This window comes from Prinia subflava, chromosome 16 (genome assembly GCF_021018805.1).
Source record: "Prinia subflava isolate CZ2003 ecotype Zambia chromosome 16, Cam_Psub_1.2, whole genome shotgun sequence".
Lineage (NCBI taxonomy): Eukaryota > Metazoa > Chordata > Aves > Passeriformes > Cisticolidae > Prinia > Prinia subflava.
The window spans coordinates 11272422-11493376 of NC_086262.1; the positions used below are offsets into that span (position 1 = coordinate 11272422).

Consider the following 220955-nt stretch of genomic DNA (forward strand, 5'->3'; position numbering starts at 1 on the left):
ATTTTCTCCTTTACCTGAAAGTGGTGGTGGAGGATTTTTAAGAAACAAAACGCCAATAGTACCATGGAGGTCCTGGGAGGGGATGCCTGACTGGCAAGAACCATCATAATTTGAACTTTTGGAGACGCACCTGAAATGTCAGCCTGTTGTGAGAGTTCCAAGACAGCAGTGGTGACCCACCAGTATAATACAGTGAAAGAAAAGATCTTTTCCTTCCATGTTTACAGACTGCATTGGCAACCCTGACACAGGTAAAGACCAAAGCAGGGCCTCAGGATTATGTGGCAGTGCCTTGGGTGGCCTCATGCCCTCAACCATTATAAAGCAGAGACTCTGGGGAGATCAATACCAGCCTGTCCTGGCAGTACTGGGTACTGCTCTGGGAGCTTATGAATTCTGACAAGATCACAGCCTGAAGTGATAACTGGCAGAGAATGACGGGATTTTTATTGCTCTTATTGTACTTTAAAAGCAAATATGTTTGGTTTATGTTTATTGGAAAACAACAGAACTCTTCAACTTAAGCCATTATTACTACATTTGGGCTTTGCATTTTTCCTTCCTCACTTCAGTCAATAGAATTTCTTTTTAAAAGAGGTCCTGAAAATTTTGCTACAGTTACTGACACTATTTCTAGTACTAATAGTTACTAATACTAAAACAATTTCCAACAGCGGTCAGGGCAATGTGTAAAATCTTCTGAAATTATTAGACCAAAGAGGAAAAGGAAAGATAGCAAGACACTGTGTCTTAACAGTGGGATGCCAATTACCACTCTCTGTTAACAAAACACAGCCATCTACAGATGTGTCTTTGCCTCCCCACTTGCACAAAGTGGCAATTCAATTAGAGGTCTCTTTCTTTAACACTGCTAGAAATTTTAAACAAGTTTCACCTAAAAAGATTAACGATCTCCACTTTATTCCATTGAAGCCATCATTACACTTCTTTATTGCCACCCAAGTTATCACAAATTAGGGCTCTTTCACAATTCTGTACCTTTCATCTTTCTGTGCTTTTAAGGTTCACCTCCAAGAAGAAGGTCTGCAGTAGAAAAAGGAATTCTCTTGATTATGTGAGACAGTTTAAAGAGATCTGTATTATATCAGGTGAGGTGTCAATAGAAATTTGCCATGGTAGGCACTCTAACAATGGCACCTGTAGCACACTAAATCCAACTGGCTTTATTAGACCCTTTTATTTTTTTTCCCTAGTTGAATATTTTGTCGTGGTTCCTTGGTTGCTCTGTTTCTCAGTATTTGAGGAAGGAAGTTACATCTGCCTATATGACAATATCATCAGCATTCAAGGTTAATGTGTAAGTCAGGAACAGTATAAACTGAGGATCTAAACAGAAAAAAAATGAAAGAATAATAATTTGGTGGTTTCTGGGAGGTTCTGCTGTTGTACATACAAGCCTTCAGTCTATAGTCACACCTAGTTTTCTCTATATCTTTTTATCTAAAGATGGCTACTTCAGACACAACTCCTAATCACAAAATCTCTGATCCATTGGTTTCTAAAAGCTTTTAGGATTTACCAGAGCAATGATTCCTCTTTCTATTTCTGATCCCTTTTTCCCCCTATGCTGGTATGATGTCAGGAGTGCCTGTGATTGAGATGAAAAGAAGGATATTTAAGATAAAACACTCCATTAGTAACTCTATCATTTGTTTTGCTAATCTGCCATGTGGAGTTTCTGTGAAGAACTCAGGGCAGGCAGAAAACTGGAGACTGAACAGGACCCATATAGGAAGTGATTCTCCCAATACACAATTTGGAAAATACAAGCTGTTTCAGTGCATTAAATCACTTTTGTTGCATTAGTTTTCTGCCAACTCAGTGCACTGAAATGGCTCAGCAAGGCAATGGTCAAGGGAGCTGAGGAAGGGCTTTGGCCAGAGGTGGGAGGTGACAAGAAGGCAGCCAGCAGTCAGGTGGCCTTGGGGTGCTCCAGAGCCCAAACCTGTATTTCCTGCTGCTTTCCCCTGCCACTGGCTTGTCAAGAGGTCAGATGGGGAGCAGTGCTATGCAGGGAAATGGGAACACAGCTGCAGGAAAAGGAGAACAGCAGCACTCCAGTGGCCCTTTAAACTAGTTTAAACCACTCGAGTGACTAGAGCCCTACGTTTTTAGTTCTGTTTCCAAAGGTGACATGCTTACATATGATTAATTCCCTCAGATGGATTAGTGAAGATATTTCAAAGGCTTTCTAGTCAGAGATGCAATCTCACTGTTAACATCTAACCTGCCCACTGAAGCTTCCATCAAGCATGGAAAGGCCTGTCAAGAAATTCGCCTAAGCTGTAATGTGAGGGGAACTGATAATGGTGATACAGTGAAGCTGAGCTTCACACCTGCATTAACCAAAAGCTCGGGTTTCCCTTTGATTCTGTCAATAACTAAGGTGCTTTTGTACATCTGTAAAACATTCTTTCTCTTTTTCACCCTATAAAAATTCCTATTGAATCGAAGGGTCTGGGAGTAATCTCTTAGTGTGGTATACCAAATTTAAGTTACAGCTCTATATTGTTTCTATTTAAAACAAAGAAAACTCTTGCTAAAGATTTATTGACTTAGCTTTTGGTTTAAGCTCTCTAAATATCTTACTAATTAGTATGCAGTGTCACTCACAGAAAAATCAGAAAATGAGAAAATCAAAGGCAGCAGAAAAGTCAGGAACTGTATTTCTCACACTAATTGTTGCAATCTTTTCCAACTCTTCGTGTCCTGCACCTTACAGAGGACTCAGTCATAAGACCTCAATTCTTTGTGGAGAAACCTGAGGCAGTTTGTGTCACACTGCGCCCTCAAGTGCACGAGTGCAATGTCAGCAGAACTGCATGCAAGCACCTAAATGTTCTTTAGTTTCTCAATAATGGATTAAATATTTTCTGTGAACTTCCAATATTTGCTTTTGAAACAGATGATTAAAATTACTAACAGTGTTTTTGTATAGCATAAAGGTGTTTTCCTAAACTTTTCCAGGGGTTATATAATAACTAACAACATTTTCTTCTGCAATTTGCATAATTTCTGTTACACTAATAGAACAATATGAGCCCATTTCTTCAGCTAATTAAGTCATATATAAGTATTCTCACATGTGTTAGTTGAAAACTGCATTAAGTAGCAAAAATGTCAGCACGTTTCAAAAATACTGCTTTCATATCTTACTAGGATTCAGCCTGTAATCCCATTTATAATTCCTTTGACCTTATGCCCCTCAGTCGAGTCAATTTACAGCACTTTAATAAAACCTTCAAAATTGTACTTGATATAAAACTGTCTGCATTCAATAGTAGGAAGAATTAAAAAAAAAAAAAAAAAAAAAAAAAAAAAAAGTCTAGTAAGAACTAAAAAAAGAGAAAAAGAAAAAAAACCCCACACACAACAAGTAAGTAATAAAAAATGTAACCCAAAACCACATAGGCCACATGACATCTAGAAATTAAGGTATTCAAACAGATGTACTCTGATTTCTCAGTTAGTTGGTAGAACAGACCAAATGATACCATTTATCCAAACCTTCCTACTCATAAAGTCCTTGGAACATTATGCAACAACTTCTAACAGAAAAAAATATCTGTTGTAAAATACTAATTATTTCCTAATCCCACATGAAACTCGAGAACTGGTAAATGACCCTGATTCATGAACAGGTAGGATTCCATTATTCCATCAGAGAGCATTCCTGGACACTCATTCAACAGCCACAAATCGAAGCTCCTGTAAAAGGACCCAAACAACTCCTCCTTTCCCCAGAGCTCTTTATTGGCACAGCCACGATCACTGAGCAGTTCAGGGGTCGCTCAGATGGACATCTCAGCTCGTTTCTTTTCTTTTTCTCCTGTATTTTCTCAGGTGGCTGCACAACGTGGTGTTTGCTGGGCGCTAGAGGCTGCTCTTGAATAAAGTGGTGCCATAGTGTCACCTGCTGGGAACTTCTGCCCCTGCCTCTTCTTACAGGGCCAACAAATGTTAATTAACTAAAGGAAAATCCGTGTGTTTGTGTTTCACCTTCTTTCTGACACTCCACGTTCTAGTCTAATATACTCTATTGAATTTTTTTTTTTTCTAAAAACCAGGCAATAGCTCAGAGTAGAATAATAAATATCCTGGTCTTTTCTTCAATATATATCTGATGGGTGTTTGGTCTTAACCGTCTGATTTAAACTTATACTGAGTGAGCTGCAATTCTTTTGATACCATGCCAACATCTCAAAGCAAGTTTCTCTTCCACGATTTGTTGTCTTTTCCTTTATTTACTATAATGACACACATTTCCAGCTGTAAATATTTCCATGTCCTCTTAGGGACTCTAATGGTTATAGAAAGGAGTTTCAAACAGATGATTCTGTCATTACCAATGAGTTTTTGCAAGGATAAAACTAGCTGGTGCAGTGGGATCAGGGAGCACAAAAATGCGGGTTTGAAATGAAAAAAAATTCTTTGACTCAATACAGGTGCAGTGATGCAACTGGAATTCTAGTTTTCTTTATACCACTTTTTTATTAGAAGTGCTAGGAAAGTATCTTAACTAGTTAGCTGCACTAGAGTAGAACAACAGCAGAACTTTCATCTCTAATTATTTAATCACTGTTATAATGGAGAAATTCATTCACAGCTCTGGAAATTGTTGAGGGTTTAGGGGTTTTTTTAATGATGTCCCAAAGGAAACACTATCATTTCCTAATATCGTTTTTCCTCAAGTGGCCAGTAGCCAGAGGGAAGAATGTTTTAGTGGTTTGAGGAATGGGAAGGGAGAGAAGGGTACAATGAACATTTTATTGCTCTTTGATGCTGCTGCAGTCTCTGGTAGGTGACTCTGGATGTCTGCACTGTGTCCATGCACAGCTTCTTGTCCTGCTTGCACGAAGTGGTGGCTCAGGACACGTGGATGCAGCTCTACACAGCAACCACTGAATTCTCAACAAATACTGTGATTTGTATTGCTGTGTAAAACTTCTGTAATGTGCTGTCAAACACATAACACTGCGTTTGGGGGGTTTTATGTTATTCCCAACTAGAGCTACCCTTGGTATTGCTTTTAAAGGTCAAAAACTCAACCAGATAATTTCCAATATAATCTGTTCTGCTGACTGAAAAAGTTATGGGAATGCAAAGTATAAATAACAGCTAATCACAGAAGTTTACCCTTTAGCACACAGTGGCATTTTGCTGCTTTTAAATATTTATTGTGTGTGATTAATTCAAAATGTTAAATGGCAAAAAAAGTTTCTTAAAATATTACCCCCCAAAAAAACCAAATTTGAGATAAAGAGGAATTAGCCAAAGAAACTCTTGCTAAGTATCATTGAATAAGAAGGGAGTTTCTCCTATTCTAAAATTATCTTCCATTCTGCTAGCCACAGAAATTTGTATTAAATGTACAATTTCCTGATTAAAATAGGAATTCTCCCACAATAATCTTTCTCTATACTTTGAATTCACTACTTTTTAAATATTTCAAAAACGAATTTTCATGCTGTCACATAAGAACACAGAGAAGAGGGGGAACAGTAAAACCAAACAAGGTTGTGCAAGATCTGCATGAAAAAAGAACAGAACTTTACTTAGCTTCATAATGGTATTTTTTTCTTTAGAAACACCTTGATTTCTAGGGTTAGGAAAAGCAAAAAGTAGTAAGTAGGTTGCTTAGTCCCCTAACTTTTCAATGAGCCCTAACTACTTAAAGTGTTTTTGTGATTGCACAGAACTGACATTTATGGCAGACCTAAATCAGCCACAAAATGGGCTTTCAAAAGAAAATATTGTTCCTCCTCACATGAGTAGCAAGACCCGGACCAGTGGTCTGCAAAAACAAAACAGTGGGGAAATATTATCATCTGCAGAAGACAAAAATAAGCTCAACCTGCAAGCTAAAAGTAAGCAGTGTTATTCATGCATAGTGCACCTCCCTGATAAATCAGCAAACCAAAATTACATCAGTTATGTTTTTGAGTTTTTTCATTTTTTATTTAACATGCCTAGAGCTGTGTTCTGTATTAACTCCACCTTCCTTGGCTGCCGCAAATGACTCCTTAGGGAATTGTACTCTGTAAACAAAACAAATCTCTTTAACTTAGGGCTCCCTTACAATGCTACAAGGCTTCTTGATTGCTTTAAAATAAAAAGTGTGAGGACAGAGGGCATTTAAAGTAATCAGTGGCTGATTAAGTAATTTTGACCAAACAGTAGTAAGTGAAACACAATTAAATCATGTGTAGCAAAAGTTTTAGCACATTTACTATGCACAGTATAAATTTTCCTCATCAGACACTTGAAATAAAATTATCCAATGTTTCTTTTATTGTAACATAGGAAAAGATGATTGCACACTATGTGATAGCTTCACTTCATATTTTTACAAAATAACTCATTGTGAGGTTCTAAAGAAGAGTCTGAGGCATCGGTATCTTAAGGGAGCAACATAATGAGGTAAAGAGGAGCCTTGGTTAACTCTTATATTTTCAGCCACAAAACTTTTATTACCTTTTCTTCAGGTGCACGGGAAAAAATATTAATTTCATGCTTATAATTCTGCTCCTAGCCAAGACTACCTTCTCCACCTGACTCTGATATTGGGTGGTTAATGAAAGGCAGAAAACCACTCTCAAGACTTATTCCTGTCAAGAGGTATATTCTTATATTCAACTGCAAGACAGGACCTAAGAGCTGAGCTATTTCCTTACAAACAGCCTAATACTGCTGGAGTCCACAAGATGGAGCAGAACTCATCTCTAGCAGCCTTTAGCAGAAGTAGCTCAAAGCCTATACTTAGCTCATCTGAATCACGGGTGAATAAGAGGCTGCTGATCTCTGAATTCTCAACAAAAACATAAGAGCTTCCGTGTGCTTTGTGTAACACAAGCTGTTAAATTTTCAGTGTCTAAGAAGCCGAGAAGACAGAACCGATCATAAAGTAGCTTATATTAGGAAAAAAAAAAAAATAGACCTGAAGATTTATATTACTGCGAGACTAAGGAAACTGACCTTCAACTCTGATTATATCCTCCTTCCTCTATTTCTTTAAAAAACCCCATCACCCAAAAGACTTTCCCCTATATAGCACAAGAAGCTCATATGCAGCATCTACTACCTCGTGACTAAATGACTGATATATCTCAAGCACACGCAGCTGCTGGATGGAAAAACAGTTAACAAGCCATACATCAGTAGGCTACATCAATATCTGAGGCACACAGCAAGATCAAATTTTCACACTGGGATAATTTCAGTTCCCTTTCATGATAGATCTTTCTACCAAACCCAGCCCATACACATGAATGAAGTGGCTTTACTGAGCAGTTGTGTTTTCATGTGAGTGACGAGGACAAGCCCGTTTCAGAGCAGTGCACCTGTCATACCAATCCTCCACTTTAAATCACAGCGATTTGATTCACAGGCAGAGTAATAGAGACCTCGTTAAGCTGTCACAACTTAGCTGTGGAAATCCGAGATGTCAAAACGCATTCATTTTTTTTATTGAAAGTTATGTCTGGGGACACATATAGCAGTAAAATCCTGTACTTTTTGTTCCTTTCCTAACTTATGCAAAGGTAAACTCTTTTTTCATTTTCCACGCCCTTTAACTCCGAACACCAAGCGAAGCGCTCAGTCCTGGCCGGGCCTGTCTGGCAGCCCTGCCTGTGTGTGCAGGTGCTTCGGGATCTGCCCGGGCTTCAGAACATGCCCGCATTCCCGGTTCCTTCCCGGCTCGCGATTCCTGCCCCGGTTCCCGGGGCCCTCCCGGTTCCTGCCCCGGTTCCTGCCCCGGTTCCTGCCCCGGTTCCTGCCCCGGTTCCTGCCCCGGTTCCTGCCCCGGTTCCCACCCCTCACTCGGGCTGGGGGCGCTCCCTCTCCCGGGCCGCGGTCATGTGACCCGTCCAAGATGGCTGCCGCGGAGCGTGGCGCCGCGCCCGCCGCGGGAAAGGAGGAAGATTTTGAGATTATTGATAAAAAACATCTCCCTGACGCGGCCGAGCTGAGGAACGAGGAGAAGGCGAAACCGGAGGAAGCGCGGTGGTCTGCTCCCATCTTGTCTCTGGCCAGGAAAGCCTCGGAAAACTTGGCGCTGAGCTATGGCAGCGCCCTGAAGTCCGCATCCCTGGTGGGATTGGTGTCCAAGCCCGGCAGCAGTGACAGCCCGGCAAAGACAAGTACGGCTCCGCTTCTTTAGTAAACTCGCTTTTGTGGTGCGCAAATGAGTTCGCTCCCGTAAGTGCTGCTGGGTCGTGTCAGTGGTGCATGGGTGTTACTTTGAATTTTCTTTTTTTTAAGATGCTGCAGTTTTGTATTGAAGTAAAATTAAACAAGCGACACAGATGTAGAACTTAAGAAATGCATTATAACCAGAAGAAACCTAAACTCCTATATTTGGAGAAATTTACTTTTATTTGCTGCCTTTTCTCCTTCTCCTTAAAGCTCCAGCAGGCTGCCTGCACTGAGGGAACTCAAAATTCTACATCCTCCCTCGAGTGCTGCTGGTTCCGAGAAGGAATTCGCTGTGCCTTTCGTGTCAGAGACTAGACAAGCAGACTAAGATACAGATTTGTTATAAGTTACTTTTTAACGACACTAAAAATGCCTTCAGTAACCACAGCTTGCTTTGTTCAACACTGGCATTTGTGGATCTAGCAGCCCTACAGATTTGTGGAACAGGTCTCTTAGAACTGAATTAAAATGGCTTTGGTTGAATCATATGGAAAATAAATCTCAGCAATATTCATAATGTGGAAAAAACCCCCAAACCTATTAAATTGCAGCAGAAATTGGGCCTGGAGCCTTGTACTCCAGAGTCTCCGACTGGTGCTTAATTGTTCTTGAGCATTGGAACTGAGTTTTGCTCTGTTTGGTGCTAACCTTTTGTTTTTAATGGTACTGAGTATTCAAAGGGAAGTTCCATGGAGTTGAGTTGGGACAGCATGGGGCAATCTTACTGCTAATGGACTTCTTCATTTTTTGTGAAAATTCCTCAGTGTTGCATAGTCAGAGTTGAAGATTAATTGTCCTGAAAAAACAGACTCTTCTCTTTTCCTGCATCTCAAAGTCTCACACCAAACTTCTCGCAGGTTTGTTTCCTCAGTGCCCATCTCGGGCACCTGAGATCTAACCTGACAAAGTGCAGAATATCCCACTTTCTTTGTTTGCTTTTGGAATAATGCTGTGGATAGATGTAATTGAAAATAACATACAGGATTAGGCAAGGGGCAAGGAATAAAATATTCTCTCACCTCAAATGAAGCTCTCACATTTAATGGAGCTTTTACCATAATCTTTCAGCTTCTTCCTTGTAAAGTAAGGAAACACACCACGACATTCCCACATTGTTCAAAGGATTCGGATAATATGTTGATGAGTTTTATGGAAAATTCTGTATGAAAAATCAGTTAATAACTTGTATATGAAATGTGAACAGGCACTAAGGCACCTGTTCTACCTGTTCAATATTATTTACCTTTGATCAAGCACTTAAATATAATTTAAAGCGGGTATTTTTAAGAAATAAGCCAAGGCCTGCAAGACCACTTGTGCAAAACTTGGAGCTTGTTGCCTGCTGAAATCTTTTCCCAGAGATTTTATAACTTCTATCTGCTACTTCAGATCTGTTGATCACATGTTCTAAACACATAAACCTCATCCTAAAACCGGTCTGCCACTGAGGAAATTGTGTCCTGCCTTGCAGAGAGGCCAGAAACTTCAAATCCAAAGAAAAAGAATCAAGAAAGACTTGCAGTCCCAAAGACCAAGGGATGGAGAATTGTGAGCTTTTCTTTGTGCTTCAGTGTTTTCTGACTTCAAAGTGTGCTGAATAATAACAGTAAACAAGGCATGTGGCTTCAAAATGATGTTGAAACAAATCTCTTGAGTTGAGTAAGATACAAAACTGTTTGACTGCATTCTTAAAGGTTGCAGCATCATATCTGTGATCTTTTGCACTGGTAACCTGATTCCTAATTTTTGATGCTTGGCTTTGGTAATGTGTCTAATACTTGTTTATTTTGCATGTACCAACCTGCACAGTTTTGCAAAAGATGTACTTGACTGTGTAAATTTGCAACAGTCTAAAAAATATTGTTCAAGTAATTATTTAACTTAATGCAAACTGATATTAAGACACTTCTTAGTTTAAAATTGTGTTCATAACGAGCATTTAATTCATGGTATTTTATTTTTTTAAGTTTTGTGGGTAATATGTATATCTTGATCAAGGTGTAGAGGCAAAGTATTCCTGGTAAGTAAAAATTCAAATTCCAAAACCCATCAAAATGGTTGGCATTGCTCTGAAACACTCCGAAAAACTCACTGGTTTTCTGTTTGCACAGCTTTTTTTCTGTTTCTAATGTGTAACCTGACAATATTGAGATCAAAATTCTAAATATTACGGTGCTTTTAATCCTCAGCCTCATGTCAACACATTAAATACAATTTTGAGGCATCCATTGGCCATAGACAATATACAGTATACTCCTTATATGTATGTATATACATAATACACTGTATATTGATTATATACTATATTGTATATAGTGTATGTAGTATATACACAATGAACTACAGCATGCAGACATGATAGCATTTTGTGTGTATTGTGGTTATTAAGGTCAGTTAGATTAGAATGACTCTGTTGTCCCACTTCTGACATAAGGAGGAGTTTTGCTCATTTTTAACCCTAAATTAACATTGTGTGCACAAAAAGGAAAATGCCAGAGAGACTTTTGCACAATCTTAACTATCTTGAGTGTGACTGACTCAGAGCTGGAGCTTCTGCCACTGCTGTTTCTGCAGAGTGTGGCTGTGTGTGACCCACAGGTGACAGCAAGAAGCAAGGCTGTCCTATTGAAACAGCAGTGATTATCACTTAAAACGTGATTTTGGCCGCTGGGCTGGGGTTGGCAGCTCCTGTCAGAGCCTGTAGGTGCCTTAAGGAGCAAGGGAGCTGGTCTCGATCCTGGCCCCACTCCTCCTGTTGTCCCAAAACAGATTCTTTCACTTGGTCTGCAAGACGCCAATCTATGCACAGAGTGGAGGAATTTGATTTATTTACGGTTTTGCACAGAAAGGGGGCTGGGTGGCAAATCCACAAAGCCAGCATGACTACCAAACTTGTCACTATTTTTTAGGCATTAGGCATTAATGTTCAAAGACATTAATGTTCATTGGCTACAAATGCCCTAGTTGTCTTACTAATTACGATTCTATCTTCTGTTGGTCAGTGATATCCTCACTTCTCATGCTCATTAGTCTGCATGTTCAGTCTATCTGTTCTTTTGGGTCAGTGAGTTTATTGTGTTGGTGGTCACAATGCGCCCCTGCCAGAATTACCTTCTATCTGTGCTGACTGAGCACAGTTACTGTGTTGGCTTTATGAGTTTCTTCCTTAACTTGGGGGTTCTGCCAAATGTCTTAAAATCATAGAATATGCTGGGTTGGAAGGGACCCACCAGTCCTAGCCCTGTACAGGACCATCCCCGAGAGTCAGACCATGTGTCTGAACGTGTTGTACAAATGCTCCTTGAGCTGTGTCAGGCTTGGTGCTGGTACCACTTCCCTGAGGAGCCCATTCCAGCCCCCAACCACCCTCTGGGTGAAGAACCTTTTCCTGATCGAAACCTAAACCTCCTCGACTCAGCTTCCTTGTGGCACATAAATTCTGCATCCTTCGAGTCCACGATCAGTGCTACATCCTTTTATTAACCTCCCCTAGCCCTGAGGTCACTGAATCATGTCGAGCCCTAAACCTTAATTCCAATTCTCCCGACCAGCGATTCTCCTTTGTAACACCTGGGCGTCACCTACAGCTTGCTCTTTAGCTAATGTTTCACGGGTTAAATCACCCTTTATTGTTGCCTAGACATGAAATTGTACCAAGATCGAAAACCATCCTTTCTTAAGTGAACCTGTACGTATTACACATTTTGCAACCCGGCCGGGCCGGGCCCGCCCCGCGCCCCTCGCGGTGCTCTAAGATGGCGGCCGGCCCGCCCCCGCCCCCGCGCCCGCTGTAGCCGCGGTAACGCCGGGCCGGGCTCCCTCAGCCCGCGGCGCCCCGGCCCGGCCCCGCCGCTCAGGTAGGGACCCGCGGGCCGGGGCCGGGGCCGTGTCCCCCCCGGGGGCCGGGCGCGGCGCTAAGGGGAGGTTTACCCAGCTCGTCCCCGCCGCAGGATGGAGGCCCTGCGCGGGCACCGCGGTGAGGGGGCTTTAAAAGCTGCGCAGCGTCTCCGTGCAGATTGTCCCCAGGTATTCGGCAATGGGGAGGCCGCAGCTCGAATGCTGTGATCAGTTCGGGCCCCTCAGTTCAGGAAGGGCATTGAGGGGCTGCAGCGGGTCCAGAGAAGGGCAGCAGAGCTGGGGAAGCTCCTGGAGCACAAGTCGTATGAGGAGCGGCTAAGGGAGTGGGGAGAGTTTAGTCTGGAGAAAAGGAGCCTCAGGGGTGGCCTTATCAATCTCTACAAGTCCCTGACAGGAGGCTGTAGCCCGGTGGGGGTCGAACTCTTCTCCCAGGCAACCAGTGCTAAGAACAGGATATAATCTTAAACTGCACTAGGGCAGGTTTACGTTGAATATTAGGAAGAATTTCTTCACAGAAAGGATGATTATACATTGGAACAGGCAGCCCAGGAAGGTGGTGGAGACACTGTCCCCAGAGCTGTTTAAAGAAAAACTAGATCTGGTAATCAGTGCTCTGGCCTAATTCAATCAATCACACATTGGGCTCGATGATCTCAGAGGTGTTTTCCAGCCTTACTGATTCCTCTCCCCACCCATGTGCCCCCAGGTACTCGGTGTCACACCATGGAGGAGCGTGCCAACCTCATGAACATGATGAAGCTCAGCATCAAAATCCTCATCCAGTCAGCCCTGAGCCTGGGCCGGACCCTGGACTCGGACTTCCCTCCCCTGCAGCAGTTCTTCGTGGTGCTGGAGCACTGCCTCAAGCATGGCCTCAAAGGTGGGCACGGGCTGCCAGGCTGAGGGGCAGCTCAGGGAGTCTCTGACATGTCCTGCTGTGGCCCCAGCTTGACTTCTGAATGACATTATTAATTCTGTAAACATACAATGCTAGTCAGTATTACAGATATGTGGTTACCCTTGTACACCCTGTATTTTGTGCTTCCTAAACAGTCAGGGTATTTTTAATGCCCCCTTTCCACAGACATGTTGTAAGCTGATAAGACAAAATGACAAAGTAAAATTTGTATAAAATTCTGGAGTTGGAAGCCTATCATTTTTCCTCACAAATTTCTCTGTATGCTCCCTTTAGTGAAGAAGACTTTTATTGGACAGAACAAATCGTTTTTTGGTCCTTTGGAGCTAGTGGAAAAACTTTGTCCCGAAGCATCAGATATAGCAACTAGTGTTAAAAATCTGCCAGAGTTGAAGTAAGTTAATTGTTGGGGATGATGCATCTTGCTCATACTTCTGGAAAAAGGAATCCTTCATGTAGTCTCTTGGCTTCCTTAACAAGCTCTTTTTCTCAAAGAAAAAAAAAATAGAGTATGTAGGAGGCATTGACTTCTCCAAGAGATAAGGAGGATATCTCAAAATATTCAGAGTTTCTGACTAAAACAATGCTGTCAGATTGAAAACAGCATTTGGAAATTTTTATAACCTTGCTAAAAATAACTGAAGTCTTCACAGGTATCTTTTTTCCCCTTCTTTCCCCCACGTCCATGATTTTATCTCATTTTGTGCATGTGCTGATTGTATTTGGTTTGAGTAATTCAGGATGATTGAAATAGACTTGATTTTAATACTAGGATATATTAATGATTGTTATGGTGGTAGTTGACAATATGTGTGGTTTTTCAAATTAAGAAAACTTTACAATATACTTTCCCTGAAAAATGGAACATACTTAAATGTTCTTGTGTTCTGGAGACAACAGTTCATTTCCCCAGAGATTGGTTGTTGTTTTTTAGTAAGTAATGTCCTTCCCCACACTTTGTAAACTGAGAATTTTGAAATTCACAAATCTAGTTAAGAAATCACTTTGGGTTTACTAAAACATGCAACTTTTCTTTTTAGGACTGCTGTGGGCAGAGGGAGGGCTTGGCTTTATCTAGCACTCATGCAAAAGAAACTGGCAGATTATCTCAAAGTGCTCCTGGACCATAAGCATCTGTTAAGGTAACAGCACAGACCTGTTTTCCTGAATATTCCTGAAACACTGGCACCTCCTGTGGCTCCAGGGAGAGTCATTAATTGACCAGTTTAAGGTTGTTCTTGCAGCCTGCAGAGGTGCAAGTGGTTAACTGTTTTTGCAGTGAATCTACAAAGGAATTTGCAGAGTATTTTCTGAGAGAGTTCTAAATCTTCTGCCATATGCAATAAGTTAGTGAGGACTCAGATGAGTTTGTAAAGGCTGCATTATTTTTTGTATGATTTCAGTGATGGAAGTTCATTATAATTGTTTGATGTGCAGTGATGCCTGATGTTTGTTCCAGTGAATTTTATGAACCTGATGCATTGATGATGGAGGAGGAAGGAGCAGTTATTGTGGGCCTGCTGGTTGGACTGAATGTTATTGATGCAAACCTCTGCTTGAAAGGAGAAGACTTGGATTCCCAGGTGAAGATTAAAGCTTAAATAGGATCAATTGGTATAAGACTGTAGTAGAATTAAGTACATCTATAAATACTTTATTGACATGGGTCCAGATTTCTTTCCAGCATGGCTTGTGTTGAAGCTTGTTGTCTTTCCCTCAGTGAATTAAAAGAAATTTCATAAGTAGCAGTTTATGGAAATACTGTCAAAACTAATAACTGTGAGGAAACTGGTCACACATAATATGGTTACTTTGATGCTTTTATGACAAATCCTAGCTTGCATGTTTGCATCAGCTAGGAAGAATATAGGTATTATTTGTCTCTCTAAATGTAAACTGCAGATTTTTATCATTTTCCAAATATACAGTAATGCCTGCTTCTATGCATAATTGCACTGTGAAGGCGTGTTAATATCTTAAATATATTTTTCAGGTTGGAGTGATTGATTTTTCCTTGTACCTTAAGGAAACACAGGACAGTGATGGCAAACAGTATGTATGGTGAATTAATAATTCTAAATCATTACAGTTTCTGTAGAACAAACCTGTCAGACAGTCTGTGGGAGGATGGGAGTGCTGGAGAGCTCAAACTATTAATCATCTTAAAAGGAGAACCCAAACCAGATTTTGTTACCTAAACAAAAGTAACATCTTTCAGGGACTGAATTTGTGGTAGTTTTAACAACAATTTGGAGAGTTTGAGTCTTGAGCTGGGACCAAATTAAAAGTAGAAATATTAGAAATATTAAATTGTAGTTTTATTTGGTTTTAGAAGAGATGGTTTCCCAAGCCACCCATTGCCAACTCACTGCTTTGCTTCTAAGCACGGTTTCAGAAACCCACTCAACTAAGTAGCTGTCTTTGAGGGAGAGATCAGTTATAGAGGAAAAAAATGTAATTTTAGGTGAAATATTAGATTTGGGACTGCAGTTAGCAGCACAGATCAGGTCTTCTAAGGTCTTCTAAGACCTTTAGCAAATGAAGGCATCTTCATATTTTATGTGCTTCTGTCACTTCAGAGCACTTCACTGTGGAGCTGCTGAGAAGCAGCCAAGCAGCTGCTTCACCTCCCTGGTGCTTCTGATCCAGCTCAGGCACAAGTGTTTTTATAAGGAAAGGATAAAAGATTTCAGCTCTGTTTGCAGGTGTATGCTTAAAGCCCTAGTACAGAATAGCACTTTAGAATGAAAGAGTCTCTTCTCAATCAATAAATTCTTGCTTTTACAACTAGAGATGGAGGGATTACAGCTGTCCTTGACCAGAAGCATTATGTGGAAGAACTGAACCGACATTTAAGGTGGGATTTTCATCTATTCTCATATACAAATACTTGTCCTGTTTAGCTTTTCTAGCATGGCTTTGAATGTCTCTGCTGCCAGTCTTGTAGATTTTTGTTTGATATTAAAATGCCTTTTCTTATTGTTTCCAAAAAATCTTTTGGAAGAAGTTTCATTTTGTAGTCCTGCTCTTCTGCAGGTACATGCAATGCCAAAAGCAAGTGTGTGTAATAGTTTAGTTTTTTGAGAGTGATTAACAATATTTTGGAACTATTTTTTTCAAGAGAAACTATTACAAGTGCATCTGGAAATTGATTCCTTAGAGAAGGAGTCTCTGCTCTTCCCCTAGAGGCTGCTCAGTGGGAGGAGCAGGCCTCCCTTACCCTCCTGAGCAGGAGAGGTGTTACAACTGAGAAAGCTAAGCCAGAGCAGGGCTGGCAGCAGAAGGACATCTCAGTGCTTGAGAGGGACAGTTGTTCTTCCTCAGAGTTTTTCCCCAGCTCACCAAAGTACTTCATTGTTAATAAGTGCAAGATGGTAAAAATACTGTTGGGGATAGGAGTAAAAGTTGAACATTGACATCTCATTTATTGTCTTTATGCATCTCTCTTCCTTGCTGCAGTTGCACGGTTGCAGATCTCCAGAACAAAATAGACTGTTTAGAAAAGACCAATTCAAAACTCCAGGAAGAGGTTTGTATCTGGTTAAGTATTAAGTATCTGTATCTGTTAAGTATTTCTCTCTCTTTTCCATCAGAGCTCTTTTCCATCAGAGACAAAAATTCCTAAGACTTCACCTTACACCTCAAATATTTGAGTAGATACTGGTGAGCTGTGGGGGCTGGACAGACTGGCATGGGTTGATGTGACTTCTAGATCATAACACAGATCCAGGGTGGATTTTAGCCTTTTACACTAAAGTACCTTTCTTTGCTTAGTTAATATTTAAAAATAATTGCTGAGGGTGTGAAGCAGAAGTTGGTGAACAAATGTTGGTGAGTACATTAATTTCAGCTGACAGTGGGTATGGCTGCAGAAAGGTCAGGCAGCTCCTGGGGAGAGCAAAAGGGGAAGTGAGCAGCACAGCTGCTGCAGACTGAGCTACTGACTTAAGAATTGCTCCAGATGCTGCATGATTGCACAGTGGTTAAATATAGATCTGTTCTCTTCATGCAGCTTGCAGCAGCTACTGACAGAATCGGATCCCTTCAGGAAGAGCAGCAGCAGCTGAAACAACAGAATGAGTTAATTCGTGAACGGAGTGAAAAAAGTGTAGAGGTGGGACACCTTTTTAGAAATTCTGAGGATCCTTAAAATAAGAGATCCCTTTTGAGCAGCTGTGGTGGTTCTCCCAAGCCCACTGTGCACTGGAATGCTCAGCACAGTTGAGCACGTTGCTGTGCAGGTCACTGGGTTTGGGTGTTGTATGCTCAGGCATTAGATTTTACTGTTCCTCACTACACACCCAAAAATGCACTTGCAGAAGAAATAATGAATTCCAAGTATTAAGGTATTAAAGTAAAATGTTTAAAGGATTAAAATATTTTTATCATTACTGTGACTTTTCAGCTGAAATTTCATTACTGAAATTTTCTGAAATTACCACAGTAATTTCATTACTGAAATTTCAGCTTATTAATGTTTGCCATGTCACTGATTGTAAAACAATAGGATTTTACTTGAAATAGCACATTGAAATACTGTGTTATAGACAAGAATTAAAGGGATACTTTAAATACTTTGTGACCTTATGTAGCTGATGTTTCTTGTAGGTAACAAAAGAGGATACAAAAGTAGAATTGGATACTTACAAGCAGTCACGCCAGGGTCTTGATGAAATGTACAGTGATGTTTGGAAGCAGTTGAAAGAAGAAAAAAAAATCAGGCTGGTAAGGAAACTTAACTACAGAAAGTGAAGTGAAAGACACTGGGTTCAGCCTAGTGTAACATTACAAATACAAGATGACAGCTGTGCACCTTCTGCACCCCTTCAGAATTCACAGAGCAATTGCAAGCAAGATGCTGGGCATTGGTCATTAACAGTGTCTGTAAGGTACTGGGAATTGGGAGGTTTGGAATGTTGGAAATAAAAGGCCTCTGTGTAAGAAACCACTGGCATTATTATAGCAGAGACAGTTAGTGTATGGGGTTATCTGGGTTTTATCCCTGACCTATGGCTACATAGTAGTAACTAGGAAATCTCTTTGTAAGGAACTAGAGAAAGAGTTGGAGCTGCAAATTGGAATGAAAACAGAAATGGAAATTGCCATGAAACTTCTGGAAAAAGATACTCATGAAAAACAAGACACTTTAGTTGCCCTTCGTCAACAATTAGAAGAAGTGAAGGCCATTAACTTGCAGATGTTTCACAAATCCCAGGTATGTACAGGGGGCTGGGGATGCTTTTGTGAGGTTTCTCTTGTTTGGGTGGGTTGTGGTTTTACATTGTTTTTTTCAGTTGAACAAAACTGCATGACAGGCATTTCTACAAGGAAGCCATGGTGTAGCAGTGCTCACACAAAATATACAGAGCTTGTTTCCATGAATGAAACTAAAGTTTAACTAGCCTCTCCATACATGAAGTATGAGTTCAGCAAACCTTCCTTTGCCACAGCTGGTGCCAGAAATCCAGAGGGGATTTTTATAAATTTTTATGGCCTATTTCTTGATGCCTGTTCAGGCTTTAACGAGGTCTTTGCCTCCTTCCCAGACTCTTGCAAGTCAGTGAAACCCCAGTGCTGAGGTGTGCCTTTGCTTTTGAGAGCAGTATTTATATGGGGTTTTTTTTTTGCTTCCTGGTTCCATGCCCACTGAATGCAGTTGTTACATTCAAATCATCATTGGTATTCTTATCCCATCAATTTAATCTGGTTTTATTTCTTCAGGCTTTTTCTGAAGAGAACATTTTCGGCTTGTAGCTGATCTCATAGGTCAAAACTTAGTTAAGGTGGTTTGGGTTTTTCTCTGAGGTTTTAACAAAACAATTGGAGCAATGTCTGCTCTGGCATTATCAGCATTTTGTTTGCACATTCCAGTCAGACCCAGGCATGGCCTTTAGCAAGCTGAACATTCTTTATTTGGTGGCAGACTTTAAACACTGTTCACTATTTCCTACAGAATGCAGAGTGTTCGTTACAACAGAAAACAGAAGCAATATCCTCTTTTGAAGGAAAAACAAATGAGATGATGTCCTCTATGAAACAAATGGAAGAGAGGTAATAATTGCAAGATCAGAAAGTCAACACTGAAGTCAGTAAGAAGTTTCCAATATAAACCCCCACAGGATGACCTTCCATATGCCCCACAGACATTTGGGCCTGTGTGCCAGCATGAGCTTTTTTATTTTCTCTCCTCTGTCCCTCTGTGCTTGCTGTTCTCATTTCCCGGGCAAACGTGCCCATAACTGACCCACTCAAAAAGCAGAGCTCTTTCCATAAGCAGGCTGTTGAGAAACATGTTAACTTCACTTTAAGAACAGGTGTGAATTTGCTTTTGGGGTTTTTTCAGAAACAACTGCTTTCGAAAGTCATTTATTTTTCTCCACTAGCATTTTCAGTTTGAGCTTTTCTAAAGATCCCTGTGGTAACTCTAAAAGAAGAGGGTGAGAGGGTGCAGGGAGGGATGAGTTGGAAACAAACGTCTGTGTTCCCTCCTGTGCAGGCTGCAGCAGGCAGAGAAGGCCAGGCAGGCAGCAGAGGAGCGGTGCAATAAGATGAAGCAGGAGCTGGCTGGGAGGCTGGACTCGTGTCGGCAGCAGATGGCCCAGCTGGACGGCAAATGGTATTTAATCTGAGCAGGTGTTTTCCTTCCCTTTGCCATTTCTTTAAGAAGTGTTTTCTACTCCTTTTATGCTCAGGTCTAAGGAGAGGGTGAGTTTGAAATTCTGTTGGCTTCAGCATTGACAGATGTATGCAGGACCCAGGGAAGCACAGCACTTCTGTACAGTGCACAGTTAGCAAGAGGCTTTTAACATGTTTTTTCCAGAATGTCTGCTTTAGAGGACAGAGTGGCAGCAAAAGTCTGCCTATTCCAACTAGCAATTGAGCTTTCAATTACTTTTTTAATAAATCAGGAGATAGTTATGGTCATGCTTGTAGGCTGAGCATAGAACTGACTGTCATCCAAAGGGACTGGGATTTCTGAAGGGGCTTGTGGGTGTGTTCTGAGGGAATGTTAATCCTCTAAAGATTTCTAATACCGATAGAAAAAGCTTCTTTCACTGTTCAGACTTCAGGGTAGAGCGTCCCTTTTAAACATGACACATTAAACACAGGTAGTGAAATATTTACTCGTGGGGATTGGTTTCTTTGGGGGTCTTGTGGTTTGTTGTTCTTCTAGCCCTTCTTTGCTGTTTGTTTTCTGTGATGTGAAAATGTTAACATATGTTAAATGTTAACCATGTTAACATTTTTGACGTCTGCTGCCTGTTCTTTCCTTTCTCAGAATACCACTCTAGTTTTGCCCTCTTTTGGACAAGATTTCTACTTCTCACACTGTTTCTATCCTTAAGTGCTATAGGATATTCTTCTGCTATAGGGGTTTTTTTTAGAATGAATTCTTTTTAAATAGCTCAACTCTGGAAAAGGAGTTAAAATCTGAAAAAGAACAGAGACAAACTTTGCAAAAAGAACTGCACCAAGAGAAGGATGCAACAGCCCTGCTTAAAACAGAATTGCAACAGATGGAAGGACTGAAAAAGGTATGCAGTTTCAAGCATTCAGAACAAGTGAATGTGATTTATTTTTTAAGCATGAACGTTCTTGTTAAACTGAAGAGGATTTGCTGCCATGTATGGAGCAGTTTCTGAGGTCACAATTATGCACCCGTATCTGTCTGTGTGCTCCTGTGTTGGCACAGGACTGCCATGTTCTAGCTATGTTGAAGGATGTTCAAAGCCTGAAAATCTTCCTTTTCTTGGTAAATATGGTTAAATTATTCCATTGTTTGTGCAGAACCTGTGAGTAGTTCCCCCATGTAATTTTAAAAATCAAGCCTTTGAAACAGGGGGATTTGCAAAGGAGCTGATTCTTGTGAACTGTTTGGGTGGAGTGATCAAGGTTATGGGTCAAACAGTGGACAAAAAACTTGAGTGTGCTTGATTTTATAGGAACTGAGAAAACTGCAGGATGAGAAGCAGCAGCTGAAGAAGGTGCATGAGGAGCAGGAGCAAGCTCTTCAAGAAATGGGACTTCATCTCAGCCAGTAAGTTCTAGGGAACAGAACTCCTGTAAACCAAGAATTTTAAACCTCATTTACTTATAAAAATCAATTGATGTGAGAATTTTAGGAGGCAATTACTATGTATGAGAAACTAAAGAGCCATGAAATGAAAGTGAGGGAGGTTCTTGTCAGAGTGAGCTGTCTGAGAGGAAACATTAAAGGAAATGTTTAGTTCTTACATTTTCCTACATTCTGTTTATACTGAAACAGGGCAAGCCCTGAGTTGATGAAGTTTCCCAGTGACAGTGAGTGGTTCAGAAGGGTAACAGGGAGCTCACTGAAGAATGGGGGTTTGGGTTCAGTGGCTCAATGGTGGAATGGCAGGGAAAACCAAGCACAACTAAATAAAAAATCATACAGGGCATTTTTTTTCCAGATCAAAGCTGAAGATGGAAGACATTAAAGAAGTAAATAAAGCACTAAAGGTACTCTCTTGTGGATGTTCTGACTGACCATATTAATTTCATTTCACATGTTTGAATTTCACCCTGGTTATTCTGCTTTAAAAGATGGCTTTTGAAAAATACCAACAATGTTGGTAAAATGCCTATAAGTTTATTTGTATCTCCAGCGTGGTTTTCCTTCCAATTTTCCAGGGTCATACATGGCTGAAGGATGATGAAGCAACTCACTGCAAGCAATGTAGAAAGGAATTCTCCATCTCAAGAAGGAAGGTAATGTTGTTCAGATTGTTTAAATAATCCATGGAAAACAAAAGTGGTGCTGTTTCATCGCCGTGCTAGGGAAGACTGAGCCTGTTCAATTCCCTGCTCGGCCCTGCGCAGGAGGAAATGCTGCTGGGAGGGCTGGGCGTGGTGGGAAGAGGAGGGACTCAGAGACTCGGGCACAGTTCCCAAGGCCTGACTTCCCTCTTCCTGATGCTGTTTTCAGGCAGCTGTGCTCATTGTGACTCTGTTTTTGTAGCACCACTGCAGAAACTGCGGGGACATCTTCTGCAGCACTTGTTCCAGTAACGAACTGGCACTGCCATCGTACCCCAAACCCGTCCGTGTCTGTGATAACTGTCACACGTTACTGCTCCAGCAGTGCTCCTCTAACTCCTCCTAAGGCTCTCCCACCCCTGACTGAGCCACTTTAACATTGGAAAGTAGCCATTATTTTTTAAATTCTGAATTGCAGGTGTTTTCTGTGCAGCAGACTGGACTGGCTGGTCTGATAATTTCCACTGTAAGAGGAAATATGTAAATTAATTTGTAGGGATTGTGCAAGCTCATGCTTCTCCAACTGAAATAATTAAGAAGTTATGTATCAACTGTAATTTCCCCAGTTCTATTTGAAACTAAGATTCATTTTTCTGATTTTTATAGATATTTGTATTAAAATTTGTATATGGCATTTCTACATTTATTTGATCCCTGTAGACATCGTCTCTGTACATGAACCTTATTTCCTTACCGTCACTGTAGGTGCTCCTGTGTGTTCCCCTGGCTCGTGTACAGTTTTGTATTTGCTCTAAATCAGAGAGGAAAAGGTCGATTTATGAATTGTCTGTAGAAAGCTTTATAAGGAGTGTCAATGAATGTGCCTTCAGTTCACTGCAGTCAAATCCTGCACATTATACTTGTTCTGGCAGTCGCTGTGACCACAGTGCAGTAGTCACACAATAAAGTCTTTTGCAAAGACTGAAAGCAGGCGCAGTAACAATTATTGACACCTGTCTGTCACAGATCCTACAAGAGAATGTTCTTGCATATCCAGGGTTTAAGCTAAAGGTACCAGAATGTGTCTGGGATACCTGACCAATGCTGTGGGAGTCCCTGGAAGGAATTCCCTGGATGAAACCACTGCTCTGCAGCTGGAACTGCTTTCACCCTTTTCCAGAGAGAAAAAGGGCGGTGACTCCAGCTCAGTGCCCACCCCTGGGACAGAAGAGAGCAGCTGCTCCCTGTTCTGCCAGGCCTGGGCTCGGCTGCACCAGGACCCCAAAGCCCTTTGTGTTCCTGTGCCAGTGCATGGGGCTGTCACCTCACCAGCACCACCCTCTACCCAGGGGTGTCCCAGAGCAGCTCCTGGACCAGGGGAGCTTCACCCAGAGGCTCCGTGTGGAACACTGCAAACCCAGCGGTGACCCCCGCTCTGCCCCAGCTCTGACCAAGCCATGAGTGCAGGGAGCTGGGCTCAGTCATTCCAGAAAGGCAGTGCTCAAGGCAGCCAGCCCAGGCTGCAGTACCCAGTGCTCAGAACTCCACCCTTACTCTGCTACACAACAGGAGGGCACTTTCGACACTGTACAAAGGGCCCTCAAGCTGTTCACCCTTCAGGACAAATGGTTCATTGGCAAGGGCAAATAAAATACTACGGCCACTGCAGGGAAGCAGAATTCCATATTAATTCAATAAGTGCTCCACTCAAAAAGCTGTAACTGTTGCTTACAAAACCACATCTTTAGCCAGGATATTTGACAAGTTGCATTTATTGAAACATGGTTGCAAGTAAGCTGCCGGTCCACCCAAGCCTACAGAAAGTACAGATCGCCTCTCACCCCCCAGCAGTTAAAGGGCCCAGACCCGTGCTCAGGGCACAGCCAGTGCTCTGAACCGGCACCCCCAGCAGCGGGGGGGTTTCCATTGCTCCCCCCGTTGTCACTGTAACACTCTACGGGTCAGTGCTCTGTGAGGAGACACTGCCCGGCAGCTGCACAGCAAGAGCACAACAGCCACACGGGACATGGGTGCAAGTGTGGTTACAAGAAGCTGGAGGTCAAGAAGGAGTGAGTTCCAGTTTTTAAAAGGAAGATTTATTTAACAAGTTTCACTTAGCGCAATACACCTAAAAAGGAAATCACAATACAATGAAAGATTAAATCAAGGCCTCAGAATTTTATACGAACACCAAGACCAAAATCCTAAAGTAGCCGTATTGCGTCTCAACATGTTTCCCCCATTAACTTAAAAAAAAAAAGCTTTAACATGCCTTACAGGATATTAAAAGAAATAAACTAGAACTAACATGCCAAATGTTCACTTTGATTTTCAGACACAGCTCCTATATTGTTCTTTACAAAAAAGCATGTCTCTTTCAACATGTATTCAAAACAGTGTTGGATGTAATATGGTATAAGAGCAACATTTAACATAATTCAAACAGCTTTAACCTAAATACGCTTACTGCTTAAATACACTCCTACAACAAAACTAACTTGAGAAACGCTCCAAATTGTTTAACAGTTATAGTCTTTACTTGGTTATTACATCCTAGATGAAAGTTCATTTCTGTATGTTCAAAAATACTGAACCTGAAAGGTTTTAAAACAATCCTGAATTCACTTACAGTAAAGCATAAATCACAAGCTCGTATTGCAAAACTGTTAAACTTAGTTTTTTGTTTTTTTGTTTTTTAAAAAAGATGTGACCAAAAGTCAGCGATTGGTTACATTCCCCAGCCACCACTCATGTTGGACATGTTGGACATGCCGCCCATGCCGTTCACTCCCATGGATGCGCGGTTCCCACTGCTGTAGTAGCTGCTGTTCATGGCGCCCTGGCTCCCGGGGTCTGAGGGGGAAACCGACAGCAGGTTCACAGCTGCCTCAGGCCGACTCGAAGCATCCTTGCCCCAACGCCTGTCCTTGCTGGGCCACCTCGTAAATACCGTCTACCGTGCCCAATGCTGCAAAGTGTCAGTTTACAGCTCCGTACCCGAAGTCGGTTATCGGATGTTCAACGACAGCACGAGCTCTGCATCACCCCCTTCCCAGGCCAGAGCTTTACCACGCTCTGGGGGAACAGGGAGGACCCAGCCTCCCATGACCCCCTCCCCCATTTGTACTGTGTTTAAACAAAGCCGGTCTCCAGCTTTCGGATTAAGAAGTGATCAGAGCAATGCAAGTCTGAGACTGGCATTTCCTGCCCCTTTTAGAGTAGTTTTCCACATTCCCCCCCCTCAGCTCCCCATTGTAGCTTTGAATTGATTCCCCCCAATACCCCAACATTCCCAGTAGCCACATCTTTAACTTTCAGAGCCTGTGCTGCCCAGGTTATAACACAACCCTTCAACACCAGTGAAGGGCATGTTAGGCCAGCTGCAGCTGGCCCAATGGAAACCAGCAAAGAAATGCTCTTACCATAGCCACTCATGCTGCTTTGACCTCCATATCCTCCTCCGTAGCCCCCACTCAGCTGCTGGCTGCCTGGAGCACCATAACTGGACTGGCTCCCTTCAAGTCAAGGGTAAAAACATTAAGAACTTGCCGGTCAAGATCTGCTCATCACCAACAAACCCAACCCTCACCCAACCAACAGCCCCTGCACTCTGGCACTACCTTGCTCACACCAAGGGAAGTTTAACATGCTCAAGGAAAGTGATGGGGTTTCTAAAGACATCCCTGCAATCAAGCAGCAACAAGTACTTTAGAAGTTACTTTTACATTTTCTGTGGACTATACTAAACAGGACTGATCTGCACTGTAACACACCCCAAAACCTTAAACTTAGCTTTAAGGAACCTCACACAGGAGTGCTGCCCTTCCAGAAGGGCAGCAACTCATTGACTGGAGTCACTCATTATGCCCATGGCTCTGATTTATTCCTTCCCCAGACTGGTTGTGCATCACACCACAGCAATGCTGTGGCTCAGACACATACCTCCATTTAGACAAACAACTGCTCTTCACCTCATCACTTGCCTACACTCCTTTCTCTAGTTTCAGTATTAGAACTACAAACATTTTGTAATTAAGTAATATAAAATCAGCAGTATATGCACACATCCCCACCCCAGCACCCCCGAGAAATGAACCCCCACAGAAACCAACCCCACCTTCATCTCCGAAACCAGCCCAGCTGGGTGTCAGGAGGGTATCTGTCTTAGAGGCACAACAGCAACAGGCATTTAAGACTTGTGCTGCAAACACACATTTTAGATTTTTAAACAATTTTGGGGTTTGCAAAGAGCAATTCAGACAATTTCTCCCAATTTCAAGTATCTCTCTCTCACCACCAAGACTCAGCTTGAATGGCAGGTCACGTGCCACAGATACATCCTCCAACACCAAACTATGTTCTGGTATCCCCCAATAGGGAAGGGGAAGGAGAATGAAAAGGACAGGTATCTCCCCAATTTTGCACTACCACACTCTCAAAGAAGCCATTCATCCCACCAGGCACACCACACTCAGCACTGCAAGCTTATTCAAACTATTAAAATTCAAATGTATTCCCAAAAGGTTTATGTACCTGGCAACGTGCTAGTGTTCCAATCTTGGACTACCCCTTCCGACTCCTTGACTGTGTGATTAAGACAGAATGTTGAATTTCAATTTTGATGCCAGGCACACAATAAGCAGGAGCTGTACAAAATGAGCCAGCTTCCTTCAGTAGCAAACACTCGTTTGAAAGTGCAGTGAGACTCTTACATACCCATTGCTCCCATCATCTGACTACCATAGGCACCACCAGTTCCTCCTGCTGTAGAGTTCAGGAAGAGTTCTACATATCTGTGCTCTGGAAGAAGAAAGTTTTCCCATGAGAGCATTTCACACCAAACCCATGCACAGCTTGTCTCACTGCAAGTGAAACTGCAGTGAAATCTTTGGCATTCCAGTTGCAGCAGATGCACTACACTGCAGTGCTGTCAGGTCCCTAAAGCCGCCTCTTCGGAGCAGCGGGAACTTACGCATGTTTGCTTTGTCTTTGGACATAGCAGCCACTGCGTCCTCGTGAGTAGCAAACTCAACATCTGCCTCTCCGGTTACTCTGCCATCTGGTCCAATTTCAATGTGTACTCTTACAGGGTTCAGAGGTGAGAAGAACTACACACGGAACAGTCACACAGATTAAAACGCACCAATGCAACAGTTCGGGTTTACAACAAACCACTTTCTCCAGAGGAACACTGCAGCTGCAGTGCAGCTGGCGTGTCCCACAGGGCCCCCAGGACCCGAAGCCATGCACGGGGGGCAGCGTGTGGCACTCACGTTGTAGATGTCGTTCTCCGTGGCTCTGTAGGGCAGGCCTCGCATGTGGACGCAGTGGCCGGTGGTGCTCTGGAAGGTGGACGATCCGTCGCCGTACCTGTGGTCCGACATCCCTGCGGAGAAAAGAGTCCATTCTAGGTCTTTCAGATGTATTTGTGTTTCTTTTGGGACATGTCGTAAGTTCAGTTACTGTTCCTATTAGAGATCCTTACCTCTTCCAAATCTATCAGAACCAAACCCATAGCCATCATTATACCCATTGTAGTCATCATAACCTCCATAACCTAGAAACAGATTGGACATGTTCATTTCAACTACACAAAGATCCAAATAAACTTTCATTTCGACTACAGAAAGATCCAAATACACAGTACACACTGCAAACAACGACTACTACAACATTTCATTTCTTCTACAAGAATTAAGGCCAAGGACACATACACAGCTGGGGAGACACTACCAGGTCCGAGAGGTGCTGCTGTTCAGAGCAGCTCCCTGGGCCTCCGTGCACTTACCTCCTCCGTAGGCTCCACGCCTCATTCTCTCCAGGCTACTTCCTCTACCCAGACTGTTGTAGCCGCGCGTCAGGCCGGGCCTGTCGTACGGACCAGGTCTCTGCATGGCCAGCAGCTTGCGGGGAGGGTCATAGTGAGTGCGCACCTCTGCTCGGCTGCTCTTGAAGATCTCAATGTACCTGCAAGCGTTTGCACAGGGAGCACTCAGCCTTCGACTCCTTCCACAACACCTCACAACTTCACATTACAACAAGCTATTTAGTCATAGCCTTGACACTGGCAGTAATTTTAAGCCAGGTTTCCTTACATTATGCAGGCAATGACATTCTATTATTAGCACTACATTACATTTAAATCAGTGTATTTTCAAGAAATTAAAATTACTGAAGGGTTTATGTGCTCCTCATACTTTGCAGTATCCCAACCTTAAGGGTGGGGGAGCAATACTGATTCCCCACCCACCTCCCCCCAATTTAAAATGTTAGTCAAATCATGTAGGAGGGACCAGTGTCCACTCAACTCAGCACTGTTGCTCAAGGCAACGGGAACAGAGGGTTAAAAACCCGATCTCCACCGAGAGTTTAACCCATCAGGATGCCACAGAAAGCTCTGCACGTACTATTGAACCCAGCCTATGCTTCAGTGATTCAGCGTAGGCAAAAGGTGCATGCTTCAATGAAAAATAGTCACAAGTAAAATCGAATAAAAACCCTTTGTGACAATTTCTTGAAAGCTATTGCTTATTACATTGAAGATTAATACAAGTAAGTAAATTTGTTACATTTCAACTTATAAAACAAGTTTAGAAAGTATCACATTTTCTTATGGTAGTAAGAATACTGTGCATGTCTTTAGAGCTAAAGGCAGAATTGGTGCTATTTGAGAAGTTAAAGCCATAGTCTCTCAACTTTGTCATTTCCAAGCTATAATTTTGAATGCCTATTATTAATAATTTTCCAAAGCACATTTTAGTTTCGCCAAATTTTATCTTGTATTTTTGGGTAGATTTAACAGTCTGTGCCACACACACTGTAGCAATCAATACTTTTACTCATCACCAAGTTAGAGACCAAAATACTATTTTGATTTGGGTGTTAACACTTTCAGAAGAGAGAATATGGATTTAATTGTTTACCATAAGAAAAGTGACAGAGCCAACCAACCATCCATCCCCACCTGTGCCCTATTCTTTCCTTGTGTTTCTTTAGAGCCTTTTCAGCTATTTCCTGTGAAGCAAACTGCACGAAGGCCTCCCCCGTACTCCTCCCCTGGAAGTCCACCGGCAATGTTATCCCATTTGGCACGATTTCCAACCCTTCAACCCAAGGACAAATAACCCCAGTAGGGGGGCAATATTAACATCACAAGCCCAGTCATGAGTTTTTTCTTATAGCTTTAAAAACACCAGAATTCAAACACTTTTACAAGAATGGTATGTTGATTCTAGAACAGCACAATAAAAAAGGCATGTCAACAAAGAGCTCCACCATCACATACCATTCATTCAGTTCAGGTTCTTAACCCACCCTGCAGAGCTCAGAAATGCTCTGAGAGTCAGGGACAGCCCCTCAGAGAAGGCATCTAATGCAGGGTGCGTTAAGAACTTCACACATTATTACAAACCTCGGCAATTCTGTGAAAGCATTTAAGATGAACTTTTAAAGAGAACTTAAATTCAAACACAGCAAGATAAATAGCTTTATATAGAACAAGTAATTTTACTAGAAGTCACTCAGGTAAAATAATTAAGTCTTATGTAAATATCAAGTTTCAGCATTTTCTTTTTTTAATCTTTAGGAGTGCTTAATTAAGAAAAAAATCATGAAGTAATTTTCAAGTATTAGTTCCTGAATAGAAGAGACACATTTTGTATATTAAGCACATTAATAACTTATAAAGCTTGAATTACTTCACCATGTAAGAAAAAAACAGCTTAAAATGCACATGCTTAGAAATTGCTCTTGTTCATATCACCAATTCAGAAAACAAAAAACAAGTTCTGAGATTGTAAAACTGGAAATATTTCTACTGTATTTTAAAGCAAAACAGAAAGCTCAATCATATCTTGTTATAGCAAAACATTTAGAAATCTAGTATTTCAAAAATAATAACAAGTGAAATCCTAAACAATCAACAGATTCCATTCTTAGACATTTTAATAGTCTAATTCCAGTTTGTAAAACACAAAACAGCTGCAAAAAAAGTAAAAATTAGTCAAAACAAGACATTATTTCTTCATCCATAAAACTTAGAGCTAGGCAACATCAAGGGTCTGGTGGGTTTTTTCTCCCCATACAAAGAGAAAGGGGCAAACCTGTAAATCTGCACTTGGGTAGAGTTCAACAGCAGGTTTTCTCTGAATTTCATTCAGTACTAGCTCTATGTTGGGAAGAGGTCATGGGCCCTTAACTGAGAACCTGCTCCTCACACAGAGCCCAGTGGTGACAGTGTTCTACATCCTTCACTGACCAGGGCTAATCAGCTAAGGCTGGGGGTGGAAATATCCTCACACAAACTGATCAGCTTTATTTGGAAAGCAAGACATTTTTCTATAATCCTTACTTGGAACAGTATGGCCCACCAAGTATAAATTCAAGTAACTTTTTGGCATTCCCTAAATTATTTAATTATCAAGTATTTTAGGAAGTGATCCAAAGGATTCCTCATGCCCAGAAAACTAGTGAAGAATTGGATTATTTACTTTTAATACCCATGGTAATACTACTAGAAGTACTACTGGGCAATCCATGCTTGTTTGGTTTGTTGGGGTTTTTTAGCATAAACCAATAGTGCTATAGCTACTACTTTTATCCCACATACCTGAAAAAAACTGTACAATTTCTTCTTTACTACAGCCAAATGGGAGTCCTCTAAGACGTACAAAACCATCATTAGCTGTATCAGGGCTGTTGGGACCAGTATGCTTCAGAACCCAATCCATTTCAACGTTGTTTGACTTGAAAACTGTGAAAGGCACTTAGAATTAATGCATTCTGGAGTAAGGAAGAGTTTTTAAAAAGTCATTTGCCTTGAAACTAGTCAACTTATGATATGCAAGTCCATTTCTCCTTTTACATGCATTTTAAATAGACAAAAAAAAAAGCAATTAACCAAAAACCCATCAAGCACAAACACAACGTAGTCAGTTACTAGACCAACTGAATCAAACCTTCAACATATCTGTGTCCCATTGTTTCTCTGTCTTTTTTCAGGGCCAATTTCACATCCTCCTCTGACTCAAGTTCAGCAAATGCTTCTCCACTTGGTCTGCCCTCCCTGGTGTAGATGAAACGGATACCCAAGGCCCCGTTCAGAATTTTGCAATCTGAAAATGATACAGGAAAGCCAGAATTACATTAATTACAGGAACAGTATTACTTTGAAAGTTTCAGAGAGCCTAAAAATGAAGAGGTACTGAGTATCAATTATATCAAGACAAAAAACCCAGCAGCATTCTTGTTACAACTTTAAAATAACTAATTAACTGAGATGCTAACTAAAGTTACCATTCTAGTCAGGCCTACAGATCAATTTTAAGGATAACCACAAATAATCTTTTTTCAAAGCTTTTCTGCTTCAAGTTAAACGTCCTATCTGCTTTTGAGCTTAACTTTCTTACAGCATGAAATAAGGAAGAGTAACAATCAGTGTAAGTGTAATAAACTAAATCAGAACCAAGTCCAATACATTAAATTCCTGAAGCAGTTTTAAAAGCTGCAGTTGCTGCAGAATGCATATATTTATCACAACTATTTATTACTGGAGAATGCTAGTAATTCAGGGAAGGATACACACACTAAACACTTAACAAGAGTCTAATGGGACAATACAAGAATCAAACTGATTTAGCTTCAAAAATCTTGTTTCAGGTTGAACTTTAATTAAAATGGAACCTTCTCTCTCCTTGCTGCTCAAGCAGCAAAGGCAGTTGTGGCTATCTCAGCAACTCAGACTGAACACCTTTGTGTTGAGTTCCTGCTAGCATGAACGTGGCTTTGCATACCAGGTTCTGGCTGAAGCACTTGTTACACTACTAACTGCACTGGCTACTGAATACCTCTTGTAACTTCTCACTACAGCACTCCCACAGTGTCCCTGGCAGGGATCCAGAACTGACAGTAGAGCCCGGTCCCTCTCCCACACCTCTCACTCCCCCAAAGCCCCACTTACCGGAGAAGAACCTCTGCACCTCCTCAGTGGAGCAGGACCAAGGCAGCCCCCGGACTTTCACCACGTATCCCTCGCTGCTCTCCGAGTTGAGCATCACATTGGGGGTGAGGCTCTGCTCAGTCTCTGCTTCTGTGGTTGCTAGGAAGACCAGAACGGGCCCTTTGAGATGCTGCTCAGCACGGCCGCCACCCGCACCCCCTCAGAGCGCCCGGCGGCCCCCCTGGCCTGTGCCCGGCCCTCCCTGATCCTCCTCTGCCTCGGACGCTGCCGCCTCACACACACGGCGCCGCTCCCGCCCCCGGCCCGCGCCCTGCCCCTTCCCCGCACGCACACATGGTGGGGCTCCGCGCTGGTTCTAGGGCTCCGAGCCTGATCCGCTGTCCGGAGAGCGCCTAGTCCCGGTCAGGCGGCAGCGAGCGGGCGAGCCTGTGGCGAGAGCGCGCTAGGAAATGGCGGCGGGTGCTCCCGCTTCCGCTGGGCTGGGCCTTCCTCCGCACAAAGAGCGCGGTCCCAGACGCCGCCCTGGCGGGCCCGCGGCCCCCGGCGATGGCGCAGCGGCCGCGGCCGGTTCGCAAAGAGCAGCGTGCGGCAAGCGGGTAGCGAGCACCGCGCGTCCTGGCCCGAGCACGGGACCGGCAGCGGCGTGGCCGGGGCGGGTGCGGGGTGCGTGTGCCCCGGTGAGGCCCGGCCCCGCCCCCGAGACCCCGCGCGCCGCCTGTGCGCACGCGCCGCCCGCCCGCGCGCCGAACAAAGCCCCGGCCCCGCGCGCCCTGGGCGCCGCTCGCCGCACTGCGCGTGCCCCGCGCGCTGCCGCCCCCGCCCGGCCCGGCGCGGCCCCCGCGCGGCGCGGACAGCGGAGCGCTCTGGCTGCACACAGCGTGAGTGGGAACTAGCACTTACCAGCTTCAAAGGCTGACGCTACCCCACGTGAAACAATCTGCTCGCTTCGGTCACTGAAGCCTGGTGTGTTTGGAGGAGATGGGGAAAGAAGAGACAATGGGTCACTCACAATTATCATAAAAGAACGGAAAAGTTAATTCCCTCCCATTTCCTCCAAACACACCAGACCTAGCTAGAGTTCACCTTGAATCTCAGTATTACCGAGGAGGAAAGAGTAAATTGGAACAACTCATCATCTAAGAATCCTCCATTCCCTTCCCCCTTGGATAGCCAGCTCATGTTTCAACTTAGTCTATGCAGCTGCTACAGGACCCATGCCTGGAGTTCAGCAGGCTCCTAGAGCCCCGACACAGGTATTTGGAGCCCCGAAGCTGCTCTGAGTAGCCTCCGAATGAACACCACTCATCCTCCAGTCAGTACCGAAACAGACTGTGAGCCTACATTGCCTCATCTCTCAACTGTTTCATATGCTCCGGACTACTAAAAACTACCCCACCCCCACAGTTGGAGGCTGACTTTTTTTAAGTGCGTGTTCAAGTTTATGTAACTAAATCAAACAACATGGCGAACTCGTTTACGGAAATGCAAATTAGATCAGTAAGTGGAACCGTGCTACAATCACTTCCTGCACAAAGCTCTCGTCTCCATTTCACTTGCCAAACGCCCATTTTGTAACACCGCGGCGGCGGGAGCTGGGCAGGAGCGAGGCAGCAGCGGCGGGGGAGGGGGCAGCGCCTCCGCCTCTTCCCGGAGAGGACTGGCGGGAAGCGGCCATCCCGCCCACCCGCTTTAAGTGCGCTGGAGCAGCTGGGAACCCTTTGAGTTCCCGCTCAGCACTTGCCATGTCTACCCCCGCCAAGCGGCACTGCCAGAGCCCCACCGGCTCCCTCGAATCCAGCTTCCAGAAGCGAATCAGGAAGATTTCCATCGAGGGGAACATCGGTAAGCTCGGCGGTGCGAGAGGCGGCTCAGGGTGGTTGGGAATTCGGGGGGAGATGAGTCAGGCCGAGAGCACCCCAAGGGGCTGGGATGCGGGGGGAGACTGACGGAGAGAGAGGGGCGGCTGCGGCGCTTGTCCCCCCGGCTCTGCGGGCAGCGGGAGTTCTGCAGGGAGACCGGGACCGCACCGGGACGCGAACCCGGAGCAAGGCTGGGGCGGATGGGGAGCCCCCCGGGCAGGGTGCCCGTCAGTCACACCAAGGCGCAGGGCAGGCTCGGCAGCACAAAGCCCTAGTGCCCCCTGGCCCGCCCGGGGCTGCATCGCCAGTTCGCGCCTGCCCGCCCGCGCCAAGTCCCAGCGCCTGCGCGGCCGCTCCCTCGCTCTCGGCCCAAGCTCCGCCCGCCACAGCAGCTCCTAAAATGTCGGCTGCTGCTGGGCCCTTATCGCCCGCCCGGCCGGGCGCGGCCCGTCTGGCGCCGCAGATTAGCGCTGTTTGCCTCTCGGCGCACCCTGCCGGCCCCGCGCCCCAACAACGCTCAAACTGCCCCCAGCCCATCCAGCAGCACCAGGGCAATCAACCCCCAGCCCTTTGTGAACTGCCCTCATCTTCCGCAGCTGCGGGGAAGTCAACGTTTGTCAGGCTGCTGGAGAAACACAGCGATGAGTGGGAGATCATCCCCGAGCCCATCGCTAAGTGGTGCAACATCCAGACAGCCGACGATGAATATGAGGTAGGTGCGCAGGATTTGGGCAGGAAGAAACCGCAGGGAGTTCCACAGCCAGGGAGCTATGCCAAAATCCAGCTATACTTAGTCTGCAGCAGCCAGAGTCATCCCCACTATCATACCACAGTTGGTCAGGCACTCAAATTGTAAAGGCGAGATACTACTGAATGTGTATTCCAAATCACATCCCCTACTCCCGGGAATCACACTAAAATCTGGAACTCAAACTACTCAAAGAAGCTGTCATGAAAACCACCATCACCCGAGGAAAAGGAATCTCTCAGGTCCTATGCCTAAGCATTTTCTTAGTAATAAAAAGAAAGCCAAGAATCTTTACCTAAATGTATCGGAATTCTGGATTGAGAAATACAGTACATTTATATTAAGTTTTTTTCTTGCCTTCTAGGAACTTTCAACATCTCAGAAGAGCGGGGGAAACTTACTTCAAATGCTGTATGACAAACCAACAAGATGGGCTTACACATTTCAGACTTATGCTTGCTTGAGCCGAGTAAAAGCACAATTAAAACCTGTCTCAGCCAAGCTACATGAAGCAGAACATCCGGTGCAATTTTTTGAGAGATCTGTGTACAGTGACAGGTAATTACTCTCACAGCACAGCAAGAACTCACATTAACAGCTTCCAGGTGTTTAAAGACACGGAGCTGAGGAAACACTTGATACTTAAACTAGGATCTGCAAAGGAGCAGGCTTGATTAAAGCATTTTTTTTCAATACCATCATTCTGTTCTAATGACAAGTGTTTTGGTAGTTCACTTCTGTCATTCCTGGAATGAGCCTGATGTCTTTCATTGCAGATATGTGTTTGCTTCTAACCTGTTCGAGTCTGGAAACATTAATGAAACAGAGTGGTCTATTTATCAGGACTGGCACACATGGCTTTTGAATCAGTTTCAATCAGATACAGAGCTGGATGGCATGATCTATCTCAGAACCACACCTCAGGTATGCTTACTAAAAACGGAGGTTTTTCAGTTTTAACTTCCTTTTCCAGAGACTAAGAGGGTACAAAAAAAGTTATTCTAGATTTAACTCGTTTATGATCAGCCAAGCGTTTAAAATTAATGCTCACTAATGTCTAGCATTAGTCTTTCCAAGTTAAGGGCCACTTGATCCGTTTAGCTGATTTAACCTACAACACATGATAAATGACCAGGTCTGTACTTTTTTTTTTCCAGAAATGCATGGAAAGGCTACAGATCAGAGGAAGAGAAGAGGAGCAAGGAATTGAGCTTGAGTATTTGGAAAACCTGCACTATAAACATGAAAGCTGGCTTTATGAAAGGACTATGAGGTAGGAACCCATCTTCTGTACCAAGTTTCAATTTGCAGGCAAGGCTCTTTGCTACCTTAAGCTTTCGTTTTATCGAGTTTAGCATAAGTCTAGCTTCACTCAGGCAGCTGGATAAACTTATACTTACACCCACGTCAGGTTTCAAAAGATGGAATTTCATCCAGTTTAAAACCTTTGTTAAGCATTAGGTTCAACTAGGAAGCTTTCCAGTTGTAACTCCAGCAAAGGTACGGATATTACTAATTGGAAGGACTCACGACCAGGACACTTAAAATGGTGTTCAGGGGTCAGTCACATACATTTCTCACCACGAAGTTTCTGTTGCAATGTAAGGGGCAGACGAAGCCCCAGCTACCTTTAAACCAGCAGGACTGTATTTCAACGAAGTTTAAATATTAATCCTAACTTCAATTTGAACAATGATCAAAAAGGCTATGGCAGACCTGTTAAACACAAGAAACCAAATCAGCAACTGAGTGATCTCTGCACACCTTCCCTCAACTTCCTTATTGACTCTTACTGCCTTTCCCGTCTAAGAAATCTCTGAACATGAAAGCAGATTCTAGATTTTTCCCTGGAGGAGTCCAAAGTATTCTACTGAATGGGAAGCATTACAATTCCAGGAAAAGTACATTATCAGTTTGATCTACTTGCTGAAGTTTCACCGTAGGATGACCCAAATGCTCAGGGGACAGAAAGCAGTGCACAGCATGGAATTTTGGGCATTTTTACATTGTGAACTCATTCCTAACTCGTAAGCAAGCACTTCCTGTGTTTTTAATAGGAACACTGAAGTGTGCAAGCACAAGTTAGAATGTTGTTCAGGACACATACGGCCTTTTAGAAATACCTTCCACACTCAGAAGAAGGACTACTGCTCCCATCTGTTCCTAAACTGAAGGCAAAATGGTATTGCTTATGTCCAAGACGTTTTAAATGCCAGTCTTTTATAACCTGTTTAAGAGGTCATCCTTATGAAAGGAAGCTTTAAAAATGCATCTTGATAAGTGGATTAAGTGAGGGAGACACAGGGCAAGGGAGATTTTGGAAAAAAAAATACTCCATTTTAAAAGATCGGTTCCTGGTAATTGATTTTGTGACAAGAATGAGATAAAAGAAATTAAGGCAAAAACTATCTTCTCCCCCCCTTGTACATTACAGATAGTTCCTAGGAGTCCATATTTATGAAATACACAAAGAGCAATTAAGGACAAACTTGATATGGGCTTTATATTTAACTTATGGGCATCAGCTTTAACATTGCATGTGCATGTGATAATCAGGAGCAAGGGTCTTGAATGCACGGTAGTTCTTACTCAAACTATGTTCTTCCATTTACCAGAGTTGATTTTCAGAACATTAAGGAGATTCCTATTCTGGTTTTGGATGTTAATAAGGATTTTAAGAACGATAAAATTAAACAAGAGTACCTGATTGATAAGGTAAGGATCAAGTATTGGGGGAGTTGTATCTGCTTTTCTCCTGCAGTTATCATGCAAGCAGTAACATTTCCAAAGATAGTTGGGACGGAGAGGAAGTGACCATTTGAGGAGACTAGGTGGTAATAAACAAGTCACTTCAGTCAAAATGGTGTTTACCAGTTCCAAGGAATGGCAAGACTTGGGAAGTAAATGCCGGAAATTCTGGTGGAGTTGTTTAGCCAGTCCATGGGAAAAAAACCCCTCCACCTAATACCTAAGAGCACAAGGAAGTGCTGTCCTAGTAAACCCTATAAACCCTTTTCTTCATCTTGTTCTGGGTCATCCATTTGAGATTACTCAAGAATGACTCCTATAAGCCAAGACTAATTCCCTCAATTAAACAGCTCTAAATAAACTGGGAAGAGGAACACAATGATCAATTGTGGAGGTATTTGTCATTACATCTTCACAGAAATCAGCAATTAATTTTGAACAGGCACTCAGATATACTGTCTTCTACCTTGCCCCTCTGGAAGCCCACATGTATTTCAGGTCATAAATTAAATGTAGGGGCAAAACATCACTGGAAAACTATAGCAACAGACAATTTATTCCCAAATAAAGGGAAAAGCTGGGTACTTTAGCTTTTAATGCACCGAATAATATAGATGTTTTTGTTCTGTTTTGTTTTTTTGATAGGTCAAGTCATTCCTGACTTCTTTGGAAGATGAAAATTAATTCGAATAACAAGTCCCTGAAGTCCACCTAACAATCTGTGTTCAAAAATTTACTTTAAACTTTATACACCTGTATAGCTTATTTTAAAGCAAGCCTAAAATGTAAAATCAAAACTTGGGGTTTATTTTTCTCCTTGTCTGAGCGCTGTGGGTTTTGATAGATCTTTTTGTAACGCTAAAAAAATAAATATGGGTGCTTTGATAATGTTTTTTTCCTGTATATTCTCTGCTGTTTAATAAAGATTTTAAAATCCTATTGCCTCTCGAGTGGCTCTCCCCACGGGGCAGCTCAGCGGTTGCCAGAGGCCGACACCGAGTAAACAGATAGCAGGCACTGAGCAGGGTTGTTTTGCAATAACTGGCACGGGTTCACCATTTTAAGACGAGACTGTTATGGCGTCCAGAAACCTTTACTTTCAACTTCTGCTTTACTGAGTGGCCGTTTCCACCGGATTTACTCTACTTAAGGCTGGACGTTAGACCTGTAATAAACCGCAGTTTACGCTTATCTCGTTGGCGATCTCACGCCCACCCCCCCAGCACGGGGAGGGCGCGGCGGTGGCGGCGGAGGCGGGACAGCGACCCCGAGGAGCCCCCGCGGCCCCGCCCGACGCGACGCACGCGGCAGGGGGGGGTGAGCGGCGCACGCGGCCGGGCCCAGCCCCGCCGCCCCCCTTCCCTTCCCCCCGCGCCATCGTGAGGCCTCCGCGGCACCGGGCCCGGGCAGGCGGCACCACGAGGGGCCCACAGCCCCTCCTCGCCCCGCCATCCCCTCCCGCCAAGCCCTCCCCGCCCGCCATCGCTAGGCCTTACCCAAGCCGGGGATCTCGCCCTCGGTCTCCTCGGTGTGACAAGGGTCCATCTTGGCCGCGCCTTCCCCGCAGGGGCCGCAAGAAGAACAAAGCTGGGTGGGGGCGCTGAGGCGCTGCGCGGACAGAAACAAAAGCTCAGCGGCGGTCGAAGGGGAGCTCGGGGAAGCTGGATCGGGGCTCCGTCGGGGGTTTCTCAGCACTCCCGCGGGGATGGGCCGCGATGCAGCTGCCGGTGCTCCCGGTACCCCCCGCTCGCTCGCGCTGCGCAGCGCCCGTTCCGCGCCTATAAATGGCCGCCGGCCGCGCAGCGCCGCGAGCTGACGTCACGCGCCGCCCGCCCCCGCCAGCCAATGGCCGCGTGACAAATTGAACGCAGCCAGTCACGTCCGGCCCCCCGCGCGCGCGGAGCGGGGGGGGGAAGGGGGGGAATAATGGAGGGGGGAGCGCGCGACCGCCCCGGGGGTCCCGCGAGCCCCTGTGGCCGCGCGCCCGCCGGGGGACCCAAGTTTGAGTCCTGAGGGACCCAAGTTCGAGCCTCTGCCCCCGGCCTGGGCTCCGGTTCGAGTCCCGCCCCCGCCCGTTCCGCTCCCCGGTTCCCGAACATGGCGGCGGCCTTGTCCCTCCTCCCCACACCCGCCCCGCCGCTCCCCACTCGTCCCCGTCTCTCCAGCACCCCCGCTCACGGCGAGCTGCAGCCGCGGGGCTCCGGCGGCGATCGGCGGCTCCGCGCACTGCAGCACCGCCCGCCGCCCGTGTCAGCTGGGCTGGGCTCCGCCTCCCGCCGCGGCGGGGGCCGGGCACGGCGGGGCCTGCGCGGGCCTGGCCGAGGAGGCTTCCAGGGCTCCCCCGCAGTTTCGAGGGCCGCCGTGTGGCACCCGGGCGTGGGGAGGGCCTGGGCAGGCCCCGCTCGGGCCCCGCTGGAGCTGCTCGCGTTTGGCGCAGGAGGTTCCTGTGCTGGGAGTGGGTGCTGGGAATGGCGCTTCTCCCGTGCCCTCCGCGCCCTCACACCACGCTCTCCCCACCACGAAGAATCATGAGCGAAACAACTTCAGGTTAAAATAGCTGCAAGGGAGCCTTGCTGCGGGATTGAACAGATAAGACGTGACCTTAGGACTGTGGGGGTGTGGCAGCGACTCCAAGCTTTGTTTCTGGCCTAGTGTTAGTGAGTGTAAAGCAAATCCCTTTGCTAATCCCCGTTGAGGCCTTTGCGTTTCTAGCAGTGAGATAATGATAATTTTTGGCTTTTTATAGTGCGTATTAATATTCATACGCTGCGATACATTTACTATGTGTCATTTTATTAGTCCTGATTGGTATTTTTAGTCCCCATTACTGCATTTGAAAAAGGACAGAAAATGGGTTTTCTCTTGTTTATGCATCATGATTCACATTATTAAATGGCTTTAAAAAGAGCTGTAATGGCTGTTCTCTTGCTATCTACTTTACAGTGAGAAATTGAGCCTGATTAGCCTAATTTTTTCTTGATCTTATGTTTATTTAGTTAAACAGGATTCTGATGTAAGACCTCTCTTTAGAGGTCTTCTAAGAAATGAAAATCAGCCTGTGTTCACACTGACAAGAAGTTCTGGATAGCCTTAGTGTTAGAAGAAAGGTCAGATGACTTCTTTCTGCAACTATGGAACTGCTACAAATCTTGGGCAAAAAACTCAGCCTGCCTTTGACCTAGCCCACAGTAAATTTGGTACAGCCACTCCAAAGGGAAGAAGATGACTGCGAGCAGCAGGGGCAAGCAGAGATGTAAATAGTTATCAGAAGAGTTGTCATTAGCCAATGTATATGCAGTGTTTGACAGACAAAAATAATTAACAATTCAAATGGAATTACTGCTGACAGAGCAGCCCATTTCCTCAGAGACCCTGGCTGGTTAAGTGCTTTTGCAGATGGGAGTGGTCCCATGGTATGTGAGCACTTGCACAGAGGGAGATAGGAGATGAAAGTCTTCCTGAAAACATCGGTATAGGATCTTCCTTCCATGTTTTCTTCTAGGACTCAGGCATCATGTTTACCTGGCTTTTTGTTTTATGGTGTGAACCTGACACCTGCACCTTCCCCTCCAACAGGCCCAGTTGAACTCCAGGTTCACAGCTCACACTGCAGCTCTGGGTACATGTTTTTTTTCCTGAAAGGGCTTTGTTCTGCTTCAAAAGTTCACTGTTTCATTCCTGCAATGGGGAAAGGCACACTTGCTGCCCAGACAGCAGGGGAGAGGAGCTGCTCTCGTTTTTGCCATTTGCATTCCCAGAAGGTTTTGTCTCATTCAAGTCAACTGTGGGAGTGAGGGCCGTAATCCAAGCCAAGCTCAGCCTGTTGGGTGTTGTAGTGCAGGTAGAAAATGGGCAACGAGGTGGTCTCCAGAGTAGAAATCTGCCAGATAGTCACAGCCCCTGTGCAACATCCCAAATTCCCTGCAGGTTCATGGAGAGGAGCCCCAGTCCAGCCTGCTGGAAAATGCATAAAGCTGAGTACACATGTGGAGTGTTAAACTGGACCGAAATAAAGCTCTCAAAACCTGCTACCTGCTTAGTAATTTTCTGTTTTATACCAGTCTCTCTTTGTTATCTTGCTTGCACTTCTTTCCAGGGCAAGAAAATAATCTGCAGGAAATCTGCAGTTCTGGTTTGAGGGTTCTGTAATCATTCAAGCATATGGAGACACTGTGTGTCTGGGAGTGAAGCAGATGCTCATTTCTGAGTAGGTTTTGGAGATATTGTTGTAATGCAAAAAATAATTACCAACGATTCTTTCATGGATCAGCATTCGCTATTACAGGGAGAATTGATCAGAACTCAAATGCCTGCTCTGAACAGATGACAGAACTCAGACCATCCTCACTGTATGCACTTCCCCTTTCCTCCTCAGCTGTTATCCACTTCTTCTGCTGCCACCATCACAGAGTTCATTTTTCACGTCTCAGCTACGTGTGTTGCGTGTGCCTCATGTTTGCATATAAGCACCTGTAATTCAGGATCTTACAGTTAATCTGCAAACCTGATTAACTCTCAGTAAACACTGCTGCAACTGACTTGGTTTTCATGTGGGCTCTGAAAACAGGGAATATGGAAGTCTTATACTACTGATGCTTTGTATGTTTCTCTGTGTGTGTGACCTCCAGTCAAAAGCCCTACCATTCAATTATAACCTTTCTGTTCTTTCCCATGCCTTTTGAAACAGCCTCTAGCTGTGACACTGTGAAAAACAGAAGCTAAACAATGCTATTAAAAATGCATGATGTGTGTTCTGCCATATTAGATAACATGGCCACGTTAATCACCCACTAATGCTGCCAGTTCACAGCTTTGCCAGTGCAGTCTCCATCCCATGTTTGCCTGGGACAATTTAAGAGGATTTTTGGCTACACTTCACAGTTCCTTCTTTTCACCTTTGTTTTTTACCTTTGTTAATTTCTCTGACAATGGTGGTCTGCAGCACAGATTGGATGTAGCTCATGTTTCCCAGCTTTCCTAAACTGTAATTCACTAAGAAGCCAAGCTGGAAAACAGCTGGCTGATAAACACTGTTTTGTGGAAAGCAGATACCCAAGTCTCTTGTTCTCTCAGAGGCCACTGTTGCACTATGACCCCTCCCTTTGTGCCATCAGTTTATCCACAGCTTGTGCTCACCATCCTTTACCATCATGAGAATGAAGAGTTCTGCTCTCTCGATGGTTGCACCCTTTCAGGGCTGGGCTGAGGGTACACCAGCCTGGTGTTTCTCTGCTGGTCAGTGGAATCCAGGCCTGTCACCGTTTTAGTTTTGCAGCATTAGAATTATAGCAGTGGGCAGAAACCTGTTTTTTACCTCTGGAGTACCCCTACACTGTGAGTGCAGGGCCAGCCAGGGTGATGTATCTCCCACAGCTGCTGCAGGTATGTGCCCGTTCTGCTGCCTGAGCTCTGAGGGCATGAGTCAGCTCTGGTCCAGGAGCCATCTGGCTGAGCAGCGCCGTGCTGAGCTCATCAGGCTGCTCCCGGGAAAGGCTTCTTCACTCAGGCAGAACATTCGCAGCACCTTGGCACTTCATCTGTGTACTGCCAGGAGAGACGTGGGCAAGTGGCCATTCACGTACCTCCAAGGAGCCCTGTCTGCATTTCTTCATGACCTCCCAAATGGAGAACGAGCTGTAAAGCTGTAGATAGTGCACAGTGGGGTGACTCAGTCCAGCGTTGGGAGAGAGTGCTGTGGTTCTGTATCAGGGCAGACAGCAGTCCTGAGCTCTTGTTATCCTGGCCAACCGCATTCATGAAATGGAGCCTATTTTAGCCACTTGCCAACTGCAGGCTCAGAAGCAGAGACCACAACAGCTCACTGGCTTTGACCTCACTGAAATGATGATCCCTGACTTTTACCCCTTGCAGGCAATGTTGCCTTAGTAATTTGGGGTCACACAGCTTTCTCCTGTCAACCAGTGCCACATCAAAGCAACACAGCTGATGCACATGCTCAGGCACAAATCTTTTATTCTCTCAATCCAGATGTGCTCTGTGAGTCCTCCTGAGTGCTGACCCTTTTGCTTTTCCTACATAACTTTTACGTTTAGTCACTGAACACAGAGTCTAGCACAGCATTGGTGGGGGATGGAGCTGGGCATGCTCTTTTCTAAGGTTCCACAGCAGGGGTCAGATCTCCTTTGGAGGGAGGGCATTCACAAAGGGCCATGTTAAGCCCTGTCCATCTTATGTATACTGTGGCCCTGCCCTTACCTGGGAAAGGTGAATTCTTGGACCTTTCTTACAAGTGGTAATTGCTGGGAGGTAGAAAACTGATGAGAATGAGGCAAATAGTAATTATAGAGTGTGGATTTTCCAGGCCTCCCGACCTGCTAACATACAAAGTTGCAGATAGCTTTGGTTTTGGTTAGACTTTACTGCACTATGAGGTGCAGGAATGGTTTTTACTGCACTGGGTTGTGATCTGTGGTTAATGTAAAGTGAGAACTTGGCTGCTATCACTGGCCTGTCTGAAACACACTGTGCCTGCATCCACCGCTGCATCTGGTCTGTGATGGTGGGGGAGGGAGTGATGTTTATCCAAGCACGGTGCTCTCCAAGTGCAGGTATGACCCAGGTCAGCCAGTCACGCTCCTCACCTCAGTCCATCTCAGCCTCTCCAGTGAGGGTTTTGCTCTTGCACCCACACTCTTCAATTCTCCCTGAGCAAAGCAGTCTTTCCCCTGACCTTGCTCTGTTCCACGCCCAGCAGATCTGTGTGTTTGCTCAGATCAAGAGGGTTCTGGATCTCACTGCCCATAATGTTCTTCCTACTTTTGGCATTGATGGACACATAGTTCAAAACGACCAAACTGCAAAGCAAGCAGCCCCCAAAATGCTGTGGCAATGACAGCGAGGCCTCTGCAGACTCAGCACATAAAATAGGTCACTAGTGGGAGCATTTCACTCACACAAGTCCGTGTGCCCGCCTTTCTTCTTCCTTACCCTTGAAGTTATTTGCATGTAAACAAGTAAAACTAAGACAAGGGGTAACAAAGTGATGGTGAGGAATGGTGAGGGGAAAAGGAAGTGTCCCCAGTCCTGCTCTGGACTGCATCCTCACAGCTCCTGCCGGCTGGCTTCCCAAAGCTCTGATCCTGTGCTACTGCAGAAATAAAGGCCCATTGAGAAGTCTGGCTCCAAATTAGCATTTGAATTCCCTTGTAGCCTGTTGTCAGATGGGCAGGAGGTGGGTGCTAGTCTCGGTTGCTCAGCGCTGATACACAAAGGTGGCTTTAAAAAGTCCTTATTTTTCTGAGGGAAAAAAATGCATTGCTGAGACTGTGGATACTTTCTTGGTTGGTTTTTTTTTTTTCTTTCCCTCTGCCATTCTTCTCCGTTTCACCCCTTTCCTGGGTCAGGCTGAGCCACAGATAGACACGTCTTGGTATTGTTAGCCCTGTCTGACCTACTTCTCTCCCTCCCCTTGGCCCCGTGTTATGGATGCTGGTGCTATGGAAACCTGCTTGACATGCCAGTGCCACAAAGCCGGGGTCACCAGCTGCACCCTCCTTTCCCGGCCCCGCGGGAGTTTCCCTCTCAAACACTCCCAAAGAAAGATTTCCCCGGGAAATTCAAGGGTGTCCTCCATCTATCGCACCAAGCCGTGCTCCGGAGGGACTGGGGTGCTCTTCCGTGGGCTCGGGGGCTCCGGCGCTGTTCTTCCTCATGCCAGGGCACAATATTTCGCTCTGGTGGCCACTTGTAAAGCCGCCGCTGTTCGCACCAGACCTATCTGTGCCCGTGTCCGGCACGGGCCAGCACATCACGGATAAGGAAGTACACGTGGGTCCCCTTGAAGTTTTCAAGATAATAAGCTACAAACTTGTGCACCGTGGTCCAAAAGCCTTGCAGGGACCTGGCTGGGATCCTGGGAGCGGCGGTGGGAACACGGCGGAGGGAACATCTGCGTGCCGGCGGTGCCAGCGGCGGGTGGCAGCTGCTCTGTCCGGGGACAGAGCTCTGCACTTCCACCGCCACTTGCGTGGAGCTCGCCCCGCCGGGGACAGAGGCTCGTTTACAAGCTCAGCCTCTGTACCTCTTGTGATAAAAAAGTTCTCGCTGATTCTGCGGGTTTCCTTTGCTCTCTGCTGGCCTGCTATCCGGCTGGCTGCTTATCCTGGGAGCCTGTGGCACTATCAGAGTGGATTTGCTTCCAAATACCGCACGCCAAACGCTTTTTCTGGCAATGAACCGGCAGGCGTAAGGGGAGGAAGCAGGAAGGAGCTCTGGAGTCCGCAGAGCGCTTTGCTTTGTGTCTGTCGTAAGCGTCCCCAGGAGATTCCTGCGAGGCTCCAGGACTCCCCTACCCAATACCTTAAAGCCAGCACGGATCAAACCCGAGGCAGGCGGGCTCGTGGATGAGTGCTGGAGGCCGTGGCTGTGCCGGCTGCCCGGAGCTCTGTCCCGGCCCCCCTCGGGTGCAGCCGGCGGGGCCGGGGCGCGGGCGGGGGGCCCGGAGCGGGCGGTGCTCGCTGCCCTCGGACACCCCCGGGCTCAGCCGCGGGGCACCGGCGCCCTCTCCCGACGGCCGGGGCGGGCACAAATCCCGGGAGGAGCGGAGACCGCACCCCGGGGAGAGGAGGGACACGGATCCCGACGGGAGCGGGGCTGACGGCGTGGCCAGGCGCCCACGGCGGGGACAGCGGTGCGACCCTCGTTGTCTGGAGCGAGCCCACGGGAGAGCAGCAGGCGGCTGGATCGCCTTGAACCTGGTGCCCACGGGGTGGCTCTCACACCTGTGGGACGGTGACACCCTGTGCCAGCCCAGCGGCCCCTCAGCACTGCTGCAGCAGGTTCAGGTGGGCAAATTGCCATGCAGCACCAGCTGTAAACCCCAAAATCACTGACTGTTCGAACCATCAATCCATGTAAAGTGGTTTTCTCTGACTGATGAAGCAGCAGAGTGATGACAGCAGCCCTGGTGGAGGAGAGCAGCTTCTCTTCTGCTCGGGGCACCTGAAATGGCCCCTCTGACACTGGTTTGAAGGGCTGGTGATGTGCCCGTCAAATTTTCTGTGGCAGAACTGCTGGTGGCAGCCACCAAGGCCAGAGCCTCACTGCGCCGTGCCAGGATTTTTAATGGTTCCTGTGCATCCAAGGGGAGAAGCCGGCTACAATCTCACTGCTGAATCATTAATTTCCCTCCTCTGAGTCATCCTGCGGCCCTGTCACACACAGAGCGGACACAAGCAGGGCTGAGGTGGGCAGTGGCTCCAGGCTGATACAGCAGGTTTAGAAAACTGGTTGTAGGATAAAAGACAGAGGTTGTGTCTACAGAACCAGTGAGCAGCCACTTGGACAAACCCTAGACAGCAGAGTTTTGATGCAGAGTCAGGACCTGCACCAGCAGCTGGGGCTGGTCCTTCTGCATTAACTCTCTGGGAGGTGACTGGTTATACTGGTAAAAAGATGAGGACTGGGAAAAACTTCAGGAGATGGTAGGACCTGTGAATGCAAAGGTTAAGTGAAATCTCACTGTGAAATCTGTTCCTCCCTGACATTGCTAAGGCACAGCCAGGATTAAACTGTGCTTAGACTTTTCTGAAATGTGTCACCAAGGATGCCAGGAGAAAAAGTTATTGTTTATCTTGCTGTGATACCTGAGGATTCCAGTGAGGATGGGGCTCTGCTGCACTGAAAACTTTGCAGAAACAAGTGTTGTACCATTATTTTTGTTTGGCTTTAAGCCTTACCCTGCAGCATTTGCCAGTTTCAATGCAGCAGCATGACTCCAGGGCAGGAAAGCCTGAAGGGGAAATGGACTGGGGGCTTTGCTGGAGAAACCAATTTAAAATGCATGGAAGGGAAAGAAACAATGTGAAAAATTAATCATTTCCTCCAAAAAGCCCCTGCCTTTTGTTCTTACAGTCCAGATATGCCTACTGCTGGGAAAAGGAGGGGAGAGCAGTGGGCTTTAAAATGTGGTTGGCTGGCATCATGCTCATGTAATTATTTTCACTCTTTGGGTTTGGTGTGAATTCCCCCCATAATGACACATGGAGCACTGCTGGGATTTCCTGAGCTGTAGCACTAACATGAAAGCATCAGTGGCCAAAAGCATCAGGATTGTGAAGACTGGGCTCATGACAATCCAGCCCTTCCTGATGCAGGAGGGACCTGAACACTGGGTAAACTGCTTTTCAGTGCTGAGTGGCTCAGCACCCAAACCATGAGCTCAACATCTCCAAAAATCAGCTTCTCTCTCCTCAGAGCTCTCTTCCCATGGCACACAAGATTGCAGGCTTTGTTGGCCTGCATGTCAGGGAAACAGAGGCAGCCACCTTGCACTCACACACTCATGTTTCTGTTCTCTGCAGACTCACAAAGAGACACCCAGGACAGCAAGTTCAGTGACATTTTATTTGTGCCTGTTGTCACTGGGCTGAGTTCAAAGTGGCACAGATGAGTTTGCACAGATTTACAGCAGTAGCTGATAACCAGCATGAGGGCACCAAGAGACTTTTGCACAACATGTTGGTGGCTGCTCCAGTTTATCCCTCACCTCTTTCATTATGTCTCAGCCCATATCTGGTTCTAAACAAATGCCTTTCTTAGGTGTGGGGCTTGGAAAACTGGCACGAATCCGTGTTCTGTGCCTGGGCTGAGGGCAGCGCCACTGGAGAATGGGGAACACATGGCACTTCCCTTTGGCAACTCATTGGGAAACTCAGACTGAGAAGAGTTTGCTTTTATATGTCCTTGTTTGGGATTGTTGTTTCCACATCAGACATGATGGAGCCGCCAGATGTGGAGCAATTGGCACACAAGTGCCATGGGAGAAAAATATCTCCTAAACAGCTCAGCAGTTCCTGCCAGTGCTGGACAGTGAGGATGGAGGTGTTAAAAGCTCGGGTGAAGGTGGATTTGTCACTGAGGGCATTTCTCATTCCAGTCTGTTAAGGTGGGCAGGAGGGAGTGGGAATTGAAGATGAAGGACAGTGATGAAGCACAGAGGAGTGGATCATGCTGTGAGAAGCTGCAGGACGTTCAGCCCCACATAGTGAGAGAGGAAGAAATGCAGGATGCCCAGGGCTGACACTGCAATGAGAATCCAGAGAACTCCAGCGCTGAAGTATATCGGGGCGAGTCTGATGGGAGAGAGGGAGCTGCTGACACTGAACAGCCTGGGAACAGCCCCTGGGAACAGCCCCTGGAAACAGCCCCTTCCTCCCTGCAGAAGTGGGTGGAAAGGCAGCCCCTGGCTGTCTCCTGCCCCTTGTGTGAGGTCCCATGCCCTGCTTCCACCTCAAGGGAGCAAACACACACAACCAAAAGGGCTTGAGGCAGCTCCAGCCTTGCCCAGCACCTGTGTTGCTGCCCCAGCCCTGTATCCATGTTCACATTATGCCTCGGAGACAAGGCTGAGTCATGCAGGAACCCCAGAGCACTCAAGAGTCTTGATCTTTCCCAAAGCACATTATGTTCCCAAATACAAACCCCCAGGGGTTACCGTGTACTCCACTGAGTGCTGCTCTGTGTGTGTGTGTGGAGCTGTGTGTGTCTGAGTGTGTCTGAGCATGCAAGAGTGTGAGAGTGTGTAAGAGTCTGCAAGAGCATGTGTATAAGAGCGTGCAAGAGTGTGTAACTGTGTGTAAGAGTGTGTAAGAGCATGCAGGAGTGTGTGAGTGCATTTACCTTTCTGAGGATGATGCTTTGTATCCCATAAAGTAGCAGTAGCGGGCACAGAGATAGAGCACACCTAAGGCTGCAGCCAGACCTGTGTTTAGGAGAGATCACAGTGACCATCTACAAAGGCTTTTCAGAGCTGCTTGGAACCAAGGAGGGAACCCAAAGTGAAGGAATAGAGACTCTGTGTCCTCTAGAGACAGAATTACTGCTTAATTTGTTGTTCAGAAGTTGAGCAGGACCTGAGGACTGAGCCAGCATGCAGGACAACAGATCCAGTGACAAATCAGGTAATGGGATATTCTCACCTTGGTGGAAGAAGAGTCCAGCTTGCCACAGAAGTGCCAGGAAGATGGGAAAATACTCAGAGGAGTTCACCCTGGCAGGAAAGAGAAAGGTCATAAACTAGGGAAAGGAAGAAAGCTCTTCCCCTTTTGCTTCCCCTAGCAGTTTCCAGACACTGGAGGCTTTTGCTTTTTAGACCTGATGTTGTCACAAAAAGCCTCCAGGCTTGCTCCTTTTCCTGCAGTTCCTGACCCAGCTTTATTCACAGAAATTAAACAGTGGAAAGAACAGGGTCTCCAGGGTACAAGAAATGAAGTAAAAGATTCCCAGGACAGACTGTGCACAGAAAGGCTCCAGCAACCACTCCCACTGCTCTTTCCAAAAAGCTGCAGCTCAAACCCTGCTGTCAATGCCCCAAAGCCCCAGGCTGCAGGGTGGGTCTGTCCCTCAAGCAGATAAGGCCAGAGCAGCCTGGGCTTTGTGCCGGAGTTGAAGGGAGCTCATAATTGTTGGGACTGTTTGTATGCCATGCCCTGTCCTCCCAAAGGCACAGTAGCACCAAAAGATTCTGGATGAAGCTGAGTCTAGGCTAGTGAAGGAGCAAAGAAGGGAATGTCTGAGGGGATCCGGCTCCAGCTACTCAGTTGCTTTTTTTCCAGTGGTCAGCTACAACAAAAGTGGAAGCTCCTCCCTCCACACTGCAGAAGTCACAGCAGAGATGCTGGATTGTCCTCATCCCCGCTCCAGCTGAGATCTCTCTGGGAACTAGTCCTTCCCCATGAGTGAGATTCAGAGCAGGGCTGAAGCCACCAGAGGTTTGGACACCACTTGGATAAAACCAGTCTAAGTCTCAGGCACTAAGGGTTGTGTCTTTAGGAGCCCTTCACTGCACAGCAGAGATTCCTGGGTGTTTTCTGTCAGCAATGGCTGGTGGAGGTCTCAAGAGCCAACCCAATCCTGATGTTGACTCTTCAATCCATTAATTAACCTTGAGGGAGGTAATTGTTTAATTATAGTTCCAGGAAAGGAATAGCAAGGCAGGGGAAAGGCAGTGCAGTAACATGAGATCTGACAAACATCAGGTTAGAGGAGTTTCTTACTGTGCTCGAAAGATCCTTTCAAATTCAGGAGGGCCTGAGATCTTTGGAGGTGAAATGCCAAACAACCTCCTAGCATAGATCACCTGGAGGAAGAAGTAGGCTGCAGCAAAAGAGAGAAAAGTAGCAGTGGTCAGTCCCATGGCTGGGCACGGTGGAGTGAGGAGCTGCCCAGAGGCTGCAGAAAAGATCTGCAGTCTCTTCCTAACCCCACACCCCCACACAGCACAGAAAGTTAGAATAAAATCCCAGGTGCCTTTTAGATAAGGAAAAGGAATTACCCAGACCTATAGTGAAGCAAGAAATATACAGTGTTTATATATATAGTATGTAAATATACATACTACCAGTGTTACCTGCTTGCTTGCATAATCAGCAGATGGTAAAATTGTTACACAATTCAGATGCACTTTACTACTGACAATGTCAAGATTTATTCGTTCTTTTAATTTTTTCCTCTTCTAAACGCTGATATCTGTGCAGAGATGGAACTGATGCCACAGATAAGCCAAGCAGACAATGAATTAAATTGTCATGCAATGTGGACCCATGGCTGGGAGTTGTTGCATGTGACCCACCACAGCACATCCTTCCACCTTTTCACACCGCAGAGCTCTTTGTATGCTCACATCTACATGGACTTCAGGAGCTGCTGTAAACCCAAAGAGGGAAATTCTACATGTTTGCAGAGGGAAAGATCTACCAAAAAATTTCTGAATAGAGCGGGTAGGTCAGTTCAGAGAAAGGAATTCCCATGCACTCATTTGGTTAAATGTTCTCCAGAACCCAGACAAGATTTCAGTTCACTGTCTGAAAAGCAGTGAAGTGCTAGCATAACAGGAGACATTAAATATGAAAGCAAAAGAAAAACAGTGGAGTTAGAGTAGATTGATCCAGCCAGTATTTGTGCACATGCATCCAACGGTCCATACCTTGCTCCAGGACTCCCAGGACTGTCACAGCAGCCAGCCAATGAATCTGATCCAACATACTGACTTTTCCAGACCCAATAAAATCTTATTTCTTGATCAGAAGTTCCTCTGGCCAGGTTCAGTCCTTGCTGATGTGGCAGTTTGTGATAGTATCTGGTAGCCTAGGTTTGTTCTAATTGAAGAAACAAAGCAAAGATTTAGGCTGTGGTATTGACACCCAGGAGGAGCCTGGGGCACGTTATCATATGCACTGTAGAAATGGAAATCAGTGGAGACAGATTTAATGGAGTATTTTCCAGGAACGCCCTTTTACAGGAACTGGAAATGAGAAAGTGAAAAAGCCAGTACAGAGACAAATGTGAGAGCTAAAGGAACTGGGAACTGAATGGATGGATAAATCTCAATAGCCCACTAATCCACTCCTCCTAGGGCATTTGCTTTAGGCCAGAGCACATCCCCTTTGCTGATGCTGCAGGAGAAACCAAAGCTCTGCTTGGGCTGCTGTGTCACACCAAAGCACAGGCAGCATTCCAAGGTACATATCCCTGTCTACATAATCCTACACAGAATCTGGGTAGCATGTGTTTGACACAGAGAATGACGTATGGCCACAACACCGAGACCCGGCATGAAAAACACTCTGAGAGGGTAAGAGAGGATGTGATAAAACATAAAAGGTCTCTAGATCTGTCCTGCACACTGATATTTTATCTGGGATTTGGTCCTGCACAATGACTGTCAGACACCAAAGGGGTTTCAGAGCCAACCCTCATCCCCAAAAGGCTGGGAGTTGTGCATTTAAGGCTTCTGATCAATCCTCAGCCCAATGAATTCTCACCATAAAGACCAGAGTGAGCTCTTTGTGGGGAAGAACCTGTAGAATTCATCAGGACATAGCAAAAAGAAAATTACATTTTCAAGTGTCAGAAGAGACACATTTCTCTAGTTCCCATCTAACAGCACAAAGTCTGGCACAGACAGAAGCTGCTGGGACCACCAGCTTTGTTTCCTTCTTTTCTCTTCATTCAAAGAATTCTCCCATCAGACCAGGGAAGAAGGAAAGCAGGTTAAGACAAAGTGATCGTTGAACACCACTGTTATAGAAAGTTATATCAAAGCAGTTTACAGAAATTACATTGTACGCCTGATAGGCTTTCTAAGAAGCAATATGCTGGTTCTGGTTTTCTGCCTCTCTATAAGCTATAAAGGCACCCAAAATGGCTATAACAATGTCCCAGCTTAGTATTTGTCCAAATATCAAATACACACCCCATTGTTTTTCAAACACCAGCTCTAAGATTAATTCCTTTATTTCAGAATTGAACATTTTTCATTGCAGTGACTGTTTAGAAATATGAGGAACATTGTGTTTTGTTTTCTTCTGTTTGGTTGTCAAAGAAATTAAGAACTCCCCTGTGTCAGCTCAAGAAGGGCAGAGGTCATGCAGTGCTTAAGGATGTTTGATTTCCCTCTGCTCCTGTCTGATAACAGCCTGCTAGTGAAAGAAAATAAAGGAAACAACAGAGCAGAAAAGATTTGAGCTTACACCTCCATCAGACAACAGTGCACTGTGAGCTGCATCAACAGTGTCAAATGTGTGCAATGGAATCTGGGCCAGGAGGAGCTGCACAGGCTGCCACAGAGCATTCCTGTTCTCCAGATCATCACTAAACACAAAACACTTCTAGCATGGTCTGAATATAATAAAGGCCAATAGAAATATGAATGAATAAACAAGCACACATCTCCCCCCTCCTCCACCCTCCTCCACCCTCCTCCATAAGCATAATTTTTCTAGCTGTTTTTAAACTCCTGAAGAGCATAACATTTTTCTTGTCCCTGTTTCTCACCATCAGAACTCACTTTATTTTCCATTCTCCCACAGCGCTCACAAGGAACAGGAACAAGTACCCTGGTCCCAGCACCAAATGCCCCGGGGTGAGACTGTCACGGGTGGGCAGCCTCTGAGCCGTGGACCACAGCGTATTCCCAAACCTCACCCTCTGCGGCTGACACAGACAAGTTCCCTCCCAGGCAAAGGCAAGTCTGGCAGTCCCAGGTGCACCTCAGGGCGGATTTTCTGAGTAGGAGCTACTGAAATGCTGTACCCCTCTCCCACTCCAGATTGTGTCGTGTGCATGTGGCCCTACGTCAGAGGGCACAGACCAAAGTCCTCACACCACCCACTGAGTCATTTCTCTGTGCCCATGGTTGCTTCTGCCATCTCTTCCTGCAGCCAATAATCCTATCTGCTACAGTAGAGATACACTCTGAGCTGGACTAGGACAGTAATAGGGATTAAAAATAATCTTGCGAAGAAAAATGGTCAACACAATGCCTTGGAGGAGTTTTAAGCATCCACAGCGTTTACTGCACCCATTACTTGCCTGGAGCAGCAGGGCAAGGAGAAGCCAGCAGTGCTGAGTCCAGCACGGTTACATGCACTAACATGCCCTGGAAAAGCATTTCAGGAGCCTACAATGGCTCAAGAGCTTTCTTTCAGTGGACAGGAGAACATTTTGCAGAAGATTTTGCAGAAGAGCAACTCACCCTTCAGCTGTGAAGCATGGAGGTGCCTCGTTCTTCCAATCCTAGTGCACCAATATGTTAATATTTTCTGATGTAGGTTGTGCTTGTGCTTCCTTTCCCTCCGAATCCGTTTGTAGCCGCTACGTACATCCAAACCAGCGACTGTGGAACTGCTTGTCAGAACAGTTACTGTCTTTGTAATAACCACAAAGAAAAAAAGAGAGGAAGGTTCATTCAAAAGAATTTTTTCTCACGGAGAAGAAAGAATTTTTCTAGTTCAAGAGAAAGAAAGAGAGCTTAGCAACTCAGTCTGTTCCAGTACAGCTCCTCAGGGTGGGTGGTGGGGTTGGCCATGTGCCCTCCTGACCTCCCATTCCCGTGGAGGCTTCTCTTAAACTCAGATCTACATGTGTTGAGATTTTCCCGAAATTCTTGTCTTTTCCATCTGTGAGGGGAAGGACACGCTAAAAATATGGTAAGAAAAAGAAAAGAATTCATTATTTTATCCTTTAGGAAGGCACAACTGGCCGTGTGTTCCCAGGAACTGAGGACAGCTGCAGACAATTTCTGCTCTGTGATTCAAAACAGGACTCAGAGCAAGGCATAAGCTGGATCAGATCTCCTGAGCACATTGAAATGTGTCCTGGGTTCTGCATTTTGAAAAAATACATAAAAACTTTGCATGACAAGAATTACCACATCTTCCTAAAATGAGCATCTGTGCAGAGGTCCTCCCTTCACAAAGTAAAAGAGCAGGTGGTTGGTTTTGTCAGCAACATTCAGGCTGGCATTATGCAACTCATTTCTTGGAGTACAAACTCAGAGTGTATTGGAGATGTGCCTTAGCCTTTTCATCCAGACAGATTTCAGACTATATTCATGCCATTTGTATATCTATGGCAGATCAAAGAGGTCACATAAATGTTCACAAATATTTAGTTATAGCAAAATTTCTAGAGGCCAAACCAATCTCTGGGCTGCTTGAGTGCTTCTGCATGGAGCAGGACCATAGCCAAACACCTAATGACAGCACTTCTTGTCTCAGTAAAGGGCTTCACTTTAGAGATCAAACAGGGAAAACATAAAAAGTAATTTTTTAGAAAACAAGATGGGAGGCTGAGTCTGTGAAAAACCACATAAAAGAATATATATATTAATTTATTTAGGGATAGTTTGGAGAAACTTTTTTATAGCTTTCTTCTAATGGAGTTTGGTGAGCTTTATCCATATGCACATTAAATCTGACTGGAGGGCACATCAGTATAAAAGCAACACCAAAACTCTCCCCTTGATTCATCATCTGAAGCACTGGTACATGCAAATGAATTACAGTCCTTCACTTATGATCAACATCTGTCAAAAATATTAATTAAATGTCTCTCTGGCCTTGCCAGGTCTTGTGTTATTGTCACACAAGAAAAGCCTTTTCCATGTGTTTTGGCAATTTTCCTACCTCCTGTTGAGCAGAAAGTCAGGAATAGCTAAGAAACAAAAAGGAACAATGCCAGAAAGTGACTCGCTTGAAGAATAAATCTCTGGAGCAATAAGTGCATATGTCAGGGAGGGGGAGGATTTCCCTTTGCAGAGGGACAAACAAGCCTTTCAAACATCTTTGGAAGCTCTTATGTTAACTTACACTTAGTATTATCCTATAATAATGTGGGAAAAAAATTGCAAGTGTACGAGATACATCAGAATACATCAAAGGCTGAAGAGGGGTCATGAAGTGCAGTTCCCGTTCCCCAAATTATAGAGGTGAAAAAATAGAGCTGTTCAGCATTTCTATCTTGTTTGGATCAGCACACCCAGATGCTGGCTGGCCCTACCTAGTTATGAGATAAAGCTGGGCAAGGCATTGGAGAGAGGCAGAGTGAGGATAGCTCTAAGGAGACATTTTCCAGAGGGAAGACTGGAATTCCTAATAGGTCTCCTGCCAAGAAGAGACCCTTGGCTTGTCAGAAACAGGGAAAGAGTCAGGGGAATTTGCCTGAAGTGGGGAGGTGTTGCTGTGCAAAGTCATATCTTCAGGGATGGGGCAATCAGGAGGGCAATGGTCCCTCTGCCTTATGGTGACTTTTCACACTGAAGTTCTGTCCCGCATGGGGCTGAGGGAAAGGAGATGGTTTTGGGGGGAGATCTGCCATAGGTCCTCACTGGAGATGCTCTTCTCTCCTTGCATAGTGCTGCGAGACTGTGCCCAAACCCGAGTCCTGCTGAGCGTCCTGCCCTGTGTCACCCTGTCCACAACACTGGGGCACAGCTCAGCCAGACAAATACACAGGGTGAGACCACAGAGTGTCCAGACATCAGCATGAGGCCCATGGACAAACCTGTGCAAGGGCAGAAGGCATTGAGGGCAGGAAATCCTGAAACCCCTGCAGATGTTTGTGTAGAACTCCACTGATGCCAGAGTGTCAAAAAGTTTGGAAATATATCTTCAGCATGAATCACAGGCAAACTCTGTGCATGAGAGCAGACCATCATTTGGACTGTTCTTTGAACTCATTCACAGAAGATGCCCCAAGGGATGTGCTGGGCGGGGAATGGAGCCCAGGTAGTGGGTGGGACACAGTCAGCAAGGGGCACACACTGAACTGCAGCTGGGAGGCTGCAAGTGAAGAGTGAAGAGGCTGCCCGGGTCACATAGCACTGAGCACAGAGGAACAGGCTCTGCTTCTTCTCCCATCTCCAAAGGAGAAATTAAACACACCAGCCTCCACATCTCCTGCTGGCACGAGAGCAGGGAGACAGCAGCAACCACAGATCACGGGAGCAAGATGTGAGTGCAGGAGCAGACAGGTTTTTGTTTACTGGCCATCATTTCTTGTGGCCTTTGTGTGTCAGAGACTGGCCAAGGTCAAGCTGACCTGTGTGTACTCGACAGTGGTGGCAACTGCAGGGAAAGCAGGGCAGGGGAGAGCTGCCACAGGAACGTGACTCCTCCAGCCTGATATGGAGCCCAGATGCTGTGTGAAGGCTGACCCAGCTCTGCTGTCCCTCAGCAAGGGCAGGTAACTCCTACCCCAGCATCTCAAGTTGGGGGGAACTATTTAAGGTATCAAAAGTAGAGACCTCTTTTGAACCTTTCCCTTTCTGTCCCAGCTTCTGGATTGCAAAGCTGGCTAAGAGCAGTCCCAGAGGTGCCACTGGGACCAGGCACCATCCTGGCACTGGTCTTCTTCCAGCATCTCCTGAGTGACTTCAGCCTCCCCAGCTGTGGGGGTGCTGGCCCACAGTGGCAGGCAGTGAGGGGCTGTGCCCTGGGAAGCCAGGACAGACAGACAGGGTTAGAAAATCTTTCTCTTCCCAAAGGCCTCTAAAAAGTATCAACAACAGGGAGCTTTGGCCAAACATGAGAAACCACCTCTTAGTAGCTGTAAACTGGTGACCAATCCCACCCTGGGACAAAGGGCTTGTTTAGAACCAGCTGGGTTTATTTTTAGGGTGTGAAATGGTTGCTGGACACAATTGTGTAAAAGAATTTAATGAAACAGTGCTAAATACCAGACTAGCCTGCACACCCTTGCTTTTAACCGTTGGGAGGCTGAAATGGCAATTGAAATGTTGCTATTTTGGTGACTCTGCCTCCCAAATCCTGGAGCCAGGATGGATGGTGTCTGTAAGTGCTCTGACAAGAAGAGTTGACACGGGGCAGTTATTGAGCTCCTTGCTAGAGGTGTTCTAAAGGTACCCTGGACTTCTGCTGGGGAAAAAGGCAGAATGAACCTGCTGTAATTTCAGAATTTCCTGTAGGCTTTACACAAGAAGTGTTCCACTGCTTTCAGTTTCCCGACATGATTCCACTGCCCTCTTACTGTGAGGGGTGTTCAAAGCTTAAGGAAGATTTTCTTAGTGATACAAATCCCTCAGAAGCCATCATGTTTGTTTCAAACCATGTGGTCATAGTGGTTTAGATGTGTGCCTGTGAGGGCAATCATGTGAGATGGACAGTACTGGGATGTGCATCCTGTTGTCTGTTGTATCTCATTTTCAAACATCCATTTTCCAGCATCTCCCTATCTGCTCCACACTGCACAGGACTGGGATGCTGCCTAACCTGACATGTCCTGATGGTGGCCACTCCTGTTAGGAGAATTCTCAGTGCCAGCTCTGTGCTTGCTGCCTCCTGGCTGTGCCAGCTTCAGTCTGCAGGACAGCATCCATTCCCTGCCTCCCTTTTATCGCAGCAGGATGGGAGCAGCCTTTTATCCAGGGCCTGGGGAGGCAAAGCACACCTCAGCACAGCACACGGGAGCCTGGGCTGTGCTATTTGAAAGCCTTGAGTGAGTGCTGGTATTCGCTGTTTTACATCACAGTTTAGTGCTTTTGTTCAGCACTTGCAGAGACACAAAACGAATCCACTCTGTTGGTACAGCACTTATCAGGGACCAGTGTTTAAGTTATCACTAAAGCAAACAGAAAAATATCCACCTATTTTTTCCAGAGGTTCAATATTTACAATAGATTAACACAGTCAACTACTATTTGCAGAATACTTTTTTACTCCTGTGAAAATTAGTTAAAATCACTCCCAAAGTCCTCAAATGATAACACTTTCAGAAATTATCATTTATCATACCAGTGATCTTCTTCCTCTTTAATATAGGGTTTTTTAACCAGATTCATACAGGTAGATTTTTTTATTACATATAGATTTTTATCATATAAAGACAGATTTTTAATATATATTTAATAATCTATTAAGAGCTCAAAAGCATACCCTGGCTTGTAATCAGTTAAAAAAACTACTAAACAACTAGAAACAAATTTAATGTCAAATTTAATTTGGGGATTTTTGAGTTTGCTTCAGATTTACATCTGTATACTTATAAAGGGAGAAGGATCTCTGATTCTTTTGACTGCCTAGTAAAAATGTATCAGAAAACATCCTCAAACAAAAGTCTGTCTAGGACTGCAGAAAGCTCACAGCTCAGCCACTTTTACCTCAGATGGGACTTGTCCCCAAGAAACAAAAGGAAAGGCCCCTGTCACTGATGGACAGATTAAAAATGTACCCATTCACAGGACAAAGTCTTAGATTAAAATAACCCCAAATAATGAAGAGAATGTTGAGCTTCTACAAAGTAAGTCAGTGACTGATTCCACATTCATGAGGGAGAGTCTAATGGGGGTGACATTTAGAATCAATGGAAGAAATGAACTGGAAATGTAAAATCAAAAAAGTGAGTTTATTTCATATGCACCTGATAGTTATAACCCCCAGTTTCTACAAAGTCAAATGAGGGGGCAGCTCAGCTCAGCCTCTTCATCATTGGGGGCCTTAGCCCACTCTGAAAGAATTCAAACTCTTACCCAGCCCAGTGTCTTGATGGAAAACTAAAGCACCATGTTCTTGACTTTGGCATTTGTCTTTGAGAACACCAACTTTCCGTAAGGCACAGATATTTTTATTAATCTTAACCAGATCTCTCTCTTCGTGCCTCCTCATTCGAGTTTCCATTGAGCTTGGTAGCAGCTTGCCTTTATAATTTGATCTATTCAGTTAAAATACTTGCCCCATGACTAATTAAAGTCTTAAATGATAACATCTAATTCTGAGATGTTATCATTTAAGATGTTTTCAAGTCTATTTGACTTGAAAATGAAATCAAAGGTTGTCATGTTTCACTTGTGTAACCTTAAACATTCCTTTCCTTCTTGTGCCAAGCATTTTCTGTGACTGACTAGACCACCTTCGTTTCCCTATCCATCTAAGTAGCAAACAAAGCCTTTTACCCCTCGACTTCTGCTTGCTTTAATACCCAGCCAGTTCTGAAATAAATCCCCACCTCTGCATTCCCTTGGGTTTCCACATCTCCTATCTCTGCAGAGAATACTGCACCACTTGTTGCACACAGCCACAGTGCTGTTTCATAATCTCTGGCTCACCCTTTTCCCTGGAAACACTGTTAGTATGGCCATGTTTAGGGTGTTTTTACAATCTTCAGCTTTCCAGTCAGCTGCACCAAAGACTAGCATGAAGCTAAGATCAGGTCAGTAAAGAACAGCAAGAACATCACACCCTTTGGGCTATGCTGCTCACACTCCTTACTCTGAACTGGAAGAAAATCCTGTGGATCCCAGATTCCCACTTACTGTCTTTGGTTGACATGCTCTTTCATACGTCTGCTTTTAAAAAGGGTTCTTTGATTTCTGAAATAGCATTAAGCATAATTTCCTTTCATTCCCTCATAATCAAACAGCGGTGGCAGCAGGGCTCACACTCAGTAGGTGAGCCTGGATGACAGGCTGTGCTATTGCCTTGCAGTGAGTCGGAAAGGGCAGAAATGTTTGGTGTTAATACAGTCATCAGGGCCCTTGTCTCTGCTCGTCATGAACAAACAGTTCCAAAGCAGGGTAGGGCTGTGTGGGAAATATGGTTATTTAATTCATGTTTTATAAATAATTATAGATTGGGAACTGTGATATATATTGTATGAATTTCTGTAAAGCACCTCCCTGATCTTCCGGGTTCCAAAAATGGAAGGTGAGAACGACTTGCCCCTGCCTACGTGCAGCTCAACTCATTGGGACTCGCAACAGGTCAAACGCTACGTGCCAGCAAAGACGTGCCAGCGAGGACTTACACCGGTCATCACACACCTCTACGACAGTTACTCAAAGCAAGGACTAACTCTGGACATTAGCATTTGAATGTGCCCGGGGACCCTTTCGGGAATTAATGTAAATAAAGTTAATGGTCGATGATTAGAGAAACAATGGGAGGAAAGTTGCCGAGGGGGAAACTAAGTGTATTTAAGTTGGGTCTTTAGGTGGGCAAGTTTGTGAACCCAGCTAGAGACAAGGCTGCCAGGTCCTGTGTCTCTGGGGTCACCCTTGGCTCTACTTTTCCCGGGAGAACTTCGGTCAAGTAAGTTTGCTGTTCGTGGGGTTCGTATTGTTTTGTTTTTATTGTTTGAAATTGTTATAATTTGATTCTAAATTTTGTGATTTGGATGTTAATAAACCAAACTATTGAATTTGGCAATAAATTTGTCCTGGCGTTTATAACAATTTTGATGCCCAACAGCGGGGCCAGTTTTGAATATTCTACGGATCCCTGCTTCTGACCGGGGGGCGCCCCGCCGTAAAAAGCGGCCTGGCAGAGCGGGTAAGTCCGGAAGAACGAACTGGCTTTACGAACCCAGAACCCACAACAGCAAAGGGATTAAGCATTAGGACAAGCTAGCTTGGGGGGGCTCGGGAACTCAGCAGGGGTTTTCCCCTGGAACCGCGGTATTGTTTCACTCGTAAAAATCTAAGTGCACGAAGAATCCACGCAGGAAAAGGACCGTAAGTATAGCGTGGTTGAGTGGGGGTGACCAAGTGCTTGAGAACGTGTATGTGTGTGTGAGTGTGTGTGTGAATGAGACGTGATTTATCACGAAGCGAGAGCGGACCTTAAGGTCGCGTTTCCGCTGCTCCCGCGAGGGACACGGCCGACCGACGGGGAAGCGATTGGAACGTGTGATATTTCGCTTCGTGTGTGAGTGCTACCCGACGGGGTGGGGGAGGTCACCAGGGGTCCTGAAGGAAAGAGGACGTCCCTTTTTGAGTTCGGGGACGAGTAAGCCTTCTTGACCGCGACCAGGGGGGTCGCTTAATTTTTTCGGTGGCGGTTACAGAGCCCCGCCGTTAACCGAACATCCACGGAACGGTCATCCGCTGGATCATTAAGTTAACGGCATCGAGTTCGGAAACTCGGGATTTAATTTTTGGTATCCCATAACTTCTGTGCCACGGGGAGTATGGGATCAGATCTCAGCAGAGATCGGGAGGATTCTTTAAGGGAAACCTCAGCGAGGGCTGATCTTGAAATTCCTCGGAAAAGTCCATTAGGAAAGTTGTTGCAAGGTTGGCAAGAATGCCCAATTAGGAGAGGAGCATCTAAAGATCGGATGATTTATTTGTGTATGAATGTTTGGGGAGGAAAGGAGATAGGACCTAATATTATATGGCCTGTGTTTGGTACTTTTGATGAATGGGCGTGGGAAGCTCTGTGGGAACATGTAGCGAAGAAGAAAAGGAGAGAATTTGAGGAATTGGCATATGTTCTGTTATGGTATGAGGTACGAGTAAAGCTGTGTTCTGAGGAAAGGGAAACACGGAATGAACTGGACTACGGGATAAACTTCTCTCACGGCTCGGTGGCCCCCGTCCTGCCAGCCCCTACCCCTACCACTTCCTCCTCCCCGGCCTTCTCAGGGGCAGAGTTAACACTGCCATCCGAGACCCATGCGGAGCCCCGAGCTCAGCGGCCACTCCAGAAACCTCCCTCCCGTTCAAGGAGATTCCCGAGAGGGAATCCTGCCCCCGTTTCTGGTCCTGACCCCGCACCTCGGCCACCGACGCTAAAATATGGAGAAAAAGAGAAGAAGGGTAAGGAAAACGAAGGGTGGAAGAATAAACCAGACAGGTATATACCAGTTAGAGCCCTGGCTAAAACCAGGACCCCCGAAGGAGATCTTGAAGAGCCCGGGAGGGATTCGGGGTGGGACAGTTGGTGTGAGAGCAAGAATGGCCCGGGAGGAAAAATGGGGGAAAAGAAGCATTCCCGTAAGAAATTTGACAGTAGAGCAAAACAGAAATTACCAAAGGTGAATTGGAATGCATTAGAGAATAACTAGTGGTGTTGGGAAGCGTGCAAATTAGAAATGCGAAAATTCACGTGAGTCTGCAAAAGGAGAAAAAGATAGAAAAGGGATTAAAAGGAATCTTGCCTACTCTTTTCCTTGGTGGTGGTAGATCTTTTACTTCAGGCTGAATACATTTTGGAGACTCCCTAGAGTTGTGTATTTTGCTTTAAGAGTTTTTTTCTCCTGGACGAGATCGGCGGAGTTGTTTTTTTTCTTTTTCTTTTCACTAACGTGGGAATGGAACGAAACCCGCCCCTTCCCGCAAGCGGCAGGGCGAGTCAGTCCATGGTTGCCGGGAGACGAAGGAAAGCGGCAGTTTTAAAGTGATTAGACAAGGCTGCCCGGGGCAGAAAACCGCCCTGTAAGGCGAAATAAGAAGCAAAAATAGATAAAAGTATTGAGAGAAGAGACCAAGAATGGGAGCTATACTTATGCGTAGGAAATACCTAGGTGTTTGTTCTTGAAAAGCTGAAAATATATCTTCCTTTTAGTTGTCTGTCTACTGTATGTGAGGATTTTGTGCAAATCAAAAGGTTGATAGTATGGTGGATGTAGCTCGTCTATGTTTGAAACAATTGCTACATTTTGAATTCGGATTGTCAGCTTGAGCAGGAATATGGCATTTGTGTTGGCAGACAGTGTACTGCAAGGGTTTTGTGTGTTTCAGTTTTTCTTTCAAAAGGTTGAAGCATGTGGCCGGTGAAGTCCAAATTAAAGCGGCTGTTGAGAGGCAGGAAACTAAATCTTTCTGTCGAGATAGTGTTGGAATGGTAATTGGAGTCAGGATTCTAGTATTAAGTTGGGAAAGTGGTATAATTCTCTGTGTTGGTAGTTACAGGATTTTTCTTTATTCTTTGCAGTTCCTATTCTGTATGTATTTTATCTAGTTGGGAACCGGGATTCTTAATTTTAGATGGTTTGTGTTGTCCCTTTGATATTATGTCTTCTTACTTGCTCCTCAATTTGGAGGATGTGAACCTTGAGGTTGCCCTGGTGCCTGTGTTTTTCTGGTGGAGAGTAAGTGATGTATGAGAGGCAGCATTTTGTCACCGGTGTTAAGTTTGGTCGGTGTTTGCTTGTGTATTTAAGTTTAATAATACGCAAGAATGTATAGCAAATACAGGAGCTTTACTTTGGGAATTAGGCACAAGTTATCTCGAGTTTGTTTGTTAAGAAAGGCTAAGTTTGTGAAGTTTTTTTGGACTGAAGTAAAAAGCAGTAGTGTTAATGTTCTGATAATTGTACTAGATAAAGCTGTCTGATTACCGGGGCCTGATGTTTACAGTGACTCCTGGCTTTGGAAAACTTCTGGGTTTTAAGTTCCGAATTTAAGTAATGTATGGTTTATTACAGAGTAAGTTCTGCTCTTTGTAATAGTTTCTTCTATTTGGTGTGCTTTGTTTTTTTCTGTCTTGTTAAAATACTCCCCCAGGATTATGGGTGAGGTCTTAAGTTTTTCTCTTAATTTGTACAAATTTTGCTTAAAGTTATCCTTTATTAAGTTGTACTACTCACTGACTGTTTGAATTGGCTCTCTGATGAAGGGAAGAAGTCACTTCAGCTACTGCTGCAGGATTGTATCTTGCCACGCTGAAATAGGGGTCTGCAGCTGATCCTGTCTGTGAGAAATGGTTTGTAGACGGATCTGCACGAGTAGTTGATGGGAACTGCCCCGGTATATTAACCGGGAGTTCCAGCTTTTCGTGGATGTTAGCAATCACACGGCGTATGGAGTTCTTACACAGGAGTGGGCGGGAGCCAGGAAACCGGTGGGGTATGTTTTAAATGGCTTACTGAATCCCGGCTATTGAAATATGAGGCAATTCTGGTAAATTCCCCGGAGTTAGAACTCCGTACTGCTGCTGCTTGAAACCCCGCCCAGTTTCGGTCCTGGGGAGGATCTGAGGAGTGTAGTCACAATTGCTACGAGGCAGTGGAATTACAAACCAAAATAAGAAGTGTCGCCATCAAGCTAACAGCAGAGCTGAAAGGTCCGATAGTGCTTCTGGAATTGTGTTAATTTTGCTGATCATTAGGGGTGGCTGAAGCAAGGGTGAGAAGCAGTTGTGAAGGCAGATGCTTCTTGGAGGCTGAGTGAGAATGGCCATGGCAGGGTGCACATCGAAAATAGGGACAAGGTGGTCTCATTGTCTCACTCAAGTTGCGTCCTTCTTTTGGCTGTGTGTATCTGAGAATGTGCTGAGTAGGGGTCTGGAATATAAATTTGTAGTTCAGTTAATTAGCAGCAGTGCAGACTCATTACACTGAGGCTGTAGAAACTGAGTGAGGATGTGTGTAACCTTAACAGCTGATTGTCCTGGAAACTGCTGTTGTCACCGAGCATTGTAGGATACTGGGTTTTATGAATGTTTGTTTGTATGCCAAATCACTCTGAATGTGCTGAGTTTGATTCTTGAAATAAGCCCAAATTGTTTGTGCTCATCTATGATTTTTTAAACTGAATTTTTCTTTAAAAAGCTAAAACCTGTGTTAATACTATGGGATTTGGAGTAGTCTTAGTGTTTATTGTTTGCTCGCTATATATCCAGTGGACACTGTCAGAAGTATTGGTAGGATGTAAAAAGAATTGTTTGTATGTTTCAGTATAAACCTCGTTTAATAAGAAGAAAAATTTTCTTTCTGATTTTTCCTGTAACAGTGCAAAAAAGGGGAAAAATTCTGGATGGTATGGTACATTGGGTGGATAGTGAGGTGAGAATCATAGTGATCCAGGGACAAAATTGTTTTTATGGTAAAGGTGTGAATGTACTATTAGATAACTTGTTCTAATATTCAGATTTTCTGAATGGTAGACATGACAGGGATTCTCTTTATACAATATTCTTGTAGTATTGGGCTGGTTTGGAATTTTGTATTAGGTAAATTCAATCTGAGGAAGTTGCAGGATTTCGATGTATATTCATGAGATACAACCAGGAGGTAAAGTACTGATCAGAGCTTGGAAAGCGGTGTCATTAACCCCTCATTAGGAGGGACCCTTTCTTGTCCTTTTAACTACAGATACAACCATCCGAACAGCTGAAAGAGGCTGGACACACGCCTCCAGGGTTAAGAAACTAACAGCCCCGAGGGAAAACCCCGAATGGAAGGTCATCTCTTCCCCCGGAGATCTGAGGGTCCGGCTGCACCGAGGATGCCAACACCCTGGAAACATTAAGCTGCAGCCTAGAGGAGCCTCAAAGGAAACTTAATAACCACCCGACAAGGAGGACTGAGAGAGGGAAGGGTAACCAGAAGGAAGGTGTTAGAACATCAGGAAGGGTGAATCCGGAGCTCCAGAAATTTAAAGAGAAAGAACTCCAACCCCAGGATATCAGAAACAAATGGCAGAAGAAATATCCATGCGCTGCTCTGAACCTGGATGCCCCCCTGCAATCCATATATCCATTTCAAATACAATTATTGTCTTGAAATTTGGGTGGTGCACTGCAAGTGGGGGTGGGGGGGCCGCTGGGGTTATGCCCCAGGTGTTCTGAGGAAAAACAGACTCTGACTATGCGATTCTTAAACTGTGCCACACGTTTGGGATTGATAGAACCAAAGTATCCCGGGTGGTATTCAATATACGAAAAGGGGTTAAAGGGAAAATTGGATCTAAAGGCCCAAGTGTTAGCCACGGAGTGCCGTCGAACTAATGTAGTGCCGTGGGTGGCAGAGCAAGTAAAGTAATCTCGGTGGGGAATTTTTAAAAAAGGAGGTGTGCCGTCCGAACCACCCCGAGGGTCCGAGCAGAGAGCCCCTGCTGTCGCGAAGAAACTTCCCCGTTGTTCGGTTGCAACCCGACAGACGCTGGGCCAGACAGAGGGAAGCCTCTGCGGATCACTCTAGGGAGTGTGACATAAGGCTCCTCCAAAAAGTTACCCCTGTTAAGACACAAGTAACTAGCTGGCACTCAAAGGCAGTCAGGGACATGGGAATTGGAAAGATAGAAGAAAAGCAGAAAAGGCAAACATGGTTCAGGAATCGCTGGTCAGGTGTTTCTCCAAGGAACGGGAAACTCGAGAGAGGAAAACAATTAAGTTAAATACAAAACATGAATTAAAATTATTGACAAAAGAAAAGAAATGGGGGAGTTGTGGGAAATATGGTTATTTAATTCATGTTTTATAAATAATTATAGATTGGGAACTGTGATATATATTGTATGAATTTCTGTAAAGCACCTCCCTGATCTTCCGGGTTCCAAAAATGGAAGGTGAGAACGACTTGCCCCTGCCTACGTGCAGCTCAACTCATTGGGACTCGCAACAGGTCAAACGCTACGTGCCAGCAAAGACGTGCCAGCGAGGACTTACACCGGTCATCACACACCTCTACGACAGTTACTCAAAGCAAGGACTAACTCTGGACATTAGCATTTGAATGTGCCCGGGGACCCTTTCGGGAATTAATGTAAATAAAGTTAATGGTCGATGATTAGAGAAACAATGGGAGGAAAGTTGCCGAGGGGGAAACTAAGTGTATTTAAGTTGGGTCTTTAGGTGGGCAAGTTTGTGAACCCAGCTAGAGACAAGGCTGCCAGGTCCTGTGTCTCTGGGGTCACCCTTGGCTCTACTTTTCCCGGGAGAACTTCGGTCAAGTAAGTTTGCTGTTCGTGGGGTTCGTATTGTTTTGTTTTTATTGTTTGAAATTGTTATAATTTGATTCTAAATTTTGTGATTTGGATGTTAATAAACCAAACTATTGAATTTGGCAATAAATTTGTCCTGGCGTTTATAACAGGCTGCAAGGTTCTCAGGGTGATTGCTGATGATGTGGACAGCCTTGGCTTCCCATCCGAAGGGTTTGCAGTTGTCTGTGAAGACAATAAGGACACCACAGGCTGTGTCTCAGGTTCACCCTTCCATTCAAGAGCCTCTTGCGTGAGATACAATAAAAACATAGACACTCCCATAAAAGAAACCTCCAGTACATCTCCACAGTGCACACTTTTTGTGCGTTTCTAGACACTTCTTGGGCTAGAGTTCAGACTGACAACAAGTGATTGAAAATAAATTTTCCTCTGTAACCAAGGGAGGGAATGTACACCTCACTGTAATGCTATTTTGGTTTTGCCAGCCACAGCAATGCAAGAAAACGCAGCATGTTCCCACAGAAAATTCTGGAGGAACACCAGGTTGGACCCGCCAAGGTTGCTTTCACTGCACAAAGGCCCATGCAGTGGGCTGGAGGCAGGGACTTGCTGTGTTCCTCCTCTTCATCGAGGTGTCACATCTGTGCCGACTCACCCTGCCCCCGGGCACAGCACAGCTTAGCAGCCTGGCACTGGGGCAGTGACAAAGTCCTCAGCACACTCTTTGTTCCTGCTGGGCTTCAGAGGACCACCTCCAGACCCCGCAGCTAATCCTTTCCTAGGAGATGTCTACCACAAATACAAGCAGCAGCAAATCCTATAAGCCCTTCACTGCTGGCTGGTTTGCTCCCAGCAACCAGGAAGGGAAATCCCTTCACCATTTCTGACCAGCTGACCCTGGGCATCCGGAGCCTCAAAGGTGCCTGCACTTTTTGGGGATTTTGACAAAGGGCTGCCAGGATCTTGGAGCTCCTGTGAGTCAGAGAAGCATTGGAGACACGTCTCATTTCTGGAGGCAGAGTTGGGTCCTTCAAAACACAGGGTTTGTTTATTCCCTTCCTGCCTGGCACAGAATGGAGCCTTTTTCTGCAGAAAAGAGGCGGAATTTAAGTACGGCTCTGCAGGGAGGGGAGGACAGGCGAGGCCAGGAAGGGTGTGAGACGGGGCCCCAAACCACACGCCCTGTGCAAGTGCCTTGGCGCCGGCTTGGGAGGAGAATCTCGGGCCGGGAGAGAGATCCATGATGCATTTTTGCCACCAGAAGGCAGCGGGGAGCTGCGGCTGGGAACAGCTGGTGTTCGCAGGACGGGCCCCAGGGAGGAGCAGCAGAAGGAGCTTCTCCCTCTGCTGACTGTAATCTGCCTCGTTACATTTCCCTCGTCCAGCCCCCTTGGCTGTCCTTAGGAAAGCACAGGAGAGTACAGAGTAGAGAGAAAGCAATTTTCGTATTATTTTCTTTGGAAAATAGACACGCATCAGACTTGCCTTGCCCTCCCATCTGCTGAAACCCTCCTGGGGTGAGCACAGGCGTGGACCCCGCCCCAGCATGGACCACCCCCCTAGAGCAGCTGCAGCACTGCTGTTGTTTTTGAAGAGGGAGCTAAATGTGCAAAATCCCTCTGCCCTGCAGCTCTGACCTATGACCCAGTGGTTCTTAGGGATACAGTGAGTGCACATGAAATCCTTGCTGGCTGGTTGCAGCCCCGTGGCCACAGAGCAGGTGTGCCATGGCCCTCCCCGTGGGCACTTGCTCCTCCGTACATCTCATACATGATGGGGAAGGAGCTGCTACTGGGAAGCGTTTTTCTTTCGGGGGAGTTGTTTCTCAGAAGCAAGTCCCTTCTGCATTACATTACAGAGCTCTCTGACTTACAGGGCTCTTGATAGCAATTTAATAGGTTGTCTCAGTTTTCCACGGGTGCCATCCACCAGAAGATGATGCTCTATAGCAAGGACAACTGAATAGGATGTATGTCTCACCTGGGCCATTCTGACAGCAGAGTATTTCAGCACCAATCTGCCTTCATCAGCAAGTGTTAGAGGTTCAATTTCTCAAGTTGGTGAGGCACGTCTACATCTGTGCTGTTCCTCAAAAAAACAATTCTGTTAATCCAGCAGAGATCAAACCATGTGTCTTTTACTTGATTTGCTTCCAGCTGGGACAGGCACCCAACACCAGCCATGGTACAGCCACATGAGCACGCGGGAGGAAGCCACATGGAGGTGGCATGCTGGTAAATTGAAAGAGGCTCAGTGTAAACCACATGCAAGATTTAAGTGAAAATGGTAGGGAAGTACAAAAAATAGGGGTCAAAAGACAGCATGCAGGGTACTGACCACATCTAATTCTGTCTTCCTTAAAAGAGGAGAGTGGTGAGGGTTTTCTCATCAGATACAGACAAAGACCCATTAAAATGGCTGAAATGTATGGTTTTTGTTATCCAGCTTCTTCAGCCTCAGCAGCTGATGATTGCAAGTGGGAGAGTGGCCAGTCTGGAGAGGTTACTGAGTTAAGTGCTGCTAATTCCTTGTTTATTGACTTCAGTACACTTGGATTAGGATGGGCCAGGGGTTCCAGGTGGTGGCCTTGTGCTGTTTACATGGCATGTCAGGAATGCAGCAACTCTACCATGATTTTGCTTGTTTTTCAGGGGCATGTGGTGGGGAAAGCAGAGAGCTGAGGGGAAGCATTGTGCTGAGGCCAGCCCAGTTAACCAAGGGTTGTGTCTGGCTCCAGATGCCTGGCTTCTTGTGCAGGGCTGGAGGAGTTCTTGTCCCCTGAAGCCAAAAGGCAAGTGGGATGTGGGTGGAGGGCTCCTGGGCAATCCTGGCCATGGGACCTCACTGTGCCCCAGAGCAATCACATGTTGTTATGGGAGAAGACCCTTCCTTTCTTCCTTTTTTCCTTCCTTCCTTCCTAGAGTCAGCCTGAACATCATCTTGCCCCTATTCCCCCTAAATAATAAACCTATTTACCTCTTTTCTTTCTCCCTGGGATATTCTGTGTTTTAATGGAATTCCAGTTGCCATTAATCACATCCAATCAATCTGTCAAAACGTAAGACATTCAGAAACTTGACCATTGAAAAATGATTGCTTTTTGCTTGGTTTGGGGGGTGGTGTTTGTTTTTTTGTTTTGTTGTGAGTTTGTGAGGGGGATTTGGTGGTTTTTTTGGGGGGGTTCTTGGGTTTTGGTTGGTTGGGATTTTTTTTTTCCTCAAAACAAACAACTGCTTCCAAACACACAAAGCTCAAGGCCTGAGCCAGACGGCCCCAGTGGTACAATGTAAGGTGGTACCGACTCAAGAGGTTATCATAGAGGAATTATCACAGAGCCATGAGCAGTTAGGGGAGAGCTGCCATTGCCAGAGTCAATCTCTGATCTTGTGAATCTGAAATGTGTGAGCTAAAGTGGAAAGACTGTTCCAGCACAACCTCTCTCTTTTGGTCTTGCTGCTAATCACACTCCCAGCTCCTGTCTGTGTCCTGGCTTTCAGAGAGCTGTGGGGATTGAGCATTTCCTTCTCTGCAAAAGGTTTTGGGCATTGCTGATGCCCTCAGGACCCAAGGTGTTGCCAGCCTCCTCCTGTTGCAGGCAAGTCTGCAGCTGTGTTTAAATCCAAAGGGTAACCTGGATTTCCCTAGTGAGGGAAGAACTCCTATTGCACACATTGCAACCATGCTTGGATACAAATGCCTCGAGTGTTAGACCCTCAGGGGGACACATTTCTGGCGATATATGAGGGCCACTCGAGCAACTCTACACCAGGTCCATGAAAGAACTGGCAGAAAGGAGCACAGTAGAAGCCAAATGGTATCCAGCAAACTGGTGCAATGCCTATGGGAGCCAGGAAAGCTGTGTACAACCATCAGGATTTCCCTACCTTATGTCCAGACTAAACCCGCACCTACTGTCTTGTCTCGGGTAACTTTGAATTTCTGGGTCCTAGAAATTGTCTGTAAAGTTCCTGTTCTCAGGGACACTTCCCAGCTTGTGCAAATGGTATCAGGTGGATAGACTGTTATCTTCCACCTCAGTATTGTGTCTGCCTTTCTCTTTCCATCCATCTGCGAGTGCTCTGTTACTGCTACTCTGTTGATGTTTTCTTCTATTTATCTGCTTCATCTTATTACAATTAATTTATAACATTTCTTACATTCATGTTTATTAGCTCTGAAAATTGCAGGATTTCATTATTTCCCTTTCAGATGATTATCCTCCCCCCATTGTGATGTTCATGCAACTTTTCCCATTCTTCTCTCAAGCATTGTCTCCAGAGATGTCTTTAGAACAAAATGTGTTTTCCATGGAAAGCATTCCAGGGCACATGGACATTGCTCTGTACAGAGATGTGAGTTTGCCTTCCCTCCTGCAGTTCAAAGTTTGAAAGAGCAAAAGTCAGTGTTCTGTCACTGGTTGTCTGCCTTGACTGCCTGCTCTCTGCCAGTGTGGTGTCCCTCCCGTCACGCTGACCTGCTGGATTTTCCACTCACTTCTTGCCAGTTTTCCAGAGGAGATGAGTCTGAAAAGATGTGCTACTAGTGCTTGAAATGCAAGGAGAACTCTAGCAATGTGGCAGTGCCCTGAGGGGATTAAGGAAGGAGGAACACTTTGGAGATCAAGTTAGAGGGAATTGAGAAAGTACCAGTGGAAAGCATATGAGGTTTCTGTCTGATAACACTTAGGGCAAGAAAGTTTCCCAAAATGGAATTACTCAGAATTCTAGTGCACTTATAAACTGAGTGTTGCCTCTCACCTCTGAGGTGTGCATATGCAGGCTCTGCCAGTCTCACCACTCTGCCTGATTTCTGCCTTTCCAACTGTACTGCCAAAGTCAGAGAATAACACACTTCCCGAGTGTTTGCCAGTGGGACAAAGCAAATCTGCTGCAATAAAGCCTGAACACACCAAAATGTTTTCCCTTGGCAATGTCATGTTTGCCATGTGGTATCTGCCATTCCCTTTCTTTCATCTTCCCTGCCCTGGCACTCCAGAGTCTAAAAATACCACCTTCTCAGCTGCCAAAGCAGTTAAATTTCCGTGCATATTTCTTCTGTTTCCTTTACTCATCCCTTTTGTTTTCCTTCTGGATCATCTCTCTCTTGTGTTCATTCTGTATTTCTTTTATCTGAGTTCAAACATCTCAAAAATCCCTGCATAGGGTATGCTTTTAGCAGATTCTTTTTTTTCTTTGTGACTTACATTACTCTGTTCTCAATGACAAAGCAGCACAGGCAGGACCCAGCTCCAAGGCTGCCTGCCTGTGCCATGATTCAGCAGGTTGTAAAAGGAAGGAATGGTTTCTTTTTTGGGAAAGGGTGGGAGAGAAAGGGGAAGCACGCGTGTGTGTGTGTGAATGTATATTTGACTTCCTGGTGCTTCTGTGATTTCAGCAGGAGTATTATGCTGTCCTGCAGTCATGCTGGAGTTAATAACCTGTTTCAAAAGAAAGGCTTGAAAGATATTTGGTGGAAATATGGGTTTGCCTAGATTGAGGAGGGCACTTGCTAAAATATATTGCTTTGTTACTCTTTAAAGTATTTTTCCATGTTTTTAGATTCTTCTTTAAGTATTTGATATCTCCTGTGCTGCCTCTGTTTCCCTGCCTGTCTGCATCTTCAGCTCAGTCCGGGTATGGCTCAACAGAGCAGTTTAAGAGCCAGCTTGGTGTTTTTCTGGAAAAATGTGTTTGATTCCAAACTTCAGTGCAAGCAGGGATTTGCTGATTTCATTTATGCTGAGCCTTATTTCTGAATGCTGGGGCCCTGCTTGCTTTGTCCTAACACGGTGGAATTTTCTCTGTGGGGAAACTTATACTGCTGACTCATTGCATCAACTCAAAACAGATTTATGTTTACAAAGGAAAAAAAAAACCACCCTTTTCTTTCTTACTTTTCCCTAGTAATATTGGATTTGTTATTCCTACAGAACACCTCCTATCTCCTGGAGCAGGCTGCAGCCCACAGACCACACAGGAGCTCGCTTTGAACTGGGTGCTTCACACACAGCTTTCTATTGAACTGTTCTCAGCTGGTGCAGCTCAGAGACAACTCAAAGGTGCTGGAACTTCCATGGCACCAGCAGCCTGTTCTCCTCACCGTGGGGCCGTGTTCCCTGCCCTCCCACACGGCTGTGCATGTGGTAGGACACAGAGATTCCTCAAGTTTAATCTTGATCTCGTTCATGTGGTCCCGTCAAATCCGGAATCTCCTAGAGCCTGTCTGTCCCATCGGCCCAGCAGGGACACTTATTTCTGTATTTCCCTGTGTTTCTTTACTGATTCAATGCACAAACGTTCTACATTTACACACATTTCACCTCTACAAAACTACTTTACTTTTATTGTCAAACTATAACACAGGTTAAAGGTTCCGGAATTGCACAAGTCCTTTGGGCAAGCAGCTGCTGAGCAGCACTGCCATGTTCCAAACACACTGCAGTTTGTGTCACTGTTCACTATTTTATTAAATCCTCGGCTTGAAATTGAGGAAAAAAACCCCATCGAATACAATGAATTTTCTGAATAGGCAACAAAACCTGAGCACCGTTTCTAAGGAACGAGAAGACATAAAGATGGCTTTGCTGCTTCACACAATGGTATTTTATGAGGCAGCGGGTGAGGGGCGTGAGGGGACGTGGGGGCGGGGGGAGGCGTGAGGCGCTGGCCCCGCCCCCTGCCGCCCCTTACCGCCCCCTACCGCCCGCAGTGCCCTCTCAGCCTCCGCAGCGCCCCTGGACCGAGACCCTCTGGGACCCCGCCCACATCCCAACGGCCTGGCGCGACCACCCAATCAGCCGGCACTTCCTGCAACCCCGCCGACCAATGACAGCGCTCCACGAAGGGCAGCGCCGTTGGGGGCGTGTTTAGAGGCGGGCCGCTGTTGAGCGACGGTGATTTCGGCCAGTCAGAGCGCAAGGCAGGCGGGTGGGCGGGCGGAGGAGCGCGCTTCCCGCCAATGGGGGAGGCTGAGCGCCGTGAGGCGGGGTGGGGCTGGCGCGCGGCAGATAGGCGGGCGGCGGCGGGCGCGCGGGCACGTGACGGAGGTGAGGGGAGCCCGGCGGCGGTGGCCGGGGCGGCGGAGGGTGAGTGTGTCCGTGTGTCCGTCCGTGCGTCCGTGCCCGTCCGTGCGTCCGTGCCCGTCCGTGCGTCCGTGCCCGTCCGTGCCCTCCCTCCACAGCCGCTGCCGCTCCGGAACATCGCGGCGGGGGAGCGGGGAACGGACCCGCCCGCAGCGTGAGGCGGTGGGGGAGCCGGGCCTGTCGCGGGGCGTGCGCCGGGTCGCTGCTGGGCCCCGGGGGGGTTGATGGGCGGCCCGATCCTGGGGGTGCGAGGAGGTGGGGAGCCCCCGGAGTGAGGGCGAGAGGGACGGCCTGGGAAGGCCTCTGCGGCCGGGGGCGGGCGCGGGGCTGCGGCGGTGCCGGGTCCCGCCCGGCACCCGCAGGGCTCGGAGCGGCCTGGGGGGAGCGGCGGCTCTTCTGGTAAGTTCTGTGAGCGCCGCTCCGGGCAGCGGCTGCTGCCAGGCCCGCGGGGTGGAACCGGGACGGAGGCGAGGATCGGACGTAGATGTGGGTAGCGCGTGGTTTAGGTTTTATCTGGCTACGTGTTCTAGTGTCGGAAATAATGTTGAACGTGCTCTCCATAAAGCCTCGCAAAGGGAGAACAGGAGGTGGGTGCGGAGCATGGCGTGGGCCTGGCTGGGGCTGTGCGAGGGGAAGGAGAAGCCTGTGGAAAGGGGGAGCTCAGGGCGCGGAGCTGGAGGCCCAACAGGTGAAGTGCAGGCAAAGAATCTGCAGCAGGAAGAATTTAAATCTGAAAATTAAAAGGAATTGAAATGGCTGCTTTGAATTTTGTCCCCCAAATTCGTTCGCATTGTCTGTCTTTAAAACAGTGTATAAATGACTTCTCATTTCTGGCTGAGAATTGCAGTGTGCTTTTAAACCAACAGAAATCCCCCCTTTGAATCAAAGCATGTACAGCACATTGCTTTCTTATCTGTACTGATTCTAAAGTGTGAACTTTCACATGCAGGTTTGTGTTTCAGAACTTTCTAGGCTGCTGAAAGAGAAATGCTGCAGGTGTTTTGGTTGTGGAAGGAAAGAGACGTATTAATGGTGGTAGTAATGGTAAAGACCTCAATATGATCAGTGTTAACATAATTAATGCTGCAGAGCTTCTGCAGATCATCGTGGAAAACTCTTTCTGGAACTTATTTAGAGCATGTTAGATGTCTTAAAACTGGTCTCTAGGCATGTAATGTATTTCTAAATGTAGTGTGTTTACTTAACGTCGTCAAGTAAGCATAGTTAGCACATGGGTTTTATGGGACGGTTTTGCACGTTGTGGTTTTGGTTGTTGGAAGTACTGCAGAGAGATAGCAGAACTATAATAATGTATGAGCTAATGCAGCTAAAATAATGGTTAAATATAGGTTGGTATATATATTACTCTAGGTTCATGCTGAGGAACCTGACTTCAAAGACCACCTTATTGTTAATTTGGCAGTATTTGATGGGCTTATGTAAAACACTTAATAAATTTAATAAATTTTATTAATTAATAAAATTAGGAAAAGATCTGAGTAAAACTTTGTGTTTGTATTAAGTTTTAGTATTTCTAGTTAAAAAAAAACATTATGAAGAAGATACTTGTACACATTACAGGCAGTATCACAAGTTGTGTATAATATGTAAACTGCTTTTTGGGATCAACTGCCCTCTTAGGAAGGGAATCTAGTATAAAATAGTAAGAAAGTTTTCAGCTTCCATCAGCTTACCCTCTCATGTGGTGTGCTGTAGTGCTTCCCCCTGAGTAAATGAATAAATCCTTTACAGAGAATACACTGAGACTTGTTCTTAGCTCTGCCTTTTACTTCCTTTTCTGGCCTTTGATTTTCTGCCGATGGTAGTAATCATGGTGGCAGCCTGTTCTTGCTGGAATCAGTTCTGTAGCAGGGCAAACTTGAACTGATTTCTAGGTGTGATGGTCTCAAAGATCTTGGGCTCCCTCCAGATCTGCCCCCACCTAATATAATATTCCTAGCAGCCCATCTGTTTTATGAGGTCAAAAAGCCTCACGGTTCTGTCTTTACCCTCCAAGGACTTCCAGTTCTGCGGGAAGGATATCTGTGCTGACAAACAGTATCTGCTTTTTGCTTCTGTACTGTATCTGCACTGTTGTACATTATTTTTAGAAACTGGCATATTTGAAATGCCTATTAAAAGCAAGCTTTGTTGCTTTCCCTTTTCACACCTAATCCATTGCCTGGTTTGTGCTCTCTACAACCCAAAGAGGAGGCAGCTTTTTCTGTAGGGTTCTCCAGGAGAGGGTTGGCTAATCCTTTCCTGGAGACTTCTTCCTCATGTAGAAGTGTATCTCAGCCACCCCTTACTGAAGAAAAAAAAAGGGGGTGTAGGAGGATAAACCACCACCATGGAGAGTTCTTCTCTCTCTTCTCTTGTTAATAAGGTGGTTTTCTTTAGCTTTGTCTGCTGTTCATTGAGTTATTATGTTAAAGGCAGAATCTTCACAATGCTGGAAGTTGTCCAATTGAAAAAGAGTATTTCAGGGGAAATGTATATACATGAACATAACTTTATTATATCCCCTTTTGAGAGATGCTGAGGCACTATTGGTTGTTGAAATTGTAGTATTTGGCCACTGAGTTTTCAGCTTCACCATGATGTCGGTCCCCCAAACCTGCCTGAGGACAGCTCAGGCAGATGCAGGTGACAGACCTGCACTGGGAACTGTGGCATTAAGCTGGCTCTGCTGCCAACAGCTTTATTTCCAATATCCTTGGCTACTTACTTTCACTGATACTGCTACAATCTTATTGCTTTTGCTGCTGGGTTGGCCTGGGGTATTGATTCAGGGTTAAAATAACATGGCAGAAGGACTTCGAGCCATCTTAAACCAGCAGCTGGTTCATCATGAGGCTGTGTAAACAGTTACCCTGGCACCGCAGAGGAGGCAGGATGTGGAAGGCAGAGGGATTGTGAGATGTAGAAGAGATTTCCTCTGCTCTTCAGTAGTTCTGACTTTAGGAAACTGATGCCCTACCAAGGGGGGTAACTAAGCCTTTGCTCAAAACCACAGAACTCATTTGAGAGGGAAAATGGATATCTGTGTCTCGGCCTTTCTGCTCTTGTCTCCTTGCAATTTTTTTTGTGTTGTGATGAATCATCTTTAAGTTTGACTTTAAATTTTTCTTCCCTAATTCTTGCCTTGCATGAAGCATTGTCCTTGTTTTCACTGGTGCGGTTCTGCTGTGAATACCACACTGAAATCTAGTGTTTGGAGCACAGCTAGCGGGTTTTGTTCTTCCTTTGCTTAAGCCACTCAGCTGAGACTTCAGGTACTGCTGAAATGGAAACCACTGATGCTCATCCAGTTAAATTGCCTAGGTGTAGTTTGTAGTGACTTAATTTCATAAGATCTATTTAGTCCGACTGTTAATTATTTTTAAAAAGAGTAAGTAGTAAACCAGATAGCCTGTAGCCATTCAAATGTAGTTATATATTCTGAAATATGCTGTATTAAGAACTGGCTTGATGAACCACTGAAATAGATTAGTAACCAAGGAGATGATTAAACTGGTTTTGCAGGCTCTGTTTGACCTGACAGGGAAGTTACTAAACAATATGTTCTGGAAGAGTGGTGACAGAGGACTTGAAGATCTCTCTGTGGGCAGTTTCACTCTCTTCCAGGGGACGAGAATATGTTAGGGAGAATGGTGACAACTGTCTGTTGTATGAGTGTTTCCAGTGTTGTGCCAATAATTAAGAAGAACTTTCTCCTTTATGCCCAGAGAAAGGAGAATTCTAAGTAAAAATTTATCTTTGAAGATGCATGACTTTCTTGAAAGCCTTGAACTCCAAAGGTAGCAATCACTTAGTCCTACATGTTAGGAGTGCTGCTTTTGGGGTAACATCCTGATTGTGTTTCTGAATCCCACTCCAGTTTGGTTTTGATTTTACTTTGTGAAAAAGTAAAGTCTGTATTGCAGATGTTCCAGGAGTCGGTTTCCAGCACTCTGCTATAGAGCTTCTAAATACTGGAGTAAAGTGTTTCAGCCTTTTGACAGTCAGGTGAACAGTGCTTAAATGTCAGCTCTGCAGTTTTCTTGGGTAGAAGCTTGCCACGGGTGTGTGCAGAGAGAGAATAAGCAATCTGTAGCACTGACAGTCTTAAACTTTGCAGTAGTTTTCCCTTCAATCTGAGCGGTGTGCCAATGTCTGTGACTGAAGACCTTATTAAAAAAAAAGTACATGGAGTTGTTATCTCTGACTTGAAACGTTGTTATGGTGAAAGTGATGGTTGCACTGAAGTAGAATGGAGACGTCAGAAGCTCTCACCTATTATGAAAATGTTCCTTTGTTAATGGCTTTCAGCAATTGCATGATCAGAAATACACCATCCTTCAGAAACCCTGCAGTTTAACCTGAAGAAGGGAGGTGCAGGCAGAGTGAAAAATGGCTAAGGATGGTAACTGCTTGGAAATTGGACACTTGTTTAAGGGAGAAGTCTGATTGTAATAGAATAGGTGAGAGTGTCTGAAGGTTAGACTGCTTTTGAGGTGACTAATTGAACACCTGTAGTTGCCAGCAACTTAAAGTTCCACTGAAAAATTGATTTATGGTTGTTTTCTATAAAACCTGAATTGCATCTCTCTCCCCCTCCCCTCCTCTTCTATTTAGGAATAACCTAATTTTCTAGGGCATAATTGTGTTTATGTTGTGTCCCTAAGGATTGTGTAAAGTGAATTTGAAATTTTTTCCTATTGCAGTACATCCATTATGGATAGAAGTAGCTTTTTAAATATAAAAAATGTGTGCTTCACTTAAATTGCTCTTCTGAGAACATAGTGCCTTTTTCTGTAATTTAGTCAGCTTTTTAGATTGTTTCAGGTTAAACTGAATAAGGAGTTTGGCGTGATAACTGGCAGTTGCAGGAGAAACTACCAGCCTGTACTCAAGGTATATGAATGGTAGCTTATGTTGAATTTGGGACTGATTTAATAGGTAGGAAGTGTCCTAAACAGCTTTTTGCAGGGATATAAACTTGTGACAACTGCTTGCCAATGACTGTAAAGAGGTAAGGACATGAAACTGGATTAGCTTGTCTTCAGACTTTTTTAGCTTTCTTGTTTTTTTTTGCGGGGGGTGACGCTTGCTTGGGAACTTGACCATAAAATACTTCTCCCTGAAAATGAGGTTCAGCAAGGCCTGAAATTCAGCCAGAGCATTAAATGATGAGTGTAGCAGGGTAGATACCTGTGGCTGTATCAGGGGCACAGATGTGCAGCAGCAGCAGACTTCTGCCCCTGCTGGGTGGTCCCTGGCAGAATTGTCTGGTTTCACTAAGATGCTTTGACAGAAGAATTACTGAGGCCCCATGCCTTTGCCACTTGGGTGTGAGCATTTACCAAAGTCCATTTGGTGCTGACAAATATTTTCAGAGGGTTGTAGTTGAGGTGGGATCGTGAAGTAGGTAATTATTACATATGGAGTCAGTACTGGCAGAAAGATTGTGGGGGATGACTTAATTCTTTCACCAAAACTTTCATGCTGGTTGGCTACTGGTGAGATTACTTAAAGGATTACTTGCATGCTAAACCATTAATACCCTTTGCACAAGGTTGGGAGGAGGGGTGCAGAAACTCTTTCCTTTTAGGAAAGGAGAGAATTGGCTTATTTTTAACCTTGGTATATTTTTAAGAGTAACATTGTCGTATCACTTTCCAAATCATGACATGCTCATTCTAGCTGCATAGTATAATTTGAAAGGAGCTATAAAACTGTATTATCTTCCTGAATTTGCCTCCATTTTAAAAATGCTTAGTGAGGTCCTCTTGGTGTATGGTAGGACAAAATGAAACCCTTTCCATGGAAAGGTGTTTTTGTGCCGTCTCATCCATGGTTGCTTCAGTTATGCAGGGCACATCCAGAGCTCTAAATACCATTTTTTCAGATGAAGTTTCATACTCTTGTTTCTGTACTGCTTTTATGCTGATGGGTACAAGTTTATTCGAAGAACGTGTTATCTGTGCAAGAAGAATTTGCAGCTCCAAGGGTACTGATGTCTGTTTGACTGTTTTCAGTCCTTGGTTTTTGTTCTGGCTCTCACACTAATATTAAGAGCTATGAGCTGTTTTGAGGTCCGAAACTGTTTTCAGTTTTGGCTGTACACTGTGCATTAAGCAAACAAGCTTTGCTCATATATAGCAGCCCTTGAAAGCTTTTGTCAGCTATTCCTTCTGGGATGATTGTCCTTTTGGCTCGGAGGTGTTTGGGTGCAGTTGCCTGAACTGAGTGGGGAGGTCTGTGCAGGATGGTCAAGGCCATCACTATTGTTGGAAAACTGGCTGCAATTGCATGTTGCTGTAGTGACAAACTGGACATGACCTCAGCTCAAGTCTTTAAAATACAATTTGGTTGTAGTTATAAAACTACAGTTTTAAAGTTTAGAAATCCTCTCTGTCATTAGAAGTAAGTTAAAGAATAATCTAAAAATGGTAGATCTAGTATGCAGCGTAGTTTTGGAATACTGGATAGTGCTGATAAGCCTTTGAGAATGTAAACTCTTTTAGTTGCCTAAACATGCTTTGGAAAGTTGAAAGTTTGTTTTCTAGTGTGATATTAAACCCCTACAGGCACTGTTAACTCTGCTTGAGTTATGTTTGAAAGTCTGCAGGGCTACAGTGTGAGGTAGGAGTATAAGGGAAGGAGGAGGGGATGTTTGGTTTTATACTTGTTTTCAAAAAAAATTCAGTCTCAGTTACGCCTCTGGTTTTGGAAGGAAAATTTGGAGTGGGATTCAAAGGAGAAAAGGTGAGTGAGGTGCAGGTTGTTGTTGTGAGGGTTTTGGGCAGATAAAACTGAGCAGCGTTCTAGGAGTGTTGTCTTTGGTATAAACCTAAAGATGCAGTGTTCTTGTCATTTTTCTAGGAAATGAGTCAATTTGCAACCCGTTTTATTTACAAGATATTTTAACCTACAGCTCGCCAATGTCTATGATGTTTTAGGTGTGACAATGTGCTGAACACCTTATGAATTAGTTTAAGTTTGATATTTTAATTCTGTAAGGCTTCAGCAGTTAACAGCTATTCTTTCTTTGGTCATCTTGTTAAATTAGAGATTGAAAGAAGGGAATTGAATCAAGTGGCAGTTTCCAGGAACTTCAACTGCTCATAGGCACCTGCCAGTAGTAACAATGACTGTTGGTAGTAATTCTGCAATAAAACCTGGGGAAGAGGTTTGATGATTGAAAATATTAGAGCTCTGCATTTGAAAGGACAAAAAATATATTGAACAGGAGATGAGGATTGATTACTCTGCAAAAATTACTATTTTTGAATAAAATAGAAAAATTTATTTCAGTTTCTGGACTGAATAGAAGCTTAAGTTCTTGCATGAGGTATTTGAAGCTCTTCATAAGCATGAAATCAATTTTGTTTTTAGGCTTCTACAGCCACATATGTTGTAGTGTTATGTACATGTCTGCTGTCCTGCTTGTGGGCTGTGGCAGTGTAAGAGCAAAACTATGATGCTCTGCAGCATGATCTGCAGAACATACACACGTGGTTCTCCACTCAGTTAATATCTGTTTGATATTAAATACTTAGCTTTATGTTGTGCTACTCCCCAGCTTTTAGAGCTGTCTCAGGCAGATGCAGTAAATAACACAGAGCTGGAGAGATAAGTTTGCACTTCACTTGTTGCCCTGGGCGCTGGGGTTTGTACCAGAAGCAGCAGCGTGTCGCTCTGTGTGCAGCGCTGGCTTGACCACTCTGCCGTGTCTCATTCAGAACATGGAGCTGAAATGGCTGCTGTGTGTGACCCTGCTGGCCCTCGGGATCCTCGCTGTCCAGGCACACGATATGGATGAAGACAATGATGCTGATGATGTAGTTGATATTGAGGATGACTTGGATGATGGTATTGAGGAGGTAGAAGAGTCAAAGTCTGAAACAAGCAGTCCTCCTCCAGCTCCAAAGGTTTGGCATAGAACTTCTTTTAACAATTGAATTGCTGCTTGTGTTTTGGTTCATGTGAGTCTGATCAGAGTTGTCTTTACTTTCTTAACCTTTAATATGTTGTAATGTTATTAAAGATGTTATCTGGGAGTAAGGCTTGGAGTTAAGGTTGGCTGCTTTGTCCCTGTTCTCATGTCCTACATGTTCTTCCAGAAGACTTAGCTCTAACCTGTGATGTGAGTATCAGGAGTTAATGCTAAAATTTCCAGCTAGATATATACTTGAGTTTTAGCTGCAGATGAGCACAACAACTTGGCACAAGCAGCAATATTTACGTAATTTCTGTGTTTATGTTTTAAGAATGCCCAGGTGAGCTGTATTTGAGTGTAGGAGGGGAGGGAGTGTGAGCTTTACATGCCTGTATTTCTGTATGATGAAGAATGTGTCTTGAAAGGTATATAAGTGCCCCCCTTTTCCTATAGGTTACTTACAGGCCCCCTGTCCCAACTGGTGAAGTGTATTTTGTGGAATCTTTTGATAAAGGAACTCTGGATGGGTGAGTATAATCTGAAGGCTCGTTTGGTACAAAAAATAATGTAAAGTCTCTGTGAAAGGCAATGAAACCCTCTCTGCTGAACTTGTGTTATTCGAAACTGAATCAAAGGGCCCCTGTTCAGTTGGGATTACAGTAATGACTTCTTGAGACTAGCTCTTCGAATGTTGAGTTAAACCAGTATTTCCTTAAGTTCTAGCAATAAAGGGCAGGTGAGGCCATTACATGTGGCTTTTTTACTTTCCTCAGGTGATGTGAGGATGCTAAGATGCTACTTCTGGGGTTTTTTACAGGAGTGAGGTACTTGCTCATGAGGCCAGAGTCCTGCCTTGGGGAGGGAAGTGGCAAACACAGAAAAGTTTGTGGGCTTGGGAACAGAACTGCTCAAGGGATCAAGATACTGGGGTGTAGTCATGACACAGCAAGGGCTGTCTTATCTTAAGGGCAGGATTTATAGAGCGTGTGTTGTGGGGGAAAATATGGTTTTCCAACCACTGGATGTCTGTGTTCTAGATGGATCCTTTCCAGAGCCAAGAAAGATGATACAGATGATGAGATTGCGAAATATGATGGTGAGTCCAACCCAGGTTTTGGATGATAAATGTTTCTGATGTTGTTTGTCATGTATGTGGTGCAAGTCTTTCTTTTCTGTTTCTCAGCTAAAATTACGTTTGCTGAAGAAAATGGGAGGAATATTTATATACCTGGTTAACAATATAAGATGTAGTTCTAATTTAAACAAAATATCCACTTGGAGATTTTAAAATAAATGAAGGTTTGGTCGATTTCTTCCCCAGGTAAATGGGAAGTCCAAGACATGAAGGAAACAAAGCTTCCAGGAGACAAAGGGCTTGTAATGGTAACCCGAGCCAAGCATCATGCAATTTCATCCAAACTTTCCAAGCCATTTGTGTTTGATACCAAACCCCTTATTGTACAGTAAGTAAAGAATAACTTGGTGTTCTGTTGATTCCTGGTGACATGATAGCAAGCTGAGGTTAATTCCATAACTGAGCTCTGATGACTGTGGATCTAGATGATACAAGATATTGTAACATATTATTATACTGTTTTGAGTAAGAGTAAAATAGTAACCCAGATTCCCAAAGTGGGGAGATAGTAACAGGCTGGGTCCTTCTGAAGCCTGGAAAAGGAAGAAGTCTCTGCAAACTGGACTTGGTAACCTGTCTTGTGGCTTCGTTTACTTGATTTAATTGTAGTAACAAGGTCAGGCAACTGACTTTTGTACAGTTAGTTGTGGAAGTCTTTGTCCTTTTGAACGAGCACTGGTCTGTAAGTAGGTCAGTGCACTTTCTTACACAGTAAAATGCCCCCTGTTTCTGAGGGGAAGTAAACAAGAGAGGTAAAGATTTGTTTCCTCCTTCCTGTGTCTTAGTTCATTTGCCATGGAAGATGAACACCTTACATAGCTCTGGTCACAAGTATTTTAGAAATATCTACTTGCATGTGTGTTAGACAAGCAAGTCAGAGGAAAAGCATAATTCAGTGAGAACAGTTGAATTGTGTGTTATTAGTGACATTATCAATTGTAAACAAAGAGTAAATTAATTTGTATTTGCACAAGATAATGAATTGGTGACTTTGCTTTGCACTGTTTGGTTTTGGCTCAAAATACAAGGCTAAAAATAAAGTCCAGTGGTCATCCACTCCAGCTGCTGGCATTGTGAGAGGATCAAGCATACTTAGCTTATTCCTGACAGATATTTTGCCTTTTTCTGGCTCCTGGGCATCCCTAATTATACTGTTGTATGCTTATAACCCTAAAGGGGCTTCTCCTAAAATCCAATTGTTTTTGCTTTGTAGTCTTGCAAATTGAGCTGTCTGTCTACTGTAGTAGTTGTGGGGAAGATAATTGGTTTGCCTCAATCTCTGTTGAAGTGTCATATACTGGAAAGCTTTTTCTTCCTCCTCTCTACTTCTAGGTCATTATCTTCTAGGCCAGCACTCAATTTCTTTAATCTTCTCTGTCTGGTTAATTCTTTTAAATCTTCAATTTTTTTAACTGTTTTCTCAGGTTCTTGTGAATATTTTATTAGTCCTTATATCTTTATATATCTATATGACTGTATCTTTAATATTCACTGGCTAAGTGATTTAAAGCAATCAACAGCAAAACAGCGTTACTGTTAATTTGTACTGAAAAAACTGTAATAGTGTATTACAAAAATATTTTTTCCTCGTGTATAACATGTGCTCTCCCCTCTTCTATCCAAAACTAAAATTAGATATGAAGTAAACTTCCAAAATGGAATAGAGTGTGGTGGTGCCTATGTGAAATTGCTCTCAAAAACCCCTGAGTTGAGCCTGGTGAGTAATGCTATTACTTTTGGGTATTAGCTGTGAAACAACTTGAAGTTTTTTCGTTTTGCTTCTTTCTGAAGAAACCCTTTTAGTGAAGGCAGTGGGGCCTGATTACCCAAGTACTTTGCATCCAGCATTTTCCCAGTGCTTTCAGTTGGAGAGGATAAGTACTGAAATGTGCCCCTTGAGTGGAAACTGAAGTTTTCTGATAGCTGAGCAGTTGTAGACCTTTGCCAAACTCTGCAGTACTTCAGATTTTCCTGAGTTCTAGAACAAAACAGGAGGTGCTTAGGAGAGTGGCCAGCTCCTAAGGCCTAAGAACTGCATTTTTTCTTCTCATTGAAGTGGTTTAGCCTGTTCAGATGAAGCTGAACGGGGTAACCTTGCATAGGCTCTTGTAGAAAACCACAGGTTTTTTTAGCCGTTTTCCTAAACTTCATAGCACATACCTTTTATGACTTGTTATCCATCCTTCTCCTTTCCTTCTGCATTCTCATTGTAGTTGTATTATTAATACAATTTCCAGACTATTAAAAAACTCCAAAGCAACCATGAACACCAAGAACACAACTTGGCTGCCTAATCAGCTTCATATGTGCATTGAATTTTCAGATAACATTAACAAGAACAAACAGACTTGCAGAGTTCCATGGTGATTATATCCAGTTAGACCTTAGATTGAGGCAGTACCCCAGGTCATAAGTGTACACTAAAAGCAGCTTGGCTTCACTTTTAGTGCTGCTTATCACTTTGTTCATAAGAAACTCAGTGGCCTTGCTAGTCTTTCATTATTGCCAGTAGCTGATACTTCTAATTGATAGCTTTTAAAATACTCTGTTGTAATGTAGAGATATACTTAAACATTGTGGATGTCACACCAATCTTTTGGATAACACTTGAATAGCTGGTGTTTTCCATGTGGAAAGTAGAGCCCAGAGCTATAAAATGAAATAGCTGGGATAGTTCTCAGCACTTTTTTTTTTTGTGGGGGGGAGGCTTATATGTGGCACATAAGCTTTAGTGTGGGGACTTCATGGGCTTGATATCCAAGTTGCAGAATAGTTTTAAATGAATTGGGAATTCTTATGCCAGACAATGACTTAGACTGTATTTCAAAATAATGGAGTGAAGTATTGCATTGTTTTTAAAGGATCAGTTCCATGACAAAACTCCCTATACAATAATGTTTGGTCCTGACAAATGTGGAGAGGACTACAAATTGCACTTCATCTTCCGGCACAAAAACCCAAAGACGGGCAAATACGAGGAGAAGCACGCAAAGCGCCCAGATGCAGATCTAAAGACTTACTTTACTGATAAGAAGACTCATCTTTATACTCTAGGTATGGTGACTGCTAACTATGCATATTAATAATTACTACATTTTGTGCACAGAAAGTTCCTAAAGTGAGTTAGATGAACTCACTAGGTGAATATTAGTGCCAATGCACCATAAAACTAAAAACCACGTGAAAGCTTCAAGTGCAAAATCTGATTGTCTATGCAAAGGCTTATTTCATCCTTCCAGGAAGTCTTGATTCATGTCAAAATGGTCATGTGACTTGAACTTAAAGGAGAACTGAATTTCAGGGCAGTTGTAAGCAACTTGAACTAAGTATATTTGAAATAATTATCAGCATATATAAACTGCCTGAATGCTGCCTCTGGGTATCATGGGATACACTAAGCTTTAGATGTAGAGGCATCGTGGTTTGGTTTAGTTTTGTTTGGGTTTTTTTCTGCTTTCATGTACCAGACAAACTCAAGAGTTCTTGAAATAGTGTCTGGTATATTAGCTATGATCAAAATCTTTCAGGAAGTATTTAGGAGTGTCTCTAGCTTTTCCTACTACAGAGACAGCAGTAGATGAAGAAGTGAGATTAAAATGCTGTTAGTCAGTAGTAGGAAGTCTTAATCTGGAGTAGAATATGAGTATTATACATTCTTACTACTAAAGCAATACTTACTATGCCAAAGTCAACTTGTTGTGGTAACTGCTAAATCACTCTACAAACCTCTGTGCTTTTAACACACGTAGGACTTCTGCCAGGAGTCTGCCTTCTCAGAGGGTGAAATGTTGTGCATCATAACTAGTTGCACTTTGGTGTAAGGAGAAAGGTTCTTAGCAGTTCTTTAAAGCAGTTGATGGGTAGGTGGTAGCTTGGGTTGTACAGTGGGGATGACTGATGCTTTATGACTCATGCCTTGTATTGTACATGGAATGACTACATCAACTTTTTTCCTTACAGTCTTGAATCCTGACAATAGTTTTGAGATACTGGTTGATCAAACAGTTGTCAACAGTGGGAATTTGCTCAATGATATGTCTCCTCCTGTGAATCCACCCCGAGAGATTGAGGACCCAAATGACCAGAAGCCTGAGGACTGGGATGAGAGACCAAAAATTCCAGACCCAGATGCTGTTAAACCAGATGACTGGTAAGGTGTTGGAAGGGTGGAATTGAGGGAGTCCTTAGCCCGATAATTTGATCCTGATCAAAATGTCTTTCTCGCATGACTTACAGAAGGTTTTGAGTCTCACCCTTGTAATCAAAACACTGTCAGTTTAGGCATCTTAACAGCACTTCAGTAGGCAAAGTCAGAGAAGTTCCACATCCTCTGGGAATTTCTGTTTAGAGCTCCCGTTCCTGTGTTGGCCACAGACAAAGATTTTACAGAAACACCTATTCTATCTGTTGCTTTTGTCCTTGGTGAGATCAAGGTATGATGAGAGAGATGAGCTGCGGAGGATATAACTGAAGGATCTTTGTAGTTGTTTGTGTAATGTATAGATAAGGTAACTGAAAAACCTCACTCCCTAAATCAGAAACCGATCCTGCCTTTCTGGCTTTGTACCTGTGCTTTGTGAATTGTAGGCTCAATTTCAAGCACAAAAGTGTTTTTGCAACTGCTGCTAAGAAGTGGCATTTGCTGTAATATGCCCCTTCTAGATGGTTTAAAAAAATTAGTAGTAGTACTTTGCAGTTGGCACCTTGATATGCCCTAAAGCACATATGGTTAGGATTGCCAGGCAATTCCTTTCTGAAATCACCCTGACAGAAGGGAACGTGGCTGGCTAGAGCAGGGGGCTTGTCCAGAGTCTGTAGAATCACACCTTGGGCTTAAGAGCCCTTACACATTGTGTATGATAACACATAATGCTCTGCCCTAAGGGATGAGGATGCTCCTGCAAAGATCGCGGATGAAAACGCTGTGAAACCAGAGGGCTGGCTGGATGATGAACCAGAATATGTAGCAGACCCTGATGCTGAGAAACCTGAAGATTGGTGAGTTTGCTGCCTGTTGCAAATGGCAGCAAATATTTATTGACTTTGGTACTGACGTTTGCAGTTTGTTGTTGAAGTTGCTTGCTGACAAAGTTGCTGTTCAGGCTATTTTTTTTTTCCCAAAAGTAGAAGGCAGTGGTTTGAGGACTTGTGTCCTGCATTCACCTCTGCATTTTTCAAATCTTCTGTGACTGTAAGCAGAATAGGGCAGGGATGTTCACCTTGAAGTAAAACCTGCTTGAAGGGGCAGTGGTGGAAGCTGTGCACAGAGATTTGTTGATTTTTCTGTGCTTCCCAGTTAGTCTTTGGAATCATTGTTCCTTCTGCAGTATATTTATCTACAGACCTATGCTATACAAAGTTTCAATATCTCCATTTAGTGGTAGGAATTTTGATTTTCCCAGAGATCAGACATTGTCTGAGCTTTATTCTGTATGAAGGCAAGGAGTGAACTTCAAAACCAAATTTGCCTTTTCAGGGATGAAGATATGGATGGTGAATGGGAGGCACCTCAGATTGCAAATCCCAAATGTGAGGCAGCTCCTGGCTGTGGTACCTGGCAGCGCCCCATGATTGACAATCCAAACTACAAAGGCAAATGGAAGCCTCCTATGATTGATAATGTGAACTATCAGGTTGGTGTTTTCATTGCTTAAACTGGCAGCCAATGCAGCATCTCTTACAAAAAGCAGAATGATTTAGATTCAGCAGATGTAATTAAAAATTCAAGTGCTGTCATGATTGTACTGTGTTTCCAGTGGACAGATTTGAAATGCTTTCTTGCCAGGCATCATTTCATTGTATTGATTCCCAAAGACTGATGAGTTGCACCTGTAGATATTATAATTAACTGCAATGGATTGTTGTATCTCTCCATCCATAATGGGCTGAAAACTAAAATTTGTCTTCTAGTAGATAAGGCTGCATGTCTTTTATCTTTTCTAGGGTATATGGAAACCTAGAAAGATCCCAAACCCCGATTTTTTTGAAGACTTGGAACCTTTCAAGATGACTCCTGTCAGTGCTGTGGGACTTGAGTTATGGTCCATGACATCTGACATCTTTTTTGACAACTTTATCATCTGTACTGATAGAGCTGTGGCTGATGATTGGGCCAGTGATGGATGGGGACTGAAGAAGGCAGCTGATGGTGCTGCAGAGGTGAGAGGGGAAGGTTTAATTGTGTGCTGTTGAGTGGAACAGTAGAAGCATCTCTGCTGTTCTCTCACAGCTTTTGTCAATATATGCCTGTATGTGCTAAGGCTGAGGGTTTTGCCAAACCAGATTGGAGCCTCAATTCATAATTACAGTATGTTAATGTAGGTAACTAAGAGTACTCACTGCTCTCTTCTAAGTTTTCGCTCTGATATTTGGACTATTTAGCCTAATTCTTAATTTGTAAGCTATGGGAAAAGTACCTGTGCAGATTAGCTTGATTTTTTTTTTTTGAGGTCTGAAATACAGTGTTTAAAGTTGAAGTAAATTCTATAGCTTAAACTTAGCTGCTCAGCTTGCTGTATGGGGTGGAATTTGACAGTTCTTTTGGTCTTACAGCCGGGTGTTGTGGGCCAGATGATGGCAGCTGCTGAAGAGCGTCCCTGGCTGTGGGTAGTCTACATCCTCACTGTGGCTTTGCCGGTGTTCCTTGTTGTCCTTTTCTGCTGTTCTGGGAAGGTAATGCATTTCCTCTGATAATTAGTCTCACGTTTAAAAGGAGGTTCGGTAAAGTGTGCCTGAATGTCACAAATGATCGCCTGGGTTTGTCACTGCCTTTCAGAAACAGCCAAGTGCTGCAGAATACAAGAAGACTGATGCTCCTCAGCCTGATGTGGTAGACGATGAGAAAGAAGAAGAAAAAGATAAAGGGGAAAAGGAAGAGGAGGAGGAAGATGAGGATGCAAATGAGGAAAAACTTGGTAGGTAAACTAGATAATCTTGAACAATGTTCTCCCTGATAAAATAAACCAGCAGGATTGGCAGATATGGAATAAAGCCAATGATGAACTGAAGATAACTGAGGAAAGAGAATGATTTTCTTTTTTTTTCCTCCCTTCATTTCCCCTTGAAGAGAAGCAGAAAGGTGATGCTGATCTAGGAAGTGCTAGTCAAGAGGAGGAAGAGGAGGAGGAAGACGATAGGAAACCTGCATCAGAGGTAAGAGTGCTTAATCTTTGAAGGAAGCTTGCACATTTTCTTTCATATGTTACGTAGAACAGGCCTTACTACAGTGTTAAAAGTTAACCTGGCTCAGGTCATGACCCTCCCTCCCAGTTCAGAACGCTGGAAAACTTAATTGTCTGAAGAACAGGAGTTTCTGTGGCTGACTTCAGCAGGCTTGGGCACTGCTGTAGAGCCTGCCTTGAGAGGGGAGTGAGACTGTTGGAAAGCATCTTCTTGAGGGAAAGGGCTTCTTCACCTTTGAGTGCAGTCAGGATGTGGCTTTAAGTGCTCCACACTGACACAATGGCTGACTCAAAAATGGGTGGAGTGTTGATAGAAGTTAAAGGATTCTCCCAGCAGAAGCTGTTGAGCACTCCCAACAAATAATGTACATCCACTGTAAAAACAAAGAATTTCCGTTTGCCACAAAGTACTTTCAACAGTAGGTCCTTTCAAAACTAATTTCTAATGTAGAAGTGAAAGTGGATTCTTCATAGATTTTCTCAAAATGATTATTAAGGGTATATTTAGGTTTTGTTTTATTTTATTGATGTTTACACAAATTACTTTCTTGCAGGAGGAGGAAACTGTGAATAGATCACCCAGAAACAGAAAGCCAAGGAAAGATTGAAAAAAGTCATAAGAACTTGATCTGTAATTTCTTTTTTTTTTGTTGTTGTTTTCAAACATGGTTCTGGGAGAGGACCTTGGACACCTTACATTGAAACTTGGACAAACCTCAAGATTTCACCATCCACAGGTTCCAGTCACACTATCCAATGTAATGGAGTGTCTAGCAGTAAAATATTTGCAATCATTTGTTCTAAAGAGCATCATTCCTGTAGAAAGAAAGCATTTAATATAATGGGCTGTGGATTTTGGAATGTAACATAACTAACCTTTTCATTTTTGGTTTAAAATATTCTTTTCTGTTAAGTAGATTGGTAGAATTTTTCTGGACTCAAACCTTGGCTTAATTTAATATATTAATTAGTGAAATATAACAATGAATCTTGAAAGTGCTAGGTGATAAAAATGCAGTTTTATAACTAGGTTTTTTTTACAAATATGTAAATTCCTAAATGCACCAATGTCTTTATACCCCTTAAAATTTGGTACCCCTTAAAGAAAAGTTGTCAATGCATTTGACAACGCCCCTGCCCTCAAAAGAAAAGACAACTGGGGGGATGTATGGGGAAACCAGTAGTGAAATTCTAACCAATCGACTTCATTCTTTTGGGGGGAGGGGAAAGAGGAAGAAGGGGTGGAAGGAAGGGGTTAGGCAGTCTATAGAATATATTCATACTGTGCATGGCTAAAGCCCTGTTAAATGTCAACAAATGATCTAGGATTTGGAGTGGGTCATCTTAATGTGGCGTTTAATCCTGCAGAGCTTGCAGACAACCAATTTTATTTGTTCTTGAACTCTTTTTGTGAAGCTGAGGGTTGCTGGAGAGGTGTGGTTAGGCTACTTCCCCCTTTGCCCTCTGTTCAGCCACCGATGTTTTCCTCTCTGTGACGATACAGCTCTTCCTGAGAGCAGCTTTGCCTCAGTTGCTGAAGCACCTCATGTTCAGCTCATTGTCAAGCTCAATTTCATAGCTAAGCCTACTCCTTTCCAGGGTCCAACACTGAATAAGACAGTGTCCCTTATCCTCTCACTGTTGTCACTGTATGTCTGCTGTAGAAATGGGGGAGGTAGGCAGGTGGACAAGGTGAACTGAGTATTTGTTAAGGAAACAAAAATCACAACCAAGATGTCAGTATTGTAGGTGGGGAAGGAGCATGTGGAATCTCTTAACTGGTATGTGAAACTGTTTTAAGTCCTTTTATCTGCTCTTCATGTAACAAATGCATTCTAAATTATATTGTGAATGTTAGGAAATTCCAAATCCAGCTGAATAAATTTTTTAAAAGTGTCGAGTCTGCCATACTGCACTGTTTCAAACACCTTTTTGTTTTTTTGTGGAATGCAGGTGAGCACTACAAGAGCATTACCTCTGAGGGTGAGATGGATGTAATTCATTACACTGTACCAAATATGTTGGCATTTGGATGTCTATATAGATAAAGTTTTGCCTTTGTTTAGAATGAAATTAAATGTCCTGAAATTATTCTTCTTGCACTGAACTTAAACACTCCAGTGTTGTTTGGTCATATGATAGGTATAGTATGTGGAATAATTCCCAGGGGTTGTGGGGGGAAGAGTGTTCCAATTACTTTGCAAACAATCTAACCAATTACTAAAAGACTTGTTTTGGGTTTGTTTGGTTTTTGTTTTTTGGGTTTTTTTTTGTAAAACACCTTTTGCTGCCTGTCCTTATGTTGTATCCCTTGGTTGTTGTGTTTGAAATATTAGTGATCACAAATGCATAACAGGATTTCTTGATCTCTCTGCAGTGTACAAATAAACTATTGTAAGCAAGATACTGGAAGTAATTTCAGACTTCTGTTGGGAGCTATTGCATGTTTAGAATGCCTTTGCCTGTTAAACACCTGGTCAATACTGCTCCTTATTGCAAAAATAGCTTATACTCTGACATGGAAAATGTCATAGCTTAAGCATTGCTACTAGCTTGTTCTCAGGACTGTATTTTTATCAAGGAGCAGCTGCTATTTATGACTCTCAGTCCTTTGAGATGAAGTATGTGTAAATGGTTTCAATTCAGCTAATGTTTTGAGCACAACATAAAAATCTAATCTAATTTTTTTTTATCTTAATATGCAAATTGCCTTAAACTCCCAAACAATCCCTGTGCATACATGTTCTTTCAAAGCATCAAAAGTGAACTTGAGATCTGCTATCAGCTTTTAAATAGCATTATATTAAAGCTACTTGTAAATCTACATTTGCTTCTGCTAAATCTCCTGAAAACGTCTCCTGTCTGCATGTTACGGCTTTTTTTGATACCATAGTGTATGCTTTAAATAATCACTACAATAAATGAAGACTTTCCAAAATGGATAGACAACTCAAGTTACTTTTTATCCTGCTTTTTGGCTTGGGTGCCTCAGTTTGACCTTAGAATTGCTCTTATTTTTAATAAGTCTTAGAGGGAAAAAATACAGCTACCTGCTTATCCTGAGTGCACGAAGCATAGCTGTGTTTTTTAGAGTGGTAAAGCTCCACCTGTCTGTAACCTGTGAACTATGCTTGGAACTGTTACAGATCCTTGAAGGTGCATTTGGGCCTTTTGTGTCTGTGCACTCAAGGGTGGCAGCTCTTGAAAAGGATGCTGAGCTTGATGTGCAGTGTCTTACAATGGTGGGGGAGGTGTTAGGCTTACAGCGGGAATCAAAACAAAACCCGTGGGCTCTGACACACAAGGCAGAAGTGCTGAGAGCAGCTTTGCTCCTGGAGCAGTGGTTGGTAGGGGCGGTTGATAGGGCAGGGTGCATCTAACCCACTAACCCCTTTCAGCAGCGTCCCTGGATGTGATCTGCCCTCGCTGCCTCTGCTCAGCGCTGAATTGTCCCAGCTTGAGGCTGGGACCTCTCCAAAATGTCTGTTTTTAAGATTGACTCCTGGGCCTGAGGAGGGTTTTTTGCAAGTACTGACTACTTGTACATGTCCATGGTTTTCTCTTGCTCTTTCCTTACTCCTCCCTCACAAACTCAGCTCCTCCACTGAGGCTGTAGATACAGACGTCGGGCTTGTGACTGCTCTGCTCATCCCAAACTGATGGTTAATACCCCTCTTACCTCATGGCTTGTGAAAGGGGTTTTTCATTGACTGGGTTTTTGGTTTGGTTTTTTTTAGTGTTGCTGGACACAACGACTGTGATTTCATGTCCATTTCAAACAGGTACTTGTAGAAGCAACTTGAAAAAAAAAATGTAAAAACTAATCAATAAAGAAACTTAAATCTGTTTGGCTTTCTTTGTCTAATTGGCAAAGCTGGCTCAGTCTTCATGAGGTTGAGGTAAGGCAGATTTTTGCCAGTCCAGAGCCAGGTAAGCTCGCGGTTGTGCAGGGCCGAGCGGTGCCCGGGACACGGGGCCGAGCCGGGCTCCGCTCCAGCCTCCGGGGCGCTCCTGCTGCCCGCCCCTCCCTGTCAATCACCCGCGGCTCCGCCTCCCGACTCTCCTGGTTGGCTGAGCCGCGGTCGCCCCGCCCCTCCCTACCTGTTCCTTTAAACCGCACCGAGCGCCGCCTCCGGCTCGCCTCCGCTGCTTAATTCGCGCCTCCGCGCCCGCCTATTGGCTGGGAGCGGCGTCGGTCACGGCTCGTGACGCGCCGCGCGCCGTGACGTACCCCCCACCCAGGAAGCTCCGCCCATTTATTCTCAACTCGGCTCTAGAGGGGAAAAACAATTTCAAGATGGCGGCGGCGCGGACAACAATGGGGGGCCGGGGGTCCGGGCCGGCCCGCGCCTGAGAGCGGCGGCGGGGGGAGCGCGGCAGGCTTCGCCGGGCCCCGCGGGGCGAGCACGGCTGAGGGAGAGCGGGGCAGCGGAGCGGCGCCGGGCTCAGGGCAGAAGGAGGAAGTGGGGCGGGGGGGAGAGGAGCCAGGCGCCGGGCCGGGCGGTGGGAAGACCCGGGGCGATCCCGGCGGGGAGCGCAGGTAAGGCCGGCGGCAGGGGCGGCGGAGGCCCCGCCATGGCGGGCGCCGGAGCGAGCAGCCGGTGAGCGGCGGCGGCCGCCCCTTCGCCGCCCGGCCCATGGTGCTGCCCCCCTGCCCCATGGCGGAGTTCGTGGTGCCGCGGCACAGCGCGGTGATGGAGCGGCTCCGCCGGCGCATCGAGCTCTGCCGGCGGCACCACAGCGCCTGCGAGTCCCGCTACCAGGCCGTGTCCCCGGAGCGCCTGGAGCTGGAGCGCCAGCAAACCTTCGCCCTGCACCAGCGCTGCCTGCAGGCCAAGGCCAAGCGGGCCGGCAAACACCGGCAGCCGCCCCCGGCGCCGCCGCCGCCCGCGCCCCCTCCGCCCGCCGCCGCCGCGGGGAGCGCCGAGAGGAGCGGAGCCAACGGGCTGGACGGCGAGACGGCGAGCGGAGAGCAGCAGCACGGCCGCAGCAGCGCCCTGATCGCGGTAAGCGCCGCCCGGGGCCGGGAGGGGACCGGCGGTCGTGCCCGGCTGGCACCGGGACCTCTGGTGTGGAGCTGGATGGGAGAAGGAAAACAAGCTCTGGCGGCTGCTGTGGTGGCCTGCGGTGCTGGGGATGGGTCGGGGCTGCTTTGCAGAGTAGCCTGTCTGATGTGTTACAACTTCGCAGCCGATAAGGGCTGTTTTGTTTTCACTCGTCACCTCTGCACTCTGGAAGAGTGTATAAAAGCTGTGGCATGGTGGGGTAGGGATAGTGGCAGGATTTCTGTGATGCTTAAATCATTCAAAATATTTTGTGAACCATGTTTCTGGCTAATTCACCTAAAATGCCCCTGCAGAAACTGTCGGAGGGGTACTAATACCGTGGTGTCTTTGGATTTTTGTTTGCTTGCTAAAGTCTTCAATTTGGCGTGTCAGGATTTAGTGGAGTCATTTGATAAGGATACGCTTATTAGCGGGGGGGAGTTTTAAGACAATGTGTCTGTTAGTTCTGGTACATATTGGAAAGAATTCCAGTGGAAAGGCAGCTGCTTGTTTGCCACTCACTGTAGTGGGTGTGAACACTATGAGAATCCCACTCCACCCATTAAAAACTGGCTTAGCTCAAAATCTTAATGTTTCTCTGGCTTCTCTAGCATTTCTGGTTGTCGGGACATCTTCACATAGCCCTGTTTGTATATCAAGATAGCTATTGCTTAACTTATTCTGGGTCCTTTAAATATACTGCTGTGTGCTAATGTGTCAGTAATGTAGGTTAGTAGGATAACCTCTTAAAGGCTGCCTGTCCTAATACCTGTCTGCCTTAAAACCAGGTATTTTTAAATGGTGTCCTGCATGAAAATGATTCAGTGCAGCTCTGAGTGTCTCTAAAAGGGGATGCTGGATTAAACTAAGATATTTCCAAGTTAATATATAGAATAAATGGTATTTTTAGGGTGCTCTTTGTATTTGATTGAATTAGAAAGGAAGGAGGATTTACTTCTTTCTGTCTTGGACCTCATTTACTGTTTTTAAAATAGAGCTTATTGAATACTTGAGTGTCCAGGACATAATGTGAAATACTGAAACACAGGGTTTATCAATGTTGTCTTTACTGTGACCAGCACTAGGCAGCCTGGGGACAGTTTGTAGTATTTACGAGAAGAACTGAAAGTGTTACTTAACTGAATTGGATCTGTTCTTGCTAATTCACCTATGAGACTCGAGGACTTGCTGACTGTTGAGAAGACTGAGGTCCTTGTGACACAGTTAGAGCACTTCAGAGGGCTGCTGCAGAAGGGTACTTGAGGAAGAGAGGAAACCTTGTACATTCCTGATACTGATTCTACAAAACTTTATAGTTAGCTGTTGTTTAGCAGACTGACCTTGAATGTATACTTGTGTCAAAACAAAAATCACTCAAACTTAGTTTTTTATTATCTAAAAACTTGGTGGGGATTTTGTTTATTTCCTGCTGGGCTCTCGGGTGTTTTGCATATGGGGCTCTACCCCTTAATAATGTGTATTTTCATTACACTCAGGGCTCTTTAGCATGTCAAATCCTGTTGCTTAAACTGCCACCACACGACTTCATATTGATCTTCTAAAAGAAAGATGTCCCTCATTCATTGGTGTTGTTTCCCTGAAATCACTTTGGATGTGGATTTGATCTAATTAGCATCCATTATAATGAGGGCTCTCAGCAGCAGCAGGTTCTGCAGTGCACTGCACATCTGGGGAAGCCCTTGTACAGGAAGCTGCTGCCAGTGGCCAATTTACACAACAGAAGAGGGTTTTAGTGTATGAATGACTCTTCCTCGGGCTGCCCTGCTGTTTCCTTCCTAGGATCCATGACTGTGAGCTTAATTGCAGCTTCTGATTCATCACCTCGTTACTGGGATATAAAGTTGGTTTGCTTAGTAATTCGAGTCTTGGAAAAACACAACAACAACACCTCTGCTGCTAATTTAATTCCTCTGGCCCAGAAATTGGTATTTTACCTCTACCCGTCATGTTGCCCTTATCAAGACCAAGCATGTGCTTTGAATGGGAAGGACATGGGCTTGATTTCCAGTGTTCAGTAAAGTTTGGATGAACACCAGAATTACCTTTTAAAACATCCTGACCACATTCCTTTCCAAAGAATGCTGCTAGCTCAGTGCAACATGCATTATATCAGCTGTTGCTGCTGTAGCAATCCAGATTTTTCTGTGAAGCTGCATATGATTCTGCTCTTGGAAATTAGTACTTTATGTTGATCGTTAATGATTTTTTTGTCCCTGAAGGAGAGAGCAGTTCATATAAAGGTGAAGGCTTTTGTGAGGTCTTGTAGTAGTAGGACATGAAGCTGCATTGACCCAAGTGTGGTCACTGCCAGGTGCTGTGCTGCAGAGCATCTTCTGTAAATCCACAATGGTCACAGGGAACAGAGTGGCACCGCCACTTCCTCCTTGGTGTCTTATATGATTTGTCACGTGGATAAAATCAGGTATTTCCTCTTCCATTAGTCTTTTCTCTGATTTAGATCCTGAAGTTGCATGGATCTTGCTTACAGGCAGAAGTAAGGGGTAGATTCTTCCTTGTTTTCTTACTAAGCAGCTGTAAAATTTAAGGTACAGAAGCTGAGAGAATACAGTATTGATAAAGAAATACCTTGGATTATTTATGCATCATGTAGGCCTGTCCTTCATTTGAGGAAAATGTTGAACAACCTTCTAGCTTCCTACTTCTAAAAACCTTGCAGACCATTATTTGATGGGAAATCCAAATGTTGGCATCTACTTCCCATTTCTGTTGTTTAACTTGACATTATTAAGGCTGCATTCAAAGTACAAGATGCTTGATGTTTGGATAATGTGTTTGCTGTGTTAATCTTACATTTTTGAGAAACAGGGAAGTTAGGAAGAGATGGGGCTTGTCTCCTAGAACATTTTTTTCTCTGCCAGGTTCTGATACATAAAAGTTCATCAAATAATGCTGTTTAAATTCTCTGCAAGAGAAAGGTTGGCTTCCTTATGTTTTTGTGATAGACTATAAGGCAGTGTATGGCTGAGCTGAACAGAAGGCGTTTCACTGACGTGAGGAGAATGGCAAGGTCTGAATTTTCATCTCCACTCCTTGTTTTATGATGTGGTGTCCTGGAAGGAGAGCTGCTCCCTGTTTCTTGCTGGGTTTTTTCCCCACCTGAGAGCAGTTGTTGTGCAGAGAGCTTGCTTTGTCTAGGACTGCCACAAAACCACAAACAGTATTTCTGGAATGAGCACAGAAGGTCTAGTCAGTGGCCTGTCTTGAGAATGCTTTGTGTTAAAGCTGAAGAGCAGCATTTATTTGGGAGTGATATTTTTTTACATTAATATTAGTTAAATACTAAATTAAGCAAAGACACCAAGTAAAGAGTTTGAAATGAAATTTAAGTCTGAGGAGAGCAATGCAGTGTTTCTTGGTTGAAAGACCTAAAGTAATAAGGTAAAGGGAATAGATTTCCCATAGTGTGCTGACAAGTGTTAATGACCTTCCTCGAACAAAGCTCAAGCTGGTACTCTAACAGTTCAGAAGACCTTGTTTTTGTGTAAGCTGTGGTATAGGGGTGTTAAATTGTGAAATTATGTTTTTACCACAAAAATAGCAAATTATTTACATGTTATTTATATATAGCTATGATGCAGTGTAGTCTTGCCACCATTGTTTGTTTTTGCTGACAAGTCTGATAGTTTGTTGCCCAACAACTCAGACAGGTTTTTCTTTGTCTCCTTTTAATTCTCTGTGAGGTATTGTTTTATGTTTGAAACATTTCCCTTACCAGATCAGTTAGATATGCAGTGATGCTTCCTAAGTTGTAAGGATCTGGGAGTGACTGAGCTGCTGCTGCTGTTTAAGTTCAAGTGAGGTGGAGGATCCGGCATTGCAGCTGAAGGCACAGGAGGGTTTTTTTTTTGATTCAGCAGAACAATTCCTGTAGCAGAAGCTGCCCCTTGTGACTAATGCAGGCTTGGGATATTTATAGACATGCCTATCCACAGCCCTTCTTCACTCCAGCAGGCAGTCACCCAAATACGAAAGTCTGCTGGAATTAAAGTAAAAATTAAAATGAGTCCTGCAGTTTGGTTCTGACAGCACAGTGGAATGCAGGAACACACTGGGAATGCGACTTTGGAAGCTGAGGGTAGATGCACAGTAAAGAGGGAGTTCTTACTATGATGTGTGGTCAAAATGTTAATGTTTTCTATCCAGAATTCATACACTACAATGTCTGATATTTGCATTGTTATTCCAGCTTAAGGAGTTGTCATCTTTGTTGCTCCTGTCTTTGGAGAGGCAGGAGAGGGGAATCAGTGTCTGTGGAGCACCTACTGTGAACTCTGGTACATGGGAGCTTATCTGTGCTGCAGTACTGCCACTTCCATGGCAGAAAAGTGGATGTACTCTCATTTGCTTTCCCCTTCTAGGTGAGAATGCTAGGGGCCATATTGGAGCTAGTTTTTTATTATGCTTGTAGTCTAATATAGTATTTCTTCTTTGAAAATGTCCAGCATTATGTTTCTCTTGTAGACTTGTAGACTTAATTCTGATATTGAATGGTAAGCTAATTTGAAATAAAATACAAAAAATTAAAGCTCTACTGAATCCTGTAATATTTAAATCTCTGTAACAGGTGCTTTTAAAAACTAAATGAGAACATTATGCAGAGCCTGAAAGGCACGGTGTGAGTACCAGATTTTAAAGAATTTTATTTTCTGCCATGTTCACAAGGTGGTTTGAGTTTTTTTAAATGACACCTGCATACAGTTTGTATTTTTCTGTATATGTGTTTAGCGTCTTCAGTTACAGGACTCAAAGTATAGCAAAGTACTGGATTTTTGCAAAAGGACTTTAGCTGACTGTCCTCAGTTTAGCTGTTCTGAATGGTAAAGGGTTTCTTGCTTTCAAGCAAACAATGTGAACTAAACTTTCATGCCTGTTAACTTACAACACATTAAAATGTCATCGGTTTCAGATGATTATCTAAATCTGGTTTCAGATACTAGGTCCACACCAAAATGGCCAACACCAAACACACAAACAAAAAAGCCTGAACAAAAAAAACCAACAAAACCAATCAGAACAACTTTGTACCACTTTTTTGATCAGTGATTCATGCCCCTTCCAACCAAGGCAGTAAGAGTGCACTGCCCTGGCCTCTGAAGTTTTGAACTCTGCCAGTGCTGACAGGCAAGCAATAGATCAGGTTTGCAAGCTTTTCTGGTTTCTTGTTGGACTTCTGTAGTAGTTTTTGGACAGCTTTTACGAAGTCAGTCAATTTGCCCCTGCAGTTAGACCACAGTAGGGCTGAGTATCATTGTGGTAAAACTAGTGGGTTTAAGACACAGATTGAATAAACCAAAATGCTTTGTGTGCTCTCTGTTTTCTGCTGGAAGCTTTATCATTTGCCTGGGCACACATCCATCTGTGGCACTGCTGGCCTGTGTCCTTGTCAGTGTTTGAATTACATGACCAAAGGTGTGTTGGACACCTTTTGTTGTCAAGGATGGCACCTGGGTTTTGTCAGCTTGGGTTCTGTGCATGAGGAATGCACAGTGGGGCATGTGTGCTCCTGCCAAGGAAGTGTTTATGACCACGTTGAGGACGGTGTGTTCTGCTCACGTGAATAAAATGCAGCTCAGGTGATGTGGCATGGAGGAGGTGCAGCCTGTGGCCCCTGAGTGGCTCTTTGACAAACTGCCTGTCCTGTCCTGGGCCAAAGGACGGAGGCCAGCTCACATCCCCTGCCTTGCACTGTTCCTGGATTGCTAAAAATACTTCAGATAAATGCTTTTGGGGTAATACTTTTAGGCATAGCTAGATAGCAGTGATGTCAGAAGTCCATCTTTCATTGGAAATTTGGGTAGGCTGAGAAAATGAGAAGACATTTCTGTATCTGATCTTGTGACAGTGGAAATGATTGGCTCAGTGTTACAAATAAAACTGATTGATTCTGCTAAGGAAACCATGGATAGCGTACTGGAGGAACACTGACTTCCAGGATGGTAATGAACAGGAAAATTAAAGCTGAAGGGGTTTTCTTAGTGAGTAGCAAGCTATGCTTTACTTCATCCATGTGTTGGTTGGTTTTTTTCCTGAGTTTTGGCAGAAGAGAACAGGTTTTTCTTGCCTTGAGAACTCTGTTGGATGGAGCAGCTTGATATGTAGATAGCTTGCAGTCTGACTTGTATCTCACATGCAGCCTGTTATTTTCCCCCTCAGATCAGATTATTTGTATAGACACAGACAAACTGGGGAGGAACTTAATCTCCCTTTTTTTTGCCAAAGGAATAATACAGTTTTAGGTGAAAGGCGGATTTTGTCTCGGCCAATTTACAGTCAAAATGTCTCCAAGGATCAGATATCTGAGTGTTATGACTATTAAAACCCATAGAGATATGAGAGTTCCTGTGCTGGATATTAGGGGTCTATGTCTTTTTCTAGACTGCAGTGACTGTAGCTCACAAAACCAAGTTGTCATTTTGATGTAAGTTTTCAGAGGGTGGGTTTTTCCCTACTATTTAGAATTAAGGAGGACCCATTCCCAAACTTTGAGTAATTTGACTCATCATATAATCTTGGGCAAGTTACTCACCCACCTTGAGCTTCAGTTTTCCTGGTGGGAGTATGAAATAAACAATGGGAAACACTGAAAGCCAAATGTTGTGATGGAGTTGAGCTTTTTTGCACTCTGTTGTTTTACCTTTTTACAAAAAAGTAAATTTCTGTTATTCTTTAAAGTTGATATTTGAAAAATGCACTAGAGAGCTGCTACTCCAAGCTGAAGACCTGATGTTTAAATGAAGAGATTGCAAGTTTCAGCCTTCTCCAAATGTACACTTCACCTCATCCTACTCAGTCTTCTGCTGATCTTGCTACTCTGCTGCTATTTCCATGTGCCATCCAGAAGATCACAGTCTCCAGGGAAGCTGGAGTCTGTCTCACAGATGAAAATAAGGCTTTGCTCTTACCTATGCAAGCATTAAACAAATAGTGGGTGTTTTTTTTTGCTGCTACCTGTGCAGGAATTAAACAGATGGTCCAGAGTTTCTTTCCCCCCAAAGATCAGCTCACTGTAGATGGTTCAAAAAAAAAAATAGAAACAATTAACTGTGAACCAGTCCTTCTGTCTGTGAATCAGAGAATGCTGTTGCTCAGGCAAGTGTGTAAAATTCTTCTGCTAATTTATGCTGGCCCTACATACAGCCTCTTGAATGCTGAGATCTTGAGGTTTCCCGTTTTTCCTTGGCTGAGAGTTTTCCCCAGGGTTAGTGGACTGCCTTGTGAAGACTGCAGGTAATATTAAAAGAACCATACTTGTCTTGAGGTTTGTTTAATGAGCTGCCCTGAGAGGGCTGTTGTTACCCCTCGGGTGGGTGGCTCTTGGTGGGGATTCCTGTCGAGTGTCCTGCTGAGATGTGCCAGGGTGGGAGCCGATGGCAGCTCCCTCTTCCAGCTCCCCACGCTGTTGGAGCTCTCTCTGCCCTGCAGGTTTCTCTGCGTTGGTGGAGCGTTCCAGCACCAGCAAAGCTCAGACTTTTTACAGAATGCACCCGAGGGAAGGAAAAGTTTATAGTCACCTTTGATGTGTGCAGGAATTCTGTTTTCAGATGCTTTTGAGGTCAATAGAAAGAACTTTCTATTTGCAAGAATGCTGGCAGGAAGGAGAAGTTGAACAAAGGCACTCAGGCTCTGGCTGTGAAGCTGCTGCTGTAGCTGCTGGTCGCTTCTAGGTGGCACCACGAGAAAGAGAATCTGTGCCTTCACCATCTGTGAGAGGCCAACTGTGGAGCTGCTTGGGGCTCTGGTGGTCAAAGCAGATGGCAAATACTTCAGGAGAAAGGAGGAAAGGAAGGAACGTGCTCTGCTGTGACAGAACTGGCTGAACTCTGAATTGCATTTTCCACAAGTGTGAAGCAGTGGTCACTAAGTGACAAATTGGTTTTGCTTCAGTGCCAAAATTGTGATTGTATACACAATTTATATACACAGTTCTTCTCTAAAAGTTATTATCACAAAAGAATTACTTGTTTTTTATAAATATTTAAATGTGAGTCAGCTTTATAAATATTTAAATATGAGACTTTTATAAAACGGTCTAATGTAACAATTTTATTCTGTGTGTACATAGATCAAATAAAATAAATAGATCAAATCAATAAAAGGTTTTTATTCTCATCTAAAATTTGATTCTTAACATTCTTCAATATTTTTCTCATTTTGAATAGGAAAAATCATAACATTTTCCAGTTCACAGCCGTTTTTCAACTTTTTATTGTTGTCAGAGTATAGGGTGACTTTTAGTTTTGTCTGATGGAGGGGGTCTCTGGTTGAAGTAATACATGTTTTTTGAAAAATTTCCCTAAGAGATTATAGTGAGGAAGTCATCTCATGTGCTGATTTGTAAAATAAAATGTTACCAAAACAAAGATGCAATCTTTGATATTTTTATTTTCCTGAAATGTTTTATTCAGAGCAAGACAACGTTCTGGTAAGAAATAAAAATCCAGATCTATATAACACAGAACTACATAACTAAAATACTCCTTTTCTTTTTCAGCAGCTCCATGAGACTGTGAAAAGAAAGCTTGATAGTGCTGCTTCCCCTCAGAATGGAGAGCAGCAGAATGGCTATGGTGATGTGTTTTCTGTGTCCAAGAAACTGCGTCGTGAGGATGGTCTGGGAGTGAGTGGTTCTTCCAATGGAATGCCCCCTGTGTCTCCACTCCATCATCTTGACAAGAAATCTGGTACTGGTGATACCCTACAACTTAATGGGAAACATCCAATGGGGCTCGATGGCATCAGCAAGAAGTGTCTTCCAGATTCCAGCCTGCAGATGAATGGAGGGGGTGATGCTGATGATTCATTTCCTCTGAGTTTGAACAAAGAGCTGAAGCAGGAGCCTGTAGATGAGCTTCCCTGTATGAATCCCGTAGCAGGGGGTTCTATATCTCAGAATAACCTGATGCCTGATCTTAATCTAAATGAGCAAGAATGGAAGGAACTTATTGAAGAGCTCAATAGATCTGTGCCCGATGAAGACATGAAGGATCTCTTTAATGATGACTTTGAAGACAAAAAAGATGCAGATTCTTCAAATTCAGCTGCACAGACTCCATTGCCACAAGATATTAACATAAAGACTGAGTTTTCCCCAGCACCCTTTGAACAAGAGCAGCTGGGATCTCCCCAGGTTAGATCCACTTCTTCAGGTTCAGCATTTATTGGTGCTGCTTCTGTACCTGTAAGTGCCACTTCTACAACGGTTGGTAGTTCTCAGGCTATGTTCCAGACTTCCAGTCAGTCAATGACTGAAAATCCTAATCAGCCCATGATGCAGGCATCAAACCACTCTCAGAATGTCCAGAGGCCTGTATTGTTACCTGGGAAGTGTGCAGGAAGTGCCAAAGAAATGTCTTCTGCTCATCAACTTCAGCAGATTGCTGCCAAGCAGAAGAGAGATCAGATGTTGCAGAACCAGCAACAGGCTTCACAAGTCCACCAAACAAATCAGATGTCAACGTGGCAGCAGTCTGGGACTTCACATAGTCCACTGGCTGTCCCATATACCATGGAAAATCCTACTAGCCCATCAGTTTATCAGCCAGACTTCAACAATCAGAAACTCATGATACCTAATTTGGGAAATAAAAGTTCACCAAGAGCTGGAGGCAATTATCATGTGAACATTTTGGGTCATCAGCAAAACAGCTTGAACCAGAACCCTGTGAATAGTCAAGGCTCTATGCTGGACTATGGGAACACCAAACCTCTTTCCCATTACAAAGCAGAGTGTGAGCAGGGGGTGGCAGTGCCTGGGCAGAACAAGACTCCCATGCTGGCGTACATCCAGCAGCGCCAGCAGCCACCGCTGTCCCACGTAGGTGACGACCAAAATGGGATGATCCTGTTGAAACCCAAGTCTGGGAACATTGCCTACCGACTGCCACATGGTCAGGTGAGTGTCCTGAATTACCTTTGCTCAGTAGAGATTTAAGGTTGTTTGGTAGGTAAGGCTGGAGTGCACATTCCTTGGTATAGTTTCAAATATTTTCATTGATTTTAAAGAGAAAAATACTATATACAAGAATCTTAGACAACAATCATGAGGTCTTTTTTCCACTGGGAACAGTTTTTAATACTGGGTTCTAGGTCATGTAACGTGTGATTTCCAGCTTAATATACTTTGTGGGCAACAAATTATGTCGTGCTTCACAGAAGCTTCTACTTACAAAGATAAATAGATGCTTTGTAAACTTTTGACTAAAATAACTCGTATAAAACTGTAGTGTTACACAGTGTTCTCAAAGAAGCTTTGATTTCTTTACCTTGTTTTTAGTCCTTACTTGTGTCAAAGTTGGCTTACTATTAAAAGACCTACATTTGCAGAGAGGTGGAAGTGGGGGCTGCATTCCTGATTTCTTGGGTGTTCCGTGGAGCCTTTCAGTGCTACAGATTTTTATTGGTTCAGTCTTTGGGCATTGGGGAAATATGGCATAGGAGAGAAATATATCATTAAGAATGAATAATGGTAATGTTTGTTTGCTTGAAGCATATGCTTCAGGTTTTCCTGTGACAGAAAATTCCAGATGGTGCTCCTTTGCCTTGTATAGAACTGTTACTAGAGGTACGTTGCAGGTGAAAATTTCTGTAGTGGGTGGAAGTATAGACTCATTGGGATTCTTTAACATGTACCTGCAATGCACATAAAAGAGGGCTTGTTGAAAAAAAGGGTATTTGTTGCAAGGATTAAAGTTCCTCCAGCAAAAGCTGTTTGAGATCCAACTCAGGTCATATGTTCCCTCAACAAAACAGAAAACCTGTGAAAAAGCTCTGATTAGTCTGTGATAAAAACCACACCGGTGTACAAGTAGAAATTTGAGATCAATGTGTGCTTCATAAAAAATATGAATCTCTTTGAAAGCTGGCAGAAGTAACAGTCTAACAACATTTTGATGGAAGAAGAAGAAGGGTAGAGACGATTGTGTGTGTCACATCTCCCCCTCACTGAAAACCCGAGGGTGACCTTGCATCTACACTGCCACATTGCACTTAACTAACAGAAATACTGATGAAAGCTTTGGGAGAATTTCTCAATACCTTGCACACAGAACAACCTAGCACAGCATTCCTTATATTTGGCTCATGATTCCTTATGAAAATGCAAAGTGAGAACCAGCAGCCAAACACAGTAGCTGAATGCTTAACTTGAACATAACATTTGTTCATGTAATTAGAGATGAGGCTGAACTGTGCTTTAAAATGATGAAAACTGTCAAATTGCAAAGGGATTTGCTGGTACTGAGAGGGAGGGCAGTATCAGATCTTGAATGATAATTGTTCTATATTATTTTTGCTTATCCCAAGTTCTGGTCTCAAAAAAAAAGCCAAAAAAATGCAGATTTAAGAAAAAACTAATAATATCAGACTTATACCTAATAGTATTTTTGTCTGTAGTGTATGGTGATGATTGCTGGAAAAAATACTTTTAAGACCCATTTTGACTAGTGGAAGCCTTCTCCCCTTCACCTGCAAAGAGTAAATTCTCTGATACTAAAAAAAAGGCAACTTTAGAGACATAAAGACTTGCAGAATGAAATGACAGAAGAGGCAGGATTTAAATAAATGTTTTGTACAACAAAAATACAAAATGCAGTGTTTCAAAAACTGCTACCAAAGTAGACTGAAGCTGAGATGTTTGAAGTGCAGTTTGTAACTGCCTGGAAAAGAGTACTTAAAGCTAGACTCACCTGTTTGAGCTGGAAATTGTGAAGTACTTTGAGACTGAAGTTAAAGCCTCTGTTCCTTAATGTTGTGGAGCTTCTGACCCTAACTCCAAAGTGGCAGTTCTGTGTCTGGCGCTATACAGATGGGTGTTTGGCTGTCTTTAATTAGCTGAACTTCCATAAGTAGCTTCACAAGGTAGGAGTTACTGCATTTCTGTAACTTCTGTCACTTTTCCTATGTTCTGCAGGATCAGAACCCTGCTCCTGCTGTTCCTCGTGTTCCTGTTTCCGTCCCAGGCCCTGGGGTGGGTGCCCAGGCTCCAAATGTCACCATGGCAGGTAACCACAACAACTCACCTTATCAGCAGCAAGCAGCAGTGATGAAGCAACACCAAATGCTGATGGACCAGCAGAAGCAGAGAGAGCAGCAACAAAAGCACCTGCTCATGGAGCAACAGAAGCAGCATTTCCTAATGGAACAGAGGCAGCAGCATTTGCTGGCAGAGCAGGTGAGAGGGGCCAGCTATCTGGTTTTTTTTTTAATTTATGCTGCTTTGGTGCATGAAATAGCATTTGATGTTTTTAGAGTCAGAGAATAGTTTGGTTGGAAAGGACTTTACAAATTATCTCAGTTCCAACTCCTCTGCCATGGGAAGGGACACCTTCCATTAGATCAGGTTGCTCCAAGCTGCATCCAACTTGACCTTGAAACATATCCAGGGGTGGGGCAGCCACAGCTTCTTTGGGCAACCTGTTCCAATGCTTCTCCACATTCACAGTAAATGATTTCTTCCTAATATTTAATCTGAAACTAACCTCCTTCAGATGGAGGTCTTGGATTCCCCCTTGCTCTATCACTTCATGCCCTTTTGAGACACCTTCCCCCTTCAGCCTTCTTGTGAGCCCCCTTTAGGTACTGAAAAGTGCACTAAGGTCTCCCTGAGTCAGCTGCCCATCAGAAGCTTTAGGAAAGCTTCTTTAAGAAAGAGGGAAATGGTACAGTCTCCTCTGAACTGAAAATGTGTGAAAGCCCATTTTATGGGGAAGGTTGTAGTAGAATATGCAGGATTGTGGAGCTATGGCTGTGCCAAGTCCTAGCCAATGGTTCTTTTATCACCTGGAGACATTATGATAAAATTGAGGTCTCAATAGAGGTGACAGAAAAACACCCTCAGTTCTGGAGCCAGTGTAGACAAAACATAGTAATGTGTTTGGCAGTGTATGAGTGTTGGTAAAGATATGTTTTTGATATTTGGGTTAAAACAATTTGGACTAAGGGAATACTTTCAGTTATTAAAGACTGAAAGAAAATGCCCAAATCGTCAATAAAATCACATCTTCTCTATGAGTTATGTGATCTGTAAGCTTAGAAGACCTTGTAAATCAGTCAGTCTTTGGTGACATGTATGTTAATATCAAACATCAAAGATGAGTTACCATTGCTCTCCAAAATGTTAACAAACAGGTGTTCTTTGAGAGCAGGTGGGGAGAAAAGAAGTGTGGGGTGTGAGCTCCTGCTTGTGCTTTTGCATGTCTGGTGGATGGTGATTGTTAGAGCTCTCAGAGCTGTGGCCCAGTAGGTTTTCTTGGGACAATAATGGACCTAACAGGTGTCAGATCTCTCTGGACAGTGGGGAGGTGATAAGTAGCATATCCTAAACACAGCATTGAAATATTTTTTCGTATCTATTTGCTTCTGCTTTGCCAGCACACGTTGCTGCCATAAATATCAGTATTATGAAAATACTTCATTCATGTCCTAGTTATGGTAACCACAACTAACTTCTGTAATTTGCATTTTTCTCTAGTGATGCTGGGACTCTGGTCCCAAATAAGGAGTGGCTTTGCCTTAGAGCTGAGCAGCTTTAGACACTGCATTTGCCACATTTATTGGCCTTGTGCTGCCTAGTTAAGCTAGGTCATGCTAGTATTCTGATTTGATATTTATTTGTTTGGATACACCTGATATTGGATGCATTTTTACAGAAAGATTCCTGAATCTGCTGATGTCTGCTTTGCAGGAGACTTGTAGTTTCAGAAAGCTCCAGTGCCTTTCCCTGCCATTATAATTTGTCTTTTCACTTGACATTCTGCATATTTTATTTTTTTTTTCCCAAGTTAGGTTCTGCAGTTCTTGGTTTCTCTCAGAGCTGTGGCATCTCTTGTTGGCTTCCGTGGTCAGGCTCTTTCAGGTCTGACTGGTCCTGCAAGCAGCAGGTCCTCAGTCAAGCACCTGCCCTCTTCATTCCTGTGCGTGTCTCAACAGCTTCGAGCTGGAGACATTTGGGAAGGGTGCTAGTGATGTGTATCTGCTGTTTGTTACATTGCACCAGTCTCTCTGTAAAGGCTCCTGCCTTGTGTCTTTACCCCAATACTCTTGGAAGGGCATTTCTGTCCCCTGCTGTGCTCTCTGTAATTTTTGGTTAAGTGGGTAGTTGTGCATTGTATCAATACTTGGTTATGTCAGAATTTCAGTCTGGCTGAAGGTGTCTGAGGAGGAAGAGACAGAAGTACTGTGCTTGATACATTTCATATTGTAAAAGCAGCCTGTTTGCTGTTAATACTGTCAAAACCTGAGTCTACTGTTGCTACATCTACATTCCCCTCAAGACTTTACATTTCATTTCCCCTAAGTTTCCTAATAGAAAATTTTCTTGGTTTATTTTTCAAATGGTTTGATCATAAAATAGGTAAGGGTTGAATCTGCTTTTATTTTAAAGAGGCACAATTATTTTGTGTTGTGAGTAGGGTTTGTTTCAGTTGATTAGTGCATTGCTATGAAAGTGGTTTGAAACAAGGGTTGAAAAACTTGTATGACTTCTGCAGTTTTCCATAATCTGCTAGGAAAACCTGTGATATATGAGAATATGGATTTGTGTGTATCTTTTCATGTTTGCAGACAAGGACTAGAAAATATTTACATGTTCAGTTTTTGATATTTCTGACTTGGACTTTTATTGATTTCTGAAGAAGGGTCTAAAATACATTGATTTGGAAATAAAGACCAAAAAAGTAAATGTTGGGGGTTTTTTTTAATACACTCACTTTTGCTCTTTTTGTACCTGTACCTCTTTTTGTCTTTAGAGTATTGCTAAAGTGCCTGTTGATTATGTTACTTATTAGGAGACTCAAGTTTTCTTGCATTGGGCCTTTCTTAGGAGAAGCAGCGGCAGCAGCAGGAGCAGCAGCTGCAGCGGCATCTGACACGGCCTCCCCCCCAGTACCAGGATCAGCCACAGAATCCATACCAGCAACAGGTTGGACAGTTCACAGGTGAGTAAACATGGCAATTGAAATAACAGAAATCAAAAACAAGTGTCTTCAAATTTCCTGGATTGGATAGCTTTTAATTGATCTATTGTACGTCACTCTGCCTTAAAAGCTCTTGACCTATACTCTGATTCAGTTGCAAATTAACAGCTTCCCTGGTCACAGGTATCTGGGGCAACTTAAGCTTCTGATTCTTAATGTTGTTTGGGAAATGAGTAAAATTTTTAAGTACCTTCCTTGTTCTACAGGCTTTTTTTATACTTCTGTTTCATTGTGCGTGTTGGAAATTCTCTCTGTCTTTGATATATTAAGATTCAGAGGGTTTTTTTCTGAAGGCTGACATCACTACTCTCTGTATCTATCACAGGTCCTCATTAAAGAAAAATAAGAGGTGTATTATTTCTCTCACCTCTAGGATGAATTTAAAAGTCTCTAACATTTTTATCCCTGATACCTTTAAAAGGGAATGCAGTTTGAATTCTCTTCATTACATGTTAAGTGTCCTGTGTGGGGTTTTTTTATGAGAAGCAGCTTAGTATGTCTGAAGGGATTAATTCTGATAAATAAAAGATGTTGTAACTGTTCAGCTGGAATAGCTTCAAAAATGTGGAAGAACTAGACAGCAATAAAAGCTCATCTTTTTACCCTAAAAGCTGTTACTTGATGGGGCATCAAGAAGCCACTTGGCTTTTTTTTATAAACCTAGAGTACAAGAAAATTTCCCTTCATTTTGTTTTCTTACTCTCCATGTTCCTGCAGAAATAAATACTGAAGGGGGAGGATGCAGATGGAAATGTAATACCCTCACCCAGTGTTCGTGCCTGTGCAGTGTCAGGTGCAGCTACAACTGGGTTTTGTTACTTAACTGAAAAAACTTGATGCCAATACAAAAGGATTGTCTGTTAACACAGGGATCAGTAGCATCCTTCAAATATTGCACTGAAATATTTTTTTATCTTGCCAAATTTCTACAGAAAAACAGGCATATAACTGTTAGAAACAGAGTAGGTTTTGCTATAACGAACATCAGCATTATTAAAAAGTAATTTTTATTCTAATGATGATTGTAACTATTTTTTGCACCTTAAATCCTGATGTGTGCTGTCTCTTTGCTGTAAATATTGTCACAGGAAGACTCTTCCCCCACCCATTCATTCCTTTGACACTAATGTTTTTATGATGTGCTTTGTTGATAACTAATTCAAGATAATTTGCATTATATTTGAATTTATTTTTGATAATTCTGTTTTTATTCAAATACGGTATTAGTAATAATGGAGAGCCAGTACTCCTCAGCTATCATAAAGTATGAAAAAAATCTGCAACTTATTTTGGTTTTGAAAGTAGAGAAATTATTAATGTAGGTAGATTTCCCCTGGTCAGCTGTAAGGAGTGTAGGGGGTGTTACATGCACTACACTTTATAGAGCTTTTCTGCTTTTTTTGCTTCAAATAGGGGGCTGTTTCTTCTACAAGAAGAATTTTTAAACTCAGAATTTGCAATAAAAAGGAGTGTATTTGGTTAGCTGAGAAGACATTTTTCCAAATCACCTTGCTTGGCTATCAGCACTGCATATTAACATAGTGAATGCTTCACTGTGAAAATCCAAATGATACTTGACCAAAAATTTCTGAATTAGATATTTCTATATTAGATAAATAGAAGATATTCCTGGAATTGGGAAAATGCAGAACTGGCAACCCTACAGTTGTATGATAAGAGATGCAGTCTTGTGTATGCATGGAATGACTGACTCTGTGTGTGTGTATGTGCAGTAAGAGATATTTTTAACAGCTTAATAAATTGTACATGCACTTCAAAGGATGTGTTTACCTTTGTTCACAAATAAATATCAGAGTCTTACCTTTAAAGTCATAATTTTTTTAAAATTAATTATGCTGAACTCTTAGAAGTGGTATTCAGATTTTTTTTAGGACATTGGCATATCTGTGTTTGAGATCAAGGTGGAGGTGCTAGCTGGAGCAACAGTTGACACTCTTTAATTAAACTCCTGCTCTCTGTTGACAAATGTGGCTGCACCTCTGTTCTGGGTTATTGTGCCTACAAGCCTGGCTTGGCTCTGGTTGAACGTGAGGTATTTAATGTACAAAATATTTCTTTGTATTTCAGGGTCATCTTCAGCCATGCCCGGGGTCAGTAATTTAGGCCAGTCCAGCTCGGGCAGTCCCCGGATGTTTCCTCAGAGCCAGAACATGCTGCAGATGGGAGCTGGGCACGCTCCCGTGGCTCCGCTGCAGGCGGGCTCCAGCCAGCAGGAGCGGGGCGTGTCCCAGTACCCCGGCATGCAGAACCTGCAGCGCGGGGGGCTCTACGGCCTGGCGCCTGGCATCTCCCAGATGGTGCCCCAGCACACGGCCCCCAGTGCCAACGGGCAGGCCCCCATGCAGAGACAGGGCAGCTTGGGCCAGGGCGCTGCTGTGCCTGCTGCCTACGGGCAGAACACCTTACCAAACTCGAGTATTTCTCAGCAGCACAGCAAAGGTGCGCTGAATCCAACCTTATCGAAGCCGCAGATGGCAAGAGTACCAGCTGCTATGGGGGCTCAGAATCCATCCTGGCAACACCAAGGTATCCCTAATATTAACAACCAGACGCAAGCAAACAGTGGCTTAGGACCGTTTACTGCCAACTCCTCGTTCCACATGCAGCAAACCCATCTAAAGATGTCCAACCAGCAGTTTGCGCAGGGAATGCCTCAGGTAAGCCTAAGCACCAGCAGGCCCATGACCTCGATGAACGCCGCCGTGTCTGGGCAGATGCTGTCGTCCTCTCTGGGAGCGCAGCCGCGGACAAACCCGCCCGCACAGCAGCAGGTACCCTCGCAGCAAGTCTTGCCCACCATCAACCAGACTGTTCCAGACCTGAATGCTTTCAACCAGAACCCAAATCAGCAAATTCCCAACAGAGGAAACCTGCACTGTAGCCAAGGGTACCCTGTGAGGACGACCAGTCAGGAGCTGCCTTTTGCCTACAGCGGCCAGTCAGGCAATAATGGACTTCAGAACTTAACTGGTGACACAGACCTGATAGACTCTTTGCTGAAAAACAGGACTTCAGAGGAGTGGATGAACGATTTGGATGAGTTGTTAGGAACTCATTAAATGGGGCCGGGGGCGGGGGTTCTACTTTTTTTTAATTATTTCATGAGATATAAACAACTCTTGGACCAAAAAACCTGTGGCAATGAGGAGACTTGCAGGCATTAGAGGTAAATGGTTGGGAAAAAGACTGGAGCTGCTTCTCCATGAGTGTTGACACGTGGTCACGGCGCACCAAGCAGGTCTGCAGGAAGAGTGCGCTTTGTCTGCGGTCTCTGAGGAGTCGCACACTTGAACAGGTCAAAAAATACTGTGTCCTAGCCAGCCTTCCAGAAATCTCTTGCAGTGTTCTAAGACTAAATATTTTAATTATTTAAAAACAAAACAAAAATTCCACAGAAATAGTGCAGAAAGAACGCAAATAGTTGCACAAATTGTGTTTAGGGCTTAGTCTGCAGATATTACTTGCAATAATTATTTGTTCATAGCTTGACATGCTGTTATAGTACTGTCCATCAGACTTCTGATTTTTGTTTGAGAAGAGGCTGTATGCACCTGAGTATGCTTGCAAAATGTTTGGAATTGTTTCTTTTTCCCATTGCTGAAGCATGTGCCTGTACTCTCAGTAAGCAAGTGATATTTCACAGTAAATATTTCTAGATGCTGGTAATAGATGAAAGAAAGTATTAAAACCTGGCCAGTTAGTCTAGATAGTCATCCTTATAGGTTGTAGTCTTTTAAGCTGCAGTTTGCACTCTGTTGTAGAGAGGCACAGTTCTTGGCTTGTACCTTGCTGTGTTTAAAGGGGGAATTTCTTATGGGAGAACTTTTAAACTATAGTAGGTTTAACATGAATTGTAAAGCCATTTACTTTGCACCTGTTTCTTCATAACTTATTTCCAAAGGTAGTTGTATTTAAATGAAGGCTTTGCTTCATGACAGCTCATCTAGTTTTCTTTGTTGTAAAAAGTAAAACTAACCTTTGAGATCAGTTCATCCCCCGAAGTTAGCAATGAGCACAAGACTTTGTCACTTCAGGATAAAACTGAGGAAAGAAGAATTTGGCTGGGAGGTGGAAAGTCCTTACTAGCAATAATAGCACAGGCAGCCTGGGAGAATACTTGTATCAGGGTTGCTCTGATGTGGAAGTCTCCCCCTGAAATGCTTTGTTTTTTTAATACTGGCTTACAAGTTTGATAATCTTTCTATAGTCTGGTGGATTTACTTTTTTAATATCCCCTGAAGCAGATGCTGTTCTTCAGCTCAGCCCAAGGAGACCACTTATTCATATGTTGGGGTTGGTCCCAGAAAGGACAAAAACCACAGTGGGAACAGTCAATGTTCCAAAGTCCTCACTCTCTACCAAAAAAAATCCCTTATCCACCAACAAACCACCTTGCCTTAACATTTATTTTAAAATGAAAATAAAGTTGAAAGCTTTTGTTTTAAATGCACAAATACCTCTTCCCTTTCTAAATCTGCTTTCTTGGAAAACTCCTCTAAACTTTCTAACCAAACCCAGCATTGTGATTTAAAAGCAATTTCCTTCAACACAAACTGGCTTCTCCAGGAGTTTTCTGCGTTGCAGAATTGTGAGAGAGGGTTTTTTTTTCCAGAGGGGGTGAAGGGAAGTGAAAGATACCATTGGTTTCAGAGAAGGAAAATATTTTACTGTATCTGCAGCTCCTTGATGAGACATTTTGCACTTTTGAAAACTGCTTTTTTAACACTAATACTTTAACCCTTTCCAAATATGCATGGAACATGGTTTGTCCAGCACACTTAGCTAGTGTGGATGAATTCTGCTCTGTTGATCAGATTTGCTGTTTTATCATGTTGAACTGTTGATGAAAGATGTGCATTGATCAGTGGATCCCACCTTTGAACAGTGGATAAAACTTCCCTGAAGCAGGCTTAATCCCTCGTAGAGCTTTTGAAAAGATAACATAAAGATTGTCTTTGGATGGGAAGACGAAGGTGTTGGTGACTTTGGTTGTTGACACTTCTGATATTTTCTAGAATAAGTAGCTGAGATGCAAATAACTGATGCTAGCTTTTCTCATATTGGCAATCTAAGAAAAGAGCTAGTGAACTTGGTTTACTATTAAGTTAAACCAAAAACTGGTCCAAGGTAAGTGTCATTAGAAGAGTATATATAAAAAATAGCAATGGCAGGGGAAGGAGTGTTTGCTGTATTTTAAATTTTAAGGGTTAACTTTGCACCAGTGTGCCTTCCCTTCCTGTCAGGGGTGCTTGGGACCTCAATTTCAAGTGACATCCTTCCATGTCACTGTTTTTTTCTCCCCCTTACAAACACTTGACAGAAATAACAGGGTAGTAAGATTCAGCTTCTCTTTCTCCCTGTTTAGGTTGTGGTGAAATCTGCTGCTTTCCAGTAGATTTTGCACACAGACTTTGTTTTGAATAAGTCAAAATACAATCCATCCAGTTGTGATTTCTTAATTGGAGGAAAAGAACATCTGCTGTTTGCATTATTACTACCAAAAAGGCAATCCAGTGAAATGTCCAGGAAAATGCAGGTGTGCTCTTTCCTCCACTGTTTCTGGAAGCTAAGGTGGATATTGCTCTGCTTGACCAGAGGGTTTGTTCAGGAAGGTATCTGGGTTTGATGACAGGGCCTTTTCATGGTACTGTTGAGGTAAAATTAAGTGTGATTCTAGACAAACTGGCTTGTAATGCCCGTTGGTGTCCGTGTGTGAGCAGGATCCAGACAGCCCCTGGCTCTGGCTGTGGTTCCTGTGCACAGAGCGCAGCTGGAGCGCTGCGAGCGCGGTGCCACTGGAACAAGGTTGGAACAGTTCAATGGCAATGAAAACACGGTTTTGATGTCCATGGGTGCCTGGGCAGGGCTGGGCTCTGCCCTGGTGCCCTGTAATGTGTCACTGTCTGTGTCTGCATTCGGGCTTTCCATTTGCTGCAGCTTCAGAGCAATAAAACCAATCTCCCCTGAACTGAACCCAGCCGGCCGCCCATGGCTTTATTTATAAACTGCGGTTTTGGTTGGGCAGGCAAGGTGAGAGTGTCACTGTGCAACATCCACTGCCTTCCAAAAACCACGATCCAATTGAAAAGGGTGCTCAAAATTTTGTTATACACATTTCCTTTGTGTAAATAAATGTTTACAATTTTATATTAAAGATTTGAATAAGAGTTAGATCTTCTGACTGTATATTTTTTACTTTTTATAGATTTTAAAACTATAATTCTTTATATATGTGTTTGGGGGGTATTATGGTAAGTTTTATGCTTGTAAATGGAGAACAGTTGAATTTGATGCTAACCTTTATGAATTTTTGTCATTGAAATGTATAAAGAGTCCATTAATCCCCTTATTCTTTTACTACAATTACTGGTGCACACCAAAAAGAAATCCTTCACTTCTGTTTTATCATTATAAAATAAATATTTTGCTAGTGTATTAAATATACATGGTGTGACTATACATTTGTGTGAGCTGAGCAGAGTTCAGTGTTGTCATTCCTAGTGAGGTGGTTCCTTCCCTTCATCCCAACACAAAATTTTTGCTCAGGCCTATTACTAAGGCTCAAATTCTGCTGTTGTGTCTTACCAATTCTTATGGTTTAAGAAAGTCCATTTAAACAGGCCAGAACTGGATAAAGGGGCCTTAGAAAATGTAACTTTGAAAATCAGGCTTTATGCTACTCCCACTGCTTCCGGGCTTTTGTTTTTTTTCTGGAATGCATTGTAGGCCTTAAGCTGGGAAATTCAACTGCAGAGGTGGTTGCTAGTAGTGAAAAAGATTTTAATAACTACTGAAACCTCACATGTGCAAAATTGTAGAGTTTCAAAATGTGCCAATTCCCTCAGCTAACAGCCTTTAGAAGTTCAAACTGGTTTCCTCAAGACTTGTGTGATGCAGGAACACGGCACACCCAGGAATCCAGCTGAGCCCTGGGACACGTGCTGCAAGCAGGAGCTGATGTTTCTGAACAAGGAACAAGGTACTGGCAGCAACGTGTGTGGAGATCTCTTGGCTTAAGGCTGGGAAAGTCCCATAGCCAGTGCCAGCTTCAGACATTGGGGTTCATTCTCCAAGCTTTGCAGTGGGTGTCATTGTGCAGTTGAGTTTGCAGCCCCAGCTCAGCCTCCAGGTTTCCTCACAGCATCCTGACTTACCAGAGTGTATTTTAATGTATTCCTGCTCTACAAGTTTTGTGTTCTGTTTGGGAGAGGAGGAGACCTCTAAACTTCAGAAGTTTATAAAGAACCAAATGTAACAATCAGTAGCAGTACCAGAATCAGCTGCTTTTAGTCCATGGGGAACCTTGAAGTTACATTAATTTTTGCTTTATTGTCCCATTACAATGCTGCATTTTAGTTATTGTTGAATGAAACGGAAATTTCCCAAACTATCTCCCACTGAAATGACATCTATGGTTTTCCAAAGGTTTGTAGAAGGGAGTCAGTGTCAGCTTGTCATGAACTTTTGCTGAGAAACTGATGTTTCTTTCTTGATGCCAGTGTTTTTCCTAAGAGTAATGGAAATCTGCAATGGAAGCATTTTCTCAAGCCTGAATTGTTTCTTGAAATATGTTGTAAGGAGACCCCAGTGGCATTTCCCCTCTGACTTTTGTATTGGGCACCACAGATGAAATCTTTGGTCACCAATAGATTCAGTTAAGGTTAATTCTTAGGTTTTAGTTCTGTTTAGTACATTGGAGAGTCTGAAGTCACATCAGATGAGTGGTTTTTTTTAGAGAAAGGGAGTGGTTTTGCTATTCTAAATGTGTGATTATTTATAAAGTATGTAACATTGGATATTTGATTCAATAACTTTCAACTTGATGAGCTGTCACAGTGGGGTTTTGAAGCAATGCAGAGATAAACTAGAAAAAAAAACTTGCTGTGTGTAGGTCTGGTATGTGCACAAATTCTGTAGTGAGGGTTTGTGTGTGTGACTGAACAGGGGGAAATGCAATGGCTCAACCACCAATGTTAAAGGAAAACCTTCCTCCTCTTTGATTTTAAAGTCAGAGTAGTCATCCATATAAAGTGCTCAAAAACATGAGGTAACTTTTTGAACTTATGCCTATTTTACTTTTGTGGAGTGGGGAGAAAAGTTATTCAGGGCTAAAACTTTGCTGGTTTTCAAATTTTACATTATACAATTATAACTCTGATGTCAGCGTAACATTTCTCAGGGTCTGTACATTTCTATATCCTCTGCTGCCTTCAGAACTGAGAACTTTTATTTTGTATGTTAGCCAGGGAAAGGTTTGGACTGCCTTTATTTCAGAAAATTACTGAGGGTGAATGAGAACTGTACTCCTGTTTGGTAAACTCAAGAGTAGTAATTAGTAGGACAAAGTTTCTGAATGTTCTGTCAAATTACAGAATCTGGTAACCAAATTAAGTGATTCCAGCTGGAGTGTATCGAATCTTTCGTGTGGTCAGCTCCACTACTTGAAATAAGAGCAGAAGGTCAAGTCATTAATTTGTAAATGCTTGTTAATAATTTTTACAACCTTGCATATAATTGAGATGCTTCAGAGCTCATTAAAACTAGCAACAAAAGGGCTGGAAAGAATTCCATCATCCTTCCATTGCCAGCAACATATAATTCAATCATGGTATAAGATCTGTAAATGTCATTAGAAGAATTTCACAGTTTGCTCATGTAAAATTCTTCCCTGTTCCATTGTTCAGCAAAAGGCACTTGGCTGGAATAGACATTTTCTGGTGGGTGGCTGCTTTGGGAAACCATGTGATGTGGAGAGAGTTAATAGAGTTAATGTGAGATGAGGTGTGGTGGAGGAAACACCTGTGCTCAGAGGCAGCTCAGTGGAGGTAGGTGGTGGTGGGAGAGAGGGGACAGCTGTACCAGCACACCAGGCTGGGTCCTGCTCCAGAGTGAGCAGCATGAGAGATCAGATAGATCTGCTGGCCACAGTCACAGTCCTGGGGGTCCTGGAGCAAGGTAAATGTCCTTTGTACAATGCCAGGATTAAGGTAATTATGTTAAATATTGTGGGATGTGGTTCCTGTATTTTTCTCTGAGTGTCTGTGGAGTGAAAGTCACTGTTTTCCATCATGGTAAAATGATACAAATTTTTTTTGTTCATGGCAAAAGTGTCATGCCTGAGGATGGTCATTATTTAGCAGGGACTAAAATGATCCTCAAAGCCAGCAAGTAAAACTTTTAGATTTAAAGCAATTTCAACGTGATGTTCTTAAAGTAAACTAGTTTGTGATTGAATTTCAGCAGGTAATTTGTAACCTGCAGTGGCTGGAGGTAGCCGAAATGAAGGCAGGTTAGTAAATGTGTTGCTGAGGAGGTCAGTGCACATACAGACCTGGTGTGGGTATAGGAAAGACCCTGTGCACACAGGGGTTTCTCTGTGACCAATGTCCTTGTATGTTCATATGGCACTGAGCAGAGGACAAGATGCACTGAGAGCACAGTCATTTGGAAACTAATGCAATTTCTAGTCAGAAATAGACATGGAGCTCTTCAAGGAACTCAGAACTTAAAACTTAGATAGGTGCATTGTGTTTAGACCATTTAGAAGGAACTGTGTTGTTGCCAAGCTCTTTTATTTGTGGGTCCTTTGGGCAAAGTCTCTCCCCCTTGAGCTTCAGGACAATCCCTCCCTGGTCTGTAATGGGGACAGAGCCCCCATTTAATTACAATCTTCACAATTCTATAAGGGAAGGTTTGTGGGGTTTATTATTACTGCATTAATGCACCATACAGCTATCACACCTCAGTTTACAAATGGATGTGAATCTCTGAGCAGTGTCATGTGCTTTTAGCCATCAGATGATAAATCTTTAATATAATCATTGTTTAAAACAAAATACGCCACTTTAAAAAGAGAGCTCAAGACTTGTGAATTTTCAGTAGTTTCCACTCAATTTACACCAACATACCACCACTAAATGGAAGAAACTTTTGTAGTATGAATTTTTTTGTTGTTAAACTAAGTGGGGGTGGAGTGAGTGTTTGGTGTGCAAAGACAAGACATGAAGAAAACTTGAAATTGATTTACAGAAATGCTGCTGAGCCCTTTTCCTTTAGGAAACCCTCAGATGAAAATCCCTAGATAGCAGTTTTGTCTCAAATATTTTTGCTTAATGAAAATTTCAAGTACTTTTTAAAGGTTGCAGCATTAAGCCTTTTACTTTCATGGCATACAAGCCAGGTGTGAAGCCATCAGATAAATAGCAGGCATTGGCACCCTCCTATCTGTTCGATCAGATGAAGTATCCTGGTTTTAGGATCTCTGCATGGGAAGCCAAGGAGCAACTGCAAAATCCTGTGTGTTTTTTTCCATCTACTCCTATGACACGTGTGCCCGTGTCACTGGGGTTCAGAGCAGCTTTCTCTGCTTGTTTTGAAAGGACATTCTGTAGGTGAGTTACAGGTCTGGGATTCACTCTGAGCAGATGAGCACTGAAGCATGGACCTGGGTTATCCCTACAGACACTCTCCATCACACCCTGGTGTAGATGTCATTTAATGGCTGACCTTGGTACAGCATTGGTTGATTTTTATGTTTCCTTTTGAATTTCCTGGCAGCCTGCAGTTTCCACATTCTTTCAAGTAACTTTCTTCTTTTTAATTTAGTCATTCTCAGTTTAGTGAAACTCTTGAGTTTAGCACTCTTTAGATGTGTGCCCCAGCCTTGTGGTGAACATTGTACCACAGAGCAAAATTACTCCAGTTTTCCCCTCTGCTCCTTTATTTTACAGCTTCAAAGGAAAGAAAACTTATGCAATGTCACAGTCAGGCCCCACAGGGCTTGTTTGCCAGGTTCACTCAAATGTGGCAGATAGCAGCTATGATATGATTTGACAAGTTTGTGGACATAATCAAATAGAGAATGAAGAATATTTCCACTGAGGAGCAAAGTTCAGGGAGAGCTGAGCCCCTAAGCCACATGGGAATCCACACAGGTGATTAACCTCGAGACATGAGTCACGAAAAAAATAGTTTGAAAGGTTCTGCAGAGTAGATTGAACTCCTTTTCTCTTAAGAGTCTGTGCTGAGAAGGCTCATGCAGTGTGGATTTTTTCAACACCTCATTCTAGAAGTGATTTTGTGGACTGATTCTTCATCCTTAGTTCTTCACCCTTATACCAGGTTTAGGAAACAGCCAGCTGTCCTCCCAAAGGCTCCTGCTCCTCTTGGGTGGTTGTTTTGTGTGTTACCCATCCCTAAGTGTCAGGGATTTGTGTAGGACTTGTCTGAATATTAGCCCCTGTGTAGAAGCAAGGTGCCAAGTGTAGAGCTGAGGGACAGGTTTGATGTGAAATGATTCTTACCTCCCCCATCAGTCTCAAGATCCCACCTTAGGAAAGGTGCAGATGGCACCAGGCAGGATGAAGAACATTGCCCAGTGCAGCTGGGCTTATGCCACAAGCCAGATCTGCTCATGATGCTGTAACTCCAGTCCATTCCTGGAGAGGAGACTGGGATGAGACCCTGAGAACAACATCAGGGAGGAGGAGAGGTAAGAGGATGGGTGGTGGTTGCATCTTATTCCCAGGGCTCTGCCAGCAGCTGCTGAATTCCCATTGCATGTTACACATCTCTGGATTCACAGAGGGAGTGCTGTGTCATGTCCTGCTGGACCTCTGAGAAGGGTGACACCTCACCCACAACCAACCTGCTGCAAATGAATCAAAGAGGGGGAACATTCTTGTTTTCCCCCACTTAGCTCTGTCAGCACCTCTTGTTTAGGGCTGGGTCACTGTGGAAAGCACTAGAACACACTTAATTGTTCTTAAATGTGTTCTGAAAGGAATAACTGTATTTATGTTACTAAAACCTTGTGATACACAAGTCACATAGCATCAGATTATTTACATTTCTGATTCCCTTCTACATATGTTCTAATGCTTTTCTGCAGGCACGTCTTGTCTTTAATCTTGGAACATCTGTCCCTGCTTCCCCTTCTCTATCCTGCTGTTCTGCTTTTATCTTTGGTACAATAAGAGTGTCCCCAAGGCAGGCCTTGGACCCTGGTCCTTGTCTCTTTGTGCCATGCTCTGGAAATGTTGCTATGTGAGGACTTTGCTCACTCAAATGAGCACCACAGCCACCAAAGTAATTGTTTTTATAACTTAGTTTTCTCCTATATAAAAATAGGAGTTTTCAATAAAGGCAGCAGTGTAGTAGTACACTTAAATAAAACAGAGCAGCAGCAATTGCCTGTGGGAGTAGGAGCTTTCAATAAATAGTGAAACACTCCAAATCTTCATGTTAGCAAGTTTTCATTGTTTTGAAGTGACTTTCCATGTCCCTTAGAAATGTACAAAGGACTGATGTAGCAGACCCTGAGTCAGTGCCTTGGCTCAAATGGGCACAGGCTGTTTGCAGGCATGGGCAGCACCCGTGCTCCTTGAACTGCTGGAGCCTTGGGGCTGCCCTGCAGGACTGAAGAGCAAGAAATAATCACCCTCTTCCCCATTTCCTTTTATTACCATGATTAAGAACATCTCTAATTGACTTAATGATATCCCAGTTTGGATGCTGCTCTGTGACAAGGGCCATACTCTGCACCCACTAGGAACAGCAGAAAGTGTTGCACATCATTCCCATCAGACTGACTGAGGTGCACATGTACTGTAAACACAAAGTGCAAGATTAAGAAATCTGTGACTCTCTGTGGACTTGGTAAGGTTTTATTGTGTTTGATCTGCTGGGGAGTAGCACTGAGGGCTTTGCTGGGTGTGAGATGATGCAAAGTGTCATCCAGCACTGGCACCCAGCTGGGATAACCAAACCTGAATTTAAAGCATGAGAATGAAATAAATGGCACATTTATTGCAGGTCATGTGTGACAGCCCTGGACTATGGACCTAGATCATATCAGCTCTTTCATTCTAACCACTTGCTTGATTCCAAGCCAGATAAAGCTTGACTAAATAAACACTTCTGCTCTGTTACCATTCCTGTGTTCTGTTTTTAGCCTATTTTGCAATGCAGGTGATCTATGCCCGTCGGAAGTACAAGATTTCCCCTCCTGAAACAACGGGTCACCCTGAATTTGAGCGGGCCTTCAGAGCTCAGTAAGATTTTGACTTTTTGTGGTGACTTTGTCTAGATAAGACTTGGGTCAACTGTCACTGTTGGGAGAGGCTGGTCCCCCTCAAGTCACCTTTTCATTTACTGCAACTGATATTATATACTTTTTTTCCAATGCTTTGTGTGCAAAGGTCTGCATTTTGATTTGGAGCACTTTGGCTGGGGTGTTTCTGTCCATCCATGATAATTCTCCTTCTGGCATTGCGAGGCAGCCAAATTACAAATTAGTGGCCGTATGGAGGAGGTGCAGAGCATTCATGATTAGAATCATTAAATTTAATATTACCATTGGCTCCAAATGGTGAGAGCAGCCAAAGCTTTATTAATAACCTGATATTTTCTTGTAATGTTTTGCTGTTGAATTGAAGCAAACAGCCTTGCTGGGCCCTTGAAGCTGCAAGGGCATTTTAATTTTTTCCCTTTCAGAAGCCATTGTACTGTGAGAATCAGCACTCGCAGGCCCCTGCTGAGGGCTGTTTCTTTTTGCTCTGTTCCTATGGAGAGAGCAATGCTGGAGCTAAACTGGAAACGTTCACAGATCCCTTCAGCTTCCAGCAAGCACCAGATCCCGTCTTTCATCTCAGTCGTTCTGTTTTGTAAGGGATTGAAAGGAATTGGCTGGAGCTGGTGTGGAGGGTAGTTCCAGCCCGGCACTGAATCCCAAACAAAGCAGCTGCGTTCCCTTGCCAGAGCACAGGAAACATTTGTGGAGTGACAAAAACACCAGCTTCAGTCCTTCTGTGGTGCCATGGAAGGCCAGCCTGCCTGGAGACATCAGCCTCTGTGAGCTGGGGAGCTGCTGATGTGGCTTTTAATGAAATACTTAACTATTAAATGTGTGTTAACCAAGCTGTGCCATGGGCTGCAGTGTCCTGGGAAGCCGTGGCTGTAATCGGCAGGGAAAGTGATCTTGGAGAACTTGGACTTGAGAAGATTCTGCTTCTTTGTGAGTTTTTCTTCTCTTTTCCCTGTGAAAAAGTATACAAATAGATAATTTCATATATTGAAGGAAAAAAACGCGAAAAGGTGGTATTGATGTATTACTCACTTGAAGAAACCTGGCAGCCTCCCCTCACTGAGGTTCAAACTGCATTTACAGAATAAGGTTCTTCAGACTTTTTCCAGCTCCCAGTCTGGCTCCATTCTCCAAAGGTTTGTATATTTTTGGCCAACAGCAAGATTAAATTGCCTAGGGAATGGTAAAATGTGGGATAAGCAAAACCAATGTCTTTAATAGCACAGCTCCTACTCTTGCAGAAAATCTGAATTTTTATTACTAAAGGAAAAAGGAGGAAACCTGGCTGTAGATCTGATCACCTCCTGCTGAATTCTATCTGAGAGAAGGCTCCTTCTTGGAGTAAGACTTGTGTGACTCCCAAATTTGGGCTGTGCTCACCCAAGGGGAAGAGAAAGCTGATTAAACACTGATGAGAAGGCTCTCCCTGGCAGCTGGAGGTGCAGTGCTGTCTGTGATGGTGCCGTGTGTGGGATGGAGCCCTCGAGGGTCCAGCAGAGACAAATCTCTGTCTCAGCCACAGCTGCTCATTCCAGGGCCACGTGAATGTGGGACAGGTGAATGCTGAGTGTTGTTTGGCTGCTTTTTTTTCTACAATACAGATATTGGGTGCTCTTGATCACAGAAAAGGCCATTTTCCCATGGCACAGTGATGGTTCTCAGCTCTTTTAGTTTGCTCCGATGTGTTTCCAATTCCCTTCTCCAGCCTTGGTTCTCCAGGCTCAGATGTGTACAAGGAGGCAATTTTAATTCTTATCTCTGGTTCTCACCAGGGCAAACTGCTCAGAGTACTTCCCTATCTTCATTTCCCTCCTCTGGGTTGCTGGAATCTTCTTCCATCAAGGTAAGAGAGATGTGGAGGGGAACCCCAACCCAAACCATGTAAACAAACAAGAAAATCCCAGTCCCAATTTGAATCCCATTGTGACTCAGGCATTCTCTCTGTGCCTGTCAGGCTCTTTTTCATGGAAAGCAAATTTCCCCTTTAGCTGGATTGATCGAGAAGTGCCCCAGCTCCAGCTGGGAGCAGCTGAGCCCATTCCTGCCTGGAGGAGGAAGCACTGGCAGCTCCTTTGCTGGAGCCTGGCTGTCACCTCGTGCTGCTTCTCCTAGACAAGGCCAGGCTCTCCCAGGGTGGCAGCAGCTGAGGCAGAGCTATGTCAGAACAAGAAACCATAACCCAAACATTTACTCAGCCACTGTCTATCCCTACCAAGTGAGCTCAGGGGATTTGGTTGCTGCGACAGGGATGTTGTGAGAAGAAACCACATAAGGGAGCATTTCCAACCCAAGTCCCAGGGCAGCTCTGTGGGGCAAAGTTCATCCCTCACAAAAAGGGAAGGAAGAAAACTCATTTAAACTCCCACGGTGGTTTAAAGCCAAATCATTCTGTTTGGTTTTCTGGTCATGCCCCATCTTCTGGGGTGAGTGCTGGAATGCAGCTCCAGCAGTGTCCAGGGATCCTGAGCCCCAGCCGAGCTCAGCTCCGTGTCCCCACAGGTGTCACTGCAGCCTGTGGGCTCCTGTACCTCTACACCCGCCTCCAGTACTTCCAGGGCTACACCAGAGCTGCACAGGGACGGTAAGGACCTCACCTGGACCTTGGGCACCCCAAACCAGCCCAGGGAGGCTGGGAGCAGGATGTGGCTCCTGGGACAGGTTTCCTCCCCACGGGTGGGACTGCAGGCAGATTTTCACCCCTTCTCCTCCTCTGCTCCTGCCCTCCTGTGCTCATGGCTGTGTCACCTCTTCCCTGACTGTCCCAGAGGAGTGGCACTCACAGCCCTGCCAGCATGCCCTGTGCCCGGCTGGGCTGGCAGTGCCTGATGGTGTTTTCTCCCACCCAGGTTGGGACCACTGTACGCCAGTGCCTGGCTGCTCTGGGTGCTGGTGGGGCTGGCACTGGCCGGGCTCCTGGCACACTTCCTGTGGCCCAGCTCCTCCACATGGATGGCAGCACTGGGATGGCCTCTCCAGCTCTGTGGTGCCTGCTGAGAGGGGCCACTGCTCTCCCAAAACTCACTGTGTGCCCCCAGCACGGGAGCTGGTCATGTGGCACCATCAGAGAGAGAACATTTCCCTGGCTCTGCATTCCCCGCTGAAGGGAGGTGGATGCTGGCACTCCTCTGCTCTTGAGAGGTAATTTCCCTTCTAGAAAGCCAATGCTTTCCAGCCCCTGCCCCTGCTGAGAAGCTTCACTGCTGGGCTTTGTAGCACTGTCTGCTCTAAAATGCCTCTGGCTCTGCCTCACAGAGCACAGATTGACCCACATGCTGTCATCTCTCCTCCTTACTGCTGTAATGATCTATGTTGAAGAATCACACCATGGATATACAAAAATAAATTCTTTTTCTCACTAGAAATCACCTGTCATTGTCAAAGGTGCTCAGAGACTGGTGTGAGAACCAGTCGAGCTGGGGACTGGGTTTCATAGGAAAAGCTGCTGTGATTAACTGAAATAGATGTAAGGGTAAGCTTGTCTAAAACCACATCCAAATACTGGGAGAAAAGCCTGACCCTAGTCCAGGTACTGAGGGCTGTGTTTGGCATTGATTGAATGACCTTCACTTTGCCCCAGCTTCACTTAAACCCACCCTACAACAAGAATTTGCCTTCCCTGGATTCCACCCTCTGCTGTGAACTTGGGGTTCACAGGTGCCTAAAGCAGCTCTGCACCAAAGGTTTAAATTTAACTTTTATTACAGTGCACATTGTTTTATATATTTATATAGAGAGATGTACTTGAAAAATCAAACGTATCCAATAATAAAAAATACAGAACATTAAAGTAGTATAATGCATTCCAGTGTATAGCTGAAAGGACATTGGGATTTACACTAATCCCTACTATTTTTGAACTGGGCTACCTCTGCTTTATTTCTTCCTTCCCCAAAAACCCCACATCAATCAATAACTGAAATAGTTATTTTAAAAAAGACAGTTCCTGCACTCCATCTCAAGGCATGAAGACACTGGAGACTTCACCATGAGTTAAGGGGCTGTGTTCAATGCTGGCAGGCACAGTGTGGCATATTTTATTTTTTTGTTTTTCCCTGCCATAATCATAGCTCCAACCCCTTTGGATTCGTTCCTCCTCTGCTGAAGGAGGGTCGGTCTTTGTCCTCACAAATCCTCAGCTGTGGCCAGGACTGTTGCCTGGGAGAGGGCAAGGCAGACCTGGGTCCCTGCTGCCTCCATCCCAGCACTCCTGGTGAGCTGGGAGGACTGAGTGTGACCTGCTCCGTCCCCAAATACAGCCAAAGCCTGCCCTGCCTGGGGCTGAAGGTGCTTTTTGTCCCCACGCTGGCTAAAGCTCACCCCGACCCCAAACTGTCCCGTGTGTCCCGAGCGGCACCGAGGGAGCGGAGCAAAGCCACCCCTCTGCACAGGGGTTGGGTTCTGCTTTGTGCTCCTCTTCAGGAGAAGTCGATGCCCGTCCTGGCCCCGCTGGGCTGGTGGGGCTGGCGGGGCAGCAGCAGCAGCAGCAGCAGCAGCAGCAGCAGCGTGGCCGCCCCCGGCAGCCGGCCCTGCGCTGTCCCGGTCCGGGCAAGGCGCCGCGGGGAGGAGGGAGCAGGACCAGGGATCCACGAGTGTGTCTGTTCTGCCTCGTGCCTGCTTCACTCTGCTTTCTTGATAAAAATCTGGAAGGGCAGAGGGATGGGATCAGAGCGATGAGCAGGGCAGGGGTGGGAGGTGCCGAGGGAGCTCGGCTTACCTCGCTCAGGATGATCCACACCGGGGAGTCGGTCTGGATGGACAGCCTGATGGCCTCCAGGGGCCCGAAGGATGGGTCCACCTCACCCTCTGCCACGCCCTTGGAGAACGAGCCTGGTGGGGACAGCACATGGGTGACACAGGGATGGTCCTCTGGTATTGCCCCTCTACCTCCCCTCTCCCCCAGGGCACCACCGACAGCCCCTGCAGCTCCCCAGCACAAAACAGGCTAAAAACCAGCAGTGGGGATGGAAATACAGTGCAAAACGCCACAATTCGGAGAACAAAAATCAGGTAAACAAAACAAAATGTATTTGGCAACATACCACTGCTGTGAGAAAGGGGACAGAGTGGCCTGACGTGTTCTTTGGTTGTGATTTATTTTTTTTGAAAATGCAACTGGGAGAAACCAGCCAGCATGCAGAGGAATGAGAAAATGGCAAAACACTGCATGTGCCAGGAAATTTTTCTTTTATTTGTCTACTTAAAAAAAAATACATCTTAGAAGCAACACCAGGGCTGTATCACACACTGGCTATCTCTGGAGGCTGCAATTGCTCATTCTTGTCCAAGGGCAGGGCAAGCACTAAAACAAGCTCTGGTGGCAAGAGATGAAGTCTGACCTGCAAGTGGTGTGAGCACAAAGATGGCAAAACTGCCTGTGGTGGAGGTTTTTAACCCCAGGGTAAGCAAATAAATAATCTGCATCATTTGGTCCCAGCTTTGAGCAGAGACTGGCAGAAATGTGGGACTGAAAACTACCTGAGGAGGACAACCTGCTCTGAGAGCGAGGGCAGGAGAGGAGAGGAGACAACGACAATTAAATCCTGTTCCAACCTGGCTCCCAGCAAGCAGAATTACTCTTTGCCAAGCAAACAGCTCTAAGGTTCTTGACTGACATGCAGGTGAGGACATGGGCTGTGTTATCAAAGCCAGCAGGCACTTTACCACCCCACACCCCGCTGTACCTATCTGGATGTAGCCATCCGCTGTCCTGCGGTATTTGACGGCTGCGCCTCTTCCCTCCTGCAAGGCTTCCTTGTCTGACTGCAGACTCTGCAGAAGGAGAGGAGTTTTGTGCAAGGCCAGAGGCAAGAGTCACCCAAAAGGCCCAAGGAAAAGCAGCAATCCCAGAGCTGTCCTTGCCAGCAAACCCTGGCATCTCGTCCCATACCTGGCACCCTGAGACACATGCCCAAAGCAAGAGGAAAGTTGCAGTTTTCACACTGCTGTTTTGACTGCACCATTCTGGCTTCATCCCCTCCTCTGCAGCCATCCCACCCACTGGAGCATCCCCTCTGCAGGCAGGGGTGGCTCACACAGCTCAGCAAAGCACCCCACTCCTGAGGTGGCATCACACCAGGCACGGCCCTCTGGCTCCCTGCCACCACCTGTGAGTGGCACTCAAATCTTGTAAAGATTTTCCTGAGGGCTTTAAGCAGTTCCCTCCTCTCAGGCCTCTTTTGCTTCCCACTCCACCCTCACCTCAAATCTCAGCCAAACACTTACATCAAACGGCAGAACCTCCACGGTCGTGTTGAAGAGTTTGTCCTCAGGGTGCTCAATGTTCCCGCTGCGGAAGAAGAACCTGTGACAGAGACCAAATCCACAGGAAGGCACAATGAGCCAGGGGGCACCTGATGGCTTTCAACCCATCTGAACAGCTCAACCTACCAGGCACCTTCCCAAAGAGCCCACAGCACGATTTGGCAGAAAACTTTCTGTGCCAGATCAGCTAAACCCTGGACTGCTCACAAGGGAAGGGCTCTGGCAAAGGTGAGCCACTGAGAAAGGGTCAAATTATCCTTCCCCTGGAGCAGCACTGCTCTCTCCTCCTGGGCAGCCAAGCAGGAGACGGGCAAGAAATTTGATTTAAATTGCAGAAGAGCAGAAGTCAAGTGTCTCCACATGCTCTGGGCTGTCCCCATGCCCCCTGACCCCTCGAGCACTGGCCTTTCAATACGCAGCGGTTTGAAGAATCTGAATCGGATGAAGTCTCCGGCAGTGGGGGTGAAGGCCCAGAAGAAGTCCTCCCGCAGGTAAGCCTTCTCCAAGGTGAAGTGCTGGTAGGTTTTCAGGCTGGTGCTCACCTCAGCAGGAGGGTTGACGTGCTCTTTCCGCAGTGCCTGTTTTCCAAAGTCCTTGTCCTTGGTGGGCACAAAGCAAAAGGGCAGAGAAGGGCCGTGAGCTGCTCTGGCCCCTGAGGAATCCAGGTGCCAGCTACAAGGCACTGCAAATTACAATTTTGTGATTTGCAGGGCACAGAAGGATGAGAGATGGAGGTAATTTGGGCAAGGCACCAGGCAGGGGAATGTGTGACTGGATCCTAGGACACGGCTTCAGGAGAGGCAGCTCAGAGAAACACTGCAGCTCTGTGCTCTGATCCAGCACACCAAGGAGCCTTTCACTGTCCAGATGTCCCTGAATGCCTGTCCCTGCCCCAGGAGCTCTGGAAGCAGTCTTTACACTTGAGGAGAAAGCAGCTGGGAGGCTGACAATAGCATAAAATGACTGGATTACATGGCTTGACAGCACTGCACTGTGATACAAACTGGATTATACCATCCATTTCCCCAGGGATCACACAGACAGCACAGCCCAGGGATGTCTGTCCATGGGTTGCAGTTGTGGGAAGCTGCATTTGGTTCATGTTTAAACACACATCAACAATTCCAGCTATTATACAGTGAGTTATAATTTGCCTATCACCAAATCCCAGGAACATGGAGTGGGAGTGGGAAGAAGTCAGACCAAACCAGGAGTCATCTCTCCAAGGTTTTTCAGTAGATTCTTCAAAGTCACTTGCCTGGACCACAGTCTGGCACTCAGGATGGGTGGCCAGGACTGGTACAAAGGTTTAAAATCTTGCAGTGACTCTTGGTGCATGTCACTGCCATTCTGAGGAGCAGGAGCTACCTGAGCTCACTGTAATTCAGAATAAAACACAACAATTTCAGAGAAACCCAGTTGCCACCAGCTGCTGTCACTGATGTCCCCACCCAAAAGCAGTCAGTTCCTGGGTGCCTGCAGGCCAGGCCACTGTAGCTCAGACAGAGAGCTTGTCTCACCTTCAGCTTCTGTATCTTCCCAGCCAAGGAGGAGTGGGTCCCCACGTGCTGGAAGAGCGAGGGCTTGAAGCGGATCCTCAGGTTTGCCTTCTGCCTGTCGCAGTGCTTCTGAAAGGAGACAGCCCTCAGTGCCCCAGGCTCAACCCTCTGCAGGCCACTGTGGCCCACAAGAGGGATGGACAGGGGCAGTGACAGACAACCCCTATGCCCTTCTGTGGTATTTAGGCTCTAATGTGGCAAGAGGGCTTTTAACCACACTCTGGAGAAACTCTCGGCCACTGGCCCCCCAGGCTCTGCTGGGCAGGGTCCAGGTTTAAGTGCCAAATTTCTCCTTGCCAAGCACAGCTAAGAACACTGAGCAAATCCCCTCTGTGCTGTCAGGGAGGAACCGCCAGAGAACTGAGTTTCCTTTGCCCTTGGCTTATTGGGAAAGCTTTTTCCCTACAGCTCAGAGCTTGGGATCCCTGATGCCTGAGGTACAATGATCCTGGGATGACTCAGAGCCTGGGTGAACAGGTACCAAGTGTGGGCTCTCTCTGGATGGGCAGTTCCCAGTTTGCTGGCAGGAGCTGTGAGCAGATGTACAGCACGTGCCATCGTCAGAGCTGCTGGGCTGTTTCATGCCTATCCACCACATAAATAAACTTGGAGATGCTACTGTGATCCTGGCAGTGATCTACCATGGAGTGGAGGGAGAGAGACGATGGGGAGGGAATAAAGGACAAAAGGGAAAATCACTGAGAGCGTGGGGAGATGAGAACTCACATTTTAAAATAGCTCATCTCTCTCAGTTTGGGGGAGCAGCACAAAAATACAGGTTAAAAGCTGTATGGAAAGGGTATTTGTTATCCAACTTTGGCTTTTTCCAAGAAAAGAAATGCATGCACATCCCTAATGCCATCTGCTCTTGCAGCCTCCCACCTCGCAGAAATCCCGCGGCGGCTGCGGCGTCGCCGGGTGCCGGGAACAGACAGGGTGTCACACCAAGCCCCCACCACAGGCTGGAGCTGGGAAATTCCAGGCATGACCCCTGCGAGCTGCCAAAGGGATAATCCCCTAATCCAGCTCACGTTACATTAGAAAATTAAAACTAGCCATGCTAATGGGACAGACCCTACTCACTGCCAGCAACTCTGGATGCAACTCCATCACAACTATCTCACTCTGGATGGGAAGAGGATGAAGAAGGGGAATGGAGGCAGCAACAGCATCTCCTGATTTATCTTTCTCCCCTTTTCCTGCACTGTTAAAGAAATGTTTCCTGAAAGCAGCCTTGTCACAGACAGGCCAGGAGGGGGAATAGCTCAGTTGGTGGTAAGAAGGTCATCCTTTCACACAGCTCTACCCCAGGTAAATCTAAAATTAGTTAAAAAAGAAGGTGCAGAATATACCCAGAGCAGGCAAAGCACTTACCAAAAGCTCAGGTCAAACAAACTTTCAATCAAAAAGACAAATCCTCCCTGCTACCAATTTGATTCTGCACAGTGGGATTTACAAGAGAAAGTCATGTTTGAAAGGGCACTGTGCAGAGTTAATCATGCTAACAGTGGGGGAAAGGAGCCAGAAATCCACATGGAAAGTAGGTTAATTTTTAAAAAGGCAACATGTTTAAGAGGTTTGTGGTTTCCCCTGAGAAAACCTTGGTTCCATCAGGTAGGAAAAGATGAGCACAGATGAGTTAAGGAGAAGATGATCCTGTGCAGCAGGATCTGCATTTAATCAGTGCTCAAGCTGAGGATTTTGAAGGTGGGGGCACAGACAGCAGCATCATTCCCAGCTCCCTCCCAGCACCCACCCATCTGGCTTTACCCACAGCTGTGTGGCCTCTGGGGTTGCCAGACAGTCCTGGGGACTGCTCTGTCACACCTGAGCACATGGTCTGAACTGCCACGAGGATTCAGTGGACATCATCTGAGACTGGTCCTGCTGCACAAGGGGTCCTGGAGGGGATGCCATGTCCTCTGCCAGGGATCAGGCCAAATTAAACCACAACCCTGCCCCAATTCTGCAGAGCTCTGAGGATGCTCCAGCCCCCCAGCACATAAATACAATACTAATTCCTACTTGGCCTGGCATTTATCACCCAGGTTGTCACCATGAAGTCTGTTCTAAGCCACTGGCTCTGAGCTCTGCACAGGGACTCTGCTGCTTGTTCTCCAGCGGGGGAGGAGGGCGAGCAAGCGTTTGAGTAAATACAGTATGTTCAGAGAGCAGACAGGAGAGTATCTGGTGCTGAGCTCATCTTACATCTGCTGCCACACACACTCCTCCTCTGCCTGTCCCACTCGTTTTAGCCCCTTGCTGCTGGAGCTCAAACACAACCCCCACAGGGCACGGGGGGACAAAAACAGAGCCCATTTCACCTCTCTGCACCCTCCAAGAAAGCCTGACAAGAGCTTTGTGTGATCTGGCTCCATTCTGGCAGACTGTGCAAGGAGGGCTTGCTCTGGGTCATGTGGGGTGAGCTCTGGGCAGTCTCCATGTGTGCTCCAGGCGGGTGCAGCACACGGACCCGGCGTCCAAGGGTTATTCTGGGGCTGTAGCCAGTGAGTGGCAAACGCCTTCAGGGAGAGAAGCACCGGAATGCAAAACAGCACAGAAGAATGGGGAACGACTCCTGTCCTCCAGGGCTGGAGGAGGAATACCCTATTAGTGCTTAGATGCAGAAATAATGCCTTTCCTGGCAGCTGCAGACTACAAAAGCCTGAACTCTCAGGTCTCTACTTACACAATCCACAAGGACACCCTGCAGCACGCTCCAAAGGGATGGCACGGTGCAAAGTCACTTAGCACCAGAGCTCACAGGAAAGATCCTCTGGAGGCACAGCCAGGCGTACATTTGCCCACACACAACAGAACATTTCCCTTCAACAGAGGTTGTTTACGTACTGCATCTTTCTCAGGGTTGCAGACTTTCACCCAGAGGATGTGATCCAGCAGCCAGTCAATGGGTTTGTCCTTATAGAACATCAGGATGAACTCCACAATCAAGCTCAGATCCAGAGACTTGAACATTTTTCCTAGAGCAAAAAGAGAGAGCAAAGAGAGAGATGAGCTTTGGTACAAAATGGTCTAGAATCAGAGCTGGGAAAGAAAAAATTGAGAGACTGGGCTATGGAGGTTAGATGTGTCCATCTATGTAAAGGAAACAACACGTGGCTCCTGTTTATGTACCAGCACTGCTGACACTGCTAATACAGTTCCGGATTTAATATTTGTGCAGAATTAGAAAGCATTAGTCTCTCACAGGTCATAACAGTATCAAAAGGTCTAAAACTCTCCCATTCAGAAAAGAGAAACAAGGATGAAAAACACAGCCAGCTGCATGACAGACCATTTCCTGCCCCGAAAACTCCAAGTTTTAAGCCAGTCAAACCAGTATCCAAAATAACAGATCAAGCTGCTACTGCAACCATGTACTGCCGTTCCCAAAATAGTTCTGGGCTGATGTAAACTTCCTTTTGCACACTCTTAGGCAAATCCAGATCCCATCCAGCCTAAAAGCTACTGGCCATATCTAAGCTGTTTGGCTGTTGGCTGGGCCACTCACCAGGTTTATTTTTACTAAAAGTGAGCAACAGCGGTACCAGCTGTGAGGATCTTTCTCCCCTGTGCAAACACAAGGGTCATTGCAAAAATAGGAGGGGATCAAGTCCAAGTATTTTACCATCTTATGGGGACAATTTCTTGGGCCAAGAATGTAGTGCTGACAAGAGCCAGCAGGCTCTCGTGCCTTGTGCCTGACAGGACTGGAGTGAGAGGGAGAGAATGTTACCAATGAACCCCAGCTGAGAGAACTCCAGGATCATCCACTCCTCAGAGGGCTGCTGCAAGGCAAAGTTCTTCATCGTGCTGAGATAGTTTGGTTTGGCCACAATATCATCCTCCAGCTGCAAGACAAAAGGGCACAGTGCCAATGTCCCATCCAGGTCCCAGCAACAGCCTCTCTATGCAGAGCAATCACACCACAGACCAGAGGAAAGCTTTGGCACAAACCCAGCTTGTTCTGGAAGGTGCTCCAAGCACTTTTTCTCACTCAGTCTAACAGGTAAAAGAAACAAGGACTTCTGCCTTTCCTAAGTGGGAGGCTTCCAAGTCAAAAAGTATTTTAAAAACCCAGCTTTTGAACCTATGTGGTTAAAACCTGCTCCCACTCTGCTGCATCACAGAATTGGATATGCTCTTTGCTCTCTCTCAGCTGGTATGAGCCAGGACAGTGAACTCACAGGTACATCCATCTTCCCTCCAGCACCAGCACCAAACCCACCTGCACATAATAAATGCCTTTGGACTGGGCATACATCATTAAAAAGCAGTAGTCCAGGTTCTGCTTTGTCCTCCACCTGCAAGAGACAAAGACAATGGGAGCATCAGCTGGGATAGTGGCTGCTCCAGGGAGCCTGCCAGGGCTGGGTTTGAGATGGGAAGATGACACAGCCCTGGGAGGCAGAGGGGATGGCACATGGCCTCTCCCTTTGGTCCCTGGTCAGCTAAGAGTTACTGGAAATCTCAAGGACTTCCAAAATGAAGATAATTTGGGTTAAAACGAGCCCCTCACTTGGTGACAGAAACACCACTGCACAAAGGAAGCCTGGCAAAGCTGGTGCCAGTTCATCCCCCTGTCACCAAACCACATCCTTCCAGCTCTTGGATAATTCATATTTGAGGTCCTCACCTAGCCCTGCAGAAGAGCTTTCCCTACTGGACTCAGTGAGGAACTTGCTACAGTTCCTTAATTCTGGGCTTGCTTGCTCATAAGCTCGCTCATTCTTACCTGACTCTTTCCTTGGGGTCTCCAAAGGATTCCCGCAGGTGGGAGAAATCAGGATAGAAATGTGGAGATGGGGAAATTACCTCCAGGAGACCTGAGTGTATTTCCTTCGGGAATCTGAGGGAGAAAAGCAGCAGTAAACAAATATCTCCATGTCTGACACAACATTTTGTACACAAAATCACTGGGTAAACATTGAGCCACAGAACCAAACAAAAAACACAGCCTCTAGGGTATAACTTCCCTGCTGTCTAGTGCATTTCCAGGCCTCATCAGAAGACATCAGCAGGGATTGACACGATCTTTTTAAGTTATCTTCTCCCTCCCACAGTCTCTCACAGCCCCACGTACACATGCTCCCCACCAGCATTCTCCTCCCTCCTGCACACACACGGGTCAGCTTTAAAGACCAGCCCTGAGCACCATGTACTCTTTACAGGATTAAATGACCTGCAAACTGGTTCAACAAAGAAAGGACTTGGCACTACAGGCATTTAGAGATTTTCCAAATGCATCAGTAATTAAAATTTATTTTGCAGAGGTTGTGCTATACAATTCTGCTAAGTTGCTTAAAACACTGCTGTGGTGTAGTTCAGAGAGCCAGCAGGAAGTCTACCTAGTTCTCTCATGCTGATAAAATCAGCATCTACTTTTCTTATGATGTGGCTAAGAAATCTTTAAAGAGTCAAACTCAAACAGAAAATAATGTCACCCATCTGAAAAGCAGGCACCTACATCAGCCTTGCAAGCAATACCCTGGGACTGCCCCAACTGTGAGAGATAAGCAGGAAAACCAGTTATTTTTATGCTGCCTTTTCGAGAACATTTGGTGCAAGGCTGATTTCCTTTGTTTGTGCACAGCTTGGAGGACGGGAGATGGGGCAGAGGGAGACAAAGCAGTGAGACTGCCAAAAACTTCTCACTTCCTTTTTCCCTTCCTTATTCCCTCCCTGGCACTGGCAGGTCTTTCAGCTAAGACTCTCAAATCTTCCCTTCTTCAGGCAGCAGTGAAACAGCAGCTTCTCACCGAGCTGACAAAACATTGCAGTAAAGCAGCAACAGCCTCCTCCCTCCTGTGAGAGGAGCCCAGCCTGCCCTGGCCCCACACCACCTCAATTCAATTTGGAAGAAAAATAATTCCAGCGACTCAGGGAGGGGCAGGAGGCACTGGAGAGGGGGATGATGAGAAATCAAATCATTAAGTCAATTAAAGTTTCAGGACTTCTACTAGAGGCACTCTCGGCAGCAGCGCCCGGTAATTTCATCAGGATCCGCGGGACAATCAGTCCATTATCCCCGGTAAGTGCGCCCTGCTGCCTGCGGGCACAGGGAGGGGAGCGCTGCCAGCTCCTGCACGGCCACATGGAGGCTCTGATTGTGTTTTTCTGAGAGTGCCCGGGAACACAGCCCTGCCCAGCCCCTCTCCCATCCCCGGCTGGCACCGTGTGCTGCCCTTTCGCTTCTCCTTCGTGCGGCTCCCTTGGAAAGCACCGAGCGCAGGAGCTGCACGGAGTCACCGCCCCTCCTCTCCACCCTCTCCCTTCGCCTCGCTGGTGGTCATAACCCATCCCAGCTGCTGCTTAAACAGACACACACCAAGCTGCAAAAGCCACCGGGGCTCCAGGACATAAAGAGCAGCCAGCACGAGAGACAAATGTAACTAGAGCCCGAAACAAGGGGAAAACAAACAGGCGGGAGCGGGAAGAAAGACGGATCACGCATTTTAAAGCAAAATAAGGCATGAACATTCGTGCGTGCTTACTACACTGCCCAGACTGCACAGAGCTGCAGCAGACACTGAAACAACTGCCAGGACCGCTGGAAATCCAAACAATCCATCTCCTCACAATGCCCCAGGGTACAGGGAGCAAAACAGAACAAAATGACCACGTGTGTTAAATACTTCGAGCACAAAGAAGCCTCCTGGAAGCTACCGGATGCATTTTAGAACAAGCAGAAAGTGGAAGCAGCATCAGCTAAGCCAGCACAGACTTTAAAGAGAGGAAAAAAAACCCCAAGCAACAACAACAAAATACAAAAGGGAAGCAGAAAATTGTAAAGTATTTTCTCCTTAATGAAGCCGTTCCCTGGCCTTGCTGCAGGCACAGGCTGTACACTCAAGCCAGTTGGAAGTGCTTACAAGTTTTTGATATTTTCTGCCACTCCGGCTGTGTACTGTGGATCCGTCTGAAAACAAAAGAAAAGCAATGTTAGACCCTTCAGCCTCAGCCTGTGTCCCCCACGGCTCAGAAATCTTCTTCAACACACCCTGGGGTACTGTCAGCATATCTGTATCATCTTCATTCACCTTCATGTCTCCTTTTATCCATCTTTACTGCTCTCCCATGCTGACAGGCTCCCAGAAGCCCTCCTCTGTGGTCAGTGTTAACCAAAGGCATCACACACCAAAATCCATCCCAAAGCACACAAGATCCTGCACATCTTCCCCCTGTGCTCTCCTGGTATTTCTGCCCCTGCCAGCACCAAGTGTTTGCACAAGTTTTAACCTCTGGGCTATTTATTTTTTCCCTACACATGCTGGCTTGCATCCAAGAGAATACTCTTGGCAGCGAATACTCTGAACCTTTTAGTGAAAAAGAGGGGTCTATTTATAAGTTTTTCATTTCAGGTTCATTTTGACACCTTTCTTCCTAAAGCCCCAGTTTGTTCCCACAATCAACGTGGCAACCCGTAACACTTGGGAGACAAAGGTCGCCAGCGCCGCTCGCTGCTGTCTGCGGGTGAGATAAGCACAGGGACAGGCACTGGACAGAAACCATCTGCTCAGGGGAAAACAAAACCCCAGAACAAAGGGCAGGAGACCCACAAGCAACAACTGTTCGTGTTTGCTGGTGGTGGCATTGCTTTGGGTAGCCATGCAGCTCCTGAGGCTGCACATCCCGGGTGGATTTGCCGATGCAGTGTCGCAGAACCGGGACCAGCTGCTGCTGCACTCGGCACTGGGCGAGGTGAGAATGAGACACCAGGGTGTGTGTCACAGGCTGAGCACAGCACTTCTGAGCTGGCAAGGAGACAAGGGAGGGTTTTCTCGAGAAGAAAAGGTCCCTTTCCTAAACAGGGCTCAGAGACCCCATGCTGGATTGAGGTCTTACACCTCAGCATGCCAAGAAAACAGCAATGGGAAAAACAAATGCAGGGAAGGTGCTCCTGGCTTTGGCAGGAACCATGCAGCTCCATGCCAAGTGTCTGAAACAGTGGGTTGGTGACAGCCCAGCCAGCCACCTCACCCAGGGCTCCTCTCAGGCAGCTGAGGAAGCCTCTGCTCTCCCAGGCAGCCCAGCCACTGTGCATGACACCTGCAGTGGCCAGCGGTGACATTTGGGAATGAGGAGTCCCTATCCCAGAAAGGACATTCAGTTGCTGCACTTGTGCTGAGTCTCCAAAATTACTCAGCATTTGCTTCAGGTTCATACCACTCTCTCCACTATTTCCTCTTTATCCCATGTCCAAGGAGCTCTAACAAGTGCAGGTACATGGAGAAACACTTTGGGAAGAGGCAGAGCAGGCACAGCAGTGGCACACACTTGCACAGAAGGATGTTGTGCAGCTCCAAGACCAAATTTGGCCAAAGGAATCTCCAACAACTGCCACTGCTGTTACTGGGATGTGGTGTGTGTGCTCCTGCACTTCACAGGATCAGAATTTATTTGTTTTTCACTTTCCTTTTCATAGGTACATCCGGAAAATCAGGAGCTGCCATCACAGCACACACCTTACTTCCAAGTCAACTAAAATAGTATTACTGTAGTCTAAAACAGGAGCTGGTCTGGGTCAATTTGCTTAAAACCTCTCAGGCTTCAACTTACCCACTGCAAAAAGTCACCAAAATTGTCCTGGCTCCAAGGGAGCCAAACGGCAGCCAGGACCAATCCCTGTCCTGGGCCCTTTGGGCTGCACTCATCTGTGCACACCTCCCTGTACAAAACACCAGCCAGAGCCCTGAAGGCCAAATGCTACTCAAAATGTCAAATGATGGGTGAACAGGCAGCAAACCCAGACATTCATCTCTGTTCTGCTCCCAGTAACAGGCTACTGAGGTTTATCTTTCTCACCGGATTTCTGGAAATTAAGACAAATGCACTTCAGGCTCAAGAAAATAATCCTGAGAGGAAAGCCATGGAGAAAAATAACCATCTAAACCCATAGATAAAAGCAGCTCTTGCGGATTAATGTATCAAGGCTTTTTAGCCCTTGGATTCAGCAACTGATTCCAGGCTCCAGGCACCAGTACAAAGAGGCGTATCAGTCTCAACCCCAAATCACCGACTCCTGGGATTCAAGAGGAGTTTAGTGCTGTGTTACAGGTATGTGGAGAAAGGGAGCTGCCACAGGAGCAGGTCTGAGAGCTCTCCTAGACATGGGCATGGGGCTGCTCCAGCTCATTTTGTGGATATCCATTCTAGCACCCTGCAGGAGGCATCATGATTTAGGTGAGCTGTGCCACATTGGTAGCTGCTAATGGGACATGTTTGCCTGCTCACATCCTGATCCTCTCTGGCCCAGCCAACGTTTCATTTTGGGCAAGACAAACCTGCTGATCCTGCTGGATGGCAGCCCAAGGCCAGGCTTATCTACCCAGCAAGTGGCAGAGCTGGTGTCCGGGTGAGCAGCATCCTGTTTGGCACCGAGTCTGGCAGACAGTGGGATGAGGGCCAGGGAAACAGGGCAAACTGGCAAAGCTCTGTCTTACCTCGGCAATGAGGACAACGATGACAGAGTCCTCCTTCTCCTGCTGAGTGAGCTCTGAGATGAGCGAGTTGAGGGTGTCGGTGAGGTAGGAATGCACCTCCCGCTTCACGCTGGGGATTCCCATCACGACGGACACTGCCCAGGGCCATGGAGAGATTTTAGAGAGGGCTGTGTTGGGTGGACACATTGCTCTGCTCCCATGATCGACTCATGGTTTACCTGGTCAGTGCCAGGCTCTGTCATTAAAAGCCAGCAGTGAGCAGCAGGTTGGTGGGTTCCTGGGCTATGCAAGGCACCCATGGACAGTCAGATATACTCTGCTTTTTTGTCCCTGAAGGAATGATCTCTAAGGGAATACCCAAAACCCCTCCCAGGGGCCTTTTCAACTAGTGTACAGCAACTTGAAGACCACCTCTTGTTCTCCAAACCCCTCCCATGGCCAAAAGCAGTACAGTTTAGTAGGTGCAAGTCAGGTCTTTGGCACTGGGTTAGGATTTGGGAGCAGAAGGAATCATCAAGTAACCAAAGTCTTGTTCCTGATGGGATTTGTCACCTTAGCTGGGTTACAGTCTCCATGAAGCACCCAACAAACTATGCTTTCATCTGAAGCCCTTCCAGGCAAAGTCTAGAGCACTCTGGATATGGAAAGCAGCAAACAACATCTGGCAGAAGCATCGAGAACATTTCAGGGCCAGTCAAGAACACAGACAGCACTCCCCTGTAGACTTGCAGGCGTGACATGGCTCACCCACCCCACATGTCACCATAACCAAGGAAGCTTGCATGATGCATGCAGCCCTTCCTCCAGTCCTGCTGTCTGTGCCACAGCCAGGCCCGGAGGAAAGGGGAGGGACAGGCACCACAGTGAGGAAGAGCACCAGAAGCAGCACTAATTCCCATTTACCTCCAGTGCGCCCCTGTCCCACATGCACGGCTGGCTGCAGACTGTTCTCCTTTGACAGCAAATGTGGCAAATGATGGAAGATGGTGGGAAGGTGCAGCACATTCTTGTTGGTGATATTCCACAGTTTTAACTTGGTTTCGTCTTAAAAAGGAAAAGGGAATCAATTGCAAGGCACGGTAGGTAAGAAGAGACTGCAAGGCAAAAAGCCTTTTTACAGCAGCCTGGCCACCCGAGACTACTGCTGGGTTATAAAAAATCAGGCCAACCTTTAACATGCTACCACAAACCCAATTAAAGTTCAGCAGGAGCCAAGAGGGCCTTGAAGAAGTCCCAAAATATTTGGGAAGGAGAGGGGAGAATGAAGATAAAATGAAGGTCAAATCAGATCTTTCTGCAGAGATCCAATTTTCTTCAACCGAGCAACTTAAAAAAAAAAAAAAGAACAACAAATAAATTGGCGAGGGGTGCTCAGCCAGGCTAACTCCTTCCTCCCCCCTCTCTTTAGATACCCATTTTCCATATGGGTTGAATACAGCCATAGGAAATGGAGTGTATGACTTGCAAGGGAGAAAAAAAAGCTTATAAGCAAGCAAATTGGCAAATATCCTCAGCAGAGGCAAATCCATGTTTAATGATGCTTATGCACCTCTAATTAAACAGGAGTTTAAGAGCTCCCAAGTGTCTCTGAACTCCACAATTTGCTCGCGCTGGGGGAGAGAAGAGCAGGTCCTGTCCGCAGCCCTGCGCACACGTACACACACACACCTCTCTACCTCCTCATCAGAAACAGCTTCAACACAGCCCCAGATCCTCAAGGCCTGTTTATTCACCAGATAAGCTGCTCCAGGTCCGGTTTATATCCCTCAGGGCCTGCTTCTCTGACAGTGCTCTCTTGATCTCCTCCAGGACCAGGTTGAGCTCCTTGGAGCGCTTCAGGCTCTCCTGCTCGGCCGCGTGCAGCCGGTCCCGGAGCGCCAGGAACTCCCGCTGGTAGATGTCCACAACGTCACCTGAGGATGGAGAAGAGAGAGATGTTTTGTCCTCTGTGCTCAGAAGGGTTTCACTCATACCTCCCCTGCCCCCCTGATCCTTAAATTATGGATTTAGGGAGCTGTGGTCCAGCACGCAGCCATTGGCAAAAAGGTCGCGGGGAGGGCAGTTCAAGTTGCAAGAACTACAATAATAAAGCTACTTCCATTTTTCCTCTTTCAGCTTGGGTTTCTGGGTCATGTAGAAATAGAATCATAGAACGGTTTGGGCTGGAAAAAACCTCTAAGATCACTGAGTCCAACTGTTCACCCAGCAATGCCAAGTCCACCATGAAACCATGTTCCCAAGTGCCACATCTACACGTCTTTTACACCTCTTCAGGGATGGTGATTCTACCACTCCCCTGGGCAGATTGTGTGAGTGATTGGCAGATTTCTCCTGAAGGATTTTTCCCTAATATCCAATCTATCCTTTTCTACACGTTGAGCCTTCCCCAGCTCGTTTGCCCTTTTTTGGACACACAAATACAACCATCTCCTGGAGGATCCCAAGTGATGGAAAGAGAGATGTTAGCAAGGGGGAACACTGCCCTGCAGTGAGACATGGGTCCAGCAGAGAGCCCCAAATTTTAACAGTCAAAAGAGATTTTGGGAATCTAACTTCTCCAAAACACATCAGGATAAAGAAAATCACCTGGCAACAGCTACCTGGATGCTTGTATGAATTCAAGTGTTTGGATTCACACCTCTAGGACACGTCATAAATGTATTAAAAAATCCTTCTGATAGGCTAGCAAAGCTTTTTGTTTTGAAACATCTTATCCCATGCTCTGTAAACAGAGCAATAAAACTATTAAGAGCTTTCAGTCAGAACTAACTATACAACAGCTGGGAGTGGAATCAGTGAGCCACTACCTTCCCGGGACATTTTTTCCCATTATTAATGAAACTGTTCATTAAAAATACACTTTTATCTGTGGTTATTCATGTGTTTTCAGTAAGAGTATAACTCACAATACCCAAAGCAGATTTATCCACTGAATAGTAGACTCTTAACCCAAACATGACTAGGAGAGCTAATGATCAAAAATACTGCACTGGAACTTCTCAACACAGGGCTAAATATAAATCAAAGCAATTGAAAAAGATACATTGACTGCATCAAAACCTTCTATTTTGGGGTCCATGAAGAAAAAGAAAAATGAATTTTGAAAATCAGACATATCCAGCTTCAGTGCACAGAGTTTCCAAGACAACAGTGCTTCCCAGTCCAGCTACTGGTAATGCTTTTGCCTGGAAAAAGTTTCCCCTATTCAGTCTTTCCCCCAAGAAAAACCTTCTTAAAGACTCACTGCTTCAGCACAAGGAATCTCCTCAAGGCAGTCTGGCTCCTATTAACCTTCTGACATTATTTTCAAAGCCATGGCACACGGGGAGGGAGCAGAGGAAGTTACACCCATTTGATGACTCTGTCCATCTGACAACACGTTATTCAGAGAAATTCAAGGGAGAGACATAAACAAGACCAGTCCTTCCTTTTTCCTGTGCAGTGCTGCTTGCTTTCCACTCCCATCAAGCAAACATTTTCAAATGTGCAGAAAAATAGGTTAACACCCAGCTTTGAGAGCTTCCATGGGAACTCACAGGAGGATGACAGGCTCTAAAAACTCATCCCACGGTGAGTGAGACCTTCACCTACTGGTACCACTCAGACATAAGAATACAGCTACATTCAGCTTCCCAGTACTCCACATTACAGGTTTTCCTACTTGGATCTTTTACTGGCTGCATCTGGGAACACCAGCAAGGAACAAGCCTCAGTTTCTGTTTTTGCACAACATGATGGCTCGTGCAAGGCTGGAAGAATTTGGCTCTTGGCATCCTGGGGGGTTACTATCCTGTGGATGCTATCAAAGCCAAATCACAGCTAAAGGCTGCCATTAGATCTTGTTCTGCAATACCTGGAGCAGAGTAAAGGCGAGGCTTTGCACATAATGGCTTTTTCCAGAGCACTGCACTTCATTTGTGTCAGATTTAGAAGGGAAATGTCACTGATTATTCAGTCACTAATGACCTGCCTGCCGAAGCCAAGAGCTGTACTTCCCTTAAACTGCAATGGCGATGTGCAGTCAACCATTTGCTGCTTTTCTGGTTAATGGTTGGAAGTGAAACTGTATTTGCTTCCAGCGCTCTTGTCATATGATGTCTTCGTAGGCTTTCCATTCTTTAATTAAAATTTCATTAAATTTAAAAGCTGATCGATCGTGACTGGTTCTGATGACAGCCTGAACAATCATAGACAAAGCCTGAGATGGGTGTACAGTTTCCCATGAATTTCCAGTAATTTTGCACTTGTCGGCCTGAGCTGTGTCCTCACAAAAACCCTCACTGCCAGCCAGGGAGGGCTCTGAAAACCCACAAAGGGCAGCAGAGGATAAGGAGGGGGGACTGGCTCCCATCTCTACAAGCAAGGTTGGACACAGAAGTGATTTGCTGCTAATTAGGCTGAACAATTTTTTCAGCTAGTGTCAGTTCAGCAGAGACCCTTTACATACCTTCCAAAGCAGCAGCACTCCCTATCTACATATTTATTGTATTCCCTCCCAGCACAAGATAACAGAGCTCTTAAAATATCCCTAGACTCAAGCACTGCAGGACAAAAACTCCTAGCTATATCTAAAATAAAAAAAAAGCAGCTTATTTTTTCCTGTGAGATAACACATTGCTTTGGGCTTAAAATATACTGGTTTGAGAAAGAAAGAAAGAAAGTCAGCGTTAGGTGACAGGCTGCAGGGCTGACCTGGGAAACCAAAAACCTCTCAAACTTGCAGTGCACATGTGCAAAGAACTCATTCCTCACCTTGCCAGGGCCCATATTTGCACTCAATGGTTTTTCACAATCTGTTTTTAGAAGCAGGTTGGCTGTGAGGCTCCAAGTGGCAATCAGGCATCTTCACACGAGCAGGGCAGGGAAGCAGTGCTGGGCACAGCTGATGCCAGCCACCATCTGTCCGTGCCATGCCCACTGCAGCAGCTCTGAGGGGATCCCTGGAGGGGGCACAGCCCGAGGCTGAGGGACAGTGGCCATGGGAAGTGCCCAGCTGAGCATCACTCAGTGACCAACGCTGCCCACACTCCCCTCTCCTGTGCCCGGACACAGCTGCCAGGCTTTGCTGAGCAAGAACACAAACCACTGGGGACACAGAAGGCAGGGATGGCTTAGACAGGCCCTTTCAGGAGTTGGACTTTGATGATCTTAGTGGGTGCCTTCCAAGCCAGAACATTCTGTAGCTTCCCAGCAGCTGGGATGCAGCAGCGTGCAAGGGATGGGCAGAGGCTGCTGGAGCTTATGGGCTGCTCCCCAGGAGCCTGTGGGTGTCCCAGAGAGCTGAGCTCCTGCAGCCTTTCCAAAGCATTTATCCACCTAAGGCAGCACTCCCTACATAAAAAGCATTTCTCCATTATGGAGAATTCTGTGGCTTCATTCTTATTCAAGTGACTCCTAAGTGCAAACTGTTTGCTAGCAGAGGTGAGGGCTGGGATAACTGCATCCAATTCCATTTTCAGTTTTTTGAGTGAAAGCAAAATAATCTGATCCTAAACCAGAAGACAGACACAAAATCAGACCAGTGCCAATAAAACCCCCGCCCTGAAATCTCACCCAGTCATCCTTCCACATATCTAAATCTATATCAACATATATATACATATATATCTACATCTATATATATCTATATACACACATATATACATATCTATCTATATATACAGTCGGGAATGTTATAATTCTGTATTTTGCACTCATCTTTCCGATCACACTCCAACCTCCCAGGGAGTCTGCAGTGCATTTTAAACACATCCATATTTCAGTTCCAATTACTTTTGGTTTTGTTCTCTGCTGATAACCTCTCCCAGCAGAGTGGACCCATGGCCAACGCCAGAGATTTCCCTCCAATTCAATCTTTTCAAAAGCAAACACACAGCCTTTGCTAGCTGGACTTGCTTCTCATTAGGAAGACTTTCAAGAGACTTGGTTTAAAAACTAAAAACAACCCTCAAACCTCTAAACTGTTTAGCTCTGTAAAATCTTTGCTTTAAGAGCATAGCTGCACCTTTTGACCGCTATTGCACGAATTCCCAAAGCCAAAAGAGCATGAAAATGTGCAGCTCCTTTACAACGTAAATGAAGTTGAAGCAGAAAATTCATCTGCCTACAGAAAAAGTCTCTGTAATGACTGTTCTCCCTCATTTTATTTAAAGCACCCCTTTAAGAAATAAATGCTTCCCCTTCTCGGGCTTGAAAGGGCCTGAGGGGACTGCAGAGCACACAAACAAACCCCTCTCCATGCTAGAGCATCTGTGTTATCCAAAAATGCTAACAGGGAAGAACAGGAACCAGGCTGGTGAGCCACTGTCCCCATCCCAGCCAGGCACCAATGCTGGCCCCAGCTGCCTCCAGCCCCAGCCATTCCCAGCAGCTCCTGGAGTTAGATGATGATCAGGGAATTTTATTGTTTTTTTACATTTTGATGTTTAATGATTTATATAATGCTGGCACTGCTCCACGCATTACACTCTAGATTGCCCTGATTGAATCGCAACATTCATTAGGTCTTTTGCTAACAGAATTTCACTGGACCATTACAATGGATGGAAGGAGTTACTGTGCTGTATCGGTGAATTAAATCCTGAGATGCAAAAAAGGATCAGGAAAAATAACAGGAACTGCTTTACATGGAAATCTGGTGGCTGGGGCAGCACACAGGTGTGAGGCACTTTGCACACAGGTACACAGAGATTGCAGCAACTCCACAATAACCTATTTATACTATTAAAAGCAAAATGTTGCCCTTTGCTTATCTGAGCTTTAAAAGGTAGAAACCAGCCCTAGAGACCCACCATAAACAGATACCCAAATCATCCCTCAAAAAACCACTGCAAAAAGACTCTCAAGTAGCAGTAAGAAAGGATAGTTTAGCATCCAAAATACCCAAACATCAGCCCCTCCTCACCCAACCAAAGGCAGGATAAACACTGAGTGGGTATTTTCCTTCAGATCTAAAGAAACATGAATGGTGCTCCTGTGAGATGAGAAAGCTGAGACACATCACCTTCCCTTCTGTGAGCCAGCAGGTCATTGCTCCCAGTTTCAGACTCATCTTTTCAAATCATAAATATTTTGGCAGCGTGGGATAGATGCAGCCACTGAGAACCTGATTTGCATTAAGGAACTGAGCACCAAGACATGCCAAGCAACAATTCAAACACTGTCAAGGGTAGAGTTTGGGGAGTGGGTGGTATCTGGCAGGGTGGGCCTCCCAAAAAGCTCCAGCAGCTGCAATTACCCTGTTGGGGGCTGATTCATCTGCAAAGTGAGTGTTTCAGCAGTGCCATCACCACACAGCAAACACGGATGCTCTATTCTGTAAACATTATGCGACATTTACTTCTCCACTGTGCCCCAAACCACCTGCATACTCAGTCAAAGCAGACATTTTCTAGCTGCTGCTTATAAGTACACCCCAAGATTCTTTATTATAAGGTTCCTACATCGTTTTTTAAAGAAAAAAAAATTAAAGCAAAGAAACTTTTTAAAGAAACGTTTTCAAGTTTTTAAAATTATATTATGTTGTAATTTGTGGTTACCACCAAGGCAAAAAGTAACATGGAATGTAAAATCTTTGATACCACTAGAAAGCTGATTATTTGGAACACAGCTAAAGGTGTGGAGAGCTTCAGGTAGGACAGAGACTAGGAAGGAGAGGGGTGGCATGTGGGTTTCCCAGCTCAAAGCAATCGGGCTGGGTTAGGTGCTGGCACTTACAGGGAGGTCCAGCCACCCTCACGGAATGGTTTGGGTTGGAAGGAACTTTTGGTTTTTTGGGGTTGGAAGTTCATCTCATTCCACTCTCCTGCCATGGGCAGGGACACTTTCCACTAGACCAGGCTGCTCTAAGGCCCATCCAGCCTGGCCTCAGACACTGCCAGGGATGGGGCATAATGTGTACTGGTGGTCAAAAGAGCTGTCAAAACCAGCAGCTATAGTTTAGTTCCTTGTGTTCATCCTCTGCCCTTTATTTACTCCTTATTTCAGTTCAGTCAGTACCTACAGCATGTGCTATCCTGAACTGGGGCTGAATAATCTATTTTGATGCCCTCACCACCCCTCAGTGCCTCCATCATGCTCCAACTTTGAGCCTGTGCTCAAGAACTATCCTGATCGGATGCAGAGCTGCTGTGGAGCACCAGAGTCTCAGCATTTAGAAAAACCAGTGCCCACCCTCCACACCCACTAAAAGGCACTGGTTGCCCAGGCAGGTAATGGCAGCAGGAAAGATTCCCCACAGTCAGTGGAGGCTCCTGTGCTGCCCCTGGGTTGGCTACTGGGTTTGAGCATCCCATGGCATCAGCATCACGCTGAGAGAACTCATCAGCCAGGACAAGAGGCTTATTAAAAGTCAGCCTGTCTGAAAAAATGATCCTCAAATAAAGCAAGAGCTCTCCCCAGCTCCAGTCTGGTGTGTGCGTGTGTTGTTTTCTTTAATATGGCCATTTAATAAGAGCCTGTGGTATATTTAACAGCATTTCAACCTTCAGCAGCTCCGTGTAATGAGATAGAAATGCAATGCATCTCTCCACTGACGGTCCTTCCCCAGGGAACACGGGCACCTTTAAGTCACTATTTCTTTTTGCAGCAGTAGGTGTTGATCATATTTCTGTTGTGCATCTCCTTGCTGGAGTTTAATGTTGTCTCAGCACACACGTCATCAGGAGAGAGGAAAATTCATATCCCCTGCGCCTTGTTATTCCAAAGTATGAGCTACTGTTTGCATTGGAGAGGCAGTTCAGACAACACGCACACAGATATTTCAAAAAATAAGCTTTTTGTTTTGCTTCTAAAGCCCTAAGTAGTAAGTTTTCAGAGATGGGGATGAGTAGATTTCCCATTATGGGGATGCTGAAACACAACACAGATGGTGAACATTGCAATTCCCCATTCCAAGGAGGAGAGCAAGTCACAGGGGTGCCTGTGCCCAAATCCAAAGGCTCCCCGGGGGGGTGCAGGCTCCAAAGCACGGGTGTAGAAACTCAGAAATTAGGAATGCAAACAGAAATGCCTTGGATCAGGGCAGAGGAGGCAGCAGAAGCTGTCAGGCTGCTCTTGGGTACCTGCAGAGCAGGTTTGGGATCTCTTTCTGCAGCGCAGCTCCGTGGGGGAATCACAGGGACGGACACAAAGGGCTCCGAGATCACCCGAATCCCCCGGGCTTCACCTGCCAAACAAAGCGCTGCCAGGAAAGGAAATTCCCCGCAGGTATAAACCATCAGCTTCTGACAAAGGAACCACTCCTTCTGATTTGTCCTGAGGTTTTATCAACTCACTCAAAGGGTATATGAGATGAAGAAATCAGACGGCAATTCATTTTGCTGCAAAAAAGCTAAGGAGGAAAGGGGAAGAGGGCAAATGCTGCCATTGATCTAAAGAGAAAAAAGATGGGATTAAACAGTGAATTTTCATCATTGCAAAAGGTTAACTGTCCAGAGGAAGCCATAAGGATTGGTATTAAACTCAGCAGCTAATAGATTTAGTGAGGATCTGGGGAAGGAGATGAATTTGTGAAGTAGCCAAATATGGAGTGGACATGGAGATAAGCTCATCAAAGGCAGAAAAGGAGCAAATCATCGGGAGAAAAGTCAACCTAATGGCAAAGTGACATCTAAACTGACACATGCAATTTATCTGGGGGGGAAGTCAAGGTATTTTTCACATGGTTCTTAATTAACAATATTAACTAGGGAGGAAACCACAGCATCAGTGTCTGCAGCCCAATCTGCAGGCAGCAGCAATCAGGAGAAGAGAAGGGATAGGGAGGGAGGCAAACAAGATGTTAGTGTGGTTAGTGAACAGGATGGGGAATAATAGTATGAAGATTATAACATTATTAAAACGATGCTGCCTAATCCCACAATAGTTTTCACCTCATCTGAAAAAGAGTATTAATACAGACTTAAAAGGGCCTTTTGAGATGGTGATAAGAATGATCAAAGACCTGGGAAAAAATCCTGCTCTGTGAGGAAAGAAAAAATATATGAGATAATTTATCTTAGCATGGGCATGATAACACAGCTTACGATGAAAAGCATAAATAATAGAGTGATATAAAGAAAATATACCACAGGCTTCCATTCTCCCTGTTTCAAAACATAGCGGTAAGTAACCATTTCATTCAAATATTAATTTGAAGCTGAAAAGGAAATGTGATGCACAGGTAAAGTATTATTTCTCTGAATTCACTGAGGAATTTAAAGAATTTCAAAGAGCCGGAAGGTGCTGAGCCCAAGCTTGGGTAAACACTGTCCCGCCAGAGGTCCCTGCTCTCAGTTGGGTTGAGAGATCCCTTTTCTCCCCTTTTCCTTGGGAGAAAGACCACATATTTCTATGTCTCTCCTCACAACCTAATTAGGAACACTGAAGCTTTGTCTTCAAAGCAAAGCAAATTCATTAGCAATCTAATTATTTACCTGCGTAGCACCAATACAGCTTTCGAAGCATTTTCCTCTCAAATAGAAAGTGAAGGCTTTGTACTTGGAGGGTTTTTTAATACCCTTTATTTGACTGGGGAATAAAAACATGCTGAAAGTGAACAAAATAAAACATTACAGAAATCATGGGTCATTAAACCTCGAAATAATTGCAGCTTGACAGGATTTTTAAGTGAGGACATTACACAGCCAAACTTGGGAGAGGGGTGGAGAGCAAGGGGGGAAAAAGGGGAGTGGAAAAAGCTGAGACCTTGCACATGTGGTCAATCCTACCAAGCAAACCTGTGTATGGTTTAAAAGGAGATGCATTTGCCTGATGCACTTTCCTTACGTGGCATGGGCATGGAAAATGCTCTTGGATGCACCTAAGGGCAGCAGGAACAGCCTGGCAGTGGAGAGGGTGTTGTTCTCCTGCTCTGAACATGAACATGCAGGAACCTGCAGCAGCCTCCTCTGTGCATCACTGGAGTCCAGGCACGGCTCTGGGTACTTTCCATGCCATGGGCCATGTCACTTGTCCCTTGTCAGTGCTGGATTGTGAACCATCACAACGCAGGAAAAGCCCAAATCGGATTTACTTGGCTCTCACCAAACCCTACGGGCTGCATTTCTCTCCCTTTCACCTCGTTCTCACAACAAGCAGCAAAGCCAATGAGTAAAATCTGATGAACCAAAACAACCCCAAAGGAACAGCTGATGGCTGGAGCGTGCAGGACCATGTCCCCATGGGTGCTGGCAAGAGCCAGCTCTGGAGCTTTACAGAAGCAGAAAACCCTGAAGCAGAGCAAATGCCTCACGGTCCAACAGGAAAACCCTTTCTATTATAACCCAATTAAGTTAATAGTGAAACAGAGACCTTGTTCCACCAAAACCCATAGCCCCCACGCATCCTGCTCTGTGCTAATGGCTCACAAGTCCATTCAAAAGGAATCCCTCCAAGAAGGGAAGTCAATCCTTGCAAAGGTCACTGTGTTAATCATCACGCCCTTTCTCTAGCAGCAGCTGTCGGTAATTGCCTGTGAAGGAGTCGAAATGAAACTCCTGTTAATCCTTCTCCCAACATTACTAAAATCAAACATCATCATTATCCCCCCCACAAATGACCCTGAGCCACCAGCACTTCGCAGCTGATGGACCAGCTCAGCCCATCTCAGGAGAGATGTGGCACTGGCCGGTGGAAAAAACAGCTCCACTTAGCAAATTGAAGGTGAGTTTATTGATTAGCAGCAGTAAGTGCTGGTGCCTTGTATTTCCCTACCTCCTGTACAATCGACCATTGCACTCATCATTCCACTAAAGTTACCACCAGACTCAGAGCAGCCGAGATCCTGGAACAGTGGGAATTTGTTTAATCAATAACATATGAAGCTTTTGGCAGGGCTGAGTGTATGAGAGAATTTTACAACAGTGAAATAAAGTATTGCTGTGTTATAAATCAGAGAACACATATGGAAAAGTCAGAGTGATGTACTAAGAGGGATATCAAGGAAATCACAGAAGTTCTGGCTGGAGTCCCTGGCTCTGCTGATGTTAATAGCTGAGAACTTCAATGCAAGTCACATTTGACTTCTTTTTCCAAAAGAGTAACTCATTTGCAATGCCTGTGACTGTATTGGAGTGAAAGGATATTGAGAGCACTACCCTCATTCCACTGCTCATGTAAATTGTACAGCTTGTCTACCTGCAGATCCACAGCCACCACCAGATTCCAATTTCCCTACTGTACCAACGCCTGATCAGATGCATGACCATGCTGTTGGGTAGAGCAGACTTTAAAATCACCACATACTGGTCACAGGATGAGCTGATCTAAATTCCATTTTGTTTTAGGAGTATTAAATAATTTGCAGAATGCTCAAAATAAAATGCATGCAGAACCTTTTAAAAATTACTCAGCATTAATATTTGAAATATTTATCCCCTGGGGTGCAGGCTTGTAACACGAACACTTAATGGGGTACATTTTCTTTTCTCCAGAGAAAAAACAAGACATTGCCATAAAATAGCACACTTAGGCCAACCATAGTTGTTGATGCTATCTGAGGGCTCTTGTTTCATTTTATATGCTAGGATAGCTCCTGGGAAGAAAAACATACCATTAAAGAGTGGGAAGACCCATTTCTCCGTTTTGTCATCCACCAGTCAACAAAACATGAGAAAAGGTTATCAAATAATGTTGACACCCTCTCCCACAAAGCCACACCAGCTGCTTTAGAATTTATAAAACCCGCCTTTATTTCTTCCCCTTGCAGAAAACACATCACTGGAAGTACAAAGACAGAATTCCCGACTTGCCAGCAATAGTAAATGAACATTTCACTATTGCAAAATGCAGGGACTAACTCAGGACTAGGTGGCCTTGGTTCCACACCCCACAACAGCCCAGCTGCAGAGCTGCCTGCCAGCCTGTGCCAGCAGCAGCAGCATTATTCCAGCAGATCAGCTCTGCTGAGAGGCAACACAGATGCTGGTGATGGCACAGCACAAGGTGGGGGTTGCAGGACATTTCAAGGGTAGAAAATAAACAGCTGGAGGGGAGGAGAATGCTGACTACATGGGTAGTCTACTGCTAAGACCTTTGGTTGCTTATTAAATGATGCCTGAAAGCTTCTCAACAAGCTGCTGCTCTGAAATGTTACTGGCATCTCCCACTCCCTTGTGCCGGGCTCCAGGCGAGGTGTCACGAATGGCTTTCAGTGAGCCAGGAGTGCCAGAATGCAGAGGGTGCTCCCTGAATCTCCTCAGAGGGCACCAAAACCCAGCCAGCCCCACAGTCCCATGGCCTGATCCAGCTAGAAAATTCAGCATCCTTACTGCAGCTTAATTTTGGGTCAGATCATCCTGCTGACCGAGCCAGTAATGCAAAGAAGCACAGGGGAACCAGGATGCCCTTTCAGACAGCAGCCCGAAAGGAGAACAGTTTAAATGTCTGTGAAACCACATCCCTGGAGGTTTTGCTTTCTTGCAATGTCAGGTTTACCTAAAGGCTTAAAGGCAGTGCACTGAGCCTTACAGCCTGCTGCTTACCACCTCCAAAAATAGGTGTGATTCTGGGAGCCTGGACCACAGGACCATGGTATTTATGCTTAATTTCCCAACTATTCTTAAAGTGCTGCTGAGTCCTGGCAGAAGACACTTCACGCTGACACGATGTTCATACCTCACACTCCCTTTGAACATGTCTATTTAAATGGATTTGGCTTTTCAGTATTTCACAACCCGTTACCTTTAGTGGTGCCACTTATAAAGTAACCTAATTGCTATGTGGGCTGCTGTGGATCAGTTTTCCAGACCTTCCAGCCCAGGGAAGGTTTGTTACAGAAATTTGACATGTTTAGGTGCTGCAAGGAGAATGCAAGATGGGCTGCCAGAAGCAAACAGCGTCAGAGCCCACAGGGAGAATTTTCCACCATTAAACAGTTGCATCTCATGCAGCCCAGAAAGCACCAGTGCAGCCATCCATCCTCACAGCAGCTCAAGGAGGTGTGAGGGAGAGGCAAGAGTGGGCACAGAGCTCTGGAGAGGCCACGGCTGCTGAGGAAAGGCTCAGGAGAGAGGGCTTTCCACAAGGAAAAACCCCAAGCACAGCTGAGCAGGGCCACAGCTGGCACTGAAGGAGTTAAACTGCAGAAATCACAGCAAACTACACCAGTGGGTGTGAGGGACTGCAGGGCCTGTCCCAGGGGTGCCAGGAGGTCAAAACTCAGGAAAAATCTCACCCTGGGGGAGCAAGGCTCAGCACAGCACAGGGAAAACAGCAGTGTGACTCACCCACATGGACACTGCCCTTGAAACTTGCAGCACCACTGTGCAGAGCAAAACTGGAGCCCCTGTTCCCTCTCTGCAAAGAAGTTTATTGGACTTCAGTGTCCAGGGAGGTAATTTCTGTACTGAGGTGCTTTAGGTACCCCTGATGCACCCAAAAGGATCTCTCAAGAGCCATGGAAGCTGCTCAGCACATCCTGGAGTCCCTTGGAATGCCTTGCTGATACATCCATAAAGCAAATCACCCTGGGTGAGTCCCCAGTTAATAACTGACCCTCACACCCAGCTTCCCAAAGCTTCCTGCACACGGATCACCTCTGTTACCCAGGATCACCACTGTGTCTGGCTGAGAAAAATCTAATCCAATTTTCTTCTTCTTTAGGAATAAAACATCAAGCACGGGCAGTCAGTCAGATACAGCAGCAATGTGGAAGTCATGGCAGCACAGCTGTGTTACAATTGCCAGCAAACCCATGGCTGGGGGAACAATGGAGATGGGGGAGCTCCAATACTGGCATGGGCTGGGAGGAATGGTTCAAGGCACACAGTGTCTTTTGGGGAACTCATTATTTAGTGTTATGACCATGGAAAACCCCAATATGTGTAAACTGTAAGAACACGACTTTGCATGTAGCTATTCATGACTACAAAAACACTCCTACAAGGTTCCCATGGCCATGTCCAACGCCTGGTGAGAGCAGAGGCATTCTGACAGCCTCACAAATCCATACACTGGAAGAAATATCATACTAATCCTGCATTACTGCAGACTGGAGCAGGCCCAGCAGAGCCACCCAGGGCTCTGGACCACCTCCCTGGCATGGAGGGTTTTGCCAAGTTACATATGCTTATGCACCACCCAGAAGTGGCTAAACCACTTTAAAAGCCACAGTGGGGTCAGGACGCCACAGAGCACTGCCTCAGCACCACTGTGCCCCAGCACTGTCCCCTCCTGGGACCAAAACACACCCTCTGCCAAACCACCCCCAGCACCTCTGCAGCTCCAGCAGCCTGGCCAGGGCACACAAACTCCCTGGGCATGTTGTATGGAGGACAAACCCAGGAATTCCGTGCCTGTGTGGGTGTGTGTGTCTGACATCAGATTTCAGGGAGGTGATGTTTCTAAAACCCTTTTCCAGCACAGATTTGGAAGGTGTTGGACAAGCAGCCATCCAAGCACCCAGGAACAGGCAGGACGTGAGTGCTAAACCAGCCCTGCACACCTGACAAATAAATTCTTTAACATTAGACAGGAGACTATAAAACGAAGCTATAAGCACATATCACTGCACATGAAGGAAAATGCATTCTGCTGGTAATGCCCATAACTTCCCTACTGAGAGTAATGGATACCAACAAAAGAAGAGACATCCAAGACTGCCAAAATGTGCACCTGCTTTGTTTTTTTCCTAAGCCTGTGTTGGGCATACTATTTGAAACACAGAATGGCTAAATTCTATTTTCTCCCCAGCCCTCAAGCAGACATAAAATGCCCATGTTTTAATAGTGTCATTAAGCATTAGGATAAATTACCAAGGTTATAATGAATTCTCAGAAAAAATACTTGTGTCTTCAGAGCTGTGTTCCAGTTATACACCCAGCCGTATTTCAGATTAAATAAAAAGCAACTCCTATGATGGGTAGCAGATAAGAAGCCAGACTAAATAATGTTGGAGGTCCTTCCCACCTTTGAAATAAAAAACCCCATCTGTGTTATTTATGATCAGTATACTACAGGGCCTGGCTGATCCTCCGGAGCTGAAAAGGAGGAGCTGGATGATCTTCCAAAGGAGAAAGGAGACAAAAAGAGCCAGTTAACTTTCCCAGCCAGGGAAACAATTTATGGATAGGAGTATTTTCTTCAACCTCTCCAGCAAGGAGACTGTGCACACTTATCTTGCTTTTCAAAGGACATCTTGTGCGTATGAGCAAATTTGTCCAAACCGTTCTGGCTCCGGCCGTGGCAGCGTGTTTAGTACACTATTTCCAGATGTGCCTCTATCCCCGTCACTCCGGCTGCTGCCTCAAGCCAAGAGAGTTATATAAGCTTCAAAGCTTAATTGGATTATTTAGCCCAAATCTTTGGCCGAGAGGCAGCGGGGCTGGAGAACCGGACAGGCAGCCTGGAGAGGAGCTGCAACCCCCGGCTCGGGGGGGAAAGGAAGGAGCAGAACCCAGCGAGTGAAGAGTTCATAAAGCAAGGCTGGCCTCCCTGTCTCCCTCCAATTTCTCACACCTCCTGCCCCTTTTACAGAGCGGGTAGTGGTTGGTATTTTGTTAGAGCCATGTTTTCCTATTACAACAACAATTAAAAAGGAATGCAAGAAGCATTTAGAAAACATGAGCATTTCCTCTCTACGCTAACAAACATTTCCTGACTGTGCAGCTCCACAACATGGAACAACACATTTAGCAACCTTGTTTTCCCACAATAATATTTTTTCCCCAAACTTTGGCTGTTGTGGTGGCTTATTTGCCATTTAAGGGCATAATCCTGCTTGTGGGATAACCTATCCCAGCGGATCTTCGCAGATGTAATTATTAGGGCAAAGTCCTAAAAAAGAAAGTGTTGTGACTATTCTTGGGAAGAAATCAGGAAAGAGAAGAGAGAGAAGCTGAAGAGTTGCCAAATGCTGTAGCTATCAAAGTGTGCCAGAATGATTTTACTCCTTTTATTTTTAATAGAATTGGATAGTTAAGTCAGAAGTTAACCCAAGTATATAAACTCATACTAAACTTTGAGCAGGTTGCCTGCTCCATTGCTTAAACAAAAGGTACAGGCATGCTTGAGAGGCATTCAAAGCATTTTCATGAGGCCCTGGATGGACTTTGTATGGCTTTACTACAAATAATTAAAAAAAAGCAGCCTGGCATCCTTCTCTCCCACTGCTGACAACATTCCCACCACTCTCCACCAGGCAAAGTGCCATGGATGAATTCAACAGATTAAAACAACCAGAACAGTACAGCAGGCAGGGATGTGCTCAGTCCCACTGGAAACAGCTCCACAAACACTGCAAATCACACACACAGAGGCAGGATGCCTCTCACTGCTCCAGCTCTGATCCCAAAAGCATCTTATACACAAGAACCCCCAAACCCAGAGCATCACTGCTGGCATCCACACTGCAATTCCTGGTGAATATTCCCACAAATGAGGAGCTGCAATTAACACGCTGTACAGAGTCACAGTAAACAGCAGCAGTGACCAAAAAGCTCTTTATAGAAGGGCTCTCTGCTACAATACCATGATTACTAGTTATGGAAATATTTCAAAACAAGGCAGACAAAGAGATTTCCACAGGGCACAGCGAGCTATCCAATTTGTGCTGTGCTTGGACTTCGTAAATCAAAATCCAAGCGGCATTTACAGCACTCTATCTGTTCCTTAAACTGTATTTTTCTTTACTGCATGCATTTTGTGCCCCTCAGTGAGCTGCAGCTAAAGCTCTGTGTGACTGATGAGAAGGAGAAAGTTGGCCCAGGGTGACCAGGCAAGGCAGGCTCACCCCCCCTTCCCCGTTATCTACATTAAGAGCTTCAACAAATTTGTGTAATACCCAGCATTATGGAAATGGATTTCCAACCAGAAGAGCAGTTGGCAGGATTAAACAAGTAGAAAAGCACATGCCCATAAAAAATCAGGAGGTCTGCACACGAGCTAATGGAGCAAACAGAAAATCACTGGGCATGGTCTCTGGGCTGGAGAACCACTTCCTTTACGACAGACAGTAACGTCTCATTACAGGAGGAACAAATACAATAAAGATGAATATTCCATCTTCCCCTGGCTACATTTTAAGTGTTAAGCCAACACAAATTCTCCGGTTATATTTCACAAAAATAGCTACTCAAAAAAACCCTGCTGGCAGCGCAGCAGAGCAAATTTCATTTGAAAGATAAATCCTACATTTTTCGTAGGCAGATGTGAAAATATATCAGACTTTATCACAACAGCCCCTCCCAGGAGCCGAAGAAGCCACAGAGTAAATTTACAACAAAAAAGTTGCTTCTTTTCCCTCCTTATCCTGTATTGCTTAACTCAACAGAGACAAAATCACAAGGAAACCAAGAGTCACTTCACGTGGCAAACAGAGGCCACACGCTCTGCCAGCGCCACGGTGCTCTGCAGAGCCAGCATGGACCCAACTCAGGATCACCAGCAAAGCACTTGGGTGGTGGAACTGTGCTGTAATATATGCTGTAATAATCACTGTCATCACAGAATGACCATTCAGCTGCACTCCTGCACCGAGGCAAGGCCGTACCAGCCCTCAGCAAACAAGCGCGGCCTTGTCGCGGTGTCTGGGCACGCCTGACACCGGCCAGGGCCGCCAGGACAGGGCTGCTGGCAATCTCCGGAATGCTGAGCTGGAGCAGGGCCTTGTGGCATCGCTATTTCTGGCTGATAACAGGGCAAAATCAGGCTGCCTCCACAGTTTAGTGAAAACTCCTACAAAGCTGACACATGTGAAATGATCTTAAAGCTGCTCTTCGGTGCAGGGTTATAAATCTGGATCAACAGCACCTTCACTCCTGCTGCAAGAACGTGGCACTGAAGGGTGATTATCCACCTCTTACCAGGATGGGGCAGGGAGCAAAGGAAGAAGCATCATAATCAATTAAATCCCAGCTCCATCTGAGCCAGCCAATCTCTGCAAAGAATATCCCACAGCTGCTCCCACAAAGCAAATGAAATTCCCTATAGAAGGTGTTGAAAATGGAGGGCAGAGAGAGATGCACCCTACCCAGGGGTCTGCTGGAGGCTTAATCATTAAAACCTGTGGTTCCATGCAGGTCTGCATCTGCAGTTCTCACCTATTCCCATGGGAAGGGATGGATTAGGAGATGGGAGCTGGAATTGCCCCAGGCAGTAGTGGTAGCACCAGGGATCTGAGCATGACTTCAAGTCTTGTGCCTCTTGCAATCTCAGGAAGATCTTTCTGGATTCAAAATATTTTTAATTATAACTAAATAGTTAATTATGACTAGTAATGAAACTATGAAGCAGACAATCACTTTTAACCCAATAACTAGGATAAAATAAACCAAAAAACATACATATAAAAGAAATGGTTCGCTTGGCAAAGCTTTCCCACTGCCTGAACAAGGACCAGTGATGACCTGAAGTGCAACAGAGCTGTGCAAGGGCGGCAGCTCCTTAGATCTGTGTTTTTGGCCAAACTCTGATTACAAATTGGAAATCCTACTGACCTAAAGTCCCCTGGATTCAAGCACTGGAAGCAAACCTGCACCAAGAAGCGGCTGTTTCCATGGACTGTAGCTTGGAAGAGGAGCTTAAGCTTTGGAGATTGCTTATTTTTCTTAAGGTTGGTTTACATATATTTATTCCTTCTATAATCTCCCCTTGCCTTGCATCTCAACTTTGAATTATTTATCATCAGGTATCACATTCAATTGCATACTTTATGAGGTGCAAACCAAATGATTAGTCATTCCATCTTAGACTTTCCCAAACCATCTGTGCCAGGCTCTGCAGCAGTTTGGTTTTGGTTTTCTTTAATACTTGGAGGGGAAATAAAAGTTCAAGGGGAGAATACTGGATTAACTTGAAACACAGTGTAAGATAGTGCACGTTTGTGGATAGCAAAGCTTTATTACTCTGCTAGAGCCATGCTCTTCCAGGAAGGTGCAGATGATCATCTTCAGTGTAATTTAACCAGTGATACAAATTGCAAGCGGCATTATTTCAAAGACCTCTGATTATTGATTAGAAACAAAGTCCTTCTCTTCCTGCTCCCTCCTTGAGTGGTGCTGATTGCACACAATAGAGAGCTATCACTTAAAGAGCCAATTAAGTCAACTTCTGAAAGGTAATTGAATAGCTGGAATTCTTAGTGCACTGTTGTACTGCATTATCTTGATTGCAATGAAGGAAAAACAAAGCAGTCAGAGCAACAAAAATTAGACAATGAGGCTCTGGCCATAGGTAGGAATACTGAAATGGATGGGCCCATTAATGCTGCCTCCCCCCAATATTTTCTTTCTGTGGTTACTTCTAATTCTTGCTAGAAGTGTGAGAAAGCATAAAAACCTAGTCTTGTTTATTTTCTGCATTGGCAGGACTTTATGAGGGATGGACTGAGCTGCTGACCAGGCACAGAGAATGTTGCTGGCTACAGCCACCCCAACACATTCCACCCCTGGGGCAAACCCAACATCTGGGCATTCTTTACTCAACCAAAAGCTTTGACTAAAGAATTTCTTCTGGCTTGGGCTATGAGGATAACACTCTCTGTACAGATTCACCCATGCCTGACAGAACCATCAAGAGATCTCTTTTCTGCCCTGCTGGCTACCTTCAAAATACTCAGAGGACTTCAGATAACCTCTGGGGTTTCCATACCATGGCCTAATTGGGCTGAAGTGAGACTAAGAGCTTGAAAGCTGTTGGAAAGAAGGACATTGCTTTAGTCTCTTAGAAAAACAAACTTAAAAACCCCCCAGTTATTGTAAGCCTGCCAGCACTCAGAATTTATATAAAATAACTCATTTAAATGCAGTAAAAAAAATGCATCACAATCTGAGAGAAGAATCCTTGGAACTTGAAGGCACTCTCTGTACATGGTCAAAATTCACCATCAATTTTTGGGCAATTACTCAAAGTACTCACAGCACTTGGGTTATAAAGCATTTACACAGACACATAAAATAAAAGCTTTTTCCAAAGCAGGAAAAGAGGCGCCACAAAACATAAAAATCTCCCTCATTCTTCTGCGCCGACAGCAGCCTGTGGTGTGACCTTCCACCCCTGTCCCCTGGCCCTGGTTTCCACGGCAGCACAATCAATCCACCCAACCTCTGAGCACACTAATGGCCAACTGCTGCTCTCCTCCAGCACCAGCTGCCTCCCCACACATGGATTTTGTCTGGCACTGCAGCCTTGCTGGAGAACACAGGGCTGAGCAGGGTGAGATGCTGCAGAGAGGATGCTCTGTCTATCCTCCTGGCACACCTCGGGGTTCCTGCCCCGAGTCCCACACACTTCCCAGCCCAGAAAAAGCATAGATCTCCCAGAAAAACCCCAAAAATGCCGTACTTCCAGTACCAAATATGTCAGCAGAGAAATGCACACCCATCCTTCTGTAGACACGGCTTTTGTGTTTGAGAGGCTGCAGGAGGGATGCTCAGAGGGAGCTTCCAAAGGGATTTATAACTTCTCCTGTACCCTGATTTCCCACCTCTGAAATGGGCTGACTGACACCCAGCCAGCCTGGTGGAGGGCTTTGCTTTTCATCACTCCACTTCCCTGTCTAAGAGTCAGGTGAGTCCTACTCTCACCTACTCCACCCTCACCCTATGCTGTGGGGCCTCAGGAGCCCTCACTCTGAACAGAGACACCCATTCATCACTGGGAACCTGGCAGCACCACATAAACAACCTCTAAAACACACGTGGTACCATTGTTGGGCACTGTGCACCAGAAGTATGACTTCAGCACACAGAGAGTCCTGCCCAAACTTCTGCCTCATTCATTTTTGTCAGCCTCTCCTCAGCTTACTTTGCAATTATCTCTGCAATTCCCACTGAAAGATAGGACACAATTTAAGGAACTTGAGCAATGTTTTCAAACTTGAATGGTCTCTACCCAAAGGAAGCCAGAAGGAAGCCCATGCACTGAAACACACCCTGAGTGTCTCGGTCCTCAGACAATACACTGTGAAGTGGGAGCTTTAGTTTTTCTCCATTAGCAGACTGAAAGCCCATCAAATACAGTAGGGCACCAGCCTCTCCCTAGCCATTCTCTACTTGAAACTTACTCCATCTTTTCAAAAGCTCCTTTCAGCTACACAATCAAAAAATTCTTTAAGGACTATATCTGTAACAGCTTTAAAAATTGTTTGTACTTTCCCTGAGAGCTCAGGTCTATTTATTGGATGGGTGAGCCAAGAGGAGAGAACAAATATTTCATGGAGCAGCCACTGCACATAAATACTGCTCCTGACACAGATGTACCGTGAATACAGTCGCATCCTCACATCAATTACACTCCAGAAGCTACATTTGTAGAAGTCAAATAAATAAATGTAAGCTTGAAATAAAAAATTATTTAAATTTCTAGCAAGCCGCTTCACCTTATAACCATTCTTTCCTGTGACATGTTGTGCTGGTTCCTATTCTAATAACACATTCATGTACCTGCACAGGTACAAGGGATGTATACAAATCACATCTTGCAAAACAACTGTTGGCAAAGAGCGGGATTTGAGTATTCATTACTCACTGCTCAACAGTTACATACATTTTAATTCTGACCTTAAAACATAATTTGGACCATGGCAGATGTTTCCTACAGCATAGGCTGCCTTTGGATGAGAGTTAATTCAGTTTGAACATGGCAGCAATGAAGAAAGGGATTTAAACATTTTCTGCTCATTCTCCAAGCTTAATGCTGCAGAGTTAAAAATGAGGGAGGACTAAATTAAATGAATTTACCTCTCAGCCTCAGCTCTAGATCCAGACCAGCTTCGTGAGGCTGCTGTCACCTCTGTGACATCAGCCTGTGTCAAAAAGAAATTAAATTATTTTAATGAGTTTCTGTTGAATGCACACTGGTGGAACCAAGAGAAGAATAACCTCTAGTTTTAAGCTGCTTAATATTCATCAGAAGAAGAGGACATACTCCTCTGCAAAACTCTTCCTCCTCTCCCCCTGTTACCCTGAGCAGCTCCCTCCTGCTATTTGATATTAATAAGTAGATCATTACTTCACCAGCAGCACTTAAAATCTTCTGTAAGGTAAGATCCAATTGCAATTTTACATCCGCATAGCTGTCCACACTGAAGGGCCCTGAAATGCTCTCAACGAGTTGTGTGCACAGGGATCAGCTCTTCACACATCAGCGGAACAGGCTGGGGAAGCGACAGCTGCTTCCATAGTGCACAGGCAGTGGAGCAGTTTAAGGGGAAGAGAAATGGTATAAATAATTGAAATCACAGCAAGAAATGTAGGCAGAGCAGAGGGAAGGAGGGCAACTCCAAAGAAGCTAGCAGCAGGAGAAGAGATAAGGACTTCTCCTGGAAGCCAAGCTAAAAATGAGTGCGTGTACAAATCCACACCTTCTCGGCGGTGTGCTACGCTGCACACCAGCAGACTAAAGAATTTCTTGACCTTTTCTGCACTGGCTGGCAGTGATCTGAATTCGACCCACCTACACACCTACAAGCTCTCTCTTGTCAACATCTTCCCTCTCCTCCTCTCCATGAAATCCTGAAGTCCAAATGACCCCCACGTACATCCCAGCACTGCAGTGACCTTGGTAATGAAACAATGCAGATGAGTCAATGTGGATTTCAAAATCTGCCACTGACAACTCCCTCACCCACAGGGACGCACTCCTCCTGGCCCAGCCTTTCATGGTGAAGCTCTCTGGGAGGATTCCCAGTGCACCCAGGACATTCAGGGCACCCTAGAGAGGATCCTGGTTTCAGCTGGGGTCTCTGAGCACCACCAGGTCACCATCAGGGGTACCTGCAGAAATGACCACCTTTGATTTGCAGGCTTGCAGAACAACTAACCAGCCCTCTGGAACAACAGATAAGTGCTGAAAGTTTCAATCCCAGGAGTAAAACACCTCCTTTGATGACCACAGCTGCTACGAAAGGCTAAAGGCTGTAATTTTGCCTGACCTTTAACTATTACAGCAATACTCCTTGACCTGCATTTTAGAAGTTATGAACAGACAGCACAACCCGGGCTAAGCGATCTGCCACTGTCTTGACAGATTTCCAAAGAGACATGAAATATCTGCCTTTCTGTGCGTGTGCATCGTGCAAGTCACTTGAGAGATGTGCAGACATCCGGAAAAAAACACAGTTTTTCTCTGGATAGCGCTCACCCAAGCAGGAGATGGCAGGAGATCATTTATAATGCTCTGTGGAGGTAATACTTGGCATAACAGCTCCAGGAACTGCTCCATCACAACACCGTGGTGAAGAAAGGACACTTCAATTAGCAACTCTGCTAACCAGACACCTTTAACAGAGCAAGTAATGAGATTTCTTAATGAGAGGTTCATCTGAAGGGTGTGCAGTGATACCAAGACCCAGGTGAAAATGCCCATCAAGATCTCTGTGCATCCTCACGAGTGTGTAGGGTGGATATCTTATTTTAAACAACAATCAATTGATTTTAAGGAATCAGCTACTGGACCCTGCCAGACTCCTCTTGCATAATGTCAGTATTTTTAGGCAAAAGCTTGCACCAGGCATCACTGTTAAAAGTTCAGCCCTGCTCCTAAAGCCACAGGGCACACAGATGTGACCAGAAGGTGAAGAAACCTTCATACTGACTCTTCTGTGTGAGCATTTCAGTTTAAGAGTTGCTGGTCAAGAAGCATGTCATCAAAACAAAAAATGACCACATTTTTTAAACATGATTTGTTTCCTGAAGAGCCTTCCAGAGGTTGCAAGGATCCCACGTATCCTCTTCTCTTCACACAGTCCTGTTTGGCAAGTGCCTTATCAGGGTGTGCCCAGCTGCACATCACACCCCTGTGCAACCTACCTGTCCCAAATCCAAGCCTGGTATGGAAAGGCTGAGCTTCATGTGCCTCTAAGGACATCCTCCAGTTGGGACAGGCAAGTGACAGCGCACAGTGGTGTGAACAGCAATTCTGGTGTCAGGAGCAACTTACAGTCCACATCAAAAAGAGACACACCAACCCCTTGGATTTCAGCACAGAACTGGCCCTTGTAACCTCTCTCTGCCACATGAGGGAGATTGGAAACCCAAATCCACCTTGGACAGGACATAATTTCTTCTTTGACTTCTCACTGAGAACAAGGAAGCCCTTCTGTACTTTCTAAAGAAAACTGAGCCTTAACAAGGCTGCTATGCCAGCAAGTAAAGATGGGAATTTTGTGGTTTCAGAGGGTCTGCTACTGAGAAGCTGCATTTGGGCACTCTCCAAATGAATGATGGGACTCTTTCCCTGACAAAAGAACCATGAACAGCATGAGTCCTCTGGAGTGTAAAGGAATGATGCCAACTGCCAGTCCTCCTCTTCCAGCTGGAGGACAGCTTGTGGGCAGTCATCTTCAGCTGAGATTGCAGATCTCAGCTGAAGATCTCATCTCCAGATTGCTCCCACTGTGGGACACACAGCCTGGCTCACCAAAAGATGCTGCAGCCAGCTCAGACATGCCTTAGTTCACCTGGGGAATGCTTGATGTGAGGCTGGAGAGAAATGGCTCTCTGACAGCTGGAAAATGCAGTTGTGGAGCTGCTGGAGGATAATGAAGAATTAGCCACTTCCTAGAGGTGCTTTTTTGTCACGCACATTCTTTGAGGTGCGTTTGTGTCACCCTTTCCTCTGACCACTGGGTCGCAGAGAACAGAGTTTCTGTAATGCAAAGCTTTGAACACTGTTAACTGAGCCAACCCCATCCAAATGTCACGGTTTCAGTCACTACAAAACTGTTCCTTTCTCTTTCTGCCATCCTCCATTCCATCCATGGGGTGTCCATTAGATTCAAATGCAAAGAGCCTACAACAAGAGCCTCATTAGCTGACTGTACAACTGGATTTGTTTTGCAGCACAGTGCTGTCTCCCACACTGCAAGGCAGAGCTCCTGATGGGGGAAAAAAATGAATCAATTTAAAAAATATCTTCCACACCTAAATGTTACATGCAGCTCTTCTGTCAGACTTAAAACAACAGCATTACCAGCTGTAAAATGGGGGGAAAAACTCCAGGAAGTCTCTCAAAACAGCAGACCAAATGAAAGGAGAAAAAGATGAAGGTGGTTTCAAATCTGCCCTGGAGAGAATGTGTGTCACAGCTTTAACCTGCTGCATGGAGGGGGGAAAAAAGGAAACAGGGCAGCAGAGACCAGAAATCAGATTTATTATGACCAACCAGGTAGATAAAAGATAGATGATCACCAAGAAAGGATGGCTGTGTTGGAATCAGCCACCTTCTGAAAATGTCTAGTCAGCTTTAGCTGATTTGATACACATGAAATTGGTGTCTGCACAAGAGTATTCTCCTGAAAAGATGGGATTTAATGCATCGAGATAATTATCTAGATCCTTCTTTATCCCATTAGTGGTTTTCATTCGCATCCTGGAACACCATAAGCGGATTGTTCAAGAATTATTTGCCATCCGCTGTTTCAATCCCGATTGGAATTATCTTTATACCTCAGTATGAAGAAAAGAGATTACATCCCTGCCAGGGCTTGCTGGAATGCCCTCTTTTCTGAAGCTCCCTTTATCATTCTTGTTCTATAAGGTGATGAAAAGAATTAGAAAATAATTGTCATGGACATGATTTTGCCCTCTCCTCCTCTTCCTTCCCCACACATGTGTTTGGGAGGAGGAGGAGGAGGAGATGATCTTCCCACCGCATCCCCTGCAGGAGATGCATCCCTGCACCTGCAGAGAGATGAAGCTCAGCAAGGCTTACTCATCAAATTACCCAGGACAGCATCCAAAACCGCTCCCAGCTTCCTTTCGCACCACGATCCACTAATAAAAGAACAAGGATGAAACTGTTAAAACCAATTAAACATTTCACTTGATGCATGAGCAGGAAGTGAGATTCACTGCACTGGAGATCCCAGGGGCGCATGCCAAACGTCGCCTCTCGTGCTCTCTAGCAATGTAAGTCACCGTGCAAGCTCTGGTGGAGATCAGGCCAACGTCACTCAAACAGCCAACACAACCCCTTGCTTCAAGGCCTAAAATAACAAGAAGACAAAATTCCCCTCCCAGCCACTCTAACTGCCTGCCAGGTTTTGTATTAATGGAAGAATTATGTCTCCATCCAGGTATGGCAAGGACACAGTTTGTCTCCTCACGGGCAGCCCTGACTCTGGCCAGCAGTGAGAAAAGATGCCTGGACACCACAACAACCATCCCTTCTCCTTAAGGAACATGAAGGAGGTAGGTAATTCAGACCTGACATGAATAGGAATGCATGTATTTTTTAAAGAATCGTGCTTTATGGCTGTGTAATGAGATCTGTAGGAGAGGTATCTCTATAAACAAGTTATTAAAAGGGGGAGGAGGAACACAATAATAGCAGGTGCCAATTACTCAGCTCCCAGCAGAGACTTTTCAATTTCTCACCTTCCCCCAAAGCAAGATGTGCCTCTGTATGGCACCACATTCACATGCAAGTGTGAGACCCTCTGGAATGTGGCTTCTCTCCCCCACTGGCAGAGCTCCACTGCCACCAGAGCGGGGCCGCCCCTCGCCCCACCAGCCCCGCGCCAGAGCTGGGACCAACACACCATGAAATTAATTTGGAAACTGAATACAACCATATTTTGATTTGACTTCAGAAACCGACCGCTCCTCCCATCAGGAGAAACAGCAAATTCGTGAGCTGACTGCAACTGCCAGGTTTGCATCTCTGCAAGTATCTGCTTAGTTTTGGGAACAAAACACCAGTAATGATTTTGTTATTTTGAGATGGCGGCATCGTTTCAGACAGTAAATGTCCACACTGGAGCTGTCAGAGGGATCCCATCCTTTATAGCAAGCACACCAAGGTAATGATTAATATTACAAAAGTAATTCGAGCCTCTAAAATCATTGTTTTCAAAATCAGCAAATAATTACCAAGGCCTTCAGCAATCAATACCCAAGATAAATAGAAGATTAAATTGCAAAAGAAACAGAAGAAAGTACTTAATATTTGCCAAATACACTTTTTCATGGTAACCAAATACTTCCAGTAAATAGATATTTTAGCTCACTGGAGAGGCACTTTCAGATAGTAATAAATTAATCCAATAAAACAGACAGACTGGGTGGAACCAGACATTAATGAAACACAAACTGATCTATACAGAGCCAACCCACAATCCATGTCCTAATTGTGCTCATCCACCACTCTGAATACTTACCTCCCCCACCCAGGTCAGCTCTTTAGCTCGGGAAAAATACACGTTTCATGTGGATTCACTGGCAAAGTGGAGAGTTTCAGCCATCAAATGACAAAGCTTGTGCTCAGCCAGAATTTGCATTTCCAGTTTTTTTCCTAAATACTTCTCACTCCTCAAAGCTGGCAAATTAACTTCCTTTTAAACACGATTTTCGCTTTTCCTTCAATTTAGTTGAAGCTCTGTATGTGAAGTGCAGGATGAGCTCCTGCTGCCCACCAGCACCAGCCACCCCACACGTGACGCCTGTGGAAACATCCCCACAGCACATCCTCACCCTGGCATCAGGGTGGTTTGTCCTGGGGGCTGTGCCTGGCCTCACCACCACTCCAGGGACCCAGATGGACTCAGAACAACCCCTGAAACTCGGTGCAAGGACCAGCATCATCTCCTCTCCAGGCAGCCTAAATCAGCTTCTACCCAAAATCATTGCTTGGTGTTAACAAATCCATGCTATTAGGTGAGTATCTGGTAAAGTTCTTCAAAAAGTAGATAACTTGAACTGGTCAAGATTAAGAGTGGGGTGACAAGGGAAGATCTCCATCCTGGTCATTTTCTACAACATCAAAGGAAGAAGAAAGGGAGGAAACACAAGGCAAAGAGAAAAGATATCAAAGCCAGCTCCAGAGAGTGCAATCAGAGATGGCACGAAAAAGGAATAGTTAAAACGTCAAAGGCAAGATCAAATAAAAGTAAAAGCTCACAGTCTGGGCACAGAGCAGAGGGAGGGGTGACTACCCCAACACTTCTGCCAGCATTAACTGAATAATTCATCTGACAGGTACTCGTCTGTGGTTGAGTCTGAGAGAGCTCAACCACCACCAGATCCATCCACTCACCAAGACCAACACTGTTCTTGTTTTACACGTGGGGGCACACCCTGGGGACACTGCACAGCAGCTCTGCTTCCCTGCCTGTCCGTGTTTTAGGGAGGGATAAAGAAATTGAGTTCTCCCTCAGAAATCTTCTCCAGCTTCTGTGTGAAGTTCTTGGTACTGGCAGGGTTAGCCTCACTACTACACTTTAACTAAACCACACATGTTTTCACTATACAAAATATATATACACAGATCTTTAAGGAGCTAATTTCTCAAGACTGGAAGTGTTTCTTTGATTATTTACAAGACATTCTAAAGGCTACATAATCTTTTGGTACCATGAGCCTCCTCCCTAAGCCATGACATTCCTCAGAACACTAACAATACACAGAGGACTTACTGCCACGTAAGTGCAAGCAGTGAGTGACAAAAAGGGTCTGCATGTTGAACCTTCCAGAAAGCTCTTGGCATTGCAGGGAGAGAAGAAAAACCTAAGTGCTCTAAGGCAGACTTGCAAATGTGACCAGGATGGTCTAAAAACTCACTGATGAACAGGTATGGACCAGGCAGCAGCACTGACATAAACCAAAACCTTGCTTTTCCTACAGTTCAGCATCCATCCCACTACCAACAACTCCTAAACCACCAAAGTGACAATTATAGCCACAAGTAAATGGACACTGCAATGCAACAAAACTCATCATGAACGTAAAAGACAGGTGGAGATTAATTTTTGCCCAGAAGCTTCTTTAAAGCCTAATGATTTACATTTGAACACTACTGCTGTCCACTTTAATATAAGCAGAAATTAAAATATCTCGCACAAGACATTTTCGTGTGCATGTCTAGTCACTTCAAAATACAGATTAACCTTTAGGTAAGCATTTATCCAGTATGTAGCACAGGAGGGATGAAATATTTAAATACTGGCAAGGCAGGGCAGGCAGGAGAGAAGACAGAGTTACAGAAATGCATCCATGCTAATGCACTGATCCTGGAGACTCAAATGTGACTTGACACCGGGACAAAAACAGAAGGAGAATTGGACACTGACACAATTAATGCAGAAAGAGATTATTTAATACAGGAATCTGCCACTCCCAGACATTCCTGCTTTGCAAGGGAAGCCTGACATAAGCTCGAAAATAAACCCAAGAAGAGCACTGCTGAATAAAAAGCCCCCTATGCTGCAATTCAAATGGAAAGGGCAGAATTTTTTTTTCCCTCCATCAAAGACAACAATCCTCTGCCTGTATCAGGAAGCTGCTAAGCAGATACTTGATCAGCCCTCCCTGAAAAGCCTCTCCTCATAACAATGCTAACCTGCCCGCCTCCACTGAAGCTCTTTGATTATTTTAATACTTTCTACAATCCTTTAATTTGCCCAGTGAGTTCTGCCACCACAGCAGCCCTCTTCACCCACATAATCTCCCAACCTCTTGATCTCTGTCTCATGAAAAAGAAAACTTGGACATTAGAATTGGCACAATAATGATATGGCAAATCTTCACCTGGAACATTAAGCATCATCTGTAAGTGTTTTTAGGCAGGTGGCTCAGCCTCAAGGGTTTCCTTCAAAGACCTGGTGGCTGTGGATGCCTGTGCTGAGCAAGGTACCCCAGTATAGATATTTGTGTTTCTTTATACCACAAACAAAAAAAAATTGGTCCTTTGGTGACTCCTTTGGGTTTTGTGAACAGGGAAAACCATGGATAATCCAAGCCTACCTGCAGCAGCCTTGTCCATCTATTGCTAAATCAGTTTCTCCAGCACTTAGTGGCTTCAAGGCTTTTGGAGATGACTGGCAGCTCCACTTAAACTAGCCAGCTATAGATGTGTCTTACATTAAACACTAAGTGAATAATCAATGAACATTCAGGATATAAGTACAAATCAATGATTTGTTTTAGATGAATCAAAGGGAATCGCAAATGAGCTTTGTTCTGCAACAGAAGTAAACCAAGAGAAGTACTTGATGTAATTGAGGGTGTGTGTGTTAACCTCCTCTGACTGCTCCTCTCCTACGCGCTGACACAGACCCTGCTGTCACAGCAGCGTGGCAGTGTCCTCCAAACCCCTGTGACAAGAGATGTCACTGTCCCCAGAGAGCAGATGGGAACTGAGGCATGAAACCAGCCAGTTGACTTTTCCAAGACTGGCAGGGACACAGCACAGCAAGGACACAACTCCAAGTCTATGCTGAAGAGCACAGGTCAGGAGAGAGCCCTTGTAACTTCAACTCCATCACACAGCCACAGTTCTTACTGTGGGAGCAGTCATGGGACACAGCAACTGAACACACAATACAGGTCAAGAGCCCCACTTAAAGGCCTTTTAAAAACAGCAAATAAATAAAAAACAGTTACACAGGTGACTCCACACAATGAACAACTTATTTTGATAAATGGATATCAGCAGACTGCACGGTGCCCCTCGCTCTTGGGATGAATTTGTTCAAGTCACAGGTGTGATAATTTTGCAAATGCTGCTGCATTCCAGCCACGATTTCACACAATGTTTGCTGAGCACCAGCCAGGCCTCATAAAGTCTCTCAGAAATGCTCCTGCACATCTTTTTATTCACCACACATTTTAATGACAGATTTCCAAACTCCATGGTTCCCTAGCCAGGTCCTTGCCTGCACCTTCTCAAAGCACTCAAAAGCACTCGCTGGGTCTCCTGCTGGCATCTCTCCTCCTGGGAAACGCTTGCAAGGGTTGCAGTGAAGTGATCCCAGCTCAAACCAGGGCTTTCATTCGTATCCATTTCGCTGCAGGCAGTGCCCAAGACCTCAAAGAAACTACAAAAACCTGAAGTCAAGCTGGTGCAAGCAACAAAAATGAAAAAGCAGCGGGAACCCCACATGCCGCAGGACACGGCTCGTATTGAACGTTATCAAGCTTTGACTCTGCTGCTTCCAGAGCGGATTAGTGTTCACGGCTTTTATGCACTATAGAAGAAGACTTTCTAAACACACTCAGAGGAACATCCCTCGGGGACAAAGTTTGCTTCCCACAAAGGACATCCCCAGTGAGCAGAGCATCCCGTCGTGCGCGGCACTGCACGGGCGGTATCTCCTCACACAGACGCTGCCTGAGCCCTCCCTGCTGCACCAGAGCAACGTCCACACTGCAGCCACTGCCCCACAGCCACCAAACCCAGCAGCCTGCTCCTCGCCACACTCACAAACCAAGGCAGAAACCCTGTGCTCACACCTGAGACAAGACACCCAGCCGGGATGCGTGTGGTGAGTCCTTCAGGGAGCTGTGCACGCCTGGTCTGAAGCGCTTCCACAACATCCACAGGAGAAACAGCTCCCACAAGGTGAGCACACAGTCAAAAAACCACCAAAATACCACACAGTCACAACTGAGCTTAGGGGTGTGAAGCCATCATGCAAGCAGTGACTCCACTTTGCAGGCAAATCTACAGGTACAGAGTTGACTGCAGTTGGGGTTTTGCAATGGAAGCCAGGAGCTGGCTGGCAATGGGAAACCAGAAATCATTAAAAGCTGACAGAAAAACCTTGCCAAGGGAAGCCTGCACAGGCAGCATGGGTACAGAGCCTGCCCTGAGCTACACAGCCATACTGAGGAACCAGGCCAACCTCTACATGTAGCATTTCCAACAGGCAGCATGTTGGGAGTCTCCTAAAAGGTTCAACACAAGATTTAAAAGTTCCTGTTCAACTAAAAATCAAATCCCAACACTTAACCCCCAAATATCCTGCAGAATTTATGGCTCTGGCATAGGCTGCAAGGGGCAAAGAGAAGGGCTGTGTAAACAGCACATGGCTGGTCAGTCAGTCAAGATAACAAACATTATAGATGAGAAGGGAACAGTTTTCACCACTGGAAATGAAAAAATCCACAACAATTTAATTGGTAGGTTAATTTGCTTGCCTTCATCCCATCTGTACTTGTGACTCACCTAAAGTCATGAAACCTTTTTGCTTTCACTGATTCCTCAGTAAGTCCTGGGTCCCCTGGAGTCCCCACACCGGGCACGTTAACACCCAAACCTGCCAGCACCCTCCCGAAAGCCTGATCCTCAACATTAAGCAGCCCTACACGTCCAACACCTGACACCAGGTTACAAAAGAGCTTTCTGCATGGCAGCTCATGGTTTTGAGAAGCGAAACCCTATTTAAATCTAAAATCAGCAAAGAGAGAATATCAGACTTTGGCCAAGACACCCACCACCATGACGCACAGCACGTGGCCCACCTCCGAACAGCCCGCGATGCTGGACACCGGCTGCCTGGGTGAGTGGCTGTGCTATTTGAGGCTGCCCTTCTCTGCCCACTCCAGGAGACTATTTCAAACCCCGTTTATAATTGGAAAGAGGCAGCATCTGTTTTTGCAGACCATGAGGTCAAAACTTTACTAATAACCACAGCACAGCAGAACACCATTAGCAGGTAAACAAGCCCTGAGCTGGGCTTGAGAAAAGCAGCTCTAGAGATGGTTTGTTTTGGTTTATTTTCTTTCAATTAATTGTTTTGTCCTCCCAACACAGAGTGGGAAGACAAGCGACTCTGCAATGCCTTACATTTTAATATCATATTATTCCCCACTGGAGGCAATGCGGACACCTTGCCAGACTTCCCCAGAACTCAACGACATCAGCAGCTCAGGAGCACTGGGAATTGTCTCCAGTCACTCACAGGGGATGACTGATGTTAGAGAGGACTGGCAAACACAAAGCCTATCTTTGCAAAATACAAGTATGGGAATACGGAGGCAGGAAATTATAGAATAATCAGCTTAACTTCAGTTGAAGTGCTTAGAAGACAAGGAGAACTTGAGCAAGAGACAACCTCTGTTCATCAAGAACACATCACATCAAATCTCTCATATTTCTTTCTGTGACAGGGTGTCAGGACTTGCAAGAAGGGGAGAAGAAACAAAGATTTCAGAGACCTCTGATAGTGTCTGATGGGACATCCCCATAATGTACCCAGGGATGCAGGGACAGCTGGTGTTTTCACCCACAGCTTGGCTGATGGCAGAGAAAACAGGCTGATTGCCCTGGAAGGCTACACAGAGCAAAGAGGGACTGCAAGCATGCAGGTGGACAAGATCAGAATTCAAAACAATCCTGTTAATTTAGAAGAAGCGGTCTGGAAAAAAAGGGGAAAACAAAAGGATGTGGTTCAACAGGGACAAGCGTGAGGTAATGCAATTTGGTAAGAATAATTAACCAGGCAAACACAAGCAGGAAAACATCTGGAGAGGAATAGCTGAAGGGTTGATGGGATAAAAAAATTAAACATGAGTCACCTATGGCAAAAGTGAAAAGCACACACAATGGAGTGTATAAACAGGATCATTGTTTATAAAAGATATGAAGTAATCCTTAGTCTTCTGAGCAAAAATACAGCGGCAACTTCAGCTCTTTATCCCAGGTTAAGCATCACTCCTCACCAAGGATGATGGTCCAAAAGAGAGTAACAAGAGCGACTGCAGACCAAGAATACATGACCTAAAAAACAGTGATCAAAGGAACTAGTGTGGTTTAATCCGTATTAGTAAGGGAAATAGTAGCAACTTCCAAATATCTACTGGCCCACTGCAAAGAAGGACAGACGGAACTTTTCTGCCTGTTCCGAATAAAGGGGAAAAACAAGACCAATCCTGAAACTAAACTGAAGAAAAAGACGTTTCTGTACAATCGAAAGAAAAACCTAATATGAGGGCTGCTAAATGTCAAACAGATTGTCTGGAGAGCTTAGGAATCCCTGTCATCAGAGGTTTTTAAGGACGAATATGACAAACATCTGTCAGGAAGGGGTTGGTTATCAGCGGAGGGCAGGAGATGGACTGAACGACCTCTCAAGGTCTTCTCCAGCTCTGTACTGGAGAACAGCCTGACACGTAAATGACCATCAGAGCTGGAAACCTGCTGTGCTGACACAGCCAGCCCTGTTGGCTGTGACCTCTTGCAGCCATGGCCCTGTGCAGCTGACAATCTGTTGCTGCCAGAGGAAAGCGCCCATCCCGGGGAGGGTCCTGCCGAGAAGGACAGGGACACTGGTACCCAGGGTTGTTATTCTGGCACTTGCATGAGCCACGGGGAAAAGCTGCTTGTTAAAAAATAAAAGCGTGTCAAAGGGCAACACAGCACAGGCTGCCTAGTGGGGTTGGCCACCCTGCTTCTGAAAGCAGGAGGGGCTGCTCGGAGCCCACACAGCACTGCACGCTGCTTCTGATTTATTTATGAGAGGAAGCTGCAAGCAAAGCCACTGCTCAGTGCTAACCACAGGGCAGTTCTCAGAGCCTCCCTCTGCCCCTGCACAACTACTGTAGTCTAGCATTTCTGTCTGAAAGCAACACACTACAGCAACACCTGGGTATGCGAATATTTTGGCCAGTTAAAAATATCACCAGCAGAAGCAAACCAATCCACCAGTACCAAGGCAGCACCCCTGCATTGCAAACACTCATCACACAAACCCCTGCAGGAGGCAGCTCTGGTGGGATTTAAACCACCTCAGCAGCACAACAGGAGAGCCTTCAGTGATGAATGAGGCAGAGGAGTCCAAGCAGCCACCTGTCAGACACCTGCAGCTGCCAGGACAAAATGGCACATCCCAGGCACTCCTGGCCTGCTGCCAGGGAAGGGGCTGGATGGGCTCATGCCATCCTGCCCATCAGAGCCAAAAAACCTTCCCCCAGAGCTGCCCCAGCCCTGATGTTGGCCTCACACTACACTCAAGCTGCACCCTGTGGTGGTGCATGGTGTGCCACAGGACTGCAAATCCATCAAGTCACAGCTTACGTTCAGCAAAAGCTGCTTCTCACCTGTAGCAGGGAGAGATGCTTGTATAGCAAGTGGGAGTCAAGGCCTGGTTGGTCAGACCACATACCTTTAATGACCTCTAAAAGTGCAGGAACTGGAAGAGCTGAGTGATTACCACAGGCGTGGGAGGTTACACACTCACACACAGTACAGAGACACAATTCAGAAGCAACTGTCAGAATTGTCCTCCGGGCCAGAATAAGTCCAGTGCACTGCTTTGAGTGAGAGACTGGGTGGAGAAAAGCAACTATTGTGTTGTCAGGAAAAACCAGCAGCAGGAATTTCTGCAACACCTGCACAGGATTCCTCCACAGCTTCGGCGGGACAGGGCCCTGCACCTTTGCTCTGCTGCTGCCTACTCAGTGCAAAGCCAGCACCGATATTTGTGTGCTGAAGCCACAGCCTTCACACCTGTCCCACATCCACTGAAGTTACTGGACTCAGCATCTTGTGGCTACAAGAGACGCATGCAGGGAAGGCAGAGATGTTCAGCTCTCCCCCCATCAGTTTGCCCAAAGAACCCCCAGCATTTGAGAGCTCCCCTCAGTTGCCGGCACTACCACACTTTCACCCGCAGATTGAACCCACCTGGCTCCCATCGCCCATGAAGGTTTTGGCCATAAACATGGGATTGCAAAGAAGCACATCACCGAAGCCAAGCCAAGCACACCGGGACGCGGACAACAGCCCGCTCATCACCCCAGAGCGCCCCGACCCTCCGTGGGCACCCCTGGCCACAGCGCGCCCGGGGGACGAGCAGAGAGCCCCGGCCGGGGCACCTCCAGCCCAGCGGGCACGGGCAGCCACCCCAGGGGTTCCACAGCTCACGGTCCCGTGGGGACCAGGGGGCACGGCGGGTCCAGGGGCGCGCAGAATCCCGCCGAATCCACACCCCTGGGGCTCCGGCAGGATCCTGCCCTGCGGGATCGCCCAGGTCCCGCAGGATGCTCACCGGGTCTGGATCCCAACGCACCCCCGGGGTCCAGCCGGGCCCGACTCGCGGAGTCCCCGCACCCCTCCCCGGCGGCGGGGCGGCGGCCGGGCCCCCGCGGAGGCGGCCGACCCCCCTTACCTTTGTGCCCGCCGAAGGCGCCGTACCAGGAGAGCGAGAGCAGCGCGCACAGGCAGCCGAGCAGCAGCGTGAGCGCCGTGCCGCTGCGGAGCCTCATCGCCTCCTCGCCGGCGGGGGCGGCCGCATGTCCCGGGCGCGGCGCGGCCTCGGCGGCCCCGGGGGCCCCGGCGGAGCGGAGCGGGGAGCGCGGAGCCGAGAGCGGGAGCGGAGCGGGGCGCACCGCCCGCACCGCCCGCACGCAGCGCCCGCGCCGGGCCCGCCGGGCGGGCGGGAGGGGCGGGGCCGGGCGGGGCCAAAGGGCGGGGCCGAGGGGCGGGGCCAGAGGGCGGGGCCAGAGGGCGGGGCGGGGGCGGGGCCGAGGGGCGGGGCGGCAGCGAGCGAAGGGCGCCCCCGTGCGGGGGAATGCGGGACTGCAGAGGGGTGGGGTGAGTGTGAGTGTGTGACAGTATATGTGAGTGTGAGAGTATGTGAGAGTATGAGTGAGTGTGTGAGAGTGTGAGAGTATGAGTGTGAGTGTGTATGAGTGAGTGTGTGAGAGTAAGTGAGAGTATTAGTGAGTGTGAGTGTGTGAGAGTGTGTGAGAACATGTGAGAGTATGAGTGCATGTGTGTGTGGGAAAGTATTGAGAGTATGACTGTGTGTGAGAGTGTGTGAGAATATGTGTGTGTGTGAGTATGAGTGAGTGTGTGAGAGTATTGAGAGTATGTGAGAGTATAAGTGAGTGTATGTGAGTATGTGGGAGTATGTGAGGGTACGAGTGAGTGTGAGTGTGTGAGTGTGTATGAGTGTGTGTGCTAGTGAGTGTGTCTGCACATCTGTGTGTGTGTGTGCATCTGTGTGTCTGTGAACATGACTGTGTGAGATTGTGTCTGATATTTTCTGTGTGTGTGTATGAGTGCATGTGCACCTAGGTGTGTGTGTATCTGTCCACGTCCATCTGTGTACATGTGTGCACATCTGCATGCACATGTGTGTGTGTGCGCATGAGTGCACGTTCATGGGTTACGTACATAAATGTACATTCCTGTGTCCTTGGCTTACTCCTATCGATGCACGCCTGCCTCCTCATGTCCCTGCAAAGCTACAGATCCATCTGTGGGTGCCTGCATGGGTCTGTACACGTGTGTGTGTGTGTGTGTGGCTGTGTCCATACGTGTCTCTCTCTCTGTCCATATGTCTGTCTGTCTGTGTGAACATACGCCCGGGTCCATCTGTCTGCAGTGTGTGGGGGTGTGCACGTACCTGTGGCTGTGCCAGAGTGATGCACATCCCTGCACATGGAGCCCTGCAGTGCCACGGGTGGGTGGCCCTGGATGGAGGTGTGTGCTCAGCCCTGTGCACAGGGATGTCGCCATGGGTGTGCACAGCTGGGGGCTGCAGGGTGAGGTCAGGGGGCAACAGCCCCAGGAATCATGCAGTGCATCCTTGCTGCCATTCCCACAGAAGTGCTTCATCTTGGTTAAGGAAACAGGATCCAATGTTTATTGAGAGAAAAATCAATGCCAGATGAATACCACAAACAGAAGCTGCTGCCTGGATGGACATTATTCCTCTTCCAAAGGACCTGGCATTCAGGGGTTATGACCTCAAGCTGCTTGCCTGGGTGAAGGATAGAAAAAATCAGATTACAAAATGATTTTGCTTCTGTTTTCTTCTGTTAATGGGTCCGGCTTATTTCATTATAGACTGTACTGTGAGGTCAAGCTCCACAGGCATTTGTTTGCCTTCATCATCTGAATTTGTTTCTGTGGGTGAGCATGAGGTCAGCCAGCTCAGGTGCCCAGTACATGGCTACATAATTCCTGAACCAGCCGAAGTCATCATCTCCCATTCCCCAGAGCTCTTTTAGCAAGTAAATATTTCTCAGACATGTAAATATTGTAGGACTGGCTTCCAGTGATCAAAGTCTGCTGCTTGAAATGTTTGGATCAATTAGGGTTAGAGCAAGGTGTGTGCCTGTGCCAGAGGCAGCACTGGCGATGCTCAGGTGCCACCCCGGAGCCATCCCAGGTGGCAGACAGGGATGAGCTGGGAGCCAGCTGCCCCCCACGAGCACATCTCCCCCCAGCAGCACTCCGGCAGACACGGGAATTGTCCTGGAAAGGAAAATCTGCCAAATGTATCCTCAGGCATCACTGTTTCCTTCTGGAAATGTGAGCAGTGAAGGGAGCCCAGCCCAGGAAGGTGCAGGGGCTGCTCTGGGTGCCTCGTTGAGGGCTATGAATGTTTATCAGGAAAAGCATTTCTGCAGTCTTGCCTAACTGCATCCTTAGAATTTTCTTCAGTTCATGAGATAAACCACGTTTTTCAGATCTTCAGACGGCCTCTCCCGGTGGTTTGAGAATCCGGGGAGGGAATCGGCAGAGGGAGCCCTTTGGACGGCATCAAAGGTTTCTGCCTCCCTCCACTGACAGAAGCTACAGGAGGAGCTCCGGGACCGAGCACAGACCACTGCTCACACGGGCACATCCTGAGCAGGGGAATGCCCTGAGCAGGGAAATGCCCTGAGCAGAACTCTCGGGGACCCTTAAAAAACAAACGAGGGGCTGGCCCGGACCTGAGCATCCTGACCTGGATTTTACAAAGCATTGCCTGAGCAACCCCCATCAGAACGTGAGCCAGCAGCAGGTCCACAGGAATTAATGGCAAACCCCCCAAAAAAGGTGACAGACAAGTAAGAGCTGCTGGTGGGGAAACGCTGAAGTCCATTAAATGTTGGCTGTTTATTTTCAGAGGTGCACAATGCTCCCACACCACTCGGGATATGTGGTGTGTCTGCAGTGGAAGAGAGGAACATTAATAATTGCTCCAAGACAATTAATTAGACTCTTTCCCAAGGATAAAGTTTAATCTAATTTCTGCTGTTATACTTTGTCTTCATAACAGTCTGAAGAAATTAAGGAGCTTTATACCACCCTCTCATGATAAAAACCTTGGGTTCTCTTGGAAAAAATGAGGGACTAAGCCAAATTGTAGCACCTGCTATTTTTCTCTCAGACCTGCAAAGGTCTCTTTTACTCTTGAAGTCCATCCCTCTTTTCCCAGTTTTGTCTTTTGTTCTGTTTTTAAAGTTTTGAGCAAATCTTGAGCAAGTTTTGAGCTTTAGTCCTTTTGCAAAGTGAAGATTAAAATGTGAACTGCAGAAACCCAAAACCTTGGCAGCAAATAGAGAGAAAAGGTTTTTTTTTAAAATGATCTCATGATCTTTGAACAGTAGATGTTGGCAATGCCGAGTGTGCTGCAGAAATGAGGGGCCTTCATGGGAAACACTTTCATAGAAATCCACAGGTCCTGAGGCCATTACAAAAATTAGAAAAACAAAATATTTATTAGGTCTAGGTGTAAACTGTAATCCAGATTTATAGCTGATTTTATCTAGAGCTCTAAAGAGCTTGGCTCTGGAGTTTGGCCCATCTTTGGGCTTGATCCTTCTGAGGTTGCTTTATGCAAGAAACAAAATAATTTCATTTTCTATGTGTTTTATAAACTGCTGTGTTCAAACATCACCATGGCTTGCTTCACTGCAGTATAAATGTTTCCAAATCTCCTTAGCCATAAGAGAGGAAAATGACAACAGGGTGCTTTACCTTCAAAGTGTTGACATGTTGATGCTTTAATTCAGGGCAAAAGCTACAAGTCAGATTCTCAAAGCAACACTTCCCCCAAGCAATTTCCGTAGGTTGCAAAAACTCTTTCTCACCTCCAGGAACATAAAATCCACATGGAACTCCATGACAGCCCTAGTGTGCTTGTACCTTGTGCCTGCTCTCTACCCATTCTTCCTATCTGCTCCTCTGTCAGTGAAAAAACTGCCCCAAAGTTTTCTGCCCTTAACAGTTTCATGCCACAGCAATGAGAAATGCTGCTGAGCCTGTGTAAACACCTGGCGTGGCACAGCTAAACTTCAGGAAAGCTCAGCCTCAAAAATGAGACAGCAAAAACTCCCTGCTCTGCTTTCTGCTGTGCCTGTGCCAATGAGGAAGGAGGGTTCTGCTTCCGAGGCATGAGCAGCGTTTTCACTGGGCTAGAGGAGGAAAGAAGTGCTCATGGGACCAGGCTGAGTCACCAGCATCTGACCCGATGTGTCTGGAGGATCCTGCACCTCTCCAGAAGCCTCTGGAAGGAGTGTGTGGGATAGCAGTGTGTGGAGAGCTGCCCATGGCCCCTCCATCACCACTCACTGTCCTGCAGAGCCGGGAGGGCACAGGGACCAAACCCTCCCCTCCTCACCACGAGTGCTGGGACAGTGATGGTAACCTCCTGCTGGAGCAATGATCTGGGGGAAAATTTCCTCTGGAAAATCCTCATCAGCCTCTGCTGTGGTTTGCAAGCAAGGAAAAGATTGGGCATTTCCCCTCCTCCACCCCACCTTCTTCCCCCTAGGGCTTTACTGCAAACATACAAAGTTTGAAGGAGTACTTCTGGTGATTTTGCCCTCAGAACAAAAACCTCGCCAAATATTTTTAAACATTTCCCAGCAGAAGTGGGTGTAGAGAGAAAGCAGAGCACTGAAGGGATGCTAATTGCTCCTTTTTAAGCCTTTCCTCACTAACTTGAATTTTTAAACTCCAACAGCTTTTTTTTCCCTGTTTCCTTTACTGTTCCTTTGCTACATCCATCTGTGAAGTCAGGCTGCTCAGCACCTGGGGCCAACAAGCCACTTTTTGGGCAGGAGTTGCTGTGCTGCTATGGGATTCCTAAGGAATCATAAAAAAAAAAGTCCACACAGCCACTGCTTCATGTTGAGAATGCCAAAATCCAGATCCACGTACAAACAGAAACTTCTCAAATGGATCTGGGGATACAGCACAGCTCCTCACACGGCTTCTCCTGGGGGCTGAGGAAGGCCAGAGGCAGACCCCAGGGCTGGAGGTAATGGGGCAAAGGGAGCTCTGAGCTGGAGGAGGAAATCCCCGACCTCGAGGAGGAGGAGGAGACTCTCTGAGTCACCCTGTCCCGTGATGGGTGAGGTAAGCCAACAACAGAGCGGTGAAAGCCTGTTTGCCTTATGTTTTGTAAAAGTGCATGATGTCACACGCAGGAGGCTGAGCGTGACTCAGCATGTCCCACCAGGAGAACTGCATTGAAGTGGACACAGAGGAGAACTCAGATTTCTGATTTTATTTTAGCGCATTGCCTGATAATTATAAATGCAACAATCAATTAGCCTGGAGACAGAACTGACATGAAAATGCACAGCAACTTCAGGACAACCCCTGTGCCCTCAAACACAGGCAGGGATGGAGAAGGGAATAGGAATTGGAGCTGTCTGGGACAGCAGCAACTTGGAACCTAAGGAATGAATGTGTTGTCTCAAAATATGAGTCTCTGGCTTTATAGATGAGACCAAAAGTGGCCCTTGGGGTTCTCAGACACAGGACATGAGATGGGCACGCTGGAGGTGCTGCTTGGTGAGGCAGATCCAACACTGGCAGTGTCCTCTGCTGCAGGTCCTGCTTCTGCTGGTGCCAAATTAGATTTTATGGAGAAAATAACATTCTTCAACAATGTCAAGTCATCAGCTTTCATTGACATTTTCAGACATTACGATATACAGAGCAAACAGGCAAAAGGGAAGGTGAACCTAATACAGCTTTGCTGCCTGCCCAAAACTTTCAATATTTCCCGCTGTAAAAGCTGCTGAATCATTTCCTACACAGCATCATCCATGCTTTCATCTGAGTCTGCTGGTGTTTAAACTTTAACCCACTGCTTCACCGTGGAAATATTAGCCATGTCATACCTAGAACCTGAATTTTCTAGAAAACACTTTAACTTAAATGGAGCAAACTTTTCCACTGTAAATACCATTTTCCAGGAAAGGGTTGCAATTTCAACATTGCCACACATATGCCAAAAATATCTCTACATGAAAGGACAAGTGTTTTAACATATATACCTTAACTCAAGATATTAACCACCTTCCCACTGTACAAATTAAAATTTATGCTTCTCTTGGTTACAGAAGATGATAAATCATGACACAATTTCTCCTAAATTCTTAATATCTTAAACGAAGAAATATAGCACCAAGAGTCAGAGTGGTCAGGCCCTTGGGTGAGAGGAAATTAACACCAACAAGGAACCTAATAATCATTGATCCATCATTATTTAATTATGCTTGGACAGCACAGATGGTGTGTTCTGCCAGCTGAACCCTCCTGCGGCCAGATGAAGAGACCTGTCAACTCTATCTGATCTGCAAAAAAATACCGCTGCCAACCAGCTTGGAAAGGCCACAGCACATCCTCCTTAATGTCACTTGTGTTTACACCGGTGTCTTTATTTTTAGTCCCGCCTTCCGAGCCACGGGGTTCAGGGAAGAGTTATTCACTCCTGTCATGCCCGGCAGGCGAACCCCTCCGGTGGGAGCTGCACGGCGGGGCTGGCGGGGCTCCCCCGCTGCTCCCGGCCGAGCTGTGCCTGCTGGCCGGGAGGGAAGGGACGGGCAGCACCGGGACGGCCGCGGGCCGCCTCGGCACTGCCGAGCGGGCCGGGAGCGGTGCAGCCCGTGGTGTGGTGCTTCCCCAAGCCCGGTGCTTCCCCGCCGGTGTGTCTCGGCGGTCACCACAAGGTCCCCGTGTCGCACTCACTCCCCGCCGGCGCTTTGGAGATCACAACAACCCCGAACGCTCCTGGCACTGCCCCGGGGCGCAGGGCAGGGAGCAGACACGGGCATTTGTACGCATCCACAGGTTTTCCCGGCTGCAGGGAGACGTGGCTTGAGCGCTCTCCTGTTCGGGCTGCACGGGGACGGAGCAGACGCAGAACCGGGACCGGGATCGGGATCGGGATCGGGATCGGGACCAGGACCGGGGGCGGAGCCTGGGCCCGGGCGGAGGGGGCGTGGTCTCTTTGGGGGCGTGGCCGGTGCTGTGGCGCTATAAAGCCGCGGCCCGCGGAGCTGCTGTCGCCGCCGCTCGCTCCGCCTTGTGCAGTGTGTGTGTGTTCCGGCTCCCGGCCGCAATTCCTGCTGCGCCACAGCCATGGCGGCGCTGACGGTGAAAGCCTACCTGCTGGGCAAGGAGGAGACGGCCCGCGAGATCCGCCGCTTCTCCCTGCCGCCGCCCGCCCGCTACCGGGCCATCTACGACCGCGTCGCCGAGCTCTTCCAGGGGCTGCTGCGGGCCGGGCCGCCGCCCGCCTTCCGCATGCACTACAAGGGTGAGCGGGGCAGGGGCTGCGCTGGGGCCGGGCCCCGGGGGCTGTTCCGGGGGTGGCAGATCGCGGGGCTCTGGGCACCCCGTTACCCCCCATGACACCCCACCGGGGCCTCATCCTGCGCTTCGCCCTTTCCAGATGAGGACGGGGACCTGATCGCTTTTTCCACCGACGAGGAGTTGGAGCTGGCGATGCCCTACGTGCGGGATGGCGTGTTCCGTGTTTATATCAAAGGTACGGCTCCGCAGGGCATGGCGGGGCCCGGCGGAGCCTTTCCTGGCAGCGCTCCCAAAACGGGAGAAGCCAGCCCTGGCCCTTCCCTGTGTCCTCAAGGGCCTGGTGGAAGCTGCGGCCTCTGCGGGGGAGGTTAAATAAAGGGCAGTGTAATGTGACAGAACATGAATCTGAGGTGGGATAAACAAACCACAATTTTCCTCCTAGCCCTATCAGATGGCCCAGTGCAAAGCTCTGTTGTCATTCTCGTTCCCTGGATACAGTAGACTAGCACTGGTATCTTAAATATTCACAACATGTTAGCCTTAATTCCACTTTCCCAGTGCAGAGTTGATGCCTAGTCCCTGAGGTTCAGGTAGATGCCCTCAAAGCTTTATCTGCAGTCCATCTAATGAGCCACACCTGTTGTCCCCATTCTCACGTTCTTTCCTGGCATCCCCACCTTCTAATTCCTTCTCCAGAAACATTTTGTTCTCGCAGTGCTTGCGAAGGTAGGATGAGAAGCCAGATGAGGTGGTGCAGTACTAATCTAAAATAAGCATGCCAAGAGATATTTAGGATAAGGCATGCTTGGTTTCAGGAGAAGGTATCTTTGCAAAACCTCTTTGCACATGGTTTAAGGCCTCTTACATGAGCCTGGCTTAGGTTTGACAGCCAGTGTAAAAATAAACTGACCTAGTAAGTCAGCACTGCTGGGATGGGCTGTTTGTGCTTCCTCCTGTGCCTGATTTCCAGCCTGTAAGCAGTAATCTGTTGTTGATGCAAAGTTTCCTGTCCGTACAGAGAAGAAGGAGTGCAAGCGGGAGCACCGCTCGCAGTGTGCCCAGGAGCCTCCCCGCAACATGGTGCACCCCAACGTCGTCTGCGATGGCTGCGAGGGACCCGTGGTGGGGACCAGGTTCAAGTGCAGCGTCTGTCCCGACTATGACCTGTGCAGCACCTGTGAGGGGAAGGGCATCCACAAGGAGCACAACATGCTGATGTTCCAAAGCCCGCTGCTTAATCCATTTGAGGTGAGCAAAATCTATGGAAAGGGAACTGATGAGTGGGAGATTGCTCCCATTCAAGTTAGGAGTTCCAGTTGCTCAGAACCCAGTGTCACATGAATGTCACCCTTCACAGTGGCTTCCCCGAGGACGCTGGCTCCGTAAAATGCGCCATGGAGTTCCACCCTTCCCGTGGATGCACTGCTGGGGGTATCCCGGGCCTGCAGCTCCCTGCCAGAACGCAGAGCAAGCCGAAGCCACCGCTGCAGCCCCCAGTGCTCCTGCTGCAGAAGGTGAGAGGAGATGCCCTGCTAGACAGGGTGGTGGTGGAGCCTCAGGCTGGCTGAGGTTCTGCAGCACAGGGTAGAGTCTCTGTGGGAAAGTAAACAAAGGAACTAATCTAATTTGCTTGAAATAATTGGCACCTTTCAGCACAAAGTATGATTACTTTAAGGTATGCTTGGGTCTGTGCAATCAATGAGGATGCAGATAAAGTATCTGGAACCCAACCAAGCCGAGCTGTTAGGTCAAGCATGTCACTATTCCACTCCAGATCTGCCTTTCAGCATGGCTAATGAGCCGTAACAATGCTAATGCTGGCTTTCTGTTCCAGAGGTAGCTCAGTTAGTTTTCCTCTGTAGTGCTTTGTTCTGTAATGTATGTGAGTGACAGGAATGAGCACTAAGCTCCTGTGGGGACACACCCTCTGTAGGTGCCCTTTCCCTCTGAGCTTGTGTGTGCTAACAGAAATTGTTTTTCTAGAAGCTTCTACTAACAGCCAGCCTCAGGACCCCAATGTCACCTTCCTAAAGAATGTTGGGGAGAGTGTTGCAGCTTTTCTGAGCCCCTTGGGTAAGTGACTTACAGTTTGTTACCAGTCCCTGAGACTGGCTTACAGGTCTGTTTAACAGGATCAGCAGTCAGTTGTTGTGACTGGTCCTGAAACTACCTCCTGCCTCCTAAGGCTCAAAGGCTTAACTTACACTTGGATACTAAGAATGCTTAGGCTTAGAACAGCCACTCAGTAATTTTTTGAGAGAAAATCAGGAAAGATTTCATTAACTGTAACACTAATATCAAGTCAGCGATGGCTCTGGATTTTGCCTGGTTTATGAGGAGGACATAGATGTAACTTCTGTCCTGGCTCTAAGTATTTGGCTTGTCTGTGTAGAGGAAGATGACTATTTGGTGCTTAGCCATTCTTTCTTAAGGAAGGCTTTGCATTTTAATTTCTGCATGTTACATAGCAAATTGTAGGATGACAGTAAGCCTTTAGAGTGTAGAGCAGGATTGATCCATTTAGGACTCTGCTTTTGGAAACCTCTTAAGACTTTGTCCACCTCAAATGCTTTTCTAGGTATTGAAGTTGACATCGATGTGGAACATGGAGGACAGAGAAGCAAAGTGACTCCCACTTCTGCCAACCAAGAGAAGACCAATGCTGAGGCAACCAGCAATGCTCCAACCCAGAATGTTCAGACCAAAGCAGACTGGAATAACACAGAGTCTGCTACCCAAGTAAATGTCCTTGCAGAACAGATACAAGACATGGTGGTAGATCCTGTGCCCACACAAATGGAAGATGGCAGCTTCCACTCCCAGGTACAGGAACTGTAACAGAAATTGAATATAATCACTTAGCAGACATGGTGGCAGTGAATATTAAGATGAGAGCAGATTAAGTGATATACAGCACCTTTACAGGTTTACAGCAAAGGTGGTGGGACTTCTTGTGGATGTAATTATTTATATTAAAGGCAAATAGTAGCAGTGGGCATCCTGCCTGGAAAGCACTAGAGCACCTGGATGTTTCTTTTTCCATTTCAGGAACACAGTGAGTCCAGCAGTTCATCGGGGGGTGAGGAGGACTGGACCCACTTATCATCCAAAGAAGTGGATCCTTCCACAGGTGAACTGCAGTCTCTGCAAATGCCAGACACAGACGGTCCCAGCTCCCTGAATGTGCCTCAGGATCCTCCCCAGCCAGGACCTACAGGACTGAGAGAAGCTGCTCTCTACCCACACCTCCCCCCAGGTAGGACAGAGTGTCCAGGTTTCATAGCTAAGAGTAACTTTGGCTTGGGAACTGCCAGCTTGGCCTGACACAAGCAGACTCGTTTTAGAGGTGGTAGAAACAAAGGTTTTGTGTAAGTTAGAGCCAGACCTGTCCCTGACTTGGGCAGGTTGGGCAGCTCTTGCACCCTGTTAGAGGTGATCAGATGGTTCCTCTCTTGCATGTGGGCTGCTAAGTCTTAACCAGATGTCTGACCTTAGGCTGATGTGCAATTTGAGCTGCTGTCCTCCATCATGTCCTTGCTGTGTACTGCTCAATAGAGCCTTTTTAATGCAGGATGTGCACCAGTACATCCTGTGGCTTTAGGGCAGCACTTTTCTGGTGGAGCCAGTAACAGTATCCAAGGCCCTTAACTGAGAGCAGCAGCATGGAGTCCCACAGCAAGGCCAGCTGAGCCTGACTAAGCTCTTCCCTTAGCACTGACTATTGTGTATCTTAAACATCTGCACTCCTGGGAGACAAAGAAGAGCGTGTCTCCTCCTCTCCAAGAGTGCTGTTAAAGCCTTGCCTGATTTTCCAATTACATGAAATAGCTGAACTCTGAACTACTCTTCTTTTCACAGAAGCTGACCCTCGCCTCATCGAGTCCCTGTCCCAGATGCTCTCCATGGGCTTCTCTGACGAGGGTGGATGGCTCACCAGGCTCCTGCAGACCAAGAACTGCGACATCGGGGCAGCACTCGATGCCATCCAGTATTCTAAGCAGCCACCTCACTTGTAGTAGTAACAAAAACCACTTTTCTAGCTGAAAGCAGATAATGCAACACGAGTTATTGTGGTTCACCATTCTTCCTACTCTGGCTTTCTGTCTCATGTTCTTAAGTGCTTGTAGAATGGAGGAAAAATAAATACTACTGCATGTGATGTGTCTGTGTGAGCATTTCAGTATCACAGCTATGTTATCTATGGATGAGGCTGAAACCATGAAGCAGCCCAGGACTGCCTTTTTGCACAAACTTTGGTGTACTCTTAGGGCCACACTTAGGAAGAGAAATCCCAATGCTTTGCTGGCTCTGGAGCTTGCAGCTCTGGAAGAAAGGGTTGCTATGGGAGACTTCTACAAAGATTTAGTTTGGGGGAAAAGAGCTGTAGTTTGTAAGGAGGAGTCAATCACAGAGTTTAATTGTACAGGCCAGGAATCCTTGAAGCCTGGGAGCTTTCTCTCCCTGGGCTGACCTACTTCCATTCCTATTTCTAGCTGCTGAGGTTGCTAGACAACACTGTAACCTGAGAGCAAGAGTCTCTTCCCCCTCCCTCCCTCCCCCCAAACACAAACATCAAGCGAGTAAACAACTTTAATAGTGCAGTTCTCTATGGCTTTGAGTAAAAACCCCTTTAGTTCAAAATTCTCAGTAAACAACATAGCTGCATTAAAGGCCAAAGATGCCTGAGCTCAGAGATCATCATCAAAGTCCTCCCCTGTGCAGAAGAGCTGAGCACAAGCAGTGCTGCTCAGCTTTGGCCCAGGGTTAGAGTTAACAGGGGTGTTTGCCCTCCCTGTGCTGTCCAAGCTGCACCTTCCTGCAGTGCTCTCTGCAGCAGCTCCCCCCCTCAGCACCTGGCTCTGAGGCTCTCTGAGCACATCCCCAACTGAGCAACTGCTGCTGGGCAGTCTCAAGGCCACATCCTCAGCACTGGCAGCACAATTCCTAAATTCAGAACCTGTTCCCTGAGGCAGGGTTCTTCCAGCCTGTCCTGAGCACCTCCAGGCCCCAGCAGCAGTGGTGCTGCCCAGCCCCACACCCCCACTGCCCTCCTGCAGTGCCATGGTCACTGCAGCAGCATTTTCACCAGAGCTGTCAGATAATGAGAGAAACTTTCCCCACTTGGATGGTTTGGTACAAGCAGTTGGGAGCTGTGTGTTCTCCTCAGGCACTACAGACTCACGGACAGCAGGGACCACACTGCCTCCAGAACCAGCATCTCCATCAGGCACTGCTACAAAGCATTTCTTGTGCTGCAAGAAGGGAGAGAACTTGGTTATAAATGCAGCACAGAAGCATTAAAGGTAGCATTGGCTTTGCCTAAATAAAAGTTTTCAGAGAGAACCCCCCAACACATTCTTTTTTCTCCCCAGTCATTCGTTGGCTTGCTTGGAGAAGGGCAGAGAAAGACTCATAAAAATTCAAAATTATGATGATACAAAAGAGGACAGGAGCATCTTCTATAGCTGAAATACCTCTGTGGTTTTAACTTTTTTGGCTTGATAGACAAGCTGAGAAACTCCACTTTCTTCTGCATGCTCTGGAAGATCACTGGAGAGGAAGAACTTTGGGTGTTTCCTGGCCAAGAAAACCATTCACAAAGAGGACAGATTAGATCCACTGTGATTCTTTTCACAGGTCACTGAAGAGGTTCATAAAATGCATGGCTCTTTATCCCCAAAACCAAATCCCTGCTCAGCTCAGGTCATACACTGCAACCTGCACCTTAGCTCAGATCTCAGAGATGAGCTCCCTCCCACACCTCCAAATCAAGTGTCACCACTCAGGGGGCAGGAATTGCAAAACTGAATTTGCAAAATGTTCTCTCTGTACCTTTGTTCTCCCACAGTGTTCTTTCTCTGGGAACAGAACTGTTGCCTTTCCAGAGCTGCCTCCTCCTCTTCATCTTCCTGATCCTCATTCTCCTGGTCCAGATATTTACTCCAACGACTGCCTTCTGTCCTTCCCTCCTACAACACTGGAGAATTACTAAAAACAGCAAGACATGGGGGTTCCCATTTTTGATATTGTTACACATGTGCCAAATGCCTCAAATCATCAATCAGTTTAGGACACACTCCTGTATCCTGTTCCCAGGTTCAGTCCCCAGTGGAGCAGTTTCTGTGTCCATCTCCCTGTGTCTCTGCAGGAGCCTCTCTCATTTGATTCACCATTTCACCTGTCTGAACCACATAAAGGGACCACTGGGATTCACCCAGAACAGAATGGTTTTGTATCTCCCTCAGCTTTGTACAGATCTTACCTGCTGGACTGAACTGGCCTCATGTTGTGCTTCTCTATTTTTGCTGTCATTTACAGAGTCTTCTACACACCTAAAACAGAAGTTTAAATTACAGTTTCTAGAACACACTCCTGTCTGTTGATGTATAGGGTTCAAATCACCCAGTCATAGCACAAGGGATTGAAGAGAAAGCATGGATAGGAACACTAGATAGGAGACATATCAGAAAAAACAGGATCTATGGAAAAACTTGTATCAAATGAATGATTTGCAAGATACATTGCACAAATACTTGATTAAATCTAGTTAGAAGCTCTAGTTAGAGCCCACCTTGTTGCTATACAGAGTTGCAAGTTTGATCTAAAGCCATTAATTATGAAATGATAAATTTTAATTAATCTTAACTAGGGATATAAGTGTTTGTTTGATACGACTATTTAAACTCACTCATTTTATCCCATGAAAGCAAGGAAAAGGGAAGTTGTTTCATAATGTTTTGAATTTCACAATTCTTTGAGAATAAAAATAGCAACACTTTTTGATAAAGTGAACAATGAGTTTTTTCCCCCAAACTTAACTATGAAGCACTGTGAACACAAATAAGTTACGTAACTACCCTTGACCAATCTCTGAAAATAACTTTGGGTAAAAAGGAGGCTGGACCAGTTCAAGACCACTTCAAGATTAGATGATTTATAAACAGATTCAGAAATGAAATAAACAGGAAAAGTGCTACTCAGATTTTCCAGCCCAGCAGGAATTACACCGAAGTGTTTGCACTGAACAAGTCTTTTGTCAATAGCAGCAGTGATTACTCAACAGATTCACAGTGTGAATGCCAACAGATAGGCAGCAACTTCTTCAAATGGATGATTTCTGAGGATGTAATCTGTAAAAAGGACATCTCCACCGTCAGCTCATCAAACAGTATATAAAAAAGACAAAATTAAAAAAAAATCAAAACCCAAACCCTACTGTGTACATATTAATGAGTAAAGGCCTGACCAACATATGCTATTGATCACTTATAGTTATCGGAGAGAAATCCTCATCAAAGAAACATGCTGGGACACTAAAGCCCCAACAAAGAGTTTGTTCCTGTGAGGTGAGGCCAAACCTGGCATGGTCAAGGCCTCTCAACAGGCCGAAAAACCTTCCCGTGGCATGCTCAGGTTGGCCAAAGGCACCCGGTGTGTGAGGATGTGCATCAGCTGCAGCACAGCAAATGCAGGTGAAGGTTAAACACCGTACCAAGGTGTCAAACCCAGCGCCTCCTCTGCTTCACCCTGCAGCAAGTTCAGCTTCTGGACGTGCCGCCTGCACTCCAGGCCCGAGCCCTGCCCGTAAACCTGCACGGAAAGGATGAGGACAAGGCTGAGGGAGCAGCCAGAGGGGCGCAGCACGAGGTGAGGCGACAGCCCAGGTGTCACCGAGGGCCAGCACGGGCGGGTGTGGGGCTGCCCTCACCTTCTGCACGGCCTGCCGCTGGCCGCACACGCTGCAGCTCCAGCGCCCGCTGCGCTTGGCCTGGGAGGGCACAGAGGGGTCGGTCAGGGCCTGGAACCCACTGCCCCCGTCCCGTCCCGTCCCGTCCCGTCCCGTCCCCACCTGCTGCCCCTGGAAGCGGCGGCAGCGGCAGCACCGCAACACCCAGAACCGCTGCGCCATGGCGGCCACGTGACCGCGCGACAGCTGCCAGCGCCCCCCGGCGGCGACACCGGGCAGCGACAGCGGGACCGGGCAGCGACAGCGGGACCGGGACCGGGCACCGGGCAGGGACAGCGGGACCGGGCAGCGACAGCGGGACCGGGCAGGGACAGCGGGACCGGGCACCGGGCACCGGGCAGGGACAGCGGGACCGGGCACCGGCACCGGGCAGGGACAGCGGGACCGGGCACCGGGCACCGGGCAGGGACAGCGGGACCGGGCACCGGGCAGGGACAGCGGGACCGGGCAGGGACAGCGGGACCGGGCACCGGGCGGCGACAGCGGGACCGAGCACCGGGCACCGGGACCGGGCAGCGACAGCGGGACCGGGCAGGGACAGCGGGACCGGGCAGCGACAGCGGCACCGAGCACCGGGACCGGGCAGGGACAGCGGGACCGGGACCGGGCACCGGGCAGGGACAGCGGCACCGGGCAGGGACAGCGGGACCGGGCAGCGACACCAGGAAAACGGGAGAAATAGGGAAAAGAAAGGCGGGGGTAAAGGGAAAGAAAAGAAAGGGAAAAACCCAGGAAAAAAGTAAAGAAAAAGAAACAGGAGAAAAGAGGAAAAAAATGCAGTATGAAGAAAATTAAAAAAAAAAAAAAAAAAAAAAAAGAAGAAGAAAAAATGGAAAAAATAAGGAAGGGAAGAAAAGTCAAGAGTGCAGTCACACCAAGTCCACCTGTTGGAAAATATACCAAGTTTAAAATTTTTAATATAATTTTAGTCAGGGGTTTCGTTTGCCTTTGCCTGGAGGAAAGGAATTTTAAGTTACTTTTTGAAAGACTGTTTCATAACTCAAGGCGTGATGCGCTTAACAGCTCAGCACACTGGGAGAAGCACAGAAGATACAGAAAAGATCACAACCATGAAGGACCATCAGCTCCACACAGCGCTCCTGGAACGGTCAGCAACACCTGCTCGGGAAAAGACCCGTAAGAGAACCAAGGAATGAGGAGCTCATCAGCATCGGAGGCAAAGAAATCTGTAACCAAAAGAAACGAAATACTAAAAAAAATGTAACTTGGGACCAATGAACATCGAATCAATGAATTTCTATGGGTTTTGACTGTGAAAGTATCTGAAAAATCTAGTAAAGAGCCATATGTCACGGAATGATTTCCTCTGCACACCTGGGTATGTGTGGATGAAATGATTTCTGTTGCACATCCTGGCCAGAATAAAGTAATGCCTTGATTCTCTAACACTAAAAATGTTGGAGAGTTCTTGTTTTTCCCAGAGTTTTGGTGACACACTCTTTCTCATAACTGGGTAAAGAACCAGCTCCATGACCTCAGAGAGAAATAAATGACAGCCAAATAGCCTATAGGATTCTGATTCATTTATTGAATACATGACAGGTAAGACAGACAGTGTAAAATCACATGTATTATTTGTACTTTAAAAAAATTACAATAAATTACTGAATAATTAGTAAAAGCAATTTTACTAATGGCTGCTCTCCAGTGATACAGGACAGAGGAGGCAGAGAAATAAGAAATATGTACCAGCTGTGAATACAGACGAAAAATGTCACGAGGATGAATTAACACTGAGTAGCACACCAAGCAGTGTTAAATGGGAACATCCACATGTGTCCTTCCTACCTTTAGATCCCAAGTGCCAGCCAAAAGCTGGATCAAACCTTGCCCTCAGTGCGAGGTCTGCTCTGGGTGAGCAGCAGCGTCTCTCGCCCTGCCCCTGCAAGGCCACGGCCTCTGTGCTGAGATGAGTTTATCTGTAGTAACAGCATTACTTCTCCTCCCTTGGAGAACACACCCTGCTACCAGAAGGGCAACTCATAGTTTCCTCTGGTTTTAATTGATTTAAAAGATCACTCACTCAGTCTCCCAGTTATTCTGCATCTAACTGGAATGAGCTCTGGTATTGAGGTTTCCTATAAGGAGCTGGTGGCAGAGTCACACTGCTCTGAAATGTTCCCCTTCAGGTACAAATGCCCGTGGATGTGCAGTAGTTTCTAAGAGCACATCCATTTTTAAACTCTCAAGAAAGGACAGTGAGCAGCAGCAGGTGGCACAGTGCTCCTGCCCCAAGCATTTGTGAGGGCTGACTGATCACAATATTTTTAGGGGTCCTCCTAAAAACTGGACCCATCACTAGCTAGGAAAAACAGGGAATCAGCACTAAATAGTGAATGTACCGACAGGGTACAGGAGAGCAGTGTGCCACTGCCCTGGAATGCTGAGGCTAATTCACTGACTTCTATTTTAGGAACTTATTCCCTCATTATAACCATCATGGGCCCACTGATTGACTCAGTATCACTTCTGCACTAAAGTCAAGGAGCTTGTGGCTTCCCAGACAAACTAAAACAAATGTCTTTCAAAGAAATAGAAAAGCAAATGCTAGAAAACCACATCTGCCTGAAAATTCCTGAATTCTGAAGGAGAAAATAAGTGATCATCCACTATGAAAATGCCAAATCCCATGTGAAAGAAACCTGAAAGTCTGAGTAATGTCTGTGTTTAGATCTTGGAGTGCTGGGAGCAGTGGGGAACATCTGCTTTATAGCTGCTGAGTCACAGAACAGCTTACAAGAACGTAGAAGATTATTTATAGGTCAGAGTCCTACAGTACTTGACTACACTGCATTAGCTCTTGGACTGGCAGCCAGAGGTGAGCATGGTTTCAAGCCAGGCTGCATCTGCTGTGCAAGTTACTCAGGAACCTACAGCAAACAAGGGCAGGCAAGGAGCAGTTACTGTCTGAAATAAAACTTCATTGAAATAAAAGATAGCAAAAGGCAGACATGCATAATTTATGGTGGTAATTCTATATGTCGGGGGCTATTAGGTTCTAATGGCTCTCAAGAATGTAATCTAACTCTCTCAGCCAGAGTAGCCAAAGAAACACCTACACAGTCATTGTCAGGAGCCCCTTCTCAACTGGATTCTATTGTAATTGTGTAGTTTCTAGTCTCTGAATAAACAAAAAGAACCCCAAACAGAAAATACCAAACCATCCTGCCATCTGCCGCACTATCTTCCTGTTTTATCTCCCAAAGACAACTCCTGCTTTCTTGAGTTCACCCTGACACAGAGGAAAGTTCATAGTCACTGGATGAACTGAACTGCCTCTCTACCTTCTTCTGATCCTTGATCTTTTGGAGAATGTTGACTTTTTTCTCAAAGTAGTTTACAAGGGCTGTTTCTGTCAGCATGGAGGCCAAGATCTGCTCGAAGGAGATGGACCAGTCAGTGTCAATGGTGCTGCCATACCTGGCAGCTGCACTGCTGCCCTCACAGCCCACCAGCACCGTGTCGTCCGCGATGTCTTCGCACTGCAGGGAGCCCGTGCTGACCATGGAGTAGGAAGACATGGACATATCATCTTTGGTTTCATCATCTGATAGCAGCTGTAAAGGAGAGCCTTGTCCTTCTCCTGACCCATCTCCTAGAGTTTGGTTTTCCTGCTGTGTTTTTTCAGGCTGAGCATCAACATTGGCTTTGTCCTCATGGTCACCTTGGGGTTGCTGCTCCACTGCTGAATTCTGACTCTGCTCAGATGTTGGTGACTCCTCTTCACTCACAGGATCTTGGGTATTGTTTGCTTTGCAGTCCTCAGACTTCCTCGTGGGCCTGTTTGAGAATTTTTTTCCAACTTCCCCAATCCGCAGAAGCAGACTGGCCACAGTGGCGATGGCGTGGTACAGCTCCTGCTCCACGGGGTCCTCACTGAACATGTTGTAAAGGGTCTTGCATAACTCTATGAACTGTTCCTTTAAAAGACAAAGACCAAATAATCATGTATCAGTGGCAGATGAAGCAACAGGCACCATCTCAAATGACTCACTGCTTATTTGCCTCCCCACCAAGTGGCAACTTACTGCACTGATTCAGAACAGTCTGACACAGACAAACTCCCCCTCTCTGCTGAGGGTAAATTGAGACACAGCTGGCAATTTAATAGTGGTGGGTTTTCTGCTGACAGATGAACAGAGTAGTCACATATTCACTAATGCTAAGAAAACCTGAAGTTTTACTTCTATTCTGCCACTCTTCTGTGGTCAGCTTCTAAGCATTTCTGAACTGTTTTAAGTAAGACTCATCAAGGAAATTAGAGACAAAAAAGATCACAACAGCCATCTGACTCTCCCTTCTGTAACCACATTCTTCACTCTCCACCAAGCAGCTGTAACTCGAAGCAATGCAAAACCAAGAAAGCTGAACAAGTTTCTGTGACTGATGGCGTATTTGAAACACCCTCCTCTGGAGGGAAAACAGAGTGCAGTTCTTATAGGAAAAACTGGTCTGTGAGGCAGAGGGAATCCATTACATTTGGTTGGTTGATACAAAGCAGATTGTCCATACCCACTGCAGAATTCAACAGAAATGTGTGGAATTAGAGGTTCTAAAGCTCACCAGACCAGAACAGCAGGGAAAGCTATGGGCAAGGACTGAATATACTGGCACAATGGCTGCACGTACTGCAGAACTGCACTAAGCTGCCACTGGAAACCTTCATACTCCTTTCTTACCTGGCTCATTTTGGGGAGATCTTTAATGGTTTCTTTCTTGTTCTCTTTCTCCTTGGCCCACATTCTTAGGTAGTATCTGTAGTCCTGTGGACTGGTACCTTTCTCCTCTGCAAGACAAGAACAAGCCACTAGTCAGATGGTTTATGATTTTAGACTTAAAAAGTGAATGCTGAGCCAACAAAAATCAGGCTTGAAGAAGGTGATGGAGACAGCCCAGGAAAGCATCTTCCAGGAAGGCTGCCTTGTTTCCTGCTAGTTTATCTGATGCAGCTCAGTAGAGCAAAAAATTTAACAGTGCTGCATCAGCTTGACTTCTCACAGACGAACTCTGTGAGTTGATAACTTTCCCAACATGATTTACAAATGCTGTGATCTTGGTATGTAAAAGAGTTGGAGCAGTAAGGCACAAGGGATGCTGATTTTCCAGCTCACCTCCTGCTTTACCTCTGTCCACAAGGGACACTTTGCAAGGTCTTCTTGATCACCATAGGACAATGAACAGATCATGATATGAGAGAGATAAGATTACAATATGGCGTACTGTTGATGAAATTACCTTTTTCTGGACCATTCTCATTTCTCCTTCCTTTATCTTCTTGGGTTTCTAAAGAATTATGGTATTATAAAATAATTAATAGCTGATTTTCAGTAATACAACACACAAAGAACTTCAGACAACTCAATATACCAAATTTAAATTATACAAGAGTATGTTTAATAGAAGTTAAATCTCACACTCTCTTATTATGGTTAGAGGAGTGAACAGAACAGGATGCAAGCATGAGGCTGATGGTATGAGCTGGATAAAGAGCCACACTCAAAAAGTGGGTTGAGGAGCTGAGGTAGAACGCAGAGGTCTTAAAAGAAAGTGTGAAAACATAGATATGAAAGATAGAAAAGCAGTGTGATGGCTTAAAGACAAGGATGTTCAGTCGTCCGAAGCAAGATAATGAATAGAAAAACCCCAAACCACTACTGAGCACATATGTGACTAATGCTTACACTCCCCATTATTCACTGCCTGAACTGACATTTTAGGAGCAATTTGCAGTCTAACTTCATGAACTTCACTTCTGGTTCCCTACACTGTCATAAAAGCAAATAGGAAGTCTTGGTTCAACTCAGACTGTTAAATCAGCCACTTAGCACCAAACTGCACAATTACCTCTTGTACTTACTCAGACTTTTTTTGGGCACTGTTGTGTTTTGGTAAATGTTTAGCATGATTGACATACTTTGACCTCCCATTTGACAATCCCTAATGTTGTATTTTAAGAAATGCAGTAAACCAGTCTACCAACACTTCAGCAATTCAGTGGCATGCATCCTTATTCCTTTAAACTGGAGGACTGTGGAGGAGGCACAGGGATCACCTACCAGGCCAGCAAGCCTAGTACCACCCCCCCTCTGTTCTGAGCATCTTTTTGACCACCAGTTTTTAGGACGAGATGAATTCCACTGAAAGAAGCCAGACAAAACCTATTTTGATCAAGGCTGAAACTCAACAGTCTGAAAGATATTTAATTACTTATAGCACTTTATTAATAATTAAAGTATCATGAGCAAGGAGCAGCAGCAATAATTTCAGAGTATGTACATCAGCACCCTGGGTTGGCAGGTGGTCTCAGCACCACAGCCATGCTCAATTCATGCACGAAATCCATGGACTGACCTTGAGACTCACAGTGCAGGCAGATATCCAGCTCTGAGACAAAAGGAGATACTTGAGCAGCAGAAAAAGGGGTTGAGGGGACAATATCCCAGATAAAACAGAAGGAAAGGTCAGACACAGACACAGAGAAAGAAACAAAAACAAGAAGAGACAATGAGACTTGCATGAAAAACCTAAATCATGGGTGAGAGACAGGGGCTGGTGAAAGCACACTGCTCCTCCTCAGCAGTCTGTGCCCATGTTTCAGAGCATGCTGTATCCTGCATGGAATGGGCACCATTCCAAGGACTTTTAGCCTCAAAATTCTTCCTCATCATGCAACGAAGAAGGTGAACTCAAACACACTGGCCATCCTAACACACTGCCAGCATGAGACCATGCCTTATACAAAATCACTGTTCAGAGCACGTGGATCTATGCTGCAACTTCTGCTTAACTGAGAGGTAAAGACAGAAATGTTGCATTACCTTCTGTTGTCACATCCTCTGTGAAATAACTTGTGGCCTCCAAAGCAGACTCTGTCTCCTCTGCATTCAGAGCTGCATTGAGAGAGAAGCAAATGTTAAAATCTCTAACTGAACAGCAGTATGACCCACTTCATTAGCAAAACTCCTGAGGCACTCCCTGTCGATGTCAGAGCAGCTTGTGTTCAATAGCAGCAGTACACAGAAGCAGTCACTCACCAGGAGGCAGGTGCAGTTTGTAGAGTACTTTGAGTTTTTCAGTGAGGTCACCATGGTACATCCCACCTGGCAAAAAAAAAAAAAAAAAAAGTTAAGAAAAATAGCACTTTAATGATAAAGAATCACCCTCTGCACACGGGTTCTAACCAGAATGAATTCCCATACAATGACTGCTCAAAGTCCTGTGCAGAATCAATAATGAAATCCACACCAAAAAGGCGTATTTCATCCAGCTTGAGGCTTCCTGCCACCCTCCCCCCTCATGACAGTGAGCACACCATTATCTCCTTTCAGTTCTCTTCTCGGAAAAGGACAGACACATTTTCTGCAGCATTCCATCTTCTTCAAAAACCCCACTTACTCATTCCTGTCACGAACTCCTTGAAGTTGATGAGAGAATCCCTGTTCTCATCCAGGAGGCGGAAGAGGCGCCCTGCCAGCACAGGGGTGTGTGCCCCACAGGCCCAGGGGGTGAGGCTGCTGAACAGCTCCCTGAACTGCTCCACGTCGATGCGGTACTGCTCCAGGTAGGGCAGGCTCTGGTCCCGGCGGGCGGCGGCCGCGCGGTTGCTCCCCCAGTAACAGCTCATCAGGTACTTGGCCTTGGGAGGGAAGGGATTAACAGGGCAGATTATGCTGCTCCACAGGAGTGGAGACTGTCACAGCTCAAGAACAGCATTGAGGAAGCAAAGAAGAGACGTTTCAGGAAGCACATTATCTGCCTTGTGATTCCTAGTGTTACTTCACTACAAAAGAATATGAAATGAAGGAAGAGACACAGATTTTGGGAAAAACACATGGAATTATTTAAAGTGAAAAATACAAAACATAATTTCATAATTTCATAATAAATAATTAAATAATTTCATAATTTTTTCATAACAAAATGTCACTCAGGCTTTATTGCACAGGGAACGTGGAGGTTTCAGACCTAAGCCTCTCTTCTCCGAGTCTACAACAGAGCACAACCGACTTTGGGAAATGCAGTTGGGTAATACCAGTCTTTTAAAAATATATGCTGGCAAATAGAGGTAAAGCCCTTAAGTAATCTTGTCACAATTACAGATGAGGTCAATGTGAAACCTGAGAATAAAATCTGAGGTACAGTCAATCCTAGCTCCCCATTCTCAGGGCTATGTCACATTCTCTTCTATTGACTCTACAGTTTCTTTCGGAGTATCATTCAAATACTGTGAATGTGGTTTGGCCACCTTTGGGGGAAAAAAATTTAAAAATAATTAACCAAATAGTAACAGGGCCAGTCCTACAGGAACCATGTGTAACAGAATGCTACATCAGTTTCTGATAGGTCACATTTAGAATTAAAAGCCATTGCTTCCCTTTCAGCTTACTTTGCTATTTGTACTGTGTGACAACATCTCTTCCTCACTCTCAAGGAAGGTTTCTTACCTTGAACACTACATACAGCTCTTCTAGTTCTTCCATAGAGAAACCAATGTCACCAGACACAGCTCGGACCTGTAGTTATGGATAGAGTGAACAATTTATTTCAGAAGTAGAAAAATCAAATACAATTCATATCTTCTCTTCTGTGTTACACAGATTTTTCTGTGAAGAAGACAACTGCAAGGAGATACCACACAGAATGAGAAGAAAAACATCATCATTCTAATACCCCTGGAAACCAATCAGGAAGGCAGTTTGCAGTCAAGCAGAAACTGCTGACATTTTCAGTAGTTTACTGTGCTTATTTCCTGTTTGTGCAGACCTGGCTGAGCAGAATGTGTCACCCCTCCCTCTTGGTTTTATCTTCAGATATTTGACTTGGATGCATTCAAAGAACAACAGTGAAATAGATGAGATTACACTGATGAGATTCTCCACCTAGGACATGGTAGATAATGGCAATAAATATGGACACACCCCTTTGGCCATGAACCCTTCAGTAAAATTCCTTAATGCAGTCTCTAAATGGCAGTAAAATAATTATCTGCTAGCCAGCTTTTCTCAAAGATTCCAGGCAAGCATTAAAACAGACAGCAATAGGCATGGGAGGCTATGTCAAAGCCTACAGGTGTTTTTTATCTCCCTCCGTGAGAAACATCTCATTCAACCATTCCTTCAGTCTTAACACTTGGTCTGCTACAGCACAAAGTTTCTCAATGCTCACAGCAAAACACTTTCCATGAATGTGCCATTTGGCAGCTCATTCAGTCTGGGAGTCACATACCACACTCTTCTTGGCTGTATCCTCCAGAGACTGGATCACTTTCAGCCTTTGTTTGAAACGCATTTGTTCAATGTCATCTGCCTTCAGATTGCCAAATTTCTACAAGAAAGGAAGCAGATCAGGTCAACATCATCTCCTGAAGAGCGAACAACCCATCTTCAATTACGCATTCTGTAACAAGTGTATTATGCCCTCAGAGATGACCTAAACCCACTAGAAGCCTTTTACCAGCAGCAAGATGAGAAAAAACTTGAGCTCTATTCCCTATTCACTCCTGTCCTGCAAGAGAAGTAATTCAGAGTTCATGAGAAATCCAACATCAGAGGTCTCTACAGAAAACCTGAAAAAGGATCTGACAGAAATACAGGTCCTGTACTGTGGCAGAGATAAGAGAACAGACAGGTTGTCATTCCTTCCAGCCCTGTCATTTTTTCCTCTAGGAGCCCCATGAGATTCAGCCAGAAACACCACAGTCAAGAAGTTTTTCTATGCATTAGGTCAGACAAGTAATATGAATTCAGTGACACTCGTTTATAAAAAGAAACCAAGAACAAACAGAGATGGCAGATTTGAAGAAGCAAACAAAACACCGAGGAAAATGACAGCTGCCTGACTGTAAACAGCCAGAAGGGGATGGGGTGAAAAATGAGATAAAGAGGAAAATGATCCCACACTTAGCAGAGAAGAACTGCCAAGCATCAGTTCTTGCGCTTGTGCTCTTTCCATCATTCAGGATCAAATTTCTTGTGAGTTTGTTCTTGGTATGGATTGTGAGGAACACCTCTATCTGTGCAGAGATATTTTAACAGCATTGGCACCATTCTGAGGTCACCTTCCTATTACTATAATGTGGTTCACAGAACAGGATTCCTATGTATGTGAACTGGGATTCTTTCCTATTTCTGCAGAGTACTTCACAATTTTTACCCAGAATTTTCCTCCTTTAACTCCTTAGCACTGACAATCCTCAAACAGAAGTAATAATGGAGACTTTTTTGACAAAGCAGGAAGAAATCTCTAGTCCTTAACTTCTTCCTTACTTGCACTCTTCATTTTAGTCCCCTCTGGTATTGGCAGACACTTTGTAATCAGCCAACAGTGTCAGGTTCTACTCACACCAAGCAGGTGGAATGGCTTCAGCCTGCACTCCTTAAGCACCTCAGTCTATGAATATTGCTCAGATTTTGGCTGCACAAAGTATAAAAAGGGATGTTAGTAGAGAAGAAATCTCTTGGGCAAAAACCAAGCGAGAACTTTACCTCATATGAAGTTTTGATGAGTTCAAAGATGTCGATTTCAAGTGGGGGGTCATCTCCACTGGTCAAAAGTGCATGCAGGTGGGGAATAGGGGGAGACACACTCTGTCTGTTAACTACGTTGTCCAGATATCTGTGGACAAAAATAAGTAAAGATGCAAGATTCCAGGATTAGTGTCCAGAAAAAAGAATATCCTATATGCATAACTCCCAACTTCTTTGTACCACTAATCTAAACATGAAGGAGAATTTAATTTTTCCCATCTAATCTGCAATGATGCCTTTAATGTACCTGGAGTAAAGTTGATTTTCACCCTATTTTGGGGGGGTATTTGCTCTCTTAAAAGTAGGCTTCTTGTCATATGCTGAAGATCTTGCTGCACATAGAAGAGATTCCCATTTCAAACAAGAAAATCTTACATTTACTAGACTTGGGAGATACCTGCTTGATAAGGTTTTATATTTCTAAAAGGTGATTCCTACCAGGATCTGTTCTAAATAGTAAACCACAATTAATAGGTAAACTTCAAATAAACGATCTATAAGAATTCAAATTCAAACTGAGATGCAGGAATTCATTATGCTGCAAAACAGCTCCAGAAGTATGGGACTCCTCCATCATTGAGGCAACAATTAATTTCAGCTGTTGCAGAAAGCAACAGCAAACCTCTCTGAAACTCAAGTTTCATCCTAGAGCATTATCTGTGATCTGCTATGAGGTAGGAAGAGATGATGACTAAAAGCCACTGTTACTATTCTGTTATAAATAAGAACAATAATGGTACCTGCCCAAAATAGTCATGGCTTCACCTTCATCGCAGCACTGTAGTAACTTCTCCATGTTGGCATCAAGGATGGCCAATGACACCTGCAGGATAAACTTGATTCCCTCGTAGAAAAAACAGTCGACAATGACCACAGCACTCTCAAAGGGCATCACACTCAGGAAGAGAGTGAGAAACCAGGAAAGGGATATGGTGGAGATCACTCCCAGGTCCTGCATCTTTTCTGACAGCTGTGGAAGATACTCCCGAGTAAGTTCTTCAAAGATGCCTTGGTCCACCAATGCACCTGAAACAGACAAACAAAACAATGGCGGTGTCTTGTACCAAGCTAAGCAATTAATAAACCAAATAATATGAGTTCAGTAAATTTCATATAAGCCTCTGAACAGCATAACTAAAATTAAGACATTAATTTTTTCCCTGTTCTCAATAAAACCAATGAGACTATTCCTACACTGCAGAGCATGCAGACACAACCTCTTTATACAAACCAACTTTAAAAGCCCAGAGCTTTCACTAACTTTTCCTGAGAGCCTGTTCCACAGATTTGACATATCATTCAGATGGGGAAAACTAAAACTCAGTAATGTTCTTCTAGATATTCCTCCTTACTGCTAATGATCCCTCCTGATACTCATTTTTGGTGACTTCATCTTCCTTGTTATTACTACAAGGTAGAACAACTACCTTGGAGGCCTGTAGTGTCTGTTCCTATGTGTCCATCACACCCCTGCCACTTTAAAAAGAACAGAGTTGTACTTCATTATCTTTAAACCGCATCACATTTAATTAATTCTGAACAACCCAATGTTCCTGGGAGATGCTGGTGCAGCTGAAAATCCAGGCTGCAGCAGGAATGTGACAAGGACTCACCCACTACTCTTGTGTTGTAGTAATCTGGCAACATCCGCTCGCACAGAGCCACCAGGAGCCAGAAAGCCTCCTCCTCATTGCAGTACAGCAGCAGCACTGAGGTGACAATGTTCATGGCCTAGGAGCCATGCACAGCAAACACAGGTGCAGGGGAAAAACACAGAGGTCCTCATGAAAGCTCTGCTATTACAGACCAGCTAAACTTTCAAAGCATGAATACAGCAAACTAAGAGTCACATCTATTTCCAGTTTCTACTGGCATCTGAATCCACAGATGACCTTAAGCCAATTTTTCTTCCTGTTTTCAGTTCCTCTGTTCATGAGGCAGCAAATAATTTGATAACCTTTTGTCACTTTCAGTAAACAACGTGAACAAGAATAATTTTCAAATCTAGAATAATCTTCATAAAAATCTTTGTAAGAATTTGGCCATAACAGAACAACATAATGAGAACCTGTAACATCACAGCAATACACAAAATGAACCTGAATTTCAACCAAGTTGTTTCACAAACCAGCAAATGGCTTCATTTTCAATAGGCTGTCCATGTGCAACATCACTTATTTGATTTAATTGCTCCTTTTAATAAAACCAGTACATGTTTTTTCTGAATTATGGAAAGCACTCGCAGGAAAGCTATTAAAGACTCTGACATGACAGCTAACAGCACTGTGAAAAGTCTACTTAAATACTGTGTTCAAAGGATATTTAAGAGATGATGCAGCATAACTTCTTTCCTACTTTCTCACCACTACATAGACAGCAAGAAGGAAAAGCTTGAAACTGAGCAAAACACTGCAGAAAAAGTCCAGGTCAATCATGGTCACTTTGTAGGAACTAATAAGTCTTCTTTCCTACCTGACAGTACCCAATGGTTGGATTTCTGAATGCATAAGCTGTTAAGACTCTCCGGAGGGCAGCAATCCCCAGTTCATTTTGGAAGGCAGGATGTTCCGGCATAGAGCGGTGCAGATCTCTCTCAATTTCCTCTGTAGCCAGATTGTACCTTCCCATTGACTTTTCCACAAGATCTGCGTAGTAACCAGGATGAGTCACCATCTCATTCCAAGCCCCTGAAATGACAAACGTTGCTTTACCTCTGGTGCTTTGAAACACAGATTTTATTTCCAGTTTCAGAGATGAGAGAGCCAAGAAGCACTGCATGAACTCATGAACTACAAATAGATGTGAAAATGTAACAACAACCTCATTGTTAAATCATGTTAAAGTTTAGGTCCCAACACTGAAACACAGACAAAGGAGGCCAAACAGCTACTAGGATAATAAAGAAAGCCACCAAAAAGTATCATTCAGATGGAATTAACCTGTCAATAATTTCTTCTGGAATGACCTAAGATTCATACCTTTTCCTTTGAGATGTGCAGAAAGCTTATTCCTGCTGTCAACATATGCAGCACAACATCCTACCTGAGAAAAGGAGCCACAGCTCTCCACGGAGATTCTCTGGGATTCCTTTCTGTACCAGCTCCCTTGTCTTGGCAGTGCGGTACATACACATCCCTCGCCCATATTCAAAGAAATGAATGTTCCAAGACTCTTCCTTCATCTTCTCCTTTGCCTTCATAGGAACAAACATGGCTATTTTAGGAGATTATTGCATTTTTATGTTCGTAACAGGTGATTTCTGGATATAGGTACAGAATAGATAGAAATACACGTAGAAATGTGTATAGAAACACACATTGGACAGGAAAAAATCACAGGAAAAATACATTGTGATATTCAAACTCTCTCTTCTTTCTGCTGAAGAAAAGTGTATATTCTAATCTACCCTGTTCTGAATCACTTATGACCTTGCTTAAAGTCAAGTCTCTCCAACTACACCCTGCAAATCTCTACATAAATGCAAGTAGAACCATGGATCATGATGATTAACTAGCAAGCAGAAATACAAGTTCTCCGCTTTCTTGCTCTGAAGAAAAGTTGTTCTTCACAGCCATGAATTCACATCCCAGAACAGTGGTAACACTCATTTCTCAGCCTCTGGTCAAGTATCTCAGGTACGTCAGTACAAACAGTGTAAGCTGACAGTTACCTCTATGCAGCATTATACTGTGACACACACTGATACTGATATATCTGTCATACTGAGCAGGGATAAATTGCATTTCCATCCTAGAGCAGGCCAGGAAATCAGCAACCTACTGCAAACTATTTAAAGTTAATTGTTTTACATGAAAATATTATTTACCCCTTTGGGTCCAGAGAGCTCCTCTGAATTCCTCCTGAAGAGTTTGAGCAGTCCCTGTGAGGCTGTTGGCACTTGCCCAGCACAGAAGCTGACAGGTCGATGGCTGAGAGCAGATGTGGGGCTGACAGCCAGGGGGCTGCTGGAAGGCAGCTCTGGAATCTCCTGGACAAAAGAACAGAAAATGTCTGAGCTCATGCTCCCTCCTCTGCTCATGGCCTAACAGAGATGGCACTGGCTGGTGACAAGCACTGCAAACACACTGTAAGGAGCATTGCTCTGAAAAGTTGATAAAGTTCCTCCCAGCTATTTCCTTAGTACCTCACTGCTGGGATCAGCCACATTCCACTTCCAATCCCTGTCGATGCTGCAGGGTTTCTTGGATGGTGTTCTCTGCAGGAAGTCAGAGATCCTCTGTACCAAGAAATCGCGGTCTTTCAGATTGGCGAAGAAGAAGGTCATTTTACTTTTAGTGCTGATGGACAGAGGGCTGGGCAAGACACTGGAACTATCTGCTTTCTCAACTATTGTCACCTAGAACACAAAGACAAGGGCCATTTGGATCTGGCATGTTTTCCATTATCCATAAAGCATAGCACAAAAGACAGAAGGACAGAAAAGAGAAGAGAGGCCTGTAGTCTTAACATGTAGCTAAGAAATCCCCACCTCCCTGAGAGGAATTATGAGATGACAGGCCTCCTCTGCCCTGCTGGCAAAACAGATGTAATTGTTGGAAACAAACATCTGGCCAGGAATATGCATCTTGTTGAAGGGTGTCCACAAGGTACAGTCTGTATGTCCATCCAGGCATTCATCCTTGGGCAGCCGGAAAGTGGCACGGTAGCACTCATTTTTGGCTCGAGCATCCAGGTCTCTGGGGAAAAGTAAAGGGTAGTACCCTGAAACTTTCTTACTCAATTGAAAAACCCACTCAAACACTAATGTCAAATGTTCATTCCAATCACAACCTTCAGACTGTGCTGTGTATTCTTAGTATTCCTTTCTCTAACTGAGATGCCACCCTCCTCTGACTCCTCTTTCAGCCTTCAGACATGCCTCCCTGACAAGGTATGTCCTGAAATACAAGATAAAATATGCAAGTGCATCTGCAAAACTGAAATGTTATATCAGATCCTGAAACTGCAGAGAATAGTCCCCAGTGGGAGGATTTATTACAATACAAATCTGTTTCTTTTTATGAATCTTTAATTTCAGACAAAGGGGCTGATGTAATTTTCTTCCTTCACTTTTTTTTTTACATATGAATTTCAGCAGTTTCTAGTTGAAAATTCCTTCTGACAGTACCTAGCCATGCATGAGAAAGACACGAGGGTGTATGTGAATTCAGCTCCAATTTGGGATGGGAAGAAAGAGAGAACAAGCAGAAGGCTAATGACTGAAGTCAGTGATGCAGCCCCTAGAGTAAGAAAACCCCAGTAGCACCTGAAGTCATAAAATAACGCAGATTTATCTTTACAACCCCCTATTACCTGTCTCCTTTTCTCACTGCTGGGATCATAGTACCTTTTTAATGCAGAGATGTTCTTAAGAGGCTTCCTGGGCTTTGGGAGAGACTTGTCCTGTAGGAAGCTCTCATTATCCAGTAGCTGCCGCATTGCAATGTTGGCCAACTGCTCCATCAGCTTGAACGTCTCATTGATGTTGAGAAACATGGAAAAATAGAGCTCACTGTCCCTCGTGCTCACTTTAATGCACTCAGGGAACAGCAGTGTAGCATTTTTTTCTAGCTGGGTCACATCCACCCACTGGATCACCAATGTAACTGAGAAAAAGAATTTAAAAAATACTATTATTGCAGTTGAGGCAACAACCAAACAGAAATGAAAGTCTAGCAGCCTCCAAGCTCTCAGTGGAGCAGCATTTTCCCCCACTTTTACACATGGACAGTTCTTTTCTTCACATTTTTACTGGGTTCTCCAAAAAGACTTGGAAATAACCTTTGGGATTAACTAGACTAGAAATAATGCAGTTCCAAAAGGTCTATCTCCCATCCAATAAATGTTTTCAACTACAATTACTCAAGTTTTTATTCTTTCTTTCCAGCAAATTAGCTTTGGACTCTGGAGTTCAGGCTTTGTAAATATTGGGTCCTGGCAGGTGTTCCACATAGAATTCACCAACGTTAAAATACTGCTTGGTTCTCTAACCCAGTCTGACTTGTAAAAAGTAATCTAGTTTGAGTAATACAGATGTACAACTTGAGAAATGTTTTAAAAAATTACTCAGGCATTCAGTCTAAACTGCACTGAAGTGACTTTGAGAGCAAGAACTGATTTACATGCTGAGCCAGACAGAGCTCAAGGATTCCCAAAATGAAAAAAACCTGTCAGCTTAAAAATGAGTTCACATAAAAGATCAACTGCATCAAAAAGATCATGGGAAATGACAGAAACACAACGTGTAGGCTCATAACTCACCCTCTTTGCCCAGCAGGAAGGAGTAGAAACAGAGGTGGTTGACAGTGAGGTACAGCCAGCCCTGCCTGGGGACACGTCCCTTCCAATAGCTGCAGGAATAGTAATTGACCAACTTCTCCACCTCGGGCATCCCAAACTGCTTCCGCATCTTCAGCTCAGCCTCTTTGAATTTACCTGGATCCTCCTCACTCTGGGGCTGCTCATTCTTGTTCTCCTCAGCAATAATGCCCTGAAAGGTTGTGGGAGGAGAGAGGAGAAACAGAAGTGAAGGTGCCTGCTGACAGAAATAACGTACAAAGCAAAGGGTCACAGCAGCGATCCGGAAGGCACAAAGGAACAAGACACAGCACTTATCGTGTCATGTCACAAACAGCAAAGACATGCAGAAAGGGCAGTCAGATCCTGTGGGAGTCTGGGATCCACTCCTGAATACATGCCACAACCACTCATGTTTAATGTTTGACTGAGTTCCTCATGGCTGGCCTGAGAACACTTGGAACATCCTGCAGGAGAACTGAGATCTCTTTTCCCTTGCACATGTGCTACTTCAACTGGAAGAAGATCATCTGCCAGGAAGGGCAGAACTCTGCAGCCTGTCAGATCTTGACTGGCCAGAAGGAGAAACAAATGACCACAATCTGTCTTATGGACAGACAAACACAGAAAATACAGAGTCTGACAGGAGAGCTGAAAAGATGCAATTTCCTGCAGTTCAATAAAGAACTGTATTTTTAAGTTTCTGCTCTGGAGGATTTGTGGGCTGGGAATCTGAAGTGTGTTAACTGCAAAACCAGCAGACACCTGACAAAGTCAGCTGGAGTGCAGTTGGGGTGGAGTTCCCTTACAACCCAGCTGCCTTTCAGACCACTGCCAAGGCAAGTACACTGCCTGCAAACTAGAATTCTCTCTTCTCCATTTGTTGCTAGATGAACCCTTGTTAAACCATTCTCCCTGCATCAAAGGCACAATTGGCAAGGATTTTAAAGAGGTATTATATTTGGATTAGTAGAAACATCCTATGCAGGCTGTTCCTTGAGTTCTACTGCTCTTAAACCTTCCTCTTCAAATATACGTGTTCAGTATTTGCTCTGACTGGGATCTGATGTTGACAATGCTGTATGAATTCCATGACACTTTCAGACCTGTGTATGTCTGAAAAGGACAAAAAAAATCTTACAACCATCTCCCTGTCCTTTCTCAGCATCTGGAAGTCCTTCAGGGAAACATGTCACTTACATGTATCTTGCCCTTGACAAAGGTGGTGATATCTTCTTCATTGTCAAAGATGGACAGAGTCTGCAGTAAGTTATTCTCCAGCCATTCCCAATGCTTTGTGATCTCCTTACGAGATGATCCTAATTGATGGGGGAGAAAGATGATTCCAAGAGCAAAGAAAAAAAAAATTAGAATGAGGTCTTTCTTCCTCCAAGTTCATAGCAGGAAACTAATAATTACTGAACAGTGATTAGGATAAATCACACACACCAACAATGTAGACATCAAGGATATTTTATGTACACCACCATCACGTTTCTAATAAAATGTCTCCACTATCACCAAGGATACTCAGCACACGACCAACAGATCATCCTGTTGCCAATGCCCACCAAACACAGCCTTTCTCCTAGACAAAAAGCATTCTCATGTTCCTGTCAAGAAGCACTCTTTTAATTATTGGCATTCTAAAACAAAAATAATGACCTACCAGAAGAACTTTAAAACTGGAACAATTTTTAGAACATCTGGAATTTTTTAACACCCACAAAGAGGTTCCACTTCCCAGGGGCAATGGTCAGCAGGGAGCATACAAATCAAAAAGCAACCCAAATATTTATGTCAAGAAGTTCTCTTTCTTAAACAAAAACCTCTCAGCCAACTTTCTATCCAACAGTTAGTTGTCTTTAACCATAGAGTCTACCAATTCAAAGTTCAAAAAACAATTTAAAGGACTTTTGTTTAAAAAGTTGCCTTAATTTCCATTAATTATTTCAAATATTTGTCTTTTCTTCCTCTCTGTTGATACCACTATAGACAGAAAAAAAAGCAGAAGAGATTTAAAAAGTCAGTATCCTTTAACAAGATAAAAAACATTGTTAAATGCAGATGAAAATAAATCTTTTAAAATGCAAGTTAAAGACGTTTTTAAGTTTCTCTTTGCCATATTCCAGTCAATTTACCTTCTAGTTTCATATTTATGCAGTGAGATATCTAAAAATGTTAACAGCATGCCTGCCACCACTCAGTTTCTCTATGAGTACATTTTACCACTCTGTGTAGTTAATGATGGAAAAGAAGAAAAACAAACGACACAAACAGTTCCCTGGGAGGCAGCTTCAGCCATGAAATCCTCTTCATATATCTGTAGTTGGCCATCAAGCCATAAAAATCCAATGCCTGAGAATAAAACTAGAAGCAAATGAGCTGTCCTGTCTGAAAGGACTGCAGGGATGGGAATTTGGGTTTGTGTATATGGCCCAATGTGCATGACAACAAAAGCTTGTTCTGTTGCCTCTGTGTATAAATTTACTTGACATCTACCACAGCATCTGACAATGTTTCTAAAAACACAAAATGGTTTATTTTAAGGGCACAGAACTATCAATTATAGGATGCTTTGACTGCAAAAAACCCCCACAGGTTCAGCAACAGCAGCAGGGGAATAAAGTCTGTGTCCTGTTTTGTTTCATGAGCTGCATCTCCTGCCAAGTGACAGCAGCCAAATTGCTCAAATAAGCCTGGCCTTGCTAACTGACATCTTTGTAAGAACAATATTAGAATGACATCCATGAAGAAGTAAAAATTTGTGATTCCTACAAGGTGGGTTATGAGAACAAAGCGTTGAAGAGCTGAAGCTGCATGTGTGACCAGATTGCTGCCCACTAGTATTTACACACAGTGAACTTAGATAAAATATTTGCATTTTTCAACTAGAGAGCAGTATACAGTTTATAACTTTAAAGGAATGCCAGTAGTCTTACTTTGACAGCAGTATGAGAACCAGATATGACCAAAAAAAAACCAACCAACCAACATTGGATGAAGACAATGTGTTTACTCATATTTACTCTGTACAATAATTTATCAAACTCCATTTGGGTGTTACCCAGCCCATCTCACTTCTACATGCTGCAGTGCTTAAAAGTAACTGAGATACAGAGGGTATCAACTAAAACACTCCTGAAATTGAACAAGAATAACTTACTGAGTGTCAAGATACCATAAAATTACAGATCTGCACTAAATATTCTCCTTTTTTCTATGCAGCTCCTGATCTGCCACTTTGTTTTCTGTCTTTCTTAGTTCTCTGCCTCCACCCTCCTCAAAGGGGAACCTGAGTTTCTGTGAAACATGGCAACTTCTAAACCTCTCTTCTGCAGAATTTAAATAGCTCTGCAAGGGAGAATATTGTGTTGGTTGCCTGGGGAGAAGGTGGGAAGAGGAAAAACAAGACATCAGTCTCTGTGGGCCTAGCAAATGATTCATTCATGATCAGATCTTACATCTCCACCACAAAGTGAGAAGTGAAGATTCTTATTATAAACAAAGTTGGTCTAACAAATATGGCTGGAGATATTTCCTCTTTAGCAAGCATTAGGATCTAAAGCTTTAATCAAAGTTCACTAACAGGCATCAGACAGTTGCATTATGAAATTTTAAAAGAGTAGTTACATTTCTCAAGTAAAAGGGGCCTTGATGTTAAAATAAAATACTATCCTAGCCCATTTTCCAGATCTATATACACATCTATTCCAGGCCAGAAATAATAGAAAAAATATAAACTGGAGCAAGAGATTCCCCGAAGTACCTCTGGTACCTTGAAAAATGTTACATGTTCCCATCTTGTGCCATGCTCCTGGTAGGCAGCAGCACATCATCCCACCACCACCAGCATTTGTTATTCACTGCACAATCTCACTGCAGCCTTCCAAATACAAGTTACATCTTGGAAGAAAGAAAATTCCTAATATCTGCAGAAACAGAAGCTTTTGCAGGCTTCAAGTTCCTCAATTACAGTTTAAACAACACTGAGTCTTGTCATTTCTGGAATCCCACTACACCACTGGAAGCTCTTGGAAGTGTCCCAAACAATCATAGGATATTCCTGTGTGGGATAACAAGTCATCTGAACCAAAAAGACAAGAGAACAACTCAAATCCAGTCCCCAACAAGAGTCACATACCACAGGCCACTGCCCAGTACACTTGAGAGTCCTGAGTCTGGTGCAGAATCCGGTATGGGGCAACTCTGGCACTGGAATCCAAAACCACGTCTAGTGTTCCCACAAGGAGACCTAGGGAGCAAAGAGACAGAAATTACAGCAGCAGAATACCAAAACAAAGATCTGGGTTAAGCAAAAACACAGGATGATCACTGCAGAAAATGCTGATGTTCACAGCCTGTGAAGAGCTGTGATGGAAGAGCTGCTGCACTTGGTTGAGAAAATGGAGATACAAAGCAGTCAACCTAAAAAACAACTGCAGCCTGTCCCACTGGTAATAGACAAAGTTTAGATGGCAATTAAATGCCTACTAAGCCTCATTATAGTCCCCAACCTTCATAGAAGAGCTCTCTAATTAAAGTGAAATGTGTCTTCCCCTGTGGGGTTTTTGCTTCTTATAGTGATTTTTAAGATTTTTTTAAAAGATTTTTAGCTACCAAGCTAAAAGACTCAAGAGTTTTCAACACTGCATTTTTCAGAATCACCCCTGCCAAAAGTAGATAACTTGTTCAAATGGAATCAAGTAGATCTAGAAAAACTGGTGCTCACAGGTTTCAAGGATATTTCCAGAAGTACTTTGATTAAACAGATATATCAGCAACTCAAAATTTGGTAATACAGAAGTCAAAATATTTTTATATGATGTTAAATAAGAAAGGAGACACTTCCCGAGTAAATGTTGATGGACCAGACTTTGTAAAGCAAACCAATTTACTTCAATGAAGTCTTTATTTCAATTAGATAAAACAGATATTTAAGATGATTATTTGCTTTGTTATTCTAGACAATGCATTGTGAGCATCTTTAATGCAAATTAACTTTGCAACACACTCATGATTAAAAGTCCTCTAGTACTAGAACTTGGAGAGGGAGCATGGTTACTCCTCTTCAATTCCCAGCTCTCATGGTTTCGGTAAGCCTGTGCAAACTGCACTCATGCATATCTCATTCCTTATCAAGAAACATGCCACTTCCTCTCCCTTATCTCTCCTGGCTATCTATGTAGCAATTAGCAAATTAAGAATATACCACTGATTGTCCTTGCAGTGAAACGTCACCCACAGCAAGCCCATGTGACAAACCTAAACCAAACACGTATGTAAACAGCACAGCAGGACCTGTTTGGGCTCTGGGTTTCTTGTGTTGTTTTAGGCAGGATATGGACTAAAAGTTAACTTTGAATCCTTCCTATGACAATACTGAACGTGTCAAATATTGACACACAGACTGGTAATGAGATGTTTAATAACTTGAGTCTGACAGCAACTCAAAGACCTTTCCAGCTCAGCTGAACATCCCACTCTGACTCTGAGATGTCACTCAGAGCTGCACAGCTCCAGAAGGACACGTGGCTTTTAACCTGCAGGAGCTCTGAACAAGACTCTCACTGAGCCACACTACCTCAAAAAGTAAACACAGCTCAAAGCTTCAACCCCTCAGGAACACATCAGTTTAAATGTTCCCAGAATGGCAACACTCGCCTCTTTTTGGGAAAAACTGGAAAATTGTAGAATACAAGCAATAGGCCTAATGCAAAACTGTACAAGTTAGGTGACATCAAACAGTGCAGTGCAAAGTAATTTTGAACACTGTGAAAAGATGAAAAATGCTAATGATGTTTAACAGCTGCACCATTTCTGGAATTAGTCCTAAAGGGCTAATACATGACAGTCGCTATGTGTAACTGACAAAAGTAAAATTCGCCTCTTTGTAATTCACATAATTTAAAGCATCCTGCACATAAATGGGATTTTTAAAAGTGAGGGGATTTGTTGTTGTTGTTGTTAACATTCTGCTTTGGTGACAGTCATGTTATTTTAGCAGTTTATGTCAGAAACGCGGCTGTTCCCCACACACGGGGTATTTTCCACTGGGCTGCACGCACACAGCTTCACCCCCGGCCCATGGACAGCACAACTTCCACACTGCTGCGAATTATAAATCCCGTCTTATTGTCATCCTCTACACCTTGAAAAAGCACATACATCCACAAAATATGCAAATAAACCACCTTAATAATTCAAAGCAACGCGAGCAGGGCTGAGAAGCCATTTTTGACAAGAGAAGAAGACGGTCCCAGGCACTCCATCAGTGATGTGTCCTCCCCGGCAGCAGCTCCCGGGCCTGCCCGCTGACAGCCCCGGCCGGGGGCGGACACGGACCCCGCGGCCGTGGGGCTCCGGGCTCACACACACAGCGAGGAGCAGCGAGGACACGGGCGGGACGCGCCTCTCTCCCCCCGCCGGGCCCTCCCAGCCCCCGCCCCGCGCTCACGGACCCCGGGCCGGGCCGCAGCGTCCCCGCGGCCCCGCCGCGCCTCACCCGTGAGGCCGCCCCCTTTGCCGTGTCCCCGCCGGCGCTGGAGCAGGAAGAAGGGGTTGGCGCGCTCGGTGACCCACAGCGCGCCGGCCAGCAGCACCTCCTCGGGGCCCAGCCACATCGCGGCGGGGCTGCGGAGCGGAGCGGCCCGCGGGGCTGGGCCGGCCCGGCCGGGGCGGGAGCGGCGCGGGGGGAGCGGCCGGGCCGGGTCACGGGGCCCGCACCGCGCCCGCCGCCACCGCGCCCTCTGGCGGCCCGGCCCCCTCACTGCCTGCGCAGCGCCCAGGCCGCGGGTTCGAGCCCCGGTGCCGCCTCCCCGCACTGTGCGCGGTGGGCACTCGGGGCTCAACGCCGGCCTCTGCAAAGCTCCTCTGCCTCCCCTCTGGCACACTGTGGCCTTGAAAACACCTGAATGGAACGGCCTGAAGGTGTGTCGGGAAGAGGGAGGGTTAAGTTTGATATTAAAAAAAATATCCACCCTAGAGGGTTGTCGGGCACTGGAACAGCAGGGACATGTTCAGCACTCCTGCCCAGGCTGGCGATGCTTCCATCTCCTCTCTGCGAGGATGGGAAGTAGTTTGCCCTTTTTGGTGTGAAGAACATGCACTTCCAGCATCTCAGCCTGGTGGGCTCAGGGTGGGGGTCCTGGCAGCCCCCTCCTGGTGTTCATTTTGGTTCATTTTGGTCCATTTTGGTTCATTTTGGTGCTCGCTTTGCAGCTCTGGAGCCCACCCAAGGCTTGTGGCCCTGTGCAAGGATGATCTTTGCAACCCACAGGACAGTGAAACATGCACTTCACTCTCATCCCTTGGCTGCAGAGCAGCTTCCCAATAAGTTAGTGAACTGCTATTTTGTTTCAAAAACCATTAGAGAGCCTCCAGGCAAACTCTGAAAGTGTTAAAACAGCAGAAAACACTGCTATCTGCCATCTCTGTGCTTACGGCCCAGCTCCCAGAAGGCGGGAATGCCATGTTTTTTTTAGGCTATAAATCCTTTAACCCTGGATGATCTATCTTCTTTGTTAGTGCAGTGCCCTAATCCCAGCTGGAGCCTTTGTACACTACTGTAATATAAATATTTATTAGCTGGCTCAGCCTGCAGCGCTATGTCTTCACCTCAATGGCATGGCTGTTTTTGGGGAGCTGCAGGATGGTTTCTGAAGGCTGAGCGTCCTGTGGGAAGGGTTTGAGCACTGGGAGAAGATGCTGAAGGTCCTTCCCCGTTTATTGCTGTTCCTGCTCACTCTGTGCCATCTTTAAAGTGGCAAAAGCTGTGGGAAGGTGGATTAGTGTCTCCAGCATATTCATAAGCCACTTTGAACCATGTGGCCCTTAATGGCCTGGGATTTCTAGGCACTAATACAGCAAAATTTTAAAAAAAATAATTACATCAGAGTGGGAAAAATCCTCTCTGAAAATGGATCTGTTGACTATGTTGTTCCACACCATCCTCTAGGACAAATCTATAAGAAATGCTGGAGGGACTGGAGTCACTGGGGCGATGCTTTCATTCCCCCATATCTTCAGGCACCAAACTCACAAACTCCTTGTTTTTAAATTGCTTTTTATTGAAATGTAGTACATTAGCAAACCCTAACTAGTCGGTATACACTATGAACATACTGGCATATACCACATAACTACAATACAGTGTTATACTTACATCAAAACATGTCAACAAGTTCTGCTGCTGGCAAGTTACACTTCCACAGGGGCTGGAAAGCCCTGGCTGTCGGGAGGGCACTGCGTGTCCCTGTGTCCCCACAGTGTCCCCAGACCCCTGGCAGCTGCTGGCGTGTTCAGGTTACCTGGTCACACCGGTGTGACCCACCTGGCAGCAAGCCAGTTCGAACAGACTTTTCATTTTACACGCACGCAAATTTGGGGGTTTTAGTTGTTGTTTGCTGCAGTCTCCTGTGCCCAAAGGCTGGGGGGGTCCCCTCTCTGCTGAGATAAAATGATCCCATTTTGGTGGATTCAGTGCATAGGTAGCCATGGCCTCGAGCAGGTGGTCCTGGACAGGCACAGTCATACAGAGAAGCTTTTAGTAGTTAACATCTTGCAATCTGCAGCAGGGCCGACGGGACAAGCAGAAGAGCAATGCTACTACTCACTTTGCTCTGAAAGGTCATTCCCCTTTATAGGATGATGTGACAGACCTTACCAGTGCTGAGAGTTAAGTCTAGACACAGAGGGTGGGGGAAGTCTGCCTGCTGATGTGGTGGCACGGGGAAGGCCTCTCGTTCACGTCACATCACCCAGCACAAGCAGAAAGCAGCAGGCTGGGGCACTGCCTTGCTGGGACCTCGCCAACCTGCACCAGGAGCTTTGCTTTGACAGCCCCAAACACTCTATTAAACATTCCTGGCTTAACAGCAGCAAAGAACAAGTTTACTTTCACGCCCAGACTCTCCTGTACTAGAGCATGGGAGGGTTGCTGAGCTGGTTTCTGTATGATCCTCCCAGTGCAGCCCAGGTCTGTGGGGAGGCTGCAAGCAGCTACAGCTCTGACTGCCCGAGACAGTGTGAGGGTGTTACAGACACAGGCACGGGGCATCCAGAGCAAATCTGATGATCCATGCCTTAACACAGCCCAGCAGAGCTGCTCTGCTGGGAATTAATGGCTCTGGTCCCCTCCGAGGGGTTTGGGCAGCTGCAGATCAAGTCAGAGCCAAGCAGAGGTGAGCCTCGCAGTATGTGAGAAGGAGAAAAAGAAAAAAAAGAAAAAAAAAAAGGCAAATGGCACCTGAATGCACACAGCTGAGCTCAGGGAAAAGAATAAAAGCTCCTGGATCCTGAGAGGCTGCACAAGTGGCGAAAGGAATAGCCTAGCAGGAGTGAGGGAGCCTTCACATATATATCTATCTTATTTCTGGGCTGCAAACCCCCAGTCCCAGCTGTATGACACTAGCTGATGTTACACCTCAGCCTTGCATTGAAATCACTCTAAGTAGCTTCAACTTTCAATAAAACACTATGTAGTTCTTTGTAGAAATATTAATTCTTAATTATTAAATCCTTAGGAAATGGACTATTTTTGGGCAACACTTTATACCACAGGGCCCTCAAGCCCAGAGACCCTGGACATTATTGCAGTAAGAAAAAAAAAATATTCAGATGTTATTGCACGACCTATACATCCATTTCTGTTCACGTGAGCATCTCCCTGTGGCTAATGGGCAGAAGAGCAAAAGGATGCTCTATTCAGGGACCTAGAGAACAAGAATCCCACAACAGCCCAGATCCCACACACTCTGCTTTGGCTGCACACCATGACTGGTTTGGAGCGATGCATCCCCTTGGAGGGGCTGGCTGGCATGGTGATGGCAGTGAGGTGATGGCACAGTGATGAAGAAGATGCTGGAAAACATCTGTGGAACATGTGGACAGCAGTGCCTGAACAATAGGGAGCTTCACCCAGCTATCCAGCAGAGGAGGAAGCCAGTAGTAACTGATGGAGTGGAAAGGTGGAGATTAATTGGGAGAATTAAGAGTGTCTGGGAATGTTGAAGGCTTTTAAAAAGGTTAATGAAAGGATCAATCTAATGACAGACAACAAGGTGTCAATTAGTGGTGTTCTGCAAAGGCTCTGTGAGCAGATTTCATCCCCCCAAAGCACTTTGCAAGCACTAGGTAAACCTGACTGGGATATCACTGGCTGGGGTTACAGAACATCATGGACTTGGATCAGGAGGAAAATCCCACCTGGAGCCCTTCTCCTGTCACTGCATTCCACAAGGAAGGGATAGGGAGTACAGCTTTTTCTCTTAATTATTTCAAAGACAAGGGAAGAAAAGCAGAGATGAGCACCAGCATCCTGAAGAACTGCCCACCTCTCCCCTGACTTCCCCCCAATCTGTTTAGTTGGAACATCTTTCCCTCTCTCACTCCCTCTCCTGCTCACCAGTTTCCACCGAGTGTGCCAGAGCTGAGGCTGCCCTGCGGTGCAGGCAAGTAAGTCTAGCATGGAAAGGAAAAAGTGAAGATATCTTTAAATATAACAACACATATGCAAGCTGTCATGGCAAATCACACACTCTTCTGCACTGCTCAGGCTGGAAAATTAGGTCAAGTATGGCTGGGTAACACAGGGTGAAAAAGGAGCCAAAGCTTTACTTGGGAATTTGAAGGTGTTTCCTGAGGTCCTTGCCCTGAGCTCCTTCTCTCCTCCCCTGCAGGGCTGGCAGCAGTGGCTCTTGCCTTTGCCCCACTGTGTCTCAGCTTCTGAGCTGCTGTGCTATTTTCTACACTGTAAAAAACAAATGACTATTAGCTAATCAAAACAACAAATATTTGTAATACTTAAGTCAACTCACTCACCAGTAATCAGGCTGCAGAGCTGCCTAAGCTTCAGCTCAACCCTGGTGCCTTCATCTTTCAGCTCATGACCTGACTGTGGCACTACCTCAAACCTAAATTGGACTGAACAAGTCCTGGAGCCTTAGCGTGACCCATGTTCCCTGCAGAATTCCCTCTGCTTTCCAGGAGCTGGTAAAAAGCTCCTGGCTCTCCCAAGCCTTTGCACTATCTTACATGAATGTGTTTAAAGAAAACAGATGTGTAAAATTCACATAACATAGTCCTAGACATATTTATTAAACTGGTTTTGGTCTTTCTTTGGCTAATGCAGGATACCTGGCTATTCCTGTAGCATCCTCAGGTGCCAGTGCAAGCATCCTAGAGCAAAGGGACAATGCAGATTCCAACACATGAGCTCACTGGAGGGAGCAATTGTGAGGGTCATTAGGTAAATTTTAACATGCTTCAAATTTAATATTCAGTGTTGTGTATTATAAGTAAAAAGCACACTTACAGTCTGGTTTCTTATTGGCAATTATCCTCTAAGAACACAAGCAAACCTCAATTTTACAAATGTCTTATGGGAACATGCAAAACTTTCATAGAAGAGGAAGCTTAGAAAGGAAAGGCAAAGTGTTGAGGTTTGACTAGTTTAGGAAAACACTTGGAGATAAAAGATTTTTCTAATATGTAGAAGTCATAAACTGAATGTTTTCCTGTTAAAAAAAGCACTTCTTTTTAACCTTGAAAATGATTTTCCAAGTTACTGGCACTTACAGGGCTTGGTAGGTTGCCGTATATTTTACTTCTGTGAAATGACTCAACCACACACAGCACCACTGCAGCAGAACAAGAACAACAATGCTCATCAAGCTTTTTTTATATACTGATTAATATTAAAAGGAAAACCTCAAACTTACCAGCATAGCCCAGAAAAAAAAATCACCCATGTTGCTGTGGTGCCTCCTCCCCATCCTAAATACAACTAACTGGGGAGGGCCTGCTCCAGCACGTCCTGGTGTGCACGTAGGGACTGATTGCTTGAACAAGCTTTTAATTTTTCCAGTGTTGCAAGATTTCCCAAATCCAGGATGTGGATTACAAATACCAGCTCCCCAAGCTATC

The 220955-nt window shown here is 45.3% G+C and overlaps 11 protein-coding genes across 37 annotated transcripts; 6 read left to right on the forward strand and 5 right to left on the reverse strand.

Moving 5' to 3' along the window:
• The first annotated feature begins 7868 nt into the window (after positions 1-7868).
• RUFY1 (RUN and FYVE domain containing 1) lies at positions 7869-22415 on the forward strand. 4 transcript variants are annotated; one of them, XM_063413611.1, is made up of 18 exons: positions 7869-8162; positions 12782-12955; positions 13268-13385; positions 14032-14133; positions 14451-14574; positions 14985-15043; positions 15783-15848; positions 16451-16520; positions 17004-17105; positions 17600-17716; positions 18039-18206; positions 18945-19042; positions 19488-19607; positions 20397-20526; positions 20935-21029; positions 21424-21472; positions 21644-21721; positions 21972-22415. In XM_063413611.1, the coding sequence occupies exons 1-18, from the start codon at positions 7895-7897 to the stop codon at positions 22113-22115; spliced, it is 2082 nt and encodes a 693-aa protein (XP_063269681.1). In that variant the 5' UTR covers positions 7869-7894; the 3' UTR covers positions 22116-22415. The 4 variants fall into 4 exon arrangements, with proteins under 4 accessions (XP_063269681.1, XP_063269685.1, XP_063269684.1 ...); XM_063413615.1 differs by having other exon boundaries at positions 8093-8220; XM_063413614.1 differs by lacking the exon at positions 7869-8162 and adding an exon at positions 11949-12074.
• Positions 22416-23783: 1368 nt separating this feature from the next.
• Positions 23784-39358, reverse strand: HNRNPH1 (heterogeneous nuclear ribonucleoprotein H1). Of its 13 annotated transcripts, none has more exons than XM_063413616.1 (16): positions 39201-39358; positions 38519-38630; positions 32568-32627; positions 31668-31805; positions 30667-30822; positions 30318-30461; positions 28674-28812; positions 27498-27676; positions 27195-27266; positions 26983-27116; positions 26682-26817; positions 26426-26509; positions 26243-26293; positions 25827-25910; positions 25132-25224; positions 23784-24562 (listed from the first exon to the last, which is right to left on the reverse strand). In XM_063413616.1, the coding sequence occupies exons 2-16, from the start codon at positions 38565-38567 to the stop codon at positions 24438-24440; spliced, it is 1644 nt and encodes a 547-aa protein (XP_063269686.1). In that variant the 5' UTR covers positions 38568-38630; positions 39201-39358; the 3' UTR covers positions 23784-24437. The 13 variants fall into 13 exon arrangements, with proteins under 13 accessions (XP_063269686.1, XP_063269687.1, XP_063269696.1 ...); XM_063413617.1 differs by having other exon boundaries at positions 39191-39324; XM_063413626.1 differs by lacking the exon at positions 39201-39358 and adding an exon at positions 31999-32093 and having other exon boundaries at positions 38519-38878.
• LOC134559110 (deoxycytidine kinase 2) lies at positions 32642-37959 on the forward strand. Of its 4 annotated transcripts, XM_063413634.1 has the most exons (7): positions 32642-33509; positions 34123-34238; positions 34639-34832; positions 35051-35198; positions 35432-35547; positions 36890-36989; positions 37668-37959. In XM_063413634.1, exons 1-7 carry the CDS (start codon positions 33410-33412, stop codon positions 37704-37706), a joined length of 813 nt encoding a protein of 270 aa, XP_063269704.1. In that variant the 5' UTR covers positions 32642-33409; the 3' UTR covers positions 37707-37959. The 4 variants fall into 4 exon arrangements, with proteins under 4 accessions (XP_063269704.1, XP_063269701.1, XP_063269702.1 ...); XM_063413631.1 differs by lacking the exon at positions 32642-33509 and having other exon boundaries at positions 33516-34238; XM_063413632.1 differs by lacking the exons at positions 32642-33509; positions 36890-36989 and having other exon boundaries at positions 33516-34238.
• Positions 39359-47307: 7949 nt separating the features above from the next.
• On the reverse strand, positions 47308-54138 carry LOC134559111 (leukotriene C4 synthase-like). Of its 4 annotated transcripts, none has more exons than XM_063413638.1 (6): positions 52968-53078; positions 50968-51139; positions 50039-50138; positions 48962-49032; positions 48663-48744; positions 47308-48115 (listed from the first exon to the last, which is right to left on the reverse strand). In XM_063413638.1, the coding sequence occupies exons 2-6, from the start codon at positions 51023-51025 to the stop codon at positions 47989-47991; spliced, it is 438 nt and encodes a 145-aa protein (XP_063269708.1). In that variant the 5' UTR covers positions 51026-51139; positions 52968-53078; the 3' UTR covers positions 47308-47988. The 4 variants fall into 4 exon arrangements, with proteins under 4 accessions (XP_063269708.1, XP_063269707.1, XP_063269706.1 ...); XM_063413637.1 differs by having other exon boundaries at positions 52831-52968; XM_063413635.1 differs by lacking the exon at positions 52968-53078 and adding an exon at positions 53518-54138 and having other exon boundaries at positions 47309-48115.
• A 19545-nt stretch (positions 54139-73683) lies between these two features.
• CANX (calnexin) lies at positions 73684-92451 on the forward strand. The gene is made up of 15 exons (XM_063413201.1): positions 73684-73810; positions 81535-81723; positions 82185-82258; positions 82769-82827; positions 83053-83194; positions 84502-84583; positions 85728-85920; positions 86827-87016; positions 87751-87864; positions 88343-88499; positions 88810-89025; positions 89419-89538; positions 89642-89780; positions 89933-90018; positions 90602-92451. Exons 2-15 carry the CDS (start codon positions 81538-81540, stop codon positions 90653-90655), a joined length of 1812 nt encoding a protein of 603 aa, XP_063269271.1. The 5' UTR covers positions 73684-73810; positions 81535-81537; the 3' UTR covers positions 90656-92451.
• Positions 92452-94323: 1872 nt separating this feature from the next.
• On the forward strand, positions 94324-116586 carry MAML1 (mastermind like transcriptional coactivator 1). 2 transcript variants are annotated; one of them, XM_063413835.1, is made up of 5 exons: positions 94324-95053; positions 103629-105026; positions 107043-107303; positions 109953-110067; positions 112195-116586. In XM_063413835.1, exons 1-5 carry the CDS (start codon positions 94685-94687, stop codon positions 113184-113186), a joined length of 3135 nt encoding a protein of 1044 aa, XP_063269905.1. In that variant the 5' UTR covers positions 94324-94684; the 3' UTR covers positions 113187-116586. The 2 variants fall into 2 exon arrangements, with proteins under 2 accessions (XP_063269905.1, XP_063269904.1); XM_063413834.1 differs by having other exon boundaries at positions 94325-95053; positions 103626-105026.
• A 1058-nt stretch (positions 116587-117644) lies between these two features.
• Positions 117645-127229, forward strand: LOC134559240 (leukotriene C4 synthase-like). Its single transcript, XM_063413838.1, has 5 exons — positions 117645-119082; positions 123080-123179; positions 124984-125054; positions 125711-125792; positions 126058-127229. Exons 1-5 carry the CDS (start codon positions 119025-119027, stop codon positions 126203-126205), a joined length of 459 nt encoding a protein of 152 aa, XP_063269908.1. The 5' UTR covers positions 117645-119024; the 3' UTR covers positions 126206-127229.
• Positions 126893-177558, reverse strand: MGAT4B (alpha-1,3-mannosyl-glycoprotein 4-beta-N-acetylglucosaminyltransferase B). 2 transcript variants are annotated; one of them, XM_063413837.1, is made up of 15 exons: positions 177280-177558; positions 142208-142387; positions 141378-141518; positions 140475-140608; positions 137904-137950; positions 135767-135880; positions 135260-135335; positions 134768-134882; positions 133882-134012; positions 130993-131097; positions 129878-130071; positions 129434-129512; positions 128893-128980; positions 127926-128038; positions 126893-127851 (listed from the first exon to the last, which is right to left on the reverse strand). In XM_063413837.1, exons 1-15 carry the CDS (start codon positions 177374-177376, stop codon positions 127828-127830), a joined length of 1638 nt encoding a protein of 545 aa, XP_063269907.1. In that variant the 5' UTR covers positions 177377-177558; the 3' UTR covers positions 126893-127827. The 2 variants fall into 2 exon arrangements, with proteins under 2 accessions (XP_063269907.1, XP_063269906.1); XM_063413836.1 differs by having other exon boundaries at positions 130993-131100.
• Positions 177559-184172: 6614 nt separating this feature from the next.
• On the forward strand, positions 184173-188457 carry SQSTM1 (sequestosome 1). 2 transcript variants are annotated; one of them, XM_063413437.1, is made up of 8 exons: positions 184174-184443; positions 184579-184674; positions 185458-185687; positions 185797-185953; positions 186423-186512; positions 187018-187262; positions 187488-187695; positions 188298-188457. In XM_063413437.1, exons 1-8 carry the CDS (start codon positions 184266-184268, stop codon positions 188453-188455), a joined length of 1362 nt encoding a protein of 453 aa, XP_063269507.1. In that variant the 5' UTR covers positions 184174-184265; the 3' UTR covers positions 188456-188457. The 2 variants fall into 2 exon arrangements, with proteins under 2 accessions (XP_063269508.1, XP_063269507.1); XM_063413438.1 differs by lacking the exon at positions 186423-186512 and having other exon boundaries at positions 184173-184443.
• Positions 188458-189084: 627 nt separating this feature from the next.
• Positions 189085-192421, reverse strand: MRNIP (MRN complex interacting protein). 2 transcript variants are annotated; one of them, XM_063413440.1, is made up of 7 exons: positions 192289-192386; positions 192148-192207; positions 191932-192029; positions 190702-190771; positions 190272-190408; positions 189914-190016; positions 189087-189691 (listed from the first exon to the last, which is right to left on the reverse strand). In XM_063413440.1, exons 1-7 carry the CDS (start codon positions 192346-192348, stop codon positions 189128-189130), a joined length of 1092 nt encoding a protein of 363 aa, XP_063269510.1. In that variant the 5' UTR covers positions 192349-192386; the 3' UTR covers positions 189087-189127. The 2 variants fall into 2 exon arrangements, with proteins under 2 accessions (XP_063269509.1, XP_063269510.1); XM_063413439.1 differs by having other exon boundaries at positions 189085-189691; positions 192148-192421.
• A 1294-nt stretch (positions 192422-193715) lies between these two features.
• On the reverse strand, positions 193716-215740 carry TBC1D9B (TBC1 domain family member 9B). 2 transcript variants are annotated; one of them, XM_063413309.1, is made up of 22 exons: positions 215536-215740; positions 213175-213285; positions 210231-210349; positions 208995-209223; positions 208081-208339; positions 207223-207430; positions 206878-207090; positions 206560-206721; positions 205776-205926; positions 205206-205420; positions 204347-204464; positions 203474-203759; positions 202692-202821; positions 201433-201531; positions 200652-200720; positions 199603-199843; positions 199242-199307; positions 199026-199097; positions 198559-198609; positions 197443-197490; positions 196887-196993; positions 193716-196127 (listed from the first exon to the last, which is right to left on the reverse strand). In XM_063413309.1, the coding sequence occupies exons 1-22, from the start codon at positions 215651-215653 to the stop codon at positions 195435-195437; spliced, it is 3765 nt and encodes a 1254-aa protein (XP_063269379.1). In that variant the 5' UTR covers positions 215654-215740; the 3' UTR covers positions 193716-195434. The 2 variants fall into 2 exon arrangements, with proteins under 2 accessions (XP_063269379.1, XP_063269378.1); XM_063413308.1 differs by lacking the exon at positions 198559-198609 and having other exon boundaries at positions 215536-215739.
• Positions 215741-220955: the final 5215 nt, after the last annotated feature.

Excerpts from the sequence above, each read along its gene's own strand:
- MGAT4B (XM_063413836.1), bottom strand. The coding sequence starts at position 177,376 with ATGAGGCTCCGCAGCGGCACGGCGCTCACGCTGCTGCTCGGCTGCCTG. Across the intron at positions 135,336-135,766 it reads GACCCCAAGGAAAGAGTCAG|GTGGAGGACAAAGCAGAACC; the intron begins GTAAGAATGAGC and ends TGTCTCTTGCAG. Across the intron at positions 134,883-135,259 it reads AAGGCATTTATTATGTGCAG|CTGGAGGATGATATTGTGGC; the intron begins GTGGGTTTGGTG and ends TTTGTCTTGCAG.
- LOC134559110 (XM_063413630.1), top strand. The coding sequence starts at position 33,597 with ATGCGGGGGGAGACTGACGGAGAGAGAGGGGCGGCTGCGGCGCTTGTC. Across the intron at positions 34,833-35,050 it reads AGATCTGTGTACAGTGACAG|ATATGTGTTTGCTTCTAACC; the intron begins GTAATTACTCTC and ends CTTTCATTGCAG. Across the intron at positions 35,199-35,431 it reads ATCTCAGAACCACACCTCAG|AAATGCATGGAAAGGCTACA; the intron begins GTATGCTTACTA and ends TTTTTTTTCCAG.
- TBC1D9B (XM_063413309.1), bottom strand. The coding sequence starts at position 215,653 with ATGTGGCTGGGCCCCGAGGAGGTGCTGCTGGCCGGCGCGCTGTGGGTC. Across the intron at positions 209,224-210,230 it reads TTGTCAAGGGCAAGATACAT|GGCATTATTGCTGAGGAGAA; the intron begins GTAAGTGACATG and ends ACAACCTTTCAG. Across the intron at positions 197,491-198,558 it reads CCTGCACTGTGAGTCTCAAG|AAACCCAAGAAGATAAAGGA; the intron begins GTCAGTCCATGG and ends ATAATTCTTTAG.
- MRNIP (XM_063413439.1), bottom strand. The coding sequence starts at position 192,348 with ATGGCGCAGCGGTTCTGGGTGTTGCGGTGCTGCCGCTGCCGCCGCTTC. Across the intron at positions 192,030-192,147 it reads AGCGGCAGGCCGTGCAGAAG|GTTTACGGGCAGGGCTCGGG; the intron begins GTGAGGGCAGCC and ends CTTTCCGTGCAG. Across the intron at positions 190,017-190,271 it reads AACACTGTGGGAGAACAAAG|GAAACACCCAAAGTTCTTCC; the intron begins GTACAGAGAGAA and ends TTTCTTGGCCAG.
- LOC134559111 (XM_063413638.1), bottom strand. The coding sequence starts at position 51,025 with ATGTTGGATCAGATTCATTGGCTGGCTGCTGTGACAGTCCTGGGAGTC. Across the intron at positions 49,033-50,038 it reads GAAAGGATCTTTCGAGCACA|GGTGAACTCCTCTGAGTATT; the intron begins GTAAGAAACTCC and ends CTTTCCTGCCAG. Across the intron at positions 48,745-48,961 it reads TGGACTCTTCTTCCACCAAG|GTCTGGCTGCAGCCTTAGGT; the intron begins GTGAGAATATCC and ends TCCTAAACACAG.
- RUFY1 (XM_063413611.1), top strand. The coding sequence starts at position 7,895 with ATGGCTGCCGCGGAGCGTGGCGCCGCGCCCGCCGCGGGAAAGGAGGAA. Across the intron at positions 17,106-17,599 it reads GGAGTGAAAAAAGTGTAGAG|GTAACAAAAGAGGATACAAA; the intron begins GTGGGACACCTT and ends TGTTTCTTGTAG. Across the intron at positions 18,207-18,944 it reads AGATGTTTCACAAATCCCAG|AATGCAGAGTGTTCGTTACA; the intron begins GTATGTACAGGG and ends TATTTCCTACAG.
- HNRNPH1 (XM_063413616.1), bottom strand. The coding sequence starts at position 38,567 with ATGGACCCTTGTCACACCGAGGAGACCGAGGGCGAGATCCCCGGCTTG. Across the intron at positions 27,677-28,673 it reads AAGGAAAGAATAGGGCACAG|GTACATTGAGATCTTCAAGA; the intron begins GTGGGGATGGAT and ends AAACGCTTGCAG. Across the intron at positions 24,563-25,131 it reads AAGCAGCATGAGTGGCTATG|ACCCCGGGAGCCAGGGCGCC; the intron begins GTAAGAGCATTT and ends TTTCCCCCTCAG.
- LOC134559240 (XM_063413838.1), top strand. The coding sequence starts at position 119,025 with ATGAGAGATCAGATAGATCTGCTGGCCACAGTCACAGTCCTGGGGGTC. Across the intron at positions 119,083-123,079 it reads CCTGGGGGTCCTGGAGCAAG|CCTATTTTGCAATGCAGGTG; the intron begins GTAAATGTCCTT and ends TTCTGTTTTTAG. Across the intron at positions 123,180-124,983 it reads GAGCGGGCCTTCAGAGCTCA|GGCAAACTGCTCAGAGTACT; the intron begins GTAAGATTTTGA and ends GGTTCTCACCAG.
- CANX (XM_063413201.1), top strand. The coding sequence starts at position 81,538 with ATGGAGCTGAAATGGCTGCTGTGTGTGACCCTGCTGGCCCTCGGGATC. Across the intron at positions 87,865-88,342 it reads GCTGAGAAACCTGAAGATTG|GGATGAAGATATGGATGGTG; the intron begins GTGAGTTTGCTG and ends TTGCCTTTTCAG. Across the intron at positions 89,026-89,418 it reads CAGCTGATGGTGCTGCAGAG|CCGGGTGTTGTGGGCCAGAT; the intron begins GTGAGAGGGGAA and ends TTGGTCTTACAG.
- MAML1 (XM_063413834.1), top strand. The coding sequence starts at position 94,685 with ATGGTGCTGCCCCCCTGCCCCATGGCGGAGTTCGTGGTGCCGCGGCAC. Across the intron at positions 95,054-103,625 it reads GCAGCAGCGCCCTGATCGCG|CAGCTCCATGAGACTGTGAA; the intron begins GTAAGCGCCGCC and ends TTTCTTTTTCAG. Across the intron at positions 107,304-109,952 it reads AGCATTTGCTGGCAGAGCAG|GAGAAGCAGCGGCAGCAGCA; the intron begins GTGAGAGGGGCC and ends GGCCTTTCTTAG.
- SQSTM1 (XM_063413437.1), top strand. The coding sequence starts at position 184,266 with ATGGCGGCGCTGACGGTGAAAGCCTACCTGCTGGGCAAGGAGGAGACG. Across the intron at positions 184,444-184,578 it reads CTTCCGCATGCACTACAAGG|ATGAGGACGGGGACCTGATC; the intron begins GTGAGCGGGGCA and ends CGCCCTTTCCAG. Across the intron at positions 185,688-185,796 it reads CGCTGCTTAATCCATTTGAG|TGGCTTCCCCGAGGACGCTG; the intron begins GTGAGCAAAATC and ends CACCCTTCACAG.